Source organism: Pelecanus crispus, chromosome 7, assembly GCF_030463565.1.
Source record: "Pelecanus crispus isolate bPelCri1 chromosome 7, bPelCri1.pri, whole genome shotgun sequence".
Taxonomy (NCBI): domain Eukaryota; kingdom Metazoa; phylum Chordata; class Aves; order Pelecaniformes; family Pelecanidae; genus Pelecanus; species Pelecanus crispus.
Window position 1 is genome coordinate 7631635 of NC_134649.1, and position 288358 is coordinate 7919992.

A 288358-nucleotide genomic window follows, 5' to 3' on the forward strand; every position below is an offset into this window, starting at 1 on the left:
AAAGGACAAAAACTGTGGCAAGATGAGACAAAGCTAACTACTGTCGCGATGGCGGTGACGGTCCCTTTCCCTCCCTTGCAAGGTGCGCGCGATAAAGCGGAGCTTTCGGGATGAAAAGCGCCTCGTAAACAAAGGTGCTGAACGGCAAATCACGCCTCTCCCTGTTAACACCCATCCTGGTAACGGTAATTCCTTACGTTGCCATAAATAGCGACCGTCATAACCACACCGGTCCTACCGTGACTCCTTCAGTCTCGCTGGAGTCGGAACAGGCAGAATTTGTGAAGCAGAAACCGCACCAGGGGCTCTGCCGCTGAGGCGCTTGGATGCGTCTGCCACGCTCGCAGCCCCCGCAAGCGACCTCCTGCAGGCTACCGACATACCCCCCGATTTTATTGTGGAGCGAAAAGGCTGCACTTTATACCCAGAAAGGGAGATGAAAGTGTATGAAAGTTGGGAGGAAGGAAAAAGGGACTGGCTGGACCAAATGGCCAAAAAGAAGACCAAGAGGTCCTTTCCCTACATCCCTGTTATCCCTTAGTCCAGCACCAGCCCCGCAGAGGAGAGGCCGGCTGTGCCGGGGGTTAGGCAAGGCCAGCCTGGCCGAGTGTCTCCAAATCCAAGCGTAATTCTTTCAGACCAGAAAGTTGCTGAAAATCGGAATATCTGGTGATATATGCACCGCCAAGCTGGAGAGGGACGCAGCGGATTTATAATGCAGCGGATAGAAGAAGCACAGATGTGTGGAGAGAGAGAGAGATACTAATTGCTTACATATTTAAAACAGCATCTTTAGTCTGAATGGGAGGCACCATTAAGCAAAACAGAGCTATTAACTGGGGCCACTTGGAAAGCTGCCATTTTCCCTTCTGCGCACGGCTTTTTGCATCGATACAAAAGTACGTCGCTCAGGGCGTGATACGCTGTCAATGTTGTGCGATTCCTGCCGAGGACACCAAGGTGCTTTGCACCGGGGTAAGCGTGTCCATACGTACGGGGATGCCTAACACCGGCATTGTGCCGGGGAAGGCGTACTCAGCGGAAGACTTTGTCGGGATTAAATGGTGGATGGAGCCTGTCATGGCCAATGTGCTTTCCTGGGGATTCTGAAACTCTTGTAGAAAGGGGAGACAAACAAATCACCGTTACATTTATAGGTAAAAAATACAATATAGGTGAGCCTGGTGCAATAACACTGTAGTATATATGGCACATTTACAGTCCAGTATACAGCTTTTATAATAAGAGTGTATTCAGACCCCCGGGGAGAAGGTGATTTTAGGTGGTGTATGTAGCCCCATAATTTACCTTCTGCATAAATCTGAGAAAAGGCTCATTTTCCTTCTGTTTTATTCTTCTTGGACTCCTTTTGCTCACCCTATTCTGGAGTTTCACAGCAGTGTGACTGGCCTGAGGATGAGGAAACAGGCTTTGAGGTGACCTTGCTGGTGCAGGGACTGACATCGGGGTTTCCCGAGATTCAGCGGGGCAGAGCACCAGTCCCCTGTGATTCAGGAGCACCACGCCGCAGCTGGCTTCCCGTCTTACACATCCTCGAGAATACAGATGGAGATATCTGCTCCTGCATCTTTTTCAGCTCCATCCCAGGTGGTGTTTCAGCTTCTTTTGTCTGATCTTTCTGTTTCAGTTGCCAATCACGGTGGTGATGTGCAAGAACGGAAATCTCAGTGGAGGCTGAGCAATAAGTGGGGGGATCGTTCAGTGCTTGGTGGGAGTCGGCTTGCCTGGATGGGGACTCTCGCAGGGGCAGGGACGTCCTATCTGCTGAGATGCTGCTTCTGCTGAAGAGTGGCTTGTCTTAAAAGACATGCTGGGATTTGACTCCGCTCCTGCAGAAGTCAATGGAAATGCTGCTATTAACTGAAATGAAAAAAACCCTCCTTGCAGGGTGAGCTGAGAGTTAAGCTTGATGCCCTTCACTGGAGAGCTCCACTGTTAGGGGCTTGCACAAAGAGCTCTGTGAATCCTGTACTTGGTGTCATCTGTTGCTTTATTCCTCTGAACGATGTAGGTCGGAGAGAAAGGTCATTCTTCAGCTGATCAGGCTTCAAACACGGGAACCAGGACCTTGAAGTACAGCCGGTTTTGAAGGAGGAGGCAGCAAGCTACATAGAAGACACAGGAACAGTGCAGATTGCTGAATTATTTTGTAATCAATCAACAAGGCTGTATAACACCACCAAGTGTGACTCTCCAATGAAAACCTGGAGATCTCGTTGCAGTGCTGAGGGCTAAATTCTGCATGATCAGGAGTCTTGCCATAGCGATAGAAAGAAAGGAATATAATAGGTATGGACAGCGGGAGAGGACATTTTATTCTGCATTTGCTCCGAGTCCATCCTTTAGAGCATCCTGGCTAGATTTGGGGGAGGAGGAGATAATGCACCCTAGTTTCATGCATTCCCCTTTATCCTGAAGAACTGCAAACTGCTTTGGAGCAATTGCCATAGTTCCTCAAGCGTTAGTCATTCTGCATGTTCAATTTGCTGTGAATCCTCACATGATTCAGCTTAACCAGGTGCATAAATGTCGCAGGATTGGGTCCGTAAGTGTCCAGAGCCTCAATTTTATGTCTCATTTGTAAGACGGGTTGCAGGAAGATGAGAGCAAACTGTCGCAAATAGACTGTTGTGGTAGAGTAATATGTTCTGAAACAGAATAAAAGGCTATTATATCTTCTAGTTCCTAATAATTTGAGGAAATAATTCTGTATCCAGAACATTTGCAGTAAATACAATAAGGTGTACTGAAAAAAAAAAAAATCTTAGCATAATGGCAATAGTAACTGCACCAGAACAATATTGCATTTTGCTGCTTTGAAGGGAGAAGAGAAAAGAAATGACATTTTTACATTTTCTTTTGACCTTTGAGAAATATCAGGAATATGTAATATCCATATTCACCAACAATAGCTCAGAGGATTCGGAGAATAAGAGTTAAACACCTAGGGACATTTACAAACAACTGGCAGAGAGATGATGAATTTAAGATGTGGGTATGAAAGGCACAGATACACAGAGAGTACAAAAATAATACCTATTTAAAATGCTTTTAATCTATGTGAGAAGCATCACTGAGAAAGGTAGCGGCTCCTGAACAAGCAAAGGGGGGACAGAGATGATGACCCACGAGGACTTCGCCATGCTACGACGAACGTTAAGACCTGGTGCAGCAAGAGGTCTCAGGGGACTTTTCTCCATCAAATTCGTAATGCTGTAAAACACATATAACCTTTATCATATCTGTCAGCCAAAATGAACAAAGTTTACAGCCCATTTTATACAGCTAAACAGTACTCTGATGTCATGAACGGGCGCGGCAAACGGGAGCCTGTATTAACCAGGGTTGTGACATTTCATCGCCTCATTATTGGCAACGGACCTGCCTCTAGGTGCTTTCTCCAACGCAACCCTCAGTCAGGGGTGTGAAAGTCAGGCAAATCCTGAGGGGCATGAGGTGTCTTTTCCTCCTCAATAAGTTCATTAGCAGGAAGGAAGGATGCTGATTCAGTAAGGTTTGATGCCCTCCATCTTCTCCTGAATGCTCTTGCTGGTCTTTGCATGGAGCAAGGGATCAGAGAGTACCGCTCCAGCATCAGGAGTCCACAGCCTCTTTGCTCATGGATGGAGAAACACTGGTAATAACCAAGCAGCTTCCAGAGCTGTTAGTCTCCTCACCTGGCTTTATTCACCCTTGAGTAAATGTTTTCCAGCTGGATCACGAAGTGGCTAGGTCCATTACTAAAGTGCATTCACCTACCTCCCGGAAGAGCTGTGAGTCTTACTAAATGACTCCCAAATGCTGGACAAATTAGTGTTTGTTATAGGCAAGGTGGTATGAATACAGTTTGCTTTTAAGAAGCAGCCAGCGCTGGGCTGCAGCCCTAGCAGAGGCATTTAGACATGTCCTAATGTCAGTGAATGTGAATTTAGACACATCAGGGCTTTCTGTGATCTGCCCCTGTTGAACTGAGCGAAGAAGCATCCCTGCTCCTCATCTCTTAGGCTGGAAGGAAGAGCCCTTGCTTTCCTTGGAGGAAGAGCCAAAACCCTCCTGATTTTCTCTTCTCGGGGATTTTTGCCATTGGAAGGAGGACTCCAAGTCTATCATCTTCTTTGTACCCAGAGTGGTGTAGCAGCAACAAGAAAACTTTGGTGGTTCACAAGAAAGGGAGAAGAAAATGAAACTGTATTAATTTCAAGCTCTATTAGGATTTTAAGAAAGTCAAATCAATACAAAAGGATGGACTCAGTAGGGAACGTGACCTTATTTTCCCAGTGTCTGAAGGGGAAGTGCACACAATAGAGAGACAAAAATACTCACATCTATAAAACCAGATCAGTTTCTTTGATGTTGGAGAAGTTAAAACGCTTACGTAAACTGGCATCACTTGATTGGCATTTAGAAGAATTGTCCTAAAGATAAAAAGAGCAAAAGCAAAAAACAACCCAAAACCCACCCAAAAATCCCCAAACCCAACCCCATCCATTAGTCCTCTCTATTTCTTTCTCTCCTGCAGTAAATTGCAAAAATGGTGTGATCCATGCAACGTTTCATCAAATACAATTCACCATTGTCAGAGCAAAATGTTTGATATAAAACAAGAATGATCTTTCTTTCTTTTTGGTCAGATAAGCTGGTTTGGATTAATAAAAATGCCACATTCACAATGATATTGATAATTTGCATGTGAAAAGCTTTCCACCTGGTAATGAAAACAATTTTTCAGTTTTGCCACCACTAGTCGCAAGAGATAAGGTCTGCTGTCCTCCCCTTCACAATTAACCACGCACACACAAAAAAGGGAAAAGGTAGAAAAAAGGGAAAAGGTAGAATATGTGTGACAATTGCAAATTGGCTGTTATCTGAACCCGATGCTGAAGTATTGATATTTCCAATTGCGGCTGCCCAGCTGGCACGCTTTTGCAGCCTGGCCATGTATGCGTGCCAAGGCGGGCACCTCCAGGTTGGGAAGGTAGAGCTGAGTACGTGCTTGTATGAAGTTTTTATACCATATTAATGGCATTTGGGGGAAAAAAAGCCCTAAAACAAGTTTGCCCCCCCCCCCCCCCCCCGCCCCCCTTTTGGTTAGCAAGCCACTGGGTGGCAGTGCTGTGTGCACACATGTGTATGTATACACACACATAATGGGGGGGACCCTCTTTTGGGGGGGTGTGTCTCAAACCTGGGTATGTTTTGCTCATCCTTGATACGCTGAAGGCCACCGTGGTGCCCAGAGCAGAAGACAGAAGAAGAAAGCGCCAAGTTCACAGGTTCAATCCCTGCTTACTGCAGGGGGGGTTGGGCGCGATGATCTCTCAAGGTCCCTTCCAACCCAAAGCATTCTATGATTCTATGATTCTAAAAAGGGCTGAAAGATGCTTCAGCTTTGAAGAGCGTAGATGATTGCTGCGTTTCCATTGACCTGTGTGAAACTCCGCAGCCAGGAGTGAGTGCCTCAAGGTCAGTCCCAGTGTGGGCACTCCAGCCTGATCCAAGCGGTCCCAGCCTTGCCTGCAGAGCTGCTCTTGCAGCATTTGTCTTGCACTGTCATCAGAGGAACAAAGAAGCCCTTTGCTGATAGTCCTGAAACAGAAAAGGCACAAGTTACCTGCCTTGTGCCCTGTTTCTACCCCAACCCACACACGTTGCCCTTGTTCTTCCCACCTCGTAGAGAAATAATGAACTCAGCAAGGCCATGTGTTCAATGACTCAGAATATGCACATGTGCTTGGTTGCATACGAAGCATGCACACTTCTAGCATATGACCAGCAATGATGTGAATTTAACAACGCATCCCCCCACGATAACTCCAAACTGATAAGTGTTTCTCACTTATAATAGTAGATTTTAAGTGCCTGATAAACAGATACAGGTTTCAGATGCCAAACTGAGACCTCATCAGATTTTGAATTTTCTCTCATCTCAGTTCAAAGCTGCTAAGATGTGGCATTTCTTTTAGGTTTATTTCTGCAGTACACCTTCATCACAGTACTTCAGTCTGCATTTCATGTCCCTTAAAGCACAGGTCATATTTGATTCTAGTTTTGGTCTGTTTCGAATTGGCAGGTTTGATTAATCTTGTCCTGTACTTGACAGAAACCCAATTACTCTCCACAACTGTGTCGAGGAGGTAAATTTACCTAGTTTGGATAAACAACCCTGCATGTGGGATGAAGAAATAAGCTGTGTATAGGCACCACAAAGTATGGGAGGGGGTTTCCTGCAAGATTAACTTGAAATTTCAGATTGTTCCTGCCTGTGAGAAGTCAGAGTGAAAAAGAGGGCTGGACAAAATGACACAAGAATAGATAAAGGAGGAGGATGAAATCTTTATGACCCTCCTTTGGGGCCATCCAAATAAAGAAGGCAGTGCTGCCAACCACTCAAAAATCTATCACCTTAGTGATGAGCACTCCTGAGAAAGCCTGCAAGAAGGCTGTCCTGCTTTGCTTTTTCCTGGTCTTCTTGGGAAGGCCTGGTCCTTGGGAAAATTTTGATCTAAATCTTTGCAAAATATGCAGATTACAACAGCAATTAAAACACCAACCCCCCCCCCAAAAAAAAAAAAGAAAAAAAAAAAATCACATGCACACATGGTCCTTTGCAAATGAGAACTTTTCTGCAAGCAAAACATGAGATTCAACAATATGTTCCATCTAGCAAAAATGACAAAATCTTAAGGGGAAACATAAAGAATGTAACTTTTTCTTCTCTGCACCTCTTGCTAACAGCTAAAAAAACTGCTGTGCGAAAGGTCTTTAATGTGAAACTTCATTTCAGCTCTAGAAAGGCACTTGATTTCTATCTACAGTGACTGTCATTTTGCCCCCCATCAATAATAAATGCTTTTTTTCTCCTCTTTTATACTAATATTTCTCATCCGTTTTGTCCTTTGTGGTGGGCAGAGCTGCTGAGTGAATTGCTTAGGCTTCAGAATAAAGGGAATTTTGAAAGAGTCAAGTAGGGCAGAGGGATTTCCCCCAAAGAGCTCTAGCCAGAAGCTGCAGAGAGAGCATGGCCCCCAGGTTAGCTCATCCCGTGGCACCAAGGACAGAACTTCTTTGCCTAGAGCTTGCCTCTTGTTGTGGCCAGCACCAAGGAAAAGTCACCTACATTTTATCCAAAAAGCTCTTAGGGCATTGCAAACACCCCAATCACAGTAGGAGCAGCCGGGACAAGATATTTTCAATATCATACTCACCTTCTGGATCCTAAATTAAAGTTTTTGAATACATGACCCTGGTTGTGCAGCACCACGCACTTGAAAACCCACCTCTTTGGAAACCTGATTTGTCAGTTCAGCAAGCACGTTCCTCGGGAAGGAAAACTTTAGTGCAGCTTGTGCCTAAATATGATTTCTTTGCTCTGATCTTAGATCATTAGTGTCCTCTGTGGTGAGGAATAAGAATGATTGATCTGCTGCCGGATTGCACCTAGCACAGCAAGATACCAGCAGAAGGGGGAGACTGCACATAACACTCCTGGCAGGTTTAAGTGCTCAGTACAAATGTAGGAGGAGTAAGGAGAGAGAAAAAGAGCCAGCGTGGGGGAGAGAGACCACAGGCATGTAGAAGCCTTCCTGACCTAGTGATTTATTTATGGCATTCCTAGAGGGGAAGAAGCCATGCAAAGATCACGAGCTTGCATGCTGCAGTAAGTGGTATGCCCGCATATATTTAGCAAGCAACAATACAAGACACAAAATCTACAGAGCATGGGGAAATGCTTCCACTCTTTGTGAGGTTATTGAACAGTTAGAGTCAGGGAACGAGAGAGTTTTATTGGGAGGAACAAGAAAGAGTTCCCTTGCTGCTTTCTATAAATAAATTACAGGAAGATTCTTGGGTTTGCTTCCTGGAAAGCCAGGGTTTTTCCTCTCCCAGAGCACACCTCACCACGCTTTCCTCCTGGTCCGGCCAGCTCGTTCAAGGGACTCTGCAGGGAATTTTGAATACTGATAGCCATCTCCGGTCTGTAAGAGAAAAGGCTCTGTTTGCACTGAGATGCCTGGGAGATATATTTCACAGCAAGTTGCTGTCTCCAGGGTAGGTGAACAATGAAAGGAGCGTTGCAGAGAACAGGCCTCCGATATAGCACAAAAAAAAAGGCAGAATCTGTGTCAGCTGAAACCAGTCACAGTGTTTATTGGGCTGATGAATACTTGCATTGGCAGATGGGAACATTTATAAAGTACAGTATTACATGAGGGAACTGCACAAAGATTAACTCTGAACTCACTGAAAGGCCTGATTCTGATGAAGAGCCCATTACTGTGGCCACCATAAATAGATGTTATCAAAGTGGTTCAACTTCTCTTCGGGCTGGAGCAGACCCTGGATTTCACCAGGCTGGTGCAGTCACAAGTGGGACCTGCGGCAGCATAGCAGGAGGCTGCACCATGCTGTGGGGAGAGCAACGGGGAACACAGGGTGTTTGTTAGCACTCATCAGAAGTTTCACATCACAAAATATTAAGCCCTAAATGAGGGCACAGTCTCATTTTAGAGCTCTTGACTCTGATGTCTAAATTAGACCTCATCAGAAACAAGATCTTAAAAAAAAACCTGGGCCACCCCACTTTGTCTCTCAATTTAGCTTCTGCTTCAGCTTTGGGGATTTCAGGAGGAGGCGACCCTGGTGGCCTGAGGGTCCTGGAGATCTGTGGGGACAGAGAGCACCAAGTGTCCCAGCTGCCTCTCCAGCTGTGCAAAGCTGAGGGTCTGATGACTTGAAGAAGGCTCAGAAGCATCAGCATCGACTTGACTTGAGGAACCAGATTTAATTACTCCAGGAGTGGACTTAATGCTTGGACTTGCATCCCAATCAAACTTGTCTGTTGTTCGTAGATTCCTACTGGAAAAAAAATAATCTCAATTTATATACAGAAATATAATAATCAATCAAGCTTTATTGTTCCTGTTTCCATTCTAGCAGCTTATAACCACGTAATAAAAGCACATAATGAAAAAATCATAAAAACATACTCACCATGCAAGCATTGCCATCAGCACATCCTGGCTAGAAATGCTGAAGAGTTCTTGAGGCTTCTGGTAGGTACTAGTAACCTCCGTAACACTACATCACACCCACCCTCTCTGCTTGAGGAGTGCTGTCTATTTAAATGACAATGGTTATGGAAGACGCAGGTAAACATTTGGATTCAGCAAACTAAGAACATGAAAGGTCTCCAGAAGAGTTTTGCCTTCTTGGCTTTACAAAGTTGGTTAGAAAATTCTGTGCAAAAAGCCTCTTCAGCCACTGTTGTTGTATTATAGCCCTTATTGGAAAAGCTGCATGAGATGGGTGTTGTATTAACACTCTTCTTCCCTGTGGTTTAAATTAAGGTTCATCTTCACAGGCACTCCTTTGCTTTACTTTGAAGGACGCAAACAGCTCACTCTGCCTCCCTGCTCTAGCTTCATTTTCCTGACACTTTTTCATGTATCCTTGCTCTGGCAGACCATGGTTTGCTCTCACTGTAGATGAATCAAGACCCTGAACCTGCAATAACACCTGGACTGGGGGATGATTCTGCACCCTGACAAAAGGTATTGGTCCATGCTAATTCTGCTTTACACCCAAACTGTTTTGATTCGTGTCAGATGACTCTCACTGTGTTGCACTGAGATATCAGTGGCAGAGTAGTAGCACTCTGGGACTTCTTTTCGCACCCCATGTAGCAGCAACTCCTTTATCTGGGGAAAGTTGCTTAGGTCAAAGCCTCGTGTAGCTGCCCACTGAACCTGCCCACTTGTCTCTTCACATGTTTTCCAAGTTTCTCACACAGTTATTTCAGTGAGCGAATAAAATGGGTATTAATCATCAATCCCTTCAGCAACTTTATCCTTCACTTCAATAGTGACAGAACACTTACCTCTCACTTTAATAAGAGCCTCTTGAATTCTTCTCACTTTCAAAGATTTTGTTTTGATTTTGAAGCCAACATTACAACGACACTGTGAACTTAATGGTTCAGCTACAGGTTGATTTTTCTATTTTTTTTAATTAAAGCTATAGATGTTACTAGTAACATCTAAGACGACTGAACCGGGTTATCTTAGAGATTAAAGGCAATATTGTTCCCATTTTTTTCCAGCTGCTTATTTTGTGTCCTTGGGAAACACTTTGTACTCACATGGCTTTGCTTTTTTCCTCCATTACTTCTCTCTCCTTTGTTTGCTTGACACTTTCATGCAGAGAAAGGGGAGAAACATAAACTAGGCAAATGTGATTTGATCACAGAGCTGGTAGGGGGCAGGTAGAGTCAATCACGCTGCCTTGAACAATCTTGTGTGCGATCAGCTGGAGTTTGTTTGGAGAGAGTCCCCTGAAATTATGTAGCACAAAGGTGCCGATCCAAAGCCCATGATCAAGCGATGCCTTTGCATGGACTCTGGCTCAGACGTAGTATGTAAATATTCCCCCATATAATTTGCAGATGTGGGAAAAGCTGGAGGTTGGTTTACCAAAAACCCGTAGATTGATTCAGCCGCAGAGCAGAAATTCCTGGCCCCGGTCTTTCAGTTCCTCTCATGAAACATAAAACCACCATCAGAGGCATTTTTTTCAAAGTTCTCAGCCTCTTCAGAGACTCACTAAATTAACCTGAACTCCCTTGGTTTCCCTTAATCTTACAAAAATGCAAGATGCAAAGCAAACCCCTTGTCAGCAAACACATTACGGATGAAGGGAGCAAAGCTGCCCCCGCTTACACCAGCTCTGACTTTGGTCCCTGGGATGTTAACTGTTCCTTTATCTACTGAAAAGGAATGTTAAAAAGTTTAATTGGCATGTAATGAGATAACTATAACAAGTTAATTAGTTCTCAATTAAATTGCATTTACCATACGTTCTGAGTGTGTTGTTAGCAATTAATGATACCTAATGAACTTGCAATAGCAACTGAGTTTACAACGATAAGGAAAATAATAATAATAATGCTCACACGTGGTTTCATAGCACATTAGGAGTGACAAATGATTTAATAAGTATATGGTTAAATCACCATATCTTGTGCAGCCGCTGGAAGGGAAACATCAAGGAAATTTATTCTGGCACATCTAACAGTGTCTGGGAGGAAACAGCTGGGTTTCAGGATAGGTCTTGTTGGGAAAAAGAATTCCCTGAGAGCTGTAGGACAATTGCAAAGGAGAAGGGAAAGCAAAGCTGCAGGATAAGGTCAATTATTCAGTTTAGACTTAAGAAAGCATGACAAAGAAAGATCATAACAAACAATTGGTACAAGGTGGAAACCCCCGTGGATGAGGGAAAAGGGTTAAATTCTTTTCCAAGATCACTTAAGCAGGTGAGTATATGGAGAGCAATTTGTCTCTATGCTGTGAGTTAACCTCCCCTTAATGCTTTGCGCCATTAGAGTGCCACACTGAATAGGCATTAGAAGGAAAAAAACCCTACAAACTAATTTACATTTTAATGAATTTTTAATTGAACCAAAATCTGTTGTTTCTGTTTAAAGATGCAGTGTTGACTTTGTGGTCTGTGCTGCTGAGAGCCAAGCGGGATCTTAATGTGATAAAAACAATGATAACACTAAGCTTAATTAGGTTTGAAAGTGTGCCTGGTAAAGTGGCGTGGAATAAAAACGTTACCTTCCTGCATCGAAGCCGAGCAGCAGGCCTGGGCAGAGCCTGGACCACTCCACCGTCCTGGCTGCGATGAAGCAAGAACCAGAGCTGCTACTTCTTGCTCATGCAAAGCTCAGCCGACGGCATGAGTGGGGTGGGAGAGAAAAACCTGATCCCATGTGCAATAGGATCACCCACAGTAACTTTAGCTCCATCTTCTCCTGCCATCAGATCCAGCAGGCAGGACCTGCTGGGGTTTCTCTAACCACTTTTCTCTTTGTAACAGGCTGTATCGAAATGCCACAGCCTGGGAATTGCACTTTCCAAGGCCAGGACTTGGAGGCATGGGCTCTCATGCCCTTCTGCATCCTGGAGTGTGCGTCCGGCAAAATAAACATATCCTCCCCCTACGCATCCAAGCCTACTTAGAGCTAGGAGACAAGAGAAAAGCCCTTACGTGGGGATTTCTGACCAGCTGCGCTTGGATTTAACCAAAAATGCTCCCTAGTATTGAGGTGCGCTCATTCACTCTCTCGCTGGGGTACCTGTAATCCTGTTCCAGACGTTTTAAGGCATTTTATTGTGTTTTTACTGTCTTGTACTGAGCGATTTGCCAAGCTGACCGTGGCACACACATACCTAAGGAGCTCAATGAAATGGCAGCAAAGCAGCTATTTTAACACTCGTTTCTTGCACGTCCTCTTCTTTCTTCCTTCCTCTGGCTGCCTCTTCTCCTGGGAGGATTGCTCTGTTCATAACATGCTCAGGGTTTCACATAGTTAAGCCTTGGTTTTGTTAGTTATTATTTATTAGGTTATTGTTGATTTGGTTGTACAATGAGTGTAAAGTGAATACACCCCTCACCTACACAGAGAGCCTGAGCAGCTGACAGTCTAATGAATCTAAATAAAATCACAGCAATCAAAAACAAGCTATGGCAGCAGGTTTCAAAATACGTTAAAATCACTAGGTGAGCTTTGTCTTCAATATCCTGCTGCTACCTACCAGGTCCTGCATTTTGCAGCAATTTGCTCTGCTATTGCTCTGTTACGACACTTGAATTTATATTGCATATGAGTCACTAGCCTTCAATGCTCAACTTCATTCTCTGTATTATATGCCACCTTATTTTTGACTTTTAAAAGTAAGGGTTCCCCCAACCAATTTATTTTATAACTTCTCCCAATGCCAGTGGGCAGTAATTTGGTTCCCTGTTAGCATGGGCTGAAAACATGTTCCTTCCTAAAGAGAGCAAGTTTGTCACTAAAAGCATCCTTGCATGCATAGTGGGCGTAGAATGGTTAAGACAGAGACCTTCCACCTCATCACACGCCTGAAACTCTCCTTATTTCTAGCTGGAAGCAAGCAACTTTTCGCTGCTCCATCAATTTTTCAACTGCTGGTGATTTCACCTTCAGAGGCATTAAACTCCAAACTTTCTTTCCCTACTTTGCTGCTGTATCTCAGCTGCTCCTCTCCGGAGCTAGATCATCTGAACAGAGAGCACCACAGGTCTCCTTGCATTGCCTTGGCTCGGGAAATTATTCCTGCCTGCCCTTCCTTGCTTTGCAACAGCAGGAGCTATCAGTGAAGGCTGCTGTTGCTGGGTGTGATAAGCAGAGTGGGCCAAGGATAGCCCTTGGTCCCAACAGGACATAATCGCAGAATAGCTGGGCTATTAGGAAGTTAGTGGAAGGGGAAAGAAGTCACTGGGAATTTTGAATTTCAATCAGGGACACCAGGACCCCCAAAGCCACGCATATCAAGAGAGGTAATGTACTGAGCACAGGGCTCAGCAGGCTCTTGCCTTTGCACGAGATATCACAGTGGGGCTTCACCTGCCAGTAGCAGGTTATCAGGACCTCGCTGGGCAGGTGGGGTGCTGACGAGTGCTAGCTTCCCAAGAGCAGACCTGGAAGAGGTTAGTGTGTTTCCAGTGTATTGTGGTCTCTCTGAATGGCTTTTCCAGCTTGGCTGTTGAGCATGAGCAACCCCAGAGCTGGAAGGCTGGATGCAAATCCAGTTAGCAGGGCTGGGAAGCTCGCAGGGGATGGACAGGGACTGAGGAGAGGCCTTTTTGCATGTCTTTCTGCTGCATTTGTGCAGGAGCTTGTCACTCTCTAGCCCATAGGAACAAGCTATCTAGAAATCCAGGAAACAGCTGCTAAATGGCAGAGATGTCTTTGCATTTATACGATGATCATTACTGGAGTGTGTGAACTCAGGCTTCTGCAGATAAGTTCTAAATGTAGGTAGGTGCTACCTCATCTTGCTTTTTGCTTTTTCCTTCAAAAAGGGTCTTTGAACAAATTGTGCCCTTCTTCCCCTGCCTTTCTCTTCGCTCCTTCTTTCTTCTCCCTTCTCCCATGCTGCTGCTGTGGGAAGTTAAACGTCAAGTCAATTGAACAATTTTCCATTTTGCTCTGACAGTTGTAGACATTTGAGGCCACCTGGAGCTCCTGTGGCACCAAGTGATGGACCAGGCCAAGGGAACGCCGGCCCCCTCTCTAATGAGCCTCAGCAGTGTGGCTGGCAGGTCCTGACGAGCGCTGCAGCAGAGGAGTCTCCCTGCATAGAGGTCACCTCCTAGTCAGCTTAGGACATTTTCTTGGAGGGATTTGTAGCTGAGGGCTGTGGCTCTGAATTTAGCTTGATCTGGGTGATACAGGCGCTCAGACCCAGACAACATTCACTTTCCTGCTTTCAGAAATAGAGCGATACTCAGTAAACCACTCTGGATGCCAGACAAAATAAATGGCAAACAGGTGAACCACCATTATTTACTATCAAGGTCTTTGCTGTCTGGTGGGTCCAGCTGTGCTGGCAGCTTCAAGACCAGACCTTGTTGCAGAGCCAAGAGAGAGGCGCTGAACGCGCAGCCACAGATGAGTTTTTCAGAGCAGGCTCAGGGGTTAGTGCACCCCAAGACATACCCTGGAGGTCTATCTACTACTGGCATCTGCCTATGAACAGGGAGAGGGTGGGATGTGGAGCTGACTGTGCTTTTTCTGAGCTTTCACATGAAATGGGCACAGCTGGTAGTTCCAGCACAGCGAAAGCTGAATATCTATTCCCAAGTGCTACTAGTCACAATTCACTCACCAAATACCTATTACAAAGTTGCTTTTGTGATGGGCTGGAGGGGGGGGAAAAAAAAAAAAAAAAAAAAGCAGCAAGCTGGCTAGTTGCCTTTTTGCCTATTTAGGTGCCTATGGCCCAGCACTACAGAAAAGACGCTTCTGAAGTGAAGGATCCCTTAGAGATTATTTCTTTCCATAGCTCTATGTAAAAATCTCTCTACTTCTTACCCACAGTTGAATCATATCCATTGATCTCACACTGCAAGCTTTGCGCCTCCTTTTTCAGCTGCTTCTGCCTCTGTTCCGCATAGTCTGGTAATGATCTCAAACTACAAGAGCTCAGTGCCTCCTCATAATGAGTCCAGTCGTATCACAAAGCCTAATTTTGGGTACCTGGATGGAAAATACTGTCAAGGTCCCATTTCTGAAAGTGTCTTTAGTTCTGAGAGAAGGAGGATTTTGCAGTTCTATTTAGGAAAATGAGGACAACGAAGGGAATTTAGTGCAGAAGGGTCCACAAAGCATCTGTTCCACATGCTGCAGGCCACAAAACACTTTCCATCTCTTTACCTAACTTAGTGTCTACAGGAAAAAATCGGTACACAATGGATTGTGCTGCAGGAGGTCTCCCAATGTCCTAAGTGAGCATCTTTGGGAGACAAAGGTACCTGAAAGATGGGTTTGTGTGAATGTTGCTGCAGTGGTTTAAGATGTTGCCTCCTTCTCAGAGGGGAACATGGACCTGGGCCTCAGTTGCACCCAAGTAGGTTCTGGCATCCTTCTTCAAAGCCACCATCACCACATGTTGCAAGATACAGACCTCTGTGCAGAAGAGGCTGAGGTGAGAGAAGCTTTGGCAGATAGGCAGCAAAAGAGCTGGAGGCTGTAATTTCTTAAGCTGCTGCAGCAGGAATTCATCTACCAATGCTCTGGAGGTCCTAGCGAGTATGTGGCTGTACACCCATTTCCAAAGGCTTAGATCAAGCGTGATCATTTTGTCCCTCAGCTCTGTAATGGGGATAGGCATAGAAAAGCTGTCTTTCTAAGTGGATTGATATAATTGACTCAAGCAGAGATCAAAAACTCCTAGGAGATTACGACTATGGTCTTCTTTGAATGTGGATAGTTCCTAGAGCAACAGCGCCTTGACTTTGGTTAGGCCTACTGCAAATTAATAAGTGTAATAAATTAGATAACGGATGGAAGAACTTAAACAAAACACTCTGCCCAAGAAGGTAGAAGTTATTTTTCAATAGCACACTTTTCAGGTTTTCACCAGGCTTCAGCTGCTTTTTGAATAATGAAAGAGATGAACAAGTGAAATACATATGCTTAAACCACGATCCTAATTGAAATACATTATGGTCAAACAGGGCATGCTCTACATAGGCAGAGATCAGTGCGATAAAGCAAGGAACAAGATGGAATAGCACTTCAGAAGTGTTTAAAAGCTCTTCCCGTTCGGCAGGAGTGGCTCACATTTGCAAAACATTTATTCAAGTCTTAGTTGAAAATAAATCCTTGAATGTAGCTATGCTATTGAGAGGTTGCAAAGTGGCAGTAGCCTCTTTAATCATTGTCCCATTCAAGCCCTAATCAGCGCAGCATATGCAGGAATGAGTGGTAGGAGCTGAGAATTCACCTCCTCAGCAGGGTGAGGTTGTGTGTCTCTCTCCTTTCTAATTAGAAGCTCTATTCAAATGTTAATCAGCAACTCCGTGATTAAGGAGGATTAAAAGAGAACACTTGGACATTGCTTCACTGATGTGGCTGAAGAGGTTTTTCCTTTCTTGTAACAAATGAGGATGTTCTTCTCCTGGTGGAAGTCAGTTTGTTTTCCAAGTGTGTTTGACTTCACCTTAGCAGCAAGGATGCCACCCCTCCTCCGCGACGCTGCAGCGATGGAGGGCAGTTGTTTTGCATCCAAGACCTTCTGCCTTTTGTCAGCCATCTGAGCCACCTGTCCTTGGTAAACGTTGCTGGTCTGCTGAGGCAGCGATGAGCGACTCGGCCACCACAGCTAAGAGGAACTTGGGAAATACCGACAACAAAGATGGCCTGAGAGGAGGTCACAGGAATAAGCTCTCTGTTCCCCCAATATTAGCTTTGAGCTCTCTCCTCAGTTATTCCAGCGCTTTAATGCCCTTCTTATTCCATCTCTTCCCTGCTGATATAGGCTCCTAAACTGCCCTGCTTGGATTTTTCTTTAGAGAAAGGAAGAAAATCACTGGTGGAGTGAGGTGAAATCAAATGAATCTGAGCTGAATAAGAGAATTCAGTGAAGGAATATTCTTATAACTGATGGAAATGGACATAACCTTGCAACTGGAAGGGACAAAACCACTGGAGATTATATCAGGATGACTCCAGACCAGACAGAATAAAGATGGACCACAGAACCAATGAGCACTTTTCCATCCAGAATTTCTCTGCTCTCCCCTATTCAAAGGGAAAAGGTGCTACATGACCAGAGACCATGTCCTTCTCCAACACCCTCTCCCAAAGTGCCTGCATCACATGCCATGCCTTGCTCACCAATACCACGTCATTCCCAGTGCCTTCCCATGCCCCATAATTAGGGGAAACAAAAAACTCCCTTGTCTTTCTTCTGAGATATGAGCTCAGCTGGCATAAAATGAAACCATTTGTCTAATGGTCTAATATTTGGAAAAAATCCCGTCAAAGAGACTGTACTGGAACTGGCAAGTCCTCCAAATACATGAAATGATTTAATTAAAGGTGACAATTTAAACAGAAATTTTAGTGGATAGTGACCTCATTGCGAGTTTGTATTTTGCTATTACAAAAAGTTAGCAGTGGGTGAGACTGCCCTCCCAAATCAAATGTTGTAACATAACCGAAATCCTGACACAAAAATATTCCTACAAACTCTGGGCCAGGGAGAACTCCCTTTATTTGCGTCTTCCAAAAAAAAAAAAAAAGGAAAAATCAAAGCAATCAGTTCATTTCTGGTGGAGAATTTGGATGCTACCTCCTGCATCTGTGCATAATCCTCAGCACAGCGTTCATTAAGCCATGATGATTCATGACTGGCTTCTCCAGCTGAGACAAGGGATGGGTTCAGCCATGAATTGTCCTCACTATCTGGAGGCATTTAACTCCAGGGGTGAGAACGTACAGATTGCTGTGGGTATTTTGAGGCTGACTTTGCTCTGCAAAGCTAAGCGTTGACTTCAGCCGAGTTTGACAATACAGAAGTATGCAAGCAGGGATTCAACCCTGCACTATATATTATATATGATTGCTTGGAGCAAAAAACTACCAGTGTCTTTAATTCTTCTTGGTATTGTACAGGGAAAAAAAGCGGTGGCAATAATAGGCTGTGTGCTTGCAGAGTACTTCCAGGCTGGATTCATTTTTAAAGTCAGTTAAAGGTTAGCACAGAGTCATCAGGGACTTCTGAAAATTAGGGGTTTTCAAAGTGTACAATTCCCATGTTGAGATGCTGTTAGCAGTCAATATCCAGGCTGAATCTTCAAATATCAGCTGGGCCTTCAGCATACCTTCATGTCACACTAATAGACATTCACATCTCAGCCACCACCACTAAAAGAGTGACTCTTTGAACTGGAGTCCTGTCCTATATAATGGAGTTGGACTGTAATCTTGGGAGGCATATCTATGCCAGGTTTGACAATAATCCAGCATGGACAACAATGATAGTGGAGGTCCGATGGAATAGACAATTGCGTATGCTATACAAACTCATGGTCTACTGACCCATGGCAACATCCGCATCCCTCCCTCCACTGTCACTGCTTGCTGGTACCTGCACGAGCTAGCTCAATCTGCCCACATGACAGTATAGCTCCACAGAAAAATCAGGGGAGAACTGGAATTGTATCAAAGTGTGCCAGAGGGAAAATGAGTAGGAAACAATTCTTCACTGTTCTTGCAGCAGCAGGACAAGGGATCAAATGAAATTCTCAAATTGCAGTTAAGCAAATAAGCATTTTGCACACATAGTTAAACTGGAATATACTACCACAGGATTACATGGAGGCCAAAAATATTCATGGCCAGAAAAACTGTCAAGAGCCATTAAAAAGAAAGACTTAAACGTTGCACACACTACTACTGCCTAAAGGTGAAAGGACGCAGAGAGATGTTTCCTCTCTTCCTATACTAAAAGCTTCTGCTGCTGATCACTCTTACAGACAGAAACCAGAGCAAAGCCAATGTTTGATTCAGCTGAGTACAACCATTCTTACGTCCTTATTAAAAAAAAAAAAAAAATTGTTCTGTTCATGAACTTGTCCTTTGCAGGGAAGTTCAGGATCTCCAGATATCATTTTGACAAATTTTGGAAACTAATCAGGCAATCAAATATGCCTTTGACTGATGCTGGACAAGGACCATCTTGTTGGCTGATTGCAATTAATCCCAATAGTCCCTCCATAGCCTAATGGATTACCAGGACTCCTAAAGGTCATTTCCTGCCACCAGAGCACTCCCAGGATAGATGAGCCGCGTGTTAGCAATGCCAGCCGTGTCCTTACACAGCAGGATAGCGTCGTGTGCTTCTCCTCACGCTCAGGGTCTCGGTTCCTCTGTCCCTCAGTGTGAGCCAGCAGACTGAGAGGAGCCTGTCTCAGCTTCACAGCTGCCCAGGTCTCTGACATTTTACTGCTGTCACTGTGGCCACGTCTATACAGCATAATTCAGTGCTCTGCAGAGCTGTATCAGCCAGCTCTGAGTCAGGCAGCATCTGCACTATTGGCATCTGAGCTGCATGCACATGGAGGTCCCTGGAAGTTAACATATATTATTTCTCACCCACAGGGCTACTTTGGCATCTCTTGCACCTTTGCACCATAGAGACACACCTTTGCTGAATTTTAAGCACACGGTGATGATGTCTGATGTCCCCTTTGCTCACCGCCAAAACTGTAAAGGTAAAAGACTGCAAAGAACAGCCATGGTGGGCTGTGCCATCTTGACACATCTTGCTGCACTCCCTGCCAGCCTTGGGGAGGTGAGGAGGAAGACTGGCAGGATTAACAACGCACCAGAAGTACAGACTTACAGCTTCAGTTGTTAGCACAGCACCGTCACATTCAGGGGTGAAGCTTAGCAGGGCAAGCAGCAAGTCCCTCGAGGTTTCTGCATGCACAGCCACCTCCTCAGCAGCCTGCCAGCCCGCCTGGTGCCATGCAGGTCCCAGGTGGTCCAGCAGGCACTTTCTAGCCACATCAGAAGCCCACACTTGGAGATGTTTTGTCTGCAGCATGTCTGAGTCATATCTTGGGGCAGCCTCAGGTCTCTCCTTATGTCCACTGTGGCATTACCATTTCAAGAGCTTGGCCTCCTGTGGGCAAGGGTGAAATACTCTCACTAACGAGCTGGCTCTTCTTAGCTAAACTGAGATCAGCTGGTGCCATTCAGCTAGGGACATCCAGTAGGTACTACTGCACTGGCACTGTCCTTGAGAGCTTAGAGAAAGACTGGGAAAGGATGAATTCCCTGTCTCCATATCTTTCACTTAATGAAAAAGTGGCTTTGCATCAGACCTTTTCCATATGCCTAAGTATTGGGCACTTTTGTCTGGTAATACAATTCCTTTAAAGCATTTAAAATAAAAAATTCACAGAGCTACAGAATGCCGAGGTTTTGATCAGAAATCATTACACTTCCTACATGCTTAGAAAGATATTCATATCCTTGCTTGCTTCTTTCAGCTAACAGTAACTCCAGAACAGGTCTTCCAACCTCACCCATTTTTTGGCTTGCAAAGAAATAAAAATCTTGATTGATGATTGCAGGCAGATGTAATGAAAGCATCCCAATCAGAGGTACAACACTGTTGCCTGAGTAATGGTTTTCCCGCCCCCACGGGAGGGAGCACATATCAAGTGCTGAGCCCGTGCTTCTCGCGGGCAAAATTCTGCACCATCAGATCTACACAAACAGCCGCAAGTTCACTTCACAGGGCAAGAAGAAAGCAAATAGATAAACTCAAAATCGCTCCCTTGTCTTTACTTCTGTTAACATCCAGGCGTGAGCATTAGTCTGTTGCAGTAGGTCATTTGTTTTAAGATTGTATTTGGCTCGACAGGGAGTCTAGACAGAAGAGTACTCTGTTAATCTGACAAGTTCCCATTGCTCTTCCATGCATTGAACAAATCTTGGACAAGCTGATGCCTCGAAGGCATAGCTGGGTCCTGCAGGGAGGCTGAGGTAGGGGCTTTACTGCAGAGCAGCCTGGAGGAAAGGTCCTGGCTGACCGTGCCAAGTCCTCTCTGGAAGCAGAGGAGGGTGGTCACCTTCCTCTGGAGCAGGGATGAGACCTTTCAGGGTGCTATTACCACAAAACCCTTTTCTAAATCATCAGTTAAAGGAGTGGTGGATAAGCCGCTAATGCCAGTGTGAATGAATAAATAGGTTGCTTTTTAGGGCAGCAGGACTTTGCTTTACATACAGTATAAAGGATATTTCCATGTACGGCACCGGGTCCTACCTCAGCCTGAGTTTGGACCCTGGTGAGACCCAAGCTGGATCCCTTTGCTGCTTGCAAAAATCAGCAGTAACTGGAAACAGCTGCATCTTGTTGATGTGTCTTTCAAGATGCTGTAATTCTCACCCCAAGGCTGTTCTTTGCCACCCAAAGGTGCCCTCTTAGTGCACTTTCTTTGGCATGTGTAGGTAACCTCTGCCATAAAGAGGTCACCATGTGGCTGCTTTCTTGTAATGCCATCCCTTGCCATAGTCCCAGACAGCCTCTGAGTAGAGACCAGCCAGCTCAAACCCTTTTGGGGGTCACCAGGGATTCTGGACCCACATTCTCCATGCATGGTTGAGAAGCAGAAGTCCAGGCAGCCCACCAGGTAGAATGGTCCCACTTTTAATGCCAGGATCCCAATACTGATACAGTAGTTCTTACAGCAGCAATAATCAGCCACAGAGACACAGAAAGATGGGCAGGCCAGGTTAATTTTAGATAAGGTAACCATGAAAAAATGTCAGCGTGACAGACAGCTGCATGAGGGAGAACTCTCTCCACAGTTAAGGCTCTACTGACAAAATGATGCAACTTCCCAGCAAGAGCCGCTCAGTCAGCTCCAGAGCTTCAGCTGCTGGTGTTTCTCAGATGACACCTTTCAGGTGGGATTCTTCTCTAAGGAGAAGGAGAGAGGGAGTGAAAGTTATGAGAGGTGTGGCTATTTTGGGATAGAGAGCTCTGGAAGTCCTGGAAGTAAGGACAAAGGTGCCCATGGCACTGCACAGTTGGGTTTATATTATGCTTTGTTGCAAGATGCTGAGTGCTCTCTCAGTGACATCAGGAACCCAGTGTTCACCTACAAGCACCCGTCCTCCATCATCCCACCCCAGTTCTCCCCACTGTGCATACACATGCACAAAATTGTCATCAAATTGCCAAAACCTGCTTCTGAAGGCCAATATCTTTAGTCCATACCCCCAGACGCTGCACAGGGCAGCAAATAATTCTCCAGCTGCTGCAAATAAAGGGCAGCCTGCAACTCCTCCTGTGCACCGAGTTGGGCATGATGCTAGGTGAGAAGCCCATGCCTCTTCCCACTGATGCTCCTGGCTTGCCTTAGCCCTGGTCATCCCTTTGCCATGCGGCATCCAGAGCTGTGCGCGCTGCTGCACACTTGCATCCCTGAGGGTACGCGAGCAAAAGGGACCGGGGAGGCGGCTCCAGATGAAGATTTTTGGCCACAGCACTGAACAGTCCTCTGCTGATGAAATATTTATGATGACATGTTGCCTAGCAATGACCAGATTGCCCTGAACAGGCAGGAGATAAAAGATACTATGGGATGTAGGAACCAAGGAGAGACTGTGAAGGGTAAAAAAAAAAAAAAGCAAAGAAAAATCAGCTCCAAATGGCCACTGATTTTGCTGGGCTTAGAACATTTTACTAGTAAGAGATGAAAAATAGATTTTGTTCAGTAAAGTGTTGGATTGGTCGGACTAATTTCACCAGGTAGGTAGAAGGCTTACCGGGATAAAAGCAGGCAGTCAGGAAGCACTTAGCTGTTATGTAGCAAAATGGTTTATTTTTGTCACTGCTTGGTGATGTGTGTCCGGCCAGCACTGTCCTGTGGTGTTTTCTTCCCTCTCGTTGTCAATGTGCCAAAGCTAATTAAAGCGAGCTGGGTCTATCTGTGAAGTGGGATTTACTGAAACAAAGTAATCAGGAAGGCAAAAATAGCATGTATTTTTGTCGTTTGGAGGGAATTGGTTGGCTCAGAAAGAGGATGGAGGGGAGAGCCGACATTGGATGTCATCTGTTTTGCCATCTGATGCTCCTCATTCGTCCTGGTATATATTCAGAGCACTTTCAGGTGTTTTTTATGTTTTTCACATCCTAGATATAACCCCATTTCCAACAAGCTGAAGTGACAACAGGTGAGAGAGCTAGCATTTCTGAAAAACAACTGCTTTAAAAAAGCTGCCAGTACATTTGTTTTTTGATGGACCTTGGTATAAAAGAGGGGGAAAAGGGAAAGAGAGAAGTTCTTTTTCTGCAAAAAGAGATCACCTCAAGACTTCACTCGCAGCACTTGTTTGCTGGAGCCTTTGCAGAGGCCGGCTGTTAATAGATGGGCTGCATGAGCCTTCTCGTTCAATTTATCACCAGTCTTGCACAAAATGATTCTGCTGCTTTCGCAGGGTCACAGTCAATCTAACTGTCTCACATATCTAGAGAAGCCCTGATTACTTTACCACCCATTGCCTGGCAGTCTTTATTCTTTGAATAGCCCTGTGGGGAAGGGGTTGTTGCTAGCTCCGTTTTACAGATTCACAGAGAAGTAGTGCTTAAAGCCAGAAGGGAACTTTGCATCATCCAACCTAGCACAGACTGGGACATTTCATCACTTACCTCAATTCTTTGTGTGTGACTGCTGTCCTCCTGCCCCATGGTACTCCATGTCACCACCAAGCGATGGAGACTCCTCAGAGAGCTTGTTGCTTTTGGTTAACCTCCTGGAAAACTGTGTTTAATCTCAAATCAGTGCATATCTGATTTCAGCTCCAAGCTGGATGGCTGAGGCACAGAGAGCCTGAAGCCATGATTTTCAAAAGCAGCTAGGCTCTTCCTTTTACTTTGCAATTCACTGGGCTTTAAGCACCTAAAGGTTTTGAGGACCTGAATATACTCTGGGATCCTAATGAACAAAACCAGGGCTTCTGGGTCAGAAATGCCACACTGAGCTCCCCTTTCCTACCCTCAAGAGGATCTCTTCAAGGGTTTAGTTTCAAAAGTTTTCACAATCCTAAGGGATTCAGTCAACCTACAGGCTGCTTGCAACAGCTACAAGTTTGGTTTCTTTGTGTTGGTTTTTTTTTTTTTTCCAAACCATTTCAAAGTAATCCCCAGAGGCTGTACTGGAGACTAGAACATGGTCAAAGCCCAGTTTCAGAAGATATTGATAACCCAAGGAGAGCTCACAGAAGGGGAGTGAAAAATATTCAGGTCTGGAGGGGGCAATTTATGGTGACATGAAGTAGACCTACCTGTGTTGGCTAAATGAGGACTAAGCAATAAGGTACTAATGGGAAATCTATTTGAAAAAGTATGAAATATCAAGGGCAAAGATTGACTGTTTCAGGTCAGTGCATGGCAGTGTGCCAGGGAAAAGTGTGGGGCCACTGGCAAAATTACCTTCTCGGCAGGGAGGCTGTGGTAAGCTGAGGAATGGTCTCCATAGGGGCCAGAGGAGCTAAAATGTGACTTTCACTTTAACAATCAGTCTGGAAACAAACCAACAACCAAAAAACCAAATGTATGGGAGGGACTTTCCTGGATAGACCAGGAGAAGTGCTGTGGGATGGGGCCAGTGTTTTTCCTCCCCAGGTTTCAGCATGCTCATGGGCTCTGGACCCAGCAGGCTCCTTCAAGCATTTTGTCGACAGCTTGAATTTCTGCACTGCTCTGGCTTCGTGGGATCTTTTTCAGCTTTGTCATTTTGACAGGCCAATTCTATGACATTTTCTCCTCTGCTGGGTTTGCCAGGCAGAGGTGACGTGTGCTAGTCAAGCTCCCAGCGCTGTCCTTCCACAAAGCAACTCCCAGGCACCTGCATGGGCTGCAGCAATGCTTGCCAACCTTGCAGCTTTTTCCCCCAGCTTTTATTCAGAGCAGATGTTTAGCTGGGCCCATTTGAGATGTTCACTCAACTGCTTGCAGAGTGGAAAGAAATCCCTTTCTCCAAGGTGGGCAACTGTTGTGGAGCTGTACAAAGGCATTGGTGTGTTTGCCATCCTCTCACAGCCGTTTTGGGGACAAAGTTACCTTGTCCCCTCCCGAATCTCACTTAGAGTCAGTGTGAGGGGACTAATTACTGCCTTCTTTGATAGATAAACCAAGGTCTGTTTAACCTTTGATGACTGAGTGGATCTGAGAAATAAATCAAACAATCTCAAACACAGTGAAGTATATGGTCAAAAAGAAGCAGAATGAGATGGCAGGTCTGTTCAGCTGCTAAAATTGAGGCGCAAGGGGCCAGAACGTGACCCTCACTCCTCCATCCAAATAAGAGGCTGTCCATCAGAACAGGAGTTCAGGGGTGGGGTGGTCAGATACAGCACGTTTGTGTCAGGAGCCAGGCTCCTCAGTCACCGCTGACAGACTGTCACTGGGGAGCTATCCCCCTTGGCGCAGAATCAGATAACGCTGAGTCAAAACCATGCCCTTCGGGAGATTGCAGAGGCCCTCGCTTCTTACTCGATGCTATCGCTTTTATTAGCAGCTGGAAGTGTGAGATGCAGTAAGCGCAGGGAGGAAGCCCCAGCTCCCCTGGGTCCAGTGCCTGGCTTTGCCAGTGATTTGCTGGATGCCCTTGGAAAAGCCAATTAAGTTTTTGTTGCCTTGGATTTCTCAGTTGTACAATCCAGAGCTGTTCGCAAGCATAATTAACTCATCATCTGACTGCAGTTTCAGGCCTGTGGTTTGTAAGAGGAAGGCATGATTATTTAAAAAATCAGGTATTGAAAGTATTAATAGATTTTTAAGGCCTGAAGCGACGACTGTGCTAATTTATTAATACGTCATTTGTTAACCAGACTGCAGAACCTCTTCCAGCAGTATCTACACTGCAGGCATGCCTAAGTCCTGTCTGGGCTACAGCATACCCTCTAAAGAGATGTTAAGGCTTGATTTAAAGATCTCAAGTGACAGACACTTCATCACATCTGTAGGTCAGCTGTTGAAAGGCTTATTTACCTGCATTGCTAAAGTATACCATATTGCTAGTCTGGGGGTATCCAGGATCAGTTCCCACTGTGAGAAGATTAAAGAGCCGTAAATGTGAGCAATCTCTAACCCAAGTGGGAAGCTGCAGACGGTGAATGAGTGAGCTCTTTGCGTTCTGGTGGATAAGCTGAATAGATTAGGGCTTAAGCATCTCAGAATACAGCAGGTTTTTGAGATCTTAAATCATTCCTGGAACTCTCTCCAATTTTTCCAGCATCCTTCTTTGAGTTTTAGATGCCCAAACTGAAGAAACTACCAAAACTGATCTCACTAACTTTGCATTTAGATGTAACATCTCTGCACTACTTATAATTCTTTCCTTATTAATTCATGGCTCATATTTGTGCTCTTAGCTACAGCTTTGTGCTGGTAGTTCACATTTGACTGGTTTTCTACCACGATGCCCTATTTCTATTCCAATAGAGTTTCTGAACACTCTCAGAATATCTGTTTACAGCCTGAACAATGTTTAGACATAAGGGTAGGATGAGTAACTTGATAGTTTGATCTAAAATAACTTAACAGGTCCTCAGAAGTCAGTCTGAGTCAGAGAGGTGGAGTCAAATTCACAGCTGGAGTTGTTCAACCAAGACTTGAAAGGATACTCTGGACAGAGAATGGAATTTACTTTGAAGGTGGGGTTTGCTGCTGGAGCACATAAACAATGGCATTAAACTTACGAAATGCACTTCCCCCCCCCAACCTTCACCGTGGCTTTGAACAAGAACCAGCTAAGGGAATTACACAGGCTTAGATGCTGCAGACATTGATTCTAAATTTTTATTAATGAAGTGGGAAAGTAAGGAGGACCCCCGACCTGATCTGGGACAGTAGACCAAAATATAGCCAGGAGCAGATGAGCTGGGGTTACCCATATAGAAGATAGACAGGGAGAACAGAGTTTCACTGGTGTGTGTGTGTGTCACACCTAGTCTTTGCTGGCACATTATTTAAATACAAAGTCTTTGCAATACCTCTGGGAGTTGCTGTGGGACCACAAATGACAACCCTCATGTACATCCAATAAGGACCATTCTCAAGTGCATGGTTGTGGGGCCACAACACAAGAAATTACCAAAAAAATCTTTGAGTCACCAGGTTACAGAAGTAAATTAAACCAAAACATGTCCATTAAAAATTAATTAAACCCCCACACCCACTGCTTCAATGTCATAAAAGGACTATGGCTCTCGGATGTGCCTTTGTGCGGGGGAGGAGGAGGGTGCGTTTTTACAAGGAGCTGTTGGAGTTGTCTCTGAGGCCACCTGCACCTTCTTTTGTTGCTCCTCTTCTGATCAGGTTCCCAACTTCTTCCTGTAGTTTTTTTTGCTTTACGTCCTCCATCCCCTGGCTTGTGAGGAGCAGCCTAAGAGGAAAACCAGCAGTGCAAAGCCCTGGCTTGCCCTGGGATAGAGCACTGTAAAATGCTGATGCTTTTGCAACTCTTCTGTAGGTCACAGAGCAATTAGCTGGAGCCTGACCCAGACGGGAGGCTCTGGGGCTTGGCAGGAGGAGCCTTCCTCTGCCAATCTGTGCTGAGCAGCTGGCACACGTCCTGTGCTTCCGCCACAGCCCTGCTGAAACCCGACTTAAAACAAATTAATTCCCTGACAAGTATTGCAAATGCTCCTAGCAAAGATAACCCCATGGACCGCAGCGCCCAAAAGCCTTCACCTTGTCACTGCCAAGAAGAGCTGCTGATTCCTCCAGCTATATGCTGACCGCTTCTAGAGCAGCTTGCGCAGACAAGGGGTGGCGCAAGCCTCCAAGGAGCGTCCCTCTACAAAGCTGTCATCCATGGAGGAAGACAGAAATCAGGATGAGGAATGCAAGGAAGATGCAGGACAGTGGAAGAACAGATTGAGGAATAGTCTCTGGGAAAAAGGTCTGTGGGAAATGAAGGGTATTGTCAGGCAGGAAAAGGGGATTTCACTAAACAGAAGGGAAGTTGTGGTAAAAAAAGCCAGGACTTGCTTTAATAACAAAACAAAGGAAAAGGAAGATATAAGAGAGTGGTAGAGACACATGCAGAGAAACCTGAAGTTGAAAACTGCTTGCTTACCTGAACTAAACCCAAGGTTGGCTAATTCCAATTAATAAACCTGAGTTAAGAACTCAGTTTTCTTGCCAAGTGGATATATACTGCTAAATAGAACAGACAGTGAAGAAAGATAGTCAGTAGAAGGAAAAAATATAGCATACACTGAGTGTGAGGTGTCCGAGTGATATACTGGAGGCTATACCAAAAAAAGCAACAGATTCAAGTGTTCTCTTTTCAGGGTAATAAAGAGGAAATTGGGGGAATGGAGTATAGAGATGAGAATCATCTAAACTGAATGATGACTGAAAATCAGGAACCATGAAACCAGTGGAAAGGGAAGCTGAAGGGAATGCGGACAAAATCCTGTACAGCAATAGTGAAAGGAAGGGGGACTACTGGCAGAGAGGAAGGGGGAATGGTTTGCAAGGATGAAAGGGAAGAGCAAGTTCCTCTGCAAAATCTTGTATTGAAAAACCATGATCAATCACATAATGAAATATTTCGGCCTCTGGGAAAGTCCTTGAGGAGCTTCATACAGCGCTTCCAGTTGCTGCATTCAAATAGACAAATGTCATCTTCTTGGAGGTTTTGTACTACTGTGTGTGGAGCTGGACCATGGGAGCAGGCAGTGCCGTGATCAACCATATCATATATTAATGCTGTCAAATGATGGCTCTGTGGTTATTGGGGTATATAGTGGAATATGTTTTACTCCTGGCAATAAATGCAGTGTTTGCCTTGGGATGTCAATCAATACAATATCTGCCCTAACTGCTATCAATTTATTCATTCATTATAATACTGTACAATGAAAACCAACACTCCTGCATTGTCACAGACCCTGCAGCAACAGCAGCAGAGCTCTTGCAAACCCCATTTTGCACAGCAAAACTCAGGATTTCAGATGGGGACAAACCTCTGTGAAACTCCCAGTGACTTCAGCTCTCCACTGGGATACAAGGGGCCACCGTCCATCACTTCTTATTGCTGTGGACAGGGGACTGATGTTCACTTTTGCCTCTTCCATCATCTGCTCTGAATGGGGAGAGAAAACCTCTCTCTACTTTCTTTCTACCTCAATTCAGCGATGAAGAACAAAGCTTCCCCTAAGTGAAAGTGTAAGCTTATATACCCCATTGGCTACGAGGCACGTTTGCAGCCTGCAGAGATGCTCGGCAGCACGGTGATTGGCTTTGCTTAATAACAGTGACAAAAGCTCCTTATCCTGCCAAAGCAGCATTAAAACCTCCCCTGCACAAAGGGCCGGGCGGGCAGCAGCGATGCTGCGTGTCTGACGGCTCTCTCCCAAAGACGCCCGGCTTCTGCCGTGCTGAGTTTACAAGGTGTGTGGGTTTTATGCTACTTTTGGCTCAGTGAGATCCTGCCAGTATAACAAAACCTCCTCTCTTTTACCTGGGAGGAGGCAAAACACTTAAGGAGAAAGATTAACTCTGATGTGGCTCTAAAGCTGCTCCAGAGGGGCAGAAGCGATGCAGTGGTGCCTCCAGCCTGGAGAATGCAGGCTCGGGATGGGGCCAAGGGCTGGTTGCTTTTTGTTAAAAAAAAAAAAGAAAAAAGAAATCTGTTTTTTGCTATTCCCATACTTCAAACAATGCTCGGGATATCAGGCAGTCCCAGAACAAGGCTGCTGAGGCTTACAGCGTGATATAGAAAGAGAAGCTACATTTCCAGCCTCGCTGGTACCCTCAGTCATGGCTTCTTGCTTTCTTCTGGGGATGCCTCTACATCCCCTGCTCCTCCAGATGCCTCTCGCAGACGTGAATGTACGTGCTGGCAATTAGAGTTAGCGCAGACAATTATGCTTCTGGGGTTTCTCTCTGGTCTCACCTCATCCGAGCAAGTCAATTAATCTCCCTGCATCTCAGTATCTCTGCCTGTAAAACAGATAATAATGCGGGCACCACCCAGCGCGGCTTAATCGAAGTGCTGGCATCTCCCTGGCTGAGCGGGCTGCAGAGGTACAATGGATTATTTTACCCATGACAAAGTAAAATACCGTTGTCTGGCTGGTGGTCATTACACCTGCCGAACCGCTAGCAGCCTGCGCCCACCCCCAGGATTCGGTGGGTCGCGTCCCAGGACCTCCTGTCTGCTGCAGCTCTGAGACATGGGAGACCCTGCTAAAAATAACAGTACTGGCACTTCTGCTCTGGATGCTTCAGTTCATCTATTTTTTTCTTTTGTTAAAGTGCTGATTTCACTTATTTTAAAAAAAATGAGGAAGGAAGAGAGAGAAATTATTCAATTAGAGATGAAAATAATGGCCCCATTAGGCAGTCGGTGCTGAATCGGGCAGGAGGAAGGTGAACTGCAAATGTCTCGTATTGGGAGCAAGGGTGTGCGGGGCTTAGGGGTCTCTGTTGCAAATAGCTGCCGGTCCAATGTGAGGAGAGCAAGGCTATGAAGGGAAACAGCTGCAGAAGGATGATGGAGCTTGCCCAGGGTTGTGCACTGGGGGTAGGAACAGTGTCCAGCTCTCCTGGGAGGACAGGCCATCCCCCAGATCACAAAACCTCTCCACATCTCCCTCATCCATGCTGCGTTATTCCTCATGGCACTGCAGAGCATTACTCAGAGCCTTTCTTGCAGTGAAAAGTGACCCAATTAGATTCCAGGATGAAAATTTACCAACTAAGTAACTTTTCTATAGAGAAAATTGCTGCGCACATGCCTTATCTCTTCAGGAGGAGGTGTCCATTAGTGCTAATTGTGCTGGTGGCTTTGGTAATGGAGACACTGGTCTGTTTGGAGTCAGATGGACAAGCTTAATCCTATTTCACTTTACGCTACTGAACAGATAGCGGCTGTTAATTATTTTAGTCACTAATTCTCTGGATCACAGTGTAACCCATGATCCAGAGGGGAAAAGTTTTGTATTCCATTATCATATCCCTTGCATCAACTAATGACTCCAAAAATAAGCAACATGTTTAAATGAATAGCAATTTCCATGTGCTTTGTGAAAACTCTATTTTCCACATCTTTAAACGCTCTTTAAACGCTCTGTATTTTACTGCAGACAATGTATTGTGTTAAAGCTGGGAAAGCTATTTGTTGGGTATTTTTGGTATACGATGAGTGCTTTTTTGGCATTAGTCCATCTTATGTCCACTTGGATTTTAAGGAGAGTCTAAGTGGCTCTGACATGAGTAGAGGAGGGTGAGCACATTGAAGAAAATGTAATTGGAGTGAATGAACTGTCCAAGACTCCAAGTGGACTGTAAGAAGAACCACTCTGGAGTTTGGAGAATCAGAACATTCCCCAATAACAACTTATTCCAAGAAAAAGCCTGTAGCTCTGCGGCTAGTGGTGTGTACACAAGCAAGACACAGGAGCTGGGGCAGGCTGGAGCCCTTCTATGAAGAATCCTTTGTGTTATCAGCAAAATATTTCCTTCCCAAAATTTCAATTTTTCATTGGAAAGATACAGATTCACCCATGGAAACCAATTTCTTCTCATAATTCATGGTTTAGGGACTGAAAATGTTGGTTTACTACCAAGTAATTAAAAAAAATTCCCAAACTTCCACCTCTCCTCATTTTCTCATCCAGTTTCCATTAATTAGTCTGTGGTCATCCATCTTAAAGCATAATAGGAAGGGGCAGGGGGTGTTTTAGGGTTTTTTTTTGTGTGTGAGGTGGTTTTGTGTTTTTTTTTTTCTTTTAATAACGCAACCCTAAAAAAAACATTGGAAATTCAGGTGCTGACATGTCTGAATGGGTGCACTGAACCTTCAGAATAATTTTTATGACAGGCAGACAGGTGAAAGGGAGAAATCACAGGAGGATTCAAATGTTTTATAAAGTGCAAGAACCAACCTCAGTGTTCACAGGATGCTGAAACAGATGGCTTTCTGAGAGGTAATCTATTTTCTCAATTTGGTGTTGCGGAAGGCACATAAACATTTCCTGAGAAGATGATGACTCCTTGTCTTTTGATAAAGGCACCTGCCCTCCATGTAGCCAGTACCTGAACAAGGAAGAAGAGAGATAAAACTGGGGGAAGAAAAAAGAAAAAAATCAGGTTGCATTTTTTAAGTCTCTGTTGGAAAAAGGTTGTGGAGAGGGTGAATACTCCTAATTATTATCTGAGAAGCAGTCACAGACACTAGCTTTGGGGAAGCCTGTGGCAGGTTAAGAGAGCACATCAGCAAGTGCACACAAATGAGGAGGTACCTGCTCAAAGAAAAACAATGCATAAAACATCGTGCTTATGCAAATATATGATGATGACATTACCAGGCACTGATTAGGAAATCTGATTTGCTTAGGGCCCTTTTTATCAACAATATACTGGGTTTTTTAAGGTATCTGGTAGCTGTAACCTTGGCTCATTCCTCCTTATTTGGCTGTCCACTGAGGTTAGGTCCAGTATTTTGGAGATTAGCAGGGGAGGGAAGGCTCCTGCTCCAAGGCTGTCCTGCAAGTGAGACTCCAGACATGGCTGATGAACAGGTCAGGGTGGCTTTTGTGCTTGCCACAGCTGAAAACAGCTCTTTATCCATACTGTAAGCTACATTGTTCTTGCTCCTAAGGATGCTCGGGTATACATCAATTCCTCTTCAGCCTCGTCCCATGAAGGAGAGTCTAGTCATGCAGCAGAAGGAGAAATACCAAAATAACTTATAGAGTAGGTTGGTTAGAAGTTCACTTCTTGCTGTGTTTGCAAAAGATTATAACTTTCTGGTTTTCACTGCAGGGGCAGAGACATCAGGAAATGACAGGAACCAGTGTCAGCTGATGTGGTCCCAAATACCAAATAGCAGCACGGTCCTCCATTGATAGCGTTCATAGCTAGGAAGAATTTTCTGATAAACAGTGGCCATTAGCACATTCTGCAAGTGCCTTTTCTAAGCCCATCTCATCTTGGCATTTGTGACCTGCAGAGACTGGTTCCTAGCTCTACAAATTGGCAACAGATCACATTAACAGATGGCCTTGAGTACATGCGTGCCAGGACTCATTATGCAGCTTTTTTTTTTTTTTTTTTTTTTTTTTTAAGAGCTGCATGTGGACTCTATCCAAGTATGTGGCAACATCTCTCACATCTGGGACCATGGCGATACACCTTTGTTATACAAGAAAGGAGCTGTCTCCATTTGCGATGCACTCTGAAGTCCTCACTCACACTCAGAAGGAGTGAAGCATCTGTCTGGTTTGAGGAAACAGCTGTGTGTTCATTTTGGATAGCTTGGAGTGGGCTGCTGGCAGCCTACACAAAATGAAACTGCTGGGATCCTTGCAGTCCTCAGTAGAATCCCAGTCTCAGTATATTTTCCCAGCCAAAGAAAACCTCAAACGCTCCCTCAGCCACAGCACAGCGAAAACAGGACACGGAGCAGGAATTTTCTGGCAAATGGCAGCAGGTTGCAGACAAAGCCCACAGAAAGGATGAACGGAACCTGGGGTATTTTACTGCTCTGGGTGCATTGCTGGGGCTGCCTCCACTGCAGAGCTGGGCAGGGAACCTCTTACAGGCTGCAGCTAAAGGCCATAGGCACCGTAGGCACCTCCTGATCTAACAGACAGTGGTTTTGAAACTTTCAGCGTAATTTGCGTAACTTCAGGTCCACGTTATTTACCTGATGAAGACTCACCCCTTTGTCTTCCTGAAGATCGCCGCAACTCTGCCACCTCCCTGGTTGTGTCAACCTCACATTTTTTTTTCCTGGGAGAAATATATGTCATGCACTGATCTGTCAGTCACTTCTATTAAAAAGAAAAACCTGGTTTTAAATGACATGTCATACTAAACTGTCTCATTACCTCCAAAGTGAGATGAAATGCATTCTCTCTACATATTATTTTTTCCCCTATGTCTTGGTATTATACTTCATTCATGGGAATGGTGTTTAGCCTGGAAGATTATAGACTGGTCATAACTAAAGAAAAGGAGAGAAAGATTTACTCCAATCATGTCAAAGGGACCTCAGTGAATATTAACTGACGAAGTATACACAGATCTCAGCACACCCTCATTGCCCCCCTGTGAATTTATCCGGCCTGATAAATGGGAGCAGTTTATAGATCAGGCAGAAATTGATACGGAAGAGGTTTCTATCTGGAATTCTCTGTATAAATTACTGGATGCTTATCTGTGAGTAATTCCCTTGCATATGCTAAATGTCCAGATGCTTAGAGCCTATGGCAAAGACATTAGATAACCTTCGATTCACAATTGCCAGGGGCAATCTTCATGCTGAATAAATAGTTCATCTCTTTTGGACTCAAACGATATATCTGTTTGCAAGCACCACAAGTACTGGTCTAGAAATGGATACTTAAGCTATAATCTTTTTTAAGCTGTCCTTCCTTTTTTTGTGCCTGCAATGTGTGGCTGCACTTTATGTAATTTAGCAGCCTGCTACTTCTGCCTCGTCTATTTTATCCATCAGGTTTCTAATGTGCCTATCTAGCTCCCTGTCAGGTAGATGGATAGTTAGAGACATGATTTTTTAGTTTACTCTTTCTTGCTATACATGCCCTACTGAGGGCATAAACTACCACAAACATGTTTCTGTATTTGCCTGTTAGGCAACTTTGCCCACAGTTCTTTCTTGCTACAGACCTATGTGCTGAGCTGAAAAGGAAATACTTTTCTGCTGAGCTCTGCAGGCTTGAAATCAGAATTCATCTGAGCAAAAAGTGAGGCAGGATGCAGGCAGGATGAAAATCAAGTACACGGTACGTAAAGAAAAGAACATTTTCCAGCACTCAGACAGGTGAGTGACAAATATCATTTTCATTTGACATAACTCCCCCCACCCCAGCTTAATACAGACATTGCATAGTGTTTGTTTGGCATAAGCTGGGTTTATAGCTCTATTTTCTAGAAATAAAATCACTATCTCTGCCTGGAAGTCAAAGCAGATTTTTTTTGCTCCCTCAAGGAATTGCACTGGCACTCGCAACCCATCTTAGAGGCCAGTGCCAACCAAGTGTAAAAGAACCAGGAGGAAGCTCGTCACACAATGAGAAAACTTAAGGCTGCTGAAAGGCTCCAGGCAACTTACAGCAGCAGATCAAAAGCAGATGGTCAGAAGCCGCTACTTCTCCAGCCATCAAGTGCTAAGCCAAGGATGCCTGTCCTGTTGTGACCCAGCTCCTGAGGCAGGGAAATTTTCAGCCTCATGGTGAAGGTGAACTGAAACTGTGATCAGTGAATCAAGAGCATGTGGCCAAAAGCAGTGATGTGCTGGGAGACGATCTGCTGTCCTCGCCTGGAGGGACACAGCCTCCCATGGAGGGTGGGCACAAGGCTCAGGTGGTCCCAGCTGCTGCCTTCGACTTAAATCTGCTGCTACACATCGGTCAACATGTGCACCTTCAGGCTAACCTGGAACAAGCTGAACGAGGGGGTCTGCACTGGCCTCCTCACCCCAGCCATGAAATAAACTGGTAATTACTATTAAAACCTGGGCTTAAGACACTAGTCACCCAACAATATTATTTGCTCTAAATTTTGCTGCCTAGCAAGTTGTGCTGATAAGTGCAATTTCCCTTGGAAGTTATCAGTGAAGCTGGCTCTGTTTGCTGGATTTGTATTTTTCAGCTCTGGAAGAAGTGCTGATCCCATGTCTCATTCTTGGCATTGCCAGAGTCCCTGGCAGAAAGCTGTGCACAGATCTCTCCACAGGGAAATACTTCACTAATCAAGTGCTGACAGACCTCCTTGCTACTTTTTTTTTTCCCCCCATGATGGTCAAACATGTCATTTTTGCTCCTAAAAGATGTTGTCTGTGATTCCGCACGGCACAGCTGCATCGCACAAGCCTCAGCGGTGGCAGAGGGTCTGGCTCTCAGCCTGTATCTTTTGGGAAAGGAGCAGCGCTTCCCACCAGGCCTCCAGGATCTTGTACAGATGCAGACACAGAGCTTGCCTTTTGACAAGCTTCTTCCACCCTGTGAGGTTTAACAGCTAGTGACAGTCCATTTCTCCTGGTCAGAGCCTCTGGGAATGTTGTAAGCTATGGTATCATCTCCAGGCTTGGCTTCCCTCTCTCTCAAAGCCAAATTAACCCATCCTTTCCCTGATTTGCTGTGTGAAAGCAGCACCCAGCAGCTGTGCACAGCTGCAAGGCACAGCTAAGTACCTGAAGTCGATACCCCTGGCTAGGGGTATCCCACTCCCAGGGTGGGGGTATCCCAAGGTCTTATACGGAAGCAAAATGACAAAACATCTTGTTCTCAATAGCTTTCCTGACGATGTCCAATATTTTGCAAGCTTTTTTTGGCTGCCACTGCAAATTGAACTAATGATATTGGAGAACTGTCAAAAGCAAATCCAGCTATACCCAGTCCAAGCTAAGCGCACGTAGAAATGGCTCAGATTATTTCCCCCAGATTCATTATGGTCAGTTACACCAAAACTCAGATTTACCTATTCACTCAGTTTTCCGTGACCCTTCTGAGGTTCCCCACTATCATGATGGCATTTGACTACCCAGAAGACCCAAGCTCTTCCTTCTCACTCCAGCTGTGTTGCTAGCAAAGGCACAGCTGTAGGGATGCCCGGCGTGGTTGGGTATCAGAGGAGCAGATCCTGCACACTGAGCTCAGCTCGCTTTGGGCCTCTTGCCTGCTGGTTCCTGCTCATAAGAATCTGAAGGCAGAGTTTATACCACTATTATTTTTTCATAAAAACCTGACATCATTGACTATAAAGGTCAATGAGAAGAAGAAACCTCTTTGCATTTGCCTCTTTAGCTGAAATCTGGGAGCTACTACCCATCTGCCAGGGTAACCCTGGAGATAAGCCCAAGGTCCAAACTCCACAGCAAGCTACCACTCCACTAGAACTGGTCAGTGCAAATAACACCTCTTGCCACTGCTGCATGCCTGTGATTTGGGTCAAAAAAACTTTCTTCTGCATTCTTCAAACAATGATTTGCACAAATTTCTTTAGACCCAGGGTCCAACAAGTGTCCTATGCAGAAGGAAACTGGGCGCAAGTTTCTTTCTCTGTCTCAGCAGAACCAAGCATATTTCCAATTCAAAAGAGAGAAAATCTAGATGCTATTTATGCCTCCTCGTGGCTTGTTGCAACAAGGACTCTCCCTACTACCTTTCCCAGAGGGGAGAAGAGTTGCCTTCGTTTCTAAATTTAGCTTTAATGAGCACAAAATGAATAAAGTAGCAGGGGAACCTAATCTGGTTAGCAGAGCAGCAGCAGAAAGCACAAGATGTTTGCGTATGGTGTTGGATTTTGATTTCCTGTGCTGAATCCACGGGAGCATTGAAAGGACTCAAGGCTCTCGGAACTTCAGTGGTTTTGAGGATATACAGTTGGGTACAAATTAAGCAGGTAGTCCTTACTGCCAGTGATGACAGCAGAGCTGTATTTGGCCTTGGGCAAACACACATGCCTGCTGACTTTGCTGCTTGGATGCTGTTTATGAAGGGAGAAGTAGCACAGGCTGGAATATATAAAGTTCTGTGCAAAATAATCCACTTGCCACAGCTTGCAGATGTACTTCACTCCTAACATATACCCTCTGGCTGTTGCTGCTATCATCCACGCTCTCCGGTCTGACAGTGCCTGGGTTGCCTTTCTCCTCCAGTCCTGGAGCACTGCAGAGCTCTGTTCATTCATATAAGTTTGAAGCAAAATTATTTGGCATATTTACTCAACTCCAAGATCCCAAAGCAACACTGTCAATGCACCTCAGCCTTGCTGCAGTCCCAATTCTCTGAGTCTCTACTGATGCTTTTTGGTCTTAGCTTGTGTTACCCTTTCCGCCCTTCACAGCCCAAGAGTGCTGCTGAACTCAGCTAAGCTGCATGGCAGTATAGATCTGCAAAATATCTAAACGGATAGGATGACCTATCTGACTTTTGCAGCTGGGATTTGGGATTTACATAAAATGTTTTGTCCAAGGGCCCCAAGCACTCAGCAAACCTTGCAAACCCAAACTCCTTGGTCCATTGCTAGGAAGCAGCTCCACGGGCCAAAAAAAAAAAAAAAAGGGCACCATTGTAACCAAAGTAGCTTCACTGCCCAACAGCACAAAGAAGAGCATGTACAAAGAGATGAATTATTCAGATGCCACTGCAGGGCATTTGAAGCCAGGACTCCAGAATTAGCACCTGGCACTTGTCAGAAATGGCAGGGGATGGCTCACGATTGTAAATGATCAAGGCATTTCCTTTGGTCTTATATGAAAGCTGAAACTATCTTCAGTTAATTCCCCTCATTCTGTGCTGACGCCACCACTTTCTGCAGAGTCCTGAGGCTTCCTTGGTGGTCCCTGGACCAGACACACATAAAGGATGTGCAGATTGAATTTCAAAAGCATCTCTGCACCCACAACTTCCACTGAACTCATCTGAGGAGGCTGCAATGCTCCGAATCCTTTCCTAATTAGATCATCAGTCTCATCACCTCCTGAGAGGGCTTGGTATATCCTCTGGCTTTTAAAGGAATTCTGTATTAAAAACAGATATCTCATAAATTGAAGACTCCCTGAATGAAGAAAGAAATGTAAGGATAATAAAGTCTTTTTTTTTTTTTCCCCCTTCCCCCTCACAGTTTTGAGTAATGGTAGCTAGAGATATAACACTTGTTTGTAAATAACCTATGACCCTTTTCATCCAAAGGGATCTCAGTAGCAAATTAATCAATTTTTTTAGGGCATAGAGGGCATTAACAACACGCTCAGTCAGTTTTCTCACTTGGATTTCAACTTTTTCAAGGCTGTGACCATACATTCACAGAAGAAGAAACAGATAATACTATCTTTAATTTCTCACTAATTTATACAGACTTATTTTTAGGGGATCAGGCAGATATAAACTATTTTTATACACATTTCTATTTCAGGGGATGAATGAAAACAGTGAGCACCATCAATTATATCAATTAGTCAAGCACAGAGGCAGCAAATCAGCTGTGTATGAGCAAATTGCTCATGAGCACCAGGGTCAGTTATCCCCCTATATAAGATATTTCAGCAATATATAAAAATTAATACAAAAGGATGGATTCACATTTCAATGCTCTTGCAGTTGCCTGGTGTTATGTAGATACTGTATGTCTATTTATCGTTGCTGGGATGAGGGTTCATTTGTATGAGTGGGCATAAAGATGATGCAGGATCTGCGGCTCGTAGCATTTGCATGGTAAGCTGATAGGACAAGGAAATGGTACCTGGGAAGGAAGGCATTATTATTATTATTATTATTCCCATTTTACAGGTGAAAAGTGAAGGCTTAAGAAGGCAAGGGCAAGTGGAAGCGTATAAAGGACTGAGAAGTGAATCCTGTTTTTTCAGCATGTGGTGCTTGAGTCGCAAGGCTTATGTCTTCTCAAGAAGCTCTACACCTCAGAAATTCAGCAAGAAACAAGGAAACTGCAGCTTTACCCTCCCCACCTCCAACAAAATGAATAGGATTTAGAGATGCTCAGAGATAACAGGCAGCCCAGATGTCACCAGGGAGCCAAATCCTCACATCCATAAACCCTGCAGGTGAGACTTGTGCAAGCCAAAATGAGCAAACAACAGTGAAGTGTTTGTGAATATTTATATAAATGATGCTTGAGTGTTTTCCTTGGAGATATTTCTGACCTTTGCCATGAATGTTCATACAAATGATATTTTTGTTTGCAAGAACAATCGTGCAAAGGGAAGTGCTCAGAAATATGCATTTGAGTGAAGCTTCACTACAAAGGGGCTTATACAGCCATGCAGAAATCTCTTTGCTGCGTATAAAAGTTTCGGTCCCTCAGGAAGCAAATAGAAGTAATACAATCTAGGTAATACATTTTGCAAAACAGAAAATAGCAACGGAAGGCTGGCAAACAGCCAGACGCAATTCAAATGAACTCAAGGACTGAGATAGATCGTGGACCGTGTTTGAATAAGGAACATTGTCATAAAAACCAAGCCTGTTCATTCATGAATAATACAGGACCAAGAGACAGGTCTGAATTTGTCCTGTAAATTATTTACTGTAACTATGAAATGGCCACCTGTCTAGGCTTGCGGCAGTGTTTGAACCTAGGCCCTTTAAACAAAAAAGGAAAAGATAAAGTTGCTTAAGCTAAAGAGGAACTTTGCTACAGCAGAGTAGTGCGCTCCTACCCTCATGCACAAAGGTGTGAGCAGGGGACGTGACCTCCACTGGGCTGGGCCCTCCATGTTAAGCCCACATCTTCACGGGGGGCTTTTCACCTTGTTCTGCTGGTGAGGTGCATCGTCAGTGATGAACTTGTCCATGGTGCCCAAGCTTGGAACCAGGCTGCCACAGGGACCCCAAGGTGTCCCAGACAGCTGAACCTACCAGCAGGATGGCCAAAGTGACAGGAGGCAGCAGCACAGCCCACCTCCAGAGAGAATCGCCTTCTCCAGAAGTGGGGTTTAGGCTTGCTGATATTATAGCAAATAATACAGAAAAAGTTATGAGCTCAGGCCAGAGATATCTTGATTTGCAGAGGCACTTCCTATAGGGAATGGACAGCAGCTTCACAGGACCCATCTGCCAAAGCCACTGTGACTTTACACGGAAGGGACAACAGCTCTTAGAAATGCACCACCTGCATGCCCAGCCAAAAGCAATGGTTAGAGATGGAATAAAATCTGCACTGGAAGAAGTCTAAAAGACATTTCTAAGGCTTCTGGATACACCCTTACACACCTATCCCAGATTGTTCCCACCATCTCAGCTCAGGCAGATCCTCCATAGTGACTTGCAGCTCTGATCAACCTGAGCTGGAAAAGAGCAGAGCTGCTCAGGATTTCAATGTGTTGGGTTTTTTTGGTTTGGTTTTTTTTTTTTTGGTTGGTGGGTTTTTTTTGTTTATTTGTTTGTTTTTTAAAGCTGTTGCTCTACAGAGTGCTTCCAAAAAATCCCAGCAGATCTATAATAAACAAGAGCTACTTTTGAAAGCCACTCGGCATACTTGTTTAAATAACCTCTCTTACTCTCCAATTGTCTTGTTTTTCTCAGGGTTGTCATACAGAGGAAGATATTGATGAGTTAGTGGTGTGTCAGGGAGTATAGACAAGAGAGAAATCATTTACTCTGTTCTTGAAAGCATTTATTTTTGACCTATTTCTCCAGTGTGTGTAGCTACAGCATCTCTCTGTTCCTTCCTGTCAGTTTGGACATTGGGAAGAGCATCCTGCAGTAGATGTGGTTCACAGACATGGTTAATGCTGCACTGCCTGGGACTAGAGTATCTGTCATGTTCTAGAGGAGTATCTGTCATGTTCAATGCCTCTTGAGAAGGCGGACACCACATAGCGGGGAAGTCAATAGGTTCTTTAGTTATACTGAGCTTCTAGAAGGCAAAAACTCATTTTCACATCTCTAAAGAAAGGAAAGGTCTTAGATATCTGTGCATTAGATCTTAAGAATGTCCCATCAAAACACAGGCTGCTGTAAAGGTTGTTACCTTTTAAGAGAAATGTCCTACTGAAATCAGCAAGGTCTTTGCTCTCTCCCTCATGTGAGAAAGGTGATGAATGAAAGCAGGTGGAAGGTTCTTAGACTGTTTTCCCCAGAAATAACCCAAAGCATTTCTTCCTGGTGCATTCCAGCTTTGTTTGCACTTAACTAGAAAACTGCAAAAGAAGAGATAAAAGGTGACTGATGCCAGGCCAGGCTGTCTCCAAGTTTTAACCATCAAAAGGCTTCTTCAGCAGAAGTAGCATTACAAAAAGTCCAAGTTGGCACGCGTAATGCAGGTCAAGAGCTACTTACAAACTGCAGCCCTTCTAGAAGGGCTAAACGCTGCTGCAGACTTTCCTCCGGATATTGTTTCCTGCCCTCGCTGAAACACGCAGCTTTATTCCTGACCCACACACCACTTCTGTCCTTTTCAGATATCTCTAACAATTACTCCATTCACACTGGAAGGCAGCATTGCCAGTAGAATAGTTTTGATTGTAGCAGTGTATTAACTAAACATACTAATTAACTGATGCCTCATTTATTGTCTCATGTTTCCACTGTCGTACGGCCCGCTGTGCTCTAACAACACTTTAAAATTCTAACACATTTTGTCTCCCCTGGCTTTTAAATACCCTTGCATTCCCATTTACAGCTTTGTAGAGGGATACACACACAAAACCAGACAAACACGCATTTTGCGGACACCTTCACCTTCTTCTGAATGCAGCCCCCAAAAGGCTGCTGCCATACTGGTTTCTAAAGCCTTAACCCACGTGATGACAACATTTAAATACAGCTGCAATAATGCATGGCCATGTCGCTAACTCTAGTGATGGCAACCACAGAGCAGGGAAAGGAGGGAGGTAAAAAGGAACCAGCTCAAATAATATTTGCTGAAAAGACAATCTTAAATGTTATTAACCTGATTCTCCTCTGCCATCAAAATTACACTGAGGTAGCTCTGGTTCAATGAGAATCAGACCCTGAAAGGTAACAAAATCCTTTTTGTTAACAAGCCTATAAACTAATGGCACTTGAAAAACTCAGCACACTGGGCTTTATGACCCGCAGTGAAAACAGATTAGATGTGATGCAAGGGCAAAGAGAGTCCCCTCAAACCTCATCTTCAGCTGCAAAGTGCATTCCTGTAACGAGCAGGCTTTGGTTTGCAGCTCAGTACCCTATTCTGCATCTCCACGGGCATTTGTGGTTCAGCGGCATTTGTGGTTCAGCAGCGTTTTTACAATATTGGGGGGGGGGGGGGGGGAGGAATTAAAAAAAAAAAAAAAAATCAAACACCTTTTTGTTCAAATGTCATTTCAGCAAAGGCTGGGTTGTGCTCTGACTTCTGGCTTGATCCAGAAATCTAGATGCCTTTCAAGTTGCTCTGCTCCTTTCCAGAGGCATTTAGAAGCTGTGTGGGTGTTAGTACTGGATGAGCACTGATTTCAGTGGGGAATTAGTACATGTTCTGAATGGAGAAGATATGCTTTGTATACACCTAAGGCTTGCAGGAAAGAGGTCTCCAGGATTTCAGGTAAATGCATTCCTAGTTAATCTAAGGGGAAGGGTAGCATTCAGTGTCCTCTACGGGCTGCTGCGACAACATCATTGTACCAATCACTCATCTCATCGGTTCAGCAGTCCCTTTCTTCTTGCATGTGAAGAGAGGGCTGGAGAGATAACAAATTTAATCCCAGAAACCACCTCTAAGAGAGAAAAGCAGCATGAGGCTCCACTCAAGCCTGAGCATTTCTCAGCCTTCTGAATTTCTGGTTGCTGAATTTGCCGAATTTCTGCACTTATCTGCTGGAAGAAGCCTGAGGACCCCTGTTCATTTTGCACAGGCCATTCTGCAGCCTTTAGGGGCACATTCACTCCTCACTGCCATCTTGAGTCCATCTCAGAATAAGATAAAAGTCTCTGTCCCCTTTTCTCTCCCACCTCTCAGTAGAAATTTTCCTAACTTGCTGTATAATGAGACCATTTTTATTCTTGCTGGCCATCCCCTAAAGGTGAAAGTGGGACCTCTGCTGAGCATCATCATCCCAGGCTCAAGGCTTTTAATGAAAACCTAAAATTCCTTCTGTTTAAGGCCAGGGAGGTGACTAATGGACTAAACAGCCAGAGAGGTGGAGGAATGGCTCTGCTGAAAAGCACTGTGGCAGCCAGCAAGGTCCACGTGCTGAGCTAATGTTCACGACAGCCAGCAAGCCCTGTGGACCTCAGGCAGGGAACAAACCCCCCGGATCTGCACTTTGTCCTCCTCAAGCTCATATTCAGCCTTTCCCTACCTACAAGGCCAATGAAAACACCAGATTTCTACAGCTGCCTTTCACCTTCATGGATTTTCACCTCTAAAATAGGGATCCTCCTACTGAGACCTCTGTATTTGCAAAATATCAGCTGTAGCTATGCAGCCAGTGCTGTGTTCCTCCCACTCATGCACAAAGGCAGTGGGACACGAGCAAGATCTGCCCCCAGATTTGGTGCTCCCAGTCAGAACGTGAGCCCAGCTCAAGCACCACGCTGGCAGGGCAGCCCTGGCAGCATCTTCCCAGCCCCTGCTGGGAGCACCGGGGTGGGAGGGATGCAAATTTGCAAGAGAGCAGACACAAAGCCAATTTTAAAATGAATGTTGGCCTCAGACTAACAGGGAAAATGCACCATTGGCTTTGATTTTTAGACACATTAGTTCTTCTCTCAAAGACTGAATCAATGGAAAAAGGAAACTGAGTGATGGATAACCTTGTACTTGCTTAGGGAGAGGATTCATCCTCACGCTGCCTGGCAAGAGCATGGTCTGCTGTTGGGTGACCGCGTGCTCTTGCATTTCCCTCACAGCAGCTGTGCCTGCTCCCATGTCCCAGGTTGGGACATCCCATCAGGCTGGTGATGTCCTAAAAGTAGGTACTGGTAGGGCCTGGATTGGTGAGAAGCATCTGTGAAAAATACCAGAAGGTCTGTATGCACTTGTAGTTCAAAATAGAACAAAATATTGAATTTAAAAATTTCCACAGAAGTGTAATATAAGCAGAAAAGATTGCTTGAAGGCAATCAAAACATTGCATTTTGATAAAAGTCCAAATACTCTAATTTATTTTATATCCTGATAGAATTCAGGCTACAGATTCCCAAAGAAAACTCAAAATGATCCAATTCCAACAAGGCACTGCAAGCTGATCAAAAGATTCCGTTTGAATGAAATACCACTGAAATGGAGATATTCCCACAAAAAGTCATAATTTTTGAGGGAAAGGAAATTTTTCCCTCATGGGGAATATGCTAACCGTCTGTATTTAGCAGTTTGGTTTTGCACTTCGCCTGCACAATTCGAAGGCGTTTGTGTGGAGGAAGAGCTGCGTCACGAAGGAGCTGAAATCCACCACGTTCCAGAGGAGACACTGCCGGCGACTGAGATTCCTCCTCATGCTGCTGAAGGTTCGGTAGACCAGAGTAGGTCTTGGTGTGCAACACCTCTGCCAAGCAGGCTGAAAAGATAGGTCGTTTTTCCCTCTATCCCTCATTTATCAGCCTCCATCTGGTTACCTTTTGTGTAGATCGCAGGCACCTCTGTGGTCAAAGTTTGCAGAGCACTTGTCTCAGCCACGGCTCATTGGGTGGCAGGGACTGGAGGCATCGCTGCAGCGCAGCTCACAGATAACAGCGTCACTTGGGAACGTGCTGAGCACACGCTGAACAGCGCTGCCCGGTACAAAAGCAGCCTTCCACCTAGGGCCTGTATTTACTGAGCTCCATGTGCACATCTCCCTGCTGCTTGCATAACATCAAATGCCCTTTGCTATACAGCAAGCAGCGAGCCCATTTGGAAGCAGTGATCGGGGAGGAATTTAGCTCGCTTATGGCAGCAGCGATAGCCAGTAGTACCATGATAACGAAACGGCGGGTAGCATGGTAGGGTTTTGAAGGCCTCCAGGTATCTGCAAAATGCACATGTGCCTAAGCACTTTGTCTCAGCATCCGAGGCACCGGAACACGATTCAGCACATGGCTGTCAGGAACACACTTGCTGTTTAAAAGCAAGATTTGAAAGAGAAATCTTCAGGCTCCCAGCCTGCTGAAAGTACCTCTCTGATCTCGTTACCTGGTACTAGCCACGTGAGCCAGGACCTGCCCCTACGGCGCCGAGAGACAGCAGGCACAACAGTACAAACAGAAAAGCCGTGGATCAGCAGGCAGCTGCCTCTCGCAGAGCAACCCCTTCCTCCTGGTAATGAGACCTGTTTGGATTTGCGGTGAGGAGCCAGCACGGTCCAGGGCTGCTCAGGGTCAGCCAGCACACAAGCTGCAAACAGCTCTCTGAAGACAGGCAGTTCCTGGGCTTGCAAGGCACAAACCCTTGCTCCTGCCTGGCCCGTATTTGTCACAGGAGTGATGGGAAACCAGAGATAAGGGATAAATACATAATTTTGCCCTGCCATGAACAACATGGGATCTGTCTTCCCTGACTGGCTGAGCAGGGCTCTTCAAGCAAACAAGGTTTGTGGTACAAAAGTTCACAATTCTAATGACACGTTTTATCCTTCCAATATCCTCCATTCCTGACCACCAGATCGCTTTGCGTGATCCTTACTCCAGTAAGCACACATCCTAGGGCATGCTCTGGTTGCAAGCACAGGAACACCAGAATACAAAACCAAAACAAATTCTTTCAAGCCCTAAGAACTACTTCAGGCCATTCAGCCAGCTCAGAGGCACCATAAAGATCACCTGAGGCTTCAGGAGCTGAGCAAACTCAGTGCAGAGCTAAGATCTTCTGCTAAGCACGTTCTTGGATACACAACAACCCTCCCAGCTTGGAGCTCTGCATTCATCAGCAATTGCTGCCTTTGACTGAGCCCAGAAGACCACAGGCAGGCTGGCCTTGGGAAGGCTGCCAGGATCACACCCTCCCCGAGGTTGGGGAGGGCTTCCACCAGATCAGCAAGACTTACCCAAGGTTGAGGGACAGCAAGGAGATGCATCAGAGAGAGCTGAAGAAGGCGGATAAACTTATGCTTTTGATGTGACCCATCTGTGAGTCCTTTCTAATTAAAGCAGAGCTCACTGCACAGCCACACACACAGCCCTGCTGCTAATTAGGGAGGGCTGAGCACTGACACATTAACCTCCCGGTCTCAAAACATTAACTTTACCAGGTGTAATATCGTCTAGGTGACATAAAGGTTAATAAACTGCATCCAAAACAGAATCCAGCTTGGTAAATACTCAATTAACTGGGTTCTGTCAGAGGCAGCAGCAACATGCAAGGTCTAGAACTGCTGAAGGGAGCCCCCGAAAAGCTGGGTGTGATGTGTGCTGGTGTGCACACCAGCTGGGGGGACAGCGGGGGACCTGTACGGAACAGCCAGTGGAGCATGCGGGAGCGATGCCTTCAGAGGGCATCCGCGCAGGCTCCCACACCAGCGGTAGCTAGGCTAAGGGAAAGCAATAAAATGAAATAAATGAAAGATGCTTCGCTGTCGACATTTAGCAAAACATTTTTTCCAGCCTTCCTCCCCCTCCTTCTGAACCGCTCTCCAATGCTTCTGTTGTTTTAAAGTGAATTCAGAGCAACAGTGGTTGGATTCAAGTTGTACGCAGTAAAATGTAAAGGGTTTTTTTCTAACTTTTAATCTTTGTTTTGCCCTCTGCCTTCTAGAAGAGGGAGCTGGAACAGGGAAGGATAAAAAATGAGACAAACAACAAATAACTGAATATTCAACTCAGTTTGAATGTAATTGCCTCATTTAGCATCATTTTGTAGAAGCTCAGGAGAAAATTATTTTCTTTTCATGAAACAAATTTGAAACGTTTAAAAATAATGGGTCAAATAAGTGCTTACTTTTATTCTGACCAATGCAGCAGCTAGGACAAGTGGAAATGGATATCATCACATTCTCACCAATATGCCACTCTGCTGGCCTGAGCCCACGGCACTGGGCGCTTTGATGGAGATGAAGGGAGAAGCCTCTGCAGCTCTCGGAGCAGAAACAGCTGCAGGGGCTCAGGGTGCTTTGCAGGGCTCAGCCACTTCACTGAGCTGTTGCTATTTTAGCTAAAAGCTCTTTTTTTTTTTTTCTCAACAGCTGAACTGACACAAAGAGTGTCAGACACATTTGTCATCAACAAGCCATCCAGCATTTTTCCTAACTGCTCAACTCATGTTCCCTCTGAGCTCCTCCTCATCTTACTGCCTTCCAGGTGTTCAAGTTCCCCCACTCTGCAACCATCTAAGATGTCCTGGTTCTCCCTCTGCTTTTCTACAAACATTAAACTTCATCTTGCCCTTTCCAAAAATCTGCCTTACCTTCTCTGTCACAACCGCTTCTTCACCAGGACCTCTCCTCTGAAGGCAGTGTGTATGCACAGGAACACGTTCAGCCCCACTGCCATTTCTAGCAAACTTTTTAACCTCAACATCAAACCTCCAGCCCGAACTCTCAACTCGGCTTTTACTGAGACTGAAAAATTTCTGGGAGAGACAGAGTACCAGCCCAGCCAGCCAAGCTGGGAGAACCAATGAGATAATCCAGTGAGACAGGAGAAGAATGAAAATAGTGTTTTTTAATATAATTTACAGCAAACTTACAGTATGTATTTCACATCACATATTTCTAAACTGCTCATCTGGAAAATATAAGCTGCAAAAATACAGAAGACAGTACTCAAAATATATCGAGCATGTGGTTTCTCTTTCTTTTTTTTTCCTTTTCTTTTTTAAATCAATTGTACAGTGAAAGATTTCCTTTTCCAAACCAGGTTTGGGTTTATTTTGGAAGTGCTGCTAAACATCTGCAAAATTACCAGCAGTCAAACCAGCACACCCCAAAGACCTTTCTGAGGACCACCTTCCCTTGGGCACTGTAGGAAAAGGCTAACCTACAGCCCGAGGCAGGGGAGAGGCACCTGGGCTCATCCAGGTCCCATGCATGCTGCTACGGACCATCTGTGGGGATGTCCTGTGCAGGAAGAACCTTCTTCACACACAGCCACCCACAAATGCTGCTCTGCCCAGGTGACTGCGAAGAACAGCAGTGATACGCAGGACAAACATCACTGGCTGGTCTGGTATGGAGGCAGGTAAATAATCCTCCAATATTGTGGACGCTGCACAGAGCTCTGTGGGGGAGTTTCAAGCCATAGGTGTGACAAACTGCATGGGTTGGTCTTGTTTCTCCACCAAGACAATCAATGTGGAAGCACCCTCCACACACCGATGGAAGATTACACCCACACACCAGCTGCAAATGCTTGCCAGAGATGTCCTGAGCTTCTGACACCTGGAGAAACTCTCACCAACAACCCAGTTAAGAGAATGCATCACAATTTGGAGGGCACGTGGCAGACCTGCCTCACTGAAATGTGTTAATTCTGTTATTACACCATGGTGAAACATGAGGATGGAGAAGGGAGTGGGTTAAGGAACAAAGTAAGTTCCTAATATTCTTATTAGCCAAAAAAAAGCACCCCTCAATCTTTGCCAGAGCCACAGAGGGGTCAGCTGGTTGAGTTAAGAACAGGAGAACTCTCCCAATCTGCTTTCAATTTTAAGCTCTCAAGTTTGCTCAGCTGCAGCTGCTGCTAAGGGATCTCAAGGGTGGAGAACAACCAGGTTACACAGGCAAGGCATATGCTCCTGACCAACCTCTGCATCAGGACAAGCAAAGAGAAACCAGGCAAACTAAAACTTTGCTTTTCCTCCATCATGAATGAAGCATGGCCAAGGACTGGCTGGGCAGAACTATCGCTTCTGCTCACAAACCACTTCAAGTCAAGAGCTGCTCTCCTCCTGCGCATTTAAGCTGCCCCCACTCCCTCCACTGTGGCTGGTTTTCATATGGTGCCTGTGTCTCATCTATACAGGGCAAAAGGAATTTTAACGTTTTCTTATTGCAAACATTTCCCATCTAATGCCATTTATGCATTTCTAGCTCACACGACCCCAAATGTCCCCATGGCTGGAATGTGATATAAATACATACAGCAGGGAAAAAACATTTCTGCAGACTGCATTTGACTTGTATCAAAATCCTAACGAATACCACATTTATTGTACTTTATTTACACGGCAGTCATGTATAATATAATACAATACAGCGTTCCATTTGCAGTGGTAGGCACTATGGGTTTTAAAAGGTCACAGCTCTTCCCCTGCTCCCATCCCCACCCCTCTTCCCTACGGATGCGGTACCGAAGCAAACCAAGACCTTCCTTTTGCTTGAAACGCTGCGTGGTCCCAGCACTGTTGCGCTTTTCCACTGAACCCTGCTCTGAGATGGCTCCTTCCCAAAAGCAGATGATGGGAGTCGCTTTCATGTGCTAACATGGAGACTCCTAAACTTTGGTGGTCATAGACCACTGGCAACCCTTAGCATTTGTCAGGGACAGTTATGCATAGCCTCATCACCATGCTTTGCACTGAAAACATCGTGAAGGCAATGTGGGGCTGTAGACAAGCTACAGACCTCTGAGCACAGCTTATAGGCTGCCTGTGATCAACAGAGCACAGTTTTGGTCCCACTGCGCAGAAGACTTTAGGAACACGGCTGTGAGTCTCCAGTGGGGATCATCATCCTCCAATCAGGCAGAAAGCATTGTGGGTGAAGAACAGGGGTCATTTCTTCCTTTTCAAGTTCACACAGTTAGAGTTGTGAGGCACCGAAAACATAGCACTGAGATGTAGTTTACATCGAGGGGTCGATGCACTGGTATTTGTGCAATGCCAGACTGCAAAAGAAAAGGGTTTTGAAGGGCTCAGACATACATGGCAGGGAAAGATGCCTTTCGCTGTCCTACCAACTGGCAATTCAGTTTGGAAGAACTAAGATATGTTAGGCCATATGCAACTCTCTGATTCCCAAGAGATTTTTGCTTCCAATCTAAGAGCTGTGCAAACATCGCAAATAAAATTTGCACCACCTGCTTCACCTTAATGCCAATTTGTTTTTATCTGGGTTCATACCCTTCTCGTGTTTGCTCTCAGTAATTACTCAAATGAATGCATTAACTGGTAGGAACACTGGGAGAGGCAAAGAATTTCAAGCATCTGTGAGAGAATGTTCCTGGAAAGTGGATTGTGAGTTGGAAGCCAGCACTTGGGCTGTCCCAGAGCAGTGTACTTCTAGTGGCGCTCTGCCCACTGGCATTGAGCAAGGATCCTCTTACTCAATTCCTAATCACATACTTCTGAACTAAGTATTTGTACTGATGAGAAAATTCCAGCCTAGGGACCTTAGGGAGCAGAAATATCCCCCGTGATTTCTATGTTCAGTCAGAACAAACCAACACGTATGAATTACAAGAAAGCTTTTCCAAACCCCTCCAGACCACAGATGATATGCAGAAACGACCTTGCAAGTACACTGGAGGCATTTTCTTGGTTTTCTCAGCAATTCGCAAGGAAGAAATAAAAGGGAAAATTAATTTATGGAGTTGCTATAAATTATTTGCTGAGTTGGACTTGACAAGTTTCTTATTGCTTTCTGCCATTTGCAGACACCAACTGTGTGTAGAACAAGCCCAGCACTACAAACTGTCAGGGTATTGCTAATCTCTTCCTTCCTAGGGTGTGACAACTCTGCTCTGCTGCGCTTAATCTGAAGAAAGTGGGGGAAACATCACAAACTCATAGTATCCCAAAGACCCCAACCCTGGAGTCGCTCCTTTCGTCAAATAGAGACTGAAGCAAGGTTTTGACAAGCGAAACAGCATACACACTACATACATCCTACAGTCCCACTCTTGCGGCCATTTAAATGGATTCCTCTGTCCACGTAGCTTCTCCTGAATTTCCTGTGTCCTTTTGGGACTGAGAGATGCTCATAGCTGAGCAGCTGCAGCAAGACTGAAGCTGGAAGAAAAGCAGTCCATGTTCATACTCTGTCAAAGAAAACAGCGGTATTGCTTCCGAGTAGACAGAGCCTCCTTCTGCTCCACAGGATTCAGTGAACAGAAAATGGGCAAAGATTTTACTTGGCATCACTAGTTAATAAAGAAGTACCTAACGTCTAAGAACTGCTGAAAGGCCATTTGTCAGCAAAGCAATTGTATTAAGACTCAGATTGGCTAGAAATGTCAATGGAATGACAGAAAACATCATTTGCAGCCTAGAAGTAATAGATTTAGTGTATAAAAGCAGAACAAACCATAATATTTTGAGCATATGTAATACTAAGTAAGACCTGCTGGCATCCCAGGCAAATTTAAATGCCAGTCAATAACTCTGAACACCTCGTGTTGACTTGGTAGAGCAGAGCTGTGCTTTGCCGTCGGGAAGAAGGAAGAACTGTGGCTGGAGAAAGGAAGCTGATGGTCAGTTTGGAAGAAACGCCTACAAACCATGGGTCTCAGGGAGGTAGGGCAGGTAGGTTTATCCAGGAGCACAGAAGGGTGGATAATCCTTTCAGGGACTCTGGGGGGCTCAGCCACAATGCCCTGGTTGTTCCTTTCCTCCTTGGCTCAATCTCAACCATCAGATAACCGAAGCTGAGCCTGGCTCACGCCAAAGGCTCCCATCACATGATTGCCCATCTTAATAACTGCTGCCTACCTTCACACCGATTGTGTCTTGGCTGCCTGTCTCCTAGAGTTGCTGCCAACAAAAAAGGCGAGTCACAGCAGCAGCACGGGATGTTGGGAGAGGTGAGCTCAGATTTAGGTAAGAAAAGCAAAAACTCCTAATGCAAATAAGAACAGGTCAGTATTATTGCTTATATTCAGGGGTGCTCTGCCCTACACACAGAAAGCCTGTGAATTTTGCAGGCATTAATCGGATCTAGCAAACCTGCTTCTGTCTGCAAAGATAGTTCAAGTGAAATTAGCGGGATAGATGAGCATGGCTGTGTCTAAAGGCAGAGCGGGAATAAGTCTGGAAACCCTTGTGAATAAAGGAACACATCACTGTTATCACATCAGTCCAGTGAAGCATTTGCATATGTCTTTAAAACTGACGATTCCTCATGTCACCTGCCAAGAATAAAACAAACATCACACCAAGATTGTCCAAATCTGAAGAAAATACTGAGCCCAACACACCCAGCTGTGAGAAACTCTCACATGGCAGCAGCAGCCGTGGCTGACTTGGAGGCTAAGGCTTCACAGTGCTAGTAGCCTTCAGGTTGTCTTGGGTTTGCTGTGGAGTGAAACTGCTGGGTACGACATGGAGTTGCCTTTCTGTCTCCCGGGACCTCATTTACTGAGAAAAAAATATGTGTCTGACTGAGACACAAAGGTAAATCTGAAGTACATTGCCTCCAACAGCAATCTGATGAACATAAAACTCTGATGAGGATAGGAGGGACTCCAAATCTCATTAATTCCCTTAATTTTAAAATTTTTTTTGCAATAAAAAATGCCAATGCATCTCAGCCATTTGGAAATACTCCAATCACTTTCCAAATGTCTGCAGACCAACAGTTCAATTCTGAAGCATTTGGAAGCATAGCTAACTCAGCTAATTATTCCTCTCTGCATCTTTCCCTTCTCACCTTCCCAGCAAGGTGAGACCCAACTGGGATTAATAATAGCAGCACTAAGTTCAGCGCATCTTGCAGGGGTATGGCAGTGTGAAGCCCTTTTTAGTTGAATTCCTAAGGAATGGAAGGCTTGTCTAGATAATTCAAGCGATGGCCTTTTCGGTCCCACTATACATCCAAGGTGTGCTGGGCAAAGTCAGAAAAATGTATGATTTCAACATGTATAAAAGGAAGGTTCTGACAATGCATCTTCTTGTTAAAAAGGATGCAAAGAAACCGATGGGACCGATTCTAGTGTCATCTGCACCAATTTTAGATTGGGGTCCCCTTTTGATTCCACTGGGGCTGCGCCAAGGTGATATCTGTGCAAAGGAAAGGAAACCCCAACCTGAAGTCATGCAAGGCAAGTGGACAATCCCATAGAGACTGCTAAATCTCAAGTAGTTTATCTCTCCACCATCCCATTCCTTAGCAGACAGCCATGCAGGGAACACAGTACTTGGAAACATCAAAATAACATTTCTGCTGAGACCGAGATCTCAACAAACCCCTGAATTTCAATGCCCCTAATACGGAGAAAAAATTTCCAACATTGGATCTGGACTGCACAGCTCAGACCATGCCCCTGTTTCTGTTCCCAGGAATGGGCATTTTTCTCACTCCATCCTTGTTCTTGAGTTTCCTGCATGGTTAAGGCAGTTGCGGGATGGAAGCAGAGTGCTGACAGGCGAAGGCTCATACTGCAATTTGGGAAGCGGGAGGATGTCTGAGACTCTTCATTTGTTATTCTATAACAAAAATCGGGTTGCAGGCAAAACTGGCTTGTGGTTTTGAAATGAGAAAAAACAAAGAGCCTGCTGGGATGGATGAAGGTTTTGGTCTGTGTGTTTTCTTTAAACTAAAGCTCTGGTTTTGAATCTGTACCAAAGCACTGACAATAAAGCCCTTCATGATGCAGGCATCTGACACATCCTTAAAAAAAAAAAAAAAACAAACCAAAAAAAAGAGTGGCATGGGGAGAGAGCTTTTCAAAAGTCACATTATCAAAAGACATAAAACAACAATCATGCAGGATTTTCAAGTTACAGTTTAAAAATAATGTAAGTAACCCCATCCAACTGCATCTCCCATACATACCAAGAGAAGAGATTAAATGAAAAAAAATAAACAAAAATAAAAATGAAAACGTTAAGTGCCCTGGAATCCTGTTTCTATAACTCCGGTCAAGGGGGACTTCTGACTGTACTGACAAACCACAACTCTTGAATGCCAGGAGTTTGTTTTGCATCATGTCAGCATGTTATTCTCCTTCACCTTGGACTTTCAGCAGGGAAAAAAAATGAAATTGTGAAAGGGGTTACAGAATTTCAAGCAATCAGGCTTTTAGAAAGGTTCTATTCTGCGACATTTGTGTTTGAGTCTGAATGTGTGTGTATAGCATAAAATTATGAGCTAACATTTGAAAAGACAGCAGTCTAAGTAATAAATTTTCAGAATGAAGAGAACTGTACAGAATGATTTCAAAGGCTTATACTTGACAATTATACATATTTTATGAGACAGTTATGCACCCTGTGCCTTTTTTAAATTCATTGTTTTATGGATGCAGTATCTCTGTTTTAGCAGACAGGATATACTAAACCAATCTAATGGTCTAAAAAGCATCATTTACCACCCAACATAACAATGGCACTGCATAGCTTAATAACTTATTTTTTTTCCTTAAACTCCTTCATTAATCAAGTGATTCTTAACATGGCTGAAAACCAAGAATCAAATATCTGCAGTTACAATATTTGTTGAATATTTGGCACAGTGGAGTTTATTTGATACACCCTTTTTTTTTTTGCCCTTGTTGCTGAACATATAATGCTGTGCATAAATTACAAACACACATGTGAAGTCAGTCAAGTGGAAGCAGTTTGATACCCGACACCCATGTTTCAATGCCTAGCTAAGAGCAAAGTCTGCTAAAAAGGTGCTGAACATGAGTAGCAAGTTATAAACCCTCTGTAATTGTGCCAACTCTGGGGTGTCCACTGCCAGCAATGGACAAGGACTTGGGGAAGATCAGCCCCTCCACCAGCTGCATGGAAGTGACATCCAGCATTTGGTTCAACATGCCAGGTTACTTCTCTAAACATCTGCAAGTTCACAACAGCTTCAAATACAAACAAAAAAAGGAGCTTTTTGATTATGATGCTAACCCTTAAAACCCTTCTGACATTTAGTCCATTGGAAATGGGTCTGGTTCCTGGGGAAAACTCCTCAAATACAACCAAATTGTATTGCTTCCCAGCAGGAATGTTTCGGAAAATAAAAATATGCATGCAAAATAAGCCTGACCCAATGCTTCTTGAAATCAGATGAAAGCTTCCCCATGATTTTTGCAGGCTTAGATAAGACTGCATTGCAAAAGCAAAGCCAAATCTGCTCCTGCACGGGTGCCTCTTGAGGATCTGAATGAAAATTTCAGAGGTGCTCAGTGCTGGCCAGCCTCTGCTCCCGTAACCCAGCCTTCCATAGGAACACTATCTGCACATCTAAGGGCAAAACGTGGCCTCCAGGAGGGGAGGTTATTCCACCTTCCTCATATGGCTTCCACTGAAGTCAGTGGAATTTCTCAGGTGAAAAAAAAAATCAATTGTGAGGGTTGCAAGACTAAGGTCGGTATTCCTTTCATCTTGTACACACACACACGCACACTTACTTTGAAGAAAACATCCACCACACAATTTCTAGATTGCAAATTATATATATATATATATATATCTTTAAAAACTGGAGAGAACGTAAACAGCCCCTCCATATATATATATGTATTCACTGAGTCACATAGAATATGAAAAAACTATATTATGTAAATCATCATATTATCTATAATTTTCCAACTGACAATTGTTTTTATAGAGACACAGTGCATTCGTTCTCTTTTTTAAAAACATATTATGTGTCTTCATTGGCTTGGTAGCATATTAGAATGAAGGCGTATGGATAAAAAACGCAGAGGATTAAACAAACCCCTTGAGTCACATTATGTTTGGGTGAATGAAACAGGATCCTTCCCCAAACTAGCATAAATAAATCCTCCCTATGGAAAAGTGTCAGTGATTTAAGGGTTAACATAGATTTGAAAATAATTTTTTAAAAAATCTTATCAGAGGACTACACAGACAAGTATTTGGAATTCATCCCCCTTTAAAAATGACAGCACGTTTGGCAAGTGTGAGCAAATGTCTTGAACTTTACTGGGTTTGAGAGATCTGAGCACAGCTATTCACAGACAACCACAAAGCTGCGATCTGCGAATAAGCCTCGGCTGGGAGGACTCTGATACCTCTGACAGCATTGCTCGCCACCTGGAAGGTTTCCAGCAGCTTTCAAGGTATTTATCACGGACTCGTGGCTGGTGACAGAGTGCGACTGGTGGAATAACTCCAGCACCGCTCCCTCTTTGCCATCACAGAGCGCAGCGCGTTTACCAGCACCCAGACCAGCTAACCCTTCAGCCCACGCTGTGGGGCTCCACGTATCCCTGGGACCCCATTTGTAACCGCAAACGCCTATTCCGGCATTGCCGTTATCACCTTGCTTTCTCTATGCCTCACGCCCAAGCCTGTCCGTTTGCCGAGCTCTCTGACGAACCTCTGCAGATGCCCTTCTTGGAAGCACGCACTGTCATCAAAGGGGCTGGTACCCAGCCACAGCGGCTCCCTGCTTTCTCCATCACCCCGCAGGATGTCACAAGTGATCCCATTAAAAGATGCTGTTCTCAAGAATCCTGGCTGGGTCTGACTTTGAGAAAAAGACAAAAGTTTCCTGTGTTGCCATTGCTGTTTTGCAGTTGTGTTTTTTCACTCGTGCTCTCTTCTTGTTTGTATTAAAAAGGACCCTTGTATTATTAATATAGTTCACCCCTCCACAGTCACTATAAAACAGACTCCATATTTTCACACCACTCATGATCTTCAAGGTTATAGATAAATTTTGTCCTATGTGATTGATTTTGGGGCACCGAGTCCCGCCCCAGATTGTCTAGGGTGAGAGTAGAGGCAAAAAACTCACTAGTGCTGAGACCACCTTCGTGGTTCTTGATGTATCTTTTATAGTTTTTCCTCAAGCACTGCCAGGTGGTTGTATATAAGATGAATGCAAAAGACTTCAGGGCTATAGCAATACTAACATACAGGTATCTATAGACCACGTTGTCATACAGCGCGCAGGCTCCTTGCTCGCCACAGAACGTGCTCCAAAACAGACACGTGGAGTCAATTCCAGCCCCAAAGATCAGTGGAGGTGGGATAAAACCTGTCAAAACAAGAGAGACAAATCATGCTTTTATGATCCTTATGATAAAGAGAGAAGATGTGATTGCAGTGAATGGAAAGAGAGGATACTTTATCAAGTTTAAAAGTCCTAGATGCAGCCTGTGATTCTGATTTTTTAAGTTCTAAATCAACTTAAACAAAGTCTGTGGATGAGCTTTTACCTCGGACTCAATGTCTACGGAAGAGATTCCTGCTGATATCAACATGCAGGAAGGATTTTACTCAAGTTTAAGTGGCTTTTATTAAGCTTCTCATTTGCCTAATGAGACTGAGTGGAGGGGTAAATGAAAGAGGAGGAGGAGAGCCTTGCAGCTTGCTCTCTGTTTAGACATTGGTAATTCTGTGCTCCGGGTTGTTCACCTGAAGGATGCCATAGGACTCCAGTTCAGAGCCTGAAATCAGCTGGGGCACTGAGGTCTAATTTTGGACCTTTCCCGGGCACAGAATAAGGTTTTCTTCAGGTCTAAGGAAAATAAACAATGGCCTCTAACAGATGCCAAAGATTAAATCTGAAAAGAAGGGAAAATTTCAGTGCACCATTACATATCACAGCAGGATTCTCCCACAGCCACTGCAGCTAACTACTGATGAGTGTTTCTCAATCATAGTTTGCAGCAGAGCTGCAATCTTAAAACAAAGTAATCACTCCAATCTCATTTAACTAATAAAAGCAATGTTTTCCTTCTCTACTTGTCCCCATTCTACAGGGATATTGTAGAGGCCCCCTGTTTCACATTACCCTGACAGTGGTTAGGACATCCACGTTCCAGCTTTGCACTCCCCAGCCAGCACACGTGCACCGAGTGTGTGGCACTCAGAAGAAAATGTGGATGTTCTACACATGTAAACCACTTCTCTTCCTTCGGCTATATTTATGGGGGGACGCTGGAAGCAGATAAACCCTGGGAAAAAACCCTACCGATAAAATCATTGCTGTAGGTTAAGACAGCAAGCAAAGGAGAGCATCGTATCTACTGAAACCGAGCAGCAGGTAGGCACAACACACCCTCAACAGTATCACTCCATTCGCTGACGCTGTGATGCCTGAGACTCTATAAATAAATGTGTAGACAAAAACCACAAGGACTGCAGTTTCTAGACAGAGACGTGTTTAATCTTGGATCCAGTTTCATCATTAACCTGGATTTCCAGGCTTAAAAAAGATACCTTCCTTCAGCCTGTCAGGAACAAAATAGTGACATTCATGACATATATCCTAAGACTACAAATAAATTGGTTGTCTTCGCTGTTTCCTGCGGTAACCGAGATCTCTTTATTTCACTTTGTAGGTGACTAGAGCTCTGCAGATTTTGTTTGATCTTCCTTATATGTTAATAAATGCAGGAGTTAAGAAAGGCTATATGGGCTTTTGGTACTCATTTTAACCAGTCATTAATAGCACAAATGTAGTGAATAAAAACAGATGATACAAAAGCAAGACCAATCTTTTTGTTAGAAATGCTAGTTCCAGTCATCACAAAAAACTGGTTATGTTTTGGAAAAAATGTCAGCGCCAGCTCCCTGTTTGTCATTTCCATGACTGGAAATTCCACACGGGGCTGGTTCTGCTTCTAAGTTAAAAGATGCTTTTTTTAAAAACCTGTGGACAACCACACACTCAACCTGGAATTTAAATATTCATCTGGGCTCCTGCCCTGGCGCTGGATGCCACCTGAGGGGGTAACATCCAGACGTGGCAGTGACCGAGGAGGCAGGAGCTGCACGCTTTCTGGACTAAGAGAAAACTGCATTTGGATCATCATTTTGAGGTGTGAGCCCTCCTTGTTACCATGCTGAGAGATGTTGATAAAAAGCTTTGGAGATGCATAGGCTGAGCTTCAGAGAGAGCTATCATCCCCATCTGCTGGCTTCAGCTGGCTTTCCAGATTTTCATGATAATTTGGCCTGGAAATTACTCCGCATTAGACTTGAGGAAGGACCTGTTTCATTGAACTCCAAAGCTACACCTGTGTGAATGCAGGCATGGATGTGGAAACCTCAAAGAGAAATATATGAAAAACTTCTAGGAACTAATGAGTGTTTCAGGTTGTTTTTACCAGAGGAGAGGACAAGAGACTCACAAGAACAACTCAGTGCCTAGACCCTCTGAGGCTAGGGAGTTGAGGGGCTGCACTGCAGACTGGAAAGTCCTCCTGAGAGAGCAACGCTGTGTTTTTGTCACGTTGGAAGAAGAGAGGCAAACAACATGGACTCATAGGAAAAACAAAGGAAGTGCCCCAGTAAGCGGAGGCTTTGCTAGCATGCATGGTGAACACTATCCAGAAAGGATGCATTCAGGATCCTACAAGTCCAAAACTCTTTGCCATTCCAGACATTTTCATTCCAAACCTTTGGCTCCAACAGCATTGCTTTACACTCTTCTCTGAGAAACTGCAGTAACACTTTTATATGAAGACACTGTTATGCTGCCCTCTCATAGCAGAATTCCTATGGAACAGGATAATACATCCAGGAGGATACCGTGAGAATTCAGTCGTGTTTCATGTTATTACAGTGAATATTAAAGAGATTCAATCATGTTTTACCTCTTACTGCAAAGGGTTGCAAAAGTTTCTGCTATATATATGTATTTCACTGTAGAAACTGTAGGGCTGTGTAAAAAAGCTGCTTCTGTCTTACTGAAATCTATTAGCTACGATTGCACCTCTGGGTCTCATACTTCCTATATTTAATACTCTCCTTTGGTTCAAGAAGCAGCTATTATCACTCTCTTCTTAAGTCAAAGCTTAAAGGTGAACTGAAAAGCTTTTAAAATAAATCAGTAAAGCTATTCTCAAACCTCAGGTTGTTAAGGGCAAAATTTGGATACCCTTGCTCATATAGAAAAGTATCCTTCTCTTCATTTTCTATGGGTTCAAGCTACATTGCTGATATGCTTCAGGATGTATTGTCTTATTTCATGGGAATTCCTTAGTGACAGAGCAACATATAAAGATTTGAGTTTAAATTCTTACTATGGCTTCTTACTGGAAGGAAAAAAAATTCTATTCAACTTAAGCATACATGTCTGAGCCTGGGTTTAGAGGAATTCAAGATGCTGCTATCTCAGGAGGTTTCTCTCTTCTGAAAGGAAAAAAGAAAAGGGAGAAAATCTCCCCCTTAAGTACTTTTTCCTTTGGAACCAACAGCCCACAGCCATCCTCCTCACACACTTGCCTGCTGACGCTGCATTCAGCCAGTGAGAGCTGAAGACAGGCCAAAACCCAATAGCAGCCCCAACAGCTAAAGAAAATGCCATCTTTGCAAGGCTTGAAGCAGAGATGACTCAAATCAACCCAGAAGCTTCCCTTTGAGTTCTCTGAGCTCTGGATAAGATCACTTGATGGAGCTTTCTGTATGACTGCAGCTACTTCATCAAAAGCAATGAAAATCCAACTGGTTTGTTTTATCGTAAACCAGTCTGGGACCACCATTTCCCTTTCAGCTAATGGGGAATAAGGTATTACAAAAAATAAGTAAATAAATGAGGTCACTTATTCACAGTAATTCAAGATACTGTGGGATTTTTGGTCCCTTACTTCCCTACTTTTTGGTCTTGCTGTAGCCTAGGAGATGGCATTTTACTCTCCAGCTCATTCCTTTGAGACCTGGAGGGGTCATGGAGGGAAGGTACTGCCTGTGCCCTGCTAAAAAAAAGTAAATTCCACCCCCACAACACGCAGAAATCCCATGCATGAGAGGGACCCACACAATGATGGACCAGGGAGGATTTTGCCCTGAATCATTGAGATTAATGAGCTGAAAAACAGGAGCTTTAAAGTAAGAGCCATCTCTTCAAAAGAGGAAAAAACCCTCCACCCAGAAACAAGAAGCAGGTGAGTAACAGCCTAGTGCGTTCTTTTTTAATTCATACATGAGAAGCACATACTGGTCCAGAGGAACAGCCATATGCGTTTTAATGGAATATTAACTCACAGGAGGACACAAGGACCCAGCCTGTCTTATTTCACTGTTTCCCTTTCCGAGACACCCGAAGGAAAGGACAAACACAGCATGTAACACAGGTCCCGGCCCCCAAAGGAGGATGAAAATACAGATCCCTCTACTTCAGCAATATGCAATTCAGCAGTAATTCTGCAAGCTGATGACATATTAATAACAGCTGCAGAAGAGTAACTGGTTGCGTGGGACCATGGCAGAAATGGTCATTTCTCATGCAACACTGCATTTTCTTCCATTAGCACAATTCAAATGGCAGGAAAAATGCCGTCAGGAGCCTTGATGCGATACCCTTCATAGAGAGGGCTCAGACCCTGTTGTGTCAGGCCCACTCATGACAACCACAGCACTGCATGGAGTAGAAATCAACTTTTGCGTGTTAAAAATACAGTTTTCCACGAGGGAGGAAAGGATGGGAGAGAAGGACATGAAATTTTTGTACCTACCTAGCAAACGGAGAAGCAGGAAAAGCACCCCCAAAGCGTAAGACTTGAGTTCGGGGCTCACGGTCCTGTAGGGAGGAGGGGGAGAGAGCGAGCGAAATCAGTTCTTGTTGTTCTGCTTTGATTAACACACCCTGTGGCCATTCTGTGCTGTCAGCCAGGATGCCACCACCACCTCTTCAAAAAGTCATTAATGGGGTTTTTCTTCTCCCTTTGCCTGAACTGCCTACAGCCCCAAAAGTAATTGCATCGGTGACAGGTTCAGGAATTTAGCTAAGTCATTAATAACAACAGCTAATCTTGTCATTGGATGGGGAAAAATGAAATTCCCATCCCAGTAAATCATCATTTACAAGCTCCCCATCATGCTTTCAAGGCTCCAGATGTTGAGAATTGGAGGGAGAGAGAACATTTTGTTCTGAAACTTCCCAGACTACTGGGAACAAGAGAGGGAAGGGAGGATGATGGACCAAAAGGCTCAGTCAGCCTGTTAAATCAAGCCTGCCAGTGAGGAAGTGCTCAAGACGACCAGTTTTCATGGGTGTGAGTTTAGCATGCAAATTTTTTTTATGCTGGGAAGACAGCGGTTGCACTGCCTTTTGCTATGAACACAAGCCACTCTATTGCATTAGTGTTATCCTTCAAAGGTGCTTTAAAAAATAATTCATGGCTTTCTAATTCGCTTAGCTCAAGGATGCTACTGGCTAAAGTCATCCTCTTGGGGCAGGCTCAGCAAAGCCTTTGGGATTTCAGAAATCATTAATTTGGCCTTAAGTCTTATAATAGCATTTTATTTCCCACAGTATATAAAGGCTGGGAAAGCAGGACAGTGATCCCCATATGAACAGATTCATCACACAGGGGAACTTTAAAGGCCTCGGCTGCCTCTTCCATTAGCTCCTTCCAGAGGTCTGCATGCAGCACTGCTAGTGGCATCCATGGTGGCAGTGGTGGTTCTCTGTATAAATACACTGGAGGGGCATCAGACAATACCGATAAAACAGCCAGAAACAGCAATAGGTTTTAAGTTAAGAGAAGACCATTGTGATCACCTGCCCTCACCTCACACATTACACAGGCCACGTAACACCATACCATGACTCCTGCATGAAGCCTGTAACCTCTGGATGAATTTCAGCAGAGTTTTCAGGCAGATGCCCAGGCTCAATATAAAGCCTTTATGCCAGCAAATACCTACCCTTGGAAAATGTTCCAGTGGTTAATGGCTTGGCTCAAATAGAATTCTACAGTTGGGTGGGAAGTGAAGGAAACAGGAGTATTAAAGTTTATTTTATGGAAAAAAATGGATTATCATGTGAAATATTCACAGTGGGTTTTTAATCAGTGGTGGTGTCCTTCCATCCACTTTTTTGTATTTAAGACCAAAGTCAATGCCCATACTTTAGGGCAAAATAAAAGTTGCCACCTAGAGACATCTCCTTTTCTCACTGACCACAGCAGTGAACAAATGACTTGCCTTCACAAGAGATCTAACTTGTAGACACTGAAGTTCATTTTTAAATTAACCATAGGAGATGCCGATGCCACTTGTCACTGCCATGGACACCAAGGACACACTCATACACCAAAACTTTTAGCAATCCAAGACGGCAGTTGTAAGAGAGTATGAGTTGGTACACGGTGAACAGCTCTTCCCCGTACATTTTAGTAGCTATCAGCGATTCTGAGGGGAGCGTAGTTACTAATTTGGATGTGTGAATTGTTTATTTCCTACAGCTATGAGCTGAATGTTTTTAATATTCCCTTTGCTTTTCTTATTGCCTTGAATTCTTTTTCCTGGCTAGCGACTGGCTTATCTCATTTGAAGTCGACACCAAGACGTCTCCATTGAGGATCCTACAGGTGCTGGCAGCTCCCTTGAACAAAGAACTCTTCAAACTTCAAATTACTTTTGCCACACTATTTATCATGAGAAATTTGATTTCCCTTTAGCTACCGTAGATGCAAAGAGAGAAACGAACTAGTAGGTGGAATATCTCATTTTGTATCCTGCAGGGAGACATGCCCTCACAGAGCTATTCTGTCCAAGATCCACTCAACACTGTGTTTCTAATACAGACCTTATTGATTGAATTTTATTGGAATTTTCCAGGCAGCAGAATGGATCTGCTATTTATGCCTCTGGTTATTATTCTCAGTAAGTGACAGCCCGGACAGATAAGTAATTCTGGATAAACCTGGGCTTAGATATATACGTATATCATAAGGTGAAGTGTTCCGTGTGTCTGGAAATAACACAAGGTCAGTTATTTGAATAAGCTACTTTTGCCCACCTATTCATATTGGCTCAACTCAGAGATGTCCTTCAGACTTTCCAGCTCCTTCTGTTCTTGGACTTGGTCCAGGGTGAGAGAAGTTAAACTCTAGCCAGGGGGGTATGGACCAAAACTAGCTTTTGCTGCAGCCTTTCATTTTTCCGTGGTTTCTAAGATCTCCAGGCCATCTCTAAAGGTATCTTATTAAGGCATGATGTGTTGAGAACATGGGGCTGCAATTCTGCCCCTTTCTTGACGCAGTTGTAACGACCTTACTGCCTGGACTGGAAGCTGCACATCCGTATTTCCCTTCCCATGCAAATCCCAGCCTGCCGCCTTTCTTTGCAGCATCCCTGCAGGGATCTTCTCTGTTTGCAAGCCCAGTCCCTCCTCACTTCCCATTTTACCAAAGCTGTACTCAAGCAATTCCTGTATTCTCTCTAGCAGGCCAGTACTGTAGGCACTGAACTCAGTGAGGCCATGCCACGGACAAACCGGGTGCTACCAAGCGAAACAGTGACTTAGAGAGAAAATTGTTTAATTAACACTTGAAACAACGGGGCTGAAATCCAGGCAGGACTGCTCAGGCTTTTGCATCCCCAACTCCTGCCTGCACGTAAAGGCAGTATGAGAAATCCTGTGCCCACAGCTCCTCATTTGCTGAGGAGGTTCAAAATCTTTTGCAAATATGGGCAGCTCTTTCAAGGTGTCTCCACCAGGGAGTGCTTAGTTAGAGGAGGATTTTCTGATGCACTGAACCTCCGCTTAAGCCAAAGTAATTGATATGGGGACATGCAGCCAAAAAGGCAGAGGCCAGGAGCTGTGCAGGACTCTCAGCGGTACCCATCGGTCCCCCCAGCCCTGCTCCCAGCCCAAGAGCAGCCCCCAGAGAGCTCATCGCGTCTTCCCGGCAGCGGTCCTACCTGATGAGTATGATGACTGATGGCGTCTGCGCCATGGCCCCGATCATGCTGCAAACGCACATCACGCAGAGGAATGTCAAGAAGGCCTCTTCACAGCCGGGACTGGGGCATTTGCCGGGAACAACGGTGGCATTTTCGGCAGGGACTGAGGTGAGGCACGAACATCCACTGAGGTTCTGTGGAGGAGCACAGGGGTTCAGGGGAAGAGAAAGCTGAGGTCCCCACCACCCACCCTCTGTAACGAGGGCTTGCCAACAACAACTCTGAATGCTCTAATGGTCAGTTAAGTAACTCCTAAGTGCTTATTTGAGGGGGTTTGGGAAATGGCTTCAGAAGCACATCAGCTCTGACGCATGCTACCAGCAAGGGAAAGCCGTCCCTTGGCTTGTTTCTTTTCTTTCGCTCCTCTCAAGTCTGTCCCATAAATGTCACTGCGACAAAATTATTACCAAGTTATACCCCTTTGGAGGAGAATAAAGAAACGATCTGTGTCCCTGTGACAAGGAAGATCCCCAAATTATGGTTCTAATTACTTTCTTATTTACCTCCATCCTCTTGGCTGTTGCAATTAAACTGAAGTACATTAAAAGCAGGTAAATCTGCAGCCCTGTTGTTGACTGCGAGTTCGGTGCCTGCTTCCAGCACCCTGAATCCTGGGAAGGAGCCACCCATGATGGGTGCTGCAGCTCACCAAGAGCTGAACTACCACAGCTTGGCAGCACAGACACTGCTGGACTCAAGTGCACTACAGGGCTAGTAAATGACATCTGGTTCAGAGGGATTTGTGTTGAGCTAAAAGCTAAAGTCAGGCGAGATAAACTTTATCAATATGTGATCAGAAGGAGGGCGAAACGACTGCATTTTTCTTTGATCTCTCCAGCAAGTGCAGGATGTGAAAAGAAGCTTTGTCTGCCAGTCAGATTTAGGGACTTTTTTTTCTTATTTTCCAGCTCACCCTCCTGAATTTGTGAGTGGGGGATGTCAGTGCAATTAAGGCACACAATACTACCAAGAAATCCCTTAATGAATACAGAACGAAACAATCATAAATGATTCATGGCTTGTCTTTATCAGCCCGCTGGGTTTGCAGGTCACATGTTTGTAAGAGGAGTAATGCCGTAAAATAAAACATATTGAAAACCAGCTATATCTCCTCCCCTTACCCTCTACCACGTTCAAGCAGAAATTCCTTTGCTTTTCCGCTGGGGTCCCCTTAGGACCATACAAAAGCACACTTTCTGGTTCACTGCCTCCAAAGATAAGGATCCGCAGGGATACTACTCCAGCCTTTCTGACACCAATCTCTTTCTTCTGCATAGGAGTCAAATGATTTTCTTCCAAATAAGTGCACAGAGGGCAAGAGAGACCGCAGTGCAGAACTTCAGGAGAGCTGGAGTAGACATGCAGGTGCCTTTCTGGCTGGCAAGCAATAATTAATATAACAAATTCCTGTGCTGTGAGTTAGAAGCTGCCACCCGAAGCCTTTGAGATGGTGACAATTAGCACCACTGCAGTGGCGTTTGCAGAGACCACAGGAATTTGTAGTTCCTGGCTCTTACTGCAGTGCACTGCTAACAACCAGCCTGGACACAGCCCTGTGGATTAAAACCCATCTAAATCCAGGAAAGTACACACCTGCATTGAAATACCCTGGGACAAAACTCCCATCACAGCAAACATGCAGAACTGGCTGCTTATCTCCCACGGGCTCCTATCAATGGAGAGAAAGCACCTGTTTCTGGCAATGGTGGGGCAGATTCTCCTCCCATTGGTGTGATTTTATACCTGGTGAACAAACCATGAGGCAGGACCCCACCTCCACTGCCTGAAACTTTGCCCCTCAAACTGCTTTTTTGACCATTTTGCACCAAGGTGCTAGCCCAAAGTAGTTGCAAGTAGTTTGTACCAACTACACATGCTTGCTTAGTGCTGCATCTCAGCCTTACCTAGGAGATCTTTGATCTTTTATTACTGACACGCTATACAACTCACAGACATCAAACAAGGAAACATCAAATATGGAGTTTCACCTCTGTCCTGTGGAAAGTCAACTTTTTGCTACCTGTGCCAAATTGCTATAGATTCCCTTGTCTGCAACCCCACTGCATTCAACCACACATTATCACAGCCTTCCACTGCTCACCAGCTTGCACACCTAGATCTTCTGTGTGCATGTGAAGCTGCACAGATGCAGAATATGCACCTTTAACAGCACCCTGAGTTTGGAGTAATTATCTATACAAATTACCCATGTTTTTAATTACTCATTTTTTTAAACCCTGGCTCTGACAGGGAAGGGACAGGCTGGTACTTCAGTGCAAAGCTGTGAGATGCCAGCACGGTAATGCCAGGCTGGAATTCATGTGTCTCCAAGCCAAAAGGGGATACTGAGAGAAGCAATGGCATCAAAACAAACAAGATGCATGGTCAAAGGCTTCGTATGCAAGGGTCACTCCCAGGAACAGCTTGAAAAAGAAATTCCTGAGGGTGCCAGATCTCTGCCTGTCAGCACGATACTCCTATGGCTTTTTGGATAGGTGCGCCTCTGCAACCAGCTCAGTAAGAGAGAAGAAATGAAAAAGAAAGAACTGAGCTACTCATTGCTTTTAGAAATTGTTCACAGAGGAAAAGTGGAGAGAGGCAGTCAGAAACGTCCAATGCAGTAAAGTTAAATAAAGCATTCAGAGAATTTTATGTCCCAGTAAAAAGCAACCCTTGGCTCATCACAAGCATATAACATTCACAAGACCCTCTAGACAGGTCATTACCTGGATTATGGGTTTAAAACCTGGTTTGGCAATTTGGCTTTGTCTCAGGGCCATTGCATGGCCAAGCTGGTCCATAATTCCTGATAATGCCCTTTCCAGAGGATGCTATTGCTTCACTAATTTGTGTTCAAAACGTTACTGCAAAAAACCCCACAAAACAAAGCAATGAAAAGAACCCCAAGATGATGATGAAAAGGCAAAATAAGAAAGAATGAGTAAAAGAGAGGGTGAGGGAGAGCGACTTTTTTGCTCAGAGGTTTGCTCTTGGCAGAGCATGAGGTCAGGCAGCTGCAGACTGAAGGGGCAGAGCTGAATTTTCATTACTGTGCTCTTTCCAGAGGAGCCAGAGCTTTGCCCTGAACCACACAGCGAGGAGGTCACTCCGGCACTCCAACCACAGACCACACCAGCTGTATTCTTCCTAAGGGCTCGGTGAACTGGCGAGACACTATTCTGTGTGCCCTGTACAAGCTGTCTTCATTGTTAAAATGACGTTGCCGCCCCAGGTGTTGACTTGTCTCTTGTTGGGAGGAGGAAGAGGGCAGGAGGCAACACCTTTGCATGTGCCACACATCCATGGAGTCCCTTGTGGGGTTGCTGAAAGCACCTTGAAACTGTGATATTTCAAAGGGATGCCTATGCCTCCGAGGCTGGAATGGGAATTGAGGAGAGAAGGGGTTTAAGCAGGACGAGCTCCCAGGTTATCTGGGCCATGCGGCTGCACTTGCTAGCAGCAAGCCTGCACCTCTGCTCGCCACCATGTGTAGGCGGTTTGTCTCTTTAGGGCAGGAAGGGAGGTTGATATCTCCCCAAAAAGGAAGGATGAAGCTGTGGAGGGATAACTGTATGTGGTGAGCACTGATGTCCCTGCAGCCATGAACTGTCACTGCGACCAGGCTGACCTCCCATGGGCTCCACACAGGCGGTGTGGCAGCGGTCACCATGTCTGGCACGGCCCTGGGCAGGGAGCAAGGACTGCATGAACCCCACCAGTTCCCCCCCACAGGAGCAGCAGGCACTCATTTTCAGTGTAACCCAGAAGACACTAGCATTTCAGCAGCCAAAAAAAAAGAAAAGCAGGCTTTTAAGATATTGTTAAAAATTCCCCACATCTTCTTTACATGGAGATGGTTTGGTCTTTAAGAGTTTTCTAAAGAAAATAAACTCTTAGATATGGAGAACTGAAAAATGCAGAATGTCTTTGGATGGAGTCTCTGCTCCCTTGACAACTGCTCTTGCTGCTGCCTCAGAGCAAAGCAGAGGAAGAGAGAGAAGCGAGAGGAGTGAAAGGAAAGCTTAAACAAGGGTGAATAAAACCAGGATCTGGTCATATGTGTCTAGGAACCAGATTCAGGAAAAGAACAAGAGGAAAAAGAATAAAAGGATTGGGCAGGGTGAACACAGGCAGGTGGAGAAGCAGGAAGATGGGGGGCTGCAGGAGAAAAGAGAAGGTGGTCCCACAGCCCAGGCTAGCGAGCTCTTGCGGAGGATCTGAGTTCTGCCGGTGGACAACCGTGCAGATCTCCTCTCGTGTTCCTTTGCTTCCGTGCTGAGGAGAAAGACCCGGAGTATGATGATGGGAAATCCCATCCTGCTCTATGGGTGACCCTGACACACTGCTGTCAGAGTTAGCGGGCATTTATGCAACAAAGTGAAAAACAACAGTGGCTCAGGCCCATCTGAGGTATGAGGTTAGCTTTTGGGGGTGTAACCACTGCTGGCTTTAAATGAGCTACTCTACAAGATAGACACCAACCTCACGCATTCGCGCTCACAGAATCTTTCCTACAGGCAGGAGGTCCTGAGGAAAGCCCACTCACCGTGCTGCTGCAGCCAGCAAAGCAGGCAGATAAGTATGTGACCCCGTCTGCCCCACAGACTGGAGTGAAGGAATCAGTTTGGCATTCACAGTTGTTATTGCAGGGGGAATATGGGTCCAGAGATGAGGTTGGAGTGGAGCTGTAAGAGAAACAGAAAGAAATTATATGAGCCACGAGTGTAATGATATCAGCCAGCTTTTCCAACCAGTGCCATGCAAAGATTGCTTTGAACGGGGTTAGTTAAGGCAAACAAATTACAAAAAGCAGTGAGCAGGCTAGCTGGGTCCCAGCTTTAAGAAATCCAGGCTACAGCCTCTCCGTGGGGACAGAAATGCCATGGCCACTATCCCTCTGCAACAGGGAATCTAAGGCGAGGCTTGGGCTGTCTTGTTACCCCAAAAAGAAGCCCCGAGGAAACCCACAGATATGCTGCGGAGATTGCTCTGCATTTTTCTAGAACAGTGACTGTGAGGAGCTGAGAGCCTGAAGTCATCTCCTACAGAGTCGCCACTGTATACTGAGGAGCACCAGAAAAGAAAATACAGAATAACTCTCTCCAGGTCTTGTGAATGGTACAGGGCACCATGTGCCTCTCTTCTCCCATCAAAATGGGCCTCCAGCCACGCATACTCTCTCCTCACCATATCTGAACTTCCAGGCATCTAAAACCTGGTTCTACAAATTCCCCTCAGGCACTTAGATAAATGTACAAAGCAGGGCATGTCCCTCGCTGACAGGAGAAACCAGACGGTGCAGTGGACCCAATGCTCTGTAGGTGGCCATGGGTGTAGAATCAGGTCTGGCACCTTTTGATTCAGTTTGAACAATTTTAGTAAAACTCCATTGTCAGCTACAGGTATTCAGTTCTCACAGCAATGAGTGGCATGAAAACCTCCCAAAATAAGAGCCCTATACAACATTGCCTTCTGTATGTTTGCTCTATATGGTTGTCTAAGGGCCAGCATTGCCTGAAGGCTGCCCGTCAAGGACAACAACATGGCATTTATGTTGGTAAGGCTGCGTGAGACCCTGAAACTCTCTGGGGACTCACTTGTTTCCATAGGGAACAGTAACCCCTGCCACAGGTCCTGTGTCGCATCCCAGGAACAGAAAAGACACGTAGCAAGCTGTGGACACCAGGTTCACCAGCATGGCCATCCTGATGGCTCCCAGAGCAGACAGGCTGAGCTTCTTCACCAAGAGGCCACCCAGGAATATGCCCAGACATGCGCATGGGATTGCTGTCATCCCTGCAAGAGGAAAAATCAGTTAGCAAGAAGTGCGAGTGAGGCTCAGTGAACCACACTATTGCAGCTTTTTACTTTACAGCAGAGAAATCTGTGTGCTAGCATGGGGAAACCTTGCAATGACCAACTGCTGGAGTAGCACCAAGCTGGGGTTGCCCAAAAAGAGAGGCATGGATGCAAACAGGTATGCCGCCTTGCACAGAGGAACGGGGATCTTCTTCCCGTTCTCATCTGTAGTGGAGGGAGATGCCAAAATTGATGAGATTGGCCCACCCTAACCTAAGCAGCAGCATCTCTAATGCTTCCTGCAACAGTTGGCAGACAAATAAAGTCAAGAATTTTCTGAGGTGTCTAGAGGCTTTGGATGAGCCCTGCTTGGTATAGTTCACAGCAGTCTGATCTTCAGAGATTAGGCAATAGTCGCATTTGAAATTATGAAGCCTCCCTTAAAGAATCATCTTAAACTGTGAGATGCAAAATCACTGCCAGAAGTGACTCACTTTCCAGGCACAGAAAGGCATTATCACACTAAGCTTGTCTGGGTTCACTTCTATCCTTTTGCTGCCAGTTATACTCCAGACCGTACCTACCTGGGCTAAGCTTAGAAGTGCATCCAAATCCTGGCATTTCTGGATTGCCACAAATGCCACCTGCGAAATCTGGCAGCAACTTTGTTTAAATTAGACAAGTTGTTGTGAGGACCGTGGAAGTATCAAAGTCTCCTTTCCTGTCTCTGGTAGGTCAGAGACAGGACATGCTCTGGCCCACAAGGTGATTCCCTCTTTGCTGACCACCCAGCTGTACACACATGCTGACTGGCCAGGCATCCCCCATCAGACAGTGTAGTGGTTTTCCTTCTCCCAGTGGGTCAACAGTGAAGTTGCTTTCCTTTGCCAAACCTTTAATTTTCAGGAAAGATGGAAGACCCTAACATCTTCGAGACCTCTGCCCTTCTGTCAAAACCTATTAAAACTCAACAGTGAGTTCCTGTGTTGCTGGGGGATGCAAGATTGACTGCAGGGGATTGTTTCTTTTGGAAAACCAGACCAAAACCAGAAGATGACAGTGAACTCAATGGGAAAATAAATAACTGTCAGGAAAGCAGCTTGCAAACTCCTTATTTTGATATTAAGATCCATCCATTTCATGATGTCCCAGTTTTTGACAGATCACTGCCAGCTGCCCATCTGGCAAGCTGTGGTTGCAGATCATCCAAGATCACCTCATAGATATCTTAATTGGGTGCTGCTGAGAGAATGGCTGTCATAAACAAATCGCTGGCCCTGCTTCGGAATGAGCAGCAGGAGAAAATAAATGAAGATCCTGCCTGCACGGCACTATCCTGACAGGGAACGAATGAACATTGAGAAATATATATATATATGGGAAACCACGGCAGCATAGCATGGTCAGGGAGAAGGGGCATTTGAAAGACAACCAAGCCGCACTAGCTCGGCTGTTTGAACTGCTCGTTGCAATCCTATCATTTCCAGTCCAAGGGGAAAGGAGGGAATAGCAGGAGAAACTGGGCTTCCTAACCCAAATGGAGATGGGCTGGAGAACTCTGGGATAGCTGAACCATCAGACAAGCAGTTCAACAGGCAGCCCTGTTGTTCGGTGAGCAACTGCAGTCTTGGGCAAACAAACAGCCCAGTTTAGTTGGGATTTCTGCTGTACTTCAGGGCCATCACAGACTTTCATATCCTGGCTGTATCACACCACTTCTCAGAAAATGGGCTTAGCTATAGGGGAAGTGACTGCGGCGGGCTGCAGTGGAGAGCGCACTCAAGGAGGAAGGGTGCTGGAGGTCTGCTCTGGGCTCCGCAGCCAAGGCACAGCTGGAGCCCAGCCCTCCCACTCACGGACACATTTCTAGACGTTGGGCAAGCCACTTTCTGAGCAGCCTAACTGGTGAGCATGGTTGCGGTTACCAGCCTTGCTGAATACTTCTAAATGCCTCTGGACTCTGGAGAGCTGGTGGCCCCTGTGGTTACTCACCCAGGAGCTGGTTGGCAGACGAGGTGGTGAGGTTGAACTGCTGCTCCAGGTACTTTCCCAGGAAGGCGGCGAAACCAGCCACCACTGCGATCTCCATGCAGGCTGCCAGGATGATACAGGTGAAGACGGGATTGGAGAGCAGGTGCTTAGTTACTTTGGGGATCACTAGAAGAGAGGAAAAGGGAGAGGTGTTTTTGTTGTAGGCTCTACTTGAAGTGCTGGAGGTGCCTTGCTGCTCTCCCACAGGAAAAACTCACTTAAAATCAGGAGTATTTTCTATTCGGCACAGACAAGCTGGTTGAAATGTGGCAACACCAGAACAAACTGAAACACCAGAACAGTGTCATCTGAAGATTCAGATACGAGGAGCATGCAAAAAGAAGTCACCTGTCATTATGTTTACATCTTACAGATGATTTTGAAATTCTGAAGGATCAGTGTTTTCCAATATTGCTTTTGTTTCCCCCATATGAAGGTCAATCAAAACCTAGTATTCTCTTTCTCCTCCTTTCCCTACCTGCCCTCCATGAACAACACTGAGCCAGCCGATCAGTGTCATGAGTACTGTACTCGGCACTGCACAAATTCTTGCAAGGTTTCAGACGCAAGCTAACACAGCTCACACTTGGCCTTTCCTTCTCCTGCCATCCAGATTTGCTTCATTTTCTTACTCCCACGTAACACCAGCTCGCTTGCTGAGGGACACCTTCTTGCAGCACATTTGGGTGCAAGCTGAAATTCTCCTGCCCAGCCCGGGGCCACAACCACCATGGGCATAAGAGACCTCATGCCTGTCCCAGGCATGTCAGCCTGTGTGTTCCCATAAACCACAGCTTCACCAGCCAAGCAACGCCTTCCATGCAGACCCTACCGGCCTTGGTGGCTGTAACGGTGAAAGAGGACACACTGAGCTATTCACTGTGTAAGATGCACAGACACTTGCTTTAGTTTCATGATCCCTTGCTCCTCCCTCCCGAATCATTAGCGTCCAGAGGCCCCTTCTCCAAGGCCGTCTCTATTTCAGATAAGCAAACACGAGTTACCTTACAAAGGGAAATCTGGCTAATGAATCAGATAGCACATTTTCTACTTCAGCGAACATTTTAATTATTGCCGAGATAACACAGCTTGAAGAGGAGAGCATCCCAGCACAGAAGAGAGCCTTGCTTTGTCTCAATACCTGATGACTAATTTCTCCCTGAATTAAATGTGAAAATCATTAAGTTTGAAAATTACCTCGCTGAAGTGTACTGAAGCCTCAATGGACCCCCATTTGCATTTTGAAAATCCATCCCCCACATGCCCTATGGTGTACCAGGGTCTGGCAGATGACAGATTTCTCTGATGTTGGCTTCTGTTTTCCCTTAGGGCTTTTTCTGGTGCAAAATCTAATTGCACTGGCCTCAGCAAGTAAATGCACAGCTCTTTGTCAAGGGTCTCCTTGGGTCCCCTTCGTTCTTTCTTTGGGGAGGGAAAAAAAAAGGGTTATAATTAGGTTTGATCCAACCTTTTTGGAAGGGGCCACACCACAGTTTCTGGCCTCTTTATATCACAAATGTTTTTTCATGCTGTATAAAATTCTTGCTTCCTGAGGATTTGCTGAACATAACGAAGGTGCAGGAGGCATAGTATTTTTTAGTAGAACGGGGGCGGGAGGGGAAGAGAAAAAAAATACTGCGAGGGAGGAATGGGGGTGAGGGGATTCAGATGTGGATAGAGCTCAGAAACCACCTGCTGCCTCCTTCAGTTCTTTGGTGCCCACCTACAGAATATCCTCTTCTTGCCAGGAATAGGAAGGAAAATGCAAAGGTGGACTTGGCAGCACTGAGCTTGGAAAGCCATATTTAAGGTATTAATGCCTGTTGTGCCTCTGGAGTTCAGTCTGTTTGAGATTAATGGATTCCTCGAGATGTAGCTTTGTGCCAATTCAAATGCAAAGACACAAAGGTCTATCTAACTTTATCCACCAAATAGTAACAATGGCAGCCTATCTTTTGGAGGAGGGAGTTAAAGATCATGGACGTTTATTTCTGAAGTTGGCAAGGCTGGTACCAAAGAATCATGCATTACCAAGGTCAAAATCCATCCTTCATACTTAGAATCATAGAATCATAGAATTGTCTAGGTTGGAAAAGACCTTTAAGATCATCCAGTCCAACCATTAACCTACACTACCAAGCCCACCTAAACCAATCAAGGGTAGACTAGACTAAACCATATCCCGAAGTGCCACATCTACCCGTTTTTTGAACACTTCCAGGGATGGTGACTCCACCACCTCTCTGGGCAGCCTGTTCCAATGCTTGACCACCCTTTCCATAAAGAAATTTTTCCTAATTTCCAGTCTAAACCTCCCCTGGCGCAGCTTGAGCCCATTTCCTCTCGTCCTATCGCTAGCTACTTGGGAGAAGAGACCAACACCCACCTCACTACAACCTCCTTTCAGGTAGTTGTAGGGAGCGATAAGGTCTCCCCTCAGCCTCCTCTTCTTCAGGCTAAACAACCCCAGTTCCCTCAGCCGCTCCTCATAAGACCTGTGCTCCAGACCCTTCACCAGCCTTGTTGCACTTCTCTGAACACGCTCCAGCACCTCAATGTCCTTCTTGTATTGAGGGGCCCAAAACTGGACACAGTATTCGAGGTGCGGCCTCACCAGCGCCAAGTACAGGGGGACAATCACCTCCCTGCTCCTGCTGGCCACACTATTCCTGATACAAGCCAGGATGCTGTTGGCCTTCTTGGCCACCTGGGCACACTGCTGGCTCATGTTCAGCCGGCGATCTACCAACACCCCCAGATCCTTTTCGGCCAGGCAGCTTTCCAGCCACTCCTCCCCAAGCCTGTAGCGTTGTATGGGGTTGGGGTTTGTTTTTTTTTTAAAAAAAATTTTTTTACACACCCCATCCAGCTCTCAGTTAACTGCTTTCTCACTCCAAATGCAGCAGGTCTGCAGTGCATAGAAATGTAATTATTTACGCACCACTCTATCATTGCCACTACTGTCTGTACTTCTAAAGCATCTTGATTACTCTACTGAGGAGCACCATGGAAATGCCTATATATACTTAAGGAAGGACAGCAAAAATTTTGCAGTTATTGCACCATCTCACACATGAGAAGTGGCCCTCGTGACTGCCTTGCCTGGCAGTGTTGGGCTACAAGTCCCATCACTGCATCATTGCTTCTCCTCCTCTCTGTCCGGGTGTGAGCTTTCAGGGACAGATCCTGTCCTCCACTGCGTGTTTGACCACCATCTACTGCAACAGGGCTCTGTACCAGCTGGAGGGTATAACACAAAACCCAGTACAAAGAGTGCAGAAGCAACACAGGCAATGCCTGGCAGCCTCCACCATGGCCTCAGCCAGGGCCAGCTCATTCCCTTTCATTTTCTAAGGGAAATGACAGGAGGCTCCCCATAGAAATTAATATCCTTTCATCTTGCTACTGCCACCTATTAAGATGAATCATTTGACACCTGCTGCTGCCTTATCTGTCTCAGTTCTTGGGGTGAAATACCTCTGGGAACAAGACTAAAAGTCAGCAGTGAAGTTTAAAAATCTCTCTATAGACTAGAGTGATGTGCTTTCAGCTGCCTGGCATATGGTGCTGGGTATGAAGGGGGAATGGAAAATGTCTGACGGGGGACAGTAAAGCCCTGGGGAACACAACAGCATGGTGCTTCTTCACTGGAACCAATCCCAGCAAAAGTCATGATAAACGTTACCCTGCACCTTGTTGGCCCAAAGGTTAGCTGAACACTTTGTAGCAGCACTTTGGAGCTATAAAACTGAGGTTGAAGCCCATTCACCAAATGGGAAAAGGGGAAGGTCTTTTAGATTCAAAAGAATCTCAAAAATCTACTTGGAGAACCCACGAGCTATATCAGACACGGCACAGAAAGACTCACCCTCCCACACTCAGAAGGACCAGCTCATTTAACATTCTTATCCCAGTGCACCCAATATGCTACAGAAACGACGGCAGAAAGGCAATTCTTATTGCCATGGCAAGATACACTGAGAAGAACAAGAAACCTCAGCCTCTTTTCACTGCTGAAGTACTTAAAACCCAACTCTTCAGACCATCCACATGCAGTGTTGGTCATAGGATCATCCACAGGTTGGAAGGGACCCAGGAGGATGTCCCAAAGCTCTCCAATACCCCTGCCATTCCCTTGACTTCCCACCTTTTAACACCCCAAGCAACATCTGTGCCAAGGCATCAAGCATCCTCCCTATCTCCTGCTGTGGGGCCAGCTGTGGGTAACAGGCCACGGGCTTGACAAGCAAACACACTTACGTACACCAAGTAGCTTTGATTTGTCACTAAACATCAGGGAGTATCGGGGATAATTGGCAACCTCATTACATGAGGTTTAACTACTCTCCAGAAACGACAAACTATAATCATCACGTTGGTGCTTGAAATGAATTGTTTGGAACATTACAATCATCAAGGCCCCTTTTTCCAGTTGGAGCACCCTACAGAGACATGTTTTCAATTTGCAGTAAAGATGAGGAACACAAAAAGCAAAGTAATAAATTAGAGGGAGGTTTACAGCCCAGTCCACCTAGGACAGTGTGGTGAGGGAAAGACGAAATGTAGCGTTGAGCCAAAATACTACTTTCTAGTAGCAACGTAGGCAGCAAGCCTCAGATCTGAATAGAAAACAAAGGGCAAAATCTCCACGTGGCTTGAGGAATAAGGGATGAAGAAAATAGTGCAGGCAGCAAGAAGAAAATACCTCCTGGAACGAGGCAGCTCTTATAAAAGAGAAGATGGAGTAAGGCAAGAGGAGCTGAAGATATCTCAGGTGAGTTTAATATGCTGAAGTCCACAGGGCTTTGGCAAAATTAGTATCACAATGGATACGAAGAAAAAGGATGACACCTATGTCAAAGAGGCTTCTTGACAGATACAAGCTTGAAGCAACAGTTAACGTTCTCATGCATGGAAAGCAGGTCCTTCTAGTCTATCATCTTGCCTCCAGCAATGACCTTTGCTCGATTTCAGAGGGGGACATAAACCTCCCTCACCTGCGTCATGGAGGTCATGGCAAGGCACAGTATCTTTTCGGAGACAGACACGCTCTGCCTGACCTCAGCTGCTGCTCAGCTTCTGCCCTGAAGCGTGCAGGATGAAGGTCTTTCTGAATTAATCAAAGCTTCTGATAACAAGGATGCTGGCTCTGAAACAGCCAAGAAGAACCTGCCAACAAAGCCTGCACCTTCATGAAATCCAAGCCAAAGGAAACTCGGAGACTGACGGGACCTGATGTGGGGCCTTTTATGATCACCTGCCATCCCCTTACCAAGATTAGGATTTCTCAGCAAGCCTTTCAGATTTTGGTAGGGAGCCAAGACCCAAATCCAAGAAGGCATTAAGGTCTTGGTACCCGTCTAGATCTGGGCCGAAGACTCACCGCTTTGGCCATGAATTAAGGTACAGATGGAGCCCTCTGCAAAAGGTTGTCACTGTCACTTGTTAGAGTCATGAGTTTAAAACCACTCATGTTAGCCATTAATCCTGCTCAATCCTATGAACTCCCACGGAGGATTACAGGGTCTCCACGGCCCAGGACCCACCTGGATAGCTGGGAGCTTCTGGCCCAGCACTACATGTCTGCTCCCAGAGAGAACTTTTGGGGAGAGAAATCCAGGATTCAGAGCAGCTCCCTCTCTAGGTATTCAGCAGATTGGTACACAGAGCAGGAAGGAACCGAACAGAAGACAAGACAGCTGTCAGCTGTACATCCCAGCTCTCCTACACTCTTGGAAATGAAGCTGGACAGAAACCAAAATGTTTCCAAAGCTAGGGAATTTGCAGTTTTGAAATTAATTTAATTCCACAGTGAGTTTTCTCTTAATTCCTTGTGAATGAGCTTCTCTCTCCAAACCTGAAGGATTCCATATCAATTTCAATCCTTTTAGGTTTTTAATCTCTCTCACTAGGCAGACAGGCAGAATGTAATGAATTTCTGGTTTAAAACATTGCAAAACAAAATGCATTTAGAGCAGAATGTTTCAGAGGTGTTAAAGATAAACCCAAGGAAGCATTTTGAAACCAAATTTCATCAGAACTGACCGCTCAATTCAGTAGAAGTGACACTTCTGTATGAAAAAAAAAAAAAAAAAAATTAACAAAATATTTCCAAGCACGTCCTGGAGCAGGTGGTGGGTTAGAGGCAGCATGTTAACACTGAGTGAGAGGGCAGATGCCGGACAGACACGAGCAGAGGGCACAGGTGCCCTGACAGAGCCGAGCATCGTCTCCAGCCCTGAATAGCAGAGAGGTCCCCAAGGCAGACCAGAGGTAGGAAAGCAAAGCTGTGCCCCCAGGACAGGAAGGACTGCCACAGCCCACGCCTGAAGTGCTTTCACAGACGATACGGAGAGTGCAGGGCTGGAACAACCCTGCCAGGCTGCCAGCCGAGAGCAAAGAGCAATGGCAGCATTTATCCATCCTCTCCCTGCTATTAATCCTTCACTTCCCTGTGCTCCCAAATGGATTTGTGTTGCTTAACTGAAATACTAATCAGGTAAAGCGATGCGGCATTCATATGCCAGTTTAGCAATGGTAAGCACCTCCCAGGACTGTCCCAAAGCTTTCTTGCCCAAGCCACTATGACCTGTGCAGAGCTGCTGTGGCAGCTGCGCGCCGCCTCTGCCGCCTTTGATTGCCTCTTTAGCTTGTGCTGTTCAGAGGCATGGTTTTCGTTTCAAGTTTGAAGCTCCCCGTAAGGATGCTTCTTTTCCTGGCATGAAAATGCCCCACAGGAAGAGATGCCGTGGCTTCCCAAAAGCTGGGCCCTCCCTCCTGTTGAGACCTTGATAAAGATGTAAAAGACTTCTCGACACTTTGAGCAGGTTGCTTTTATATTAGTCCTAGCTTTTCTGTGTGCTAAGGCTAGAGACAGGCAAGGAATCTCACCCAGCCCTGCATCTTGCTGTCTTTCGGCAGATCTTGTAGCGTCTCGAGCATCCTCCCACGTGCCAGCCATGCCATGTCGCTAGCTGACAGCCGTGACCCAGCTGGGAGCATGTCTCCCACTGACACCACCTTGCTTCCTCTCCTGCCATGTCCACTCACTTGCAACAGCCACTGCAAGGCTTGAAAAAAAATAACATAAAATAAAAAATAATCCTAACCCTTCAGTAGCCAAAAAGGAGCTTCAGTTCAGCCTCTAAGGATGCACTGTTGATACACAGTGTGGTCGCACAATCAGTCCAGAGAAACAACTCTTCCTCCCCACACTGTGCACAAGAGATGAACAACCCACACCTCCATGCAGACATGGACTTATGCCCGGCACACACCTGCCCAGGACTGAGCTGCAGAGACAACACTTACTAAAAAGAAGTCAAGCGTTACGGCCACACAAACCCCAATGAGCATTTCCACCCACAACCCCATATACAGGTACCTCTTCTGCCGTTCAGCTTCACAAATACATGCAAACCCCAAAACCCATGATAGGACAGAAGACATGACTATGCATGCACATATGTTTTATAACCTCTGTATATAATTACCAGTCCTTTTTATCCTAGGAAAAAGGCTAACAGTCTAACTTTCCCCAAAGGAAACTTTACACAATCAACAAACAGATTAAGGATACTAGGTCCTGCCACATAAGAATACATATATTTCAACTGCTGGCAAAATAATGTATATACACACTAAGATTCAACCCACCGCCTTAAACACTGCCCATCAGGAATGAGTGAGGCACGCTTGCCTTCCCTTGTGTCGTGTCTGAACAGCAAACACGACTCTTGACCACGTTCCAGCTGTGACAATAGTGGCAAGGGACTTGAAAGGAGATGTCAGCTACCAACACCGTGTCATCTATGACAGCTTCAAAGGCATAACTAAAAAGGTCATTCCCTGTCTTATTTGATGTGATGTAAATTATATCTCAAAGTCCATCTACAACAAGGCTTTTGGAATACCGACTGATTCGAAATGCAGTTACCTGCGATGAGAAGGCTAATGTGGGAGACTGTGGTGCCTCCTGATGCAATCAATACTTTTTAATTTCTCTACTTCAATGAGCAATAGATGCTCTAGCAAGCCCCCCATGGCCTCCCTGTGAGCAAGAAACTCAGCTTGCTCAGCACCATCCTCAGGCAGAACTGCTGCCCCTCCGTACAGCAGGGACACGCCATATTCTTTCACTTCTCCATATGAAAACCCACAAAAATTTCCAGTGCCCATTCAAAAAACTCAGTGGCCAGAAACAGATGCTCTGATGAGTCCATGACAAAAGCCACAGAATTATCCAGATAGATGTACCATGGGAAAAGCCCATTCCTCAAACCTGACAAAATCCTTACGACAAGGACGAAAGAATGAAGAAATTAATTTTACTGACAAATTTTCAAACAATGTATCCCTTTACCTTTCTTTTTAATTTTCTCATCAAGTCAAAATTTCACATCTTTGACCCTCCCTTAATGAACAACCAAATCAACTATTCAAGGCATTTTTATATTTAAGAAAACACTTTTTTCCCCAAAGTCTCTTTTTCCTTCCCACCTGCACCTCATTCAACTCCCAATTAAGGAGACTGCACAAGGAGTAAGTGGTTTTGTCCTCACTTATCAAAATGCATTAGGCAGTAATGAAACCCACTCTGCCACAGTGACAGCGAGTGGGAAGCAACCACCAGTGCTACAGAACCACCCTCTTACATGAAGGATTTTCCAGTGCAGCCCACAGAAAGGATATCTGCCCACACTCTCCTACAAAACGATGGATCCTTAGCTGACCTTAATTAGCGCCAGGTCCATTTCCATCACTGCAGGACATGACGTGGGGTTTTCTACTCTAATCTGCCACAAGCCGTGCTCTGCCCTGCCACTTTGCTGCTATTCTGGGCTGGTATCTATCTCTTCCCCATCCCAGCTTAAGAGCTGCGGTGGTGCCCAGCACTCATTGCTTTGTATCTGGGATTGTGCTAAGCTGCAGCTCAGATGCCAGGAGCTCCCAATTTCTTTTAACTGCCCTTGCTGGCTCGCTCTCCATTTTGGGAGGCAGAAGGGAGCAGGACAGTAGACTGGAGAGAAGTTCACAAATTGCTTTGGCAACTGTGTTCCCCTTCATTTTTTTATCAACTCTACAGGACTATTGTGCATTTCTGAAGCTTTGTAGTTTAAAAAAACCCTAAACCTTTCAAGTGGAACAAAGTCTCTCTTTAAAATGAGTACAATGCCAGAGATAATTTGAAGCTAGGGACTGAAATTTCAGGATACTGAGGTTTTTTGGTGATTTTTTTGGGGGGTAGAGATAGATAAGCCCAAATCAGAGACCAATTATAAATCCATCCAGCTGTTAACCTGTTGCCGACTCTCACAGAAAACGTGACAAGAGCCAGTGTCTCACCTCGCAGCTGCTGGAAGCAGGTCGTGCTGCTCTCCCCGTCCAGCGCATGCCGCAGGACCCCGTTGCTTGGCTTGGGTCTCTCGTAGTCCCTCTCAGGAAGCATGGCCTGCTCGCTCTCCCCAGCGTGCTCCGGCCGTGGGGGCAAGGACTGCGGGAACCCGAACATGGGCAGGGATGAGAAGAAGAGTAAGGCACCACACAGCAGAAAGCCTCCCCACCACGCACCGATCCACCGAGGGTCGTCCGGGGTTATGTCCAGCTTACCTGCAAGGGTACACACACACACACATCAGTGGCTTGGCCATGGGGAGAGCAAGATGACAGTGTTAATGATACTGTAGGCTGGAAGATGGTTGTTGGGGGCTTTGTTAGCTGGTAAGAAGCTCCCAGACATAAGGTGGGGACCCACAGTGCATCCCACAACCATATCGTGTGAGCCACCAGTGCATAATGACCTCCACATCCGACATCTTTAGGACAAGCAACCCATCACCTTGTCTATCTAGATGGTACATCCAGCTTCTGCAAACCCTGTAATCAGAGCTTCTCTCCAGTGTCTTTGGCTCTGCTAGCTCTACCAGTCAGTGTCCCCCGTGCTGGCACTGAGGTTTTGGATATCATTGTCCCAGTACGTCAAACATGCACACGCAGCTGACGTACCTACTGGCACGAGGACCTGCATGGAGAAGCAGCAGCAGAGACAAGGACATTGCATCTCCATCCTGGCTTACCATTTTTTCCCAGGAGGTCAATGCTCTCCCTGCTTTGAATTCACAGCCCTTTTCAGCAAAGGAGATGGGCATTTGGGCTTTATGGGCACCTGTGACTGTGTGGAGGGTGACACAGTCCTAAATATTGTTAAAGAAACCCACCCACTGCATCAAATAGGCTCAGAAAGGTAGAGAAATCATCAGAAAATGAAGAAAAGCAAAGTAAAAGGCAAGAGTATCCTGTAGGCCATCACTCAGTGGAGATAAAGAAGAAGGTGGCTCTGGAGTCAGTTTTGGGGAATAAAAATAAGCAGCAGGAGAGAAGAAACTGTGTTCCTAACAGCTGCCTCGCTGCCACAGCCACTCGGCAAGCTGGTGGAGGGTGCCCAGCACTGGAGCTGACTCCCAGGGGAGACCCGGGTCTGCATGGCTGGAATAACAAGCTCCTCCGTTCATGATGTCTGTCTGGTTACTGCCACTCTGAAAAATCTGTCTCAAGTGAGGCAATCAAGTTGTCTCTCAAACAGAGACGGAAGGAAACTCTTTTCTCCTTAGGGAAAATAACGCATGGCTCTCAAATATATATATATAAAGTTTGAAAAATAGTGTTTTGGAGGGATTGAATTCTGCTGCTGTTGTTTCCTCCTGCCTGAAGCGCATTTTCTTCAGGTTCTTGGGAACACAGCCACGTAAAGAGCCATGTAAACCAAGGTCATCTTCATATCCCCTTCCTAAAATAGGTCCTGTACGGAGGGCAGTGCAGCAGCGTGCCCTGGCATCCCACACCTCCTGCCCAAAAGGGGGAGCAGGACAGGGCTCAACCTTCTGGAGCCTGGTCTCCTCGTGCTGCCCCAAGCTGCAGGGCAGAGCCAGATGCAACGTCGGAACTCTTTCCCACACAAAAATAGATAGAGGCCATGTGTGCCCCAGCCTTCACATGACAGTGATGGACCGTGGCCAAAGCCAGCCGGACCTGCAGCTGGCAAGCGCTACACCCTCCCTATGACCTGCTGAGCCACAGCCCCTCTCCAGGCCTCTCAGTGATAACACACCACCGTTCTCCACGGCTCCATATTTGTCTGGGGCTTTTTGAGCTGTGTCTTATGTTAAAAATGGCCAGATCACATCAAATTAGCTTTTTAGCTAGGCCAGCATCTTGCCTCTGATGGTAACAAGCTGCAGATACCCAGAAAGTCCACAAGAATAAAGTCAACATATACCTGAAATTATTCTTGTGATTTGTGGCTCAGGGGCTTTCTAAGCTAGATTTGGTGTCATGTTAATTTTTTCCTCTATAAACTTGTCCAACTGTTTTTTAATCCATTTGTAGACTTTTAACACCCTATGGTGAGGAGTTCCACAGCATCACCCACTGGGAGAAGAAATATCTTCTTCTGCACATTCATATTTTGGAGTAAATTACACCTAATGGTCAAATATGAAACAGGGTTCAAGCAAGCTCCTCTGCCTACAGGACCATGCAAGTCTTTGGAATAGCCTTGCTAAAGCCAAGGAATGAAAAGGGGCCATGCGGTGTTTGACCAAGCCGCAGCTAAAAGTCTCGCCATCAAAAAAGATACTTCTTTCCTACTCATTCAATATTATTTGGATTTCTCCAGTTGCCATGTGTATATGAGACGAAGAAAAGGCAGTAGCACTTTTCCAGATTTGCACAATTCTGTTCCGAGTCCTGCAAGGTTCAACTCCAACCAAACACATCCTTGTGAAGATGTATTTGCAATACCATAGACCTAGAATGCACCCTCAAAGGGGGCAACACCTCTGAGGCAGGATAAGAACCTGTGGGATCAGATGGAGCTGAGAACTGTAGAAAAAGCATCTGAACAACTGAGGGAAAAGAATGAAGCATCCGCTTTGCAGTCTACAGCCAAAGGGCTTGGGGAGCAGTGGAGAACAGCCTGTTCCACATTGCCCTCTAATGGCAAAGAGCACATAGTGCAGGTAGCAATGAAAGAATTTACAGATTTTTTTCTTAATGAATAAAAAGACAATTTGCAAACAATTTGCTTTACCCCAAGTGCAGACTGAAGGTGAGCAATAATTAGCACTGCTGTGGGAAAAAGCAATAACGCTGTGGGACTCAACCTGTCCATCCAAACAGGGTCATCTGCAGAAGGTGCTGGGCATGGGTTTTACTGGGGTGCCTCCATCAGAGAGCCTGGACAGTATTCCCAGGTCCTGGGGATGGCAGCTCTTCAGATTTCTCCCTGTGCTCTGGACACAGCTCCCCTGGCAAGACTATGTCCATGGCTAGCTGGTGTGCCCTGCCACAGTGATATTTTAGGGCATCCTCTAAGAGCTGGGCTGAAACTCATCTCGCAGTAGAAAAGCCCATGGAAGGGAACGAATTTTAGCTACTACGAATCTGTTACCTATGGGGACAGAGTTGAAAACTTTTGAATCCCAGATAAAACCCCTCTAGAAGTGACACCCATACATGCAAGAGGCACTCAAGATGTAACGAGAAGCGGTTTCCTGCTTGTGAGCATCAACATTTTTGTCCTGCTGATACAACATTAACATATTTGATTTGAAACCAAACTCAGTTCTCCTTACTTGTGTCAATGAAGACAGCATCCACATAGATTTTGGTACAGAAGGAGCCCAAGATAAATCCACAGGCTGGTCCAAATACCAGCATCGTAAACAGGATCCCTACAAGGAGAGAGAAAAGAGAAAATTAGTACCAGGCTCAGGTTATTCATTGCAAGTTGTTCTGCTTGTCTCCTGCAAGATGCTATTGCCCTACTGATGGTAAATAATAGGGATATGTCTCTGTGTCGAATGCTTCAGGCAAAACAGCACCCTAAATGCTTTTTGCTTTTCCATATCTCTTCAGGAAAAAGAATAGATGGAGCTATAATAATGTTGAAGGATTTCCATTGAGCTGAGAAGACAATGTGGATGTGTACCGTGTTTTGGTGAGCTGGCTGCTCCAAAAGATGTCTTACTCGAAAGCACGAGGTAAAGCAGACCTGCCTTCTCCCCACAGGGAAGTCTTTACTTTTGCTACCTCCAGCTAAATTCCTGGTAGAAAGGGGTATTTCCAGAATTTAGGGCCAGCAAATCTATGAAATGCAGTGTTGTCACAGGCTGCTGGATAGAGTCCCTTTACAGAAGTAGGAGCACTCTTCCAAATCCATGAAGTCCTTCCCCCCCATCCTACCCACACAGCAAATATTCCACAAGGCACACGGCTCTTCCAACCTCTCACAACTGCTAGCTCCTCCTGCAAAAACCTGCAGGGGATTGCCAGCGTAACACCGTGCGAAGAGCTATTATGAGTAAATTACTTATTTGCTTCAATACAATATTTAGAAGCATTTATTCTCACTCCCATTTTGGCCCTGAAACAGAAACGCTATGGGCACACTGCCAACTCTCAATTATCCAGGGCAGAAAGGCAGGGGGACATAAGGATAATCCAGAAAAAGAAGCAGCAAAGATAACACAAAACATTTGTAAATTAGACAATAGGAACATACTCGGTACCTTCACATTCGGGATAGAAAACCAACAAAAAGTCTCCAAGGCCCCTTGTAAATGGCTTTGTGAAGGAAGCAGGGGCAAGTCTGAGCAGCGTGGAGCAGAGCAAGCGCCTGCTTGTTCGCTCTGGGGCACAGCATTGCTGACGGACCCCTGTGCCAGTGAGGGGGGCAGCTCTTTGGGACCCTCGGCCAGTGATGTGCCAGCCTCTGCCGGCACCAGTCTTGGTGTTGCTGCGCTTCAGAAATGTCCCATGAAGGATCTTATTCGCATCTGGGTGCTTTGCTCGCTCTCCTTCAGCTGCAGCGTACATCCCACATCTCTCTCCAAATCTCTCTGGGGGTGCTGCCTGGCATCTCGGTGCATTTGTAATGCACTTCATCGCAGCTACCTCAGCCCTCAAGTTTCTTAACTGGAAACTTTTAATTCCCAAGTTCTCTCTCTGTGCATTTCTAAGGAGTTGGAGAAATGATCAGAGCTGCAAAATATTCCCGGGAGACCACCAGCCCCATGCAAGGCAAACCACACCTGCGAATGACAGCTTAGCCAAGCAGAATAAGCTGGTATGGTCAGAAATAACTTCCCCTTCGTTTTTAAAATGCAGAGCGCAAACTAATTCCTCCAGGTCTGTGGCACCGTGACTGGGCTGGATTAATAACTAGGTACAAAGCAACGGTGTCTCCAGCCAGCCACTTGTGCAGAAATCCAGCATGTTAATGCCTTCGTGGCTATCACCTACAGAAGCAAGAGGGAGAAACAAAGATGGTGGGAGGAAAAGAAAGTGTCAGGTCGTATGAGCTGCAGTAACGAGGCACTGCTGTCAGGACAGCGGCAGAAGCTGCCATCCCTTGCCCCGTCTCCGCTAAGCTCAAAGCTGCAGCAACAACACTGCGCCGCAGCCCATGCTGCCAGCTTAAATTAGTCTCTGCCCATGATGTCCACGCCAGTAGTGGAGCAAGCCATCTCCCCTCCTGCAGTCACCTTGTCCCTAGGCATTGGGTTTGTGCTCCACGATCCAGCAGTAAGTTGGGGAATTTGTGCTCCTCAATCAACAGAGCTGCTTAAGAAGCCCGTGCCTTGCTCCCCTGGGAATCTATAAAGCCTTGCGTGGGAGATCCCAGTCCCTCGTTACCTGCAGAAGCACTTCGTGGGATGTGAAATGAGGGAAGAGACAGGTCGGGAGGGCAGGGAAAAGGGATTTCTTTTCCCAGCACCACCTCCCTCCTTTGCAGCCCCAGAGCCTGCCCCACTTGGGGCTATAAAATTTCCACTGGCATTTTATAAAATATCCACCTCGCATTTTTTTTGGTCACTAGATGGCATTAGTGTTTGTCATTCATAGCACAAGTGCCATGTGGAGCAGGCCGGGTAATGGTGCAGCCCACCCTGGCTCCCCAAACATGATCACCATCGTGTTACTGGGGGTCCCACAGCCCCTGGGAGGATCGCGCCGACGGCAGGGCGCTGTATTCACCAACGTATCTGCCATATGCGCAATCAGGTTGTGCCCTTTGGCTATTTGCGTGCAGGAAATGACAGATTTTACAACAAACTGTTCTAAAACTGAAGTTTTCAGTCGAAGAGTTTAAACAGACAGCATCTAGCAGAGGGCGGGCCATGGCTACTACTCTGATAAACAAGCTGGCAACCAAAGACCAGGTTAATCTTTGATGACTGAACATTAATTATGAATTTCTATGTAATTATGTTCAAGCACATAAGGACACACCGGGCCTCATATCAGTTGGAACAGTGCCTGGGGCACTGACAAATGGAGCCCACATTTTGGATGAGGAGCCCTTGGATTTCAGCAGGACTCTGGACATTGCTCTGCTCTTACCTCCCTACCCTAGAAGGAGTAAGAGGAAGGAAAAGAAAAAGGCAGGCAGACCTTAGCACCTCCTCTTTCCCAGTCCTGGATCCTCAGCGCAGACCCTGGTACCCAGCACTGCAGAGGGCAGCGGCAGAGAAACCCGCTCCTCCAGAGCTGCCTGAGGGTTCACATCCGCAGGGATGACCCTCTCTGAGGGAAGGTTGCTGTGGACACCAGAGCACCCCGGGCTGCAACAGGTTCCCACAGCTCTGCAGCTCTGGGCACCACAAGGCTGGTTTAAGACCTTGAGGACAGGATGAATCAGGCATGACCTGCTCTCCACAGGCAGCAGATATTTCTTCCCTGCCCCCCCCCCTCCCCTTTTTTCTTTTTTTAAACCTATTGCTGGTTGATGATGTTCTGTAAGTGTTTAACAGCTCTGGAGAAGTGGGAACACAGCAAAATGAGCTGCAGAGCTGCCCTCTCCTGGGTTGTGGGTGCCCTGCATCAGCCGCCTGTTGGCCCCACAGTCCTTTTGCGTGCACGCACAGGTCCCATCGGGGCGATGGCACGGCAGTTCAGCAGCCCCCTTGGCTCCTTGGTGCCTGTGGGACACTGGTGCAGCCTGGGGTGCTTTGGTGTCCGCAGCAACCTTCCCTTGGAGAGGGTCATCCCTGCGGATGTGCACCCTCGGGCGGCTCGGGAGGAGCGGGTTTCTCTGCCGCTGCCCTCTGCAGTGCTGGGTTGAAGAGGGACAGAAGTTTGTCCTGTGATGATCTCCAAACAACAGGCAGGGTTGTCAGACCATGTGCATACAGGCGAAACCACAGAACTGAAGTGTGTTTCATGGAGCAAAGGGTAAGACAAAGAAAAAGATCATCCTTCACCAAAAAACCCCAGGGAATAGTTTCCCCTTTTTCCAAAGCAGAAGAGAGCAGGGACCTTTGGCTAGTGATCCTTCAGCAGCAGGGAGATGCTCACAGAGGCAGCTAGCTCAAAGAAAAAGCAAACGCCAAGAAAGCTGCGGCCAGTGCAGGTACCTGCACCGGCACTGCGGCAGGTGCCCGCTGCCCCTCCTCACACTTGGTGCATCGCATGGCAAACTACCACTTCAGAAACGAGCCGTGCCCTTGGTTACTAAAATACCACATTTCATGTCCTGGCAGCTGCAAGCTGGAAGCATTATTTGCTCTGCAACATCCTCGCTAGAGGGCAATGTGGGATAGAGCATCCACTGAACAGGGAAATAAGTGTCAAAGACCTTAAAATAAGATATTAAATTATTATTCACCTCTAGGCTAGCTTAAGAAACCCTCATGTTAATTGTGTTTTTACTTTTTCTATAGTTTGTCCTAAAATCAAGAAAACAACTGGCTCACCCTATGCCCTTTTTGTTATCTTTTTTCGACACTCCACAAAATCCTACCATTGCAGTAATAGTATTTTACACTGTATCTCACAAATCAAGCAGGTTTGGGAAAAATCCAAGGCATGGACTGTCACGATGGATAGTCTAGGGCCTGTACAGAGCCAGACCCGGCTCAAGGATCAACGGAGCACGCTACTGGGCACACGAATTAGGCTATTAGGTGATTGGGATAGTGCTTGTGGTGAACATTTATGTGGAACTGAGGGCTCAAGGGGAAATTAGCCGAGTTAGAATTAGCTTAAAGACATCCTGCCTCTTTCAAGAAATTCTGCACGATTGCTAGTCACCCCCGTTATTAGGAAAACACCTTCCACATCACCCCCCTAGTCTTGTAACCCCAAAGCTGCTGCTTAGTAGAGGAGGTCTAGGAAAACCCCTTTTCTTGGTCCTGGGGTTGCTGCTTAGGATAAAGATGTGCTAAACTTGTGGCTAGCTGTAACACCACTTGCTAGGTCTTTTCCCATGTTTCCCTCTAACTTTAGATCAGCCTGATTTGATAGAGCCAGAGGGCACCAATACCAGGAGCAAACAGATCAAAGGTCTACTCCTGGCTCTATCAGTCTCTTGCGAAACTGCCATTAATGGCAACAAAACTGGCCATCACTACAGGATGCTGCAGCTGCTTCCCTTTCATTCTCAGCTTAAAATTTACTTCTATCACTCAGAGCAGCACATTAATAAATACCCTCCTCGAGGATACTGCTCTGGAAACAAATGCTTCTTGCTCTGCAGGGCTGGCTGGGCCTCTTCAAAGGGGTCTGTGCTGGGTCCTGCATCCAGCGTTTCAAGGAGGAGCAGGGCACGTCCCCAGTGTAGTTAGCCCCACACAGACCAGTGGAAGCTAGGATGAAAAAGGTTTCTCCTTTGTGCAATTTGGTAGTATTTTTATTTTTACTCTTACAATTATTCTTTTTAATTCTTACCAAATTATGGCAATTCTTAGAAATATTCAAGAGATGTGAATTAAAAAACAAAATGACCCTGCTTTGGGACAATTCAAACATTTTGTTTGATAACTCACAAATACTTCATTTCAGTTTGTGCCCTTTTAAAGCACAATTATACTTTGTTTTGAAAACAGCTAATCATTTTCAGTTTTCCTGCTCTATCCCCTACACCAGTCTCCCTGCCTCCCAAAAAGGCAGGGAAAAAAAAAGCCAGCCAGCCAGGCTGGACTGAGAAATCAGAAATACTTTCCCCCCCATCTTTTCAAATGGAACAATTTGCCAAATCCTACTTTGTCCTGTCAACTAACAGACATTTTCCAGGGACTGAGGAAAGGATTGGGACAGAGGGGAGTATTAGATCTGACATTTTGTGATGGGATTTTATCACTAAGTAAGGCCCAGGACTGATAATGCAGTTTTCCATTAGAGCAAAGGGAAGCAGCAGCAGCAGGTACCACTACATCTGTGGAGAGACTGTGGCCCAGAGATGCTCAGTCAGTCGTGCAAAGTGCACAAGAACCAAGTTGCAAAGACAGGGATAAAGGATGTCAGTATTTCGGTAATAAAGAGCTGTCCCTTGGCGATCCAAGTTGCTTTCCAGCAGCAACAGGATCCTGAAACACGAGCAAACTTGTGTTGTTCACAGCATGAAACAGGTGAAGCATCAACTCCATCTCTGTAACGAGTTAACTGGGGACAGTAACTCCCAGCAGAAACCCTCCTGGCTGGAAATCAGACATTAAGGGAGATGCAGCAAGGCTTGCCAGCCTCACCAAGGTGCAACGAGGAGGCATCTCAGGTGCAGTTCGCCGGGGAATAAGAGCAGGTTCAGCACACAGTCACGGGCTGAGGGAAAAAAACGCGGGCAGCTAAAGAACACCAAGGCACTTCGCTTCGAAGCCTCAGCCCCACCAGGCGCTAAGACACAAGGAAATTTATTTTGGAGAGCTGCCAACAAGTGCCAGGCGAAGGTGAGCTGGGTAGGTGAGACAGGAGGAAAAGCAGTGTCTCCCACGGTGGGACAGCACCCGGGGCGATCGGAGCAGGAGCCATTCCTCTCGCTGAAGCCACACACGTTTCCCATCACGCCCCCATTTCTATTTCCCAATCCCCTTCCAATACTGTGTGTCCTATGTCTGTTCTCTGCTATCTACAAGCTTCATTTCTTTACATGAAGCCCTGAAGCAAAATGGTCAGGAGTCTGGGTTTTGTTTTGCTTTATAAAGAAACTTTGTAAGAGGATTTCGTGAATGATAGTAGGAACGTCAGAAGTACCCTACAACATGGAGAAATGAGAAAATTAAAAAGTCATGTTAAGCTGTCATCTTGTCCTATCTCACATTCCTTATAAGTTCTGATATGAAGCATTACCAGCATCTGCCATTTATTTTGCCCAATAATAGACTATGCAATAATGTAAAACAGCAGGATACATATTTCTGACTTACACCTCACAATGTTTAGATACAAGTTAAAGCCTGCTTCAGGAACATACCTGAATCAAGCTCTTTGGCTTCAAAGGAGCTGGCCCAGGAACACAGGAGAAGGTGCTAAACCAAGACTTTATCCCCAAAGACATTGAAGGCTTCTGTCCTTGCATGCCTCCATATCAAACCGACCTAAACATCAAATCTCCCAGCCATGAGTGCCACCTCCAGGTTACCAGCAAGGCAACCCTCTTCATGCCTGTGCTCTGTGCATTGGGTGCCACATGTCTAACTTTCAACTTAAAGCCCAGTTTTTGGAGATACACAATTCGATGAGCATCTCAGCTTGGTACCCAAGAATCCACCTAGCACTGTGGACCCATCTTGCAGCTCCACCCAGGCATCCTGCTGCCAGGACTGAACTGCTATTCGTATTTGTGATAGCTGGTTTAAAGCCTACCTTGAGCCACCTTCCTGAGCTCCAGCCACCAGTGCAAGCACACCCTGAGCCCAAGGGTTACCAACCTTCCCGACCTTACCGAGCAGCAGACTGAGATGTGATCGAGAAGCACTCACTTTGGAAAGCTGGGAGAGACAAAAAAGGATGGAAGGTTACACTGAGAAACATAAATGTTTCCCTAGTGTTCCCAGCTGCAGGATGGAGCTGGGTATGGAGCTGAATTACAGTCCCCGTGGCCTCTGCCCACTTACTTCTTCCCAAAGCTCCCCTGTCAAAACAGCCCTGCTGCCAGTCCCAAGAGCCAGCATCAGCAAGAGAAGTCATGCTCCAACTGTTCCTAAAGTGAGGATTTATTTGATGCCGAGATGAAGGAGATTTGTTCATGATGCACTTTGGAAAAGTTCAGATGCGTACAAAGCCCTCGTGCAAAGCAACCCTCTGCCAATAAAGCCCTGGAAAGCACTATGAGAATTGCCTCCAGGGACTCCCAGTCACATTTAAAGTTTGCTTGAGTCATCCAGACACTTCTGAAAAATACTGCTTACTCTTTCCACAGCAACCTGGGTCACCCTTGTAGGAAGGGCTGGGTCCAAGGTGCAGATGCACAGACTGCATTGCTCCAGTCTGTTCCTCCATGGGCAGCTGAACTAGATGTGCTTGAGCACCAGGGAGTTAAACGGCCTCTACAACACGCCTTGAAACTCTGGCAAAGCAGCAACACTTCCAAAATGATCCATAAAGCCAGGGCCTGGATGCCCAAAGCATCTTCACCGCTCTCAGCTGTGAAGCAGTTGAATACGGACCAACAGCAGTGAATTACACAGCGTTTTGCAAACATGGGCAAACCCCTGGTGTTGCAGAGGATTCTCTTTTATTTAGCCATGGAGATGTCACTGATATCTGCTGGGCTTTTGGTCCCCTTGAGTCAGGCTGCTCCTGCCTTGGCATTTCCATGAAATTAGAGTGTAGGAGGTTGTGCACTGAGCTCCTAAGGAGCAGCACACCTTCAGCAAAGCATATGGCCAAAGCAATACCTCTTCCCTGTTGCACCACCCCAAGGGACAGCTTTGGTGGGCAAAAAGCCGATCAGTTTGGAAGATGTGGGAAACTCTCTCCGCTGCAAAGCTAGCGTTGTCATTACATCAAGTAACTACCTCCCCATGGAGGAATGGATCAGGGAACGAAATGTAATCTCTGTCAAGGATGACAGCGACCAGGTGGTTCAGTGACCATCACAAAATGCACGTATGGGGGAGCAGAAGAGGGCAGAGTACACACACGTGCTGCCACAGCCCTGGGGATGCCGCTGCGGACATGGGACAGCATCCCGCCGGGAATGTCATCCCCAGCCCCCTGCCTGCTGCAGCAGTGAGCTGCTTCTAAAAGCACAAAGGGAACTGGCTTTGCAAAGCACGAGATAATCTCAAAACCCTGCTTGTCCCACATTTCCCGCTGCATGGAGGACAGGGCAGCCCAATGCAAAGGGATTACTGGAATACTGTAATTTGTGTGCTCTGTGACTTGCCCTTAAAGAGACACCATCCCAGCACAGCCCGCAGGAATCAAAGGCGTACCAGCACAGACTGGAGATGATGTATTCCCCTGCATGTGAGGTACTGGCCCTCAAGCCCTTGGGATAAAGGCCCCTGCACTCGCACCCGGTGGGCAGAGCCCATCACTTCGGTGGGTTTTCTCTGACTTCTATCAGTTGATGTAACCTCTAAACACACAGTAAGGGTGGGGGAGGCTGTTTCCTAGCCGGATGACTTCTTCCCACTGGACAACCCACTGGTGTCACCCGGTGCTGTCCATCCTCCCCAGCAGACAGCACGCCCATGAGCTGCCCTGTTCCCACATGGGCACGGGGATGCCTGCATTCCTGCAGAGCCCAGCAGCAACGCTCAGCCCCCACTCTCTCCTTCCCAGCTTTCCTTGTTAAGCAGGGAAAGATGTAATTTTTCCTGCCACTCAATTCCTTGTCTACACAACCAGCTGCCCATCACCACCTCCTGCTCCCTTATCGCTACTGCTTATTTGCACCGCTGCAATCAACTGGCGTTGGACCGACAGCATGTTTTGATTTGTTCTGCTTCCTCAGTGCAACCACTGAAGCAAAGGGAATGTTCAAACAATCCTGACAGATGTTTCCAAGTGCCTGCAGCTGTCGATTAATGAGAAGCAACTTTGGGATAATTCACTTTAATGTTTAGTCTTTGTTCTGATGGGGATCAAAGTGGTTCCAGCCCTGTATCGGTATGAGGTGGGGAGGGGGCAAGAGGTTGGGTATTTCTGCCATCTGTACAGTAGCACACATACTATTTATTAGTTTTGCCTCCAGCCTTCAGGAGCTGAAAATGGTAGACCCCTCAGATGGGGACACCTACTTAGGGTTGCTCAAGTGATGCCAGAGACTGGGAAGGATGTCCTGCCACTCCTGAGGTTGGTGAGAGACTGAATTCCCTGCTCGGCTATGACCTTCCCGAGGATCATGCGCTGCACCTCATGATTTTTTCCATCTTTTAACAAAGGCTAGTCCCTCCTTGGTAAGTGTTGCAAGATGCACAAATATTATGCAGTGCTTTAGTAATCACAGACACAAAATCAGTTAGAACAAACATCTGAATTTTGGTTCTGAGCTCTACTCATCGATTCTACTGTAACAGCTCGTTGCCTGCATTTGTGTGTGCAATACAACACCTGGAAAAACAACCGACAGTGCTGTCCTGAGATGCCCTATTTCTCACTGCTGGACCTGCAGCTGCTGTTGGCCCGTGAAACAGCTCCAGCAAGCAGCAAGCCTGCAAAGCAGAAGTGTTGCATTGAACCTGACTTCTCCCATTTCCATGGGACCACTTCTGATGGGAACCCCATAGAGGGATTCAGTATTTGATTGCCCTGCCTTTAGCCAGTGAAATAAATTATTACCTAGTTTGAAATCAGGCAGCCGTGGACATCTCCTGTCAGCTTATTCCGCTCTTCTCCTATCAAACCTTTCCATCAATTTACCAAATCACTTTCTGCAGCCTGTAAAATCAGCTCCTGCTTCATGTTTTAACACAAGCTACTCACCGCTGTATGGAAATGCTGCAGAATGACTTATTTACCCCTGTGTTTAATAAGACTTAATAGCTGTATCTAAAGCTGGTTCTCCACAGCACAGTTCTTTGTTCTGGCCTATATTTAGCATTCAGATGTTAATCCCTAAAGAGGTTGCTAGGACTTGAAGGTGCCTGGTGAATTACCCTGCATTTTCAATTATTACCAAGCCTTACGTTTGTTTTATCAGCAAATCCCTGTCCCCAGCACTATCAAGGCTACATTTGATCAATGTTAATACCAACAACTGACAGTCCCAAGGGATCCCGATGCACACCCATAATGTTTGCTGCAGAGCGGCACAAGAAGTGATTGCGACTTTTGCATTAGGAGCACAAGCTCAGCGTCCAGCCCCAAATGTTCCATAATGACTAGGTGCACTTCTGACAGCTCAAAACCACACCCATTAGCTGGCTTGTGCCCTCGTTCTGATAAGCACAGAAATAAAGAAACCCCCCCAAACCAACCAAAAACCCAGCCCAGAGCCCTATTTGTACAGGCCTTTAGGTCACTGCTTTGCCCAGCTGCTGAAATAGGATCACCAAGACTGCAGAGAAACAAATCACGCAATGACAAAAGCTCCACAACCCTCAAAATTACATTTGTAAGCAAAACAAAAATTAAAGTAGGCAATCTGTGAGCTCTGCAAGGTAAACTACGGGGATGCTCCCGCTACAAAACTCTTGGGATTACTTTGGTCCCACCAGTTGACACTGGGATCAAACTGTTCCCCACTCCTGAACAGTTTTCCTCCTTGGCATCCCAGCACCCTTCCAGGCAGCGGAGGGACTGCTTGCTGCATTTCTCTCCTTACTGAGTGGAAGCTGGAGAAGAAATTTGCTTATGCTAATCAATCCCTGGCACCAGTCATACGAGACACTAATCCACTAGCAATCTCCATCAGTCTCTGCATATTTAACTAAAGCAGCGAACACTCATGGAGGATTATGAACGCAGTGGTATTGTTGTAGCAGTGTTTTCCTACTTAAGCTGCAATCACTCTGATGCCCTGTCTCCTAATATTTACATACACTCTACGTAAAAACAACCTGCAGAATTGCATCGGTCCATGCAAGCATCCTGGTCAGACACTCTGCCTACACACACACACACGTGGTGATTTAATAGATCTCCCTGCACCGTACAGTGCTGTCTCCATGACCCTCTGCCAAAATGCTTATGTTCATGGTGGTTATTTATATAAATACCTGGAAGGTATTCATATTGCTTAATGCTCATAAAAGATACGTCTCTTCCTCCAAACGATTTGCAGGTAGTTTGGACATGCATTGCAAGAGATTAGAGACTCAGGCTGGGTTAGGCAAACTCTTGAAAAAGAGCTTAATAGTCCAGTTTTCCACCACTTTTGGCAAAAAGCAAACAAACAAACAACCACCAAAACCCATGCTCTGTCCAGTCAGGTATATCACAAAAAGCCAATGCTGAGCAATCTCTGAAATGGAAGGACAAGTCACTTGCTCCACCTACCCTGCTGGCTCACATTCTTGTTCCTGAACTTCGCTTGTTATCACATCAGAAGAAGCCAACTGAGTTTAAGAAGCGGGTGTAAGAAGGTGCCTAACTATAGCGTGCAAATCCAGGGCAGGCTATATACACCCTGATGCATGAGCCCACGAGACACAGATTCCACACCTTTGACGTACTGTGCAAATAAGCCAGCCGTAGCTGTGGGCTTGAACTAGCAATTTCCACCTTTCAAGCAAGCTTTCTTTGTGCTAATTACCTTGGGAGGCAGCCACCAAAGAAACCTTGAAAGGAAAAAAAAGTATGCTCAAATGCCAAGTACACTTTTTTAAAGGGCTTAAGTTGCATGCCTTCGAGCTGTGTTCATCTCCTTCCAGCCATTAAACACAAACACCTGCTTTACCAAATCTGCGGTGCTGCTTTAACTAAAGACAGCCAGATTTCCTTGTGCTGTTCCCCAGGAATTGTGCCAACAGTAGGTTAGTGTGGAAATACACTTCCAGGGCAGTTCTCCCTCTCTGCAGAATGGTAATTCTCCTCTGAATTTGCTGACCAGTTTTTTGTTTAACACTGGGTGGTTTTGATCCTGCACAGGAGTATAAGGATACATTAAGCAACTGCACAATGTCCTTCCCATCCCTCTCTCCCCCACTCGGGCAAGCTGTCTAACCCACCTGCGAGCACAACCCGTGTTTGTTAAACGGGGACAAGAGCTCCTTCTGAGGGTCTTGTACACTTCTATCTCCATCACTTGATTCCTGTAACAGCCAGAAGTAACAGCCAGAACCTCTCATCCTCCTTGTATGCTAGAATACACTAGGAAACAAAATCAACAGATCATACGACTGCAAGTATAATGAGCTATTCACACATACAGGCTAAATCTCAGAGCCTGAAAAATTTGAATTTCGGCATTTGTCAGTTTGGAGGTTGGTGCAACACCGCCTTTCTTTTTTTATTTATTTATTTTTTAAGCTGTGCGCTGTGTTCAGCACAGACGTAACACATTCCTTTGAGGATAAGGCTGCCAAGACTGCCTCCCTCTCGCTTTAACCTCAGTCTTGGGGGTATCCCTTGCCATCCCCCATACCTGAAATGAGAAAATGGCGAGTCCCGTTTCTAACTGACATTTTATGTCAATACAGACAGCTTGCTGCTTTTCTAAGCAATGATGCAGTCAGGAGGAAAAGTTCAGCTGCTTCCTCCCCATTGGACCTCCTCCACATCAGCCTCGCCGTTTGAAAGGCTCTTCCCTGCAGAACCCCCCAGTCCTCCTTCCCATCGCTTGCCTGACAGCAGCAGAGGACCACTGTGGCATTTCCAGTCCTTTTAATGCCTCTAACTTAAGTGTTTCCTATTTCTTCCTTGTGCCAACCACACCTGGGACTTCAAGGCCTCCCCTCTGAGCATCGGCCAGAGAAGCTATTTTTCCACATCAGAGAACACCGATTCATTCAGCCCGGTACGGTGCTGCATACCCCGACAGCCTGCAGCTCCCCGAATCCCCCTCTTCCCCTGGCTGATCAAGCTGTTGCACACACATACACGTGTAGTTATCCATCCCGAACGCGGCACCTGCCGCAGAGTCCAGCTCTCCAAAACATAGGTGGAAAGTTCACTTTTCTGCTGTTCAGGAGCTCCTGTGCCAAGGAAAACCTCCCATTGCCCCGCAGTCCTTATCACTCCTGCTCCAGGGCTGCCAGTTCAGCCAACAGCTCCCTGGGAGTATTAGCTGGTTTTAATTTTTTTCCCTCCTTTGTTTCATGGTTTTTTTCAAAAAGTCTGGGAGGGCAAACTCAGGACAATTAGAGAGCAATGTAATATACGGTTTGCTCCCCTGCAAAGGAAAGCAGGAAGAAGAGAGTGGGCAAAAAGCCACTGTTGCCCCAAGAATTGTCTGGGCAACCCTTTGCCGTCGCAAAAGCCATCAGCAAAAGTCTCACTTTTAGCAAAAGTGTTTTTCAGATCTTTTATGATGTCTTTTCAAATCTCCCTTTGCCTGGCTGCTGCTCAGGTAGAGACTATGCTGCATGGTGGAGGATGACCCACAGACACGGAGTGCTGAGTAAGCCCATCCTAGATTTCTGAAGCAAGGAGAGGCCTGGGAATCACTGATGACAGGCACCTTGCTGGGAACGTAGTGCTGATAAGAGTTATCTGCACCAGCCACTTAAGAAAGTGCTGCACTTTCCTCTGCTGAATAGATTTAATCCATTCTAGTAATGACTGAATTGTCAGGAAGGAAAGGAAATTAAAAACAAAACTTCTGTTGTCCTGCTTCCTCATATTGCAAACGCCATTAGAAAAAAGTATTTGCTCTTGACAATAGTTATTCTTTGCACTGACCCAAATCTCACTGAAGTTTATGGGAACTCTTCCACTGACCTTAACCAGCTTTGGATCAAATCCACCGTTTGCTCCTTATGGAGGACGGCCAGACATTTAGGGTGCCTGGGGCCTGTCAGACTTTTACTGGTGATGCTGGGATCCTTGGGCCTCTTTCCACCCATCTCCCCGCCTTGAGGTCCCTCAGTGCGGGGGCCGCTCAGCCCCTGGCCGTGCACAGGCTGCAGCTCCACCTGCTTCGTCAGGAGGGTGGCAAGAGCACGCCGAGGTCTCCCCATGCCATCTGCAGCCATCGCCGTGGGCTACCTGTGGTGGTGGCTCCACACCTGCTTTGCTTCGTGGCAACCTTACTTCTCAACAGGCTCTATGCAAGCTTCTCAGCAAGAGAAATTTGGGAACTCTTCATACATACTATTTATGGATGGGACAGCACTGTGCTCCCACGAAACACTTCAGAGCGGGCAGCAGGGGTGGCCCAGTCTGACAACCCCCTCCAAATATCCCCCCCACTCACCCCACGTGGTGAAGTCTGAGGGATGCCAGATGCCAGTGTGTTCTGGGGGATGGGGAGGCTGGCTGGATGCAGGATAATCCCCCAATCTAAGATTACTTCCAATATAATTTCTAGCAGTCGGTTGCGCTGTAAGTACAGACCCCGGAGGCTGGACCCAGAGGACTGTAATTCCTGATACAGAGTGTGCTATTCAGCATTTCATCCCTAGTGCCCAGCCTTCCCTCCACTTCCCAAAATTACAGGCCACATGGACGTTTTGCTGAGGTTTCCTACAAAGTCACAAGCCATGGGGAGCTGCCAGCCTCTCCAGTGTTGCTTTCATAAAAATATTTTCCTTTGTGCCAAGGAGGACCCTGTCCCTGAAGAGTCTCTTTCTCCCCAGGGGAGAGAACAGCTGCTGCTATCATTATGGGTTTGTCTCCCTTAATTAAGCATCCACAACCACAGCTGAAAGATGAAAACAAAGCCCTTTTCCAGCCCTCCAGGAGAGGGATAGGATGGAGGCTCTAGAAGACAGCAATTCTCTCCCACAGTAGACCTGTGATTGCCTTTTAAGTTGGGAAGTGAATTAAAAGCACCTGAATACTCCATTGAAAATCAAACACATCAGAATGGCCCAGTTAAAGGTGTTTAGTGGGAGGCAGCCCTTGCCCAGGGGAAGCAACCCTAGTGGGCCAAGTAGGATGAACATAGGAAGGTGCATGGTAGCCTCTTGTTTCTGAAACAGGACCTCCAAATTGTTCCTGTACTCCTCCTCTTCCTGGGTGCTCAGCGACCTTTCAGGAGCTGGTGTGGCTCTGCAAGGTCACTCTCCTGGGAGTAATGGCTTAATGGTAAATGCCAAGTTTCCACTTTGTTCAGAGATGTTCACCTCTGGATTTGCTAACTTTTTGATGGGGCTCATGCTTTCAAGACGATGGATGTCCACCTCTGGACTTGCTAACTTTTTGATGGGGCTCATGCTTTCAAGACGATGGCAGTGCAGGTTTGGGGTTTTTTTTTGTTGATTGGTTGGGTTTTTTAGAATTTTTTTAATTTTAGTTTATAAGTTAGTACAAGCCCCTTAAATTTCCATACTTTTGGCTTCAAGCTGCTTTTCTTTGTAAGCTTCCCTTCATCCTGGTTACACAAAGAAGGGGTTGCACTCAACCAAGTAATTGCAATTGTCTCAGAGTAGTATTCCTAAAACTCACCCTGGTCCTGTCACCCACTGGCTCCTGCCCATCTCCAGTGTGGCTCTATTAATGAATTCACGGGGACTCTCTCATTTCTCTCACTGTTTTTTACCCTGCAATCACCTCCTGGAAGAAGTTAACCCCTCAAGACCACATAGGTAAGCACTCAGAAAACTAAACCAGTTTCAGACAACTGAACTATTCTGGCTGGACCTGAGCTGGATTAAGAGGTTTATAGAGCTTGTTACCACCCATATGTTGCAAGTCCTGCCAGCTGAACTGCCAGTGCTGGCATTTCCAAGCCCAGTCCTGCAAAGCAATCCAAGTTACGATACTCATACTTTTAAAATAATCCAGCTGAAAGAACTGCTACAGGGAGGAATCCTACAGAGCACGTGTCAGGAGGCTGGAAACAGCAATTTCCAAACCAGCAAATAGAACTGCATGCTTCTTATATCATCATTTCATAAGGTTTATCGTTATTGCAAAGCCCTGGTAAGGGAAATTGGTCAGAAAGCCTTTGACAGACCACTGAGCCACTGGAAAAATGCAGCAGATGAAGTCAGAATGCTTTATAAGACTATGGCTCCTTATCCTTATTTTCCTTTTTTTTTTTTGGGGGGGGGGGGGGGCAAAAAGGACAGAATGTTGAAAATTCTCCTTCTCAGAATTTCAAAATGGAACACATTATTATTATGGGGTTTGAAAAAACACTGTCACTTCTATGTGATAAATTTTCATATTGCATGATATATAGCCATATAAAAAAATGAAGAGGTAATAAAACCACTGATCTCACAGACATCTTGTTCTCAAAATACTCTGTTGTGGAAAATTTCAAAATCTGCCACATTTTCCTCCATGCAGAGGAATGAAGACCCATTCCATGAAAGCTCAACACCTCGTAGGAAGCAGAGCCGCCGTCTCCCGCCGCGTGCTGGTGAGCACCAAGCCCTGCAGGAACTCGCTTGGCCGGCCCGCACAAACTGCCACATGTTTCAGCTGGTGTGGCTTTGGATGATGATCTACTTTTATTATTTTTGGCAGAGTTTGTCATATTCTTTTGGACAGTAATTACATTTTCCAGGGCAGGCTTTCTGCCAGAGCTCAAAACGATGACCAACAGGCCCTTTTTAACCACCTGCTATGATTCCAGCCTTGATTAGCTATTAACGTGCTGTCGAAAGCCATTGCAAGGACCACCCTTTCTGGTTGCGTTACCAGTCTGGCTTCAGGGAGAGGCAGGTTTGAAAGGAGAACAGGGAAATACCGTAAGCAACAAAGACAGAAATTTGAAAGGTCTGAAGCCGTAGCAATTTTGTACAATGGTACTTGCCTTTGTGAATATTCAGACTGTACCAGCCTTGTCCCCACTGTTCCCACATCAGCTGAGACTGAGCAGCTTTGATATGCTATGAGCAAACCTGATGCTAACAATAGCCAAAAATGGAAATGAAACTTCTTGTAAAAATCCAGGGTCTTTTTCACCTGACAAATAACAGGCTCCCATTTTCTTCTTGTGCTCTAGCTGGCTCCGAGGAACGAGAAAGGCTTGAAAGCACTCGGTTTCTGCAGGTGTATGGGTGCCTTCTGACTGCCTCCTCCCTAACAAACACTGGCTTCATGGACTCATTTAATATCTGACAGAGAATAGGGGTCTTAAACACACTAAAGTCTTATGACTGGCATGAATATATGGTCCTGGAGAGCAGCAATAGCTCTGTGCTAGCTCCAAAGGTCAAGTAACAACAGCCTGGCCACAAATGTTGTCTGTATTTATAGGTACTGTAGATGTTTATTATGTGGTATGAGAGAGACATCTCGAAGCACAGTCAGAAGTTCATCTGTGGGTTGGTAGGATGTAGCAAGCTCGCCTTGGCAGGAGAACAGGTCTTTCAGTCCAAAGGAAACCTCTCATTTCCTCCATCCTCTAATTTCCACCCTCTAATTTTTACCATCTCCTAGTTTCCAAAAAAGAAATGATGGGTTCCTGACACAGGGGGATCAAGCCTTGCACGAGGAAGACTCATACTCTCTCTTGCTGAAGGGAAGTAAGAGGCTCCTGTCACTGTGTATCACACGCTTCAGGTATTTTCTTCACTCAACCAGAGAGGACAGAGGATTGAGGCACCAAGAGGCTAAGGGATGTAACCGAGGATATTCCCAGAGTTTTAGGGAACCAGGATCCTAATCCTACAACTCCTTTCTTCAGCACTGCTATAAAGAAATGCCCAGATTCCACATTAGATACTTTACAGTCTGCTCCAATGGGTCTCTTCTCATAGTTTGTGCAGTCACCCACTGAACTGCATGTCCTTCTCCTTTTAATAATCATCAAGTCTTAATTTTATCTTCAGTCATCAAGCACAGAAAAAAGTCAAGGGCTTGGCACGCATCACAGGCACAAAGGACACGGACGCCTGGCACCTTCACAAAGCAGCAGTCCCAAAGCAAGTCATCACAACTACACTCAACGTGAATTTCCATTCTCTACAGGTACAAAATTTTAAAGGAAATATGACTGACAACGTTGCTGATGACCTGTACAGGAGCTAAAACACAGCAAAAGGCACATATCCTGACTGAAGACGACTCAAATAGCAGATTTCTTTGTAGACTTGGTCACAAGTAAATTTTGTTCAGGCTGTATCAAGCTCCCTGACACCTCTTGCATTCCTTCAAAGCACTCAGGATTTCTCCAGCCAGGCTTTTCGCAGCATCTTCCCAGCCTCTCAGGCTGCAGCTGCAGGCTCGCTAGGGCTGGCTTGTAGCTTCCCTCTCAGTAGACCTCATAAGGGTTTTTTGATAAAAATTAATGTGATATTCTGCCATATGTCACCAAACCCACATCCTGCGGGGGATACAATGTATGAAAATTACAAACTTAGTTTTGTGGTAAAGCATCACCAATGAAGTGGCCATCTCAGGGGAATATTCTGCCTCTGCTTTCACTCTGTTCTTTTAGCATCTCCCAGAAGGTTTTTATTATTAAAGCTAGGAATATGTTTAAAAGGATCCAGAGCGGACACACAGAAAGTGCCTGGTACTTATTGTGATCATTTCTGCTTGCAAGGCAGGCATATGTCTGCCAGAAAGTGCTGTGCTTCGCCTCTGCCAGCGTAACCCGAACCGTGGGGAGTAGAAGGGGACTTGGTTTTTTACATTATCCTGTTTGCATTCCTTTTCTGAATGAAGCTGCAACTCTAAAAGCATTTTAAGTTCCCCTCGTTGCTTTTTTTCCTTTACGTGGTCAAATCCATGATTTAATCAGGTTAGCACTCCATGGAGACAAACATCTACATCATCATGGCAGCTCCTCAGCGTACACCGCATTGCCAAGAAAAGTAAAGCGCACAACCCTCAGCTTCAGAGGGTTAGTTAGGCTTCTCTCTGGGAAGTCTGGCAGAGCAGTTCAGTAAAAAAAAAAAGATTTTTCCATCCCTGTGGAAATATTTCCTTTAGTCCAATGTCGAGAAATATCATCAGACCTTGTGATTTTTTTTTGCCAAAAGAAACATTCCCAAACTGCTTCACTGAAATTATTGAAACATTATGCGTTGATAGAGCAGAAAATAGCTACCTACAGTTTGTTACATCGTATTATTACATTATATTAAAAAAATCTTTTGCCCCCATCCAAATGACATAATGTTGACAATCTCCTGTTGAATATTTGGACAAATTTGATGCAATCCTGCAAAACACCTCAACTGGAATGAATTGACCTTATAGAAAATTGCCAGAGTGAGAAGCATCCAGCAGATAGAACCTAGCAATCACCCTGCAAGTTTTACTGTGCAAACCTGGTATGTCTTGTTTTCCCAGCAGAAAGGTTCAGGGATGACCAAAGGGGTTTCTCATCCGAAAGTGGCCTTTACGAACATCCTCAAACATGGAGGCTGTAGCAGAAAGTTTTAATCGTCTCATCATTGCATTTTGACGAGATTATGCACAAGACTGTAGCAGGGCATGTGTCTAAAGGTAGTTACCTAGGCACTGAAATCACAGACTGTATTCGTCTCCGGTGCACTAATTGAAGCCTTCAGGCAAATTATTATACCTTTCCAATTAGGAAAGAGAAAAGTTTTCTTTCCTGGTGAATGACCATTAACCACATAATACTAACAGGGGATAGCAGCCATTCAGAATGATAACTGAAGCGTGTGTCACAAAGGACAGTTTGGCAATATGCAATTTGCAGTCCAAACAGATTACAGTCCATCTAGTTCCCTACTAGAGGAAAACGTATCGCTGCTCAGCTGTATTATGGCACAGCTGTGTTGGGTCACTTCTGCTTTATCACCATGGTCAGTGTAGGACTGCTCTTCCTGGCTTTGTAAGGGGATCATTTTCAGATGTCCACATGTACAATTCCGCTACACAAAACTGAGCATTTATGCTCTGAACCAGTGAAGAAGTGGAGAAAAGGAAGATAGGAAAAAAAGGGTACTTGGTGTTGTATGTGACAACTACTATTCCTTTCAACAGCAGGTGCTGTAAGACAAAAAAAAGGCACTGACTGACACAGTCGGAAATTATAAAACCCTTCTGGGGGCACACAGGTCTGTGATGCTGTTTATAAAGGGCTCTTCATCGTCCTGAAGTGACAACACTACACAGGCGCCGCTGCAGAAGCTGTGTTTAATCCAGCCTTCAGACTGCTTGCTAGCACTGATCCTGCTTTCCGCACGCTGCTTGATAAGAAATGTGCTGCAACCGCCCCGTTTAGCGACGACGGGCAGCGAACAAAGCCCTGGCCCCTGACCCAGCCCTTTGTGCCATTTCTGCTCCACCACGGTCTGCAGAGGAAAGCGCTTGTGGTCCTGTCACAGCAAGAAAAGATAACGTGGAAGAAAACAGGTCACCTCTTTGTACGTAGACTTTTACAGCCCTTTAATTAATATGGGCATTTGAAATAATTCTGGGCTTGCACAGACGTGTCGGAGATAGAGAAAGGTTTTAATGTGTTTGAAAGGGGGAAAAGGAGCTTGATGAGAGACATCCTGCATAGCACAGATGTAACACCTGTGGATCTCCTCACCTGCCCCTGGAGATGGGCACTGAATGCCCTTCCCTCTGCACAGGGAGCTTGCTTTCATTTCACTGTTCTCACAACTTTTGTCATGGGTGATCATGAGATCTGAAAAACCCTTCAGACTGAGCAACTCCACTTCCAAACCTCCTGGATATTCTCGACCCAGCACTTCCAGAAAAAATTCACAGTAAGGACTATTTTTTTGTTTTGTTTTGTTTCATTGCCATGATCAAAAATACCAAACCTTCCCTGTGCCAAACCCATGCTTCATAATCTGCCAGAGGCAAAAGAGGCAGCATTCCCATTATTAGCTCAGGCATTAGAGTATTCCTCCCTCACCTGCCTCCAGGAGACCACATTTCAATTCCTTCCCTTGCAAGACGAGTACCTGCACCGCTCCCTGTTTGATCCCAAATTTTACATGTGACTATTCCTGAATTGGAACCAAGCCACAGGCTCCCAAACTTCCCCCCAACTCGTATGCTGGCTCAGGATCTGAATTTTATAGCTCAGGAAGCAAAGTGAAAACCAAATGTAGCAGCAGCAGCAGCAGTCAGAAGAATCATATTTGCTGCATACTAAAAATCTACCCCTTTCGCTAACGAGTGCTTCTCTCTCTCTCAGCGCAGAGGTTCTCAGACACATCTACATAAGAGGCTTGAGCAAGCTTAGCTCTCCAGAATATGTGTCACGCCAGACCCAAAATCACAGCACTGCAATGTCACGGCCAACAGCAGCTCAACTCCCAAGACTTGCCTTTTTTGCACCAAAATAGCAGTTAAGCCTGAACAGGAAGTTCTGAAATATTCGTTAACAACGGAATCAGAGGTAACACTTAATCCTCATTACTCACTATTGGTATTTAGGCAGCATACTGTCTGGCTCGTGAATAATCCAGAGGCAGAAGGCAAAAGAAGTTAATGTATGTGAACAAGGGACTGTCATTTCAGAAAAGTGACTCTGTGCTGCCTATTGGCCCCATGTAATCTCTGTGAGCAGAGGCAATGCAAATACCTCTCCTTTTAACTGTCACTGTAAGAAAAATTAGAGCTGGCATGAATCAGGAGCAGAGCAGACAGTTGCATATTCTGCTTCCAGCTACCTGGAGCCATATTTACAGTGTATGAGTTGCACTGAAACTTTCCTGCTGACTGAAGGACAGTTTGGTGGGTGGTTCTCCGTGCCCACACCACCTTGTCTGCCCAACAGCAGTAATAAATGCTGCTGTAAGACTTGAGCCACAGACAAATATTCCCTTTCAAGTACAGCTGTGCCCCCTTTTTGCTTCTCATTATTTCTTTTGCAAGCAGTAAGCACAGGCCAGCTAGCTGAGCCATTGGTGCAAAGGTATCCTCCCTCGTTCAAGCCAAGGGAAACCAGATTAGCAAAGACCTGTTTATGCTGCTGATGGTCACCTGGCCGATTCTGGTTTAGGGAGGGATCAGATGAGCAGCTCTGCCTGCTGGGATCAAGGGTCAGCATCTCCTAAATATCAGCAAGAGGAATAAACTCTGCAGCTGGCACAGTAGGGGCTAGAAAAGGTCACATCTCTGTGGCCTCAGTTTAGTAATAACACTCATTTCAGGGACTGCATATTCTACAGTCCTTGATCTCAAAGTATTTTAAAAAAAAAAAAAAAAAAAAAAAAGAGTCAAAATATTGCCTTTCTTCCCTCTAAAGACAGAAGAAACCGAGCCCAATATACCTGCCTCACTTCCCACTGCTGGCAAATGGCAGAGGAGATGATACAAGCCAAGCTTTCTGGGGTCTCCCCAGCACTCCGTCACCAAACACCTTATCTCACACACGTTGTGCCAGGTACCACATCAGTGTCCTTTCTGGCTGTGCTGCATCTCCCCTTTGCTTCTCCTACAAGAACAGGAAAGCAGCAGCCAAGCTGAGGATCCATCTGCCCCCCTCATGCTCCAGCCATGGTCTCACCTCTCTCACCTGGATGAAAGCTCCTGTTTCATCCCACCGTCACGACCAAGGCATCTCACTTCCACTCAACACACTAAAGCCCTTCAAGAACGGAGGCTGCTGCGTTCTGATAACACAAGCAAATCACCAGGATTTTAAGTAGAAGCTTTGAGTTTGCCATGAAGGCATCAGCCCACCAGGCTGTCAGCCCACCAAGCAGCGATGGAGAAAGAGGGGGCATCCACAGAGGCTCTGTACTGAAAAAAAAAAGCCTGAAAACCAGACTGCCAACTAATAAAGCTCTTCAAGGCACCGAAGGGAAAGCAGTTTTCATCTGTAGTCTTTGTAGTATAAAGATTCACTGGATACCCTGCAAATGAGGACACGTGGGGTACCACCAGGTACTTCACAGGTTCCGCAAGTCATTTCAGCGACGGGGGGGCAAGTGCACGAGTTGGGGACATTGCCACCCCCGGCAGGGCTGTGACAAAGTTGTGACTACAGCACAGTTGCTCCGGCTGGCTTCCAGCCTGCCAGCGCTTGTATCCCTGCACTTGCAGCCTGCAAAGGGTCACAAACCCCATCTCCAAAGCAAAATAAATGGTAAAAGCAAAACCTTGCTCTCAACTTGTGAGGTTCTTGTAAGCATCAGGCAAGTTTAAAAGCAGCTCAGCTACCTGCCACATTGCAGAGCAGTCTCCGTCCTAAAATGAGAGGTGGCGTAGGTCAATGCTCAGGTATCTCTGGATGGTTGTGAAATACTTTACAGATGTGGGACAGCAGGCCACGTGCCAGCCCTCTAGTTTGCGCAGAGCATGCTGCAAGGTAGCGGAGGAAGAAGAAAAGGAGATTCACTCATCAACACGCAAGAGCCTCAAACTGCCAGAGCCTGTCCTTCCCACCGCTGGATTCTGCCCTGTGGAGACACAGATGTGTAACCACAGAATAAAGCAGGATTTCCACCTCTGACATCAAAAAAAAATTGAGCAAAAAGCCTGCTGCTTACTCACAGCTCCTTTGTGCCGTCCCTGTCGTGTGGGCAGCAAAGCTGATTGCAGATTGCTAACAGTAGTCACCAGTGCCATCTTCAAAATTGCCATTTGCAACTGATTAATTAATGCTGCTTGGGTACAGACTGTAATGTTAATTAAGCTAAGGGGGAGTTTTAGAAAGCAATACTGATGAGTGCTACAAGGCGCTAGAAGGGGCTGAACGTGGCTGTCTTTCCCCTCCAGAAACAGTGAAAACAAACAAACAAGTAAAGTACAGACCTGAACAAAACGGGTCCTAGTACATTTTTAAACAGATAGCATTTGGTTAATTTCAAATAAATGCTATGCAATTTAATTTCCAGGGCTAGAGGCAAGAATAATACAGCCCTGCTGTGTTGTCTTCATCTGTCTTCTAATAAACTGATTAGAGCCCAACACGTTAAAGCCCTGTGCACCATTATCTATTATTCAGGTCCCTAAAAGATGTTAATTAACCCGCGTGTTCTGAGAAGCTCCATTGTAACGCATACAATAGGGAGCCACATGGCACAGTCAAAGCACGTGTTGCTTACTCGTTTTGACTTAATTACATGGGCACGATGCCAAGGTCGTTCTGGAGGAAAAAATATAGTATTGCAGAGACAATGTCCAGATGCACACATCAGTTTACAGTTCATTATTTTGCTGGGGGGGGGGTGGGGGGTGGGATCTACCTTTCTCTGTTCTAACACAACAAAAAAATTCTAGCTTAGTCCGAACTAGTTCAGTATCAGATTTGCCTGACATAACCAAGATATGTTCGGGTTCAAAAAGCAGCTCTTAAAAGAGCTGATCCTGCCATGCAGGAAGATCTGAAGAACAAGTGCTTTTTAGGCTAAAACACAAACTATAAACTAAAGCAATTGTAGAAGGAGATGAGTGGGGGGTTTGACTCAGTTCCTGGTCCCTCAGCCGTTGAGAAAGGAGAGGGAAGACTAACTTAAGAATAAGAAAGCTCTTGGTCAGCTCCTGCAGCCACGGCATGTGCATGCCCAGTGCAGATGAAGAGTCTGGAGAAGGTGCATTACCCACATCTCCACCAAGCATATACAAAGTAAAACGTTTCAGAGGTTCAGCACAACATAAAATCTTTCAGAGCTCCAGGTTAAGCACACTTCTGTAGTGACGACAAAGGCTCCTGTTAAGACTTCAAAATTATCTCTCCCCAGACTGCAAGGCATGGGAGTACACAATAACTGTAAGAATTGTGTTACTATCCGAATGTGGTAAAATAAAACACTGAGACACCGTTGTTTGTGCAGAAAATTATTTTTCTTCCTAAAAACTAATCCTGAGGTAGATACTTTGTACGGAAACCCCAAGTTTTGAAAGTTGGCAAAGTTATAAGCAGTAAAATGAACGCAGTGCAAAGGGGTGCGATCAGCTGGTAATGCTGCTTGCTCCCTCTCCAACACTGCAGGGCACAGATTTAACAAGACATCAGGCAGACCACCTAACCCTTTGTAAAGCCTGAAGTACAGGAATGGTGTCTTTTAAACCCAGTCATCAAACAGAGGTAAAGCCAGTGCAAACCGGGAAGGTTTCTGAACCGCTGGTGACTGGTTTCCCAGCGTGGGGTCTCTGGACAACGTGATGGGCAGCTTGCGCTGTGCTAATGAGAAGTCCCTGCACTGCATGGGTTAAAATACATTACCTGTGAAACTGAGATGATGAATATCAACATAAATTACTTACAGGTGTTAACCACTGATTTGGGACCAGTCCAATTATTACCAGAGATAAGCAAACATCACTCCTACAATAGATCAAACAGGATGAAAGCCAGCACTTTGGACATCATGCTAACTCACCTCTCTCTTCTGCAAACCTCTTCCTTTTTTACAACATATTCAAAAGAAAAAAAACAAACAGGCTTTTCCTACAAGACCCCAAGGATTATGGGGTAGGTGAGGTTGCAAGAGGAGCACAGCAATCCCTGGTGGGAACTGTCCCTCCTGCTGGGACTGCCCCCGAAGTATGACGGCGGGGCTCGGCTGGGAGCACACCATGCTCTTGTTTGAAGGAGTCACAAAACGCAGCTGACGGCAAATGAGCTCAAACCGCTCCTCTGCAGCCAGGCACCTGGCTCGGAGCTCGCTGATAAGGACAGGTCTTTGCTCTGGGGCAGCAACCGACTCCATTCCCCAGGGCCTTCACGTTCTGTTTCTCTGCCATAAATCTAAGCCAACTCCATAAATCTGCTAACATAAACTGCTGGTAGGAGTTACGCAAACACGACACGTGCAACTGGAGGTTTGGAGAGAGCCTACCTTTTTGTTCATCTCCTAGCGCTGCTGGTATGTTTTTTAAAAGCCATTTAAGAGCTGCTAGGTCTGCCCAGCACGCATTTCAGCCAGCACAACCAACAGCTTTTGGGAGCGTTATTACTTTGTGGGTTATATTTTATGGCCATACAAGACCTTTGTGATGGGGTTTCAGATGTCTCTAGCGTCAGGATTTTGTACTTAAATGCAGAAGGACAATTTGTTCCTTGTTCTCAGAAAGGAGGAACCTGAAGACATGACAAAATTTGTATTAGAATTTAATATTAAATAAAAAAAATTGAAAGGGTTACTTAACTCAAGCTGTCCTTAAGCCCTTGAGTGTTGGAGGGAACCAAGTATCAGGGACAAGTTCTCTCATGTGTATTTATCACAGATCTAATGTCTTTCTTCACACACATGGAAATTTAGAGAGGAAAAAGGCACTTTGAGGTTCCCTTCCACTTATCCCGCTGAATCAAAGACTTCTCTTTACCCATGCAGCTCCTGCTTTCCCTAATACAAATGTCAAGCTCTCCCTGTGCTTCCTCTGAAGCCTCAGTAGTGCAGCCTTTACAGATGGACCACTGGACTGGAGAGATTATGGGTTTGACCCCCTCCTTTTTTAAAAAAAGAAGGAAAAAACCAGCTGAACTTGAGAGTTGCTGAAATATCTACTCAGCAACATAAGAAGTATCCACCTGAGGTTTATTCTGGTGGCAGAACTGCACACACTGAGCAGGTCCCCTGATGGCAAGGGAACACCGCTAGCTGAGCACCAGCATCACCAGGATTTTATTGTATCTTATGTCGACCCTTCTGCACACCCACCCAGCAATTTCTACCGCTGACAGTGGCAGTATTTTTATGATCAACCAATATCAATGCAGATGCCATTAATATGTCTGTGTATATCAGTGTAAGTGATAGTGCAGTGTTAACTGAATGGCTCAGTGTTCATTTCATCACGCATTAACACTGCTGAAAGTTATATAATTCAGTTCCCAGGGAACGTTTTACTGTATACCATAAACTACCTCAAGAAAAAAAAAGCAAAGACAAAGCAAATCAGAAGATCAGAAGGCTGAAAGCTCCTAGCAGCTTCTCCCCTTTCGGAGAGCTGTTATTTAATCAGCTTTTATTTCCATTATTTATCATGTGGAAGCAACTGTGCTGTTTCAGTTGCTGTAGCTTAAAATGTAATAAAATATGGTGTGACACAACAATACCTGGATCCTCCAGCCAAACCCTGCATTTCAGTGTCAGGATGTACAAAATATTAATCATCTGATGCAGCTGCTGCCGCCTTTGTGAACAGAGCATATATTTCACTGCACCCTGGCACATCTCTTCTCCTGAGGGCTTTTATTAAGAAGAGCCTGTGAGTTACTGAACTGTAAGGCTTGCGAGCCAGAAACTTGACCCAATAGCCAGGGTGTGGTGGGTTGGCTCTGGCCGGACACCAGGTGCCCACAAAGCCGCTCTACCACTGCCCTCCTCAGCTGGACAGGGCAGAGAAAATACAAGGAAAGGCCGCGGGGCGAGATAAGGGCAGGGAGAGATCATTCACCAATTACCATCACGGGCAAAACAGACTTGACGTGGGGAAATTAGTTTAATTTATTGCCAATCAAATCAGAGTCAGGTAATGAGAAAATAAAAACTAAATCTTAAAACACCTTCCTTCCACCCCTCCCTTCTTTCCGGGCTCAGCTTCACTCCCGATTTTCTCTACCTCCTCCCCCCAAGCAGTGCAGGGGGACGGGGAATGGGGGTTGGGGTGCGTTCATCACGCGTTGTCTCTGCCGCTCCTTCCTCCTCAGGGGAGGACTCCTCACACTCTTCCCTGGCTACAGCGTGGGGTCCCTCCCACGGGAGACAGTCCTCCACGAACTTCTCCAACGGGGGTCCTTCCCACAGGCTGCAGTTCTTCACAAACTGCTCCAGCGTGGGTCCCTTCCACGGGGTGCAGTCCTTCAGGAGCAGACTGCTCCAGCGTGGGTCCCTTCCATGGGGTGCAGTCCTTCAGGAGCAGACTGCTCCAGCGTGGGTCCCTTCCATGGGGTGCAGTCCTTCAGGAGCAGACTGCTCCAGCGTGGGTCCCTTCCATGGGGTGCAGTCCTTCAGGAGCAGACTGCTCCAGCGTGGGTCCCCCACGGGGTCACCAGTGCTGCCAGCAAACCTGCTCCAGCCTGGGCTCCTCTCTCTCCACGGGTCCTGCCAGGAGTCTGCTCCAGCACAGGCTTCCCATGGGGTCACAGCCTCCTTGGGGCACATCCCCCTGCTCCAGCGTGGGCTCCTCCCCGGGTGCAGGGGGATCTCTGCTCCCCCGTGGGCCCCCATGGGTGCAGGGGCACAGCTGCCTCAGCAGGGGCTGCACCAGGGCTGCAGGGGAATCTCTGCTCCGTGCCTGGAGCCCCTCCTGCCCTCCTCTGCACTGACTTTGGTGTCTGCATGGTTGTTCCTCTCACATATTCTCACTCCTCACTCCAGCTGCAGTTGTGCAGGGTTGTTTTTTTCTTTCCCTTCTGAAATATGTTATCCCAGAGGCGCTACCACTGTGGCTGATGGGCTCGCCCTTGGCCAGCAGCGGGTCCATCTCGGAGCCGGCTGGCATTGGCTCTATCGGACATAGGGGAAGCTTCTCACAGAAGCCACCCCTGTGGCTCCCCTGCTACCAAAACCTTGCCACGCAAACCCAATACACAGGTTCATAATCTTTTGGAAAATATTTAAATCAATGAGCAGACCCTTAAATCACAGCAAAATAACACCCGACACACCATCATACAACAAATATATTTTTAAGAAGAGGCAGCTGATAAAGCTTAGCTCCTGGCATCATTATGTGCAATGTTTTGTAACCAAGGAGGCCAGGTTCCTATTTATGGATTAGGTCAACAGAGAGAGTCAGAAAACATTTGGGCTGACAAACCCTTTCTTAGGGCTTCATCTTTGGGTCGTGAGTATTGCAACACTGTCATTAAGGAGAGTATTAGCAAAATGCAACTGTGCAGTAATAACACATGCTTTCTTTGGAGGGGAACACTGAAGGGAACTCTCCTCCTCCGCTAATGCTGACCATGCACCTGTGCTGCTGAGATCGGACCAAGGCTCTGCTACGGAGCAGAGCTGCTCCTACAGTGGTAGGAACCCAGCAGAGGTGTGGCTCCAGCTCCTTGCAGCTCCTCAGCTTTCAGACCAAGATCATCTGTTCACCCTAGGCTTTAACAAAAGGGAATACAGACACACAAAGGAGGGTAAGAACATTCCTTTCGGCTGCAGTGTTAGTCCGGATGAGAACTGGGTCATTAAAGAACAGCTATTTCGGCCATTATATCTAATTACAAAAAGGAATCAGTCTCTAAAAATAAAGCTTCAAGTGCCTGAACTATATTAAAGGCAGATAATTAACAATCAAATAGAAGAGGCCATCTAGCCCATCACATTGAGTCCAGGTCTCCCGCTGAGACATATCATTCAAGTGCATCGCTAACATGGCAGCCCTATGCAAAGGACAACAGCCACAGCTCCTGACTGATGATACCAATGTACAGTAACCTCTTTCTCAAAGCTTTTGAAAACAAAGAACATCACAGAACTTCTGTATTTTTTGCTGCTAAAGGAAACTTGCCTGCATTGAATTCACAGATACAACTGAACCACAAATTGGCCAAATATCTGTTATCTCTCTTCAGCTCAGATGCATCCCTCCTATTTAGGGACATAAGTGACACATCTAATTTACAGATACTCCATCCCCCAAGGACTGAGAAACACGCTCAGAGGCAATTCAGTCCACCTGAGACAGAAGCATCCTCTGGCAATGCCTACCTCTTTCCACAGGCTCCACAGTCAGCCTTTCTCTCTCTGAAAAAAGTGCCAGACGTTGTGACTGTCCCTCCAGATGAGGATGTCTCAAGGCCACCTTTCATCCCAACTTTAGCAGGGACCACCAAAGCCAAGCTTCCTGGTGGGAGTCAGGAGCAAAACACCTTTGGAACAAGAAGGTGGGAAAGAGGGTGCAAGATTGCACAGCCAGCAATGGGTAGAGCCTCAAAGCTTGTTTGATGTACATAAACATGCCAAAAATCAGACGTATCTTTGAAGCTCTTGAAATTGCAAAGCTGAAGCAGAGTCTCACAAAAATAATCTTGTTCATGGTACATCTTGTTCTTCCTATTTCTGAATGTGATGGGAACACTGCGAGAACAGCCTCTGCCATCACAGAGTAGCATATTGTATTCCCAGGCCGTGCAGCAACAGAAAAGCAGAAGTGAACGGAGCAAAAAAAGCATACCACTTTGGTATTATCACCCTCAAAAAGACTCTCTGTTAAAAAAAAAAAAAAAGGTCCAAATTGCCTAATATGCCATTTGAAACTTTTTCATGCCCATTTTATCACTAGAGCACTTCTCTCGAGGACAATTTCACAGAGAGGACCTAAAAGCTAAATCAGATTTGAGAAATTTGTCCACATTGGACTGAATACCATCCCTTTCCTCCTCGTCTCCAGAAGACCATGGATGCAATTTATCTGTGCAAACCCAAGAGAAAGGGCAGGAAGGACAGGAGGGAGAGATCCAGCCCAGCAGCGATGAAGGAGGGGCATCAAACACATCAGGAAGAGCAAAACAGCATCCAGCCACTGACGGGGCAGTCCTTACCCAAACCTGAGGGAGTGCAAAGTTAAAAGCTGCGTCTACTGCCTCCTTCCCCCCAAAAAAACTTTCCTAGACTATTATCTCTTGCTCATTAAAAAAGAGTACAGCTATTAAAAAATGACAGAGGTGACAGCACCTTTGGGGGATTCATGTAAGGCCAAAAGGGATCATTACGAACATACACCGGACAGCCTGCACAAACACAGACAACCTCACCTAGCAATTTCTACATCCCCCAGAGCATCTGTTCTTGCTATGACACTTCTTTTAGATGAACATCTAGGCCTGGACTCACGAGATTTCCTGTGACAGAGAATTGTTCAGTAAATTTTTTCAATGGTCAATTAACCTCAGCATAAAAAAAATGAATCCCTTATTTCCTATCTGAACATGCCCAACTTCAGCGTCCAACCACTAGACCTTGTTTGGCCATCTCCTGCTCAGCCAAAACACCTACTGCTATTGGATATTTGTCTTGTTAAAATCATTTGTTGGGTGCTTGTATACCACAGTAATAGGCGATGTAGAATATGAGATTTAAAAAGGCAGGAGATGCGACAACACAGACGTGCGTACCTACCGAGCTGGAATACTCAGATGTAAAAGCTGGCATTTGCCAGCCCTCCCTGCCCTTGTCCCAAGATGCTGGCCAGGCATGCAGTACCGGGGGAGCAATGCCAAGCAATCAGCTTCAATATAAACAATCCTCCAGACCCACACAAGTTCCCTTACAGGGCTTAATAGCACTTCATAAAATCTGTTAAAGTAACTTTGGGAGCCTTTGTGCTGCTGCTTTCGAGCCATCTCTTGGGGGGGTGTGTGAGGGGGGGAGGGTGGGGTGGCAGGGCCACCTCTGAGGCTGGGAATTTGCTTGTGCCACTGGTTACAGGGCTAGAAGAAGCATCTGCTTTCCATGTAGGCATTGCCCTCCCTTGGGTAGAATCACAGAATGCTTTGGGTTGGAAGGGACCTTTAGAGATCATCCAGCCCAACCCCTGCAGTGACAGGGACAGCTTTAACCAGAGCAGGGTGCTCACAGCCCCGTCCAACCTGACCTGGAATGTTGCCAGGGATGGGGCCTCCACCACCTCTCTGGGCAACCTGTGCCAGTGCCTCACCACCCTCGTTGTAAAACATTTCTTCCTTAAGAAATAAGGGTAGGGATAGGCTGAGGCAGGGCAAGCCAGCTCATAGCATCAGTTCAGGAGAGTTTTCTACTGTGCTCTGCCCATTGCTTACTGGTGAAATGAGACAAGCTGCTTCAGCTCTCCGTGCCTCAGTTTCCCTCACTGTTAAACCGAGGTGAAGATCTAGTGAAGAACTACATAAAACATGGGTATTACTACCAGTAAAGTGAGGAGAAGGTAGTGTACTTGAACCCAACATTTGCTTCTTCAAAATGATCAAAACTATGCACAGAAGAATGGTCAAAGTTCCCTTGAATGCCACCACCCTGGTCTCCCTCTTTATCCACCCCTTTCCCAGCCACACTCTGCTCTTCTGCTTCTCAGGGCCAGTGCGTTACCTGGGCGTTTAAGAGCGTTTGGATGAAAAACCCAGGCAACGAGCAGACTTGATGGGGATCAGACACTCGTAGTCCAACAAGGTGCTCAAGATGACCAAGCCGTGGGGTCAGAGTGTGAGCATATCGAGATGCACTCTTAGGAAAAATGGCAAGGATGAATCAGGTAGAGACTTAAAGTGAGACAAACCAGCTGCAGAAACCCCTCAAGAGATGTCCAGGCAGATCCTGCAATTTGTGACAGCAGCTTTTTCAGCCTGTTGTTCCGGTTCTGTTTGAACCATCCTCTCCCCACCTTAGAGGATCATTATCTTACACCCTCCTCTCTCACTTTTAGCCAAACTTCTATCATTCTTCCCTGTCTCCTTCTCATACACAACTTTTGCAGACACCATTCACCTGCCTGTACATCACACCCCTCCCCGCTCTGTGTTTATCATATCTATTCATGTCCCAGCTCTACAAAGATGCTCATTACGTCACACCTGCAAAGACTTTGATAGCCAGACTTTCAAAAGCTTACAAGTGGGATTAAATAGCATCTAGTAGATAGTGAGTTGCAGGAATCAGCAGGTTTTTCACACAGGGCCATTCAGGGTAATTACTAATCACACATTCATTGCAGATGCAACCTTTTCTGACCCAATTCTCAATAGGCAACATCTGTCTGCAAAAACGTGCATCATTGTGCTACAACTCTCATATACGTAAAAAGGAGCTATTATGTACAAAAAGCCCCCCTTTTCCTCAGCAATCTTTCTACAGATTGGATGGGTTTTGCCACTCTCTCGCACTGCCCTCCTTCCCTTGCCAACAGCCAAGGAACTTGCATCACTTGCCATTGCACCTCTTCATGGCCATGGGCTGTCCTGTCCCATGCTTCACTACTTACCGAAAACGTGCCCTTAGAGCCTATGAAATGCTGTTTTCTGGTCCTAAGAAGCAGGAGTGTCAGGGCTGTTGCTGGGTCTAAAAGCTCTTGAGGGTGGGGAAGCAGCAGGGGAAGGTTGTGTACCATCCGGTCCTTTCTATTACTCTCCAAACACCTCACAGCTCCAGCCAAGCCGGTCTGCCTGTTTAACTACCTGCTAATCCAAATTTGCTCACTGCTCCCAGGTTAGCCACCTCCTCTGAGAGTGGTACTAAAGGATGCTGAAAGAAAGAGGAAACTAATATACACCCATTTCATCACTGGTTAACCCAGTGCAGCTATCACAAAGTTCGTGTTCCATAACAGGCAACAAGCTCTTAACAAAGCGATGTTGTACAGCAGCTCCCGTAGATCACAGCTGGGAGCACGGCTGGGAGCTAGGAAGCGCTCCTGGTTAAAAATAGGACAGTACATTGAAAAGGTAGCATTTGTGACTTCTAAAAATAGCCTTCCCTAAAAGGATGCTTCTTACCTTGCTCACACATCACATATGCATCAGGCCTCTTGGCTACTAACAGCAACCAGATCAGGATTTTTGCCTGGTCGTAACTTGTTATTTCAGAAACATCTAAACTTAACTCACAAATTAAAAAAAAAAAAAAAATAGTATTTACCATAATGACTCATTCTGAGAACTACATTCACAAATGCTCCCTTCCCCCTACCAGGAGACACATTCCAGGGCCATGTGAGCAAGAAAACACAGTGGCAGTTTCCAAATAACATAGGGTCCGCTTATTTAACAATTTTGGCAAGCCTCTGTTTCCTGATTCAGTGTTTCGTATTTGCAACAGCAGAAGCGAGAGATTACAGAGCAGGTTCGCGTGGAGGCTGAGATAAATGTAGGTCGACCAAACTGAATTTCCTGTGAAGTGTAGGAGAGCGGTGTTGTTGCACCATAACGGTCTCCAGCTGTTACGCCACCAAAATACACAGCTAACATTTACAATACATGCATATAGTGCTTAAAAGCATGTACAAAGCTGGCTCGTCTGACAGGAGGTCTAGAGGGCAGAGTCGCTAACACAGGACTGAGTATTTACAGAAAGGAAAGAGAGTGATCACTTGGTGACACTGTTTACACGGGTCTGCTCCTGCTACGTTAGTACCTCAACTAAATCATATTGGGATGAGGAGGATTAAATTAAAGGATTCTCCAAATTCTTGCCGCCTTCTATTGCTCTGCCAGCATCCCTGCTAAACTCATTGTTAATGCACAGCATCAAAGTTGTTATTCCACGGGGACAAGGAAAGCCCAAACTGCAGTGCTGGGCAGAGAGAAGGGGGAGGCAACAGGATGCAGCGGGTGCAGCACGGGACTAGCAACAGAGCTGCTGCACCCAGCCCTGCTGTTCCCAGCCCTGCCACTGGCCTACGGTGCATCCCTGTGCAAGGAAATCTGCCCTTCTGTGCTCCGATTTCCTGATCTCCAAAGTCAGATTTCTCTGTTAAGGTCTTTAAGATCCATGCATGTTCAAGAGCCAGACTGGTTTCTGCTAAAATGAGGGCAACAAAGGACCACCTGAGCAAAACACGTTAAGTTAGTGGAATTCCTCCAGTTTTTCATTTGTCTATAATAACCAACAAGCCACGACGCTGGCAGGTTGCCACAGGACTCTGACAGCAGCTGGTAAAAATTACGGCTTTGGTTTTTCCCTTGATTTGGGCATAATGAGGGAAGAGCACTGAATGCATCGATCTATTTTTAAGCCAACGCAGTAAGCAGCACCATCTGACAAACGCACTGGGCATTACAGATTTGTCAAAAGGAAACAATGCCTCAGTCTGGACTGTTGAAAGGCTACTGCCTTTCTCTCAGTGGGCTCCACAGCCCTGACTGGAAGACTGGTGTGATTCCACAAAACATGAGATAGAAAGGCCAAAGTCAAGGTAACCAGACTTAGGTGTCTTTCAAAACGCGTGTCTAAAGACTCTTTTCACAGGTGCTTTGATTTAGCCTTTGGCAGAATAGGAAGGAAAGAGAAATGTAAGCATTTCTTTCTCTTCTATATCCTAGGCTGGCTGTATTTATAAAGCCACACAAATTGTTGACAGGTTGGTTCAAATGTCATAGTAGCAACACCTGAAAAAGCCTCAATTTTCTCAACAGACTCCTTCAAGCAATACACAATGATAAACTACGTACAATATGATACAGTTGCTGTGTAATCAGGACTCGAGGTTTGCACTCCGGGTAGACAAGAGATGCATTCGCACTATTTCTACATCCCACATGGGCTCTAGGATGCAGCTCAGGAAAAGTTAATTTGGTACAACTTGTCTCAGGGCTTTTATTTTCAGCTAAACATTTTACCAGACAGAATGGCCTGGGAGCAACTTCAGACACATCCAGTCACAACCGACTGCAGGCAAATGGACTCTCCTTATATTGCAGAATTGCACTTCCCAGCATTTAATGCCCGAACAGATCCTGAATATCAGCTAATCTTGGTTTGCTTTGCGGAATCAATAGCGTCATCTGTGCCTTCCTCCAAGTACCCCGTGCACCCAGACCCCAATCACTTCTGCTTAAATACCATCTTTCAGAAAGGTGCTTAGTGTTGACTTGAAGACTGCAAGAGATGGAGAGGTTTGTCCACAGGTTAATCGTAGAGCATTGGAAGGAAAAGCGCTGGCAAAGCTGACACATCACGGGCAGCTTTCCTGCAAATGTAATGTCCTGGCTCACTACTTACCAGTCTGGCAGACCAGTTTCTAGCCTTTGACGTTACAACTTTGTCTGGGAGCTGAAAGGTTATTCAGCAACAACAAATGATGTAGGCCTGATGTAGACATCTGCAACCAAGTCTGCTCATGGCATTATGCAGGAAAGAAGCAGAGCAATCAACTTGATGCTACCATGGGTGGGGAAGTTTAGCAATTCCTCTATCTTATATAACAAACTGAAAGAATCAAAGGGAATTTGAGGTGGCTGAAGGAAAGCATTGCTTGTTCCTGGGATACGGATGTAATTGAGGCCCCATGTTTGTATTTCGAGGTGGAAAAACCAGAGCAGGCGAGCATGTTGTACTGTACCTGTAGGCAGAAACGCCTATTGCATCTCATTAGATCTACCACTGAAACAGAAGTGACCACAAGGCACTGATCTCTGGTAGAGCAGAAAAAGCAGCAAGAAAGTTTGTGTATTATTTTTCTTTACTTCTAGCAACAGGCTGGTGTCTGGGCAAGCCGCTCTGGTGCCACGTAAATCCATGGCCTCCCTATATGTGCAAAGGCACTGAAAGAGATTAATTTATTAAAGGAAACAGTGACACGACTTTGATGCATCAAAAGCTACGCTGTCTGCCTCTCTGAACAACTGAGTCATAAATCACAAAGGAAACTCTTCTGAAGTTTATTTCTTCTCTAATTTGCATCTTGTTTTCTTGCTTCTCTTTTGTAACTTGTGCTTTGAAAGCACATTTCCCTGCCAGCACCAAAGTGGAGCCTGGGAGGTGAGAAACCTCCCTCCCACCATTGCAAGGATTCCTCGTTCGCTGCCTACATGTCTTCTAACACTGCGCTGACCCTACCCACTCCTGGGAAGGAGGAAGCTCCCCCATTACCCGCCCGCAAGGGCTCTGTAGAGACCTCCATTCCTTATGTTGCACCCAACATCTGGAAAAAAATTGTGCTTCATCAGAAGGAAAAAAACCCATACATGCTTACTGTCGATTCACACCCACCCCACCAGAATGAATACATGCTCCCATGCTTTCCTCAGCCTAGTTTCTAAGAGTATGACTGGCCTAATGCAAACTTTGAAGCTCTGCAATCGCAGCCAGCTGCAACAACCACTCTGACCTCAACTATCTGGCCCTGATGGAGCATAACCTTGGGCCACAGTTCCTGCATTCTATTAGAAGGAACAATAATCGTACATTTAATAGTCAAGACATTTGCTGAATAAGGGCAGCTAGGTACAGGTCTATGAGAGTTTTGCATTTCTCTAACATCCTCTACGCAGTGTTATGGAAACACGTTATAAATTCCAGCATATCTCTAAGCCAGAATCTGTTTTCACTTTTCCCTTTCCAAGGGACCACGTTGCAGCCCTGAGCATATTAGGGTGGTCCCATTCTATACCCTTACCCTTGGTAGGGCTCTGTGACTGTGGCCTCCTGGGAGGTGGTTTAAAAGACATTCAGTGTTTTGTGAAGGGATTTTAAATACAACAGCATCTCATACTGCCAAATTCCAGGGGAAAACAATGCAATGGACAGGCATAATTTTGCAATGTCGCTATTACTGCAGGCCTCTTTTTAAACCTAGAACTCATTTTTAGAGGAAGTCTATTAAAACAACTAAAAGACCATGACAAAAAGATACTTTAGTCATACGTTCAGACCACTGTCTGCAGTGCCGGTTTTGCCCTGCAGGAGTTATTACTCTGACCTTCACACCTGTCCTTCAAGGGGCAACACATAGGCTAGACAGAGCTGTACCCACACCTCCAAGTTCAGTGGGTGACCCTAGAACTCAGCAAAACTGACAGCTCCGAAATTATGCAAAGTTTTTGCACAGGAAAGACAGATTTATCAAGTTCCTGGCATCCTAGCAACAGCTCCATGGCTACAGCCCATATAGCTAACCCTAAATGCAGAAAGAAAGAAAAAAAAAAAAAAGGGATTTTGAGGTCAAAACGTTGTGTTTAATTTTCTCATGAATAATGCAATAGCAGCAGTATGAAATCTTGCCTTCTGCCCCAATCACGGTTTCTCAGTCATCAGAATTCTAGTGGTGTCTTTCCATCTCTCTCTGACTCTCATAGGTAGATACTTGACAATTCAGCAAACTAAACTGAAATGAAGGCTCAACAGAGCACTAAATTTGGGGCTAGTTGCAGCCTTTGAACCAGACCACTATGATATTTTGGGTCAGTGAGTAGGAAAACAAGTTGGGATAGAGAAATGTCAAAGTGTAAAACTGTCAAGAAAAAAAAAGATGTCAGAAACAATGTACTTTCATTCCTCCCTGAAGATGACTCTGTTTGTGATACAATACAAAAATCATTTTACACACCAGAGATCCATAAAGTCCTTTCAGATGGAATGGCAGCAACTGATTATCTCGCTCTGGAGCAAGTACAGTGAGCTTCATCACTCTTGATCTCATGTTTCAAGGGTTGACTTTGACCATGAAATTTTATTGGTAACAAACAAAATTTTTCAACATAGCTAAGCTGATGGTTTTGTAGTGCTGAGAAAAGGAGACACATTTACTTTGATCATTTTATCTCCTCAGAGATGAAACTAAGAATTTAGAAAAAGATGTGAACTTCCAATCACAGATCTTCTACATGGGTAAGTTGAAAGTTACAGTATTTCCTTGGCTGGGAAGCATAGAAGTTCAGTTAATTTACTGATCATTTGAAAAGCCTGACACAGTCAACCTTGCAACACTGTCTTTTTTTTTTTTTTTTTATAGCAAACTGCAGCATAGAACCTATAAGATCATCACTAGAAATATCCTTATGAAAAGGTAGCAAAGATACTTGCTAAATCCACTTAGGATAAATTTGCACTCACTCATGTATTAAAATCAACGACAAGAGACTGAAACATCTGAAGTGACACATGACCAATGCTGTAATTCTTAGCTTGGTTTCACCCCAAAATAACTTGGCTGAAGTTTCTCCAACTAAACAGCGCTGGGATTCAACGATTAACTTTAGCCATTGTGTGAAGTATCTAATGTAACCGCACTGTAAAAGAGCAAATAATTTGTAACTGGAGCAAGAATGTGACCCTCAACAAACATTTCTGAGTATATGTGATATGGGGGGGGAAGAGACAGGTTGAAGGCTCTAAGTGCCTCAGAAAATCACAAAAGATGGAAGGTTTCAGATTTCACCTAAGAACCAGATCATCAGTAACCACAAGTGATCAATATCATCCTCTGGCTATTAACAGATTTATGTACAAATGCATACGAAGGTCTCCTGCCACAGTCCAATGTGCCACTCCCTCAGTGGCTTTAACTGAGGTCTTTGCTGAAAGCTTGGTCTCAATGCCAAAAAATCTGAAGAGACGCAAGTTTGAATTTGCCCTGGGATGGTCACTGAAGGAGCATGTAGAGGAACATCAGCAGCTGCATGTAGGGAGCTCTCCCCACCGCCCCAGCTCTCTAGATGGAGAAGGATGCTCTTCAAGACAGACAATCTGGCACTCATGAGCATTAAACTCATTTCAAATACTTTAAAATGACAGTTTTAAATTAACATACATTTTGTTATGTACATTAACTATTGAATTAAGTAATCCCCTTCCTCAGCTCCCAGGGGAAAGCTAGTATGAACACACTTTGTCAATCACAATCTATCAGTCTGCAGCCCAGACTTCCCAAGGGGTACCTTAGCACACGAGCCATTTAAAACTGGACTGGATGGGCCATCAGCATACATACTGTCGAAAATCATCTTGCATTCAACCCCGAGAGGACAGGGTTGTAATAAATATTTCCAAACTCTTATTTCTGTGGTCCCACTCGATATACTTTTGTTAAAAAGGTAAAAGATAAGAGAAAAAACTGAGTTAAAATAGCCACTTGCAGAAAATGCTCAGCTTGATCTATCCGGGTCAAGGATCCTGGAACGTAAATACAATGCAATAAAACACTATAAAATAACGGACTTGATTGCGTTCAAGTGGGTCTTTCTCTCTCCAGGAGAACTGCCTTTATATAAGCCATGGTGCCTTCGGAAATACAGTGCCCTCAATTAGCAGAAGTAGTCTTTAAGTGAATCTGTTGAATTTAATCTAGGACCTGGAAGTCTGCTCTTTTCTCATACTTATTCCCTAATCAGATAGTTATTCAGAAGGAGAGAACAGCAAAGACAATTGTGAAGTGTTTTCATCAGCTAAAATGTTTCTCAGATGCCTTGTAGATGACCCCCACCCCACCTGCAGTCACACAGCCTGTCATCCCCCCTCACCCAGGTCATTGTGCCAGCCAAAGTAATTCCTTCCCAAGAAAAGTAATGCTAGGTGTTTTATTATGGCAATGTATTTTAGGGCACTTAAACAACTAAGAAGAGGAAGACCAAGCACCAAGTAATCAACCAGGGATGAGTCAGCTGCTTCTTACAGATAGCTCACAGGGAACAACTTGGCTTATTCTAATATTCATTGTATTACTGTATTCCCAAAGAGCTTAAACAAATGGAAGAAAATACATTTTTTCCCCAATTAATTTTTAAGTTGTGGAACTCACTGCCACATGATGAGAGCCAAGAGTTTAGATGGATTCAGAAACCAACTGGACAAAATAAGAGATCTCTCTTACCGCCAAGTAACACTGTATGTGTGTGCAGACAGGAGAGAGCAGGGTTCCACTTAACCTGCTATGAGATGGGACAATGGGCAATGCAATGAGGAGTTAACATCACACCAAACCACCAGCATTCAAAATCCCAGCCCTGGTCAGTATATGAATTTGAAGAGACAGACACTCAACTTATATGACCCAAGTGTATTGTCATGGTTTAACCCCAGCCAGCAGCTAAGCACCACGCAGCCGCTCACTCACTGCCCCTGTCCCGGTGGGATGGGGGAGAGAATTGGAAGAGTAAGAGTGAGGAAAAACTCCTGGGTTGAGATAAGAGCAGTTCAATAATTGAAATAAAGTAAAATAGTAGCAGTAGTAGCAATAACAACAATATAATGATAATAGTAATAACAATATACAAAGCAAGTGATGCACAATGCAGTTGCTCACCACCCGCCGACCGATGCCCAGACAGTTCCCGAGCAGTGATCACTCCCCCCGGCCAACCCCCCCAGTTTCTATACTGAGCATGACGCCTTATGGTATGGAATAGCCCTTTGGCCAGTTTGGGTCAGCTGGCCTGGCTGTGCCCCCTCCCGGCTTCTTGTGCGCCTGGCAGAGCATGGGAAGCTGAAAAGTCCTTGACCGGCATAAGCAGTACTCAGCAACAACTAAAACATCAGTTTGTTATCAACATTATCCTCATACTAAATTCAAAACACAGCACTATGCCTACTACTAGGAAGAAAATTAACTCTATCCCAGCCAAAACCAGGACAGCATGCTGCTGTTTTATATTTGCTCAACATTTGGCCCGTGAATTTTCCATCATGGAGAGGTCCTCCCTCGTATAGCCAGAGAAACATGACAACGCAGGCAAGAGCTCCTATGCTCCTCTCGGTGCTCAACCTTGTATGGATGGCACTGAGTCAGAGGTTTGTTGATATTGATTCTGACTGGCATTACAGAACCCTGGGAAACCTCCCAACAGCTTTTGGGAAGAAAGCAGCATTACTAATTTTGCATAAATGTATATAGGGTGAGACACAAAGGTACAAAGATATTGAACTACAGGGTCACAAACAAGGAGGAGCAGCAGAGCAACAACCCGGATCGCAGTTCAATGATTCTCAATCCAGTAATTTAGGCATATCAGCATGAAAACTTGAAGTGGATTCTGGCTGCAGCCACTGTGGTTAGAAGCTCTTTTCTTTGTCATTCCCCTCTAATCAAATGTTTTACTTTGCAGAGACAAATTACATTCCTAGCTTTTATTTACTTGGGGACTGCTGTGACCCAGCAATCAGCTCCAACACCCTTCCATCAGGTTTAAAATGCTGATGGCCAAATAACATGAGAGGCGATTCATCTTTCAAATACATCAAGCTGCTTGCAATTGCCTGACTGTTTTTCACACACCAAGGAATGGCTGGCTTACGGGTCTGATATTCAGAAGAAATAGGATTCCTCCAACTGACATTTACAATACACTCACAGATGTTCCACACCAGTGTATGTAGACTCTTGTCTTCTTGAGTTTCATTGCACAGGGGAAGGTATGACAGTCATTCATCAACAGGCAGCATCTCTATAAAATAGTGAACAGGTTCGAGGAACAGTTAGATCCAACCACCTCTCCTGCCACCACATGCTCAGGATGGTGGAGCAGCCTCTTTTTGCCCCCAGCCATGGTCAAACTGTAGGCCAACACCATGATTGACAGCACAGTGGGTTGAAAACACACAGGCTACAAGCTGGCCAAAATTTTCTCAAATCTGGTTTTATTGAGAAGCAGTTTTTCTATAAAAAGGTAAAAAAATAATTCCAGTATTCTTTTTTTCTTCAATAAAAACTAAGAGATAAAAAAATTAATTATCAGGAAATTCGAGAGGTAAAGGGCGACTGTCAAAAATTGCTTAAGTGCCAGAAAGAGAACTCAGTCCATCCCCTTCCTACTGCCATGGTGGGAGCACGATGCGATTCACTGGGAGGCCTCAGCCCACAGACTGGCTGCTCATAACCACTGTTACACTCCCCCAAACCCCAAGTCCCTCCTTCTGTCCCAAGTGCTCCTTCCACAACAAGCAAAGCTGATACACAAAGATATGGATAGACGTCTTTGTTCCAGCTGTTCAATGGACAAAGAAATCAGGGCAGTTAATTAGTGCTTGTAGCTGGCAAAATTTTTCTTTGGAGATACAGAGCATAAAAGACAGCCTAAACCTCCATCCCAAAATCAAACAACTGTAAGGGTTGAAGTATGATTTCCAAAGGATGCAGGTCAGAGAGGCAATTGCTCAGCATATCCTCTTAAAAATTCTGCAAGTAGGGGGGGAAAAAAAAAAAAAAAGACACTCTAGCACTAATTATTTTCTTTATTAGAAGTCAGTGCAGACCATATGTGCTCCAACTTTCTGGACTCAAGACAGCCACCTGGCACCAAAGCACTGCACCCAATTAGTGTGATGGATTGATTTCTCCAAGAGACCAAATTAATGCAAAGCGTTAGTGTTATCCAGCTTGTATCAGCATCTCACAGTTCGCAGAACAGGTGACACCAGCCCGGCAAGACTATGAAGATATGGGGAAAAGGTGCATCCCTAATGCTGGCCGGCTGGTCAAGCGCACAGCCAGGATTTGAGGAAACCTCGGGTGGCTGCCACGAGACCTCTGCTTAGGCAGGGAACCTCACGCAGCCCCTGATGTCTGCAACCTTACTGCAACCTGCTCATAAATCTTTTCATTAACCGTTGCTCTTTGCCCAGTAAATCCCATGCCTTGCATCACACTTCAACATCTTGCCAAAAAGGACTTCTTTTCCTTCTCCAATTTATGCACGGACAATACCTTCCTCTGCCTCTCAGCATAATAACAGGCAACCTTGGGGTCCCATGTTTTGTTCACATAAGGAGTGCTTTTTGCAGGCAAGAGAACTGGCTAAATTTATCCGCCAAGCCTCCACAACAGCAGTAACGTGGATCACACTTAAAGGGTCCCTTTGCAGGTCACAAAGTCTTTTCAAACTAGAAACTGATGAACAGCACTTCAGGAACTCTCACTATAAGGAAAAATAGCCCTGGACACCCAACTGCTGTAACAGACTCAGCTGCTATGGCTTCAAAAATGAGGCAGAATTTCACTTTTCCGTAAACCCAAGAGCAGATTTCTTTTTTCTTTTGTAAAGCCAAAAGCGGGAGCAAACCACATGAAAAGGAGGTAAGGCAGTAAGATGAGGCTCTCATCCCCGCTCATGTTTGTAGGCACTGCTGCAGTATACTTCACTGTATGAGAATAAAAGACTCTTCTTGTGGTATTTTGGCTGCTGCAGCCCCAGCTGGAGTACAAACATGCACTGAAAGCCACAGAAACAAAGAATAATGAAAATAAATTACTATTTTTTAAAAGCTGAAAAAAATCAATTTGAATATGGCATACATATTTATTTTAATTTAAAACTGCAACAACAGTACCAATAAACTTATTACCGCCTCTTCACAGATGGACAGGTTCAGGGCAACACCAAATGTTAAATTGTGACCACAAACCTTCAAAGCTGCAAGCTGCTAAACACACACCCAGCAAGTCAAGTTCAAGTTTAAGAGTAAAGCCCTAGTGACATAACTATAATTTAAATAGGGGGGAATAACCTAGATTTCCATGAACATCAACAAAGAAACGTTTGTTTTGGTTTTGATGGGTACACCTTCGGCCAGACCAGTATGTACTCCAACACTGAGTATTTTACAGTAAATGATGCTGCAAACTATGCAGCACAGAGGCATTTTGCTCCCACCTGTGAGCCCCGGGCTCCCCAGGGTAGCTGGTCTGATGTGATTTTGCAGCCAGCAGAGCATCAGAACAAACAGACAGTGCAGGAACCAGCTTGGTCCTTTGGAGAAAATGACTCGGTACCTTATTCCAAGAATCAATCCAAGGGAAAGCAAGGAAAGCAACAGGGGTATCAAAAGCCTGATTTACTGATAAATTGGTAATTTTTTCCCCATGTTATCTCTATGGGACAAGAAAAGGGAAGAAAAATAGGAACAAATAAAATAGGATTTCACAACTGGAATAATTTGCTCAGGCAAATCTCTTCCCAGACACCCCATTAAGAGAACAGCTAAGCAAGATCAGCCAAGCAGTGATCACCAAGCCACGCAGACCAACTCCTTACATGCACTGAATTGTCTGAGAAGATACGGCAGGGGAGGGGAATAAGGATTACTTAGAGCTGGAAAGGGAAAGAGTATTAATGGTTTCATAACCCAGAAAAACATGAGGAAGGAAACATCTACAAATTATGCTTGGGTAAAGGTCACCAGGGCTTATAACCCCCATGTTTCCTCCTCCTCCTCTCTCCTGAGATCCTTGCTAAATACACATTTACAACCCCCCTGCACGGTCTGCAGACATTGTGGTTGACTTCCACTCTCAGATGTAAAGACCGAATTAAAACTGCCTTTTGGAGGCAGCGCCTGAATTATGCTGTCAAAGTAGTTTGGTGTCTGCCCATGAGATTGGGAGCATCCTGCTCAGCAGCCAGCGCCAGGAGCAGAATGAAGAACAGCAACCACAACGAGCATTGATGTAAAGTGAGACAGACAGACAGAAAGACTGCAGACAAGCCTGCGGAGAGCGGTAGTGGGGACTGATGGAGTGCCAGATGGTTACGCAGCAAAGTTTTGCCTTCCTTCGTGGCTAACACCATTGCCCTTTGAGCAGCTCCACTGTCAGTGTAAAATCTGTTCTCGTTCAGGGTCTTGTTGATTAATATTTGCTCTCTGGTCCTCCTGCGCCGGTGCAATGTAATTGATGCACAAGTCCCAGCTGCTGCAGTGGCCACAAATGAGAAAGGGGAAGGAAGGCTCTCAGCCATCTACAAATAAAGTGTTTGTCTTGTAGTTTAGACCCAAATAAACCATTTGGAAACTTGCCCCAGTGACTGTGGTATTCTGTAGACTCTGTCAAATGCCTCAGTGAGAAGCTGGGTGCCTGGTTCCTACGGATGGGAAAGGTTTGCCTGCATATGTCCGTGCACATATGCATGGAATGATCCAAGCTGCCTAAAATAACTGCCTAAGCACTGGCAGTCAGAGGCAGATGTCTCTGATGACCTTGATACCGATTTTTTTGGAGGTCATGGGAAAAGCCCTGTTTGAGGCTTTAGCAACTGTGACCCTCAGGAATAACTGCGGGAATGGTCCACTATCAGACCTAACTTATACAGCTAGTTGTACATACAGGATCACAAAAACAAGTCCCTCCACACTAACAGGATTTTGGAGACTGCAAATACCATCACTTTGTCCTGCCCTATCTCACCCCCAAGGCCAGCTCTCAGTCTCTGGCACGTGCAGGAGTTTTGGCACTGATGGGAACAGAACAAAGATTGCCCTCTTGCCTTGATGCAGGCAGATTTTTGGCTGCCACCTAAGTGAAAACCACAGAATCAACCCTCAACAGTCCACAATAACGCACTGCCCAACATGTGTATCATTAAAGAATGCTACCGATGCAAAAAGTTAAGTTTAGTATTTGAAGTACTACTCCTCCCGCACGTAGTAAATGTTACTCCCACCTTGCAATTCTCCAGCATAAGTATTCCCAAAGCTTCATCCCCTTTCCCAGGAAAGGCAGCAAGCAGCACATTAAAATGGGCTCCTGTACACCAAAATCCCAGGCAAAACTTCCAGCTCCTACCTCCACGTTCATGCACTAATGACACCACAGACACTTGCGATCTATAAAATTACAGCTATAAGATTACAACACCGGTAGTGATATAAATAGATGGTGATAGGCACAGATGACGACAAAGATGAACAGTCAGAGATTTATCGTCCGTCAGGTGTTGCATTAGCAGACGATGGCGAACAGCAGCAAAGAAGCCTGCAGCCACCCTGGACGGCTTTGCCCCATTCATATCTCGAGCTCCAAAACTGCTGTAAGAGTTTCCACTTCCTGAGCAGCTCCCCTGTATTGGCACGGTGGTATTTCCACTCCACACTATCAGCTGCTGCCTGGCCTCAGCTACACGGGCGGCAACATGCCACCGGATCCCATCGCCTCCCCGTGCTCCAGGGATACGTCCTGACCCCCGTGCTGTGCTTTGGAGTCCAGTGCTGTGCGGTGACCTACATCAACCAGCGTGACCACATAGGCAGGCTGCTTAGAGCTAAATGAAAAGCCTAAAAACTTGAAGATTTGGAGGATTACAAGGGAGATGAGGCCAAGTCATGTCCTAATCCTAAGTATTTGCCCGATTTTGCGTGCTAAAATGAGATCTCTGTGACACCACGTACTGCAAGTTTTCTTGTTTGTATTTGTTCACAACCTTGTAGTGTTTGCCATCCTAGCCCCCTTCCTCCACATAAATTTCATCACTAGATCCTGAAAGGCTACACATTATAAGCAGGACACCTTGATTTGGCCCTTTGGATTTAGTGTTATCTTGAGATAGAGAGAGACCTGAACACACAAATCCTCCCTCTCCCTATTGCTCTGACAGTAGCACGTTTGTCAAAGTAACAAAAAATCCCAACTGCTGAGTAAGGTCAAAAAAAGCATTGCTTTTTCACAGCATCTTCTTGACTAGGTACATGTAGAAACATCTTAATGAGGAAAATCAGGATCTAGAGCTGTATCCCAGAGGTGCTGGTAAAATACCGATTGCTCAAAACATGTAGAACTGGATGCATTTATTGTCCCTCAGAGCTGTTCCAGTAATACAAGGGGTCTATAAAGAAGATGAAGCCAATCTGTAAAAATTACTTCTACCGTGTTGGAAATCCTCATCAGGTTAGAAGAGCACTGTAAGCAGCAATGCAGCCCGGTCAGCACAGGTAAGGGGTGGTGGTTCTGTGCCAGCCGGTACGTGCTGCTGCTCCCCTGTTGCCACAGCCTGTCCCCGGGCATCCCCAGGGAACGAAGCCTGGTGAAGTGGCTCCGATGGCACGGCACAGCTGCACTACGTGACCTAAGCAGCCCTGCCTGACACCATGCAGTGAGCAAACAGTCCTCGGCCTAATAAAATTTCTTTAAATATCTTAATTAGACACTTTGTCCCTCTATTTAGTCGCACAAATATCACAGGACAGGAAAATGGAAGTCGGCAGCATAGAGAAGAGGAGGAGGAAGCTCAAGGGAAGAAAGGAGAGCACTCTCAGCCATAAGCCCAACTAAGGACAAGAAATTCAGAAGTGTGAATTTTGGTTTAAGCATCCCATTTCCATTACATTTTCATGAGAAAAGAAATATCCATGCTCTGAAGGTTCAATTACTGACAGGACAGCATCAACGCAGGAAAAGCACTTAGATTCCCAGAAAACTCAGGAAACCTTAACTATGGTTTAAAAACTAATCCACCACCATCACATTGTAAGACCCTGATGAAACTTGTACAGTGCTTTAAGGCTTTCAAGGGAAATTTTAGACAGAGCACTAGCATTTCATGGATCAGACAATCCAATTTAAGGGTTTGCCTATGCTAGGAAGTTTGCTGCTTTTACTTGCCTGCGGTGGTTAAAATGGCATCCTGCTCACCCAGCCACATGCCTCAATATGGGTGCAGTTGTGCATGTAATAGTAATTGCATTTGTATAGCTTATTCGCTTTTGTAAGCAAAATAAACTATACCAAATAAGACAGTGTTCCCCTTAGCCCTGTGCTGGGAAAACCATGAGTACGAAAATAAAATCACATCTCTGACAACACGGTTATTTATCAGTCTGTGTTTTCCAGCATAGGCAAATATTTTAACACTTACGGAGACAGGAGATGAGCAAAGAACCGGCAGTGAAGATGGAATACCTCACTTTCCAATTTGCATGGATTTACTAGTGCCCGAGCAGTGATGTTTCACAGCGTACTTTCCCCCAGGAAAGGAGGAAATGGGCTGACATCCCACGATCTTTTCCACCCTGTGCTGTATCACCTCCAAATTAGCTCTACATGGAAATAAACTCTCTCCTAAAGCAAATGAAACTTTTCCTCATAGCACAATAAGTTTTTCTTCTAACTCAAGACTCTATAATTTTAAACACAAACTCAGTCCCTTTACACCAGTTTCTTAACATTAATGGCGTGATACACAGGGACAAAACAGGATTCCCGATAAACACCTACTCTTCATGCAGCTTTGAACCTCAGTCAAGATGTGATATTAGGAGAGCCCCAGTTAACAATTCATTTGAGCCATTTTCAGATCAGAAAACTTTATTTCTCATGGTGCAAACCGAAAGGGACAGTTTCAAGTCCCTTCTCTTCCAACCACTGTTTGGAAACATTTTTGAATCGCCCCTGTATTTTTCCCCAACATGCCTTCAAAATGAACAGTATAATTTTTTCCCATCTTGACGCAATGTTCTGCTCAGAAATTTCAAATGAAAAGAAAAATTAAAAGGTAAAGAAATATTCCAAAAGATAATCCTTTGTTTAGTATCTGGAACTTGCTTTTTGACCACAACACTAAGATTTTAGGGGTTCATTCTGGCTCAGAAAGGGAAGGGAGATGGCTCTGCTGGGGGAGAAGCAAGGCCGGCGGTGACGCTGCAAGCTGGGCAGAGCGGTGGGATTCATCTCATCTGCCATCAAGTGACACCTTCATTTTGGAGGATGAAAGCAAGGCAACCAGAAACACCATCCTGACCCTCTCGCTGACTCCCTGCTTTATCCATTTGGTTGCAATGTGTTCTCCGACCCGAGCTTTTGGAGGGTTGGGGTGTGCGTGCGTGCCTGGACACCGTCCTGCCTCCTTCACCTGCTACGACAAGCGCAGGCTCTCACTGCAGCATGAGGGTGCCAACACTCGACGCTGTCGTGGTTTAACCCCAGCCAGCAACTGAGCACCACGCAGCCACTCACCCACCGCCCCGCCCCTGGTGGGAAAAGAATCAGAAGAATGAAAGTGAGAAAACTCGTGGGTTGAGATAAGAACAGTTTAATAACTGAAATAAAGTAAAATACTAGTAGCAGTAATAATAATAATACACAAAGCAAGTGATGCATGATGCTATTGCTCACCACCTGCCGACCGATGCCCAGCCCATCCCCAAGCAGCAATCGCTGCCCCCCAGCCAACTCCCCCCAGTTTCTATACTGAGCATGACGCCTTATGGTATGGAATAGCCCTTTGGCCAGTTTGGGTCAGCTGGCCTGGCTGTGCCCCCTCCCGGCTTCTTGTGCGCCTGGCAGAGCATGGGAAGCTGAAAAGTCCTTGACTGGCGTAAGCACTGCTCAGCAACAACTAAAACATCAGTGTGTTATCAACATTCTTCTCATACTAAACCCAAAACACAGCACTATGCCTGCTACTAGGAAGAAAATTAACTCTACCCCAGCCAAAACCAGAAAAGTGCAGACAGAAGTTGCTGGGTGGCATTGCCTAACCCACTCAAATGTACAACTAAGAAGTATTTTGCTAGCCAGCATCGTTTCTGCACTGGAGCTATTTAGTTTGTTAGTGTTAAAGTGCCTCTCTCTCTCTCTCCCCAAACAGATTCATGGTATTTCTTTGCCCGGTGTGGCTTCATGGATTCATGCAAACCACTCCCCGCCCCTTGCCACTTTTGCCTTTCTCCAGGGAAATGCAGCCAGCAGACAACACATAACCTACGGAGTATCATCCTGCTTTTCTTTTCTCTTTATTGTTTAAACTGCTCTGTACGTTTCTGGGATCCAGAACACCCTCTTTATTAAATAATGTAATTAGCCACTTGGATCTGGAGCACTATCATTAGTCTGCAGCTTAACAACATAGGATAGGAAACATGCAGTTTCTATACAATGCAGCGTGGGGACTCGGATCATGGCTCAGTGTCAGGGTGTGCTCAAGTACTGCAAAAAGCACCTGAACTTCTCAGCGCCCAAGTCTTGCTCGTCCCACAGAGCTGGACCTGCACACAGTTTCCTGGGCTCACCCCCAGTCTTCTCTTCCTCCAACCACAAGCTGCAAGTTACGGAGGGCCAGAGAGCTGAGCTCACAGCTCCCCACAACAGTGGGGAACACTGCTCCTTCAGCAGGGCCTCTCCAGCACTCCCCTTGCATCAGCAAACCTGGAGCTCTGCTTCAGCAGGCAGACTCAACACATGCACAAAACTGGGCTGGGATAGCAGGAGAGCACCCTGGCCTGCACAGCAGACCCTAGCACAGCACAGAGAAAGGGCTAATTCAAAGTTTGTGCAACCAGAGTTTGGTTCAAATTAGTTTAAACTTCCTCTGTGGTTTCTCCTTCCACCCCATCTGCTCTTGGATAAGCATGATTCTTCTTATCTTGGTACCCATTTCTACATGTGGTTTCATTAGGCTGGTAGATGAGGTTTTCTTATCCTCTGCAACCTGCTAGAGTGGTGAACAGAACTGGCTCATGAATAACTGATGCTCAGAGAGGAAAAAAAAAGAAAACCAAGGCTCACTTATCCTTGTTTTTTGGTGTTATTGAAGTAGGTTTTCATGAGCTGATAAACACTCTGACAGTGCAATTACTCCAAGAGAAATCGTCATGCAGAACGAATCAGTACATCCACAAGGCTGTCCCCACTCTCCAGCCTCCAAGGGAACCGCTTCCCCCATCGATCAATGCATAGGGGAAGGAGATGCTAATTCTTTCTAGTAATACTTTGCCTTTCATCTGAGATTTTCAAAGCACTCAACTCTGAGCGTTTGTTTTGTTAATGTTTAGAGGACCCAAGAGAACGGAGGGCCTGACTGCCTTAGGAAACTGATGCAGTCAAAACAGCATCATCCCTATGCTGAAGACTATGGTCTGACCAGACTGGATAGACAAGGTGCATCAGAGGAAATCAAAGCAAAGGAACTTGTATATAATTACCCATTGAGATGATTATGAAGACAACTCTGTTTCCCCGTGTCTCAGTCTTACGCACTGGATCAGACTGAACGTTGCAGCCAAGTTCCAGAGGCACAGTAATCCTCATGCAACAGACAGGAGAGGCCAAAGAAACTTATTTAGCAGGAAACAGAAGTCAAAGAGCAGATATGTACTTCTCTGGCCCCTAAAAAAGTCTCCCAGATATCTCCCTGATAAGCTAAGGCTCAAATACCTGCACAGAGACAGATCCACCATAAATGCCACGAAGAAATGTGTGGAAGAATGTATATGTGACCAACAGTCACTCCTCTCCTCAATTTCAGTATTTTCTTCCCAAGTAGAATGTACTGTATATTACTTGGATCTATAAATAATTTATGTATCTGAAAGAAAGAAGGCAAGGTCTTACAAATTTAGGTACCATATGCCTACATACGCATATTTATGTATAGAAATATATGCACGCACAACACTCCGCTATTCTGGCACTCGGCTTTCTTCAGACATCTCATTTCTTTCCCCTCTCCTCTCCTCCTTTGCAGGATCACAATAATGAAGTTAGGCCTGGCAACATTAGTGAAGCACTTATTTAATCCACCCTTTCAAATTCAACTGATATCTGCCCAGATAATATCAAGAGAGCAGCTGAGGTCCCTTTGTCAGCAGCCTTGAAGGAGTCATAAGCAAGAAGATAATAAGAAATCTTATTATCAGCTTGGAGACGAGAGAAAGAGAAAATAGGGATTTGGAGAGGCGTATAAGCCAAAATCGACCCTAGGCAAATGCATGTGAATAGGATTTTCAAATGCAGTACATCAGGAGAGCCCTATAATAGGGTTTTAAATGTGTACAACACACCTAACCAATTAAAAAGCCATTTTATCAAATGTTGGGCAGCTCTATCTCTGTCAGGACACAGAGGTAAATACTTATCCTCAGCTAAAGAAAATAACTTGCCTTTCTGTTTCAAGTCCAGGGTATGAATTTTCTTCTGTTTTCTCCCCTTCTACAGTATCAATGAACAAAAATGGCATTCTTGGTTTACAGAGGATGCCTTTATGTATCTCTTCAGAAACACAGAAAACTCTCCGCATATATCTGGAGATGCCATCTAAATCTTAAAATGCACCCCCAAAGTTGCTTTTGAAAGATGCTATCATTATTTTTGAAATAAGTTATCTTGAAGAGTAATAGCACTACATACTTGCCTGTAAAGTAACTGAAGTCACCTTATTTCTTGGAATTTCTCAAGAACCAGAGACATGGCATATTTTTATGAATTATTTATCTCTTATTTCTCACAGAATATTGTTTTTTGGCAGATTTTGACTAATTGGCATTTTTATACTTAAAGCTGGGTATCACTTCAAAAAACGTAAAGGTTTTGTAGCCCTGCAAAGAAGAGACAGCCATATAAAGAAATCACAAACAATAGTCTGATCACCAGAATGACCTACACAAACCCTTATGGTAACTATTACGTCCAAATTAGTGATTCCTTCACCTCTGTCCTCTTTCCTTAAAATAGGCCTGGCACTCAATTACCTGTCTCCTGGCAGAGCTCCAGTACACCACTGTTCAAGCTTGCACAAGATGGGAGAGGAACGTTCACTAGCAAAGGCACGAGGACCCATCATCACTATACCTTCAAAGCTAAGGCTAAGTAATGCTTTGAAGAAAACATTTTCACCGATCTGAGTCTGAAAAGCAAAAGGGAGAAGAGGACAGCTCGCTATTAATGACAGACAGCTCTCAGTAGCGGATCTTCACAAGGGGAAGTCTGTATCATTTCCCAGTCTGGGGGCTTGGAAACTTGAGACACCATGGAGGTGAAGTGGTTTGCCAAGGGGCACTCACAGTGACTCTGCTCCTCCTGATTTATTAATAAAGTCTATATACACTGACTCAGCTGGAAAATATGATGGCCTCTAAAGACAGATGATAGCTGGTTTATGGCCCAGAAAGGTAACACCAGTTGAACATATTTCTAAGCATGCTTCTAAAACCAAAGTTATATTGAAGTGTTCATATGTTACGGCTGTTCTCACCCCAGAAGATAAAGTCTACTGTGCTTTGCAGTTAGCAGGAAGGCACTACACACTGGGGGTAGAAGTAGTAACCTCAAACAATTGCATATGGAGGGGTGTTTTGGGTTTGGGTTTTTTAACCTCAAAACTGGAATTAGTAGCATTTTAAGTTGGCCCAAATACTTGGCTTCACATGACCCATTTCCGGCTATGATGACAGTATACACATCATTTACAGGTCACCAAACTGACTGGCAGTGAGGAGCACAGCACAGCAGCTGCACAGCAGAGCAGAAACCACTCAGTAACATCTTACCTTTGTACCTGGCCACTGAGAATCTCAAGTCTCTTCATCACCACAGATTTTGGTGCAGAATGACCATATCCAGTGGTTACATTACTTGCACATCAAACATACAGTCAGGATGCAGGACACTAACCCATCTGATCCGCTGGCATGACCAGCTTCTCCATAAGCTTGGGACATACTCATTTGAAGAATCTCAGCCTAGCCCATATCAAATCTACTTTTGACTGAATACAACACAGGATCTAACACCAATAAAAGATAAAGTAAAGGTGGGCAGTGGCCACCTTTGCTGCCCTGACAAACACTAACTATAACCAATAGCTCGCTCGCAATGAGAACAGCTCACCCCTGCACACTAACCTACCCCTGACCTAGGGGAAGGTATGGACTGCTGAAGATCACAATGGATCTACTCTGCATCAGGTTTGGGATTTAAACAACAAATGAATCAAGTTTGCAACAGAACTATGGAGTCAGGCTGTAGGTCTACTAGGTAATGCAAAGATGGCCTATGGTGTTGCAAGTGGGTGCTTATAGGGACTGCTGTGCAACCCCATGTTGTTCCAACTCCTGCACCAGCCGTACTCCTGTGGTCATGTCTCTGCCTAGGATATACCTGGGAGCTGTGCTGACTTAGTTCAGCTCTTTGCCTAATCAAAATTAAAACGCTCTTAGAAAGACTGTAGTCTGCCAAGACTTCAAAGGAAAGGTTAGTTAAACAGTATGACTACCTGCAGACTCAGAGGAATGAGATTTTCTTTTACCATCATAACTGAAAGTCTACAACTGTATACGGCTCTGTGTCATGGCAGGAAGCCATGCAAAGAGCTCCTTTACCTCTCCACGTTTTGCCCATCTCTGAAGAGTTATCCCTCCTGCCCTAGCAGTTCTCTCCCATAGCTACTATGTCAACTTCTAGTTGCTGCTAAGTCAACTTCAAGTGCTAAGGCACTTCTCCAGCCTTGAGGATCTGCTTCTCCTCTTCAGTCTCTCTACAGGTAAGAGGCATCAACTTTAAGAGGTGACAGCTTACGGTAATGGTGGATGCCTCCTGTCTTCACACATCCGTCCACAAACCATGCCTCCCAGTCCCCTGGTAAGCACTTCAAGAGGTGTTTCCCTGGATCAGGGGGAGGAGAACTGCAGAGCTGTGTGGCACTTCTCCAGTAATCACATTTGCTTCCTGCAAGCGGATGTTTCTGAATGGTATTTGAGAAGTTACTGCATTCACTGACATGTTTGCATGCTTTTCCATTGACGTCTAAAGATGCAAACAGATGTAGCCTGGCTGTCATAGACATCATTTCACTCCATGGGCATCAGATCCCAAAGGGCGGACAACATTTGAGCACAGTTCAGTGTACCACATTAGATGCCGCAAGCCTTCCTTATCCTGCTGCAGGCTTCGATACCTGCCTGACTTTGCACATCCTGTCTTTGGTTTCCACAGAAATTCATCAAGATGCTCACGTGCTCATCCTTACTGGAGCCTTCCTGACCAGCTCTGAATTAAATCTAATCACCAGCTTATTGCCTAAACTTGATTAGTGTCTATGAGTGGCAGGAAACAGGGAACATTCTATAAAATTGAGATCAGGGCCAGGCTTGATAAAACTTGATAAAAATTCTCTCTGGAAATAAGCATACTGATGGTGTCTGAAAACAGAGGGCCTGTAACAGGGTAAAATAGCATGTCCAGAGCTCTAAGCCTCTGTCCTGCATCTGGGCTAGCCTGTATAAAGCTCTAGAGAAGAAGAGCAACACGGGATTGCAAACCCATGCAACCCATGCACCCATGCCAATGCCACCGAAGCATCCAGGGAAGCCCAATGAATACCTGATACCAAAGAATACACTCAGCAGCTGCATACTCTGTTCTTAACAGTGGGGACAATATTTGGAAATTGCTGTCACAGAATGGGAAGTCATCACACCTCCATCTACGCAGAAGGCACTCAGCCCTTTGCATGGTACTCACATCGCCTCCAGAGCTGTATGGGGGTGTCCAGATGAGAATGCAGTTGGAAAAAGCAAGAAACACATCATCAGCTTTGCTGTTCTGGAACGTGGTTGTTTGCAGAGCTAAAATACTTTTGGCCATACATACAAAGTCCAATTTAGATCTTCCTCAAGTTCAATTTTGATAATTAGAGAACTTACTTTTATATTCTGACTGACCCTGTATTTTCAGGGAGCGTTATGTTAGTTTTGGATATAAAATACTGATTATCAGCTGCTTCTTTCACAAGTGCAGACAACTATCCTGCTTCCCCAGTCTAATTTATCACTAGATCCCTGGGAAAAGCAAGCTTGCTTTGTTCAAGGCTTGTTACAGCAGGAAACGAGACACACAGTAGTGCTGAAGTCTTGTCATGACACCAACTACAACTGCTGTCAGAGTTAAACCGGCAATCTCTCCAAAAGCTTGAGTAGAGGAGCGATGCCTGGAAATGAAGCAAGGAGGGGCTTTTTTCTGTGCAACAACTGGGAAAGCAAGCTACAAGCTTCTTTTCAAGCCCAGCCCTCATTTAGCTGAAAAGTTTAGAACAAAATCAAACAGTGAGCCACTCTCAAACCAACAGAGCAGGAGGATGACACACGCAAGCAAGCAGCCTGCACGCAAAAATCAGACAGTTGAAGAAGCAACGGCTTTGGTTTCCTCCTGGAAAGCAGACTGGGGAGTTAGACATAGCCTGGCTCTGCAAAGCTTTGGAGAATATCATCTCTCACTTGATCAGCATCCTTTCCAGCACCCTTTCCAATAGCAGACTTAAAGAGCAGCTTTCAGAGGATCACCGTAACACTACAGGGAGGCAGCACAACAGAAAGGCTCCAGCCCAGATGGCAGACTCCCACCTGGTACAAAGGACCCGAATCTCAACCCCACAGCCCAGCCGGCCCTGCTACATGTGAAAGCAAACTGGCTGGCAGCTCTGGGTGGAGGTAGAGTTGTAGAAAGACAAGAAGGGAAAAAACACATTTATAAAACATCCTGTTTTGGGAGAGCTACGGCATCCTACAGTGACACAGCTTTACAGAGTAGCTAATTAAACCCAGGCAAGATGCAGGAATTCTGTTCCGATCTCATTCTCTGTGCCAGGGCCATAAAGACACAACTGAAAACAGTAAGTATGACTGGTATGCCTCTTCGGCATAAGTGATGCCCACTGCAGTTGGTGGGCTGTGCCACTACCTCATTTGGCACCATGAAATCTGCCTCTTGAACAGATGAAATCAGGAAAGGCACCTGCTGCTCCCTTCTCCTCAGGGCAGAGCTATAGCTGTAGGACGCAGAGAGCCCAGTGGAAAGCAGAGCATCTTTGTTCTGGTTCCTGTATGAAATGAGTGCAAGGATCAGGTATAAAACATGTACCTCAAATGAGAGCTTCTTGGACCTTCCCCCACTTTTAACAACTCTTCCAAACCACATCAAGTAGCATATCTCTGGTTTCAAGGAAGTACCATCTGTCACAGCACTTCAATATTTTTTTTTTGCCTTGACTGCAAGTAGAAACACATGGATAAACTGAATACCAGTGATTACCATGACCATTAAAGCATTTGACAGTATCCCAGATGAGAGCATTTCACCACCACAAATAAAACCTTCACTAAAACCAGGAAACGTCCAGCCACAGCTCATGATGAACAACTGGTAGCTCTATGTGGTTTGACAGAGATTTCCATCCTAGTAGCAACCACCGCTTTTACCTCTTTGAAAATATTACTCAAAGCCCACAACACCCTGTAAAGTTTTAAAAATGGGAAAAGCATAATTGAACTCATTCATCCAAAGTCTTGGAGGCAGTAGTGTCTCAACTGGACTATAATCCAAGCAACTCTTCTCCAACCTTACTCCCCAAACATGAGCTCATACTCCGTTGCTGAGAATTCAGTAACAACTAATTTTTGTACCACAAAAACCTAGCGGTCTTTGCTGACAGAGTTCCCATTCTGCAAACCTTATTATTGTTGTTACAGGAACACAAAGGAAAATATCTGACAATGAAAAATTAAACAGATTCCACCAAGTGCCTCAGCTCCATACAAAGAGCAGATGTTAAAACCTTCAAGTGGTGTCAAAATATCTCTCTCAAAAGTGGCAGGTTTTGAATGGTTTAGTAATTAAAAACTCTGAAGATTGCTGGCTTTAGTTCAGCACACTTCACATTCACAGAAAGGCTTATTTCTTCCCGCCACAGTGCCAGATATTGATGCACGACTGAGATATTTAAAAAGCCAGTCAGCCACCAGCTTCCATGAGAGAACGGCAAAAGCCAGCAATGCTAAAATCCCAACATCTGCAGAGACTGGCGTTGCCAACTCTGAATGGGGAATGAGTTAACCAGCACCTCAAGGACAACTTTCCAAGCATGTATCTCAATGCTGTGGCCACTGCGTGCCCTTTACTGGGTAAGTCTCTAATGGAGTAGCAAACCCTCTCATGGCACAAGCTCAAAGATCACCATCTTCTCCCTTGATTTCTTTTTAGGCCTTAGCACTACCACATCATCCTCTTCACTGAATCCTTCTATTAGAAAGAAGCCCTGAACATCCATGCAAAATTGTAGGCAGACAAACCCACTTTACCTTGAGGCACATCATTGCAACACAGTCACCCAGAAACATCTGCAGTATCAATTTTCAGTATCAGCATCACACTCTTTCGCCCGTGCATCAGTGCCAGGGTTCTTGAGCGTGCACAGCAAAGCCATCGCCTACCCAAGACTACTCCAATTCAGCCACATGGTGAGGCTGATTATGTGCAAGGCAACAGCTTTGGCTTGGAAGTTTCTACTCTGTCTTGAGTAGGTAGGAAAGCAAGCTGCCCCCTAGGGACTTAAGCACTAAAAATGTGAAATTAGCAGGCACACAAAATCATCCAGAGGTTAGAGAAGCCACAATGGTCCAATTCACTCAGCAGCAGAGAAAGAAGATGACCTCTCTGTCCCAGTAGTTGGAAAGCAAGTACCTCACGGAGATATTAAACACAGCCCCAAGGGGAAGAGCAAGTGAAGCTCAAGCAGGACATGGAAGCAACCAAACCCCAATCCCCTTAGGAGCCAGGTATCGCACAGAGGGAGCTCTGTTTTGAGCATACTGAATAGGAAGCTCCAAAGCTGTCATACTTTGGCCGAACTCCACCACTATTTTAAGAGGAGATCTGGGTATATTCCTTCCAGGATATACAGAGCATACTGAAACACGCAAACTCCCCCATAAATACGTTATAGATCAAGGAGAAAACCGAGTCCTCTTTTTACACCAAAAATATTTTCCACACAAAAGCCATGTTAGTAATCACATTTTTTTTCCTAAAGTGGCGCACACCAAGGGTTAGTCATATACCTCCCATTGATTCTAATGAGAGCCTTATGGCTAGAACAGCAAATAGCTTTTTCCAGAACATGGTGGGTGGAAGTAATTTCTATTTTAATAGGTCTAGAGTAGTGAGAAAGACAGAAAACTAGAAAAAAAAAAAATCTCCCTCCCATGCCTTGAAGTGGAAGAGATACAGCGTATGTGTTCTCTGCCTGATTTCAGGGACTTGAAACACGTTTTCAGATTAGTTCTTAGAACTTTGTGATAAGACAAGAAGCTAATTTTCAGAAGAGCTGTCATTTGCTTGACGTGCTCCTTCCTATAGGATGAAAAACCTCCATGTGGAAAGGACACCACCAAGATACAGGCATGGAAGCTAATAAACGATATACTTTGTCAGTGGTTCAAGGTTGGCACATCTAGATTACCAGAGCTAGGGGAAAAAAATTTTCCCAAAGAGCTATGACGTTTCAAGCAAATTTGTATTCTGAAATGGAAACTCACCCTCTCGAACCTATACTTAGAAAGAAAATCCCTAAAAAGTACAGTCTGAGATTTCATTTAGGAAAACTGAAGACAATCTTGTAACTGAGGATTTTCAAAACACTTCTGAAGCTCCTTAAAATGCCTAAAGCTCAGCTGTTTGCAAGCTGACGAGCTGAGTAACAGACATGAGAACTAGGCTGTGAAGGGTATTTTAAAGCAGAGAAGCCTTGCATGGTGCACACCTTTGAGCAGGAACACGGGAAGCTGTACAAATCCCACCTCCAGAGCCGCACACCTGCTGCAAGCCTGGAAGCCCAGATCACTGTAAAGCATGAAAACAGTTCAACTTCCAGCTTCTTTTATTTGACAGTTTTGTTATTCCGAAGGGCCTATTAACAATAACCTTAATATTTGCATAAGGTTTCAAAACTCTATACAAACATCAATTAATCCTCTCAACAAATTTGTGAGGTAAGCAAATTAGTATTATCATTTCCATTTCATGGATGAGAAAGCTAAAATACATAGAGGTTAAAGCCAATATTTTCAAATGAGCAGGTGAACAGAATGAACCTGCATTTCTGCTTGAGTGAATAGCCAGGTTGGAGACATACACAGACACACAAACATGCTTTTGTGCACATATAAATCTAGTCAAACTGGAGGCACAGCTCACAGGTGCTTCACCAGGCTCAGCCACCTTGCTCAAGGACACGCAGTGAGCAAGCTGCAAAGGAAGAGCAATCCTGCCTCAAATTCTGTCCGGTGCTCAGACCCACATTGATCTCAAACTCAGGTTTTTAACCAAATACAACACAGAGGTGGAGGTCTAATACAAGTAAGTTCCTATAATTTTCACAGAAAAGGCAGAGAGGCTCAACTTCTCTCTCCAGGAGAGAAAAATTGCAGTGGGAACCCATATTTTACCAAACACCAAGGACTCCACATTAGAGAGAACCTTATAAAGGCATCCCAACAGGAAAGGATTCAACTGGACTTGTTAACTCTGTAGACAAAGTCAATGAATATCAGTCCCAAATCCATGGGAAAATGGGCTTTGTTAGGTTCAGTGCTCACAGAAACTTTTAAAGGATTTTTAATGCTTTGTCAGTGACTACCTAGAGAAGGTAGCATCAGGTTGAGGGGAGCATCCCAAAAGTGTAATAGAGAACTCTTCCTCCTAACTATATTACTTGCAAGTCTGGTTAGATATTCAGGTTTCTGTAGCAGCAGGCTATGCACACCTTCATGCAGAGGGTGACGAGGCTTTCTGCTCAATATTAACACTCCTTACCATACCTGATACGATACTCATCTTCACGTGACAGAGGTAAATTCTGATTGGGGGCTCCCAGTTACACCGTGATTATTTGGATCTGATGGCGGTGCAATAGGTTAAGAAGCTGCTCAGTGAGTACAGCAAGAGATGGGTCCCAGGTTCTTTCTTCCAGGAGATACCTAACAGTATTCTAACGAGCACCACTCTAACTCTCCCGGTAAACAGTTCACCCCTTAAATCCAAAAGGTCAAATCTGTTAATACAGCAGTTATGGCTGGGATGGGTAGTTTGATTCTAACCCCGCAGCGCTCTTCAGGACAGACTACAGGGATTGCTGCTTCTGCAGTGCCGGGGAGCTCACTCAGCTATTGCTGTACACGGTAGAGGTTGTCACTAATTTGTTCTCATGTCTGGTTTGTTTTGAGTAAGTTTGTCAAGGGCACTTAAGCATTTGGGCTGGGCATTTTATCATCTTGCTCTTATAAATCCAAATAAACATCACATCTGCTAGGAAAATGGATTAGTTATTAAAAAGCACAAACATGAACAAGCAAAAACTTTTTTTTTTTTTTTAAATCTCAAAAAAAAGGGACATGTCCAAAAGTCATTAATGTCTGGAAGGATAAAACCCCAAAATGAACAGTGCATCAGGAGCAGCACAGGCTAATTTATGAGAGCCAAAACCCTTTTGTACAGAGTATACTAAACTGTGAAACAGGTTTGATCATGGGCCAAATCATGTTTCCTAGGCTGATGCGTGATTATCCAGCATGACTTTGCATTACAGCACAAGGGCACTGGTGTGATCTATGGTAGGGAGCTGCAGGGAAATCACAGGTGAAGAGCCAAAAGCTGAGCATTTTTAACACAGGAAAAAAAATCTACGTTTTCATTTCAAGTACAAGAAGCTTTGAGTTAGGCCAGAGTTTTTAGTTGTGGGGATGGAAAGGAGAAGAGTAAATTAATTCTTGCTTGCTTGATATTAAGCAAGAATCTAGTCCCTTTTATGCTTTTACTGCTGAAATAACAACAGATATATTGAATCGATGACAATGACACTTATCTTGAGAGTCAAGATGCAAAGTAACAAACATGGATCTGCTGTCAGCAGCACATGGAGTAAGACCTAGATTTTCATAAATCTCAGCTGTTGCTCAGGCAACAGCCACTTTAAACAGCTAACACGTACAGAGCATTTTCACAAACCTAGCCCGTAGCATCTCTGTGACTCAGTTTACTTGCTGCAAGCAGGGATGAGAACCTCAGGGTGAGAGAAAGCATGCGCTTCATGGTCCCTGCATGAGGAAAGCCTCCCTGGCGTCACTATAAAAGCTGATGCATCCCAGGGAGAAAGCTTTGCTATTCACTATGTAAGCAAGAAAGACTTGGATCTGTTCTGTCACCCTCCCTGGGTAGAGGCATGATGTGGCAGGGCTGCAGGGAGGAAGACCTGCCCTGTGGTTGTACAGTACCTTCTGCAGTCTTAAAAGCCCCACAGACCAGCCCTGGCAAATACAAGAATTAACAGACCTGAAGCAAAGTTTCTCCTGATCCCCGTGGCTACAGAAGCCCAAGACCTAGAAAGCAGCTACAAGGCAGGGGGAGAGCCTGCATTCCCTGATTCCCTGCCTCTCCCTCTATCGGAGTGCAGCCTTTCTGTCGTCCGAACGCATTAGCCTCGCTATTTAGTTTTTCCTCCCTCTGTTTCTCACTGCCCATAGAGAAGCAACTCATTCCCTGCCAGCCTGTTCCTACTCACCTGATCCTCATTCTGACAGTCTGCATGGGAAGGAGGGCTTAGTAAATGAGTACAAAATATATTATCAGATTTTTCTTTACATTTTCTAGCAAGGTGGTACACGGATGTCAGCATGTTTCAACTTCTCTTGCTGAGCAGTTGAATATAGCCTCAGAGTTGTTTGGGATGGAAACCTGGCAGCAAAGCTGTTTCAGTTTGTTCTGCTCTCACAGCACAGAGCTGAATTACTTCACATTTAAGTATTATACCCAAAAAAGATGCTTCTTGCAATAACCGTTAATGCTCAGTGAAATACAAGTAGCCTGCTTTGCTCTGCATACTGTAACAACAAAAACCTCTCAGTTTTATTTCTCTCCTCCGATCAAGTAACACTGGAGGTTTTCAGACTTGGACACCATTAAAATCTGTATTTTCCAGTAGTCAGTAAAAGGCACATGAGTAACTGAATGGGGCAATAGGGCGTAAATGATTGTTAGGTGGCAAGCCCCACCGGTCCGTACTAAACACAGAGGACAACAGTGGAAACTGTGGGACCTTACACAAGGGCTGTATTTTCAAAAATTGAAAGAAGAGCTCTAAATAACATTTGAGGAAAAGGAAAGAGGAATCACAGATAAACAAATATAAGGAATAAGTGACCGTCTTGCCACAGGTGAGAGCACAGTAGGCATGCAAAGCAGCCTCAGGGCTGAGAAGAGGCAGAAGGAGAAAGGCATTCAAATGTGGAGCCAAAGCCAAAACACCCAACAAATGTTGCTTTGATTTGCCTGTGCAGCAGTACTCCAGTTACCCGGAGTGACCCTACAGAAGGAGCCCAGCAACAGCAAGGGTTATGGGGAGAAGCTGTGGCCAGATTGTCATAGAAATGCAGGGTATTTTATCAGGCTAAAACAAGAACAAGACAGTTCTCTCTGTGCATGACAGTAAAGCAGCAGCCTCCCTGCTCACCCCGCAGAGGTAAAAAGGCAGAAAGACAGGAGGGTTTAGCTGAAATTAAACAGACACTGGATTAGCATGGGATTTTTATCCTTGACCTGGCTTTCTCTATTGCAGACTGCTTGCACCCAAACACATAGGCAAAATAGAAACCGGGAGACAAGTAATGCAATTGTGCCTTGGCACAATCAGAGGAAGGGAGGGAGGAAGTTATCTGGGCTTTTCTGCACAGAGGTAAAATTTGTTTCCTGCAGTCATAGGAAAGCTTCTCCTTCCTCCTTTCCCTAAACACCTCGCAGTATTCAACACAGCAATGCTGAGTCCTGTACAAGGTCGCTTGCACTCCCTCAGGAATAAAGAAGAAACTAAACAATTTTTTTTTTTTTTTAAATTCACATCCTCCACACATCCAAGATTTAACTTTTCCATTTGTTTTCAAATGTAACAGCTGCAGAAAGTGCTATAAAGCAGGATTCTCCACTTCTCAGCCAGTTCAGAAAAACGCACATGAATCAGAAACGAACCCTAGGAAGTTTGCTGCCATCCCTTCATTCACAGCATGAGGGTTTCCCTTCCCCAGCCACTTTTCACAGACAGAAGCTGCATCAGTAACCACTTCATCCTACACTCCAGGATGAGACACTGTAGGCAGGAGCTGGCTTTCAGTTAAAACAGAGTCCAGAGCATTTTCTGCATTTAGCCTAGCAGCACAGCCTGCAGCCCACCTGCGCTGGCAGGCTGCATGAGGAATGTTTGCCGAAAATAGTTGTGCACCTTATTAACTACAAACCAGTTCTGCTTCTAGTGCCATAGAGACAGCAGCTACTTAAAAACTTCTTCAGAGCAGGTAAAAATCAGAAGGCCAGGTGATAACTTTTTTTTTTCCTAAGCTGTGGCATACAAGGAAGCTGCTGGCACCACCCCTTTCCCCATCCCAATCCCACGCTGGCTCTGCATCCCAGCAGGACAAGGTTGGAGCAGTCCCGGGGCTGCTGTGTCTCGCGGCAGCCACCTCAGCACCCGTTCGGGACCCCAGAGACCCGGAGGACTTCGAGGTCCCCGTCTCACCAGCGACAACAGACCCATGCAATCAGAATAAGATGAGGCTCTAAGCCAGGAGGGCGGCTTTGGGAGGCAAAGCTCTCCTCCCCAGGCCCCAGTCGCCCCCTGCCCGAGAGCCATGGGGCTGGGAGATGGTTAGGTTTCTATCAGTGTGAAGGCTGACGCAGGTATGAGGAATGGCAGCAGCAAGGCAGCCCCTCCATCCCTTTGACAAAAGATACACCAACGTTTCTTGCTGTGAAATGAACTGAGATTGTCCCTTTTCTTACTGTATTTTATTTTGAAACCCCCAGAAAAACCCTTGCTGCAACTACCTTGGAATGTCCCAAGCAATCAAAACTTTGACATACTTCCTTTTGAAGCTTCTCCCCCCTCTTCCTTTTTTAACCCTTGAAATATTGACTTTCTACTCAGTAAGAGTGGCCGATCCCACACGCATCCCCAGCCATGGACCTTCCTTAGCCCAGACGACGCTGCTGCAATCAGTTTGTAACTCCACCAGTGTTACTAGGGTATTCGGAAGGAACAGTGGTAAACCAAACCTGAATCTCAGGATAGTAAGGGCGACTTTGCTACTCAGTCACAAATCCTTATTCAGTATTTCAGTTTAGCGGACTTAAATTGCTCTGGCATATAATGCAGCCGACGGAAAAATGCTCCCCTAAGCAGCTGCAGTTACTTGTTTTAAAGCAGAATAATCCTCTGTAGCTCCTCAGGAAGGATCACTGGAAACCTTGGAATTCTGTGATGTTAACAGCCCATGCCAAGATGACACATGTAAACCTTTGGCTTTAAAACAAAATCACGCTGAACCACATAGGGGACATTCTCCTTCAGGTCCCATCATCCTCTGGAAACACAGTCCAGGAAATGTTTTACCCACTTCTGCATTGCAATCATCTCTACAGTGAAGTGAAGCAGCAGATTAACATCCCATAGAAGCACCCTAGTATGAGTGTGAGGACAAAACATTGCTATAATGTTTTCAACGGGGGAGGTAGGAGAGAATGAGAACTGCACAAGTGCTCATCAAGGGCTGTCCCCGAAGCAATAGTTCAAGATTAGCTCACACAAACTGCTGGAGCAGCTGAGCTTTCTGGGGTCAGAGGAGGAAATTTGAGTCCTTAAGCAGTTTTGCTTCTGCAAGTCAGGTGCTCTTGGAGCAATCTACATACACACGTGCGTTTTTACATGCATCCCCTTACCCATATATTGATTAACAGCAGCACGCTCTGTCCTTTCTTCAGTTCTTTAATGCCGACACTGGGACTGCAATTCAGCTCTGCAGAAAGGAGGAAGCTCTAACAAAGCAGGTGCAATCGATACGTGACAACTATAATTCTCTGCTCAGTAATTACACAGAATTTACACTGCTGAGTAGGCTCCCTCCATTGATTTTTACAAACATATTTACTGCAGCAGGAACACAAGTATAAGGCTAAGTTTTGAGGTTCTGCCTTTTCAGTGCATTGATTTCAAAACAACCACCACTTTCATACTGTACAATGCTTTAATACCTTCATTCAGAGACACACCTCCACACAGACAGGCACCTGTGCCTGCAGTGTTCTTTTCCCTTCTCTATTACTCTTCTTTTGTTCAAAAAACCCCAAAGGATTCCCCATCCAATTGCTCACAGATCCTGCTCTCAGCTACTTGCTGCAGACTTTCCGAACAAATCACATTCCAGTTTAGCAACTCCTAAGTATTTATCACAGTCTCAGTAAGAAATGAGTCATGTTATAGAAGGTCTTCAGTCCATCAAGAAAGGAGAAGCATCCCTGGAATCAAGTCAACCAGCTCCACCCCATGACACAATTGCAGGGCTGTCAAGATCACCAGACAAGTATACTGCTTTAGTATCTCTGTGCCAAGTTATTAAAAAGCTAGACAATGTTCAGGCTGTAAATTACACTGTCGCGGGAAAAATCCCCAACTCCATCCGGACACCAAAAAACCTCTCAGAGTCTGTTCTGCAAAACCGGGAGGGGAATTGAGAAGGGAAGAAAAATCCATGATGTCACTGTCTAACTCTGAAGCAAACCTGTATCTTATATCAGATGTGAATGTCTGGCCATCCAGCCTTAGAAACAATAGAAAAGAACAGGATTAGGAAAGAGAGACAAGATGAGACAAGGAAATTAGAAATATGGAATGGAAATATGGAAGGAGAGAGCCACTAGATTGGGAATGTAAGATGAAGACAAGAGATGACTGAATTGCATGGAAGAGGTGAACAAAAAACAACTACTCTCTCAGGGCTTGTGGGTACCCATGCAGAAGATGTAACAGCGATCTGAAAGGAAGAATTTAATTTGTGGAACTCACTGCTGAAAGATGTCGCAAGGCCTAAAATATAAATCAGCTTAAAGTCAGGTTAGATAAGCTTCGAAAGTACAGGCTCACTAAAGACAGTAATGGTTCAGATGCAGCCTCCAAACCAAACCACTAAATACTCAGAAGCTGGCTGCAAATACCCAGGAGAGGATCATCCTCACTTTGTGTTGCTTCCACACTTGAATATTTGTTACCGGTTACTATGTGAGCCAGGGTGCAGGCCAAGAGGGACTCTGGCTACAGCTGTTCCCAAGTTTAATGTGGCACAGAAATCCCTGAACTATTGCCAGTACAAATGGCATGAATGTGTATGCTAAGGGGAGGGCAATTCAGCAGCACCACAGAAGGATGGACACAAACTTCCCCCAATTTCAAGGGGAAAAAAAAAAATCATCATCTAATTACTTCCCTGCTGTTGATGCTGTCCAGAGGGAAAATGCAAGATGGACCATGAATGAGATTGCTTTTCCACAGAACGCCGGTGTACAGCAGCTCCTATGGACTCTTAACAAAAGAAACTGCCCTTTCTCTTTAAAATGAGAAAGAAAAGTGTAAGCCTTTGACCCAAGAGCAGATGCCTGTATCCAAACTAATAAATCACACTGGAACATACAGATGATGGGTAGCTATATGGCTTTCTGTATTTTCCTCTTAATTGCAATCTTTTGAATTTCATTTTCTAAGTGTTCTATATGCTGTAAAGAAACATGTTTTAACTCCAGGAAAAAAACAAAGGCAGAAGGTCAACACTGCATAAGAAGTCTCACTTTTCTTGGTTTTCCCTCCTGAGAATGCTGATGCTACTAAAGTGCCATGAATTTCATAAGAAGGACTCATTATCTAAGTAACGAAACACTATGCTTTTTTTCACCTGCCTTAAGCTTTTCCAAGAGCAGGGATTTGCAGGAGCGTGATCAGGGCAATTTGCTGTGGAGGGTGCAGGGGCCACAGCTGGACATGCAGCGCTGGGCACAGCGTTCACATCTTGGAAACCTCTTCCAGGCACTCTGCGCAGCCGTGCAATTATAAATGGCAGATTAGTGTCTGACATGCTAGAGGAGAGCTTGCTGTTGCTTGCTGTAATTACAAGCAAAGTGGAAAGGCAGAGGCGAGGCTTCTAGGAGACAAGCATTAGAAAGGTCTGTTGAACAACGTTTCTTGGGGTGGCAGTGGGCCCCTTCAAAACCTCCTGCAAGCCCTTCCTTAAGTTTTCTCTATGCTGGGGACACACCAAAGGCACATGATAAGCTGCCACAGAAGCAGTGAAAGAATAACAAGAGGAGTAAAACCTGCACCCAGGCTGCAGAATAATAAATATTTATTGCGTTTCCTTTTTGCACACAGTAAAAACAGATACAAAAAGAAGTTCAGTGACTTGTGGGAAGTGAGCCAAAATCAGCTCTTCTACTGCTACAGACAAGCAGAGTCAAAGGAACAGCTCCTGTTTACCTTCTTAGTGGTGCAGAATACGTCTGTCCATCCAGGAGAGGCCTGGGGTACTGTCCTCTTCTCCTAACCCCTGACATCCCTGCTCCACTCCGCATGTACCAGTGCCCCCACCCCACATGCCTAGCAGCCCTCCACGCTGGGAACAGCAGATTCCTCTGTGCCAGGCAAGACAACACACCGATGAGTGGCCCTCAAACACGGACATGTATACTACTTATTCCTCAAGTACTGCAAAGACATAGAAGCTGTTGCTACTTTGTCAGAAAGCCAAAATTTTAATAGCTCCTCTTGCCCAAAACCCAAACACCAGCTCCTTCTCTTCTCATGTGATAAAAAACTGGTTTTGTACCTTCTCTCAACTCTTTTCAAGGAAGCCTGTTATATTCTCTCAGACCTCTTTCAACACAACCAAGCACTAATGAAACTGTTTGTTCTCTTGTGCTGCTGGAAGCATGCAAATACTACAAAAAGCCACACAGAAAAGCAACACACTTTTTTCCCCAAATTAAAGGCAAGTCCCACCATCCCAAACACAGCTAAAAAAACAAACAAAAAAAGAAACTGCAATATATAGGGAAGAGGCTTAGGACCAACTGGTGTCATGAAGCTTGAATCCAAGGATCCCAAATCAAACTTGTCTCATCGTCAGTAACCTGGCTTCAAAAGCGATGGGTGGGAGTTTTAGTTTCCATCCTTTCTCAGTGACTTTTGGTTGCTCTGTGTTGTCACTTTAAAATGACCAGTTCCACCTAATATCTCAAGTGACAGGTTCCTGCCGGCTCATACCTCGCTGGGTGATACAGAGGCACAAATGGATCTTGCTGATTATTTAGCTGATGATGCATCAGACAGGAAACGAACCTGGCAAACTCTGCCCGAGCAGCTCAGGCTTTGAGCACCCCGTTCATCAAGAAGGTGGCAGAGCTCACGCAAACCCCCACAAAACAGAGGGGGTGAGGAAGAAAGGTCCTTTTTACGAGTGGGCCACTCTGAACAGCCTCACTAAAAGTGAGCTCTGGACTGTGAATGGAGCGCAGAGGAGTGAGGAAAGAGAGCACTGGGGAACAAGAACTTTGCTCCCAGGACATGATGCTTCCTCAAAGTAAGAATTGAAGGTGGGGAGACAGACGACAGGTTATATTTAAATTGTTCAAGATGCATTTCTTTCCATAAATGAATGGCTGAAGTGCATCACATGTTGCCAGAGGCCATCAGAGAAGCATGTAATGTGAATCAGTTCAAGGAAAGAGAGAGAGAAACCTGGCGTGGGGGTTGGTGATGCAGAAACCAAGCAGGTCTCTGGGAGAGGAGGAAACGCTGAACATACTGGGAAGGGACCACACTCAGAAAGGTCTCCAGGTACCACTGGTAACAGCAGGCGAGATAGGTCAGAGCAGTTTCACATGCTCACGAGAGGCCTCTGCAAACAGCAGCACCTGCTGCATGGTGGAAGCTGCTGCTCTGTTTCCATGCACACTCTGCTCACTGTTTCCTAATGGAGTTTGGTTTTTTTTTCTCCTCCACGTCTGAAACATCTCCAGTTGGTTTAAAAAGCCACTTTCTTTTTGCGGAAACATGAAAGCTCTCCATTATTCAGCACTTATTCCACATGGATGAAGGTCATCGGCCTCCTTAAAGAGCTCTCCCACAGCGTGTAACATTAATAGCTGTACCAAGATGAAATTAATTTCGTTTTCCGAGATCTTACTTTTGACACTGAACAAAGTGAGTGGGATGGGAGGGAACAGCAGCAGCAGCAATTCCTTACATGACTCTAGGGGAATTACACCTCAGGCACCAGGACCAAACCCCACGATCCTTTCTGCCCTCTCCTCCAGGGCATGCAAGGGCTCCGGGGTGAGCTGGTCCATACCGGTTAGCACCAAATCCCAACCCCTTGCTCTAGCACATGACATTTAATACTTACAAATCACAGTCAGGGCCCTTCCATGAGTGACATTCACAACACACGAGCATGTTCACAGAAGACTTCCAGGAAGTCTTACAAACTCTTAGGAGCTTGATAAGGTGAATTACTGGGTAAAAAGGTACTTCAGTCATCAGAAAGAACCCCAAGATCCAAACTATGCTCTTAAAGGAGGCAAGAATAGGGGAAACAAGAATAAATAGCCGTGAATGGTGATCTCCCTCTCCTCTCACTAGGCAAAGTCACCATTTCCATCATATTCCCAATGTCAAGGGCTGGGTCCCAACATCTGCATCTCTGCTGGAGATATGGGGGCGGGGGGGGATGTTGACCATCATACACCCCCATACAGTTCTCATTGCAACCATTACAGCATTCAGAGGCCTGTGTTAGCCCTCAAGCAGAAAGTTTAATAAATCTCTGAAGATACGACTGATGCTCATTATGACAGATCCAGGCCATACTCCATCAGAGCAGCAGCCAAAGTTATGACCTGGGCTGAGGCTGAACCTCCACTTTATCTGAAGCTTGGTCCTACCAGAAGAGCTCAGAGGTCAGGAGCCCAAATTTCCCCATGTACAGCCCCCACCAAGGGGTGCAGCACAGAGGACATGTTGGTGCTGCGGTGACAGACATTTCAGCAGACCCCAAGGTTAATGGGCACCGTTCTCGCTGCAGCTGAGCACTATGAAGGGGTTCTTGCTCCCAGCTGCTCCTTACCTCTCCCTACCAGAGATCACCTAGCAAAACCACCTAGTACAACCACCCCAACCCAGTTCTACCAAAACAATCCATACCAGCTTTAATCCTTTAAACAATGCATCTTCTGAACCTGGATCTTTTTGACTGAACAGGGCACAGTGACACAAGCAGCTCTGCTGGGAGTCCCAGCGGGATGGGACATCCCCCATTAGTTACCCACAGCCAGAACAGAAACGCAGCCAGACCCTCAGACAGAAGCACCCATCCAGGAAGGCAATGATAAAGCCACCAAAGGGCTCTGAGGCTGGATGCAAACCCACTTGGGGTGGAGATGGAGAGAGTTTGGCAGCAGAGAGCTGCAAAGGAAAGAAGACTGAGCCAAGGGAGTGTAAAAATTAAGAGGAATGGGACGATAAAGCAGTGTTGTGACCTGCCTTTTTACTATGGGTAGAGAAAGGGTAGCAAAGAACAGTAACACCAGTGCCCTGCTTTCTGCTGTCCTGACCTACCACCAGTATCAGATGGTACAAACAGCCCAAAGGAGATTTGCCATCATCGTGTAGAAATCATATGCCATTTAGAAGCCCTAGAATTAAGTTTACTTTACAATTCAACAGCAAGCACAGAAGGAAAATAAACAAAAAGCCAGTGGGTTAAAAGTCAGGAACTCCCTCAGTGCTGGAAACACAGCTTGCTTTTTTAGCTGTGCTGCACAACTTGAAGACTAAAGCTTAAGCCATGATACACAGCTGAGAAGATACTGGCATTTGGGCAGACGTCAGCAATACTTTCAAGTGAGTTACAGACACCAAGGGCTGGAAAGTCAGAAGCATTTCTGCTGTGTAAAACATGACATGCCAAGATATTTATTCTGTTGCAAATGATGGTCCACATGAACCTTAAATACTGGGCTTCTTGCAGCTGAAAAATAGACACCCCATTCTATAGATCTGCACACACAGAGATCCAGGTAGATTAATGGTCCTGGCCTCTTCCACTCACCCTAACCTGTGGTCCCTCACAGGGCATTTAGGACTTGCATAGCATCCAACAGCCTTTACACCACGTAGCCCCAGGGAGAAAAATCATAGGAAAATGCCCATACATTAGCTGTGACAAGGCTTGTGAGCACAGACTGGGTGATGAGTGCATTTTACTATCACTGACTACAGTGATAGTAAATCAGAGGCAAGGTACAACCACGTATATTGCCTGTTAAATGGTCAGTTCATGTTATCAGCAAGTCTTTCCACCCTACGCACCTCCTGGAAAGGGCTTCTTGCTTCTCTGAAGGGCACGTGGAGGAAGCGGGACAGGAGAAGGGCAGCCTGGGACACACTGCCCACTGCAGAGCTCCCCGTAGGAGCGCTGCCAGTTCCCACGGCCGGCGAGACCGCTGCCTGCAGCCGCTTTGCTTTAAGGACCCGGGCAAGCTGCGACCCCAGAGGCCAGAGCTGCCCAACTGAGGACGCTTGTAACCTCGCTGGAAATAACAGGCTTTTTAGCTGCTGGCCAAATATAAAATGTCACTTTCATGCTAATTTTCAAGCTTGGACACAAGCATTTGTTTTTCAGAGAACGCTCCAGAAAGCTTCTGCCTTCTGCACAGATGGGTACAGCCAAGATCTAGAAAACAATCCACCAGAACTGATGAAAGTTGATTTTACTGCTTATGAAATTATTGTATCTGTGATTTTGTTGAATATAAAAGAATACAGTTAAACCTTGGAAAAATTAAAGTAGAAGATGGCTTTCGTTAAAAAAAAAAAAAAAAACATTGCCAGTATTTCTACTACACAAAAAGCATATTAAAGGCATTCCTCTATTCAGAAATCAATATTAAAGTTAAGCATTTGACTTGTTACAGTTGTTTTTTGCAAGGGCTGTTCTGGTTTTTTGGGTTTTTTTCTTTCTTAAATAAACTCTCTCCAATTTGCTGCTAGAAAACCCTGAAACAGTGGAAAGCAAAGGGAGCCAGCGTACCTTGTTGAGAGTTAGATCATGTCCAGCTGCATTAAGAAATGCAGAGAAACAGGAGGGAGTAACTCAGCCAACGGGATTTTGGGCTCATGGGATGTCACAGGTCCGGGAAACACTTTTTGCCTCCTTGCCCCAATTCCCGATGCCACAAAGGTCAGAAGACAGAGGCACAGCTCCTGCCCCATGTGCTCAGGCTGGGTGTGCAAGGACACAAACACCAATATCTCCACTGCACATTAAGCTCTACGTCACCCTTTAAATGGGCCAGGACCATAAGGCACTGATGAACCTTCAGTTTATTAATAACTTCCTTTGCCCCCTAGAGAGGTAACATTAAAAAAAAAAAAAACCTATTTTAATTTCCCTTGAAGTAACTTGGGAAATGATCGTTCTGGCTTAACCTTGGGCATTCTTAATTTTTTCAATTTTTTTTTTTTTTAAATAGTTTACAGCTTCCCCTGAAGGGAGCAGTAAACTAGTTGTCTGTAAATGGAGATTTACTTGGTCACCAGTTGTACACAAGTGGAATTAGACCTCATCGTCATTTTTAAAGCATCATGGGTGTATGCACAGCACTGCACAAATGAAGAGCTGCGCCAGACAAATAACAGGTCACCCATCCAAAAGGGCTTACATTAATTACGTTAATCCAGTAGAGACAGAGGAGTGTGATTAAACAGTCTCTACTGCCTGGGATTTGGCTGTTATCCAGCGATAAACCTGCACAATCTGTGTTTGAAGTGTGTGTGTAAGGGGGATACTCTAACCACCCACCTTCAACATCAAAGCCAGAGACTCAGGTAGACGATGTCCTTAGATGCAGGAGCAGTTCCTGGAGAGCAGCGTCTCCAGAGATGAGCCCCGAGTCCCTCAGCTCAGCTCCTGCAGAGCAGCTGGTCTCTCCCTCGACTACTGTAAACCCAAGGACACCAGGGACTTCAAGTTGGGTAGTAAGTTTAATTAAACCCCAAAAGCCTCTTTAAGGAAGAGCAGAAGTAGACACAAGAAACACAAACTTCATGCTAAACCATAACACTAAGCTGTTTCCTATGCACCTGATACAGGACAAAGTCTTTTTCACAGGAGAGGAAGACTCAAGCCACACTGACCCTCCATGCAGACACCTGAGGTTAGATTTGGACTCAAATGAGGCAGCTCATCCTCCTGCTGCACAGAGAAGTCTCTCGAATGACAATTTAAGTGTCACCTTCAAATCTCCATTTTCTTCAGCCATAACACAACAGTTATGAACGCAACTGGCTGAAAAAGGCTACTGATTCACATGCAGGAACATAGCCTAGAGCATCAATGGAGTCACAAGCCACAGTCTCTAACAAATCATACATTTGTGACCAGCAGAAAAGGAGAAGACCATTCAGGCAGCTGAAGCCACTTAGTGCTACATAAGCAGGCTGCAGCTAAGAAGCCTTTAACCCGGGTTGGAGGTAATGAGCCTCAATAGTCAATACTGGACCTTCTGCTCCTCTTCCACTACCTTCCCGCGGCGGGCCAGAGGTTACAAAGGACAGAAGGTGCAGACACTGCAGAATGTGGCCTGTGAGTCTTTTGTCCCACCTGCCCACCTTGCAGCCGTAAGCCAGCTTCACCCCAGCGACGCCCAGCACGCACACTCCCCATCCCCAGAGGCACGGGGGGTGGCGTGCGGAGTGACGCAGCAGGCGGCAGCCCTGACTCTGCTCCTGCAGTTTCGGCACAGCAAAAGGGTATCTCAGCTGCTGGCCCAGCTGGCAGCACCCTCACCGCTGCTCTGAGGACCCTGCTGATTTACTACCCACCTGCTGTAATTGAAGCCCAGTTCATTTATTTGCTCTGTCTATGGCAGGCTGTCTCCCATCCAGAGGCATCTCCCAGGGAAAGGGAGCAACAGCCCCCGAGCCACTGCTAGCAGGTATGGGGAGCTCTGCCTACCCACTGAGCAACTTTTACCAGCCCGTTTGATCCTAAACATCACCTTTGGCAAGCAGACAGCAGTTCTGTGCTGACCAGAAAAACAATGGATCTTCTGCTGAACTGTAACTCATGACAGTGCTAGCGCAGACTCCGCCGTGCAGCAGCTGGATGCAGCACTGCAGGCTGCAAGGAGCAGGACCGGATGCACAGCTTCTGGGATGTGAAGTGGGCAAGGTCCACTCCTAACCATCAAGTCCCATTTCTACACTCACAGCTGACAACGAAGGCAGGCCTTAAATCTAAAGGGATCTATTTAAACAAATCCCATTCCTCTCTCTCGCATCCCTCTCGGAGAAAGAAAGTCTCCAGGATACCATGGAAGAACCAAGACGCTCTCATAACAAAGGCTGAGGTCCCAACCCTCTTCTTCCGTGCTTTGTACAACAGTAAGTAACAAGTGAAAAGGTAGGTCTGAGAAATGCTGTGTCTCCTGGCCAGAAAACCGAGGTAGTAACTTAAACGTATACACACACATAAGACTGTAGGAACATGACTAAAAGCTATTTCTAAATTCTCAGGCTCATTTGCCAACTGAGATGCTACACACGGCAAGTCATTTCTGTGTCCCAGCATGGGAATTGGGACAGAAATCTGGTAGACAATGCGAAGAAATGCTCCTCTGGCAGGAATCAAAGAGTCAATGCTTGGGAGGTGCCTGCATAACACAAAGTGCAGGTCACTGCTACGGAAGTCTGGTTTGCAATGTGTTCTTTCATACTATGGTAGAAATCCCCACTCATACAAGCAGGGAAGAATGTGAAGGTATAGCCATCCTACTACCAACCTTGCAGTGGATAAACCCACTGCAAACTGTTAAAAAAGCCAACAAACTTGTGGGTTTGCTGTACCTGTCATTCCCAGAACCTCAACTCAAACAGAGATGCTTTTTGATGAGCTGCTGACAGCTAATTTATTCAAGGTCTGCATTTTGTTTGAAAAGCCCAACATCCCCGGCATGAAAGGCAACAATGTTTTCCCTGGGTCAGCAAAACATGGCAAATGCAGCTTTTATTTTTCACCCTAACCCTAGATGGGGGAGGCGCTCAGAGGCACAGGTACCCTCAGCCACCCGGCTGGGAATGAGTTTTGCTCTGTAGCTGTGTAACATCATCTAATTCACAGTTGGAGATTTCCCAGTTAATAAAACGGCCGTATGGGGCATTAAAAAACAAAACCAAAACCCAAAAGCATTTCCTTCCTTTACCATCTCCAGTCTCAAAAATCCCTCCAAAAAATGCCAACCAAAAAGTAAAACAGCAGTCAATGGTACTCCTGCAATTCAAGAATGTCTTTTTTTTTTCTTATGAGCTTTTTACTCAGTGCAAGTATTATCAGCACCTTTGGCCACTGTGCTATGGGCAGAAGACAAATAACGATGGGTTGGAGGCAATAATTAGCGCCATCAGTAAACACTGGGATCTCTTTGGGAACAAGGCTCCTAGCGCACTCGCTTCCCCTCCTGACACCACCCACACCCACCATCCAAACACACTGTTTATTCACGAAACAAGCTTGCTTTGCAGGAAAATGGAGACCACGTGCGTCCCGTGGTCTAGGAGGAGGCACACAGCAATGCCCTTGAGAATCGCCCAACAATTGTGATCCAGAAAGGCGACATTTTGGCCAGATTCTATTTAGACACTTAATTCCCACGGTTATTGGTTAAAATAAAGAGACTGAATTTTAATAGAAATTAAAAAGCCTTTTGATGTGAGGATCCAGGTTTCTGTACGCTTAATGGAGATGGCCCATACCATGTTTCTCCTGTATCGGCTTAGCTCCCGTCTTAACTCCAGCTGCTTCAATACCAGCCTCCCCCAGCCTTATCATGCTGCTGCTCACGTCCACACTCCACCTCCCCACTTCACCTTACTTTTGCCAACATCTTTATTCTTGCCTTTGCTGAATGCATCCTTCGCTCATGCAGATTTCCCAAATCCTTATGCCATCCTAAGTCTCCTCCAACAGCTCCCTAGCGCACTGTAGATTCCATTTCAAATTGCCCTCCTGGGCCGCAGTAAGCAGCAAGGACTTTCTCGAGCATATCCTTATCCAGTGCTGCACCTCCTTGCTCGCCTCCTCCTCTCTGCTCCTCCGGCAGCTCTAGAATTTACTGCCCCTCCAGGGCTAATAAAGCCCAAACTTGCTGATTTTAAGGCACAGAGTAAGTCTCATCTGTTTACTCAGATCTGGAATACCACAGGACAGCGAGACTGATTTATTCAGAAACCTTCGCTCGAGCTGCTCTAGTCTCCACATTACTACGGTTTTGGGGGGTGCAGAATGCGAGATGAACTCAAGGACCTCCACATGGGAGCATTTTATCCAGTAACACTGGAGAGCAGCACAGCTTCATTTTCACTTCCCTTGTTTATCTGAAATTTTCACTTCAACAGGTCTTTTATCCATCAGCAAAACCCATTTAAGACTACGTTTTTCACCTAATGGGATGGCCTGCCCTAATCTTTGCCAGCTGCGCCAGCCTGCGCATTATCCCCTGTACCCAAGTGCACTTCCTCACCAGTCCAAGGAATTACTGGAGCACTCCTATCAGGAGTGGGATGTGGCAAGGCCAGGGTGACGGCACGACTGCCATCTCTGGCAGCAACACGCTTTTTGACAGGCAGATGCCACTTCTGAGGTATCTTCACTCCAGGGAAAGAGTTTTGTCCCCACTTCATCACCTTCATAGCTTTAAAGCCAAAATCCTAAGCATCCAGGCAAGAAAGTAACAGACTTGGGAAGGAAAACGCACAACCTAACTAGGAGATGAGAAAAGCCACAGGGACCTGTGGAATTCACTGCCATTTCTGCTGCGCAGGCTGTAAGCATAAGCGAGCTTCAAAAGCGACCGGACAAGCCTGAGGCGCATGTCCCCTGTGCTGGTGGCTCCTGGAAGCGGGTTTTGGAGCAGCATGGAGTCTGACTGTCCTCAGCCTGCTTCTTGCACCTCACTGACCACTATGCAAAGACAGTGTTGCTCTCAGTCTAATCATCCAACTCCTGGAGACAAATTAAACATAGTTTGCAGAGGTGGAGCAGGCTAGAGCTAGCAGACAAGAAGCCAGGACCATTAACCCCTCTGACACTGAAAAGGAAGGAATGTCAGCACCCATGGAAGACACATTGCTTTGCAGGAATGCAGTGAAATGTTTTAGGTCTCAGAGCAACTGCAGGGCACCGGAGTCAGAATTCCTGGGGTCTATTCTCACCCTCCTGCTAACTTGTTACATAATCCTGAAGATGCTGCTGGAGTATTTGTTTAACCCATGCTTAACGTGAGTTTTGCTGCTACTTATAAATCAAGTACCTCCAGGACCCTAAGCACCTAATGAGATGTGGCACCCAGTTACAGAAGAGACCAGGTTTTCATTTGATACAGAATTCTCACCAACACAGGACAGGAAGCAAGGTTTGGAGAGACAAGAAGTATATTTTACCAGATCACGTAACAGCTGGGAAACAAAAAGTAAATCCTTAAGTATGAGTAGTCACACAGGTCAGAACAAGATCCACCAAGCATGAACACATGTGTTTCCAGCTGCCTCAACTGATCAAATAGGTGTTATCTGTCCCTACAAACCTCTTACCCTGTGGCACCTGTGGGAAACTCTTCACAGCTTACACAGAACTAGCACAAATAGTTTAGTTTCCTGCAATGCTGCTTCCTGCAGAGTCTACAACGCAACATGCTTGTCTACCACCAGTACCAGAACAACATGCTTTTACAGAGGACATAAATGAAGGTATGCATTGACATAAAACAAAAGTGCAGTAAAACATCTTGACACTTGCATTGCAGGAATGTGAGTTTTTATGTAAAATGCAGAGGAGGAATATTGAACACACACACACCCCCTACACAACAAAACAAACGAGTGCTCAAAATGAACAGAAAGCTAAGAGGCAACCCACAGCTGAGGACAGTAAAGCATTAATCAATCCTCAAGACACCTTGGTAGCATGGCCAAGGTACTCTGTAGCTCACTTCTTGCGTGCCACCGCCCCTTTCAGTCCCCCCAGCACACCCTTTGTAACTCTGCAGAGGGAAAGCTTTCTCTAACAAGTGTTATTCTTTTGATGATCAGTTTGATTGAATTAGGACATCCATATGTTGTTAGCTGATGGCTAACAAGAGACAGGTTGTCTTTCATCACAAGACTAATTGGTCTCTGCAGCAAGGACTAATACCACAAAGTTGTCCCAGTTCCCCCCCCAGCATTATTTCTTCCCAACTCTAATAAGCAGTATCACAGTCTTGTACAAATACTTACAGCGGTAATGGTTTGTCCAACACTGAGCATAGAAATGTACAGAAAACTGCAGGGAAAAAGCGAGGAAAGCAGAGGGAGACAGGGAGGAAAGAATTGGTGTATCTTGCTCTTCTACTTGTTTTAACTCTTGATTTCCACTATTGCTTCGATCTGCTGCCTTTGGCCAGATCCTGCACCTTGTAATAGAGGCAGGCTTGTTTAGCTGTAGTGAAGTGCTCTGAGGTATTAAGTCGAAGAGCAACATGACATGTTGTTAACATCCATCCGAGAAACTATTTAAATCCTTGCATTTTAATTGGCTAATAAAAGGCCAAATTTGGAGAGTGTCCTCCAGACAAAATCCCTATTACTGAAATCAAAAGGGGACTTAGTGAGAGCAGGCCTGCCTCTAAGGAAAAGCCAAATACCTCATTAGCAGCACAGTTAATGAAACGGCTGCACCTTGGCAAAAAGAAATCTGCAAAAAGAATTTCCAAGTGCTTTCAAAAGACCAAAGTTCAAAGGAGAAATTCAGGGGCCAAACCCCAAACTTGGAAAAGGCAAAGCCAAAATGATTTGTCCAAAGCCAAGGGGACAGCTCCCAGCTCGCCAACGCCGGGCCAGCCAAGCAGAGGCCTCCTGCAGCCCCGCGGCTCTTCCGCAGCAGCGGGGGCACGCCGAGCCTCCCCGGCCCCACGCCGGACCGCAACGCCCGCAGCGTGCGGCGCTCCCCGGCCGCGCTCTAGGTGCGTTCGGCTGCCGGAGCCACACCGGCAGCAGTCGGAAGGGACCTACCCACAGCGCAAAAAGCTCACCCCTTCCCGGAGTCCATAGCCCTGCAGAATACCTCCACACCGCCCACATGAAAAAATATATAAGGAGGTCAAAAAGCCTCAAGTTCACTCCCAGAGTGAACCAAACCCTATACATGAAAGGGGAAGGTCATTTTTGCCCTGTACCGCTTCAGCCAGAGCTTCTGGGACGCAGCTTGTGGCCGATGGCACCCTTCTCAAGCTCAGTTTAGGTCCTTTAGTCAGCATTTCCCTCGTGGCAGCAGAGCTGGTTTGGAAGACGGAGCTGACTGGCAGCTGTGGAGTGACAGGTTAGTCAGTGGGGAAGCACCCTGGCACCAGCACAGCGGTGGCTTTCCTGCCAGCAGAGCGGACAGAGCTCCAAAATAAGCAGGCAGATCCTTGCTAGGTTACACCCCAGCACCAGGCCCCTGGTGACACGTCTGCCAGATGTCTTAGTTCTTAGGTCTTAGCTCGCTCCCGATCCCGTGCATCCACGCTGCCTTCCCCCCGAGTCCATGTACCGCAACCAGGAAAGGCCTCCCACTCCACAGACTCTTCTGATGGTTTATAAGGTGACCAAGCAGCACATCAAGGAATTTTGTAGTTTTTTTGCAGGGTGCCCACCACTGTGGCCACAGTTTTTCCTCCAGGCTGGTCAGTCAGGGGTAATGAGACACTTCCAGTTACTGAGACTGTGCTAATGTCTGCACAGCAGCTCTGCCCCGGGCCTCACAGAACAGGTACTACGGGGCCATCTCACGCTTTTGATTCATGTCACAGCTGTTCCTCTGGTGTTAACGGCATTAATTTTTAATTACTGAGGTTCACGCACTGAACCTGTCACATTGGTCAGGCACCTGTTGGACATCTCGTGCCAGTTACGCACGCAGCCTCGAAGAAAGTCTCACCAGGGCCTGACCTGCCGCCACTCCTTGATGCCCCTCACAGCCTCTGGGAAAAGCGTGTCCCGCCCCATTCCCCAGATCCCTGAAGATCAGCTGCCTCTCCGCTGCTATGTCGGGCAGCGAGCTGTGCAGAGCCGCCAACGCACGGCAAAGCAGTCATGATAAAAACGCAACTTAACAGCAGCTTTGTGTGTAACAGCCAGGCCCCGTGTGTCAACAGACCCGTATGTTCGCGCCGTGGCACTGCTTGGGACTTTGCAAAACCAAATATTTTCAAGGAGATTACTCAGATAGCACCTATCTGGCACCCAGTGGCTGTCGGCAGGCCTGGCACCCAGCTCAAACCTGCAGCAACCTCTGCAAAGGGCAAAAAAATTTGGTTGAGCACCTCACCCAGCGACAGAAGAGGCAGCTGTGAAGGAGTGAAAGCAGAAGCTTTTGTGAAAGGGTTTTGTTTCTCCTATGCACTCAAGGAGCTGCACCTTGTCCTGCAGATAACCGAGTAACAGCCGGCCGCCGGCGGGGAGGTGTAAAGCCGGGCCGGCCAGCTTTCCCTGCGGCTCACAACATGGCAGACATCACCAAGAGAGGCAGCGACAGGCCTCTGAAGCCCTGGTAGCATGGGGCAGGACATACAATAAAAGAGTAACTACTTGCAATTTTAAGGCAGTGATTATCTTTTAACACTACTTCAGGTCACTGCCCTTTTTTGTTGCAAGATTACAGTGGTACAGCAAAATTCATGAAAGCCGCCTCTTGTTCACTTGGCTGAGGATGAGTGGGATAATAATTTCTGACAAGTCCTTAAATATCCTCCATAGCAAATTCTTTGTTTCGGTAGGAGAAGAGGACAACACAAGCCTCAGTATCGGGCAACGAGACTTTCACCACTGCCTTGAGGCCAGTGCCCTGATTCGTGCTGGCGAAGGGGCAGATCCTGTGCCTTGTCCCGCCATGGGAAGGCACATGCCAAACGCAGCTCCAAGCGTCCTCAGTGCCAGCCTGTAAACTGGGACCAAAACATCCGGAGGCTCCTTATGTGCAATGAGTTAGGGAGTCTCAGTCGAATTCCCAGGAGAAGGGCCAAGACTGACAGCACACACCAGCTCACTTCCACTTGCACCATCAAGGAGGTACAATACAGCCTTCAGCTCTTGACATGGGCAACTCAGCACCTTCCAATCTACTTAATTAATTTTATGAACCTTGGGACTAACATGTACTGTCCTCTGCATGTCTGCCATTAAAATGGCAAGGACACTGCTTTAAAGAGGCTGCCTCGGGAATGATGTACCTCACTAGGGTCTCCCAGCTAGACCGTTTCAAATACACTACAGAAAGAAACCAACATGCTCAAAAAATGAAGTGATTTTTACAAGACGTCAGAGTCAGCAAATCCTAATTAAGCCGAAAATCAGCTGCAGAGTACACAGAGAGCACAGAGTAACATGGAAACAGCTCCCACTCTCAATATGCTCTCACACAAAGTCATTTGTGTTGGACTCAAGCTTTATTTACTCAGCTCATGACAAAAAAAGCTATTAGCAGAAGGTTAAGGTAACTGGAGCAATTGCTGTAAAATAATGGAGCCCATAGCAGTTACGACTTTGTGCATATATACGTTTAATTGAATAAATAAATCCATTCAGCTACTGCCTTTCACAACTCAGCCTTCCTGCCTGCAGTGAGGAAGGTTATTCCCATTAATTGATTATTGTTACTGCTCTAATACACCCTACACGCTTGTTTATGTTTCCATTTAATTTTCCAGGATATTACCACTGGCACTGTAAAAGGGGACATGTATAACCGAGCCAGCCCTGGTGACACGCAGCAAATGAGAACACAGATCTCTCCCCAAAGGGGAATAATTACAAAAGGCTGCAGGTTATCAATGGATCAGTGGGTTAGGCCAACGTAGTTAATACCGGTATATCCGCATGAAGCCATGCAATTTAATCTGATCACAGTTAGTCCACAGGGAAGACAACCCAATGAATCTGATGCACAGACACCTTTCAGTAATGAACCGGCATCAACAGCACTCATGCTGGCAACAGCACTCCTTTTAGTTCAGCGTTAATACTGTGCCTTTCTCGAGCCCTTGGAGACTGTGGCAGAAAGCAAAGGCTCTCCAAATCACCTGTACGAGGATGCATTTACCAAACAAAATTATTACAAAATTCCATCAAGTCTTTAGGCTAAAAATATTACAAACCTATAAAACTGCATATACCAGCAAGGAGAAAAGCAATTCTCTGGAAAAAGTGCTCGCACTCCGCAAGTGCATGTGCCCACATGGAGGTGGACAAGCTCATCAAGCAGCTTGTGGGTATTGAGTGGGCACACGGAGGAAATAAAACAGATAGGAAGTCAGCGAAGATCCACTATAAAAGACCTACTAGAAGCAGACTTTAAAAGGAAAAAGGTTAAGGAAAGCACAAGGCTGGCAGAGCCTTAAGTGGGTGAGCTCAGAGAAGCATGTTCCAGCAAGAAGGGCTAATGTGAATAAAGCACCCATGTTGTTTGCAGAGCACAAGTGAGCACACACGGAAGGAGTACGGCCAAGTGGGAAAGGCTGTGAGGAGTGAAAGGGATAAGCAGCCAGGATGCTTACCCTCTCGAGCGGGTCCTAAAGACCTTCCGATCAATACACATCGACGGAGGGTCTCAGGAGGCCGGTGATATGACCTGTACGCTATAAACAAACAATGATTCCACTTGCTATGGTTTAGAAATGTAGGTTCAAACATACACATCAAGAAATTCGAGAAATTTGGGAAGGGTAAGACTGAGCAAAATGCATTCATCCTCCACACGAGACTTTTCAGCAACTGGAGACAAAACTAGCAAGCAGCTACTAGAAATCTAAGCGAACTTCTTGACAGGTGAAAAAAAAGAAAAAAAAATCACAGAATGAAAAAATATTCTACAGAATTGGGAAGGTACAGAAACAATGGCCATCTCAGCACATTTTTGTGCGTACCTAGGGTCCCCACTAACTTTACACAGAACCTACCATGCTGTAGATAGCAAGCCGTGTAAAGAAGAGAAGAGATTTCCAGCCTGACAGCCAAACATCTGCAAAGTTTGTGATAGCAAACCGTGTAAAGAGAATAGATTTCCAGCCTGAAAGCCAAACATCTGCAAAGTTTGCTCTTTTAGCTCCAAAACATTCACGTTTCTCAGAACTATGTGGTGTGTCCCCCAGGAAACAGTATTCTGAAAGCTTCAAAAAAAGGGAGACATTTGCTATTACAAAAGGCGCTGTCACTGACTGCCCATTCGACGGTCCTTCAAATATAATAAGTTACATACAAGAAAAATGGTTAGACAAGGGGGGTACAGCCTGTGGAGGGTTGGGGTTTTCAACACTGATTTCTATGGCTTTTTCTTTAATGGCATTGAACACATTTTCACTTTTGTTTATAAAATCAGAAACCCCATTTCCTTTTTTAATTTTTTTTTTTTTTATTTATTACGTATATTAGGGTTCATCAATTTCAGATACACAGCAGATGAACGGTTTCAAAATTCACAGCAACTGCTTAGCTTACCAGTGTAAGCTTCCTAATAGAAATCCAAGTACTATTTCTTTGTATTACCACATACAAAATGTTGATTCAAACTCTGATTATTTCAGCATCTTATGCTGGTAACTTGCTATTAGCTCACCGCCATAGATACTAACTCTCAGATTTAATTATTGTCAGTCGAGAAAATGTTTCTGCTTCTCCAAAGCACAATGGCTGCTGTCATTTTGACTGACGTAAACTACCGTAAGTGATTTTTCAAATGGACAAATTTATCCCTGAAGACAGCAAGATTCCAGCTAGGGCATGTTTGTCTTCCTCTGCAGCAAATCTTGAGTTGGCGCTTAAAGCAAGCAAGAAAGCACCAGAAGCGAGCGTGAGCATTTCTCTATGACTGTCATCACAAAACAAAAAGTGCTTCCACACATTCAATGCAAAATAACCCCACACTGCTGCAAAGGTCAAAATCAGCAGTGACAACGCAGGGTCCCGTCCCCCTTACTGGGTTAGGCAGGCGTGGAAAGAAAACACCATCCTGTTGAGTTCTTCTCTCACACTAAGGGTAACAGCTGGAACAACCATATCATAAAGCAAAATACAGACAGAAAAGGCCAGACAGAAGCCTGGGAGATGAGACAGAAGAAAGCAGCTAAACAGACACATCCAGCAGTGCTGAGTTTTCTATTTTTCCATTCCTCCACCCTGCCACGAAGCAGGCCAAGAGCAGTTCCATGCCCCTGAGCACACTATGCTCAGGCACACCCTTGCACCACCAGTAACTCAGGAGCATTCATCACTCCTCCTCACTTACTCCTTGACACAAAGACTTGCCCCTTCTGGGATTTCCTTGAAGTCATTCTTCACGTTACAGCAGTTTCTGCAAGTCAGCGAGGAGTCTGAAGTGGTGGGTCCTGAACGTGTGGGGTGTGTGTCCACGAAGTTAAACACTGAGACAGCTTCAGCAAACTTAAAGAGAATCTCTGTCATATTAAAGATTAACACAGCATTCTTCTGAATGAGCCACACAATCTGGCAGCGCTCCCTCCAACATCAATATCAATTTCTTCCATCTACAGGAGACAGAATAATAGCAACTTCCTCTATATAATGCAGCCCTTACTTGTCCCAGATCAAATACTGGCTCCCAGAGGCTATTCATTCTGCTCTATAGGTAACCACATCCTAGACAACATGCAACAACTTTTATCAGCAAATGTTAAATGCTGCAGGAAGTCCAGAAGGCGCTTATGGAGACTGCTAATAACATTCATGTACCACATCACTGCGCTGGCTCCAACTGAACATGCAAACCACTGCTGAGAGCAACGTGGGTACTCCAGTGACCAGAAAACACTTGCAAGTTCTTACTCATCTGAGAGGCAGCAAATCCATGCAACTACTGTCAGATCATGTTTTTCCCCCCTGTATCAGCTCCATGATGCCTCTGATCCCCCTCCTAATGACAAAGTCTTAATTGATTTCAACAGAACTCAGCAAGACCTAGCAGAAAATGAGCTAAAGAAATAGAGGGAAATGTCAAGTGAGTCATCAGCAGGTAGAGAAAGGAAATGTGTCGTAAGTAGTTTTCAACATACTTTTCCTCCTTTAAAATAAACGATGCCACAAATTGAGGGAATCCTTTGACATTAGTGAAGCTGCAGCAATAACGAGCCCTGCACAATCTGCAGGAGCGAGAAATTCCCCCGCTCAAAGGGGTTACTTATGCTAAATGCCAATAAATAGACAGGTAAAATTAATCTGCTTGTTTGGAAACGTCTAGATGGGAGTTCTGATCTTGAATACAAGAGCAGTCCCAAACAGAGAGAAGCAAGCAAACCAGCACCAAACCAGTAGATTTTTCCCAACTTCAAACAGCTAAGAAAATCCCTTTATTTTTTCATCTTTTGGCTGCTATCGCCAATGTTACAACCTTTGTGTTGAGCAGGCGCTTGGATGCTGAAACGGGAGGAGAATGTATTTCCCATCATTAGCAGGAGCAGGCGTGGTCCCACTATCTTTCTAACTCTGTTACAGCACAAATGTGTTTTCTTTTGAACGTCCTTTGGTGTGTATTTCCAGGCATGCATCTTTTTGATTTGATTTGCCCTCGGTTACCACAACACAGCCCTTTTTCCTACTGTTGGTTACTACAGCAACAGAATCTGTTTGAGTGTGGTAGCAACACACTGCAGGCATCAAAAAATCTGCTATTAGCTCAAGAAATATGAAACTACATGTCAGCAGCCCATGCCACAGAGATATCTTCCTCTAATATCTCACCGCTGTCTCTCTAGTTATGAAACTATGAATCCTCACCTCCTTGGCAGAGCACAAGCCTGAGCAACCTCTGCCTTCAAAGGATGCACACCAGAGGTGCGCTGCCCGCCATCTCCTGTGTGCCTGTCACTGCAGAGAAACCACAACGAGCCAGATTTGATGGACTTCATGGCCAGAAATATATTATATTCCACAGATGCTATTACTTGCACTAGGAGTTAAAGCCAAAGCTTCACTTTAAATTCCATATGGTATCACATCTGCATTCTTCTGCACACATGTATTAGTACTAATACAAAAAGAAGATGGTTGGGGGGGTGGCGTTCTTCGGTTGGGGTATTTTGTTTTGTTTTTTAAACTAGAAGAGTATTCCTGTATTTTCATTTCACTGCAAAGAGACTATATTAGATACTACATTAACTTACTCCACTGAACTCTTGTACAACTCAGAAGGAAGGAAAAAAATGCTCAGTGCACAGAGTTATTTCTATCTAATTCACTGCCTTAGGACACAAGAGAGTTTTTATTGAAGCAGGTGAACAATTACTAGTACTTAGCTGTCAGGTGAGAGACTGCTTCCTCCCCCTCAGCTACAATATAGCCCAAATGCAGCATATACATACTCGACCTTAGCAATATACTAAAGACAGAACGGACTGGTCAACCTGATCATTTCTCAGCCACAGCCATGACAGAAAGTTCAGCCAGACTATTACCATTGTTATTAATTAGTTTCTATCCTGAGAGAACAGCCTATGCCAGATTTGCTCCTAATTTAAACTGAGGGAACTTACCCAAAAAAGTTTTATCCAGTCACATGCAGTGTAGCCCCTACTGAGTAGTGTGCTATTATGAGAAAGCAAACTGATATAAATATAGCACAGTGACAATATACACTCTGCAGTTATTTCCTCTGCGAAACAGAGGAGAATGAAGAGGGTAAGCTGCTCAGCCAGCTAAGGCCACTGAAAATTGCATTGATGACATCAACAAAAATAATCAGTTAAAGACAAATCTCAGCAAATAATTCTCAAACAACATTATAAACTAAGGAATTTGACCTCCTCTCAAGTATTCCCAAACCTGAGAAGACATGTACATTTCCACCAGCTTCTCCATTTATATTCATTCACAGAGTAGATTTTTTCCTGCAATTTCTTCCTGTTAGCTTTTATTTTTACTAGCCAAATTGATTGCAGGTTGATGTAAGAATTAATCATCCCATATCTGAAAACCTACTTGTGATGGATAGGCTGGGACAGGGCAGATATTAAACTGCATTGTTGGTATGGCTGATTGGTTGAGTGTGCATACACATGCACTCTTCTGCAACCCATAATTCATACGTAGAAGTTCAGATGACGATTTTCATAGCTAAAGCCAGTAAAGCAAGCAGCCCCCAAATACTTGGGTTTTTTTTAAACTTTACATGTAGAAGGGAACACGGTTAGAAGCATATGTCTGAAGGAAAAATAATGAAACAGCATATAGTAAGCAGAAATAATTTTTCTGGCGGTATTTTCCCAGCTACAGTTGAACTGCCAAATTTAAAGTTATTTTAGCATACAAGATGACTGTATCATGGGAGCAAAAAGAATCACTCTCCCTAATCCTCCTCTCATGCACCCTCCTCAATCCTGCTCTCAGACATGAAGCATTGCTTAAAAAATGCACATGGAACAGACTGAAAGAAGTTGCTGCCTCTCTATATAGTTATTTATAATAGATAATCTTAGAATCACTCTTAATTCCAGCTCATCATTTATGGTGTTGGCAAAGTTGCTCCAGTGAATTTAATCTCATTATTCACCTTCGGGTTGTACAGTATCTTGTATTTTATATATCATCCTGCTTTATCCAGTGGATCCCTCACAAGCACTTACAGAACCAAGTGAAGGTGAATAATGAACCAAGGACAAAGCTAAATGCTGAGATACTATGATTTTACAGCCAGTTACAGGAAAACGTGGACACACTTTGAAAATGCAGAAGAACCTCTTTAAGCAAAGTAGCAATACATCCAGGAATGCCATAGCATGCTATATATTTAGTCTTTCCAACAGGCCTCTGCGCTATCCCAAGACACTGAACACCATTCAGAAAGTCAGCAGGACTGTTCAGCTGTGCTGTCTACAGTCATGCCCTAGCTGCGTTCAGTTACGCTTGGGAACTTGATAAAAATGTCTTTGCCAAAAAAAAACCACCCCACAAAACCCAGTAATGGGATCATCCATTCAGTTGAAAGCCACGTCAAGACAGGGATGATGGGACATGTGCACAGCGTTTTCGTTACTAGAAACCATACTAACAAGTGCAGAAGGATCACATTAATGGCAGCACACACTTCACTGATTTATTGCATTGGAGTCATTTATCTAGTGACAAGTTCTGCAGAAAGAATGAGCCAAGCTGGTAAGTTTTCTCAGAGAACAACTTCACCCACAACATCCTCTTTAAACCTGCTGGAGAGGGTACTACTGCTGAAACCGATGAGCTCTTTACCCCAGTAACAGAGATGTTTCATTGGGTAACTGAAGCCAAATTTCATATCTTAACCATCTGGAAGAATTTTGCAACATGATCACCAGAATCATGAGTTCTACTTCAGGCTCACCATATCTCAAAATAGACCTCATCAGCTTCCGCATCCCATTCCATTACAGGGATCACATTATCTGGGGTCCTGCCACAGCATGCTGGGTCACAGCACCTACTCCATAACAGGCACCTCCTTGCTAAAATGTGATGGTGGTAGTGAGAAGACACGCGTCTCCTCACAGTCTCCTTATACTGCAATGATCACTCAGGCACAGACAAATGCTTTGGAACAGGAAGGGAACTAGGGTATCTTGGGGGAAGAAAAAAAAAAAAATCATCATCCCATGTGCCACTTGGAAATTCTTCAGCTAAAACTCAACCATAAGCCACCAATATCAGAATTTGGAGCAATCTGGGCAAACACAATAGAAGCAGTGAGCATCTTCCTGATCATCCATTAATAATCACAATGGCTGTCAACTATTACCATTGCTAAAATACAAGCAAATACCACTGTGTTTCCCTGCTGCTTGCAACTGCTTGGTGTGGAGGCCCATGCCAAGTTACCTTCACAAGCACAGCAGCACATGGAGAAGAGGCCTCAAGACATCCCTTCCACTGGCATCAAACAGAAAACAAGAGCGAGATGCCAGCCCGCAAGGAAAGCCCTCAGTGAAAAGTTCAGAGAGCCTTACCTATGTACAGGGAGGAATCTTTCCGCCTCACGTGGTCATCAATGTAGGAAACTCCCAGGGGCTGAACAGGGGTAGCACCAATGCCCAAGAGGACCTGTGCTCCAATGAGCAGCAAGTACATCATGTTGGTAGCAGTCCTATTCCTGCAGATAAGGTCCGGGTCCGGTCCCTCATCACTGGTGGACCCGTTGGCAGCACACACATCCCTCCCTTCAGCCCCCCAGCGTATTTCTCCCGATTCATATTCGTACTGGTGTGTCAGAAATTCAGGCAACGCAGAAAGGAGGGCACCCAAGGCCATGACTATCCCTCCACATCCTATCAAGCGTGGCCGGTGTCCTCGGGCTCCGAAGTAGCTCACGAAGAGGATGAGGGCCAGGTTGCCAATCTCGAAGCTGCTGGCAATGACGCCTACGTCAGCACTCTGAAGGTTGAATCGCCGCTCCAAGGTGGTTAAAACACTCACCTACAACAGAGAAATCCAGAGAAAATTACTGAAAGGGAATACGACCTGCCTTCTGTCCTATCCATATGTCCCGCTGAAGCATAAGTTTCCTTGACTTTCCCTTGGAGCCAAAAACATACACATCAAGGACATCCAAATCACAGTATAGTAGTAGTTGACCTCCAAGCATGATCTGACTATTCGAATACAGCCACATCAGAAGGTCCTAATACCAAGTGACATTTCACAGCCTACCACCTGTCTGAGCACATGTTCACTTCCAAATTCCTGTGTACATCAATGCATATTTTGGGTGCCTGCAGAGACCCATGACTCAATGGGTCAGCCTCCCTTTGGGCTCCCCTTCTCTTTGAATGCATAGCCTTCACGTTGCAAACACTGTCCCACAGAACCAAGTCACAAACCACGCCAAGCTTTGCATCACGCCGGGCACCCAGTCCTTCTCTTGGAATGAATCGCAGTTAGCAAGCAGCAGAAAACCTTGGGTTGCACACCAGCACAAGGCCATCACGTCAGTCAGAGACAGGGATACACAAATAGGCAATTTGGCCAGCACAGAAGGCTTCTACTAAAGAGTATAAATAAAATACTGATCAAAGGGTTTAAACTGTTTGTGGATTAGTTAATGACTGGGATTGTCACTTACAGAGTATTTCTGAGAAGACAGGCCAATTAAGGTTTACATAGAAGATTTAAATCCACCACGAAGAAGGGAAGATTTAACAAAGAATGGTTATTTAACACTAAGAAGAGAGAAGCACATGAATAATCTTCAAATATTTAACATTGCTGCGAAAAGGAATGACCTGTTCTTTGTATTCAAAATGGGCAGGACAAGAAGTGACAGGTTTAAACGGCAGCAGAGATGATTCAGGTTAAATACAAGGTGGGGAAAAACCAGACTTTCACTGGTAAGGATTGTGAAGTGCTGAAATATGCTGCCCGGAGAGGCTGCAGAGGTCTTTAAAAGAGCGTAGACCAGCATCTGTCAGGAAAGACACAGGTATGACTGATCTTGCCATAGGGCAGGAAAATGAACCAGATCATCTCCTGAGAGCTCTTCCAGTCTTGATTACATGGTGCAATGAAACGCAATGTGGATTTTCAGCAACAGTCATAGCACTGATCAGAGCACAAAGATGAAACATTAGGTACCTCACTTGCTGTCATCCCTGCTGAAGGGAGAAAACTCAGCGCATTCTCATGTCTGTAGCAGTGTTCCCCTCATACAGGAAAAAAATAACAAAAGAAATCTTGAACATGTCACAGAAATGCCAAAAACTCTTACCTTGGGTAAAAGACTATCTTGGTTTTCACACTGCAAAAGATGAAGATATTTAAAGTTGTCCTAAAAGAGGCAGGTTTCTCTATTCAAAAAAAATGTGATAAAGACCTCAGAGCAGAAGGTAGCCCCTGGATAGAATAAAAATAGCCTCCCACTGGAGGCACTGAAAATCTTTGCTGATAAACCTCACGAAGCAGGAGCCAGTCTGACCAACTTTAAAGTATTCTGACAGCAGCTCTTCTCCGGAGGCAGTTAGCCCCTGTTAGGGTACACCAGGGCACAGCTGGTCAAAGACAGCCCCATCGGCAACAAAATGGAAAAATGGAAGCAACCCACTTCTGCTGCTTTGCATAAGCAAAAGCTCGCAAACCTGACCCTGATTAAGTGTCCAAGTCAGATCTCCAAAACTGGACTGTTTTAAGGATTTCTGAAAATTCAGCCTTAATCCCATACAGGCAGTTATCATTTTATACTACCACTGTAATCCTCCCCCACTAAAGAGCCAAGAACTGAGCAAGGTAAAAAAAAAAAAAAACTAAAAATCAAACCTGATGACTGACGGCAATGCAATAGCAATAATTCTTCCCTACACCAAAGCCAAGTGAAGATGTGCCTGTCAGAGGGAGAGGAGCTTGCCACTTCATCTGACACACCAGGGGCAGGTACCTGTTGGGATGAAATGGCTCTGTGGTTCACCAGGGGAAACGACGTCCCCTTGTGCGAGGGCACAGCACAGCCTGTCCCTGCTCCAGCAACCTCGGCCACGCTGCTTGGCCAGCAGTGCTTGAGCACACATCTAACAGCGACATCGCTGTTCCCAACCCTGCGTGGGAGCCAGGGTGAGAGCTGAGCAGATGGGGACGGACACCGCTAGAAAACACTACGCTGGTATTTTCAAAGCAAGGCACACCAAGGTGGAGGGATACAGACAACATCCCATTGCCCCGGGCAGCCCCACCAGGCACTTACGTGACAGAGCTACATTTATCATCCACGACGCAGGACTGGTTTTATCGCAAGGTGTGATCTAACAGGGCTGGTGCGGTCAGACTGGTAGGACTCAGACTTCGACACCACACAGCAAACACCAGCAAACTCTAAGCTATGCAAAGCCCCTGCTATGGGAGCCCCCCTTCATGCCACCACCTCCAGCACGTCCCTAGAGGAACTCAACTATAGCTGAGGTCCCATGAACACCAATTTTGGCAGAAGGGGAAAAACATTTCCAAGGTGAGTATATAACTCTGAGCGTGCAAAATCATGTCTATGGTGCTCATTTCTGAGCTGTACCTAGATAGGAAACTCATAATTACTCATTACAGCTGTGTAAACTGAGGCATAGAGAGCCAAATATTAATGAGATGAGTACAGTCAACAAAATTAATTTGTGATGGAATAATTTAGGCTGGAAGATTGAAAGCTAACAGAAATTATTTCCCAAGGCCAAGTGGTATTAACTAGCTTTGGAAGTCTTTCCCACATTTCGACCTGGCTGCCAAATTTTAGGCTTTTACCATACATATACACAAGTGGCTAGAAAGCAGGATGGTATTTGGAAACACTTGGGTGCCACACTTTACAAGGGTCAGATTTCGGACAGCTGGATTTCAGATAAAAAACTGCACCGTTTCTAAGTGCAATTCACAGCGACAGGAACAGTAAATTGGTGACAAACCTGGGAACTAAACCCAGAAGTCCCGATTCTCATTCTGCTCTTATTTCAGTGGGACTTCATTGTTCTTTTTTTACAAAAGCAAAACCACTCACAATAGGGAAACAGAGTCTCACCATCCCCTAACAGTTTCTTGCTTTGCTTTGGTGAAGAGACCAAAACAAAAGGAGGATCACACAAAGCAAATTCCAACCCTCCTGATAAAAGCTGGCAGGAGTTCTCCTTACTCCTCTGGCCAGATCACACTGCATTTCCCAGCTTGCTCCTTCTGGTAGCACTGCCACCCAGTGCTACCAGCTCTGCCTTTATTAAGTGGAACATGGGGTGCAAGGGGGGCACGGTGGAAGAACAAAACCATCACATCAGCCTTGAGCATCCAGAGGAAAACAGCATCCAAGTACAAAGCACTGAGACCAGCATCAGCAGAGTAGCCTCCAAAACACTGCCAGTCACGGCGGGGGAGAGTCTCCCAAAATAAAAATAGGGCTGGGAAATAAACTGTCAACATGCAGATTTTTAGCCAGAGAACACCAGGAACACAACTGCATTACACCCAGGGTGGCTGCAGACCAGACAGCACAGCCCAAATTCTCGCTCTGACATTGGCTGTGACCTTAAATACACAGGCCGACTACAAAATCGGCATTAGCACAGCAGAGATGTTACCTGCTTTTATTTAGAACAAACCTCTGCCCGTGGCTAGAATCACTCTCCCACCCTCCTCTACACCCCACCTTTATGGGGCTTCCTGCATGTGAGGTGTAACCTGACTAAATACTTGCAGTTTGCACGTGGGATGCTCCCAGTGCCCTTGTAGCTGTTAGATACAAGAGCACCGTACTGCCCGTATTTCCTTCCACAAGCCTGCTCCCCAGCAGATAAGCCGTCACCACTTCAAGACACTAACTCTATTTATTGAGAGTTACATAAAATGTTGCAAAAGACACGACACGTCCCTGTAAAATACTGATGTCGTGAAAAGGCTGCAAGGATTACAAAGGGTCCCTGTGTGCTGAGACCAGGTTGAGCATTCGAGAGTGCAGCCCACGTGGATGTTGGTTTAACAGCAGGGATGCGGGGAATGGAGTGGTGCGGCAGCACGGCGGCTTCAGATGGACAACCTCCTGCTAAAACACAGCAGGAAACGCCAGGAGCCCACGTTATTAGCTGTGAAGCTGCTATTTCCTGGCTCCTGTCAATTTACACAGCTGTTTCACCAGAGCTGGAAAGAATAGATTAAGAGGATATTCAGTTGAAAAGGCTTCTAACCCAAGATGAAAACAGTTACCAGGAAGCTGTTACAACATCCAGTAAAATTCATGCAGACAAGATACGAGAGACATGCGGTTTGACCCCAAAAAGTTAGCAGTGTGAAACCACACACTGGACCAGAGAAGTCCAGAGAAGGCAGGAGAGGACAGAGGTAGAGGAGGCGTTGTAACCGTGGCAAATGCCAGCGCCCACAATGTTGGGAACAGCAGTGAAGCTACAGCTTCATATGTGCCTCTGCTAAAAACAGCTGTACCTTGCCTGCTGCTCTTATGTCCTCATGTCTGTCCCGCAGATCAGTCCTTAGCAGGTCATTGAGGCTCTGACCTCAATGCTACAGCACTGTACACAGCCCTCAATCGTGCCAGCTTTGTTGCCTTCTCCCATGTCTCAAAGCCTCCACCACCCCCTTTGATAGGAACTGCCTTTCTGTCTCTAACTGCATCCTCTGTCTCCAGCGGGATTCCCATTTCACCCACTCGAGACATCTCCCACCCAGTTTTTAAGAGCTGCTCCACTAAGATTTAGTTACGGCAGAGAGATCAACAGGACTGTGTCGCTGTTGTTACTCCGCAAGTTCATGCTCCTCCAGACTAAGTCCACACCAGATCAGTCAGCTGGACCACTGTAAACTACATCAGGTTGGGCACCTGCACATCTTGCTCACGCAGAAAGCAGGCTTCGGATCTAGAAAGATCATGTAACCCAGCCTTCTCCCTTTCTGTGAACACACCACCTAACGTACAGTAACAAGAAGTAAATAAAACTTATGCCATGCTTGCACTATCTCCTCTGCTTACAGGGCCACAGAAGTCTGCAGGCACGCATTTGTCTCAGGTGATTTTGAAGGCTAACATCAAAAGGACCTGGGCTAAAGGGGCCTCCTAAGTCCACCCTAAAACATTCTTCAATGATTGAAAAAGGAAAATCATCTCACATAATGCACACAGTGATAAATGACCCACATAAAAAAAAAAAAAAGAAATCAATCACTACCTTAAAATTTTCCAGCCAAAGCCACTTATATTGCAACCCCTGTAACTAAATCCAGGGAAGCCTTTGCCATGTCATTCTGGACTTATTTCAATAATACATGCTCACATTCATCATTCCTGTCTGTCCCAAATCTATAGATCTTGGCATTTCTGAACCAAGGTAAATTTGTTCTCTCTATAGGCTGTTTATTTTATATTACAGCTCAGCAAAAACACAATCCACAAGCCTGCTTTCACACTACTGCCCCACTTTATCACTTAGAAATGAACTGAAGGCTGGGGGCACCATTATGGAGTCAGAGACACATTGCATTGAAAATGAATATCATGTATCATTCGTATCTCCAATGATCAAGTTATATTCACCCACAGAGCCTACAGATAAGTTCATTGTATTAATAATACAGGGTTATATATAGAAAACACATTGACTTTATGCCTGAAGGGCCTTTTTAAAAGGCTTCTTTTTAATGTAAAATACATTTTCTCAGTTATGTGGTAAGAGATGGGACTCGAAGAGACATGTCTGCAGTGCTACAGGGTGTAAAATAATTGCCTGGCAACTATGTTCCCAAAGGAAAACAAATGCGAACCATCTCCCACAGTCTCCATTACAGAGCTGGGAAACGCGAGATTCCTTGAAGAGCCAAAGCAACTATCCCAGAAACAAAGCCGCTGCTTCCATGTGCCTCCACCGACTTCTTCAGATGTCGCCTTGTCCTCTCTTCCAGCAGCCATGCGGGACAGGGCAAAGGACAGCCCATGGCTGGAGGCAAGCTCTCCTCCCCGTAGAGCTGGTACCCGTGGGCTCAGCCCCCCTCGCCACCCACCCTCCCAGCTGACGGCACAGCCACCGGGCTCGAGCTTCAAGCCCAAGGGAACGATGCTGATCCCCTGCTCTAATGTTTTCCTGCTCTGCAATTCCAGTGTTGAGATGATCATTTGCAGTTGAGCCCAATTTTTTAAAACGCAGACAATTCCCTTGGCATTTTGCCCACTGCTTCCCTATCGGATGGCTGGAAGGATGGCAACAAGCTTAATACCCTTTGCTCAGCTCCAGGAATCGGCATTCCTTGCTGCTCCCCACCCCGCTGAAATAGCGAGCGCATCAGGACCTCCCATCTCAGGCTGCTGATCATTTGTTTCAACACCATTCCAGGTCCAATAAAGTCAGTGGAAACTTAAAGAGATGTTCTCACCGCAGATGCCGACACCCGTGCTGGCTTTGGGCACATGAACATAAGGGAAAGCAAAAAAGGGTGGCGATACGAACACACCCAAGCTGGCTCTGCTCGAGGTCTGGAAATCATCTCTGCATAGAAATCTGCATTCACATGACAGGGATAATAGACGCCGCAGCTGAACCACTGCTGAGAAGTAGGGTGTTATTAGCTTGGCTGTTGCTGCATGTGCTTATGCTGTTTCTAGTCCAGCACTAGAAAATCTGCAAGTTACTGTACCGGTGCCATGAGGAGTTTGCAGCTCGGATCTATGCCTCACCGGTGTGAAAAATTCATTTTATATTCCAGTGACCAGCTCTGAGATTACTGACATGGTCCAAATTAAGCACACATTCAAGGTCAGGATTTTCAGGGGCCTGAGTAGAAAGGGTATTACACCGTGCAGCAAGAGAAACAGCACACCGCACTCCTGGTCGAGGCAAGCCGTATTTTTGGCAACCGCTCCTCTCTGGCACCATGCAGAAAACTTTTCTGCCATCTCTTGTACCCCACTGTGTATCACCTCCCCACATCTCAGTAGTCGCAGCATCCTGTGCCACTTGCCCTCAGCCAACGCAGGGCACAAAGCAAGTGTACCCGGGCAGCCCTTTGCTAAGTTACGCAGCGATGCCACAAACGCTCACAGCAATGCTACATGCCGCTGCACACTGCGAACAGAGCAAAGCGCAGTTGGCACCCACAGAAGATATCCTGTTTGGTCAGGAGTTGATACACTAGTGCACAGCCGCAGTTTATTTCAAAATAGCTTAAAACAGAAAAAAAAGTCACATGCCGCTCAAAGTTAAACGAGTGTATTTTCCACTACTCTAGTGAAACTGGGATCCACACTGATCAAATATACAACATAAAACCTAACCTCTAATCTGGGCAATCACTGCGGCAAACAGCAATGCAACGGGGCTGTCCTTATCTTCCCCATTTGCTTCCCAAGCATCCTGCATTGGACCCAAGGGACCGCAAGGGACTGACCCCTTTTCCCTGCCTCCCCTGAGGAAGAGAAGGAGCACTGCCCCATTTAGAGAGGTGCGAACAAAAAGATGTCAGGGGTGTTATTTGCAACCTACCCCCTCACATCCATCACGGAAAGTTAGCGTGAGTCACCGACAGCTCAAAATAGACTCAGGTACAGAGCATCAGGCCACATCGAACTTCCTAGCAAAACTTGAAAGGCTTTTTCTGTTGCTCTGAAACACATGTGCACCACAGCTGAGGCCTGCACTTTTTTTAACCTTTTGAAGTCCCGACCTATGGTGATATTATCACAGCCGCAGACCGAGTGTCCACACAAGCTTTCTGCCTCCAAGTCTGCTGTTCGAGATCACCTCACTGTGCGAAGGCAGGTGATATTTTAGTTTCTGACAAAGTATCTACATAAACACATCCAGTGCCAGAATCCATTTGTAGCCAACGCTGCTCTTTAGTTGCACACATACAACAAAGCTAGTGGGTATTTGAATCCGTATTTATTTTTAAACATTATGTCATTTTCACTGGCAGCAAAATAATGCATCATAAGCATGCAAAGAAGCACAAACCTCAACCCTGTAACTGCATTTTGCATGCTTTAAGAACTGTAGTACAGAGCAGCACTGCCGGCACATTTCAAACCCGGAGCATGAAGAATTCCACGTGGAATTCTGTGCACAGCAGCAGGGGCTCATGAGCAGGGACAGCCACTCAGCTCTGTCAAAGTAAACACCCAAGGGAAAGCAGCTGGAGCATCTTTGACACATTCAGAGATGAAGCTCCTTTTTTTCCCCGTGGCCAGCAAGTAGGTGTACAAAGCCAGATAAAGACAAACTTAAACCGTATATAACTCAAATACAGGCTCCTACAGCATCAAAGGCACTCTTGGCCATGTACAGGACTAGCAACAAGATTCATACATGGGTCCGGGACTCTGCAAACAGGGCACCGTTGCCCTGGGTTCACTTCCAGGGGTGAAGAGGAGATGAAACTCGTGTCTCTAAGACTCTTAATAGGAAAAAAGCCCCTTCCCATGTACTATCAAAGCACTGAAGAGGCAGGACCCTGCACTGTCACACTGCAACACCCTCACTTCTCCATCTCCCCAAATCAATGCAAGTTTGCTTGTCTACCTAATAAAATACTTCCTAACGCAACACTTGTATGCCTGCAGAGAAGGCTTTCTACTATAAATAGGGCTACTTACCACAGCAGAAACCATAATGGAAGCCTTACAAGAAAACCTGTCATGTGAAGGACTTCATGTTATCTTAATTTATGATCAAGAGCTGAAATCCAGGCTAAGGGTTGCATCTGAGTTATGCCACAGTGCAGATCAAGAAGAGAGGCCCCCGGAGCTGGTTGCAGAAGCAGTCCCAGCTACCAGGCATGAACCAGGGCAGAACTGACACAGGCAGGACACTCTTGAAGCAGCATTAATAAAAGCTTTGATGGAAGCTGAATTCAGTTTTCACGGTTGGAGGACGACAGTGATTATATAAAGGCTATATACTGAGAGAGGAGGTTTTCTGACAACTTCTACTACTTTTCTCCTCATCTGCTCTGGCTCTGCTGATATCTCTCATGCTCCACTCCCTACCCAGCAGCAAGGATGCCTGGCTACAGCAAATGGGAACTCAGCTTAGGGAGAAGTTAGAGGCACTTCTCATCAACCAGTACATGAAATGCTTTAATTTAGTAAGCCTTGGAAGGAAGGAAGCCATTTAAAAGGGAAGCAACAAAACGGCCACATTGTATTGTCAATCCACAGCACTTGGCAACAACTCATAAAAGAAACACCAAATTACTGCAAGCATCCGCAGGTGGACTTCGGGTCTCTCTAGCACCTAACTAGCAACACCCCAAGCTGGTCCCAAAGCCACGTGAGCTGCTTGCATATCCCCAGCTCACACCCTGCAGCCCACACAAGAGCTGTCCGTGTCATCCTGCTAAGTAACACCCTCCTACAAAGCTGTTCACAAACGACTCATTTCTCCTTCCACGTTGTCTCTGTGCAGACCCAAGGGTAAGAACAGGAGCTGCGTGCCGGCTGCTGCCAAACTTCCCGTTGAAGAATGGGGCGGGTTGGGAGGTGAGCACAGGGGGTTCGTGGTGTAAACAGACACGTCAGGGCTTGAAGGTGATCTTAAATCTACTCCCATCCGAGAACCTGGTTATTATCTGAACATTTCCTGTGTGAAGAATGGGGGGTGGAAGTTGTAAAGGGCAGACTTGTGACATTTGCATGTTTAAGTTTGGCAGTCCTGAGCACAACACAAGCCATGCAACTTTTTTTACCAAGCTGAGTGGTATAGTTGACACGCCAGAAGGATGAGATGGCATCCAAAGGGACCTGGACAAGCTGGAGAGATGGGCCTCTGTGAACCTCATGAGGTTCAACAAGGCCAAGGGCAAGGTCCTGCACCTGGGACGGGGCAACCCGCAATTATCAATACAGGCTGGGGGATGAAGGGATTGAGAGCAGCCCTGCGGAGAAGGACTTGGGGGTACTGGTGGATAAAAAGCTGGACACGAGCCAACAATGTGCACTTGCAGCCCAGAAAGCCAACCGAATCCTGGGCTGCATCAAAAGCAGCGTGGCCAGCAGGTCGAGGGAGGGGATTCTGCCCCTCTGCTCTGCTCTGGTGAGACCTCACCTGGAGCCCTGCGTCCAGCTCTGGGGCCCTCAGCACAAGGAGGACATGGAGCTGTTGGAGCGGGTCCAGAGGAGGCCACAAAAATGATCTGAGGGCTGGAGCACCTCTCCTACGAGGCCAGGCTGGGGGAGCTGGGGTTGTTCAGCCTGGAGAAGAGAAGGCTGCAGGGATACCTTAGTGCGACCTTCCAATACTTAAAGGGGGCCTACAGGAAAGATGGGACAATCTTTTTAGCAAGGCCTGTTGTGACAGGACAAGGAGTAATGGCTTTAAACTAAAGGAGGATAAATTTAGACTGGATATAAGGAAGAAATTTTTTACAATGAGGGTGGTGAGGCACTGGCACAGGTTGCCCAGAGAGGTGGTGGAGGCCCCATCCCTGGCAACATTCCAGGTCAGGTTGGACGGGGCTGTGAGCACCCTGCTCTGGTTAAAGCTGTCCCTGCTCACTGCAGGGGGGTTGGGCTGGGTGATCTCTAAAGGTCCCTTCCAACCCAAAGCATTCTATGATTCTATATCCCGTACCATCATATCATCCCATTTTGCCACTTCTCAGAGACAGCAAGCCCCTTTCCTCCTGAAGGCGACTTACAAGTGTCTTTTAAAATAACACACACAAAATAACATAAATGGAATTAAAAAAATCTTAAAGAAAAATTAAATAGGAAATCTAGCTAGAACTTGCAGACTTGTCATAATCTCACTTGTCTCAACATGTCTCCTGTAAAATGGAGATACAGGGAACAAGACGTCTCACCAGATGATGGGAGCTCTGTTCCTTGGGATTCACTATGAAGTGAGCTATCAAAAAGCCAACGAACAAATGCATCTGCTGAGGCTGTACACAGAGATGGCTGAATTTCACCCCTGCCAGCAGGACTAACAATAACCCGGGCCAGAGGCAGCCACCGAACAGCAGCTGACAGGGTCCCCTCACTGTAGAATCCCCTGCAAAAATTCAGTGAGCACATGCAAGGAAAACGGAAGTCACCACCTCTTCCACTTATCTACAGGAGTCTGATGTGAGCAAAAGCACAATACAAGAGAGGTTCCCATGGAGGACCACTGCTCCTACAGCAGGGGCACACCAAGTTCTGGGAAGAATCCAGAATTCAGGCACCGCAGAGTAGGAATGGTTTTGCATTCAGTGTTCAAGCCAGAGACATTCACTAACCAACTGGTTACTGCAGCCAACATAAGCGCTATCTCTTTTCTCCTTGTACTTCCCCAACCTCTGTTTTCTCTTGACCCTGATTTCGCAGGTGCATGACAGACCAGCCAAGACAAGAGCTGCACACATGGCTGCAGTATTCCCACCACCAGCAGGAACCTGTCACCTCCAGGTGCATTGCTCAAAGCCGTGCTAAGCTTCACTGGGAGATACACAGCAAGCAAATGGAAATGAAAGCCATATGCATGAAACCAAGCAAGACAAAGCCCCTGATATCTCAGCAAAGTGGCCCATACAGCCCCTGAGCATGGGTTTCTCAAAGTGGGAGATGACACTAGTGGACCTGTGATGGAGAACAGGGATGAGTCCAGTCCAGCTTGCATGGGGGAAGCTGGAAAACTGGCACCTGCTTTAGCCTGTCTGCAGGTTATGTTAACTGAGAGGGTTTGACTGGTGGAAGGATCACTCTTCATCCAGTCTCACCACCTGCTATGCTAGAACTTTTGCCTTCTTTAATCCAAGCCTATTAAGGTTTTCCTCGCAGGTCCATGTCCATTTTCCTCCCATTGCACATATCCTCCGCAGCCATTACAAATCCCATGTTTTCATCTCCTTCCACGGTTCTTCACTCATCCTTCGCAGACAGCTTCTACATGAAGTTCATTCTCTTTATACTCAGGTTCTCCCTGGTTCCTGCCTCCCCAAGGTACTAATTACAATACAGTTTATTAGCCAGGCACATAACATTTAGACTCTAAATTTCGCCTGCTTTAAATGAAGCTAGACACCACTGAAGCAGTCCATTGCAATCAATAACAGGGAAGGAGATTTTTCAAAAGCACTTAAGTCGCTTTGGAACAAAGAGTCCCATTTTCAAAGAGACAGAGTAAGTCACTTTTGTCAATGAGAGTATGGCTCAGAAAGCATATTTGAAAAATAATACCCTCAGGCTCTTTTAAAATCCATCACTACCAAAGAGCAAGTAAAGCAGCCCTGAGTAGTTTTCACTGTGAAGGCTGAAAAAGCAAAGGGCTAGATGCTTCAACCCTGTGGTTTCAGGCAGGTGTGAAGGAAGGAGGGATACCATTCAGCTGGAAACAAGGCTGCATTATAGCCCAGGGTGAAGGGAGAAGCCTCACAGATCAACCACAGGTAGGATAACACTAAATTACCAGCCCACTAACTCATTTAATTCAACTTATTATGGTAGTCGATAGAGACCTGGTTCAGGGTCCAAGCCAGGACACCTCTTTCATTCCAGTTACCATCACTGTAGCAGCTGAGTGCCCATCATCCCAGTCCACAAGATGCCCACGAAGCCAGATAAAATACCGTAGCTAGCACATTTGCTGATGGAGAGAAAAAGCCCAAAGAAGGCCTGGGGAAGTCTGTGACAAAGCCAGGAAATGAGCCCAAACATTCCTGGTCTGCATCTTCACCAGAAAATACAAATAGTGGTTGTTCCTCAGCCAACAAGCATCCCATGGGCAAAGCTGTCCTCTCCCAAGTCTGCCACATGTCGCATTGTCCAAGTGTGAATGAAAACAGATTTCTCTGGGCACAAATGTTAGTCTTGACTGATGAAGGCAGTCAGTTTGGATATGATAGCTCTGGACAGCCAGCTGCAAAGTAAGAGTCTGGCTTGAAAACATTACCCACGTGTGGCAGGAATGTTCTTCTGTCCCTGCCAAGATGCCACCATCAACAGAATCTGCCTAGCCAGTACTGGCTCAGAGGAAACAAGTTGCCATTCCCCCATCATTTAATCTCTCACTTGCGTGAGCAGCAGGGCCAAGGGAGAGGGCAGGGAAATACACAGTGACACTGACTCCTGGAAACACTCCATGAACTTAATTTTTTGTGATGCTGTCTGGATACCAAGAGTTCTGAGCGTAATCAGGATGCTGAGAATCAAATTGAAAATGTCTGAATCTATACACTATGCACCACAGGGGGCAAATAAAGGAGAAAGCAAAGGTCATTTTAGTCTCAACTTGCATTTCCAGTGTAGCAAAGTTCTCTGCATCTCTTAAAGAACCCATACGTTGAAGCCTCAGTGCAATGTCTAACAGAAATCCACCATGTTTTGGTCAAATTTGACATTGGAATAACCGAATTCAACGTTGGAGTAACCAGACATACTCCATTCATGCCAGAAGGCACTGTTAGCTATACTGGAAGACCCCACTTTGCCACAGGCCATTTGCAGAACATTTTTGTTCATTTTGTCCAACCACCCCCCCCCCCAAAAGAGTAATGCCATCTCAGAGCAAGTCATTTTGAAGATGGGGACACAGAAGTATTGAGCTGGGACATTACGGGAGAGCCTGAGAAAAAACTTCCAGACATGAGACCATACAACCTTATACTGATTCCCAGGCTCACTGTGGCTTCCACAAGAAAGAAATCCAATTCAGTGAAGCCATATAATGACTATTTGCTGCAGCCCCACTTGAAGGACTTTCTCCATATGTAAAAGAAGCTCTCCAAGAAGTTAAATTCTGCCTTCTTACCTCCACTCCACTCTCCCTCCCTTGACTCAAAATCCCAACTATGCAGAGTCCTCAACTGGTTTCAAGCCCTGACCGTGAAGAAATAAAAATCTTGTGTCCTGGATGAAACCAAGCCAGTTTCTCCTGCCAGCAATCCTCTGGTCCCAGCAATGCAGTGAAAGCAGAGAGAACTTTGCACCCATATTTACCTCCAAGTTGTTACCCTGCTAATCAAGTGCTCACTGGATACCTGCCCACAGAATACCAAAGATGCAGCTTATTAATGTGGGAGCATCTTGAAAACTCAGATAACAACAAGGAACCCTGGGCACTGTTCAGAGATATATTTCAAGAGACTGCGATTTGAAAATGACACAGAACTGATTGTAGAGGCTGCATCCAGTATTTCCCAAGAGTCTTTATACACAGCTACAGTAATTCATTAGGGATCTATTTAAATAAGAAGGCAAAATAAAAATTCTGGCAAAAAGCTTGTCCAGCACTGAATTAAGCTGAATGATTCAAATCAATAAATGCCATCTCAGCTACGAGAGGCTACACCGTAAGCCCCAAACGCTTCCACAAGACACAGCAAGGAGAAATTTGAAACTTCTGCCTTCTTGGTAAGAGCTAGCACTGAGATTAAGAGCAACACAGCAGCCTTGATGCATCCTAATCCACAGAAAACACTGGACTTCTGTATAGGGCCAGCATTTGAGAAAGCTTGCACAGTTGCTCCAAATGACACAGGAAACCCACAAAGCTGTGCCTCTAGCACGTGGTTTGCTAGTGTGGCGTAACTTCAATAGCCATCGAATAACTCCCAAGCTGTTTTTGGAATCCATTCATTCACAGAGAGATTTGTCAATGCAGAAGTGGCCTCAATTGAGCAAATAAACTCTTGGAAGTGAACAGTTTAATCTAGCTCCATGGAATACTTGAAATCTTCCCTTTTCAGCCTTTGCTCTCAAGTTCTTTAAAGTTGGTAGGTTTGCATCCCAAAGACTATGGGAAAGCTTTTCAGTAACCCCAAGCCAGCTCCCTTGATATACAATTTTTTAATAGTATTAAATATCACATATTATAGCGAGAGAAGAAACAGAAAACAAAACCCAACCTAGACTACCATCATAGCACTGTGACCCAAGGGCTCAAGGTAGCCATGTGGTTTTTGATACCGCCTTTTGATGACAGAAATACAAACCTGGGGCCAGAACACCCCTCTTTGGACCAAAGCTGGAGAACACGAAACGCGGTAGGTTCCTGCAGGAACACAGTTGAGCTCGGCAGGCATTCATTGCACTGAGCACCTCGGATGAGAGTGACTACAGGGTCACCCAAACCGGCTGCTATTACAAAACTAACATCACCGCCCTTCACAAACAAGCACGCCTAGACAAGGCATCCCTTCAGCTAAAGCTCCTGTCCCTCAGCCAGCAGCTGCGCTGACTTCAGACATAAGGACCTGCATTATAACTAGCCATAGGCAGCAGGAAACAAAGTGTGCATCTCATGCAGAGGCTGAAAGGCCCATTGTAATCAACCACTCTCGGCCCTGTACGTTGAACAAGACAAAAACAAAAACCACAGTTTCCTTTTGCTGGTAAGCCCTAAAAATGCTGCCCGCTATTTCTCATAAAGGGCCTATACGTCCAACGCTTTCTCTGTCCATCACACAAATCGCAGCACTTGGCATAGGCTATGAGGAAGGTTAATTCCCACAATAATCAAATTTTACAGATAACACCTGCAGGACAGAAAGAATATCACCATGTTTTAGTCGCACAGACACGTGTTTCTCCTTGGGCTGAACCTGCTTGATGACCAGTGGCACACCACAAAAAACGGTGACTGACCACCATGTGCAGAGAAGATCCAAGCACAGGGAAAGCCATTTACCCAGTGCCAGACAACATTTCTGCAAAGAGCATGTCAGTGCTCAAACATGATTAACGGTTTACTTTAGCTCATGGGTGAGGGAGGATGTTCTCCCAGCAGAGCACAGCGAGCATCCAACGGAGACATGCTCCCAGTGAGCCTGGGAAAAAGGTGTAGGATGGAGGGAAGGCGGTGTTTTAATTTTTCCCTTTGTTTTAAACATCCAAATCTATTTTAATTGGCAATAAAAATTGATTTTCCCCAGGTCAAATCTGCTTTGCCCTGACAGTAATTGCTAGTCTTTATCTCAACCCACGAGCTTTTTCACCTCATTTTCTGCCCCCACCCTGCTGAGGAGCGAGAGAGCGGCTGGGTGGGTGCCTGGCTGCAGTCCAAGGTTAACCCACCACAATACATCCCCAAGCAAGGTGGATACTCTTTAAAAAAGAAAAGTTAAGCTTTAAGAGCAACTTGGCGAAAATAGCTTTACTAAACCATGACAATTACAGCTCTTCCTGCAGCTCAGAGGAACGATGAGAAGCAAGCCACAAGGACTGAAAAACTGGGAATCTAAACTCAAGTTTTTCCTCTTTGAAAATCAAGACCTAGTTACATATTGTTATTTTTCTGTTGTCTCCCAGTTACAGGGAAAGAAAGGATCAACCCCTAATTTGGCATCTCAATACATCATGCAACACTCACACCGTGTCAGGATGAGAAGCAAGCATGCTTCCAGCAGATGAAAGTCATTAGCACAGCACAACAAGCAGCAGGACACCACTGGGGGCATTTCTCCTTCATATTTTTCAAAATCATTTTCTTTTAGTCAGTATTTTTAGCTTCTCTTTTGGAAGCTTCAAATGCTGCCCCTCTTCTCCCTTGACATTTCTCAGTATAGGCACGCCCATGTGTACATACAGGTCTGATATTATTCAGAGGTGCAGGGGACTTGTCCTGCTACCGCATCAGGCAAGGCACATGCCAGTTCTCCTGCAGCCTTTCAGAGATTCCCTTCAAGCCAAAGTGTGAGGTCCGGCCCGTGCTTCAGCATCCTAACACTCCCAAACAGCTCTCTGGTCTACTGCTAGTGATGTGCCAACCTGCGTTTGCACGAAGCTGAGGAGAGAAGTGGAATGCGGTAGCAGCTATTTCACATCCTCCTTTTCAGAAATAAAAACCAAGAACCCCAAAACAACCTTTTTGCAGCTCTTCCTGTTGAAGTTCTACCAGAGAAAACAAAGACCATTCTTTGTTTGACACGATGGGTTGCAATCCTATGAAGTTATGCTATTTTCTCACTCCCCGTTATCCCTTTGGAGAATTAAAGGGATGAAACAAATCTGAAACTACAGAAAACTCAGAACTCTGTCCTGATATGGCAAACATACCCATCACTGCTATCCTCTGGCTGTCCTGCATTTGAATGTAGGTGTTCCCTGCCAGCTGAGAGCATGCAAAGCTCCATCTAATACAGGTTCCAAGCAGACTCCAGGAAAAATATTTACTTTTCACCTTACATAAATTTATAGAATAATTCACCTGTTTTAGGAACGTAGAGGGCACCACTACCTGACACCTTGACTGTAAAGCAATTCCCCATCGTTTCATTAGATTCTTCAGGCATTAAGCTGTTAAGGATCACCTTAAAATACACATCTACAACATACACTTCAAGGCTGTTTCTTAGCTATTGACCCAAAACCAATGCTGAATTCAAATCAGCCAAAAATCTAACTTTTAGTAGGAAAAGAAAATATACTACACGTTTTTAAAATGAAAAGTGAAACATTTCCACACCCACACTACACAACTCTTCCCAAATGGACAAGCTTTCTTTGTTTCTTTGTGGTAGAGTTTGTAGTTGCCTTTTTATTAGGGGGAAGAAAACCTAGAGAAAATGTTGGATTCAGATGCAAACATCAAAGCACCGAAAAAACCAACCCTGAAAGCAAATCTGACATAGTTGCTCCAGAAACCATAATGCTGGGTGTGTCACGAAGACCTCAATACAACTGAATTATCCAGGTTCCTTCAAAAACTTCATTTTATGTCATTTTATGGATAACCATAAAACTGAATTTTAAGTCTTTTTCCACTTTCAGGAAACTTACGGCACTATGAATTATACAGGTGAGTGGCATGGTAAGTGTTTTAAAAGGACATTTAAATATTAAAAATAAGACAATTCCAGCAATCTTTGCCCAGAAAACAGATCATTATGTAGCATGGAAAACAACTTCTGTGCTCCCATGCCTGCCCTGAGAGCCACTTATCTAAAAGTCACTGGGCCTGCAAACATGCAGAAATCATCCACGCAATAGCTGCAGACACCAAAAAGATAAAGATGTTCAAAAAACATAGGGAAATCAGCTGGCTACTTGGTGAGGAGAAAGGATACTATGAAGGGAGAGGCAACAGAGAGGAAAAACAAAAATCAGACCAAAGCGCATTGCTTTTCTTCTTCTTGAACCATAGAAAAGAAATAACAATGATGATAAATATTAAAGCAAACCTGAAATAAAGATGTTGCTTTGATGCTGCAAGCAGTCATCTAAAATTATTGAGTGTGTTCAGGCACTGCTGCCATACAAGCCCCCGTGAAAGATCTGCAACTTCAATACGAGGGGCCCTGTGCAACAGCAGGAGGGGGCCTGCCTCCCTCACTTCAGTAAGGAATATTTAGGCATCAAAACGCAGGAGCACATCCCATTCAGAATAAGGCTGGAAAAGAGAAAGTTGCTAACTGGAGAGCTTAAGAAATCTGATTTTAGTTCTGAGGTCTTTCCTAGGTTTGCTGAGTGAGGAGGGGCAGTTCCAGTCACACCTGTGCCATAGGTCTTCATCTCTACATGATTACAGCTGTAGCCCCACTTAAAATCTGGGGAAAAGGAATGGCTCCTTTTCTCCATGCTTTGATCCATCCACTCAAACGGAAACATCCTGGATGCAGGGACCATCTCTCTAAACATTACAGAATGCTTCCCACGACAGGGCAGAGTCCTCCCAACACTGATGGGAACTCCCCGAACAGCTTGCTATCACTATTGATTGTATTGATACTGTATGAAGCGTGGCAGTGTGAAATCTCTACTTAGTGGAGCAGGCAGTGCTATTTGCATTGCAGTATGTATCTACAAAGAGACAGAGTGCCTAGCGATTGCTCCAAGGTGACCTGGAGACGGGACTCTTGGGGTTCTGGTCCTGGTTTTGCTACAGTTATAATGAAACCTTGTAAATCAAAATCAGTGGCCCATTTTTCTATGCAATAGGAAAAATTAATTCTTCCAAACTTCACTAGAGCACTTAAAGGAGTTACTACACAAAGTATTATCATGTGTTTATTTAAACTTCCTTGGATGATGCTTAAAATATACCACTTTGCAGCTTCATCTGGTGTTGATCAGAAGACAAAGCTACACTAATTCATCCAAGCTGCAACCTCACCCACTAAATAGTATGCCATTGTTTAATCTTGCTACCATAAAGGAATAACTAGAGACTAAGGAGTATACAAGTAAGGAAACATTTTAGATTATTATACACAGAGGACAAATTCTTCTTGATGAATTGCAGAATAACTCTTTTGAAGCAATAAATTTACACTGCTGTAGCAGAACAGGATTTGGCTTTTGGTCCTTCACAATATCCTGAACGTAAGGAAAAAGAAAGTCCATGCAACCTGAGAGACATCCCTTTCTGGGAACCAGGGAATATCTGCTCTCCCTTGCAGAGCAGGAAAGAGTTCAACTAAAGCCCTCTCTGGGACAGAGGCTACATTTGATTTAAAGAGTCACACCGCATAAAGTTACTAAGCAAGAACAACGCAGACCTTCAGACCAATGTATTCTCTGATCTAATTCAAGATCCCTTTAAACCTCAGCTGCATTAATACTGCAGGCCATTAAAACTCAGAGAGCTAGTTGTCACACAGGCACACAGCAAATGCTAAAGGGATTTTGGAAGCGAAGGCTGGCCAAAAGAAATGAGACATTGGTTTTACGATGGATCATAACACTTCTAACAGGCTGCTCTTTCTTTCAGGGCTTACAAATATCACTTGGCCCTTACAGAAAAAGGTAGAACTGCCAAACTTTCTGCTAAAAATAATAAAAAAAATTAAACGCTAAAATCAATTAGTCCACACTCCTACGCATCAAGTACATTTTGCCTTTAAATGCATTTAACCACGAAGGCATCAGATTCTAAGTTTGGATTTACTCTGCAAATGGAACACAGTATATAATGCAAGAGAGAAACATGTTATCTCTGCACCACTTCATCTATTAGTAGTAGATAAAAGAAAACTTTAAACCAAAGTATAAATGCCAGTTACTCATAAGCCTTCCTGATACTAAAAAATCCAACCTACACCTGGATCAGAATTTGTTTCTAGTAATTTATATGAATTATGTTAATGAGCCAATACCACACTCCCGACCAAAACGCCGCAGGAGTCTGAAGGCATCAGAACCCAGAGCTGGATCTGGTTTCTCCTCCACCCTGCAGTCAGAGACCCGAAAACCATCAAAAGGCTTCTTAGAGAAGAAATATGAATGTAGTCAAAAGAGCTAGTTTAGAATAACTTTCTGCGCAACTCAGCTGCAAAACAGACAATATTCTCTAATGGGAACGCATACTAGAAACAACTTTCCAGAAATAACATTGCCAGCAAAGATATATTAAGGGAAAATGAACTGTAAGCAATAACCAGCCAATGCTTGGCAACCTTCATCCCCACTAAAACATTTATTTTCGCTCCATGTTTTTTTTTTTTCCCCTTAAATACCCCAGTGACAAATAAATTATGAGCATAACAGCTAATTTATTACTCAGCACTGCTGAGGATGGAAGGAAAAAAAAAAAAAAAAAAAGGACAGCAGTATTTTAAAGCCGATTCTTATTCTAGGAAAATAAATACTTTAATAAAAACAATAATAAATTCAGTGGGAAAAGCTGCTCTTGCAGTTAAGTCATTGGACTGAAGCACCTGAGACTGGAATTTCTTGCTCTGACAGACTCCTCTGCCCATGCCCATGCCCATGCCCATGCCATTTGGGCTCTGCTGCTGTCAACCAAGCAAAAGCTTTATCCACAGCTTCCACAACAGAATCAAGCTCTTAATCTCTGCCTCAGTTTCCTCACCTGGAACATTTCTCCCACGCAGTCTACTCAGACTGCAAATACTCAGGGGCAAATTCTATCGTACAGCACCAAGCAGAACAGAAGGCTTTGAAGCATTGCAGTACCCATATATTAAAATTCTCTTTAATGACATCCTCCATGCAGACCTCTCCACTGACTCCAAGGAGGGTTTGACTGGGTCTCTACAACAGGAGACAACTGCTTTCTGTAACAGGAGAACAGTATTGTATTTGTCACATTTAACACGGGAGGGAAAGGGGTTGCGCACCAAAGCAACTTAAAAATCCAAGAGACAAATTCTGCTCCTAATCCCTCAGTTCCCTGGTGTCCACCTCACAGGACCCCTATTTCTGTTTGTTCCAGCAGGAACCCTTTGGTGATTAACTTCTGTATTTATCTTTGACACTTATTTTTTTCCTGAATATGGAATTTTAAAATTTTCACTAATATCCCAAACCCCAGTAGCTATAAAACTGAACAGAAGGAGCCTGTCTCAGAGACCGCATACACACACACAGTCCCACCTGGACTCACATGGTACTATTTTTACTGCAGACACGTTAAGAGGGCTTTTGCAGGCTGCAGTCAAACGCTGCTGCACGGGCAAAGCTCTAGCTGGGAAGTTAAGCGTGGCTCAAAGTTTTCATTCAGCAAAACAAGAAACAATTTGGCATTCATTCCCATGCAAACACCAATGCACCCTCCTTGGGAGGGACCAATTATTTTCCTTTCCATCTCATGATCAGGCCAGTCATCCTCTATCACTTGATAAAACACATGAATAGCTGCATTCAACGCTGCAGCAAACAGAGACATCTCAGTAAAGCTCTGTAAAAACAGCTATCCGGAGCCCACCAAATAACTGTTTCTCAATGCACTTCCCATATGCATGCCCTTTATCTAAAGAAGCCCGTGACTTTGGCAGATGTTGGGTGCTTGCAACTAGGTCAGTTTGAACCGGAGCGAGCCGAGGCTAAAGGCTAGGGAGAGAAAATTAAATTGCACTCCTGCTCCACAAACTGTGGCTGTCAAACCGAGAGCTCTTCACCTTCTGCTAAAGCAATGATTTCACCACTGGCTAGGCAAAAGGTTTGACTGGCAGGGTGATGAAATGCCTCGGCGATAAACTGTCAGGAGGACTTGGAACGTTATCACCAGTTAAAATATTCCAAAATATAATGCACGCAGCAGTTCAGGGGTGGGGGGGACAGGGAGGGAAGTGTTGCCAAGGTATGTGAATCAGCCTTATCGAAATCCTCATCGCTGCACGGCCGGCATGACTGATCACACTGCTGCATTCGCCTGAAAGGCTCCGGCTGGAAAACGGAGGTTCCAGCCTTTCCCTCCTGGTGCCATCTGCACTAGTAACGCTCAGCTCTTTAATCCACGGACCTACGCTGCAGGAGAGCAACCGGGGGTGGAAATCATCAGGGCTTTTAAAAGTTGCTGCAAAAACCCTGAGTAACTTCTGCAGCAGGAATGCCTGCAGACTACAAGCAGCGTTTTCCCCGCTGCCACTGCAGTTGCTGGGAAATTCAAGTTTCCAAAAGCACGCAGGAGTAATTAGATGAAGCCAAATAAATGCATACACAAAACCTTACAAGAATATGCAAATAATAGGGTGTATTCAGCAGCCCCAGAAATTAAGGCAGCAGCGCAGGCTTGCATTTGCATAAACTATGCAGGATATGGCACCAAATCGTTTTGGAACATGTGCATTTTGCAAACAGCGAGCGCAATAATTGACAAATATTTTGGAGCGTGACATTGATCAAATACTCCCTAAAACTTCACACGAAGAACCTCAGAGACACCGTACTAATTAACCATAGACATCCACTCTTGGCATCCTGGGGTATTTCCTCTGCTGAGTTCTGTGGGAAAAGAATTGGACTTTATAGATTTTTATCAGCATTTATTATTTATAAAGCCCTGTTGGCAAGCACAATGTTTTATGAACAAATAAAAGTGAATGATCTTCGCTTCAAAACCACATAATGAATGAATGTCTACTTTGTACATATATTCAAGTGGGTGCTGCTAGTTGATTGGGCAGAGAACATGGAAAAAAAGTTTTTACATCTCTAAAAAGAAAGAACAATATCCATTTCTAAATGTACTGACATGGATGCCAAGCCCAATCAAAACCGAGCTCTTCAATCACTCCTAAGAAGCCAAGCCCCCGCCTTGTTTTCTTAACAAGCTGAGTTTTTGCCCTTATGGTCTGTGCAGAGCAAGGCAGACAAAAAACGAGGAAACCAACTTGTCGCGGTATAAGGCAAAAAAAGGTTTCTCTTCCTGAGCTACAAATAACTAGGGAAAGTCACACATGTGGCCAAGCAAAGCAGAAATATGAATACAGTACTCGCTCGCTGCTGACAGGCTAAAATTAGTAGTTTATTCAACAGCCCAGAACTACACACTGTGTCTGTCCTCTGCAGCATCTCCCTATTTGTCTGTCTTTCTGTTTGCTCTCCGCTTTGTCTCGCCTGCTAATTTGTCCCTCAGGGAGCAGCCCAGCGCTCCGCCGCCGAGCCCGATGCCCGCTGCTCATCCCAGGAGCCTGGGTACACCAACATCCACCTGCAGTTACACCTGGGCAGCTCTGCAGTGCCTCCACTGACTTCACCCCCAAGACAGCACCTAAGAACAGCACTGGCCCCACGGGACACTTGCTCTGCAAAAATGTGCAGGTCCTCCACACTTCCCACCGAGCATCTTTCCTGCTCCTGCTCTCACTCCCCCGTGACACCTGTAAGCACAGCGCTCGTCCCGATGCGCTTGAAGCACAAATTTACCCTCCAAAGATAATTCCACATTTGCATCTGTTCATTGGACGAAGAGCTGCACGGTATTTGCAATGACGGAAGATAAATTATACAGGGAACGGAGGCACACTTGCACAGGGCAGCTGGGCCACTGCTTATGCATGCTGGGGATTGGTTTTAGTTTTCTTTTTTTTTCCCACCCCCCCCCCCCCCCGCCACTGACCAGTTGTCTGTTACTGTTTGTGGATCCGGCTGGCCGTGGGGGCCTGATGTCACGCTGGTCAGGACTCAGTCCTGGAGAATGGCAGAGGGTAGGGACAGCAACACCTCAGTCCAGTTAACCCCTCGGAGGAGGGAGGTAGGACTCCGGGAACCACGATCCCGTGGGGCTGGGGTGCACGTGAGGGAGCGAGCATGCTACTCCGGTACAAAGCACGCCACAAGAGTTGGGGAAAATGGGAGAAGAAATGCTAAAAGGTGGTGGGTGAAGAGAGAGCAATGCGAAGGAGTTTGAGGAAAATGCCATGCTAGGGACTACTACTGCTGATCCTATGCTCAGACACCGTAGCGAAGTGTGCAGATATACAGTCCTCTAGCAGATCTACACATTTCCAGCATACCGGTGCCCATGGGGTGACATCACCTCAGTGGGCTCTTCCTTGGCCACTACTTTGACAAAGGATTATCCCAGACTCATTCATGCTCATTTTGCAAGTAGCTCATCGGAAACAATATATTTACTTACTAAGGTGTTACTCATATAAAAGAGACATGTCCCTGTCTGGCTCCTACAAATTAAGCGATACCCACCTATACTCACACAGGGTATAAGAATTACTGAATTCATCCCAACAGATGTGATGTAGTTTCCTTTGGAATTACAAATACGTTCCAAATTAAACTTATGCATTTCATTATATGGAGATGGCTGCTAATTTCCATTTCATATTAATAGGGAATATTAACCACGATTAGTTTAGCCACATACCTTGAAAAATTATAGATCACGTTCAGTACAAATTTGCATAAGTAGCTTGAGCATGTGAGAGAGGAACAGCGCTAAATACTGAATACAAGTACAGAATGCGGAGATCTTACACTTACTGTATAATATATTACGTGTATGGCCTCAAAAAGCCTCAGAGATTACGAATACATTTCTTTTCCATGGAAACTATAATTCTCAAATCCAGCAAGCTATTTTGAGAAATTTAAATCAACTGTACACTTACATCTGCGGGAAGAAGAACACTTCATTTTCACAGGCTGCATCTCTCGGCGTGTACTCAAAGGCACAAGCACAGCCGTATGGACATCTTTCCAACTTTTCTACTACAGTTCTGCCTCCGACACCACACCTCGCTATGCGAATTCGGTGCGAAGCCTCATTTTGCCGGTTCCCTACCTAACGCCAAGACTCAGGGAGCCGCTGCGCTTAACACCGCTGCATCACTTGACGAGGACAAGGAAAATGAGGAACGCGGGAGGCACGGAGGCAGCGCTCCACCAGATTTGCTCGGCAGCCGTTCAGCAGGAGCTGGAAAGGCTGGCATTTGACCCGAGTCACCGGCCAGCTGGGGCACCGGCGGCAGCGGCAAGCCGGCGGCGCGCAGAGCCGCGCAGCGGGCTCCGGGGTGCAGGCACCGGCCGCACAAGTTGCCGCCGCGCAGGCGGGGGGGGGGCGGCAGCAGGGTGACCCCTCGGCACTGCTGAGTCATTTAAGCCCCGCGACGCTGGGCTGCTGTGAAACCCACCCGGCGGGGGGGGCTGCCGGCCCCGCTGCCCCGGCCGCAGGGAAACTTCCCCTCCGCTTCTGCCCGCGCCCCCCCCCCCCCCCCCCCGGCAGCGGCCGCCGCTCAGCCCCGCCGCGCCGGCTGGGCGGGGGGCTCGGGGCCGGCCCCCACTCACCAGGTAGGCGCCCACCGTGCCCTGGGCCAGCATCAGGGCGCACTCGGACACCAGGAAGAGCTGGATGCTGGAGAAGCAGGAGACCTTCCTCCGCCGCCTCCGCTGCCGCGCCGCGCCGGCCCCCGGCAGCTCGCCGCCGCCCGCCGAGCCCCGCTTCCCCGGCATCCTCCCGGGCCCCGCCGCCGCGGGATGGCGGGCCCCGCGGCTTGCTCCGCGCCTTCCCCCTCCCCGGGGTGCCAGTCACAGCGGCAGCCCGCGGCGGCTGCCTCTCCGCCCGCCGGCTGCTGCCATGGCCAGCTCGCCGCCGCCTCCTCCCGTCTCCCCTCCCCTCTCCCCGCCGGCCCCGCGCAGGCCGGATCCGCGCCCCCGCCGCCGAGGGGCGGGGGAAAGCGCGGGGCTGGCGCCGGCGGAGGCTCCGCGGCGGGCGGGGCGGCCCCGTCCCGGGATAGGCGCGGCGCGGCCGGCGGGGCCGCCGCAACGCCCCCCGCTGCCCCCGGGCCGGCTGCGCCCGGGCGGGCCGGAGCCCGCGGCGGGGCCGGAGTTCCTCACGCAGGGCGAGGGCGAGGAGCAGCCCCCCAGCGGGCCGGGGCCGGGGCCGCATCCCCCCCCGGCGCCCCCCAGCTGGGGCACCCTCATTTCGTACTCCTGCAAGGGCTCCGCTCCACGGGGCGAAGGCAGGCGCAGGACACGCTGCGCGCTCACAAGAGCCCACGGCGGCAGGCGTCGTGCGCTGCGCCGGGCCCGGCCGCGTGTCCCGGCCGCGTGTCCCGGCCGCGTGTCCCGGCCGCGTGGCCGCCTCTTCCCGTCGCTCCCACCGCGAGTCCGAATTCCAAGAGATACCTCCTTTTAAAAACCGCTGACCGTCGCTTCTGCGGTTACAGATCACGTTCCTTGTTGGCGTAATAGCAAAACCCGATCTGCTTCGCTCTTCCAGTTCATTTCTGGGTCCACGCTGGGGGCTGCTGCCGTGCTTCCCCGTGCTATTAGGCTTCCAGTGAAGTGGAAGTTTAAATACTTGATCCAGTGGAAGTTTAAATACTTGACCCAGTTAGTCCTGGGATGTCTGTGGCCTTTGAGAAGAAGAGTTTCCAGTGGAAACAGAGGTTACATCTTTCAAAAATAACTGCGTGATTCGGATCCTAAATTTTATTTTCAAAGGTGGTTGAGGCTTCAAAACTCCTGAATACCTAGGGAGGTGCCTTTGAAAACGGAAATTGAGAACACCCTAATTTTTCAAGGCATAAGCCAGTCATCAGCAGTCACACCAGGAAGTCGAGAGAACTGACATTTTAAATGAGCCCTTTTTCCTCCCAGCACCCATTTTTTAGTTTCTCTTCCCAAAATATCATCATTGTTTGGGGGCTTTTTATTTTGGCCTTCTTTTATAGGAGTACCTTTAATAACTATGATGCTGAAAATTAATCTTGAGCAGAGTCTCCACTCAGCTTGATGAGTCTTTACCAAGACGAGCTGGTGCACCTTACCCCAGCAGAGCTGCAGACCATCATTGCCGGTACGAAATGCAAGAGAGCTGGCACGGGCAGCTGGTGCCCTTTGCTCATCAGCTGCCAGCAGCTCCCTCCCATGCTGAACTTTGGCTCGCCACAGCTTTTCCAGCCGGGCTGGGCCATATCAACAGGTGTCAATCGTCCCATCTACCCTGGGGACACGGTCTCCAACATGGATAGCCTGAGGCAGCACTAACAATTAGTGGGGAGAACAGTCTGGTGCTTGTAGCTGAGTGGTCTTAATTTTAATGAGATACGTATCAGTCTTTCAGACATTGTGCACCTCACAAGATGCACGTTAGAAGCTACCTGAGGCCTCAAATGCCAAGGTTTTTGCATGAGGTCATGAAAAACTGGCTCATCCATACAGGGTTCTGCCAGTTCATAAGTTGTTTGTTTTCCATCCAGGGAAAACTGGTTCTTCCACCAAAATAAAACAAAAATTAAAAAAGCTCATTTTCTCAAAATCTCTTTCGGCTACAAAAGTGCTCATCTCCTTTCTAACATGTTTATTTAGGGACCTCTGCTATAAAAATTCGGAAAGCTAGAAAGGTGTCTGTCTCTAGATGGGTAGATTTGCAGACTAATTCAATTAGCATGGCTAGACAGATGCTTTGCTCCAGATGGATGCTGTGGTGCGTCATAAACAGGATGGACAATCTAACAGACTTTTCAATAAGTGAAAATAGAGGGTGTCTCTTAAAACACTTGAGCATATAGAATTATGGCAGGGAAAGTCTTAAAATTCCCTGAAAAAAAAAATTGGGGGGCATGCTGGTCTTTGGGGGCATGCAGCTTTTGCCTGCTCTAGGTTAGGTGCTAAAGGCAGCAAAACTCTGAAAACTCATATAACTCACCAAGTGTGTATCTGGAGACTCAAGCAAACTTCTATTGTTTCAAGTCAATGCTTTAAAGCCCTTGAATATATGTATAATGTATGCAAGTGCCATCACGTGTCTTGATCACGTCTTAGATATCCTGTTGGAAGAGTTTGTCCAGGCTGAGGAAGCAGATATACTGCTTGTCTCTCACAAGGAAAACAGCTGCTAGAAAAATTTGACTCTAATACCAATTATCTGAAACATCTGGTTCGTTAGTTTATTGCAGCAGAATACAATTATCAGTTCAATTTCTGTCCAGAAGAGATGGAATGTCTGGATTATTTTTTTCTCCTTTATGTTGTATACTTGCACTCACTTCCTTTAGAAAAATTCCTCCTGGATTGCTCTGCTGAAAGAAAGAATGAGGGTCTTGCATCTCCACTCAATTATGTCAGTAGACCTGAGTTTGCTTTCTGCCACCTTTCAACATACCACATTCCTGAGAGATCCGAGTAGAGTGCTTCAGGGGTGGACAAATGACCTGTTTGGATTTAATAGTTAATTATTGTGATACCCAAACAGTTTTCCTGGTCTAAATTGACCCAGCTTTAACGACTCATGTGTGGAATACTAATGTTCTTGGATTATCATTAGCCTAGAATGAAAACGGACTTTATAGCTGCAATAGTTCCTTTTCCTCAGGGCTCAGTAGTTTTGCCAACGCAATTTTCAGCTGTTTCCCCAACCAAAGCAAGCATTAGCAACTTTTCCCACCACAATCATTTGTATTAAATTTCTTGCAGATACCTTGTCAGATCTTTATAAACACTTGAACGTTCATACCTGGGAGGCAACGTGCTGCCATAGATAAGGTTGGACACCACAATCTTTAACGAGTCAGCTCCCCTGAGACGGTCTTATTACATCTTGTCTGCTGGAGGTCTCCTTGTTGAGTACCTGTGGGCTTGTGTCAACATTCACCTTTGGGTAACCTTAGCAGCTGGAGTTTTCTTGATCTGTCACCCTCCTAAAACAATTTTTGCTTTAGTTAATTTTTTTCCTCCTGTTTGTGGTTAATCTTACTGAAAATTAGTTGCATACTCGTGTGTTTTGATACTAGACAGTCATAACTTTTTTCAGCCACGTCTAGAATCAGTGCCTATGGTATATGGGGTTTATTGTTAGCACAGAAAAAGGACTGAGGGAGAGCTATGAAGGGTGAGGACCTTAGTGAAACACTCGACCGAAATCCTACACGTCAAGGGGCAAGTGCAAACTTAAAATCTAAGCTTAACCATCAGCAGCGTTGGTAACAGGAGGAGGAACAGTAGAGGATGATTTTCCTTAAGCAGATCTGGTAGAAACCTCTTCTGTGAAATGTGCCAAGGTGAGCAGCTGATCTGTATCATTAGGCATCTCTACAATTGCCATTGGAATTGTATTCCCAAAACTTCTGGACATACTTTACGGTCCGGGGAGCTAATATGTGCCTCATCCAGTACAGCCACACTGGAGCAGCAGTGGGCACCCAGTGTACCTATTCTTGCTGAGGATGCAGCAGAAAAAAACAAGGACCAGGTGCTAAGAGAAGACAATGGTCTCACAGGAGACATATTGGTCCTGTGGTATGTATTAAAAAAACCCAACAAAAGCAGTGCTGCAACCATAACTACTATCTTCTCTCAACAAAACTGCTCACCACAGGTGTCTGGACATTTTCTGCAGGGCCATTGCATATTTCATTGCTCTCCTTTACACTGCTGTAGGTCAGGAGCAGCTATTAGAGTTTGGTACTCACCCAAGCGTCTGCATCCTCGCCCTTCCCCATGGCTATGGTTTTATGACAGGTGTTTGTACAGTGCGGCGTTAGGGTTTCTCTCCTGCCCTGTGGCCCTGGGTGCCAGCCTAGCTGCAAATCACTGTTAATCTGGCATAATTGCAGGAGTGCATGAGGAACATTATCTTGAGAGCCACCTTTGGGGCATGCTTGCTCCGGTCTGCCAGGTTGGCACTTGTTCTGCCCCTTGATCTGGCAGAGTAGGTGCTTTCACCTGACTGTGAGGATGTCATAGCGCTGCATTACGTCCTGGAAAATAACGTTCCTGAGAGGTTTGCATTCTGCTCCATTCACAATTATGCCAGTGAAGTTAAAAATCAGGCAGAGCTGTCTGAGATATCACTCTCAGACTACACCCATTTGGGTTTCTTTCCAGGACAGTACAGCCATGTTGAGGCCAGTTTTCATTTGCTTTAAGCCATTTGGATGAAAGTAAAGCTCATGTGCTGCCAAAATGGATTTGCATGTAGCATAAATCATGTCTCCTCGGCACCAGATCTGCACCCCTGGCTGGTCCTGCTTGGTGCATTTGTCTGAGGGAAGGCTTACGTATTAAGACAATGAGGAATAACTTCAGATATGTTCAAAGAGCAGAGAAGAACACATAAATAAATAAGAAACCCCAAGACTCTAGCCAAGAGGCTTTTCCTTGGGATGGCTTTGAAATTCTCTTTTGTGATGCCCTGGTGCAAAACCCTTACGGATCAGCTGGTACAAGAGGGAGGTGACAGAAAAGGATTTTAATCATCTGCTAGTGTAGACTGGGGATATAAGTATGCACACCAGCCAAGGGTGTACAGCAGTAAGGAGGGTTGAGACTGGGACAGCTTGTGGATATATCAGCAGCTGTCATTTCCAAGATACCACAATGCTAACAGTTTTAATGCAATTTCTCTCTATAAACACTTCTGACTTTACTGGCTTGCTATTTTGAGTCCGGCTGGAGACTTGGAGTCATTAAAAAGGCATTTCCTTCAGACAAGCTGATTAGATATCTGTTCCTTCCCCCAGATGATGAAAGGCTGGAGAACACCTCACTGAGACTAAAAATTGCAGAAAATTAAGACACATTAGTTTAACAAGAGGTGCAGGTTCACCTTGAAATCTCCCGCTATGAAAACAGCTAAAAAAGAGAGGAGATTCTTAAATACAAGAATTGGATGACTTGTCTACAATCTACATTGCATAAACCTGGCTCCTAACCTCTAATTACGGTTTTCCCAAATAAATGAGACTCAGATCTGAAGGCAGCTGAGTAATCTCTAATGCCATTGACTCCATGAGACCTGAGGGCATGTGACACTTTTACAGGAGAACTAAGCACCCAGCAGGATCATGGTCTAAATGGAAATCAGAATGACTTTTGAATTAAAGCAATGTCATTTAGCAAACATAGTATAATTGTGAAGTACCTGCAAATATTGACATCAGCCTAACGCCTCATTTAGTAGGAAAGTTAATTTGCGGAATCAGAAAATGAAAAGCAAATTACTGGACAATGGACTACCACTTTCCTGACTGTTAATCAGCATCTCATAAAGCAATGATTGTCCAAACTGTAAGTCAATATACAATAAAAATATTTATTTTCTTTATTGTAAGGATGAGACCTTGAAGTTTTAATTTTAGAAGATAATTCTATTTAGTCAATCAAAGAAAAAGGGAATGTCATCTGTCTGTGTTTTATAAATTGATGTGCATTTATGAAACAACTAAGATACCCATCGTAGGAACACCTTATTACAAATGTTCTGCTTTCTTGCCACTGTCACACTCTGGAAAATATTCTTGGCCAGACTCATCTGTGGCTGATGATGCAGCAGAAGGCAATGTTCCCTGGAGTCAGTAAGAATTTGTCTTCCAGGTGGTGGGGTAGTACAAGGAGTGATGGTGCCATCTTTTGTGTAGGAGGTCACACCAAGTTCTCACACAGTCGCAGTTGCCAGTGACATGTGGACATTTTTGCCCAACTCCGAGCATTAGTCTTACTGGATCAGCCCAAAATTCATTCCTGGGATTTAATTTTGACCCCTTACTTTGGGGTTTTCTTTTGTATTAGCCGGACACAATTTCATAGAATCATAGAATGCTTTGGGTTGGAAGGGACCTTTAGAGATCATCTAGTCCATCGCCCTGCAGGGAGCTGGGACAGCTTTAACCAGAGCAGGGTGCTCACAGCCCCGTCCAACCTGACCTGGAATGTTGCCAGGGATGGGGCCTCCACCACCTCTCTGGGCAACCTGTTCCAGTGCTTCACCACCCTCATTGTAAAACATTTTGTTCCTTACATGTGCTTCCACCTCATAAGTAACTTTCTTTAATAGCAAAATATAGCAGAGCTTTTATATGAAAGTTCGTAAAGTGCTTTGGACCAGGGGGGCTATAAGCACTTTGTAAACAAGTGGAGTTCCAGCCAGACACTGAACAGTTGTGCCCTGACGCCTCTTGCTAGATAATAACTTGACAGACCCAATACTTGTAAAGCAAACTCTCTCCTTAATAAAGAAATTGTTTACAGAGATACTCAATGGCATCTTGAAATCTAGCCGTGGGTGCACAGACTGACTTCCCGTGGAGCCTTTTATTTACTGTCCATGACTATATTCTCTGTGGATCTTGCGCTTTTGCATGAATGCTTTCAATCTACCATTTGTGCTTGCTTTATTCAACACAGTCATATTTTTTTCTCTAGACATTATGTGCAGCATGTATCTGTCTCATGATACTAGTTCCTGAGTTTATTGAAATTACTGGTGTATCTCTTTGCAGAATAGATTTTATTAACATCTCTGAGCTGGTAAAAACCTGGCTTAGGGCTTTGCTGGATTAGCTGGATCTTTCCAATGGAAGTGACTTTCCTGTGTGATTTTGTGGTGAAGTTGTAGTAGAGTCTCTGTAACATACGTTGTAGTCACAGATGAGAGACCTGCCGTATGCCACTGTGGAGGATGTTACTTCTGTCAAACTAAGGTAAAGGTGTTCATGGGACAGCTTGAAACTAAATACTGAGCAGATGACAATTAAAATAGTGTCCTGTGCTATCAATGAAAGAATCAAGACAATCAGCAAACACAAAGCAGGAGCGGTACAGACAGAAAAGGAAGGAACTGCACTGATAGTGTTGTGATGTTGCGTGGTAGCTTCTCAAAACAAAACCAACTCCCATAAACCAGCCTTTTTATTACCTCTTTTTTTGGCCAGAACTGAATTCTCTTACCCCTTCAGCTGATGCATGATGCCAGTTCAATTCAATAGCTTCTTCTTAGCAGCAGCTAACAGTATTGTTGGGTGTTACCTTATATACTTACGTAATTTCAGATGATCTAGCTTGATGTAAAAGAACACCCTTTTGTCACCTTAGCTATACCAATGCCTTCATGTACCATAAGGTCAGTCACAGTCTTTTTCACTGGACACGTAACCCTGAGTTGAATAGTAATCCTTTGGGTTCATATTCATAAGTAACAATGTGCCTTTGAAAACCGGTGGCAGTATGAGTATATAGTGAGCATTTTTGCCAACATTAGATGCTCCTCTTCAGTCTTGCACTCAGAGAGCCTGTAGTAATTGACTTTCATCATTCTTGACAGCCTTTGGTCCTCAAAACATTTGCACACAGGCTAAGGGAAGCAAGTAGGAACCCCAAGAAAGGAGTTGGATTGTTTTTTAACTTCTTTTATTCTGGAGAATACTGATGAGCCCTTACTGTACTTTATTGGTTCAGCTTTTAGAATTAACAGGATCCCTAAATTACTCTGGGTCTGTGAAAGCATGTGAAACTGAAATGTCTGTAACACCCTGTTGTAATACATAATGCCTGAGTATACTGACTGGTATTTAAGGCAGTGGGCATCTGGTATAAACACTTAAATCAAGTGTGGGGGGAACCGTTACTGAAGTCACTGCAACAGACTGCCTGAAGACCTTGCTGCAGCTTCCCTGTGGATCTGTAGGCAAGCTGTATCCAAAGAACACCTGAGTCTTGCTGCATCTTAGCGGCAGGAACTTCCTCTTATGAAGGATCCTTACAGTGTTTGGTATGGAGTAGTCTAATATCTCTGAAGTAATGATAAAAATGCAGGGCAGAGGAATGCAGGGGGGCGGGGAGTTGTTGACCTCGCTGGAACTCAGATAAGTCAGTGGAAGATAAAGAGAATTCACTTGCTCTCAGACTGACCTCCAATATGAAAACAGGGCAACACAATGAAAGGTCAAAGAATAAAAACAAGTTATTTGATAGTGCCTCAGTAAGGCCACAAAGAGTTACTCTACTTGACCGTGAAATAAGCAAGGCCATCAGGGAAAAAATGCCCAATTCATTTACTTACTGTAAAGCTAACAGAGCCCACATTTTTGGTGGCTGTAACAGAACAACTCTTCTGTGGACCCCCCCCCCCCCAGAAAAGGCAGGGTGTGGGAGAGGAAGGTGTTATTAAAGGAGATTTGTGAGCTCGTTACCTTGACGCTTCTCAAACACAGCCTCAACTGATGCTAACTCAAAAGCATTTATTGAGCATGGAGAAAATGGAGCAAAATGAAGAGCAGCAACAAGGTGAGGAAAAGCTTGACAGGTTCTTAACAAAGTTATATTCCTGCCCCATTTTTCATTGCTATTTTAAAAAGAAAATAATTGGGTTATAGGAAATATCCTGAATGCTCTTGTGTGAATGTTTGCTGCTTAGGTAGTGATCTGCAGGTGAGCACTCAGCAGTTAGTTTTCATTGAGAAAGAGACACAGTTTCTATCATCTCCTACATTTTCAAAGTGTGAAGAGTTGTCCACAAGCTAATGTTGAGGGTGCAGCAGTGAAGGTTTGGATGTTAATAGTTATCTCACAGCAGAGAACAGCATGGCTAGTTCAAATGGATTAAGAGGTAGCTAATCTCTCACAACTCATTTAAATTTCCCTCCCCTCGAGATTTAGAAACTGGTCCCAGCTTCTTATACATAAAATGGGACGTCAAGAGATGGGATTTACTTCCCCACTAAAATTGTTCATTTTTCTGGAGGAGACCATATGCACTTATGCAAGAAAGTTAGAGACAGCACCTAACCCAATAAAAGAAATGGCCTTGAGACATTGTTTTCAGAGGTATTCCCCTGAGATCAGTGGGCTTTGATGCCATAAAGCCACCACAACCAATACTGTCACCACAAGGACGGGAACTATTTCCCATTGCCTACTCTAGCTCTCACATTGTCCTGCAAAGTAATTTCTTCTTCTGGTCTGCCTGGGACTTATGTGAGTAACAACAACCACTTGTAAACGTCATCGAGTAGCAACCTTTGCACCTATACCTTAGCTTCCTTTCTGACTTTTGAAGTCTTTTTTCTGAAAACATCCTATCAATTACCAAGGATATGTTTAGCTGCATAATTAGGATGAAGGATGGTTGTTCAGAAGGCGACTGTTATTTTTATGTATCTATAGTAATATAAAAATCTCCTTGTAAATCAATCATAAATGTCTTTTCAGTGATTTATGACCAGTATGTGGAAGCTGAGAGATGGCTTTGAATGCAGATTTTGTTCAAAATTATTTCCTTGAATTTTTGTCCTAAATGTAATAATTTACTATTATTACTAGTCTATGCACATCACATTGAAGCAAAGTGGAGTACACCATCTTAAGACAACCAGTGGACTTAAACAAAACTTTTTTGCATAACTTCCTCCATGTGGACCTATATCATTAATCTTTTGACAAGGAGAAGGATCTTGATTCTTTCCTCTGTTAGCACCAAAGAAAAAATGCAATTCTGGAACAGAGCACTGAAGGTGTACATCTGCTAAGGGGATGAGACTCAAGGTCTGTAAAAAAAAATTTGGCTTTGATAATATTCAACTTTGACTTACATAAATTGCCGAAGTGCTGAACTGATCCGTTGTGGACTGAAGTTCTAGAAGTACCACTCTCCTGAGTACAAAGTCTGAGTCTCCACTCTCCTCTAAGTGGATATTCATTTACCACCTGGACAATATGATATGATAATGATCATTCAAGAGGGTGATTTCCACTGCAGCCATTCAGCTGTATCAACATGCCTTTTCTTGATCAAGCTGAATAGCCCATCAATGAACTAATGCTGTCATTTGCTTGAGAATAGCTTGTTACCAGATCTGATCAAAGTATTTCTTTCATATTTTCCTTACTGTTGTCTTTTAGTGAGAGAGATGCTTTCCCTGTAATAAATACACATATTTCTGTGAAACTTGGCTTTTTATGTAATTTTTTACTAAAAGCAGTGTATTTTTTTTACTTTATTTTCTATCAGAATTCTTCTTTCAGTAAGTAAAAACGGTGATGAAAATTTTAACACCTTTTACCTATCTTTTTCTCTGTTTGTCTGGGAAGTTCAATAAAAATGTAAAAATATGTCCATTTTAAGTTTCAAAATGGAAACTGAGACATCAACATTTTTGTCAGATTGCTTTCTCTATCTTGACTAATTAGCCAGCTGTAAGGGCAGAATGTATCTTACAGCTCCTTGTGTGTTATGAATTAGTCTAATACTGCCAACATTACCATGGTTTTCACATCCTACTGAGCTTTTTGTGGTTTTACTTTTGCTAATAGAAGCATTAGAGGGGCACACTTACATGCTTGCCCTGATTTATGAGTACATTTTATTTGTGGGGAGATTAAATTGTAGTGGGTTGGATCTGTTTTGGGTTCCTCAATAGCCTCTGATTAGTTTTAATACAGGTAGCCCTCACAGTAAATCAAGTGTCTCAGCTGATCTACAAGAAAGTGAAGCTGTGACTCATTACCTGGTAGACGAGCCTTTCCTTGTATGGTAACTCATTAAACTCAGGAGATTATTTACGATGTTTGCAGTCACCCCAGCTGATGGTGTCATTTAGGGAACTCAAATGCTCCATATAGAATGTGAAATATTTGATAGTTCATAGATCACTCATTAAGATCTGAACAAGTTCAAAATACGCTTGTCTGAGGAAAGCTTGGCTGGGTGATGAATGTGACCATCACTGGGCTCCAGGGGTCACCTGGAAGCACAAAGAATGTCCCCTGCCTTTGCTGGAGGTTAATGTACATAAGGTTTTCTTGGAAACTCAGTGTCTCTGCAGTTCTGTAACCTGCAAAGCATAATGAAGAAAGTGCATTCCTAAAGATAAGTAGGTCCCAGCCTTGGCTGCCAGACTAGTTGTTTTGGAAGTCAGGCATGTGAGTCCTGTGGAAACAGCACAAGGACAGACTTCTGGAGATGTCATGAGCACTGCTGAAATAAAGAGGTTCCTGAGCTTGGAAGCATGGCTAATACAAGCCTGAGGACATGCAAGACTTAGATACTGCCCGGTGTTTGCAGAGCATCTGAACCCAGTCTGAAAGAGGGAATGTGCAGCAGCAGTTTGGTTAGTCTATCATCTCTCTGTTATTTAGCATCTGCAATATATTGCATTATACTTCTTTCTTTCTAGAGCACTTTGGTGTCCGTGCTAATACAGTATCAGTGCTGAAATACACTCCTTGAATCTTTTTGCCATCATGCCATTTTTAAAAACTCACAGCTGTACCATCGTGTTTATGCTCCAACAGCAAAAACAAACCCCAAATCCCTCTGTGTCCACCAATGAGCTGGCCTGCCTCTCCTGAGCACCTGTACAGCCATGCCAAGAGGATCCTGGCCATTCTCTTTGTGATATGTGTTTTATTGTCACTTGGATGTCTAGTCCATCACTCAGATGGCAAGCTATCTGAGACGAGGTCTGTACTCGTGTTTTCTGTTAAGTGGCTAGCACGCAGGGGAGGCAGCATTATTAAATAATAATGACAATAATAATACATCTGATAGAGTTCAGTTCCGCTTTAGCGCTAAATGGAAAGCTGAAAGCCTCCCTATGGATCTTTTGCATCTCGAGCACCAATGATTGTAACAGATGCATCAGTTTTAAATTAATGACTTGCATGACAAATAATACTGATACATGTGTTTAGGAAATCTGTGCCCAACTGGCAGGTTTTGATTAGCTGCAAATGATGACACTGTCACGTCTGTAACATAACTCATAAAATGTATAGATGTTGTCCACTTTTTTAGTTGGAGCAAGACAACATAGATCCATTAATGTGGTGTGTGTCCTTTACCTCCAACTTCATAAGAATCTTATGAAATAAAAATAAAAGCAATGAACAGAAGGACTTTCTTCTGTGATTTTAAAAACACCTTCAAACAGCAAAGGATTAATAACAACCAATAGAGGAACAAGGAAACACTGAAGATGAAAACCGCTCATCCGTTTAAACACAGATGAAATGATTTGACAATGTACTGGGAAGGAATATTAAACAGATACAAGCTATTAATTTTCACTGAGGGTCAGCCTGGGAGCTTGAGTAGCACGTAAGGTTCAGGTTCACCCCCTTCACAGTGGGGAGGATCTCACCATAAATCACAGCTTCTTACTCTTCTGGGGGATGTTGATACAGCTCATGTAATAAATAAATGTTTTGGACAGGTGATAATGTTTATAGACAGGAGGGACAGTTTGGAAGGTGGAAAGAGGTCAAAAATTACAAGGAAAGCTAGCAAATGGCAAAATTAGAATTAAGGAATATTGATCCCTTTCATGTAATTTCTTGTGGGGGGTGGGGAGGACAATGAGCGGTGAGACTGGTTGCGATGAAGTTTGTGCCATTAGGGCTCCTCATGGGAGCAGAGACCTTCCAGCTCATAGGTCAGCATCTTATATTGCAAACTCCCTGTGGGCTGGGCTCTCCTGGTCATTTTTAATGTCTGTATGCTGCTAGAGTATTTGAGTATCTTCCATGCTGAGCTTAACAAACATGAAGCTTTTACAATACTTCAGGATGTCACTGGCTCATCCCTCATTCTGAGGTACAAACTCTCTGCTCAGTGCTTTTAGAGGGGAATGGGGACACTGGGAAAAGCTGTACGAGCAGTTAATGTGAGGAATTTCAGCCTTGATGCCTCTATTCTGAGCACTACTTCACCTAAAACAGAGCATTTACCTTCTCTCGGCTGCCTATCCAGCCAACTTTTTGTCCTTGTCCTTAAAAAAAAAAATTGAACTGTACAACAAATCACTACATTCATCCACAGGGGACAGTAAATGCCACTCTACTCATACCTTACTACTTCAACTATCCCATTGCCTAGTGCTAGAAGTAATGATATGAATTCCTCTATATCAGCCTTTTCTATCATGATTAAGACTATGCCAGTCATAGAGGTCACCATATGATAGACTACAGACCACAAGTCCCCACAAGCCAGTGTGACTAACACATTAAACATTGGATTGCAGCTTGGTCAAGTGACTAGTGTAGTGTAAGAAATGAAATCAATACTCACCCTGGTGAGAAACGTTAGAAATGAGCATTCGCCATCAGCCACGTTCAGATGGCTGAGAGTCTGGAGTGCCATATTTTCATGTTCATAACCTAAATGTTGCCTTAAAAAATCACCCTGAAACTCAGTAGCAGTGGCAATGCTGAGCGCTTACTCCTGCAAGTCTTTCTTCAAGTTTATCAATGTACTCTATTTATCAAGCATCAGTCTCCTCCTCAGAGGTCCTGAGCCATCCTGCCCCTCCTGTGAGGGACCTGCTCTGCCCGGGCACTGACTCCAGCAGAAATAGCTGTACTGGGGAAGATTCTGGGGAATCTGGAATCTGGGGAAGATTCAGGAAATGGAATCTGCCTGGAAAAAATAACCCCAACAAAAAATGCTGTAACTGTTTCAAGGGGATTGTATTTCTAGCCCTCACAAAAGAAATATTCCAGGTATAGCTAGATGCATGTCTAATGACTCCCATGCATGTCGTGTGGAACAAAAGCCTTTATTCCCCCTGTCCGTCCCTTCCCAATCTTCCCCATTTTTAACACGTGCTCAGCACCAAAACAGACAAATGTATCACTGGCAATTTCAGTAATCTCTGTCACCGTGATACCACATTACGTCTTGATGAATCGGAGTTAAACATAGATGTTTGTAGAGGGCAGGTTGATGTCTGTCTCGGTATCTATTTTTCAGTTGTATCCTTCTCTGTTTGGTCTTCAAAGACAGTTCGATTTTTTTCTTCTACATTTTATTTTGGTTTCAAAGGTGCCTCAGTTGAGCAAACAAATAAGATTTCATATTGATCTTATTACTTGTTTACAGCAGGTTGATCTTGAGTTCAGAAGCATCACTGTTTAAATAAGCATTGAAGTTGTAGTCATGAATACTGGAGTGTGTTTTATGTACAACCTTCTGGTCTTGAAAGCAAAAAGAAGTGCTGAAGCATTTAGCATGTGTGCTCCTTGAATATATATTTTTCAGGTCAGTCTTAAAGGCAGCCTCTTCTTTACGAGAGCAAGTCCAATACTGAAGCTGTAAGTCCAGACATGCTCTTAAAACTTGGCCCTGTCTGAAAAATAATTAATAATAAGAAATAAAATTGTGTTTGCGTAACCTTTCTATAGAAGAAGCCTCTAATTGGTACAGATACCAGTGGAAAAAAGCACTCGGAAAGAGCATTGATTACAATTCACACTGGGACACCGCTCACTAAAGGGCAATCACTTTTTTCATTAATTGCTTTAAAAATAAGATTTAGAGAAAGCTGCATATGAAATAATTATGGGACTCTAACAATTCGTGTTGTAATCTGTGGCAGCGTTTCCACTGACTTCAGGGGGAGAAAGTTGTGCTCTCTCTTTTAACAGCAAAAATCAAAACCACAGCTTGGATGGGCCCTTTTATTCTGCCTGGGTTTGGTTGTGAGGAAATTGGCTGCTGAAAAGGTGAGTGTGGCAAAGAAGTGCCAAAACCACAAGTCTTGTTATTGGCTGCTGCACTGAAAACACATTCATTGCAAATACCTCAAAAAGCTCAAGAGAGAAAATTAAGTCTGGGTATGTTTCATTTCTCCAGGCAATTTTTCTTCCTAGGTTACAAGAATCTATTCTTTTCAGTTGTTTAATAAAAAAAGTCGCAGAGTGTAATTGTTAAAACGAGCGGTGGGAAATGCAACAGCCTGACAAGAAATTACATGTCTTATTTATCTCCACCGAAGTTGCTCCTCCAGGAGGTGCGTGCTGGTGAAATGTATTGCATTGGAGCGTGTACCGCTGATGCTTGTCAGCGGTACTTCCCGGTGGCTTGCAGCAGTTTCCTCCCCACCGTAAGTCCTAAAGGTAAATGCAAACCCAGGCCTGGACTAACCTGTGAGTCTTACCAGGGACTTATTCCCCCACTGCCCTTGCTATTAATGCTGAAGCAGAAATGAAGCAGGTCAGGCAGAACTGGAGATCTGTGGGTGGCCTCCTGACTGTAGGAAAAATTAAATCAAAGCTCAAGGAATAGTTATCCCTGGGGAAGAGGGTTGGTGCTTACAAGCTTTCTCCGTAGATGCTTGAATAACTGCCCGAGCTTGGTGTGCACAGTCCTAGAACAACAAGCTTTGGCTGAAATAGAGATCAGAATAGATAAGGCAAGAAGAAAATAATGTTTTGAATAGATTTATTTCATGGAAGTGGCATTATAAAAATCGGATCCTGATTAACCAGACTGGAATTCTTCTGTGCAATGATTTAACAGCATGCCGATGTGCTGATAGCATTTGCCATCAGCCTAGTTAATGCTGGTACACTATGCTCCAGTCCTACAAAAATTCACTTGTTTTCACAGATAGCTATCTGAGGGTATCAAGGCTCTTCTGAGATGGATGGCTTCTTCTTTTGAAGACCCTAGCTACTATTTTGATCGGTGTAGTGTAAAAAAACTGAAGGGAATTTAAATTAGATTTAAATGATTTCTTCCATTTTCCTGTCATTATGTATATTGGGAGGAAAGGGAGCGAGCAAATAATGAACAATATTGCAATTATACCTTCAGAGAGTTTGGCTTAAGTAGGGCAACTGGGCCAACAGATGGTGAATGCAATTTGATGTACAAAAGTATGAAATAACTGATCTGGACAGAAGGATTAAAGTGGGGTGTGTGTATAAATTGAACATGGATCACAAAAAGTATATTGGGCTATTATGGGAAATCACTGGAGCCTGAGCACAGATGCTGCAAAAGACAGCAAATCAAACTGCACTGGCACAGTAATAGAAACAAAGACAAAAGGTGAGCGTGCTATTGTTTTAGCCTTTTGTGAGTGGTGCAGGCTTTGATCTGCTGGAAGGAGAGCTGCCTTAGGGGAGAAGCACTGAAGGATCTGGTGGGGAGCAGAAAGTTCATACGGGCTGGGCTAATTTACACCGTAAACTACAGGATGATGTGGTGATTTTAGAGAAACACCTTTAAGGGAAGGCTCTGTCAGGGTATTGCATTTCTTACACTAGCACTCAACAAGACAGAGCATCTTATTAGTGTTGGCAAAGTGGGCCTGGATAAGGCAAAAAGGCCAGGCTGCCTCTTCCAAAGCATAATGCAAGCACAGAATAAGTAAAATGAGGACACGCACTTGAGAGTACTTAATGGGAAGCACCAAGTTTTTAGTTGATAATAGCCACTTAATCAAACAGGCCTTATATAAAGTCCTTCTAATCCTAGCTCATCAGCGGAAGCTATGCATCACTGGGGTATTCCCAGGACAGAGGTACAGTTTAGCTGACAAAGACGACTAAAAGATATCAGAAAAGTTGGGCAGTGCTTCTAGCTGTGCTGCTCCCTCTCTAAGGGCATCTGTGCACCAGAGTGGTGCACTGGTGGGGATCCCCAGGGGAGTGCTGGCTGAGCTGGTCCCCAGGGTGGGCTGGGGCATGGCATGCACTGATGTGACTGCACCGCCTTGGGAGTCACACCACGACCTCTCTGCACGGCTCTGCACAGTGCCATGTATTCTGTGCAGCAGGACAGCCCGCTCCGGATGTGCCCCTGAGATGACCACCCCAACCCAGTTTACCCATCTATATTTAAAAAAAAAAAAAAAAAAAGTATTAAGCTATTTCAGATGGATGTTATGAGGGAGCTGGCTGGGATGGCAACACTGTCTCCCCATTTTGGGAAAGATTGCCTCAGGCTGTCTGTCCCCTTACCTATGCATGGGACTGCAGAGCTGCCAGCAAAATACAGGCTCTGGGAATCTGTTGCTGTGATCCAAGAAAAGAAATTGTTGGGCTGCCACTGGACTGGTCCAGTATGGAAGGACGCCTGAAGGATTCTCCAGAAGAAGGGAAAGGGGGTTATTTGAGTTGCCAAAGTAGCTCACTGCAGCTCTGTATATGTTCAACAAACTATAAATTGCATATGCTACACCAGAAAGCCATGACCAACCCTTCTGTCTAAACCCAGAAACACTCTTGTGTTCCCTGTTAAGCTCTTCTAATAGAAGTGTGGTGCCATGGAGATCTGCTGATCTGAACTTTCATGTCATCACCTTCGTACCTGGTGGAGGATAATAACGTGTGGCTGGTCTGGACCAAAAGGACGTCACTGTTTTCCTTATTTCCTGGCTGGCTAAGTTACTTTTGGATGGACATTTGGTGGGTGGAGGATTGCTTCAGTTCATTTCCCACCCGTAACCGAGCGAATCAACTCATTTACTCTTGGCACTCCGATTAGCAGAACTGATATAGAGGCATGAGGAAGTTCTTGTTTGCTTTTTCATCCACTTACAGTCACACAGTCTAAAATCAAATTAAACCTTCACCCTAGAAATGTGTTCTTTTGTGAGATGCACTTAATTCCCGCAAAGACCCTTGGAGTGCTGAGGAGTCAGAATGGCACGGCCTGAACGGCTGAAGCACAGTAAAAACCTGCCTTTTGGATTTAGTGGCAGAAATAGAAAATAAGAGCGTTGGAGAAAATCAGTTTAGTGCAAGTAAAAATGGATATTTCAAAAAAATATAGTTTTCTTTAGCTTTGGATTATTTACCATTATAAACTTTTCTCCCTTTTAAAAAATCAGTTCTAGGTCAATTTTTCAGTAAAAATTCCTGTCTCAGCACGAAGAGGCAAATCTTTTCAGCTTGAAAACATACCCCTGCAACTGGCACGCCTGAAGTGAGATATTTTGTTTTAAAAATGTGAACATGGAAGGTAGGACATAAAAACTGCTCCCCTCACTTTTTCCAGCCTTCCCTGTTAGCCTAAGTCAGCTCAATTGCATTGTCTCAGTCCATCTGAATTTCTGTTTTAAGGGAAATTTTCTTGCTGAAAATACTTAAGCTGGATCCTTCCCTCGACCCACCAAATCCTTAGGTACCAATTCAGTTTTGTCTTCTTTTTTATTTCCTTCTTCGGAAATTTGAGGGCTGACAGACTGAATGGAGAAATTTGCTAACTTGTTTGACCATTTCTTGCTCTTTCTCTTCTCCCCCTCTTTCACGGATGATCTCCACTCCCCCAGATCCCAGAACCTGCCACGTCTGCAAATAAGGAGTCAAGCTGGAAGACAGGCCAGTAATACATAAGCCAGGAGTATGGGTAAAGTTATAGTAATTAAGGTGGAGTCCTGACGTGAAAGAAACCCTTTAGGGATAGGTTAGTGTTAGTTAGCTTTAAAAGAAATTGCAAGAGTGTGCTCAGACCTTATTAGCAGATATTCCCTGGGTAGAGAATATGTAAAACATCTTAAGAGTTAAGCTGAAAAAGAAAAGCTTCAGAAAGGGCTACTTAGCTCTTAGGAAGGACCAAGAAAGATTTAATTTAGATTTAATCTAGTGAGAATTTTCTGGTTAAGAGATTCTACCTGCTCTCTTTGAATCTTTGCTCTTAGAGCAGGATTCACTACCATGCCAGCTATCCAGCCCTGTCTGTAGGTGGTACATATAGACCATGACAAGAACAAGCCAGGCAATGATGTGCAGGACAGAAATCGCACTGTTGTCACCGAACTAAAGCTGAGGTGCCTACACCAACAGAGAAAACCTGTAGCATGGGTGCCAAAGTAGGTACTGGAAGGAATTTGAATGGCATACACATGGCATCTGAAATAAGGCAGCAGGGAAAGGCTGGGGTCCCAATCTCCCCCAGACCAGAACCTGTAGCAGAGAAAAAGTACCGATAATTAAGTGTTGTATCAGACATGCGGTGTCTCCTGGCTCTCACTTGATTTCTGTCCCTTCATCTTGAGTTTGGAAGACAAAATACAATCTAGCCCAGCAGCTGTGGGAAGTTTTTGATCCCATGTCTCCAGCCCCTTACGGAGATACTGAGAGGGGCCCAGTGGCAGCAAAGCCATGTGAATGTGCTGCAGCACCTGAGCAAACAGGCTGTCCCTCCCCAAGCCGTAACAGCGCAGGGTTACGGGTTCCTGAGCTGGCCTTACTGAGTGGGCACAGCTTAAGCTTCTCTGCATGCACAGTGTGGACACTCCTTTAGGTATCTTTCTGTGCCAAAATCAGCAGTGTCATTATCCCCGATGTAAGTCACACTCCATTACAGCAATGCTGTGTAACCCAAGCCTGGAGGAAACGCTCAGCGTGTGCCAGGCGCCGTACAGGTAAGTAACAACGTGTGTTCATCCCCAAAACGTGAAGGCCAGGGGAGCAGAAGAGAAGGTGCGACCTCAGCAGACGCTCAGGAAGGAGAAGGGCAGGATGTGCACTGCAATGAACCGAAGTTAGCACAAAAAAGAAAGTGTTAACCTCATAGCTGTAATAAATGCATTCAAATCTGGAGTGGGGGCTGACAGCAATTCTGCTCTCCCAAAGGTCTAACCACGCTGCCCTTGAGCTCTGCACTTCAATTGGCTGTGCCCTCAGCACTGCTTGCTGTCTCTGTGCAACCCAAATAGAGCCTTCCTTCTCCCTGAGCCTAACGGGCATGCTGCGTGTGTATCCCCCACCTGTTTCGATCACCATTCAGAACAAGCAGCACTTCTGAAGCGTTCTACATCTTCACAGCATTTCACAAACATTAACTTACATCAGCTCTTCAGCCAGCCAATGCTCTTTGACATAAATTTGCGTCTTGTAGTTTTAGTACAAAAGGTTGAAAGGAAAAGGTGTTGGCACAACGCTCTCGCTGGCAGAAAGCCAAATCGAGTGTGGAAAATCCAGACTGGGTATAATGAGAGGTAAAGATCGTCTTCGCTCGCACTGTTGGTGGAAGAACTCTGGTCAATATTTAAAGACATGAGCCACTGTTTCTTATGCAATGTTTCTTATTCTCCACAGATAGTGTCTTGCAAAATGTGACCGTTAAAAAAATGTCATAATAATAATAAAAAACCCAACTTTTTGCCTGCATGCAGTATCAATAAAATGAAGTCTACACAATCCCACACGCCGACCATACTCCCTGATGTCAACCCAAATGAAGCATCTCTATCTTCCAAAAGAAACAAAATGTTGTCAGATCTGTCACCTTTTGGAAACATAGCAGCGTTTTTTCTTTCCGCTGGCTCATCTCTGAAGTACCTCTTGCTTGAATGACTCCAGTTTTGATGATTAACCAGCCCATTTTCAAACACCTATAAAATGCCTTTCCAAAACAGGGAAGGATCTGGATATTAACTCCAGCAGCGTTGTGCTCAAATATAGACCCATTACTGCTGTTCATTAATCATCTTGGGAGACAGTGTCTGCAAACATAACTGTGCAAGAACTCTCCTCTGAGTTTACAGAAGTGTTTATAGCTTCTTCTGTACCTTCCATGAAAGGTAAAATCAGTGTTCATCGATACATTAAATCTTCAGGCTTCATTTTGAAGTTTTCTGCTGAAGCATAGATATAACGAGATGTAACAAAAGCACTGTTGTGTGCTGCCTGCTCTACATCCTCAAACTCATCTTTCCTGGCAGGTTAGATGGACGGGGGTGGTGCAGCTATTTGCATATTTAATAAAGCCAAGCACTAGTGAATGTTGGTTTCCTACAGTGGTGTGCTTAGCGGTTGGATTTTGTAGTATTCTGAAAGGTTTGAACTCTGGTCCGATCTACTGGTGTCTCTTTTCTGAGCGCATTGTCTAGTGGTCTAATAAAGATTAAGACCATGATTCAGCCTTTCCTTCAGCTGAAAGCTGGCAGAATTTGACCCACAGGTTTGATAGTTTGGGAGCAGGTTAGAGGCAGACATGTAGATATATGGATAGGTAGGCAGAATGCTCTCATGAACTCAGCAAGAAACAAACAGTGAAAAAAAACGCCAGCAAACAAATGCTAAATTCAGAGAAATCAGAATAAAAGTATCTCTAGGGGTCATCTTGGGGAAAACCCACATAACTGGATGGATCTTCCTGCCCGTCTCCTTTCACCCCTTATTGTTTTGCAGCCACAACCAGAAATGATCCTCCCTGCTTCCCCGGGCTGAATTCAATCTCCCACCATGTCAGCAGCTGGCACCTCCTCAGCACTCACAGAGACATTTTGGGCACTGCCAAGACTATTTGAATCGCCAGAGGAAGGATTATTATCTGCTGAATCAATGAAACCTGTGTCAAACTCAACTGTCCTTCCAATCCTCCGAGCACTTTATTGCTGCATGTGTCTGAGGAAATGGGAACTATTTAGTGATAAATACTGAAGCACAACCTATCCACCATTGCTGCAGGTGTTGTATGCTCTAGGTTAGAGTCATCTACAGGGGAACCTGAAATAGATGCAGTAGGTATTTGTACTTTGTTGATGCATAGATTTTGAGCTAGTAAAGTATAGAAAAAAACCCTTCTCTCCCTGCAAATGAAGGAACAGTCACAAAGGTTAAAAATTCTATAGTGGCATCGTTTGGGCTTGAGTTATAAAATAACTGCGGTGTTAGAGCTGTGTGTGGAAATTTTTCAGGTGACCTCAGCAAGGAGAAGTTTGCATAAGTTCCCTTTCCAGTAATGCTTTATCCAAACACATACTCACACATGCTTCACAAATCCTGGCAGTTGGCCTCCTGAGTAGAGAGGGGTGAACACATGGCAGGCACCATGTGTGTGAAGTATACTTTGCCCCAAGCTGCTTGAAATCCCAAAGATTTCCAGAGAATTGCAAATGTTACACTATAGGTTGGCCATTTCCACCCTACGCAGTAATCTGAGTTCTCCCTCTAACTTCTGCCAGTATTTTTAAACAGGGCTGGAGCAGCCCATATCTATAAATACTCCTCTTCTACACCAATATTTGAGATTCCAGCTGATCAAATTCTGTCTGTTATGCCACTGTTTTATTTATTATGTATTCATTTTTTTCAGTACCCATCTCATTTCTCTCCCCTCTTGTCATTGCTAGGTGACTCTTGCTAGGACACACTCGGATTACGGAGATTTACAGAAGAAACGTGTGTTTTTCCCAAACCGAGAGTCCTGTAGCTCACAGCCTGCTGTGTTTCCAGGATGTGAAATAACACAGTCAGCAGGACAACATGTCAGTCACTAGCACAAGCCAAAAATAACACGTGTAAGGCCAAACTCAAAGGGCTAAAATGGTGCACTTAGAGCAGATGTTTAAAAGGTTGTGCACAAGCTATAGGCTTATTAGCCAGCCTGGATCAACTGCAAAAACCCTTTGGGAAGTATTAAAACTCTTGGCTAGGACACTCACTTATCCATTGGAGGCACTGGAGGTTAGTCATACTTAACAGTAAAAATAAAACTGCTAACCTGGGCTGAAGTCTTGCTCAGAGATCTGCTGGACCTGGCGTCATTCCTGTTTTGGGCCAAGTGCTCACTCATTAAGTGCAATAGGAGTTTGATCTCAAGAAGAACTAAACATTTCTGGTTCAAGAGAGTGATATATGAAGGAGAATGGGGTAGAAGCAACTGCTTGAGAAAAGGAGAAATTCAGTAAGTAAGTGAGTAAGGATAATAGATGGGAGGTTTTACAACTGTAAAAGACAATATATTAAAAAACAACTGAAGAAAGAAGACCGCAAGATTCCTGGTTGAGACAACCTCAGTGGCAGGACTCAGCACACGAGCAATCCCAGCCTCATTTTGCTTCTACTCCAACATCTATGGAAGCACCAGATCATAACATGTTTTACTTCAGTGAGAACAGGCAATATTGATGACTTTGTCTTTTTTTCCCATTCACCCTAACTGGTATCTTGATAATGCTCCCTGATGAGCAAACAATTTCCTATCCACCTTTACTGTTTCTGCTGTAACTTTATTTTTGTATGTTTTCTAGCTATAACACTGCATCTTTTGCTTGTTACCATGGCAAGAAGGTGCCCTATGTGTCATTCACAGTGAGAAACCAAAAGCCCTAATACTCCACTTAGCAATTTTACAGCCTAACATGTGAAAACATTAGTTACTCGGGAAGGAGAAAACCAGTTTTCACCCTGAGGTATGGATGTTTGGATCTGATTTCCCCAGTTACTAAGCTTTTGGCCAAGCAACACCACTTGGTTTTTTTTTTTTTCCCCTCATCACAAGGAAAAATACCATTGAAGCTTTTCCTAAGTGCCAGATTCTACAAGTAACAGGCTGGGAGTAATTACTTCATTAGTCTCCATGCCCTCCTTCCCACACCTATCAAGACCAGCACATTACAAAAAGGGTTAGTTGGACTCAACAGTGAATGAGCAATTTATCTGGGTAAAGAACAGGGAAGAAACAGATCGAAGTAGGGTGATGGAGGAAAGCAAAATAATAGTTTCTTTATTTTCTTTCTTTCTTTTAACATAAATGAGTCACATTTGTTATTTTCCATGGTGTTAGCTGAAACTAGGTGAGTGCTTGGATGCATGCTGAGGGAAACCCCATAGTGGTGGTGCTTGGTCTTGGTCCTGTGAAGAACAAGAATTTTTTTCTTTTCCTGATAAAAATCAACCACTGTGATATTACAAATTCCACCCAATATGTGAAATTGTTTTCTGACTTGTCTGGCACAGCTATGTGAGAGCTCTACCAAGGGTAGAGGCAGAAGTCACAGAAGGCAGAGTATTGTGGAACTATTTTCTTGCAGAATAGGGCAGGAACTGCAAAATGATCGCTGGTGCAGCTGAAAAGATCAGGTTAAGTGCTGGAACAAAAGCCCACTGAGGAATTAATTTGTAGACCTTGCAGAGAGTAAGGAAATGAAATCTAACTAAACGAGTTATTCATCTTTTTTCCCCTAACAGTAGAAAGCATGAAGTACTGAATTGTAATACAGCGATGCACTGGTATACCAGCAGTGTGTTAACTGGTTCATTCATACTGAAGCAAGGCTGTGGGTAACAAGGAGCTTTCATTAAAGGCTGATCTGAAAAGGAAACAGTTTTTGTCAGCGTCTACCTTTTTCAGGCACTCCTGGGAAGACATGAAGCTTGCGTGAGCTGGGAGGGATGTCCTGGGAAAGCCGGTGGTATGGGCAGGCCAGGAGGTCTGTCTGCTGGTGGTGCAGATTGTAGGAACACTGTCTGTGCATTTTACTCCTCCCAGCACACTGGGTCTGGTTCCCCGTCATCACCTGAGCTACCTACATTGTTCTGATTGGATTTGGCACCTAGAAAAAATTTCTTTCAAGAATGAGGAACCAGCAGTACAGCGTGGTGCAGCTGCTGTCATCCTAGGAGTGAGAAAGAAGGCTGGCAGAAAAGAAAAGTTTGACCTATATAGAAAGATCCATCTGTCTAGAGAAATATTCCTATACTTCGCAGTCAGCTTCTTCCCCTGCTTTACCTGTTGGTATTCTGACAGCTTTGCAGAAATTGTCTGTGTTTTTACCAAAAGGCTCTTTTTTTTTTCCCCTGCTGGAACCCCTTTCTCCCAAGGTTGTTGCCCAAAACGTGGTGCTAGGGAAGGCTTAGGTGTCCACACTTACCATCCTCATGTAGTTTTCAGCAGCATCCCAAGAGTTCCCTTAAGGCTGTTCTGCTCAGTCATTGCATTGCCTTCCTGGCTGGTTTTTTACTTTTTTTTTTTTTTTTTTCTTTCAGCTGCCTGCAATTCACATGAACTGTTGTATTAATAAATGGACCTTTCCCTACACCAATCAGACAAACATACGGAATATGGAGCACTAAATGACAAAGCAGCCCCACATCTTTCATACTGTCATTGGCCTTCGTGTCTTGCAGGAGAGGAATTCCCTCCAGCAGGTTTCATCATGGTTGAATGATCTTCAGTATTAGATGCAGGGCAAAAGTTAAAGATCACGACACCAGAATCCTTTGTATGTAACATTACAAATGACTTGCCTGCAAATGGAACGAAATGTCAGAAGATGATATCAAATAAATGAAGATATCACCACAACTACTCATGTAGAGCATAATGTCCCAGACCTTCTCTCTATTATTTCAAAAGCACTCACATTTCAAAAAAGTGGGGATTTTTTTCCTCCTCATCGTAGGGGAAACTGATGCTGTAGAATTGAAAACACGATTGTGGTGCATGCTGTATGAGAAGCAGCCACTTGCTGCCTTGGAAACCTTGAAAAGACCGTGTCTCTGATTCTAGTTTCTCTTTCTCTCACCCTCTAATTATGTAAGCCCTACTCATTTAGGTTTGGATTCAGCCTGCTTTTCTTCCTAGTATCCATTACACCATTAGTCTGTTTCGATGTCAGAGTGACCTGGTGGGAGGGTAGAAAAAAAATCATGGGTTGATGGAGGAAGCAGGATGTTTTTCCTGCATGAGTGTTACTGTAAGTGGGATACAATGGAAGAGATTCTCCGTGTCAGTGGTGGTGCTAGCGTTACAGCAACAGCCACCCCTCCTGTTCAGCCATCAGGTAGCTGAACTGGTAATTTAGATGTAATTGGGCACCACTGATTCTGTTTAATGGGGCTCCTGATAAATAGCTTTCCTGCCTAATTGGTACAGTTACCACAGAAGGGACTGGCCCAAAGTGTGAAGTGATACAGGCACCTAACTCCCACTGAAATCAATTATGTTGAAATCAATGAGAGTTAAACAGCTGAATAGCTTTAAAAATGTGGCCCTTGGTGCACCCCAGAGCTATAATTTATCAAAACACCAAATAAATGGCATGCCTGCTTGATTTCAATGGGTGTGATTGGTTTATGGGAGTTATTACTGGAAAGCCCCCAGCTTTTAATACATCACCTGTTATTTTTCCAGAATCTGAGTCTATTGATGCACAAGTGCAAAGTGAATGTGCTTGAGTTTGACTGCTTCAGGAAGGCTATCAGGTGGCATCCAGCGTATCTTTTGATTTTGGCCATGATGAGGAGGGGGATACAGGATTAGACAGACCTCTGCTCTCATCCCATGCAGCCATTTGTGTGAGTTCTTATCAGGGCAATTGATTTGAGGCAAAATTCTGAGGTCTTTGCCCCATCAAAAATTTCCTGAATACCACCGGGCACAAAATCAGCAGTGACCTTGAGGACGGCACCTCTTCTGTATACTGCAGTGCTGTGAAACCACCTGCACACAAAAACAGGAGACTAGCATGAGTGCTTTATTCTTTCAAAGAAAAAGATAATTCAATTAGGGTGTACTGGTGCTTGCTGGCATGACCTTATTGCTCTGTTACGGCTGCTAAACAGAGTACCTTATCTTTTTATAACTGTTGTAAAGTGCTTCACTGCTTTGCATGTTATTGTATTTCTCAATAGCACCAGATACTAAACTATGTCTCAGTCCCTACATCCCTGAGAAACTGAGAGTCACACCAGGACTGGTACCGAAGGGCATTTGCTTCTACAGGGGTCAGTATTTAAAAGTGTCCTGCAGTGAATGGTATACTAGTAAATCACTGATTTATGTTCCACTGTAGTAACACTTTACCATTGTGTTTGGTAGTTTAATCACAGTACATTTCAGTCCGTTTTCTATCTACTCTTCTATTTCCTCATGCCCGTTCATCCTTTGGCTTCAGGGTCTTCTCAGAGGTGTGAGCTGAGAAGAAATTAGAAATTCTGTTTCCTGATGTGGAGGTTGGTGTGGCAGTATGCCGCATGGCTTTGGAGGATGACTGGCCAAACTGACCTTTGCTGCAGCAGCAGAGCCCTCAGGTCTTCCTGAGAATCCTGGCACCTCCAGAATCACAGTGGGGTCATTTGTAGGCTCTGATGGATGAACTGAATTTCTTCATTTATAAGGGTGTTTTTGTGATGCGTCATAACCTGTCAAACCAGATGTCAAGTGTCAGTCTTTTAGAGCGTGACAAATAATTTCCATTCTGAGACAGCTTCATGTTGCTGATTAGACTGCTGATGTGCCATCAAAGACATCAGATTCTGACATCCATACTTGGTGACAATATGTAAACTCTTCAGTGATCTACATATTGGCTCAGTGACTGACTTTGTTCTTTCTTGCTGAGAATAGCAGTATTTCCTCACCCCTCCAGTGAATGACATGTTTCTCACATTTTTGTGGTGGAGCTTGGTCAAAAGGCTTGAAGGTGTGAAAGAAAAGTAGCAACAAAAAGTTGGATCACTCGTTCCCAACATAACTCGTGTTGGCACTGTTTATATTGTCCGTGTTAAACATGCCAGCATGCACTTGACTTTGTCGCGCCACGTGGCACAATCTGCTCACAGCTGTGCTGCCAAGGGAAAGCCAGTCTTTTTCTCCTCTCATGATACCCAAGTGTCTTCATGGAGCCGGCCAGCTAATTTGCTCCAACCTCGAGCCAGACAGCAGGCACTAAAGAGACAGTGTGGTTGATATGGAAGACCTGTGAGCTGAAGCTCTAGCTGCAACCGATGTGTCTTACAGTCCCTGAAATCCTTATTGGGTAGAAGGCAGCTAAAGATGCAAGTAGTCTCTAGTTGGATTTTTGGAAAAATCAGACCACTTCCTCCTGCATGAGGAGAGATACGGGGCCTTGGAAAAAAGCCATGAGGTGCCTTTTTATATTTTGGTCTTGTTGGAAACTGCACCTTGAGTTCCTGCTTAAAACCTCCTCCTGAAATGCTCAGTTTTGTGCAACTGATACATAGCTGCCGCCAAGAGCTGAGCTCATGGTTCAGGTGGGTTTATTTTCTCAAAGATGCCTGGAAGGGGCACATTTTAAACAATAGTTGTGTATGTTTGGACTCACATGCTTTTCTTTCTTTCCTTCTCCAACTTAAGTTTCTTTATGCTTCCTTGATGCAGCAGACATGCTCTTCAATATAATCTGATCTGCTATTCCACAAGCTAATCTAGCTCACATTGTTCCAATGACAGCAACTGAGAGGTATCCATCAATATCTTGCCTATTAATCATATAACACATTCATGAAGTTCCTTCAGATTCTCCCCACCTGTACTCACAAGTGTTGCTTTCTCTCTTCTTTTTTTCTTTGCTCCTAAACTAATGCATTTCTGGCACTAGGAAACATCTTTGTGAATTTCTGTATTTCTTAGAACGACCTTGCTGGCATTTTGACCACAGTATGTGAAAGACCTAAAATGTTTGCAACCTGGTCAAAATGAATTTAATAAATATGTAGATCAATCTATGTTTATTTATAGCCTGGCAGAACTCAAAGACGCAGATTCCAGCCAAAAATTCTTTGTTATCTATCATTTCAAGTGGCTTAACACTTCAGAATCTCAAACAACAAGAGGTGAACATGTACAAAAAGAACTTTTTTTTTTGTAAAAAACAATTAAATTACCCATCATTTCCTTCTGTGCTCCAGTTTAAAAAAAAAAAAAAAAAACCACTTTATTTTTTTCTTATATGTTTACAAGGCATTAAGCAACACATGCTTGGTTACCCAGAGGTCACTCAGTATAGGAAGGTGTATCGCTATTCCCCTCCATGGCAGTTCACAGAAGCTCCATTCAGGTGGGCTCAGTGACTCACACGACACCCTTGTTAATGGTGCTGCCATAAGGGCCACTTTGTATTTATTGATTGTTTCATTATAAAGGATGCCTGGATCAGAGGATTACATGGAGGAGTGAAATCAAATCAGCTTAAAGAAGGGGAAAATAAGAAATCTCAAAATGAATGCAACATGGAGCTTTCAAATCCTGTTTATTTACTTTTTGTTTGTGGGTGGTATTTCCTTCATTCCCCATCAATCATGCCAGCTATTGATATTTCTTCTGTCAAACACTAACAGTATCTGACTGTCTGACGTTATCTGTCTATTGACTGTCTCAGTTTTCAACCTTTTTGGATTTGCAGCCCCCCTAAGCATTTCCCAGCTGAGAAATTTAAGCCAACTGACAAGGATCATTAGTGAGAGTTACTCTTCATGGATCTCTCAGAAGTAAACTAGAAACCTCAAAAGCCTTAGGTGGATAACCCTGATTCTACAGGATAGGTATTTACATAACACCATTGATGTCTCAGGTGTCATCAGTCTCTAGCTGGATGAAGTAGTAAGAAACTTGGCAGAAAATGCAGAATGAGATTGTTCTGGGCATTAGGAAGCAAGATCCATAGCTGGATCCATTTTCTGTCTCTCTGGGCTGAGATAGAGTTTCGGGGGCGGGGGGGGGGGGAGGTGAGTGAGGGGAGGAGGGCATTCTGTCATTCAGGATGACAGATGTGATCCAAGCATCATTTACACCCTGTAAGGGTGGATAAGGAGGAGTTAGGACAGCCTCTACAACTTTTCACGGTCATGGGAGACAACATGGGGGACTCTAGCTTAGATCCTGCCTCTACACTGAATGGTTACCTCCTGGGCTTGATTACAGTTTATTTTGCACCTAAAATAGTATTGGAGGCTTATTCTCTTGGGTTCCTCACTGGCAACTAGTTACACTTTCCTGAATCATGCTAACTTAGTGCATGTTTCCAGTCACTCCTTGTAGGCACCACTTAATGTGCAAGCTATGACTTGCATAACACTTCGGGGCTCAGTTTTCAGAGGTACCTTTGCACCATGCAAATCAGCAGGAGCATAGCATATTGCTCAGTTTTCTCTTCCCATCATTTCTTAAATAAATATAAGAAAACTATATAGTCATGCGTAGAGACTCAACATTTCTGCAATGTTCAAACGGCAGTCAGATTTGCTACCTCTTCTAAACTGAAGAGCTTTTTCCCAGTCAAAACCTCAAAGCTGAAGTTTTGAGAAAGATCACGTACAACAATTTGCTATGGGCTCTGCACAGTTAAGAAGTCTAAGGGCATATGGGTGTATGGATTTGTGTTGGTTTAATTTACAGTATGACCTAGTTTTATCAAACTAATTATGGTTTCTGTGGTGGTTTACATTTCCTTTATTTCATTTAAGATTAAATTGCTAAGTAACTGATTTAGGCTGGAATATGATAAAACAATTTCAAAGTAGAAAAAATGTCTTGAGGTGGTAGGAAAGAGCACTTCAGCTTATAGCTGTCTTAGTTACACTAGAGTAATTTGTGTGTTGTAGATTAATCCTGGGAAGTTTAAAAGCCATTCCTTTCTGGATACCATGCACCAGTGATGAAGGAGGAAAGTTTCCCTCCGCTCATGTTCTGAATGGTCTTATGAGGTGTTAACGAAGCATTTCATCCTTTAATGGGACCACTGAGGTTGCAGTTGTCTATATTTTATTTTAATTGTTGTTCATTTTCCAGGGATCAATAACTAGTTCCTAGAAAAGATGCAAAAAATTCCAGTAATGTAAGGCAGATAATTACTATGTACCTCGAGGACTGATACGTAGGTAATGTAATCTACTCTGCAATGCGAGCCAATTTAAAAATCTCCAGAACATTGATCTTCCTTTTCAAGATGCAGAACAGGAAGAAAAATAATGTCATGTAACATAAACAATCAAGACAGAAGAGGGGCCCAGTAACTTACCACATATGTGTTTTGGACTCGATCAGTCATTTAACAATACAGCTGCAGAGGTGCTCTGGCAAGTGAGAGAAAAAAGCCAGCACACAGGGCAATCAGAGAGGCCACTAATATCTCAGAAGCTGATGCCAGGATTTGTTACCACCAACTCTGCTTGACCTTCTCCAGGAGAGACTTTGTGTTTAACAAAAGCAGCAAGTATACCTGACAAAAGGTAGCATTTGGCAAGACTTTGCCTTTGTTGATTTGGTAGCCAGTTGCCATTACTCGAGGGCTTGGCATGAACAAAAGCTGCAGGATTTAACCAGTTTACAATGCACTTGTTGCACATTTTAAAAATGCTTATATATTTTCTGTGCTGTAGTAGTCTCATTTTAATTATCTGGGTATCTTCTAGTACAAGAGGCTCCCACAGGAAATTTTTACCTGTCTCAGGAGTGACAGTGAGATGCTATAAGAACAGAAACCAGAAAGTGCTGTGGGAAAAGCCATGATTTCTGTGTCTCATTGCTGAGTCCTGTCCCCAAACCAGGTTCACCTCTATCATCTGGCTCTGTGAACTTTCCAGTGTCATGTGGCAAGTGTGCTTTTCCTTTCCTACCTCAGACCAACTGGAAGAACTCTTCTCAGCTGCTATGTAAAACATATTAGTGCAGGCTGGAAATTTCCAGATGGAATTCTTTCCCCATCACAAATTTGCCAGTTCAGTGAAAAAGAAGCACCCCAATCTGCTGGAATTCCTGTGCAAGTCCACCAGGTATCCAAAGAAACCTCCTTTACCACCCATGTTTAAACCCTGCCTGATTTCTCTGGTGGGCTGGCACCTCAGAAGGCCTTCTGGCATCCCTGGTAATGCTTTGCTTGGCAGCAGCTCTATTTTAGAATTGGTTTTATTAAAAATTATGGCGCATACCTGAGAATGAGAATTTCAGCCTCTAAATTATGGTACTGCACTGATGTGGTGGCTGTGTTTCCATAACTCCTGTAATGTGATACTTGTATGTGTAGTTGGTAAAATTCTTTGTCAAGATTTTCCCCAATCACTTGGAGATTTCAGCATCAGACACATGATTTTCCTGCGTCATTTGTTGTAACATTAATTCTTGATTATAGTTGACAATATACTGGATACTGCTCCACATACAGCAAGACAGAAGATCTTGTACGCTGTGAAATGAAAATGCATGTTGTATTGAGTGGGTATGGAAATACAGCAAAGAGATACAGTCTACTCCTCTACAGTGGAATTAGAAATAATCTGGGTGGGTATGATGACCTGAAAGGAAGCCTGCCCCCGATATTTCTGGATGACAGACGAAATAGTGGTGTTGTCTATGGTATTTTAAAAGGTGGCTGGGAAAGACTCAAAGCTTTTCTCCAGCCAAACTGAGCTTGTAGTGCCAACCTGTCATTCAGGAGAGAGGTCAGAGAGAGCTTGGACTGCAGCAGGTTCTGAACGGAAGAGTGGATCTGTGAATTGTGATCATGAGGGCACATGGGTTTGGGTGGAGTCCACAGTATAAAAGGCAGAAGGGAGATCTAAGCCAGGTTCAGTAAGATCCCATCCCAGCCTTCTCCAAAAACAGGCAGGAGTCCCACCCCAGGGCAGTGCTCTGCATCATTTCTCTCCTCTATTGCTTCTAGCAAGGTAAGATCCGCGCCTGCTTCTCTGCAGGGGCTATATGCAATACGGTGTCTCTTGCAGGCCCAGAGACGGGGTTTCGCATTGTTGCCTTTGAAAATCAGATGATTTGTGCCCCATTGGAATGGAAATAGCAAAGCGCTTACAGCGACCCAGTAGCCATCCAAGCCCAAGAGGTGAGCTGGCAACTTCCCCCTGACATTTAAAAAAAAAAAAATTGCTGTATTTTTGCTGCTGAATGATCCTATGGACAGAAGCACTGAGACCATTCTCCCTGTCAATTCCAGGGATGGAATTTAATTATTTAATTATTTAAATAATTAGGCAATTAATCTCTAGTGATTACAGTTTTTTCCTAACCAATAGTTGCAAGGCAGTTAAGTTCAGGGAGGGGAGAACAGGGTGGCAGCATGGGTGGCTGTGAGGAAGGGGACTGTCAGCCCCAGTGCCTGGCAATGTTAAGCTGTTGCTACATCACCTGTGAGTTTCAGTTACCAAAGCACTGTATTTTGATACATGGTAATTATGCTTCCATCTCGGTTTTTGTCCCTTTCATTTGTCGCTGCCATTGAATTTCAGGCATTATGTGTCATGGTTGAGAAAGACTTGAGAAATCCATTAAAAGCTTCCACAAAGAGAGCAATTTTTCAGACAAATGTACAAAGAAGAAACTGGTCCTCTCCAATGATTAATACCAGTAACTATTCATCAAGTCAGGTGCCAGGCTTTGCAGTAGGATAGGAGCATTAAAAGCTGTGATGAGTAAGGTCTTCTAGCCCTGAACCTAGAAACTAAATACATCAGCAAATGCACGGGCAGCAGCTAGCAGAAATACAACATTAGTTTTAGTCACTGTACTGTTAAAACATGTATTTTCATTGGCAGGCTGCAACTGCCAAACCTTCATAAATCTTTCCATGCTGTAAGCACCACTGGTTTAGCTTTAATCCTTTGGGTTGCTGTAATCTTTCACCCTCAGGGAGATTCAGATGACCCCACACCAGGCTGTGTCTGGCTGTTGTCAGTGGGAGTTTTGGACGAAACCACCTCAGTGCTTTAGCCAACCTGATGTGTAACCAAGCTGTGATAACTTCTAGCTATAAATTAGGTACTGGTGGTGAATATTTAATCCACCGGTTGATATACAGTACAGAGATCAGGAGTTTATTGCGGTCATGCTTGAGCAGAGCTGGTTCAGCAGCCCAGGCTGTGGTTTGCGCTGGGAGCTGGAGAGTGGCACTGGTTTGGTGCTTCGTGTGTCACTAGGCAGCACAGTGACCCCCCAGTACGCAAACAAAAATCCCCCTCCTCGAAATGTCACTTCTTGTCTCTGTCTACAGGACTTAATTTTGTACCAGATGAAATGATGCCCCAGATTTCCGATGCAGAGAGTATCCGTTAGGTCAGAGCTCGCTCTGTTTTGTCATAGGAGCTGGAGAATAGGCTTTTTGACTATGGCTTGGATGAGTGATCTGTTTGAAATGTTTTGAGTACATATGCTGTGGGGGTTTCTCCCTTTCAGTCTCCTTCCCAGAAAAAGGAGGCACAGGGAATGAAACACCTCTGGCATCCTGCCAGCCTCTACTCCCAAGCCTCCTGCTCTGATCCCACGTAAGCCAAATTGTCCTTGAAGTTAAACTTGGGTAATTCCATTGAAATGAGTAAGATTTTTACAGTGTGATCAAGAAGAAAACTTGTAATACAATTTTTTTGAGATGTACTTACTTTGTTCTCTCTTTTTGCTGGCAAAAAAATGTATTTAGAGCATTCTCCTTCCTTCTTGCTCTCTTGTGGGTGTACTTCTTGTGAAACTTTCCATTGTTGGAAGTGTCTGTAAAAAAAGACAAAAAGAGACAAGCTGAATGACATATTTTTTTTCTTAAAAGCTTTCTTCTGCAGAAGAACTTGCAAAAAGTGGAGAGAACATGGGAATTTGATGCTGCCTTTAGACACATGTAATTCTAAAGTGAAGGCATGGGTGCCTTTAGGATGTCAGCCTAAAAATGAATGGCATTTCTATCAGAGTACCAAAGGGAATATTAACTGTTCCCTAGTGATGGAGACCTAAGATACAGAGAAATTAAATGATACGCCCCTAGTCTCACACATGTACAGGCACATACAGAGTCATGGAAAGTTTTGATCACCAAGCCGTGGACTAGTACCTGGGCCACTGGCAAGTCCTTATTTGTGGTTAGTCTGCTGCTAATAGGAGTAAGCCAAAATACCAATTTCCATCCAGAAGTCTGTAGGAAGTCAGTATTAATCTTGAGCTAAACTGCTGTATTTGATCTCTAATTGCAAAGAAGGGTTTTGACATCATGTTGGTCCAAAACATCTCACCAGCAGAAGATACCTTACACAGAGACTATATCTACATTACAGCCCGGCATGAGCCATCACCCCCCAGTAGTTTCTGCTTAGTTGATTATAATGACAGCAGCAGGAAATTCAGCTGGCTATCGTCATGTGAATTCTTATACAGAACCCTGCATGGGTTTGCTGAAGGCTGTAATGTGGCAATCACACTGTTATCAGAGCCTAAGGTAACTAAGCACGGTAGAAGGAAGAAGAAAGTAATTACTCATGAAACAAACTGGCAAGGACAGGGAAGTTCTGAACCCCTGTTACATTCCCATATTCATAAGACAATTTCTCTTTTTTATTGTTAATTTTATATCAGAGTTTTACAGCTCTCTACGTGCACAATATTGAACATGTAATGGTTCATTTAATTTAGAACAAAATCTATAATTCACTGACATGTAACCAAGTCTCAGAACTATCATCCTGCAGCAAAGTCAATCTTTCCTTGCTGTCTGGTGTTTGAGAGCTACAAAACACAGGTAATCATCACCCTTCTTGATTGTTATTCTTAATGGGAAAAGGAAGGACTTGGGAAGATACTGCTTTCAGGAAAAGCAAAGTCCATCTCTTTCCTTAAAATGTTGTGTCAGTATCTTTCTTTTACTTCTCAAAATTTGCCCCTTAAAAGCAAGATTTTTTTAAAAAAGGATCTAAGGGTATTCCTCTGTAGTCTGACCTCAACTTGGCACTGTGTTTAATAGACAAAGCTCAATAGAAAGTAGAAACAGCTCATTTTTTATAAAAGTGTATCCTCTCTTCCTTGATGTAAGTACAGTGGGGCATATCTTTTGCAGCTGAGCTGTGTGAGGCTTTAACATGAGACTTCTCTCACTAAGAAAGTTTGCCTCTGGCTGTCTGCATTGCTTTCTACCTGGTGCTGACTTGGTCTGTGTTCTTCTATGAACACAACTCTTCATACTCCTCAGTCTTCATCTGGGAAATTGTATCCAAAAAAAGGGCATTAAGAGGATGTTAAGGTTGTATAGTCAAGTGCTCCATGTGTAAGATGAGCCGTGAATTCAGTTTGCCTAACCAGTCTTAATTCAGTCCCTTTATACATATGAATTTGGAGTAAGTAAAAAATGCTTTTTTCCCCCAAAGGGTCTGATCTGAAGGGGGTCTTATGAGGAAAAGCATTCAGCAGCTTCACTATGAACATCACCTCTAATTCTGCCTGTTATGAGAGTGTCACTGTTCTCCAGATAAAATGCTGTGGCATCTTTGTGAAGCATTAGATATGAGCTATCATTACTGCATAGACATGCAGTGTTATTACCGTATCAGAATATGTTTCTTGTTCTACCATCTATAACCCTCTGTTCAATATTTCACTGGATCTCCAGGGAGGGCCCCTTTCAGGCCGAGATAGAGACGCTGTGCCAGTGGAGCAGCACTAATTGGGAGATGACAAATGTTTGCTTTGGACCTCTGAAGATGGTTGTGATCCTGGATCCCATCTGTCTTCTAGGATGACCAATTTATTTAGACTGACTCACATAATTAAATGCATGACTAAAATTCTCCTCACTCAGCCTCTATTCTTTCCTTGTGTGACTGCAGATCTCTGAACTTTTCTTGCATTGTTTTGTTCAAGGATTATCTATTTTCTTTGCTTAGGAAGCATGAAGTTAAGTCAAGTGAATATTTGGTCTCTTCCAGAGATCACAAAGGGGATCTGTCCTTCAAAATACCAGTAGATGTTCCCTAACAATGGTGGAAAATGCTCAGCTGCAGACAAGACACTGCATAAGCAGATCAAAGGGTCAAAATATTTGATCTAAAGAGGACAGCCAGTGAGTCCATGCCCAATGTTTTGGGCAGATTAGCTCTTGCTTTGAGGAACACAGCCTGAACAGCTGCCTGTAACATGAGGGAAATAGTTCCATGGTCATAAAACATAACGTTGCTGCTTCTTTGTTTAGCAGCCCTCTTTCCACCCTAGGAACAGATGCTGCCTTAATTTTAAAGATGGTGAATCAACAGGGAGGTAGCCTCAGTCCCAGCAAGTGTCTGTGAACATTGCTGGGATGGCATCCTCAGGACCGTGTCCAGTCTGCATGGGGTCCCAGCCCAGAGCTGGTAATACTTCCATAGGGAAGAGGAGAAATATCCCCACCTCAACCTCTCTCCAGAGCACTAGTGAGCATACCAGTGCGCCTCTGGGGTTTGGGTACATCTCTCTGCCGAGAGCTACTCAAACACTGATTTCCTTACAAGGCACCACATAAATTTTGCCCATTGATTTGCAGCAGACTCTGAAGAGAGTGGCTGAGGGAAGCTCCTCATGTCTAGCAGCCCATTGCTCTACAAATCTTTGTATTTTGCACCCCACCAGCCATGTATGCACTAAGGATCTTATTTGGATATTGCTGGGTGAATTTCAGATAATGAAGATGCTTGAGAAGACCCTGTAAACAGTTTACAGAAAAAAGAAAGATAGGAACTCACCTTTTCAAATAAAATAGCCACATATGGGAATATAATTGTTCATTAATTTATTTCAGGTCGAACCTTTATACAAGTTTATGCACTTATTTTGCCTCACAGAATCTTTTCAAGCATCATCAGTTCTCGTCTAACAGGAGGCACATTTCTACCAGGGCTGGAAAGCCCCTCCCAGCTGCACCAAAGCATTCACAGACTGTAACTGATCTTACACTGCACTCTCCACCCACATCCAGTACTTCTGCTGGTCATCAGCTCCTGATCATTTTCCTTTTCTGCTGCTGTTGTGTTCAGATTTCTTCTCCAGAGGTACCACAGCATCCATGGACAGCAGGTACTGGTCTGAGCTGAAGTGCTCTGTAGGCAGACCTGGGGGAGCAGCCTGGGTCCCTGCAGACACCGTGGGGTGATTGGCAGCAGTGAGGGTTTGAGCTTCCCAGCCTGAAGAAGGCACAGCTGAAAGTCCCCTGTGTCCACTTACCGTGAGCACCCTGCAGACTTGCTCGCTTCCTGGTGACAAGCAAAAACTGATGAGAGCAGCGCTCAGGTCCTCCGAGACGCAACCTTCCTTCTCCCTGTGAAAGTCACTGCCTAGTTCTTATGATCAGATGGACTTCAATGTCCTGACACATCCCTTCTAGCAAAGAAAAATGCTTAATATACAAAACCCCTACACCAGCATTTTGAGAACATTTTCCAATAAAATAAATCAAATAAAAATAGAGAGAAATTTCCAACTGATAAAATTGGCCCAGCCTGTCAGTGCTGCTGCCCTAAAACAATCAGTCATACCTGGAAGCTAAGCTCCCATGAAAGGCAATTGCATCTTCATGTTGGTAATGCTTTTTGTCATTGCAGTATGTCTTTAAGGTACCTCCAGCCCAAGTATGGCTCGTTTAACATAATCTCTTCTGATAGCAAATAGGAATTTTAGCTGTAGTCAAAAAGGCTTGACAGTGTTGCTTTCATCTTTGTACCATCCATGCTAAGGATATAAGCAGAAAAATATCATGAACAATATATCAGCTGGCTTATATTGTCACAAAGAATTCAAAAAAGACACTACCACTTTCTGATGACACCGTCATTAAATCCAGCTACCCTGGAGCATGATTAGTGCAAACACAGACAAGACAACATTGAGGATAACAAAGTGAACTAGCAATATCTACTGTTTGAGTAATTCTAAGTCATCACTGATTATCTGGTGCATGATCAAGGAAGGAAACAAGCAAAGCCAAGCTGATTTATGCTCCAGATGCAACATACTCTGCCAAATTCAGGCTACCGTGACTACATCGTCCTCAGAACTGACTACAATGGCTCTGTATCAAAGAAGAATTTGGATTAACATGTGTTGAGGAATTAGTGCGTGCCAAAAGGAAACAGGATAAAAACTGGGAAAGGCATTATTTTGATTCATTTGGTGATGTGACGTTTTATAAGTTCCCTTGGAAACAGTTTGGTGTTTGACTTCTGATGCTTTCTAAATACGTCACTGTGTGTGTGGCATTTTGAGAGAGAACCTGTAATCATCACGACCTCTAATGCACAACAATGAGATCTGACTGTAGCAATAAATCATAACTCATCCTATTCTAGTCTCATTGATTCTGGTGGAATAAGGACTTAGCCCAAAGGAATAAAACCACATGAATTGTTTGTTAGCTTCCCATCACCTCTTTCTCAATTCATTACTACTTTGCTTTCTCCTTTGTTGACTGGTCATGGAAGGTAATTCAGTAAATAATTCTGGTGAAGGATTCATGTTCTTCTTGTTATATGTGAGAAAACTATTTGTGTTTCATCTGCAAGGAGATTAACAGGGGTTAAATCTTACCAGATATGTAGGCAACATGATACTGGCTTTGTCTTGTGATTGGCTGGGAATAATATATAATTTTTTACTTTCAGGTACAAATATTTCCAGCTGTGTCAAAATCTATTTGCTGGGAGGTTCAATGTGTATGTAGTACTCCAGAGGCATAGACCATGAAATGGCATAGCTTCTGCTCATATTAACTTTTCCTGGGCTTCTTTAGTCTGACCCTGCCATCTGTGTCGCAGCTCTGTACTCTCAGATATTTCAGGGAACTGTTGGGGAAATATCAGGGTCCAATAACAGAATTCTGCTTCCGAAATCATTTTCACAGCGGTGAGGAGTGATACAGCCAGCTGAGCTAAAAGTGGTAGCTGCCACAATGAACTAACTTTAATTTCCTATGCAATTTTTTTTTTTTTTCCCCCAGCTTACTGGACTTAATACTCTAGCACAGAAAATGGATTATTGGAAAATGGGCTCTGGCAACCAATGAGGATGCTGAATGCATTTGATTAGGTTTCTATTTAAGGAGGGATATTCTTTGGGAAATTGAGTCTCACTCCTAGTTAGAGACTGTGATACAAGTTCATCAGCTGAGGGGAGGTTTAGATAACATTTCAACTAAGCAGCTGCTAGTGGTACAATGACCCCTGATTTTAAATGAATAATTGTTACATCCAGCTTAGACTTAAAAATGGAGGAAAACAGACTCATAGGGCACGGCAAAGGAAATCTCATTTTGGTTTTAATTGGGAAGGAGCAAGAAGACATGTCATGCTGTTGGTGGGATCTGACTACTTGAATCAGAAAGACTTCAAACATGGGCATGAAGTAGCAACAGCACCAGTTCTGTGCAAACCTGCATCTCCTGGGAGAGGAAGGAGAGAGGAGGTATCTGGTACTTCCGTCTCCCCCATTTCCTACAGCCTGCCACAGACCCTGTTCTCTGCTGGTCAAGATAAAAGCCATTTTGTTCAAATTAAAATGAAACTTTGAGGTGAGTGTAGTATCTTTGCTTATCAGTTGTCACCCCAGATCTGCACCATGGGAAAGCCTCCATCACGGTGAAATCTGTCTCATGGAACCTATGATTCACCAGAGACTAAATTGACATGAGGAATACCCTAAAAGTATCCCATTTAGCTCAGGTGTAAAGCAGCAGGCGAGGGTTTGATAGGAACATTTTCAAAGCAGAGCAGAAGATTTAGTGGTGGAACTTCTGTTGACATTAAATCCCAGACATTACTTTGAAAATTTACCGCCTAAGTGCTACCTTAAATCTATAATGCAGTAAAGGTTTTAAACAAGGCAGGGACGTTAAAGCACTGGCTTAAATCTTGGATTGCCATAGTGCTATTAAATAGGATGATAGCAAATCTAGCATTTGGTCTTGATTAATTATGAGAGGGATATGCTGGACTGACCAGCACTGTCATAGGCAAATTGCTTATTAAAAAGGTTATGCTCTTTTCTTTTCCTTCCTAAATACCTCTTAAATGCTCCATCAGCTCCATCTGAATGGAAAGAGGGGACATCATTGAAGTCATCTGCAGGTGAGCATTCCCCCAGGACAGCCTTCAGGCTTTCCTCTGCTGCTGACCATGCCAGGAAAGCAGGACCAATCTTCCTTCTACCCACAGGCGTTGCAAAGCAAAAGGCATTCCCTGCCCACTAAGCAATGCTTTATATTCTTAAATTGCACCTATTTTGTAAGGTGAGGAGCAGACACCCGTTGTGCTGGTTTTTGCCAGAGAGGATGAGGGTCAGGAGATGCCTTGTTTTTTGCTGATGGCTCTCCAGCAGTGAGCCCTTTTGCTTTAAGATGGAGAGATGAAGGGTATCAAAGACAGAGGTGAGAAACACTGATATAAAGGAGCTACCCAGGACCATGAGTAATTCTGCTCATACCAGCCAGAAAGCTGGTGGTTGAGAAAAAAAGGATCAGTGGTCCCAAGCGGCAGCCTCACCTTGACCGCATGTTATCTTCTCTGTGGGTCAGCTGGTGTTGGACTCCTGCCTGCAGGGGAGCAAGAAAACTTCTGGGAACCTGCTGAGCACGTGGAGATTTGGTGTTCAAAGGCAAGAAGCTGTGTTTGCCCATGCTCAATAGTGCTGGTGTCTGTCAGCTCCCGAGAAGTAATTTAACCCAAAGGAGGTTTGTGAGCACCCCAGTCGCAAAGCTGACCAGAGAGGGTGAAGGCTGCTGGACCACAGGGCTTATCCAGAACTGTTTCTGGATTGCCCCAGATGTTGGAGATCTGGAAGGAGAAGGAAACCAGCCCCATGTTCAATCCACGATGCTGGATAAGCATATTTTTCTTTTTCTATTTTCATTTTTCCTTCTCTCCTTCAGTGAAGTTTGTCTGCAGAGAGGACGCCAATATTCTTAGATGCTGTTTTCATAAAATAGAGCAGAGCTGCTAAAATGTTTCAACTATTTAGAAAAAGTTGGGATTTTTTTTTCCCCTGAGAAATGCAGTTCAGATTTGTTTGAAGCTTCTGAGAAGCTTAATGAACCATGGCTATGCCTGTAGCTTTTTCACATTTGTAAACTTTTGTTGCTAATTAACTTCATTAATAGTACTTAGAGGCACATTGGCCAATATTTACTGAACGCTGGCATTACTGCAAAGTGCCAATGGATTCAGTGGCTCAGCAAATGGATTCCCTACAAAAATCTCTACCAGAGTTGAACTCATCATGGTCAGATTGTTTCTCCTTTGCGAAAAAATGAAAGCCTTATTGATGCTGTTGTTTAAAAAAACACAATTATGTTAAATGAATGGAAGGAACTTCCTAATCCTGCTGTGGCTGTTATTGATAGCTGCATTCCCACAATGAATTCGCAGCAAACAGAGAGCTCGCTGCAGGATCAGGGCCTGGAGCTAAACATGGCTGCAGGAGAGCAATCCTGGCTCTGCATAGACGTCTCAGTGCTCAAGGGAAGATGCTCCAGAAATATCTGTTCCTAAATGAGCCCACAGACCGAGATGTGCTTGGTGGCACTGAGGGACATCAGCTAGGGGGGATGGCACGGCTCTCAGTGCCTGGCCTGTTGTGGTCTGCCTGGATGACTTCAGCATCAGTCTGGCAAAATTTTTGACATCTTGATATCTACTGGGTAGTCACGGAGTGCATCCTCTGTGCACAGTGGGATGGTGGTTTTTAATGAGATCACCCTACAAAAAAATACTGCTTCTCTGGTCAGCTGAAGAAGGAGTTGCATCAGACTCATCTTTCTGTTACAGCGGTGCCCCTTGGAAATGCAGAGAGCTTTCTTGGGCACAAAAAGCTGAAGTCCAGCTAATTGGATATCACTGCAGCAACTAATTGATCTCCTGTAAAACTGCAGAACTCTGTCATCATTACAAGAAAAGTAGCCAGAACTATTTCTCCCAAGGATTTTCACTAATTTCTCCCTATTCTTTCTTTTTCTCTTTCTTTGTCATCTTTTACCTCTTTCTTAACCCCTCTTATTTACAGTACATCCTTTGGGGGACAGTGTTGAGCTATCCACTATAAATCTAAAATACATCTAGGTTGGTATATACATAAGAAAATAGATTAGTCTCTTTGACTTACATTTCTAGTCAGTCGTCCAGATTATGTTCTATGAAAGGACTTCTACTGAGCAGAAAAATGTTTAAACTACCTTTTCTTTTTAATATCACAAGAGCATTTCTATTGGTATGATGGTTCTGGGATGCTTCTCTCCAGCATTTTTGGCTTTTACTCCGCTGACAGGATTTCATTGTGTTCTGGAAGCTGCTGGAAAAAAAAATTTGCTGAAGTCCCCTGGGAGCAGAATTCTCTTCTTCTGGTTTTGCTGCAGCTCTTCTCTCTTTTTTGACATGAGAGTCCAAATCACAAGGGATTTCTGAGGTGGTGAGGGCATCTGAAAAGGAGGAATAGTTTAGCAGGCAATGGCCACAGAAGCCATTAATGTTTATTAAAACTTTCTTATCTCCATGCTATTATCCACAACACCAGATCCTCTTAGGTCTTGTACAAAAAGGGATAACTCGGGAATTCATCCCCTGGTATCTTATATTGTCGATGGTTAATTTCTCTTAAGAATTATGATTTTTTCCTCTTTTATTGCCTGTGAGGGTGGGATGTGGGAGAAAAGTAGAAAGACAGGGAAAATCCTCTTTTTGGATGCCATAGTTTTGGAGGATTGCTGAAGGTCCCTGGGTGCTGTGTACGCTGATGTGGAGGTCTCGCTCAACCCCTCGCTCTCACGTGTCTTTGGCAGATGATAATTTTCACGTGCCCACAAGGCCATGCCGACATTGCCTGAGGTCCCTTAACACGCTGCTGCCTGTCGCTGTAGTTGGGATCATATTCCACTTCTGCATGAAAAGCAGAATAGGCCTGTGCACAAATGGAAGGCTGGATCTCTGGAGAACAATATTCCTCCAAGGTTTGCATTAGGTTTTTTCTTCCTAATTTTTATATTCAGAAAAAATGGAAGGGTTTCAGATTTTTTATTTTTCCTGCACGTGAGACCTCACAGAAAAAAAATGTCTGGTACTTTAATTAATAACTTAAAAGCCAGGATTCATGCTGGTACTTTCTTAGATGAGAAGGAAAAGGTCAGTATTAAATATGGTTTTAAATAATCCAAGACGTATGTGGAAGGAAGACAGGAACTTAGGAAATGACAGTGCTTTAATGTAATGTATCAAAAAGACTGAAGAAGAGTCCTTATGCAAAAACCGAAAGGAGGAAACACTTGAACTGCCATCTCAGGGCCCAGTTCTGCTCCTGCCTAGTTATCACCAGCCAAACTCCCAGAGAGTGATTCTGCAAATACTCTGTACAAGGCACCTCATTTCTCTTTGTGTCACTGAATTCAGCAGTCCCGTTCTGCTGCTGACCTTGCTACGAGCAGGACTGGACCACTGCTGTCAATATGAAATGAAAAAAGAGATGAGTTGCTGCAATTACAGGGGCTGGAAGAGGTACTTGATGTAAGCAGCAGCAAGACGTTTGGTGTACTCCTAAGGCGTTTCCATCACTGGCCAACCTCTGTGGGCTGTAAACGGGTCTAAGGCTTTGGAATGGTTTAGCCATCTCTAAAGGGCTGTAGGGGTTTTATCCACTTCAGCTCTTTAAGCCTTTAGTGCCAAATCCTGGTCCCTTGTAAGTCTCCAACAAAATCGCCAGTGGTTTCAATGGGTGCAGGATTGGGTCCCTGGAGCACTTTAAGTAATTTAAACCACCCTAAATCCTCGAAGCAGCTTAAGTGATAAGCTACTTGTTCCAGAGTTTTCAGCTCGCAGACCCAGCTTGCAGCATGCTCTGGGCAGCTCATCGTGTACTTGACTGTGAGCACACACAGATGCATCTGCTTTAAAACATAGACATAACGTGATAAGCCTCTGTTATCAAACTCTCAGAGTGTTTTACTTCTAGAAGAAGTGGTACTTTTTGTGATTTTTTTAAACGTAGAAAATAACAAGTTCCAGCAGCTATCAGTTGAGCTGCTGTTGCCTGAGCTCAGGAGGAGAGATGGTGCCAAAGGCTCTGGGTTCAGACCCTGCTGGTGATGCCACTTGCTGCTGTATTCCCAACCAGCCTTTTTGCCACCAGGAGCACCAGAGACTCTTTAATGTACACTGCTTTTGAATGCCGATTGGAAAATAAAATAACCGGGAAATACTTCACAAAAACCCTTCTGTAAAAAAGCCCTTTAGCATCTTTGACCCTGTAAGGGAACCTGTGTCCCTCAAACCAAGTGACCTGGAAGTTTCCAAGTGAAAAATGCCCTGCAAATCTCCCCTGGCCTTTGCTAATAGCACTGGTGTAACAGATGAGCGGGGGGAGACTTCCCCCTCCCTCCCAGTGCAGGTACTTCTGTCTCAGGATGAGGCCTTGCTGTAGGAGAGAGGTTGAGCGGTGAAGCTGCCATGACCCCCAACCTATGAGATAGGTATGCTTCTGTTACAGCTAGGACTGTATTTCCAATAATTTCTTCATTGCTCTCAACAGCACCAAGCTCAGACGAAAAAAGAATGGCAAAATCATAATTGTTTCAGTGTCTTCCCAGCAGGAACTGAGCCTGTAGTGATGAGCTCCTCTATTTTCCATGGGAATAGTTGCACTCACATCTCCTCCATCTTGTGGGTCAGGAGGGAAATCAGGACCCTTCGGGGAGTCCTCGTGGTTCATGGGGAGTTATCAGCCCTTGTTATTAATGTTTATCTGACTGAGCATCCTCACTTCTGTATGAAGTTTGACATCGAGTATGGTGGAAGAACTGAATGTCCCGGTGGCCGGTAGGAGACGAGTACCTGTCAGTCCATGGGCAGCAGTGGCATTTGCGGGGCAGAGCTTTTCACTTCATGGGGAGAACTGCTGCTTCTCCCAAACCCTAATTCAACATGACGTGACGCCTCCGTCTCTTTGTGTCAGAGGTTTTAAGGGAGCAGCAGCTCTTCCTGATTGTTCCCGAAACATGGAGAGAGGAGGGAGAGGGCAACAGATGCTCACTAGCAACAGTTAGAGACAAAGCCACAAACCTTCTGAAAGCTGATGATAAACTTCAGTGCCTGCAGGTTAGAGAAAGGTGTGAATCAGAAACGTTGCCCTTTTCTCCAAGCCCTGGGAAAGAAAGGGGTCAGGCACTGCAGGGATAAAAGCATATTTCAATCTGCAGCAGTTCCAGCCACTTTGAAAGTCCTAGCAGGTCACCAAGCGGCTTTTATGCAGGACTGCTGCAAACAGATAAGCATCTTTAAAGGAAAAGGGAGGAAGAGAAGTCAGACAAAAATTTCACTGCTTTCCTATCCTCTCATTTGCATGAGAGCACCTGTTTCACACTTGTCTTTTCATCTATTTTTTGCGCATCTGCAAATCAAGGCAATTATGACCAGGCCTAGTCAAGGGGATATTTTAGGGAACTTATTATTAAGTCTTGCTGAAATTACAGCAGTTCGCTACTTAAAGTATAATAGCAGAGACTGAGATGTTGTCTGAGGCCTTAGCCAAACTGTCTCCCTGGAGATGGATGCCTTCCTTCCCCTCAGGAGATTTGGTGTTCCTGTAGTAATGTGGGAGGCTCTAATGGTGCCCGGCTCATGTCTTAGCGAGCTTGAGCTCCAGGAGCAGATCTGGAGATACAGGGACTGTAGCTCTTGTTGGCTACTGCAGTATGAAAACTTTGCTGTGTCTGCTATATAGCACCATCGCTAAGCACCATCTCAGTATTTCTTCTCTGTCTTCTAGTCCATCTCTCTTCCCCTGCTAGTCCAAGCTCCTTTCTTCCTCTGACTCCTACTAACTTGAAGACACCAGAAATTTTCCTTCCAATTTTGCATACTCTGCTGCCTCTTTCCCTTTTCCTTCCCACCATGCTCGCAACTCCTGACTTCCCTGCTTCCTGCCCTCCTCTGTCTTCGTCAGCCTTCCCCTTCTCAAACTCTCTTGGTTGTGTCTAGATAAATATCATATGCTGAAATACAGCTGCAGACCAGAGCCCAGGACACCTGTGTCTGATTCCTGCCACTGTTCATGAACTTTTGTGACTCAGCCTCTTCCTGACACTTCTTCCCCATCTGTAAGCTAAAGCTGGGGGAAAAAAAAAAAGAATAGGGGCCATGTGTCCCTCAATTCAGGGCACCATATAAATGCAGGGCATGATTGCCATTAACCTCTTCTGCGAGGACAAGTTGGACTGGCCAGATTTTCTGGTAGAGGCCACTAGCTGCCCTTCTTGGCTGCCATGCATGCCATTCTCATGCAAGATTTTACTGAATTTATTTTCCCCCTTTTCCCTCCCAGGCTGTGGTGTGCTTGGTGCAGGAGCTGCAATCCATGCAGTATTATTATTAGGCAATAAACAGTGCCAGTGAAGGATTAAAACCCAGGCAGAGCTGCTGGTGTTGATTGTTTTAAGCTCTGTAAAGAATTACATGGAGGTTTTTTAATGGGCATTACTAGGACAACCCAGGTCATCCACAGGGAATCTTCAAAATACCACACTGCAAGAATGCAAATAGTGAAGCTTTTGATTTGCAGAGGCTCTTTCAGGGACCCATGCCCTGGGCTGCCACTGCCAACAGCATTGGTAGGGACAAGGCATTGGCTCCGGGGCTATAATTCCTGTAATTTCCACCCTTAAAATGAAAACAAAACTGCCGCTATGCTGGGAAGAGCAGAGAGTGAAGCCTGCAGAGGGGATGCAGGAACAGACTGTGCAGACACTGATAGATGTTGGTAATATTTTCTGCCCTTCTCCCTGGAGTTTCATGTGCCGAACGGCTTCTGGCTGAGCCCTTTCTCCTCTCCTGCCTGCTTTCCAGCCCCAGCACTCTCTCCTTTCCTGCCTTCTCACTGTCTTCCTGTCCTCATGCTACACCATCCCCACTGGCATAACTTTTACAGCCATCCACTTTCTCACTCTGTGTACACATTCTGTCTCCACTTCTCATTAGTCCTTCAGGACAGGCAACATCCACTTGACCTTCCTTAACAAGTGTACCTACACTGATGGACTTTGCGCTGGAGCAGATGAGAAACACTCACACCTCTTTACCAGCTCACGCATTCCACCAGGTAGCCTTTCACCATTTAAGCTTTCACAAGGTGATAACCTCCACCAAAAAACTGATAACAAGCAGGCTGTTTGAGAGGGGGCTCTTTATTCTAATTTCCATAGCAGTTAAGTGGGGTGCCTCTTACCATCAGACTCTTGTCCCTAAAAGCTAATTTAAAACAAACAAACAAAACAAAATCTTTCCATTCTGTTCAGATTAATTTATGGGTAGATTTGCGTGCAGAGAAATAAAGAAACGTTGCAGAAAAATGCCTAAGGTATATACAGGAATTGGAACTCCAGCCCTTACGGAAAGTCAGCAAAATTGGTGTCTAAGAGTGGTTCATGTCTTTGAAAAGCTCTCCTTTTGATTTCAGGAGAAGGCAAAAATGAATGGCTCCTCCTGCAGCGAAGTTTCTCAGTGAAGACAGAAGACATACAGCTTTCAACACACCTTTGTGACTTAGGAGCATTCAACTTAAAGACTTAGAAAGCAAATCCTATTTTAACAGTCATCTACACACCTCCAGGCCCAGCTTGGAAAAGTGCTCGGGAGGTGCCTCTGCACATGTAAACCTCTCATCCTGTACGGCTTTTGGAATTGAAAATTTAATGCACTGGAAAGCAGTGATCCTCTGGGTGTTGGATGTAATCTCCTGGATGCTGTCCTTTGCTCTGATAAATGGTAAAAATAAAAATAAGCTCCTTTGCAGAGCAAGATATCTGAAAAGCAGGCCTAAAACCCAGACCACAAGCAATGCCAGTGAGAATTTGAGTTATGCATGTGTGGAGAGAGGAGCAGAAACACTGGAGCAGTGAACGGGAGCAGCAGAAGCCTGTGCCACCACGCAAGAGCTCACCGGGGGAGAAGATGACAGACCTGAGTGACACATGTGACCCAAGACACTTTTAGATCCCAGGGGTCACTCGAAAAGAAGCTTTTTGTGAAGTGGAGTTAATTTAATTAATCTTGAAACAATCAAAAGAAAAATCGGTGCCAACCAATGTTGCATTTAAGTAAGAAGAAATTCTAAATAGTTCTGTAGATTTCAATGGGCCAAGATTTAGCATCCTTTATAGACCCATCTGCCTAAAGGCCTGTATCTTATCTGATCATTTCCATGGCAACAGCTCTGGGATTAGAAAAGAATGAATGTTTAGGAATAGTTGCTGGAATTTCGTGGAAGATGATGAATTGAGGATTACTTCACTACCTACGTGTTACCATGGAAATGTACACTTATAAATTGCATAGGATTTAAAACACTACCATTATTAGTGTAAATTTGTGCTGCTTTTCTCAAGAGCTCCAGGAAGAGAAGGTACCTCTCCTGTTTTGCACCTCTCTGCCCCATTGAGCATATACATGATGCAGAACTAGAGCAGTGCTGGCTGTGGAAGTGGAAACAGTTGTCAGGTCTTGAACCCTCACTAGACAACCTCCTAAATGAAACCCAGTTAGTGAAAAGGGTTTAAAAAAAAAAAAATGAGCGTACCTCACACGCAGAAAAGCTGCTAATCAAACACAACCCCCTCCACCCCAATATATGTATATTTAATGGAATTTAATAATGGGTGAATGTGTCTATGAAATACCATGTCTCACTTGACGGCTTGGAAGACCCCTTTCAGTCTTGCAAACCTAAGGTCAATTTTAAGGCCGTTTTCATTGCTTTAGTGAAGTTTTTAATTTAAGTGTGAAACAAACCTACACGGTCTTTTTTGTAAACTATTCACAAAGTATTCCATACTGCAGTAACCTGCTAAGCCCTACCTCCAGGACTGAAGCAAGACTTGAGACTAATTCCTAGCAAAGCCTTGGAAAACAGACAGTTCCCATCTTTGAAGCCCAGAGCAAAAGAAGGCAGAGAACCAATCCCCACCCATACATAAACCATAAAAATTCAGAGGGTCAAATAAATAACCGCTGGAAATTCTTTTATCACAGATGCACCTATTCTTCAATAGGACCCAAGGAAGCATCTTACTGTACAAAGAACTGCAAATATCATAACAACATCAAATAGAATGACATAATAACTCAAAGAAGGATATTGTAGCTGAACTGTGAATTTCATCTAAAGGGCCCAGAGCACCTTTGAAACAAAATGAAGATTTGCAGCATCTTGAGAAGGAAGTACTATTAAAGTCATTTTGTATATTGGGAAACTGAGTCCAGAGAAGCTACCCCAAGGGTCAGCAGCCTGGCTAAGGATGTGGATCCAGTCTGGCATTATGCATAACTGATTGGTAGCTGCTGGTTATAATTCTTCAATAAGAGATGGGTGTCATAATGATGTCTATGATAGCAATGTAGATGTAAGGATCTCCTTGGGGAAGAAGCGGTGTCCTCTAAGGAGCTGTGTGGCTAAGACAGCTCCAAAATGAATTCATCAGCACTGACAGTCCCATCAATGCCGAGTCTGTATTTAGACTGACATCCTCACTCCCTAAAACTAGGCAATCTACGGCATAGCAAGGTCTTTTTAAGCGAGGCCAACTTCTGTTCATCCAGCCACCACCTTGCACTCTTTGTTATTTGTCATGGCCCTTTATAGATCCTGGGCTTGCTGCAAGTACACCTTGATGATGCCAATAAGCTGTGCAGGCTGTCTCAGTGACCTGGAAGTGGGATGGAAGGAGAAGATAGGTTTTCCCATGGAAGGCAGAAGAGGCACACGGGCTCACACCCTCTGCACAGACATGCCTGTGCTGCTTTTTTGGTATTATGAACCAGTCCAAACCCAATGATACAGTGGCTCTGAGGACACATTGCCCACCTGACCTTCCCATGACAGGGTGAAGCACTCAGTGGTGGCCCAGGTGTGAATTTAGCAGTCTTTTTGGAAGCTGTCATGGTATGGATCTCATCCCTCCTTTGCACTGGGGAGGAAGAATTGTCCTTACTAATGCAGCATTTTTCCAGAGCGCAGCATCCTTCCAAACCCACCAGCGTGTGGCGGGGAGCCCCCTTGTCTCTAGGTTTAGTGACACATTTGGGTGTTGGCAGGCGGCCAGCTCAAGGCCTGGCATGCTCACAGTGAGCTTGCCGAGGAGCAAAGAAGGCAGCTGGTGCTGCGTGGGTGGGAAACCAGCTCTGAAAGTCGCACATTGTCACGCCACCCAGCCTGCCAGCAGCTGATCACGTTCGCCTGGCCCCAACCTCTGAAGCACAAAACTTCCAACAAGCCAGGGGCAATGGGGCTGGCAGCAAAGTAACAAGGGAAAAGTAAAGATTTTTGTGCTCCTCGGAGGCATCCAGGCATCCATCCCTTGTTATTTCTAAGTTGACCATCCCTGTCCCATGGAGGGCATGTGGCGAGATGCCGGGTGCTGAGCAGCTCACAGGGCACCCCACTCTCCATCCCACGCCTGCTTGAGGCCCACCAGCCATACATGCGGCAGTGCTGGGGCTGAGGGCTGCACTTGCACCCTCCTCTCTCCTTACCAATGTGATAGGCTCTCAAATTAACACAGATGGTCAATTAGCCAGATTGTGTTACACTCAGACATGATTTACAATAGCTTTTTTTAAATGCTCTCCCTTCCCACCTCTTTCTTGCAAGACTTCTTGCTTCCTTAAGCCACATCCATTTTCTTTTATTTGATTTTTTTTTGGGGGGGGGGGGGGGGGGGGGTCAGACAAATAACATCTGGGCTGTGTCTTTCTGGGAGAAGGCAGGGGCAGATCCCCCTGCCCATCAACCTCCTACAGACTTTCTCACAAGCAATTAGGAAATACCTGGAGTAGTCAGAGCTGCCAGGAGGATGCTAGGAAGCATGGCATCTTCCCAATGGGGAGAAAATGAGAAGTGAATCAGCTGTTTGGAAAACCTCCACCCTTTCCTCTGAGATAAGCTCCACCACTGGACATAAAACCAGAGACAAAGAAGGAAAAGAACCTGGGTGGGGTTTCTGCTTCCCCCCCAGCTCTGACCTTTGGGAATGGCTTTTCCAAAGGCTGCAAGTCCCTGACTGGCTTCACTGCCCCACTTTCGTACACTCAAACACCCCCAGCACAACAGAGCAAGCGTCTTATCCTGGAGCCCAGCCAGCCACTAGCACAAGGAACATCAAAATGCCACTACCTCTTTCAAAGCAACTGCACACACTTGCTCAGCAAAGGTTGTGCAAGATTTCAGGTGCCCAGGGAGAGAGAAGTTGCTGCAGCGACGTGGTTTTGCCTGTGGAAATGGGTGGCTGCCCAGCACCCTGCCACCCACTGCCTGGGGGAAATAGGAGCGAGCATTAGGAGTTACTTGCACACTTCTGAATTGCCAGCTCTATTTTTGGCTGCTGCAAGCTGGAGCAAGTGCTACAGGAAAAAAAACCCAACCCACCTCATTAAAGCTCAGGCAATGAGATTCTTCTGGTTTTCTTAGCAGTTTTTTGACAGTTTTTAGCTGCTGAAGTTTAAATATTGCAGTGCAATAAAAAGGCTATTTTGGAGGATGAGTGGGGCAGCCAACAGCTTGAATAGCCTTTTCTTCCAATCCTGCACAGAAAAAACACTTGTAACTTTCTGCACACAAGGAAACAAATGGATTTCAATTATCAAAAACATTAGCTTTAAAAATCAGTGAAACCAAAACAGGAGGAGGCCAGCCTTATGGATGAGGGTGCTTCTCTATTAAGAGCAGGGGTTTGGGACCAAAATGAACCCAACCCTGATGTCTGCCAAAGACCTCTTGCAATCTTGGGCAAGGCTCTTCATCTGTGTGCTGCACCGTGTCACTTGTAGCACAGGGACAGTCACCATTTTGCACCTGCCTTCTGCGGTGCAGTGGGATGTGCTTTGCAGAACCATCTCTTCCTGCAAGCCTACCGCAGTGAGAGCTGACCTCAGTGTCATGTACACCATGAGACACTCAATCCTCCCTTGGTTACATGCAGGAAAATACGCAAACCTCTTTTGAAGCGTTTTTCTGTGAGTTGCTTTGTGCAGAAAAGAGCTAGGAAGAAAATATGTATTTTCTTATGAAAAGAAGGCGATCAAATACCTCTAAGATCTTTAACCTTGGGAGGTGAAAAAGATCCCTAGTTGTTGTCACCTTCCTTAAGTCGTTATCAGAGCAATTATGTGTGATTTAGTAGTTTGCTCTGTTGCAATGCAATTTTCTATGTTGTCTGACATGATAAATGGAATTGCAGACCTGGCCGATGACTTCCCTGAATCTGCTGCATGGGACAGGTAAGAAATATTACAGCAGGGTTTAAAAAAAAAAAAAAAAAAGAGGCACTGGGTGATACATGGGAATGAGCTGGTTCCTGCAGGTTTCTCTACATGTCCTCAGCAGTGAGCAAATTACCAAAGGGGGAGAGAAGTTACCCAGAGTTAAACAGGAAAAACTGGCTTCACCAGCCTTGAACAGATAGGATCAGGGTGCTGCCTAGGCATAGCAGTTCTTATCTGTCCTGTATTTCTGAGCCGTTTCAGACAGTGACGACTCTGCCAGGCGGTTCCTGCTGCAGGCAGGGTATGGGAGCTGGGTGCTGATCCCACTGTAGGAGGGAGCCACCATCTCTCCAGTGGACACTGCTCTGGGGGGTGCTTGCTGATGGGCACAAAAAGGGGTGTCTATGGGCCTGATTTGTAGAGGCCAGGGTTGTTGTTTTTTCTTTTTTAGTTCTTGTTATTTGGGATTTAAAAATAATTCTCAAGTTCTGTGTTTGTTCCTTTGGAGTCCTCAAGACACAGTTGCAAGCTTTCCCCCTCAGCTATGAGGGTTGAAAATATTCTTTCCTTTTCCAAATTTTTTAAGGAGATAGCATTCTTTGTGTATCATATAACCCTAGGAGCTGGATGCCACTATAAATATCAATGCTCAGAATAAGAATACTGCAGTTTTCCAGCTTTACTAGCCTCAACCCTAGAGAAGGTCCTCACTGTTAACTGGAGAAATCCAGCAATGCAGGGCAGACAGGGTTTGTTTTTGGAGGAAGACAGGCATTTGGCATGAAATAACAACAACCTTGATATTTACAACTGCAAATTTACTTTTCAAACACAGACCTTGTACATCCCACTGCAGGTTTCCTATACTAGTAACACTCCTACAGATTTTGGATTACTACTGCAAAACTCACACCACCACAGGCATGACTCTACAGTGCATTTATCTCAAGGTCCTTTACATCCATGCAGCAAGACTTTTACATTAACATAGGACAGAGATGGTTTTTATCCCTACATGAACACATGTGACTATACAAGTCTGGGGATACACAGGCTGCTACAGTCCAGGAATGGCACAGAATTGCCCTGTTCACTGATGAAGTATGAAGCCAGCTCATAACTAACTCATAAGTGGAAAGTTCCTGTTCAGTTCCGGGGAGAGGAACAACAGCACGAGAGGATGTGGGGTTCACCACACCTCCCAGTAAAACCAAAACACACTGCAGTTTGCTTTGCAGTGCTAGAGGCAAACCGATGAAGTGAAATGCAGTGATAAGGACTTCCACTGAAATGAATGGCAAAGCTCCTGGTGACATTAGTGACGCTAGATAAAAACCCCACTAAGTCTTGCTTCCCCTCTGCCCACCCCCTTTCTTTCTATATGCTTCCAAAATAACTGTAGGAAGTAGAAGAAACATGACTCAAAGACAGACTCTTCCTCTTAAGGCCCAGCTTCCTTCCTTGAACAGTTGGGAGAAATTTCAGCTACAGATCTCTACAAGCAGGGGATTTATTTGGAATTCTCCTATTGTTAGGAAAACCCCACCAAAAAGCCCATGGCTTCTACAGCAGACATCCTGGGTCAGGCAGGTCAGTCAGAGTACAGGATCTTGTTGCTTTAGGCTGCTATTTTATCCAAGAAAGCAGGATGCGAGATTTACCCTGGCCTTTTACTCTTAAAAAAAAAATAAAAACCAGACAAGGACTTCAGGCTTTGGTCTCTGCAAGACCATGTTCTGGCCCAGGAGCTAAGTTTAGCCATATAACCCAGACAGACAGAATATCTTCCACTCACATGACTTGTGTCAAGCACACAACCTGTATTACTTGGCTTGCCAGACAGGATGGCCTGACCTTTGCTGAGCACAGCTGCCCAGTGGAAGCACCCAGGCTCCGTGTGAAGCACAAGGGTGCAGGAGCTGCATGATGCTGATGTTCACAGCTGGAGATGGGCATCCTCCAAGGTGTATAAACAGCTTCAGACAGCTCTACTGAAGGAAAAACTAGGAGCAGGATTTTGCAACAGAATTTGAGATTTCAAGGTTGTACCAGCTCAAGGGTTCCTAATGGACGTTTTTTTTGGGGTGGGGATTTTTCTTGGCAGGAAAGCTTATTTAAGCCATTCAAGTCATTATTAAAAAGTTTTCCATTACAAAAGATTAAATTTTTGTACTGAAAACCTGGATTTTGGCAAGTAAGACATTTTGGGAGAAGTGTTGAAAGCCCCTAAACAGTGTCTCAATAAAGCTCAGATGAAGACAAGGATAGCATTTCAGCAGGCGTGCAGGATTTCAACAGTGATTACAAGGGTTTCCCATTCTTCTTCCAGACAACTAACTTTTCTCTATTTATTGCTTCTGGTACCAATTCATCCTCCAGGTCAGGCCCAAAGGCATGTCGCAGGGGAGCTGGAGCTGCTCTGAAGGAGCAGGCAGCTGGGGGCAGCGGCTGACTCACATCTCTGCACTGGGAATCCCCAGCCCTTACATCTTTGAGACTGAGCAAATGTCAATTTCCACAGACAGGTTAAATTCTCCATAAGTTAAAAGGACAAAGAATAAGCTGTTTCAGGGGCTGTAATCCACCTGTAAGTGTGAGACCAAGAAGAATTATACCAGTCAAATAAAAAGTGCCATTTCCCATTTTGCAAGGAAATGCTTCCTTTTTCTGCATTCTTGTGGGCTTCTCCACCCTGCCAAGTGGCCATGGGTACTAGCTTCTTTAATTATGTTACATTTACAAATGAATTTATGCTTGAATGCAAGGTAAAACACACCTCCCTGAAAAAGTGTAAAATCAGGAAAACCTCACATTATTGAAATCATAGCCTCTCACTCCAGCCTATGAGGTTATGTGCCCATCTACTCAATATCATAGCCAAGTATAAGTATGCTGTAAACAAAATATCACATTGTTCAAGCTTAAAAAGCCTCTCAAGGCCCTTACCAGCCAGCAACAGTCATGGCAAACTCTGAGAAAAGCTGGATCACCATAAAGTGTGCCCAAAAGAGACAATAAAAGGCTTAGCAAAGGACACCAGAGGGAACCCCGAGTCTTGCTTTTCCAAAGCTGAGGAGTCTCTGGGAGGTTCTGCAGTGATGTTATTACCCAGAACGATCCTGAATCCCTTGCCTAGTTCTGGTAATTACCGAGTCTTGTGATTTATAGGGTATCTCACAGGCTGTGACAGGGCAAGGTCACCTTGGATTGATAACGAGCTTCTAATTGCAGCAGTTTGTCACTTGAGGAGGAGGAGCACAGGTCAGCTCAGGGTAGTAAAGTGTCACTGAATTCAGGTGTTTGTGCCTCTTGGAGGTGCCATTTGTCTGTCAGAGCTGCGTGCAGCCAATGCACTTACCCCGCAGTCATCCACTTCCACCAGCATCGAGGTGTGGGCACTTGATGGATGCACACAGGTAGCTGCGTTGCCGTGCGGCTTGTGGGATGCTGAATGTCCTAGAGGCACATACACGCCATGCCACTTTGAAGACAGATTGGAGCAGATGCTGTGCAGTGCCAAATCTCCAGAGTCTCCCCATACCATTCTCACTCACCTTTGAAATAACATCTCTGCCTCTTTGTGTCCCTCAGTAGAAGCAGGGTTGGCAATAAAGAGTCATATCTAGCCCTGTAGTAGTTTCCCTTCATCAAGTCCTCTACCACATGCCTCCTCTGCACATTTCAGACTGGATACCAGCTCTAAGAGTACAAATTTAGCCAGGGTCTTTGGTCCCTCCCTACTGCCCTGGAGAGTTTGGATCATGTTCACACACAGACTAAAGGAACAAAAAGCTTTCAGAAAGACCAGGGCTACAATCAACTCTGAAATTTATTTGTAGTATCAAGGATATAGTTTACTGTGAAATCAAGGAAACATGGAGAGATAACAGCAATGCATCTGTTGGTCCTTCCCTAGCTCTGTATCAGGAGAAGAGGATTATTTCTGCTTTGAATCTGGGGGTCTTGGCTTTGTTCCCTGTGGTAGATTACTTTTCCTTGCTGTGGAGCAGAAGCATGCAGCCAGAGCCAGCACTTCAGGGGCTCCAAGAACAACTCCAAGTTTGTAAGAGTTAAAAAAGCTTTGGTACAAAGATAAATCATCATGGCATTGCTGAGGTGCTGAACAGGCAAACCTAGGAAGAGCAAGGAAGTGGGATTTGTCCTCTTCACATTAATTTTCTAATGATTATTTTTCCTTCCTAGAAATACATTGCAAACAAGAACAAACAAACAAAATGTTCTCACAGCTGAGGCCAGTCCTCAACCCTGTTATTTAGAAATGATTTGGCTCCTTTTTTATAAAATTTGATGAGCTATGCCTGGAGCTTTGGAAAATAAGTTTGGGGTTTTGTTTAGGGTTTTTTTTTTTTTTTTTTTTTTTGAAGTCATTTGTGTTTCTAATTTTTCAGTTCACAGCAATTTTTTTTTGCCACCCGGAACACCCCCACTTCTGTTTTGTTGTTGCACTGGTGTCATGCTAAAGAAACATGGACAGCAATGGCAAAGAACAGTTATCTGAGCTTTCCACAGCTAGGCAAATCTAATGCTGATTATAGTATTTTGTATCTGTACAATAGTTCACTTGCATGGTATCATTATATCTCCTTGTAATGCTGTAGAGAGGGCTCAAAACTCTTATTCTTCCCTCAGGGTGGATAGGGAAACCGAGTCATGCAAAATAATCACTCTTTAGCTCTGTATTCAGCAAGTCATTTAATGAGATGCTTAAGCCATTCTGTTTTGTAAAGCATTTAAGCATGTCCTACATGGGATAAGCCATCAAGTTGTGAGTTGAAGAATGCTTTTTCCAAAGCATTGAACACTTGGGACCGTGGCCTTTAAGACAAATTTCATCCTTTCGTTTCCAGCCTTGTATTTCCACTTTAGTGAGGTGAATGGGTGAAAGCATGGTAAGCTTAGTGGGCTTTTTCTATTCCAAAGTTTGGGGACAAAGGGGAAAGCCACCCAGACTGGGGCAAAAAAAAACCCAAACTGAAATGAAGCTGTAGAAAGTATGCTATCCATGTAAGCACAAAGGGCTTTTTCTGATCTGAATGGCAGCGTGAACTTGTAGATAATCAGGAAAGAAAAAGGAAAGGCAAAACTCCCTTTTACCAGGCTTTAGACCTAGAGAGTTCACTCCAGCCTTCTTTCTTCCTTGTGCTATCTCAAGTCTAGCAGAGGCTATTTCAGAAGTTATATCTTTCAGCAGCCTCCTATTCCCTTAATGAACACACCACAGGGTGATGGACCTGTATAGAGTAATAATATTTTCTCCAAGATGATGCCTCTCTAAGTACAGCCTATTCCCTCTTCAAAATGCCAGGTGGGTAAAATACCCCCAAATTATATTTGTCACTATCAAACAAGACAGTGTTTGCACGTTTGGGAATAAAGTGAAGACAATTAACTTTTCATATACTTGAAAAAGATGTTCCACAGCCACCTGATTGCTTTATCATCATTATTTTTAGTTGTAGAATTATGTAAATAGCAATTTAGAGAGCCCAGAGGATTCTGAAGATTCAGTTTAATGATTTGTAATTGTTTAATTGGACTGTAAACTGGCCCCTGCAGGGAACTGAGCACAGGTACAAGTATATACTTCATGTCCCTACCAAAAATTGCTAATCGTTAGCTTTTGTGTAAGCAACAGCTTCTAACCTCTCCCAGCAGCACAGCAGTTCAGTACTGCTGAGTATTAAAATCACATCAAGTTTCAGCTAGGGAGTACATTGCAGTGCCTATAGCTTTAGCCGGACATATAGGTATTCACAGGTAGCGGAACCTAATGACAGCATACCCACCATGAACAGATCTTGAGGACAGCACGTAGGGGAAAAATGCCATTAGCAGTGAGAGAGGAAGAGTTTTAGCTCAATTTTACAAGCTCCATTATATAGAAGCAGCACATGGCTATTTAAGAAAGCAGGAACATGTCAAATCTACCAGTTTCTGGTGGAGATGTGCTCTGACAAATCCAATTCAAAACACATCTGGATAGATATTTCTTAGATACTGGCCAACAACTCTATAAAAAAGAAATCTTTAAGTTCCCCATAGAAGCATCAAGGATCTCAAACCACAGTCAAAACAGGGACAGTGCTTGCCTCTGAGCTGAGGATCCAGCTATGCTCCCTGAACAACCTTCTCTCCTACCCAGTGAGGATGAAGGGGCAAGGAGATAAATCACTGCAAAAGGGCAGCAGGTGTCTGGAGGAAAAAAGGCCAGAGAACCCGAGATTATTTCTGCAGCAAGACTAACTGGCTTGACAAATGAAACATAATAGAAAGTGCCAACTCTGCTCCACTCTCCATCCGCCTCTCCTCTGGTCATTTCATTTGCCCTTCTTCCTCTCAACAAAATAAAATGAAATGCATATTTTACTGTAATCTTCTTTACAGTGCAAGCTGCAGGAGGATGGGGCACTTACCTAAGGGGAAGCGATTGCTTCATCCTTTAATTCTAGGGGTCAGGGACTTTCATTTTCAATTTCCTTTTATCCAGGGTTTTTCATTATGCTCGGGTTGCTCCTCCACACCCTTTATTGAGTGACAAGTGTGTGCTGGAAGGTGACAGAAAGACACCATGTGCGTAGCCAGTACCAGAAACATCCCAAAACCTGCTTTGCAAACTGAAAGATCTTGATGAGTTTCTGGATTGTCTGATCAGGTTTGGCTCTGTACTGAGCTATACCAGCTGGGCATCTCACTGTCAAATGTGATTAAAAATATCAACCAAAAGCACCAAGGGCACCAGGAGATCAGATTAGTGGTTATCAAAACCTTATAAGCAGTTTTTGTTCAGCAGAACACAGATCTGGCAGTTATCTGGCTGTTGGTTTTTATGGGACTTTAAGACACCACCACCACCCCCCCTTCCACCACTTGGTTAGGTAGGACAGGGCAAGGGAAGTACGTTGTAGGGATACAGGATTGGTTCCTTGACCGTCTGCCTCTCTACAGAGCATTTTTTCTTTTCAAGCCACCCATCTTTGCAAAATATACATTATCCCAAAGTGTACATTACATTAGCTCCCATTACAGCCTGGCTAAGACATCTCAGACCTTCACAACAGGCAATTACAGCACACCCTTCCCAGCAGGAACTGACTTCCTTACCATAGGAATTAACTTCACAACTTACGTAAAAGGAAAACAACCATAACAATTTAATACCATCCAATGTACCTGTTCTTATATTCATTAATGGCCAGGTAGGCCAAGTCAGATGATATTGTGTTTGACTCAAAGACAACCAGAAAATTTCACTCCCTAAATTCCTGTGACAGATTTCTGGCTCCAAGCCAAAGTGTTGACAGAATACTATCATCCACTGCAGCACCGTAAGATGTCACACGCATATATGCCACCACCTTCCTCTATCAGTCCTGATTGGCAACAAGTTTCCATATCAAGTGGGTTAACCATCAGTTAACCTCATATTTAGAGATTATTTTTTCCCCTCAATATCTTAGAGACCTTTGTGACTTATTCCATTCAAGAGAAAGATTCTCAGGGGTATTTTGAAGTGGCACAACTAAGAGTAGTAGAAACTCTTGACTATCAGACAATGCTCTGCTGAGAGACTTATCCAGCAAGTATGACCCCCAGTGAAGAACCACTTGAGAATCAGCACTGGAGACAGTATTAATTTGAAAGGACCAGGTAGTCCAATCCTGCACAGCAATTATGCATTATATAATTAATATATGTACACATACAATGAAAGTGTATTTTTACAGGGATTATTGCATTTCTCTGTTGGCTTGAGTTAGCCAGAGGTCAGCATCATGTGCTATTTCTAGAAAGTCCCCAAATTCTTAGTCATCTTCCTCTATAATTAGTTCTCAAAAATATTATGTTACATGGTCATCATGCAATTATTTGTAAAAAAGGAAGGTGTAATCACATTACATTTCCATGAATGGAAGATGCATTACATCTATTATTTTACATTTAAACAATAATTGAATGTGAAGAACTAATTACTGTGATACATTGAAAACATCTGCAGCCCAAAACTTGCAATCCTTTTTGTCTTAATACAGAGAAACTTAGACTTTCCCTACCTGTGAGTTGTTTTTAACTCCTCATTTCCCACTTTAAACATACCTTGGCTTATTGTGAATTTTAAGGACATGACCATTTAGGGAAGTCCAGAAGACTTGGCTTAAGATTTTCATGTCTTTTTTAATATTTCAGCCAGAATATTGAAAAACCCATGAAAGCCCTGAGCTTTTTTCAACCATCACTAACCCACACTTCAACCTAATGCCCAGTGCTAGCTGAAGAGACATTAAGAAGCAAAGGCAAGGAAAGACATTGTCAAGTGAATATGCAGAAGTGTGTGCTGCCTTCCAGCTCTGCTGTCCTCCATCTCCCATGGCTCTGGACCTGGTAGATATAGCTGAAGAGCCAAACTTAGCCTAGCCCACCTGGCTCAGCCTGGATTAATGCATTATTAAGCCAGGAACATTTTCTTTCTAGATTCTTCTGAAGACAGCAATAACCCTGTGCAAACAGGGAGACCAAAAGTGAAGCTGTTCAGTGGCCAAGCTCTCTGCATTTGCTTTCAGCTCTCAATTACAAGCATCACATCCAGGAGCCAAGTAACACAGAAAGGAAAACAAAAGCAGCCAGCCAAATCCTGCCATCAGTTTTCAGAGACTAAATCCTAAGAAAGTCAATAGATTTATACCAGTATAATCCCTTTGTGACTGATCAGAATAGGAACAAAACGCCGAGATCTGCCTTCCATTGCATCATTGAATCAAAACCAAGTTGGGTGCTCAAAGTGATACTCCACATTAACAAAGCACAAGATCTACTCTACTTTGCAGCAAGCCCAGGTGGTCTCAAGCTCTGTGGCATCCTGTACTGGGCTCACCCTGTGGGGGCCAGGGCCACTGACAAGCCTCACAGGGAAAACCTTTAAATGAAATGATACTGGTTTCATTAATTGAGGAGAAAAGGGACAAAAAAAAAAATCTTTGTGCAGCCATGCCCTGCCTCACCTGTGTGAGCCCTTCATTTCCTAGCACCACTTCCTAATCTGTTATTGAGATTCTGACCCAGCAGAAGGCCAGCTACACTACAGTGGGAAAGCACTGCCCTAAGAGTATTAGCATTAAGTACAACAGGGACTATAATCACCAAGAGCCTTACTCATCACAGAGCAGTGAATTGTAACTGCTACTTCCTCAAGGCTTTGTGGCTGCACATTTGCCCTGATTTCTTCTAATAAAGGCCAGTGCAGCTGCATTTCATAGAGTGATAAGATGAGAAGAGGGATATTCCATTTTTCCATATCAGATCAAATCCTTGATCATTCTAGCTTAAGAACAAAACTGGCTCACTAGTGCAGACTCCTGATATTTTTTGTCAAACACCCATAATGCACCATTTTGCAGTGTTTACACTCAGGCAGGCCTGCATGGCAAGGCGGTTCCCTGAAGCATAAGATTTGATTAACCTCGTTAGCTTGCCTTGCAGAGCTGCAAATGTTGTTAGACATCATGAAATTATCCAGCCCTATTTAAAACCCAACTGGAGTATTTGGCCTGCTGACCTCCCCTAGCAACAAATTCCACAAGTAAAATTAACCACCACTTCCCGCAGCCCAGAGTGGCTCAGTCCCTGATCCTGGCCAGCCACAGCTCTTTGCACTTCATCCACAGGAGCTCAGAGTTTCTCCCATCACTTTACCTTTCCCCACTCAGTTTGCAGACATGCCTCCATTTCAGTCCTCAAAAACTGAGCCAGTCCAGATAGTCTTTAAAAGCATTAAAGACAATAAGTAGCAGCAACATATCCACCTGTAAAGCAATCTGCAAATTCCAAGTGCTTAAAAGCTAAAGATTGAAGAATTAAAAACATTATTCTCTGAAACTGAGAGAAGTTTCACAGCATTATTGTGGCTGATGATGCTCAGCAACTGTAAAAGATTTTATCTGCACCAACATCCAGGGAAGTACATTATTATATACACCAGTTAAGTCCACACATATGACTACTTGTATTACCAGAGTGCCCAGTCCATTATTTGTATTCGTTACTGACAAAATTCAGTTCTCCTAGTCTAGGTCAAGATCCAAGTAGCTGCTTCAAGTAGCAAAGCAATAGGTCTTGCCTGATAGCTGAAGAGTTTCTAACCTAAAGAACAACACTAGAAGTAACAGAAAAACATAATAATATGGCAGTAGGATTGCAAGGTCTAACAACATGCACAGTTGGACAGCTCCAAATTATGTGGAGGCAGTTTCTCCCCACCTTGTTGATCTTTTTACTCCATAAGTCTCCCCACTGATTTGCACTGGATGCTCCTTTGGAGCTGCCTGTTGCTTTCCCTGATGCATGACAACAATAAGACTTCAAAGCCCTTCTGTTGGAGGCACACACCAAATCAATTACAGCAACATCATCCTTCTTAATCAAGGTTAATTTCAGTGGGTAACATTTTTCTCTGTTGGAATATTGTCAGATGTTTTTAGATCTCCAATTTTATATAAATTTAGCCTCCAAATTCTCAAGGAGAGAGTTGCTAAGGTAACCGGAGCCTGCCATATTGCTGTATGTTCTCCCCATGGAGCTTCATTAGGGCCAATCAGTCATTTCCAGGGTAATAGAATATGTCGCTTTCAGAGATAAGGATAAATCTTTTTATAGTGACAGAAGACTTTTATTAAACATGTTAACCCCTTGCCCTCTTAAGAATCAGGTACTGGCCCTTTTCTCAGAATCATAATACCCGAAAAATTATATTTAGGCAGACTAATTGCTAGCACTTGAACACCTAAGGCCAGATCAGAGGAAGTCAGCATGCCTGGACTACATTGTCTGGTGATAGCAAAACCAGGGTGGTTGTGGGTGAAGATGGTTTTCTGCTGGCAGGGAGCCAAATCAACTTTATATCCTAGTAGCCAAATACAAAGCCTCCTTCTGAAATAAATCTGACCTGCATGAACTGAGAAGTTTGGTTTATATTTTTTGCTCCAGTCTAGACATATGGACTACTTGCTATGTTTGACCTCATATCTGAACATCATTGTCGTTCAGATCTAAGAGCTACTTCACACTATTTATTAACAGCTACATTGGAAGATGACTTGGAACAAACTGCTGGTATCAGACCAATTCCTAGAGATGAGGCTTTCATCTCTTCCCTGGAACCTAGAAACCTCCCCAGTTTCAGCTAGGTGAAAATAGCTCAGCTGAAAAATGCATATTCTTTGGTCAAAAAGGCCCTGCATGTTCTCCTAATTGTCACTACACCACTCTATTAATTTCAGAACACACATATCCTCATTTCATACCCAGTCTATTTTCCAAAATTTACTTTCTTCAAAACTTGCCAGCCTATCCAAGAAAACCCCTCCATACCCTCCACTAACAGCTTCAGAAGAACAGCTAATGCTTTGAGTGAGCCACACTTGCTGTTCTGTCTTCTCAATCCACACACCTCTGGCATGGAGCTGCTCCACAGTTATTTCTTCAACTCTAACAGTTCATAACAACATTTACCCCTGTGCCTCCTTCTAATCTATAGTATCAAGACCATCTGAGCTAGACCTGACTTCACTGCACCTTACATAGGCAATTCCTGATAAATAGTAAGAAAGAAAACATTTGCGGCAGAAGTGGTGGGAAAGCTCATGAGCAGCTCTGTGCATCTCAGTCTTCACCCAGTAGGACTCCTCCAAGGTCCTGGCTGCAAACCAAAAGCTGCAGTCATAAGACACCAGAAACCCAAAGGAAAAGTTTCCCCTCCTTACTCCTCTGTTAATATCTTTGGAGGTTCCTCTGTGGTACAGAAAGATAGAGTTACACCTCATCGCTCCAGCTTTCCTGAACATCATGTCTATCTTATTTAATAATGGATATAACACTGCAGCTGGGAAGGACAGCATCTGTCAGCTGATACCGTATTTATTGTTTTCCCTTGAAAGAGTCCATTACTGTAATCCTGTAGCAGGTTCACTTACAGACAAACAGAAGTTTTAAGTAAAAGAGGTAAGATCTTTTGTGCTAGAGAAGCAGAGACAGCTGCGTACTAGCATTTTTTTTGTCTCATGATTTTTCTTGCTGTTATATATTCACTAATGGGATAAGAAGAAAAACTAACAATGTGACAATGAATAAAATTAATGAGATAATGGCAATAATTGTTAAAAAAAAGCCTAAAAACCAGCATTTGCAGCACAGAGGTATTTATATGACTGAGTAATAACTCCACTTCTTCCAGCATGAATTCACAGTTCATGCAAGCACATGAAGATCAATGAAATTCAGAGCAATCACCACATTTACATCTGGTTTGAATTTGTTTCTTTAAAATAGAAATGTAGGGCGTGAACATACATTTGAATATGAGAACAGCAGCAGCAATGGATGACACCTAGACAAAAAACAAAGTGGGCAAGGTGTTTACCTTTGGCAATTCTGGGCACATAACACTCACTTTGCCAGGTTTTTTTTTTTTTCCTTCCTTATGACATTTTCTCACTTGCCTCCTAAAAATGGAATCTGCCCCTATAACAATGAGCCTACAAGAGTGGACATGAAGCTTCATTCCAAGGGTCTCAAGAATCCATTTGCCTGTGCGTAGTTGTCATTGCTATGGGGGAGAGGAGTTTTATGTGTCCATTTGCAGGAGAAAGGATACCTCCTCACCTCTCTGCTCTGCTTGTACAGCACTACCATGAGGTCTGGTCCTGCAGCCAGCATACAGTGTGCATTAAAGAGGATGAGCCCCTTTCACATAGTTGCTGCAGTACAAATCCAAACTGTCCTGCTGGTGCCTATCTGCCACCCCAGCAGCTTCTGATCTTCCTGCTCCTCCTTTCCTTGCACATGGCTGCAGTTGCTTCCCCCAGCCCAGGGGATCCAGCTGCAATGCTCAGTTCAAGCAAGCATCCTTCCTCATGAAGGAGAGCCAAGGCATTGGCAACTTGCCCTTTACTGTGGTTTTGGGACGATGCAGCATTCCCCCAAATTACATCACTCTGAGCCTTTCACTTGCTGCCATCCCACCCCAAAGTGCGAGATAGGGCTGGCAAGATGTGATGCAAACCCAGTAACATCCCTCTCTCTTTCAGTTTCCCAGAGGAGAAAGTCATCAGCAAAGAAAGCTGGAGGCACCTTCCTCATCATTACCCATACTGAGAGTGTTTAGCATTCAAAGCTTGACTGGTGTTGCAGCTGAAGTAACACAGAGCTCAATTCAAACAGAAAAGGCCCAGCAAGCTGCAGGGAAGATGCTCAGAGCCCCAGCTCCAGGGGAATACCTCTCCATTAGTAATCATTAAGCACTGAAGGAGGAAATTAGAAACAGAATCCATTCTGCTTTAGTCATCTTTGCCAAATTCCCCGGTACAACAGCTACCCAGGTTCTCTTTAGCTTCTTTTCGTCAGTATTCCACTAATCTCCAGACAGGCATGGAAATACTGGGCAGGCTGCAGCTGTTTGTGAAGCCGTGGGGCGCAGCTTCTCAAAACCTACACTCTCCAGGACTGTCCCCTTCAATAGCATGTGGTGGCTTCTCTGCTTTGCAAATCAAAAACACCTTTCTAGCAAAGGAAAAAAAAAGCAATAAAAAGGAAAATTAACACCCTGCAGAAAAGTCTGTGTTCCTGGGTCTGAACATCTGCCTTGGCTGCTTTTTGAAACAGCTAAGTGCTACTTATGAGCATAATCAGCCTCAGAAGCACTGTGGGGTGAAGTTGCTTGACTTGAGGGCTCCATGGAGGACCTGAGATCACAGCTCACATTTGAACTGCTACCCTTTGGTGCAGAAAGGCAACTATCACTTCTCATCTTGCTTCATAACCACCAGCACTTCCCATTTACTCCTTGCTTAGGGCTCACTTCACAGAAGCCACCTGACTCCTATGTTTTCCCCCCAGGACTATTACCTCTCAGCTGAGACATCATCCACCACATCTTGGCTGCCTGTTGTAGCCCTTTTGAAGCAAGGATTTCAAAGCACATTCCCTGCAAACACACCTCATCTTCATTTAACTACAGGCTGCCTGCTGCTAAGCTGGTTCTCTGCAGATTTTTTTTTCTTTCCATCAGCTCTAACGATAGCTGCTCTTCATAAGAGAGGAATCTAGGATAAATATACACTAAAAAGTACAAGTTCAATACAAAATGCAACCCCCCTCATTTCTACTCAACCAATCCTCAAAAACCCTTGGAACAATAGGATGTTCTTTGCAGCTCAGTGCTGTGGAACAAGTAACAAAGCCCATGGTAATGATGTGATTGACATCAGTTATCTTGAAGAGCACCCATCAAAAGGCTTTTTGTCAGCTGTTGGTTTGATGCAAAACCAAGTCAACTCCAATTGCAGTCATGCCTGTACAAGCTATGAGAAGCGTGAAAAATATCTCATGGTTTTGCCATGTACAGATGGTCTATCTCATGGGGTCTGAAAACTAAGGTAACAAAGCTAACAACCAAATAAAGGCAAAGGAGAAAATGGAAGTGTTAAACTAGCGTATTATGTTTCTTTTTTTTTTTTTTTTCACATCTTGAAGCAGAAAAGCATCCCATTTTCTGCAGCTCTGCAGCTCATAAATGCAGCTTCTTAGGCACTGTTGCTCAGCTGGAGATTATGAACAATTCACCAACTGTTTAGGATTTCAAGCATCCTTCATTCCTGCTGGAGTTAACATCATGCTGATAAGCACCCAGAAAGTTTGAAAGCTTATGCAAGACTTGTTCAAATCAACTACCTAAACCCCTTTGATCTGCAAACCACAGCAGGAAAACAACTAAATCGGTCTTTCTTATATTCCAGCACTTGTGCTTCTGGCTAGAATTAGGAAGTGCACAGAACCAGCTTTTTCTAACCTCAAAATACAAGACCTTTCAGGATAAGTGCCACCTTAGGCCACCCTCTTGTGGCCAGGGATGATTTTGCAGCCGCCTTGTCCTGCTTTTTCCCTGTCACACCAACAGCTTCCACTCCCCCCAGCAATGGGGAGTTATTGAACCCATTCTCTTTCAGTTCCTTTGTGGGCTCCCCCCCAGCCGCAAAGTGAGCTTCCCGAGGAGATGCATCAATGCTGGCAAATAAAACCATACAGAAATAAACCCAATGCTTGGGACATCAGGTTCCCAGGGTGGAGGAAGATGCGTGGTAAAGGCTGAGAGCAAGGGGAGTCTGTGCTCCCCTCCAAGCACATTGCTATGCCCTGAGCCCAGTCTCACCACACTGCTCCCATTAACTCCAGAGAAGCCAACCTGCTCCTTGCCTTGGCTGGTGCTTGCATGTGAGCAACCTTTCAGCATGCCTTTCACCCTGCGGCATGGCAACGGGCTGGGGAAAGACCAAGTGGTTTCTGCATTGCAAGGGCTCTTCAGCATTGCAGCACATTCAGCTGCTGAGCCTCAGTGAGTCCGTTCAGCGAGCTGATCTGACAGGAGGGGGGAAGGAAAAGAAGAGAGTCTTCCAGGAGATCAGTTTCTTGACCTGATTTGCCCCAAGTGGGTGAAAGAGAAGCAGGGGGAAGGTGCAGCTGAGAGCTGGTAGCAAAAGGTGGTGGCTGCACTTTTCAGTAGCAGGATCCTGGTTAGACACAGCATCAAATCACACCCTAAACCTCTCCCCACATCTGTTTTCCTGTCTGGATAGCATAGCCAATGCATGCCCACATTGTCACCACATCATAAATATGTGCCTTTAGCCAAAAGCCATGGGAAATTGGAATTTAGGGTAAACTTGCTTTATTCTTTTATTTAAACCTGTTTATGTACTTTTGCAAAGTAATAGCAACACCTCTCCTATCCTCTCCTCAGGATACCTAGAAACAACCAGGGTATTTTACTGCATCTAATCCTCCTTTTGCATCATTCATATTTATACAGGCCAGAGACCGATTTTCTTGGTTTGCCAAGCATGGCTGATATATACACTGCAAACACAGAACAGACCCTTGCTCACAGTTGGGTTTCTCAGTGTCCCACTAGAGTGATTTCCTTTTATCTCTCTCCACACCTTTGCGGGGAGACAAAACATTATGGCTCTGCTGGGTGGGCAATTGTTCAAGGAAGAAGGAGAACAAAATATACAGTGAAGCCAGCCTAGGAAGAGGATATAGACAGAGCTAAGGAGTAACAACAAATATATTGGATTTAGGCACTAAGGACCAGGTAAAGCATTTAGGCACCAGCAGCCACTGGAATAAGAAGGAATTGGTGCCTAGTCCCCTTTGAAAAAAAAAAATCTTAAACCTTTGCCAAAAGTCCAGGAGAAGAGAAGGGGACAGCTGGCTTTGTGCTGATGGTAAAAAAGTGATGGGGATTTCCTGGCATCAGGAAATCCTTTTGCTACATAAATTCAAGGCAGCAGCTTTTTGCTTTCTTGTCCTCTCCACACTGAAGGGGACCTCTGGACCAGGGCCCTGCAAGTGGCTGGGCTCCAAAAGAGCTGCCCCAGTCAGTAATGATAAGTGCAATGTGGTAGTGCATGCAACTGGGATCTGTTCCAGTCCATCCAGCAACAAGGTCTGAACATGTATCTAAATTCATGCTGCCTTTCTCTCACCTTCCAGCTACTTGCCAAGCTGAGATGCTTTCCCAGGAAGCCTCGAAATATGGGGTTTTTTTCCCCAGAAAGCAGCAATCCTAGTTTATTTTCACCTTTTACTGCACATCCTTATGTGCTCTAGGTGTACCCTGCTTTCAAATGCTTCGTCTCAGACTAAGAATCTGAGCAGCAAAGAGAAAAAGCCTGTTCAGAGCTGTGTAACCCAGGACTCAGTCTCTTATTTCACTGTGCATTTGACTTAAGTACTCCCAGACAAGACAAAGAGTTAGCTGCCTGGTTCTGCAGAGATTGATAGATCTGTTTGTACAGGACTCAGATAGTCGCTCAGATAAAAATCTTTGTCAATACTTTCTATTGTCAGATCCATCTTGCATGCACAAATAAATCCCCTCTTGCTGCCCTATCTTTCCCTTTTGTATTATACTTGGTGTAAAGATAGAGCAACACGTGCTTTAAAAAAAGCCTACTGAAACATGAATTTACACTGCCAAAACCCAATTCCCTCAGAGAGAGGAAAAAGCTAAGAAAACAGAAAAGAGCCGATGCCTTACACCTCCTTTGATGCCCTCTCAAGAGGCCTCCAGACTCTGGTGCAATGCAGGCCAGTTGAGACCTTGCACATGTGGAGCTGAACAACTCTTGGCTGTCATGGTCAGAAGACCAACCACCCCAAGTGATAACTGCCCAGGGCAGCATCTCTTTAGATAAGCAGGTCCAGTATTTTCCTGGCCAAGGGGAAGCAGGGCCATGGCATGGCAGGCTAACAGGGTGCTCTGCAGAGCAGAAGCAGGTATTATTTATTGCTCTGGACTCATTAGAAATAATTTGCTGAGCAGAGCTGTGCTGGTTGTAATGAAATGCTCAGCTCACCAATTGCACTGAGCACATTTGTAACAGCTGGTGGCATGTGACAGAAGCTGTCCAGGAAGGGGCTAAGAGGATAAATAAGTCTAACTAATCACCTCCTCCAGCTAGCTCCACATGTAGTAGCAACACAGAGGAGCTTCCTGACACCTAGTTACAGGTGTCCAAGATGTGGGCTGGGGTTAAACCAGGCTGTCAGCCCAAATCCTAAAACATAACTTGGAACATCACTCCTGTGACCAAACAGAGAGGTTGGACTGGACAGAGTAAGCCAGTGTTGCACCCTTCTTCCCTCTGGACTTTATTGTTTAGGATGGATAGTGGGGTCACTTTCCCTAATGCATAACACAGCTGATTACTTTGGCACTGTTACATGCCAATTCCATGTGTAGGGCAAAAAAAACCACTGGAGCTGATCTCTGCTCTGCCAGGGTAACTGCTGTAAGGGCTGAAGACTCAGTCTTGGGGAGCAGGCAAGTGTCCAAGGGGGTAAGAGGAAGGAGCCACCCGGTACAGAAGCTGGTCAAGCCTAGATTTGCCATAGAAACATGTATTTTCTATCTCCTCCATCACACACGCCCAGAGCTACTGGGAAAGCAGACAGCCAGCACATTAGTTACTAACCAGCCTCAAGAGGATCATGTCTGCCTATCTCTGTCCTCAGGGAAGTATGACCTGTTAAGAGGAAAGAAATATTGATGCTTAAGAGCTACAGCATATAAATAACTTTGGCAAAGGTCTTTGTTTTCCCTCAATTTAGGTGCTTTCCCTTACACTGATTTATCCCTTTTGCTGAGGCTCGCATCCTCATTTTTCTTAATTGTTCCTGACAAGTTAAGAGCTATGAGGTTTCCATAAAGAAATCTAGAAGAGCTTTCTCCCACAGAAGAAAACAGGTGAAGTTCAGCAGGTTTGCAGGCTTTGGTGCTAGGGAAGGCAGGGGAAGAAAAAAAATAAAAAGGGAGCAGCAAAAGGCATTTCTGCATGCCTTGTAGCCCCAGGCACCCAATACTGGACATGAGGTCTAATCCCAGTTCTCTAGAGCATCATGGCACAGCAGGGGACATAGGAAAAACACAATCCTGACACTAGGTCCTGGCTTATCTCTGCCGGCAGGAAGGACAAGTAGGTAGTGACAGTCAGAATGGCTTCACCAAACATCTGCCCTGATGGCATGACAGCCAGAGGGGCACAGAAGCCCTCTAACGCCTTCCATCCCAAGCTCTGGACCTCCAGGCTAGAAATATCCATTCTCTGCAGCTACATTGGTCTGATTGTGCAAGGAGTAACCTGCACACAGCAGAGCAGGGTGAGAGCAAGCACACCACTGCATCTGTCCCAGGCTTGTTAACACTTGCAGGCAGCACATTCAAATCAATAGCACCTTCCAGGGTCTTAAGTTTCACAGCAGGTCATTATTTGATCAGTTAATAAGACTTTATGGTTTATTACTGGTGACAACAGAAGTAGAGGAAAACATGGTTCTCACCCTAGCTGTGACCAATGGGTTACAGAGAAGAAATATCCAGAGTAAGTGAATGAGTAATTTCATTAGGGCATGCATTAAACACTGATTTTATTCTCTGCAGGAGGAGGGGTGCTTTCCAAGGCAAAGGTCAAAACACAGCAAAAGGAGTTTAAGAAACAAAATAGCCTGAAAACAGGGATAAGGCTCCTAAGCTGGCAGTGGTCCCATCCATATCCCACTTGCCCATCCCCTTTGAGGTGTGGGCAGAAGAAATAAGCTGCCTAAACCCCTACCTTGCAACTTCAGAGGAGGGCAGGGCTTTCTAGCCACCCCATTTTCCATGCTGTTGCTGCAACACCTGTACTTACATTAAGCTAGAGTCACAGCTGTGCTTTTTTCCCCCCCCCTCCTTTGATACCCAAAGGTCTTTCAATTTAAGGTTTAAGTCACCCATGTGTGAGCATCCCTCAAGCAACAGCCTACCAAATACACTGTATCCAAGCCTATAGGGGAGCCTAGACCTGAGCATGAGGTACTAACCCAATTTAAGCCCCTAACACTATGAAGTTTTCACTGCTGTTTCAGTTTAAGGATGTTTGGCATCAAATACAGCTGGGAAGGGTGCAGCAGCCATCTGCCTCTCTACTGGAGCTGTTGCAGTTTACACCTCAGCACATTCACAAAAACCCCACTTCTCATTTCAGCTGCTGTTAATACTCTACCTATAAACTGTGGCACTCAGGAGCACACACACATCCCAGTGAGATGCCCTGCTGTAGGGCAGGACCCTCCAGCAGCACTAATGCTCACACCAGTAACAGCACATAAGTTCTCAGCTATATAGTGACTACTGCTGTCCCCAAATCAGCCCAGAACAGGCACTACCCTGAGTAAGAATAATTTTTCTTTCACTCTTTTAGCCTTTTCTTAGTGCAGATATAAGGTACAGATTCAGAAAAGTGGTAAGTATTTCCCCAACTGATACTAAGAGGAAAAAAGTACTAAGTCAGCACCACTTGTTGGAAGAGCTTTTTAGAATAAATAGCATTAACTCACCAGAGCTGAAATGCAGCAGTCCTGTCAGCTTCTGCCCTAGCACTCTCCTCTCCTGCTAATACTTCATGGACCACAGCTCCCAGGTGATTACAGGTGGCCTTGCTGGCCCTTAAAAGCACTGTAGTGTGAGCTGGTTTCCTCCATCCTTAATTGAAGAAGGCTGGGGGCAACACCTGAGATCAGTTTCTAATTGCTTCTCAGAGCAGATGGTTTCATTGGTCTTAATCAAGCCAATTAGGAACGTATATTCTCCAGAGGGGTTTTGGGTGACAACCCTGAGGATGGGAGAGAAAGGAGGTTATTTTCTTTTATGTAATCCCCAAAAGCTTGTGAAAATTCAATTTCTGGATGGTTTTTTTCAACTAAAAATTTTGCTTTACTGGAATTTAGTGGGCTGGAGACACAGAGTTGAAATCTCTGTTTGTCCAATATCTGTCCAGAGCACATGGAAATCTCAGACATGTTTGTGCCCCAACAAATCCCATGGACTTGCTAAAATGCACAAGCTAGATCTTACGTGTGTTCAGGCAATCTTGGACACTGCTGGAGAAATTTTGATCCAGTGACACCCGAATCAGATGATTTTTATGTTTTGTTTTACACTTCTATTAGAAATGGTCACATGAAATGTAAATATGATAAAGAAATGGTCTTCCTTCAGTGTTTGCTCTGAGTTTAATGAAAGTGCTCCTATTTGTGAAGGTTTCTTGCCTATAACAATATTTGCTAAGTCCTAACTCATGATATATGGCTATTGCAAGCTGCTCACTGTCAGAAAAACACACATCCCATTAGTGAATAAACCAGAACTGCTCGTTGCATCAGCTCTCATCTCCTCATGTGGATGCAGTGAGACTGTTGTTGGGAACTGGCACAACACAGCCCGCAGATGAGAAAGCAGATGTCCCAATATTCGTCCCAACAGGTGGGGAGCACAGAATGCTGAAGACCTAGACATAATAACAGTATCAAATTAATGAATTATTTTTAATAACTATAGTAGAGGCTTTCACTCAAAGGAACTCTGAAATGCTGCACACAGCTGTATGCTAGGGACAATGAAAGAAAACATGGTAAATAAATCTTTGTAAGTTCTATTGTCTCTGAAAAAAGGGCTTGTTGGACAAACCTCTGTGTGTACATAAACGTTCATTCTTTACGTGGCTCTTTAGGCAGCTACATTTTTAGTGGTAGACACTTCACAACCGTGTTTGGGTAAGAAAGAAGATTGTGGCTAGACAGATGGGCAAATGCTTCACCTTGGGAAATCCACCAGCTGACTTTTCTTGCCTTCACACTCCCAATAAGAAATAAGTTTTCACAGGCTTGCTCACCATCTCAAAAGCTGTCTCCAGTCCTGCGGTGCTCGTGCAGAGCTGCTGAGGAGCTGCGGACCTGTGTGCACCACAGGGTTGAAAAGCAGCCAGGCTGTAAAAGCAATTCCAGCCCTTGCTAATCCCATCCACTGAGCTGTAAGTCTGTTCTCAAGCTTTCCCGGCACAGCTCGTTGCTACGTGTGCCTCTATATCACAGCAGAGCACTTTATCTTTTGGCTGAATTTTTGTAGGGCTGTTGAAAATAGTGACGCTTCAAGGTGCTCTGTCCAGATAAAGGACTGGGGATGGACTTCTTGGAAATGCAGGATTTGTGTCCTCAGTCAGAGTGTTTTTCCTCCTGGCACATGCCCAAAGTGCCTGTAACCTATGTGCCAAGGGAGGAGATCAAATACCGTTTCCAGGGCAGGATGCCCTTGATTTTCTCATCATAGATTGATCTCCGTGGTGGCCTTGCTGCTGCTGACAGCAATATACTCTCAGATATTTAGAGATGGACCTTCCTTTTCTGAGTTTGCTCCCCTGGGATTACTGTGAACTTCTCTGGCTCACAGTTCTCTCAGAATCTCCCCAACTTGCTTGTCTTCTGGACACCTCCTGTGCTTGTCACCCATGGGAGCCAGCTCGGGCTAGCTGTCCTCTGGCCATCTTGCACTGGTGCAGCTGGATAACCATGCCAAGGATGCTGATGGTCAGACTCCGATCTGTAACTGGGAGGTACTAAAGGATCCAGAAAATTGGTGGGAGGGGGGAACAAGCCAAGGTATGGGGACCGTGGCTGACCTTGTGGCTGGTGACTGTCTCTCCCTGTAGAGGGCACTGGACAGCCATTAGGTGTAATCTCATTTCTCCTTGGTCATTCTGTAGCACCTCTGACCACTTCCCCATAGTTTAAAGCCCAGCTGGAGATTTCATTAGGGAGGGCATAACCTTTGTGTATCCAGTGGTTAGAGCAATGGCATCCTCATGGCTTTTGGAGCACTGTAGGCTCTACTACAACGACAGGATCAATTGTGACAGCGATGCTAACCCACACCTGGTGAGAAGATTAATTTTAGACTTCTCTGAAGTTAGACTGTGTGCATTTCCTCCATATCTCTCTGCAGGTAGTGAAGGTAGGACAACCTATGGCAATGATGGTTTGAAAAGGCAATCCTGTGCCCATTTCAGCCTGCCTGGCCGGGGGCAGCATCAGGCAGTCTCAGGAAGAGACTTATCTTAGTGGTTTACATAGCTTTCTGTGCACCTAACAGATCTGGATGCTGAGGACACAGACTGACTCAGAAAGCTCTCAAAACATTTCCCCCCCCCCCCCCCCCCATCTTATTCCCATACCCCCTGATTTTGTACTAGTCGTGACTGGAAATGCTGGCTTTTTTTCCTCCCCAAGTATTCCACTTACTCTAACAAAACATGGATTGCACTTAATCGTTTATCTGAACTGAAGCTGTAAACTGTTTAAATGATTCATCCATTAATATTCAAGGTAGATGCTGCTTTCACACATTGCAGTGTGTGGAAAAACAAGAGATGCACATGTTATTTTAATGAATCAATAATTACTGCTCATAAAATGCTATGAAGGTATGGTACACCGCTACTTATTAGATCATTATTCTAGGTTGTTTCGTTTAATTCAGTGACAAGCAGTAGAATTTACAGGTAAAAGGAAGGTGCTTTTCCACAGACTTGTGAATTTGTTTCCGCTACCCTACAAAGATAGTGATGCACTAGAACTTCATTAGAAGAGGCGGGATGCCAGCCCCCAGTAGTGATATGCAGACCTGCTCTTACAAAGCATTTTGCCAACCCTGAGAGTCTACAGCCTGCAAATAACTTTGTTCAGGCCCAGTAGTTTCTGAAAAAACCCACAAAACCCTGATTGCTTGCTCAGGCAAAATGCAGAGTAGCTGGACAGAAAATGGCTGGCTCAGTGGAGCATCTTGTTTCAGCCCACCTCACCCTTGCCCGTGGTCACTCCTCACACTTGGTGTCGGGGCCCCTCTGTGTCTTGAACAAGGAACAATTCATCATGTGAAAAAGGAAGGCGTCAGGCCATAGAGTAATTACTGGGAACATGGGGACTGAATGACTAAAGCCCCATTTAAGTGACAAGGATTTTGCCTTTCATTTCAGTGTGGCCAGGATTTCCTCACAAGAAAAGAGGGGAAAGTTTCTAAGATTTCATTCAATTTGGATAAGTACCAACAGTTTGTTTGGTTATCCCAGAGCCTTTTATCTGCAGTGAATACAAAAAGAAAAGGCCTTTGAGCAGACAGATTGAGAGGGTGTTAAGTAAGTTGTTACCCTTTTGCTTATTCTGAGTGCAAGTAGCCAATTTTCATTGACAGAGGCTTTACAGGGCTGTCTATATAAGATCAAGAAGAAGTAAATTGTATTTGAGACTTTAATGATAGAAATTTAACATGCTGCTTACGGCTTACCCTGGACAAGCTGGTGGATGGACACATGAGGGTCATGCATTATTTTAGCTGAAGAACTGTTGATAAATAATGTTGAGGTTGCAGAAGACAATTCAAGAGACATACCTACATAAATAGCTACAGGCAAGGAGTGTTTTTCCTTTATCAGAACTTGCCCAAGTCTGATTCTGAGAAGTCTCTGCTGCAGTGAAACTTCACCTCCTGACTTCTCACCTCCAAAAATCTCCAGCTTTTGCCCAGAATGGAATTCTGTGCGATGCAGACAGTCATCTGGTTTCAGTGTAATTCTTCTTCGCTCCGGTGCCAGAGAGGTCTAGTAGCAGCTGTGAGACTGAATCAATATTTGCAACTATCACATGGAACTTTACCTTCAAGCTTTCTGAGTTCAGCTATCTTTTAAATTTGGCAGAAATAATTCTCCACCATCTACTTGCTGTTTTTAGCAGTAGACCTGAACAAACAGTCCTGGCATGTGGGCAGATGATCCAGTCCCAGCTACCTGTGCAAATTTTACTTTGTATTTGCAAAAGAAGAAGTAAAGAGCTCAAAAAAGAAGTAAAAGAGTTTTGAGAAGCTGAAACACATTTACATAATATCATTTGGGTCAGGCATTCTCAGCATCAAATACTTCCATGCAGCTAATTTATCGTTCTTAAAAAATATCTTATGGTTGATTGTTCATGAACATTTAAAGAGTTTCCTATATGGCAATTCTTTCTTCTCCTGACAGGATATCGATATCGATCCAGCCATTCTGTCAGCTCCTGTACCGGTTTAGTTACTACCACAGTTACTGCTACAGCAGTAAAATTTATTGAACAGATATTCTTGCTCTACAAGGTGGAAATGAAGGGCTGTGTCTGCTCATTCCCAGAAAGCATGCTGTAACTATCTTAGGAGGTGAAGAGCTTTGAACATTTATGGAGCTGCAGACTATATTTGCAAAATTGGACTCTAAGAATGACAACCAAAAAAAATCATAGAGCAAACAGGAAAAGAAAACATTCATTTTTCGTGCTCTCACTAACCACTGTTTGCTTCTTCTGGCTACACAAATCGCTTCCTGCTCCCGCCTAGTATAAAACTAGCTGTGAGCTCTGTGGGTTTCTTCCTCTCCCTCCCTACTTTTGCTCATACTGTCCCTGATAAATGCCACACAAGCCCTGCAAGGCAGCTGGAAAAATCCATTTGTATGAAATGATATGACTGCAGAGCAGAGATATTTGGGTGAAGGTTTGTTCTGCTCCCCAAGGCCAGGTGCCCACTTTGCATCCTAACACACATTGCCATAATCGCCAACTTTGCCACTGTCGTGCTGACGGAGAGGAGAAGAGAGTGAGAGGGACTGCGTGTGTGTGGAGTGGGAAGCCGTGGTGTTTGGCAGCTGTTGTCTCATTAGTTTTCCATTAACTATCAAGAATAACATGTGATGCATTCCTATACCCCTCTAGCTGTCAAAGGTATTAAAATGCCCAGTGCCATCTGACTGGGAATGTGACAGGCAGTGGTGGAAAGACAAGTCACATTAAGCAACTAGGAAGCGAAGGGGCCAGCTGGTATCTTAAGATGGTGTCATTTGTAAGGCACAAATGGGTCTAAGTGAGCACAAGGGAGGCTATGACCCTGAGCACTGAAGCACGTACTTCTCTTTAAGCAGTTAGTAATTCCACTAAATTCATTGGCAACAATATTTTTGACCAACTCTTTTCTGTGTCTAATGTTCCCTAGATAAAAAATAGAAGCGATAATATCATCTTGCCAGTTGTTGAGGCTTACAGTCTAAATGTTTGCAGAGTGCTTTGAGATAGGAACCTAGGAAACAGGCCCAAAGGGGACTCCAAGGGTACCAAATCTCATAGGCACATCCACTGCTTAATATCTTTGATAAATTTAGCAAGCTCCATCCTGAAACCTGTTACATTTCTCACCCATAGTATTTTGGCTGGCAAACTATTCCCAAATGTTACCTTTCTGAGGATTAGAAGTAGAGTTGTTAGTATGGGAAGATGATGAAAAAAGAAGAAAAGCCAATTAAAAAAAGATTATCGATTGCATTATGAGCCAAAAGGAGCAAGTGTGCTCTGAACAGTCCATTTGCTTCCTGCCTGGCTCTGGGCACCGTCCCCCCACCCTCTGCCACCGTTATGTCACCGTTCTCCCCCCATGCTATTTCCAGGCGTTATCCCCCCATCACTCCTTTCTGCAGTCTCCAGGCACTGCTCCCTCCCCATCTTCTTCCTATCAAATTTTTGATCCTGTCCTCCTCCACCACCTGATTTTGAACATCAGAAATCCAGTCTCCCCTTACAGCCCTGCAACATGGATATTTACCTTGTTGCACCGAGCTCCTGGCACCCCATTAGCACCCAGCCCCATCCCAGGCTGGGGCCAGGAAAGCCTCTGGCTGCAGACCAGACCTCTGTGTTTGATGAGATGACATTTCTTCATGCTGGTTGATGAAATGAGCTGTATGGAGAAAATGGAGAGCCTGGTGGAGGAGTGTGTGCGGAGGGTGGTTGTACCATCAGCCCCGGGCTCCCAAAAACTGGCAATAACCATCAGGGCAGGATGGTGGTTGAGCCAGCATCGGGAACCGTGAAAGCAGAAAGGAGCCAAAACCTCAGTAACAAACCATTATTTTTCTTCTCTTTTCAGTCATTATTTCCTAAGATGAGAAATTGCTTTTGTTAAACATGTTAGAATTGAGGCCAGTTTCTGCACAGCAGTCATGATCTGTCTGTCATTCACATCCAACGGCGGGGAAAGGACCTGGTTTTGGAAATCATCCATCAACGACAGATTCACACCACTGTGTGACGAAGGGCAGGGAGGGGAGGAAAGAGAGGGGGGGAATGGGAGGTGCAGAGGGCTGGTAAATAGCATACAGAAATTTCATTTTCAGTTGCCAGCTCAAAACCAACCCCAGCTTGCTGTGGCCCAAAGCCATTTCCTGTTGAGTGTAATGACTTTAGTAGTTGCTCTGCACTTATTAGACAGGCAACCAAAAAAACCAACAGCAAAAAGCAGTCTTTGAAAATGAAGCAGACATTGCTAACAGCAGCTATCTGTCTTAGACTCCATTTCCCCCTGGAAACAGATCCCAGTAATTAGCAGGACTCCCGCATCTCTCATGGAAATACAAAAAAAGTTAAATAAACCGCAAACCTGCTTCCGTCTCTCTGCGAACATCATCAGAGGGAGTGAAATATGGATATGCATTCACAGCGAAACCAGCAACTGGGACCACAAAGAGCCAATTTACTCGTCGGCAAAAATGTCGCAACCACCCTGGTGCGGAGCCCTGACCCAGGGCCGCGCAGCAGCGCGAGCCGACCTACGGCAGCTGTCAGGAGAATTACGGTCCTGCAGCCGTCCCCTTCCCGCGTGAGACTGGGTCAGGGCAGTGAAGCAAAACAGCCTTAGTCCTGACCTGGCAGTATCTGAGGGAGTCACTGTGCATCTGCTGTTTTGCACACAGCGCCTTTACTTTTGTCTCCACCTGATGAGCTCTAAACTGGCAGCCCAGAGCAACGGCAAAGGTCCCGTGGATCATTTCCTAGTGAAACAGCTGTGCTGGCAGTGCCGATTAATTTTTCAGGATAACTAACTTCCTCCTCATCTGTGATTCCTCTGTACCTCTTAGTCTGTTCAAGTGGAAATGGCTTAGTGCTGGATTTAAACAGCACTTCTGCAGACTAACTTTGCCTGGTATTCGTCCATGTTTTGGCATGTATCCATGTGAAAGAAAAAGCGTATTGAGGGTAATGGAGCAGAAGGACAGAGGGTCATCATTACTTTTTAAGCTGCTTTGGGGATCCTGAAGAAATCACTTGCAAGTGTCAATTATGTAGGCATTTTGATGTGGCTGTCTCGCGGAAGGAAGTTTGGCTTCGACATATCTTCTCCTCGTTCAGATTGCTTTCACCTGAATTTTAATGATCTAAAAGACCCTTCAAGCTTGGGAAAGACAAAACCAATAAAGTGTTTGATGTGGAGAGATGGCACAGGGTGACCTGGAGTGCTGTCCTTTGAGGATGAAAAATGTCTCATTTAAAGTTTTTCAGTTTGTGGATCTCTCCCAGAAATGAATTTGATTTCTTGGCTTTTGCATTCACTTCTGATTTCAGTAGAAATTGGCTCATGCAAACAGGCCAGGACCGGGAGATGAATCCAGCCTGATTTTGTGCACAGACACTTCACCATCACCCAACAGAGGTATAACGGGTGGTCTCCCTCCAGCTGTCTGAGTCGACTGCTCCACAAATATGACAGCTGGCACGATGAATACTGAAGCTGTTGCCACTACCAAAATATCCACATCAGTCTTTAAAACCTTGCTAGCTAAAGAGGTGGTGTGCGTAGGGCTGGAGACCTTCAAGACATGAAGAGACATTTTGTCCCTGTCAGAAAGCAGCTGTTAATGAAAGAGGAAAGCACAGCCCACACCATGCTGAACATCTGCGTTCTGGTTTTAACTTCTCCATCCCTTTAGAGTCCTGATTTAGTTAATTGTCCAAAAGGAGATAAAAAATTATGCCTTCTTTTATTATGTCTGCGAGCTGTTGGCAGCAAGGAGCACCTGTATCTTGCAAACTCTGATAGTCTCTCTGAAGTGAGGAGTGTGGCTGCTCAGGTTTCTTGTCACTGCATTTGCTTTTGGCCCAGAAGAGGTAAGAGCAAGAGAAAAGAAGTCGCTTTGCTGTTCCAGGTAATGGGAAACCAGTCAAACAGGCTGGGATCCTAACCAGAGCCCTGCACAGGGGAGCCTGCCTGCACAGGGCTCAGTGCTGTCCTGCTCATTCAGCGGGATGATTTCTATCAACTTGAACTGCGTATGGTCTCAAACCACTCAGGAATGACCTGTGTGAATCTCTTTTAATAAAGGCCTTTCCCATCTTTTTATAAATTGAAATACCCTGTGTATTGGGTTTGCGTGGCAAGGTTTTGGTAGCGGGGGGAGGCTACAGGGGCGGCTTCTGTGAGAAGCTGCCCCTATGTCCGACAGAGCCAATGCCAGCCGGCTCCGAGATGGACCCGCTGCTGGCCAAGGGCGAGCCCATCAGCCACTGTGTAGCACCTCTGGGATAACATGTTTAAGAAGGGGGAAAAAAAAACCCCACAAACCAACAGGACACAAACTGCAGCTGGAGTGAGAAGTGAGAATATGTGAAAGGAACAACCATGCAGACACCAAAGTCAGTGCAGGAGGGGCAGGAGGGGCTCCAGGCATGGAGCAGAGATTCCCCTGCAGCCCTGGTGCAGCCCCTGCTGAGGCAGCTGTGCCCCTGCACCCATGGGGGCCCACGGGGGAGCAGAGATCCCCCTGCACCCGGGGAGGAGCCCACGCTGGAGCAGGGGGATGTGCCCCAAGGAGGCTGTGACCCCATGGGAAGCCTGTGCTGGAGCAGACTCCTGGCAGGACCCGTGGAGAGAGAGGAGCCCAGGCTGGAGCAGGTTTGCTGGCAGCACTGGTGACCCCATGGGGGACCCACGCTGGAGCAGTCTGCTCCTGAAGGACTGCACCCCATGGAAGGGACCCACGCTGGAGCAGTTTGTGAAGAACTGCAGCCTGTGGGAAGGACCCCCGCTGGAGAAGTTCATGGAGGAGTGTCTCCCGTGGGAGGGACCCCACACTGTAGCCAGGGAAGAGTGTGAGGAGTCCTCCCCTGAGGAGGAAGGAGCGGCAGAGACAATGCGTGATGAACGGACCCCAACCCCCATTCCCCGTCCCCCTGCACTGCTTGGGGGGAGGAGGTAGAGAAAATCGGGAGTGAAGCTGAGCCCGGAAAGAAGGGAGGGGTGGGGGAGAAGGTGTTTTAAGATTTGGGTTTATTTCTCATTACCCTACTCAGTTTTGATAGGTAATAAATTAAACTAATTTCCCCACGTCAAGTCTGTTTTGCCCGTGATGATAATTGCTGAGTGATCTCCCTGTCCTTATCTTGACCCAGAAGCTTTTCATTATATTTTCTCTCCCTTGTACAGTTGAGAAGGGGAGTGACAGAGTGGCTTTGGTGGGCACTTGGCATCCAGAGAGGGTCAATCCACCACACCCTGGAATAATAATGCAAAACCTGTGTCCTGGAGGAAATTGATGGAAATACTTTTTTTCTTCACTGCCAGAGTGAAACTCTCTGACTCTTACGGTATTTCATGTTTTTCTTAGCACAGAAACTCCTGCAGATGCATGATTAGATAGAAATCTCAGCTACCAGTAAAAAGAGGGAGTACATTTTTAGCCAGCAGGATTGCACAGAAAAGCTTGAATTCAATGTTAGGGCTTAGGAAGCAGAAGGTGCATTAAAAATAAGTTAAAATATCATGCTTTCTTGGAATCTGACTCACGCTTTGGGGATTGGAAATTCTGGAAATGGTTAATTAGTAAAAACACTTGGGATATTCTCAGCTAGAACATCTGTGCCAGGATCACAAAGGGCTAGGATTTAATCTACATATACAACAGCAAAGGGAATTACGCACCCTGCTGTATTTCAATATCCAGCAAGACATTGCTTTGGCATGTTTAGGTGACTCCACAGCTCTGCACATATGCACCACAATGGAACTTACTTTCCTTTAAACTAAGCTAATCAGCACCTGTGGAAGGTACAACAGATTTCAGTACAATTTGTTAATATATTATAGGTCATGATTTTTTTTTTCTTTTGAGCAAATGAGTGCCCTCAATAATCAGTGCTATTGCATTTCATTAACTTTGGTTCGTGCTTATAGAGGAGTCACACAGAAGTGCTGAGCACTAGATCATCTGATCTCAGGTCTCCTGCACCAGAATGTACCTCCTCACCAGATGATTGTCCATCTGTTATTGAAAGTGATGGTTAAAGATCTAAAGATGCACACTAAATCTTATTTCTATTTCCTTATGCGAGGTCACCCATCCTGTGTGAATAATTAAGAATCTGTAAGTCCAAGAGACTCATTTAAGAGGCTGAGTAACTGTCAAAGCTTTGGATCAATCCCAAATTTAACCAAACCAATAAAGAATGGGTAAAAGAATTATTCTCATTGCTATATAATATCAGCTTAAGACTTAACTGGATCAAGGGAATCCTTGACAGTTCATTCCAGAGCTCCCCTTATGAAACATGAGTCCTGTCATTTATTTGCCTTGTCCTTGATAAATACACATAAAAGAAGGGAAGATTTTACAGCAGAAAATATCAATAATGTCTTAAGGGAGTCAGGCAAAATTGGTTTGCCTATTTACAAATCAATACATAAAATCCTCCATAAAGCTGGTACTTATTTGACTTTGATGCTTGAGCATTATTGCAGGCATAAAGAGTTGTTCTCTGTAATGTGTAATTGCACGGAGCAACGAAGCCGGTGTGCTGCATTGGCTTTCTGTTTTTCTGTGTGTATATGCATGTCAGTGCAAGCCGTGGGGTTTCATCAGGGTCATGGGCTGTAGAAGTGTGCTGAGCATCACACCGTGCCAGGAATCCCGCATGGATATGCTTCATCTATGACTCGGGGACCTCCTGATACCTTCCTCACCTGTCCAAATGCTGCTGCCATTTAGTGCCCCTGTCCTATCAGGCAAGTCCATTGCAATATTTCAATCAGTAATTCCCAGATGGGAATAATTTTCCTCCATATATTTTCATTGCCTTGTACGAGGGAGTAATTAGACACAAAGCCCCATGTCGGAGCATGAGGTTAAAGTCCTATCATGTGCCCTCTGTGGGAAAGACAGCGCTTCCTGCCCCTTCGTACTGCTCTGATTGCTGCGTTGAATGAAACAGAAGAGCTCAGACTTGCTGGCATCAGCTTTCCCTGGAATATTGACAGGTTTTCGTATGATGTTGTTTTCTCCAGTGCTGGGCAGATCCAGCATGTATTCCCTAGGGGCTGGGAACAAGTGAAAAAGGCTGTGCAGGCTCAACTGGCACAAGTGAGATGATGTCAAGGTGTTTCCACCAAAACACAGGGAAGATATTATCTGTAAACTCTACTTCCACTTCCTTCAGGGAAGGCCAAGATCTGTCCCTGGGAAAAGGGATGCTTTTATATCAATGCTGGGAAAAGCAGCCCAGAAGGGCCAAGGGCATTCCTTGTATAATTATCGGGAATCTGAAATGTTGCCCAGAAAAGGAGCGAGGGAAGATGCAATGGGAGAAATGATACCTTTCATTAAGTTAGCCAAGCAGACCAGTTGCAGTACAACAGAGGATTAGATAAAAGACAGCTGGCTCTTGGGCACATGAGCCCTTTTGCAGGGCTGAGACAAAGATGGCAAACACAGCCAAGACCCCAAGCATCAATTTGAATGCTACAATTATGAAAATATTGACCTCAACAATTTGAAAATGTCCCTGCAGAATGTAGCATCAAGCCTAAGAAATCAGTGAGAGAAAAACTGATAGGATAGAAATTCCATAAAATGGGTGTCAACACCTTTTCTATTTTCTTCATCAGGATTTAAAAAGACATAAAGTCTGGAATATAAAGGCCAACAGCAAGAAGGATTTTGTTTTCCTCAGCCAGCAGTAAACACCACACATCTTTCAGAAAATGAGACATGTCCCAAGGAATTTGAGATGGATCATTGCCTTTTATGAAACATTAGATGTGTCTGGAAGTTAACACTGAAAATTAGAATGCAGAGAATAGACAGACCACAGAAAAACATTATTATGTGCAACATATTGACTTGCCTTTCACGATGGGGATAACAGCATTATTGTTTAGGTAAGCAAATGGGAATTCAAATGGGAGACCAAATCCACCTTGCATCTTTTTTTTGCACAAGACAAAGTTTGCTGCAATGTCCTGTATTACTCTATTATGCATTACTGCCTGGAGGAAAGTTTCTCCCTGAACAAGCGGATGAAAATATTTTGAGAGAGATCACAAAGAAGCTTAGAGCAATGAGCAAATGCCGAATAGGCAGCGTAAGCATGATTAATTTGTTTCTGCCTGCTCCCCCATTCAGAGAAGGACGAGCTGGGAAAAACATGGTTTATTTACAAAAGAAACAGATTCCTATCACGAAGAGAATGGGGACAAAACTGCTTTGAATTCTCTTTGTTGCCTTTTGTGCAACAAATTCTCCAACACAAAAAAGTAAAACTTAAAACTCCTGCATGCTAGAGTACTATCACAGTACTACTTCCAGCAACAGCGGTCTGTCTTCAGATGCATTTGTTCTCCATATCTTGCTTCCCTTCTTCACGTGCTCTTTATTTAAGGTCTTCTACCTGTTGGTTAACAAATTACTGTGTTATATGAATGGGGAAGACTGGATCTCTGATAAAGGACTTGTGATGAACAGAGGTGATGCTGGTGGTTTGTTCTACAAGGTACTTCCTAGACAATTTGTGCCACAACATGTATTAGGTTGGAAATTAGGAAAAATTTCTTTATGGAAAGGGTGGCCAAGAATTGGAACAGGCTGCCCAGAGAGGTGGTGGAGTCACCATCCCTGGAAGTGTTCAAAAAATGGGTAGATGTGGCACTTCGGGACATGGTTTAGTCTAGTCTACCCTTGATTGGCTTAGAGTAGACTTGGTAGTGTAGGTTAATGGTTGGACTGGATGATCTTAAAGGTCTTTTCCAACCTAAATGATTCTATGATTCTATTATTCTATGTACAGCCCCAGGAGGACAGACTTTTTGAGTCTTAGATGTTGCTGTTTCATGATGCCCGGGTTGGTGGCTACGTGAGACATGGTTTGAAGGTGAAGGCAGTTTAAGAGGCATATCACCACTCTGCCCTGGTGGGCACAGCAGAGAGGGTGGTGGATGGTGGTGTGAGATCAGGAACTGACAGCCACGGTACAACTTCTCAACCTGGTTTTGCTTCTGAATTGGAGGTGTGAATAACCATGCCCTGAATCCAGGAGCGGGAGCTCGGTGGTTTCAGGTCACCTACTTTCTGATGCCACCCACCCCTGTTCTCATGATGAAGAAGCTGTAGTGTAGAAGTTGGACATATCTTGTGTGCAGTCCAGCTATTGCAGGAGTTGGCCTGACTCCGGCCATCAGTTTTGCTGTGCTGCCATTCCTGGGTGAGGAGCAGGGATGCTGCTGCTTTTTCTGCCAGCCCTCACTGCCCAGCAGGGCCATGGGCTTCTGGGGCAGCAGCAGCCCCATCTCCCTGCTCCTCACGGGCAACCTGACCTCAGCTGGCTCCCAGCACACATCCTCCCTGCTGCCACCTCCCAGACTCTCACTGTCTCTTTTGTGCCAATCTATCCAGGAGGTTTATCAGATGGTTTGCAGTAACCTGGCATTTGTACTGACAGTGAGCCCTGAAAATATGTAAGAGAATGCCTTAGATGTCATAGGGATTCAGTGTCATTTTGGTCTCTTTTTTGTTACTCTCTTTTGTCCCTGAGAATAAGTGCTGTCTGTGCTGGTGATATGTCCAGCAAGGGCAGCTCCCAGGTAAGTGGGAAAATATGCAAAAACCCAAAGATTCAGAGGAAGGCAAGGGATTTTTCTCAAAGTTTCTGTGCTTTTATGAAGTGTTGAAGACCAGTAAAAACTTCATTTTAAACTACAGTTTATTTGTATGATGTGAGATGAAAAGAGATCAAATGCACCAGCCACAGCACTCTAGGATATGGTGGGTTTTTTTACCTCAAATCACAATATAGCCATTTTTAAAGAAAGCAGAAACACTGAAAACAGTTTTCTGGGGACAAAGTGCATTGCATATGGCTCAGCTGTGGTTTAGAGGTTTGCTCCCTTTGCCTTCTCCCATCCATTGCTAAGTTGTGTCTTCCCTCCTGGTAGTTAGCAATAAACACCTCAGGGATGGAGGGAATGATTGAAAAACCATGAAAACCTTTGAAAGCTTGACTCACTGCCAGCAAACCACCTTCAACGGCAATTGAATATCTGCTTCCATTTGAATATTTGATGGAATCTGGTTGAACTCAAATGAAACTGTTGCTGGGAGAGGAATAATGCTACAGCAATCTATAGTAATGATCCGAAGTAGTGCCATTTGCAGCAATGGCACTGTGTTACTCACTGCGTATCGCTGCCGCATTGTTAATGAGACCACTGAAACACACACAGACTATTAATGATGGGGAAAAAGCCTGCAGGGAGCTGGGCACCCGCGGTTTTCAGAG

General features: G+C 44.9%; 1 protein-coding gene across 1 annotated transcript; it reads right to left on the reverse strand.

Moving 5' to 3' along the window:
• Positions 1-56791: 56791 nt before the first annotated feature.
• SLCO3A1 (solute carrier organic anion transporter family member 3A1) lies at positions 56792-200995 on the reverse strand. The gene is made up of 10 exons (XM_075714394.1): positions 200831-200995; positions 174921-175386; positions 85298-85396; positions 82011-82274; positions 72627-72791; positions 70433-70631; positions 69382-69520; positions 64794-64969; positions 61598-61662; positions 56792-57171 (listed from the first exon to the last, which is right to left on the reverse strand). The coding sequence occupies exons 1-10, from the start codon at positions 200993-200995 to the stop codon at positions 56792-56794; spliced, it is 2118 nt and encodes a 705-aa protein (XP_075570509.1).
• Positions 200996-288358: the final 87363 nt, after the last annotated feature.

Excerpts from the sequence above, each read along its gene's own strand:
- SLCO3A1 (XM_075714394.1), bottom strand. The coding sequence starts at position 200,995 with ATGCCGGGGAAGCGGGGCTCGGCGGGCGGCGGCGAGCTGCCGGGGGCC. Across the intron at positions 72,792-82,010 it reads CTGCTTCCAGCAGCTGCGAG|TGATCCCCAAAGTAACTAAG; the intron begins GTGAGACACTGG and ends CCTCTCTTCTAG. Across the intron at positions 57,172-61,597 it reads CCTGCTTCTCCGTTTGCTAG|GTTTTATCCCACCTCCACTG; the intron begins GTAGGTACAAAA and ends TTGTTTTGACAG.